Raw genomic sequence first — 288,358 nt, 5'->3', positions numbered from 1 at the left:
AAAGAAAAAAAATAAATAAAATAACATACCTGAGAGTTTAACCCCTGGGTCAGATTATGGAAAAGGAGAAAAAAATCTACTTCAACAGGTTTAAACAGTACAATAAATCTGTTCTGACAGGTATTTGACAGCCATGTTTTTACTGGCCTCTTTCTGTTTGAGGAGATCGGAAGGAAAGCTGTGTTTATTAAAGGGCATTTTGGAACAAATGAGCAATAAAAACAATCAGAAAATTGATATGATTTTGTTGCAGCAGCTAAGGGCTTCTCTTTGTGAGTTTAATAGGATATGAATTTAACCCACTGTATTTACCTTTCAAGTCTGGCAGACTACTAGACTGCATTTACTCCAAATCAAGACAGTTTAAAATATATATTATACTCTAAAGAAAGTCTGTCTTTACTAATGAATGTGAATATTAAAATACTCCTGGAAATAAAGTGCCTAGAAGCAATTCTATGTCCCCTTTTCTATGGCCAGATAATCACTAAGAGTACACTTTAAGCAATTCTAATTGGGTATCATTCGTGTACATTTCAACAACACAGTAACAAACATGGTATTTGAAGAAGAGACTCTCCTCCTGTGAAGGTGTACATCTCATCAAGCAAACATAAACAGAATCTCCCTGTCAGGACTGTTGGTGCATGTCAGCTGAAGGCTACGGAGCTGTAACAATTTCCATGAGCCAATGTAAATCCAGATCCTGACCCAGATCCTTAACAGTTTACTGTTAGTTTTTACGTTTTGCCAGCTGCATAATTTTTTGGTGAAAACCAACACTGCTACTGAAAGAAAAATTAAATCCTGACAGGAGACAGAAAATTTCAAAGTCATGGCGAATTTCTTTTTTTAGTACTTTGGAAACACTGTAGTTGTACAGTGCTATAAGGCAGTTATAAGGATGGTGGATTAAACAGTCAGGAAGAAATGTTCTTTTACAAATTATTTGTGTTTGTAGATGCAAGGGGAACATAAGGAAGGAAAACAAGAATAATCCTGCTGGACCAAAACAAATATCCAATTAACATCAAACACTAAATTCTTACAGCTACAAGAAAAAATATACAGAAGATAAAAGAATGGGAGAAGTATATTTGATATATAAGTACTCCCCAAACTCCAACAGTTTTCATCTCAAGGATTTCCTGATTTGACTATTGTAAAAGATCTGGGCTGCCCAGCTGTTCTACAAATATTATCAGTTTCCCAGTGTATCTGTAGAAAGAAGGAAATATGGTAAATGTTTTAGGAATCTATAGATATCCTGCCTTACAGAACAATACAGACTGAAAAATAGGGGAATTCTAACAGTGCTGGAACAATGATTTTATCTCTGTAACAGCAGGAAATAAGATAAACTTATTCAAGATACTGTATGTGAAGTAACACTGAAGTTTTACAAGACTCGAAGAAAATCAGGTGCCCAGATTCTGGAGAAATTTAGGACACTTACCTCCTTTGAGTATTTTTAAATGGTGTTTCAGACACTTCTGATATTTCTTCAGCACAGGAACATATGCATCAGACTCTTCTGCTGATTTCTGACCTATTCTGAAGACGTAATAGAAATTTCTGTAGACATGTCAAAAGCTTAAAAGACATGGACAGGTGGACGACCTGTTTTTCTTAGTAGTGACCTTTCCTACTTCTGTTTGAAGCTCATTAGTGGGACAGTATAAGAAAGTTTCCACTATAGTGACCATTCTAGAATTTTTAAGCAAAAATTCAGTTTCTGATGTTATCGAGCCATCACTTGTCACACATAGAAACCTCTTTTGATTTCCTTTAGAAATAAATTTTAGGTTCAGGAGACCACAGAATCTACAAAACAGAACCCAGAGCAATACAGCAGCAAATATTTTCACAAGGTAAGGTTCTTTTGCAAGTATTGTTCTTCAAATTTGTGATGTAAACAAAGGCTATTTTTAGCTTAATATCTGTAGATATAAAGTCTCACTAAAGTCTAAGTAGACTTTTCCTGGACCACAGCCTTATTTCACAAGGAATATTGTAATAGTCACTGTTCAAACGAAGCATATATATATATATATATATATATATATATATATGCATTAATAAGAGCTAGTTTTGTCTCCTAATTAAATATGTATTGATAAATAATATTATTTAATATTAATATGAACAATATTTAATATTAATGTTTAATTAATATTAATAAATAATATTCCTTTTCATCTGAACACTGCTTTTCGAATATTTATATATGAAATTCTTTTACAGATCATAGAATCAAAGAATCATAGAATAGTTAGGATTGGAAAGGACCTCAGGATCATCTAGTTCCAACCCCCTGCCATGGGCAGGGACACCTCACACTAAACCATATCACCCAAGGCTTCATCCAACCTGGTCTTGAACACCGCCAGGGATGGAGCATTCACTACCTCCTGGGCAACCCATTCCAGTACCTCACCACCCTCACAGTAAAGAATTTCTTCCTTAGATCCAGTCTAAACCCCTGCTGTTTAAGTTTCAACCCGTTACCCCTTGTATTATCACTACAGTCCCTAATGAATAGTCCCTCCCCAGCATCCCTGTAGGCCCCCTTCAGATACTGGAAGGCTGCTATGAGGTCTCCATGCAGCCTTCTCTTCTCCAGGCTGAACAGCCTCAACTTTCTCAGCCTGTTTTCATATGGGAGGTGCTCCAGTCCCCTGATCATCGTCGTGGCCCTCCTCTGGACTTGTTCTAACAGTACCATGTCCTTTTTATGTTGAGGACACCAGAACTGCACACAGTACTCCAAGTGAGGTCTCATGAGAGCAGAGTAGAGGGGCAGGATCACCGCCTTCAACCTGCTGGTCACGCTCCTCTTGATGCAGCCCAGGATACGGTTGGCTTTCTGGGCTGTAAGCACACACTGCTGGCTCATGTTCATTTTCTCATTGACTAACACCCCCAAGTCCTTCTCCGCAGGACTACCATGAATTTCCTTTTTGCCCAACCTGTAGCTGTGCCTAGGATTGCTCCCACACAGGTGTAGGACCTTGCACTTGGCATAGTTAAACGTCATGAGGTTGGCATCAGCCCACCTCACAAGGGTATCAAGGTCCCTCTGAATGGCATTCCTTCCCTCTAGCGTATCAACAGAACCACACAGCTCGGTGTCATCGGCAAACTTGCTGAGGGCACACTCAATTCCATTGTCCATGTCAGCGACAAAAATATTAAACAAGACCGGTCCCAACACCAATCCCTGAGGGACACCACTCGTTACTGGTCTCCAGCCGGACATTGAACTGTTGACCACAACTCGTTACATGCACCCATCCAGCCAGTTCTTTATCCACCGAGTAGTCCACCTATCAAATTGATGACACTCCATTTTAGAGACAAGGATGTCATGTGGGACAGTGTCGAACGCTTTGCACAAGTCCAGATAGATGACGTCAACTGCTCCACCCCTGTCCATCACTTTTGTAGCCCTGTCATAGAAGGCCAGCAAATTGGTCAGGCAGGATTTTCCCCTAGTAAAGCCATGCTGGATGTCACCAAGCACCTCGCTCTTTTTCATGTGCCCTAGCATGCCCTCCAAGAGAATCTGCTCCCAGATTTTGCCAGGCACAGAGGTGAGACTGACTGGTCTGTAATTCACTGGGTCATCCATTTCCCCCTTCTTGAAAATGGGGGTTATATTTCCCTTTTTCCAGTCGTCAGGAACTTCACCTGTCTGCCATGATTTTTCAAATATGATGGCCAGTGGCTTTGCAACTTCATTCGCCAGCTCCTTCAGGACCCGCGGATGGATTTCATCAGGTCCCATGGACTTGTGTACATTCAGGTTCTTAAGATGGTCTCGAACCAGATCGTCTCGTACAGTGGGCCCAAGGTCTAAGTTTTCACTGTCCCTGCATCCACTTTCCAAGACTCAGGTGCTGCAGTCAGAGCCTTTGCCAGTGAAGACCGGGGCAAAGAAGCCATTCAGAACCTCGGCCTTCTCCAAGTAGCCAGTTCTCCCGAAAGCTTCCGGAGGGGGCCTACATTGTCCTTAGTCTGTTTTTTAGCCGCTACATACCTATAAAATCCCTTCCTGTTATCTTAACATCCCTTGCCAAGTTTAGTTCCAATTGGGCCTTCTCCAAATCCTGTGTAGCCAGTTCTCCCGAAAGCTTTCGGAGGGGCCCTACATTGTCCTTAGTCTGTTTTTTTGGGTTTTTTTTTTTTGGTGTAGGTGAAACAAAAATTTAAGAATATAAAATCATACTGTATTTTGTATTGCTTGTTTGGAGGAGCAAAAAGAATTAGGTTATACAGAGTTAGAAAAGTGTTACTTAAAACTTATTTTTCAACTATGGATAAAGAAGAAATTAACCCATGTTTGAAAAATACTGTATTTTGAATTGTTCTATCAGTATCACAACGAGATGAAGAACATCAATCAGCCATCTAACAACAGAAGTAATTCTTTTTTCCCCAAAATAATGTTTTCAACCTTACCATATACATTTCTTCAAAGATTCATTATGGGACTTGTGATGAATACAATTGCATTTTGCTATACTCCAAAGGCTGAAAATTTGACACAAGTGCACCTTATGCCATGTTTCAAAGAAAGATGGAAAACCTCAAGGGGCTATTCTGTATTAGACTACAGTTTATTGTCTAATTGCAGCCTGTCAACTTTTTGTCATCATTTACAGTACTTAATTTTAAGGTTGCACATTTCATTATAAATAGCTTACTGTAACCTTGATAACCCTATTCACTTTCTGTTGATGGCTCTTGAGCAGCTTATAGCATAACTAAACCTAGAATGCATGATAAATGTTCTATAAAGGTATCTACCATCACCTATTTATCATTCATAATATACTGTGAATGCACCATGTGTATTGATATTTTACAGATGTTGTGGTACTACTAACATATATTTATGTACATTTTTAATCTTTTTAAATTATACAGCATTGTACCAATATAAAAAAATATTCAGAAAATTGGTGCATTTTCAAATGTTTGCATCACAAAACCATTAGTCATTTGAAACTCCCACACATACCACACTTTTGTTGATAACTAAGTCACAGCACAAGGGAATGGTAAATTTATACAATGAGGCTTACTGGAAAGAGTAACTGTATTGTATATATACTCTGTATATATACACTAATATATCCTGTGGGCTTCCACAGAGTATATTAGTATATACTCTGTGAAACTACAGTAAGCCTATGAGAAAGAACACCTGAATCACGTGATCAGGTGTGTACAATTTTCCTCCTCTCCTGTTAAAGAAACTTTTTGTAAGGCTTGATTCAGTTCAGATTCAAAGCTCTGTTTTAAATCAGCCATACAACCACATTTGAAATGTTTGTAACTGTGAAAAAAAGCAATTACTTAATGATCTACAGAAATTTGGGAAACATGAGTTGACAGTACAGAAAGATTCAACATTATTAAAAGATAGTAAATGTACATATATAGAAAGAGTGGATAAAGTTACAAAGCCAAAGTATATTTTTACCACATAATTTTGCCTTTTTTTTTTACACAAAGAGATAATTTTCACATATAATATATGCAATGAGAACAAAGATATGAAAAGGATTCCTGAGAAGACTTTTTTCAAGAACTTTTGACTACTATTCACCTCTCCACTCGAAGTCATGGGATCTAAAGTTGTATGAATAATTGATGGTTAAGTTCAGAGTTCTTACTTTCTCTGTTTTTCTTGCCCAATGAATAATTCATTGGTTTTGCAAAGTGGAATACTTAAAATAGGTAAGATTAAGAGAAAGTTATCTTCAAATAGTCCGTATCGCTTGTCTTGGAAAAGCAATACACCTAAGTTCCTGTTCCTCTTCTGAATTTGGCAGACAGAGGAGCTGAATCTGTATTTCTCAGAGGCTGGGAAAGTATGTGAGTACAAGTAACACCAGTATCTCTGCTGTAGTTCCCGGAATTGTACCTAAGCCTCTTGGACAACAAGCTCTCAAAAAAATCAAAATGTTTCATTTTGAGTAATGCTGTTTCAATGTTTTCTAGGTGTATTACTTTCCATGACCTAAATTTGTTCTATGAAGGTGGGTTAAGATGGCAGTTTGTACTGCACTTAAATTCAATTTATGAATAAATGATTCCCTGAAAGAATTTTCCCAGCTCTGATGTGATCACACAGTCATTACAAACTGGCCTGTAGGTGCTGTAATCTTTAACAGTACTTCATCTAGTAGAGATTTTACATATGTGTTAGTATAACACCTGTCTGCTTTCTAATATTTCTTTTGCAACATTATTATATTTTTGTCAGGATGACTAAATGTTGCAGTTCTTAGGCTTCTAGTATTCATTATTATTTGAAATCTTAACAAATCCATAAAATAAATTAATTTCTAGGGTATTCAGAGAGATGAGACAGAAGATATTGCTTCTTAGAGCAGACTCTACATTGCCTGAATCCTCCTCAAGCCCTTGAAAAGTATTTTGTGTTTTCATTACAAGGTTTAATTTATATTTTATTTTAAAAACACTTATTTGAATCATCCATGACTTAAACTTGCATCAACTTTATATGTCTTCCTTTTGCTAGTAAAGCTCACATTTCCAGATAACTGAAAATGGAGCCTCTTAGCGTAAGTTGTAATTTTGTGCTCTATTTATACACAGTGAAACATTTTGAACAGGAAGAATCAGAAAGATCCATTCCAGAATTCTTAGAGACCGCAGTCTGTACATTATTTTTAATGAGCAAGTAAGAAAGGCTTCAAATTGCTACGGTATATTAATTTAATGGTGGTTTAAAATACCCATTGCATTCATTAGCTGATAGGTAGCCAATTTAATTCTATGAAATTGTCAGCACATTCTTGCTTTATGGTGATAGATAGCACCGTTTTTATCTTCAGATTTTCACTGCAGTCATACTGAAGTTTAACTGACAGTGTTGTCAGCATACAACAGCTGATACTGTTTTTATTACTACTTTAAACCTTCCTCTATCTTATCTAAATGGGTGGCAAGGGAATTTTTTGTCTTCTTTCTTTTTTTCCCTTCTTTATTTCTTATCAACTATATGGCAAAGATTTGTGACTCTTCAAACTTCTAGTAAATGCATAACTAAAATGTTGTGTCTACTCAAGCAAAATTTTAAATTAGCCCAAAGTTTCATAGTCCACAATAATCAGTTGAACACTGATGACTGAACACATGACAGGCTGCATGCTGTACCCAGAAGAAAACCAGGAACAGAAGTTGAGAAAGGAAGGCCAATGGGCCCTGTAACACCGTATTTCACAGCTAGGATGTCCAACATAATGTGCATTACAGTTTAATGAGCTTTTCCATTTAAGGTCTGCCTTCAATCACATATGGCAAGTCATCACAATAGCTCAGCTCATGTCTCTCTCTTAGACATATCACTGCAATCCTGCTGTTGTTTTTAAGCTTATAATTAATATTCATCTCCTGGCTGGCCCTTTATGAACATTCACAGCAGACAATCTAAACATGGGGCTCCCCCTCCACTTTCAAAGATTATTTTATTGCAAAAAAAGTTACACACTTCACTCGTACTGTGAAACTCTGATAGAAGAAGAAATGAGCAGAAAAAGTTTTAACTTTATGAAATGCTAATTCAAATGTTAATTGGGTAAAACTAAATAAAGCTCCAAACAATGAAACCCTTCTATTAAGTTCAAAAGATTGACTATGAAATAAATAATGTCCTTTAAATCTACACTTTCATGCTTTTCCTGATGTGAACCTCTTTCATCCTCCTTTACAGCAGATTCCTGTTAAACCAAAACCTCAATAACTTCAAAAGAATGGAGAGCAGATGAAGAAAACAAAAAGTATGGTTTCTTTCCTCTTTCTTCTTTCTTCCTACCTTGGCAGATCACTGAACAGGAAAGAAAATCTAGTTTTCTTTCCCTTCTTCCATAACTTTACACAGTGTTGTATCATTGAGGGGAGTAGCTTGAGAAAGGACGCCTGTAACACCAGAGCGGAGCCAGGGGAGATCAGGGTCCAGAAGCCTCACCACAGAGCGACAAGAGCCACTGAGGGGGGAGTCTCAAGTCCTTGACAGGACTTGCCCAAAAGCCCAGCTACCGCGAGGAGGTGACTCACTGGGGGCGGAGACAGGAGGCTCGGTGGAAGATTAAAACCAGCCATCAGTGGCCATTGTTAGTCACTTACTGAGGGGAGTAGATTGAGAAAGGACGTATGTAACACCGGAGTGGAGCCGGAGGAGATCAGCGTCCAGAAGCCTCACCACAGAGCGACAAGAGCCACTGAGGAGGGAGCCTCAAGTCCTCGACAGGACTTGCAAAGAGCTCAGCTAAGGTGAGGAGGTAACTCACTGAAGGCAGAGACAGGAGGAGTGGCACCAACTGTGAGTGGTTAAAAATCTACCCAGGGAGCGCGGCGACCAGGAGCGCAGTGAACAGAGCAGGTCGAGGCAGTTTGCGCGGCACTTCGCATGGGCAGGCGAGCGGGATGGTGAGCACTCGCCGTACAACCAGGGTCCGGTCTGGGAGCTCTGCCCCAGCTGCCCCGGTGGTGGCCAGTGTAGGCACACAGACAGAGCCGGTAAGTGGGGAGGTTGCGGTGCAGAGCTTGGAGTGTAGAGAGTGCCTACACTGGTCTTGTGAGGGAAAGGTGCAGAATGGGCAGGGATGAGCTTGCTGCTCCCTGATAGAGGCCCTCCTCCAGCAGGTGGCTGAGCTACGGGATGTTGTCAGTAAGCTGCAAGATCTCAGGAAAGCTGAGAGGAAGCAGGACTGCTTGCTCCAGGACCAAACAGCACAGGGGCCTCAACCTTCCCCTCTAACTCATGGAGGAAAGAAGGAAGCTGTTGATCAGGGAAGCTGGGAATTAGTAACAAAAAAAAACAACCAAAGGAGGAAGAGAGCAATTAAAAGCAAGGGGCTTCCTCCTAAATCTGCTGTACCCACCCAGAACCGCTTTGCTGTCCTGCAGGGGGCTGATGAGGAAATGCACTTGCATCAGAAACAGTCGGCTGGTGCACTGGTACAGAAGATCTCTACTGGTGCCGCCAGGAAAAAGCGGCGGGTTGTAGTAGTAGGGGACTCTGACTTGAAAGGGACAGAAGCGCTCATCTGTTGGCCTGACCCGGTCGCAAGGGAGGTGTGTTGCCTACCTGAGACACGGATCAGGGATGTTGCAGAGAGGCTGCCTGTTCTAGTAAGTCCAACGGACTATTACCCGCTTCTAGCGATACATGTGGGTGCTAAGGATATAGATAGTAGTACCCTGAGGAGTATAAAGAAAGACTACAGAGCTCTGGGAGAGGTGGTCAGGGGTTCGGGAGCTCAGATAGTCTTTTTGACAATTCTCCAAGACACAGGGGAGGACCTTCCAAAGGCAAGGAGGATTGGACAGGTTAATAAATGGTTAAAAGGGTGGTGTCATAGTCAAGGGTTTGGGTGTCTTGAACATGGGGCCCACATTTGTAGGCCAGGCCTACTGGCAGCTGGTGGAACTGCTCTGATAAAGAAAGGGAAGAGTGGCTTTGCTGGGAGGCTTGCCAGACTTGTCAAGGATGCTTTAAACTAGTAGCATTGGGGGAGGGGAGCATCATTCCATCCCAACACACCCAGTCAGTTGCCAGCACCTATAATAAATGCTAGGAGCAATGTAGTGATATTCTAGCTGCTCCAGCCACTGAGCCGGCTTCATCTGGAGCTCGGATCAGATGCCTCTATATAAATGCCCATAGCATGGGGAATAAACAAGAGAAATTAGAGATGTGGGCACATCTATGGGGCTATGATATAATAGGCATCACAGAAACATGGTGGGATGGCTCTTTTGACTGGAGTGTTGGAATGGAGGGTTATAGGCATTTTAGAAAAGACAGGCCTGGTAGGAGGGGAGGGGGAGTTACCCTTTATGTTAGGGATAGGCTAGAGAGTATGGAACCCTGTCTGGGGACAGGTGATCAGTTAACAGAAAGTTTGTGGGTCTGGGTTAAGGGGAAATTGGTGATGGGACACATTACTGTGGGGATATGTTACAGACTGCCTGATCAAGAGGAACCTGTGGATGAAGAACTCTACAGACAAATAGGAAAAGCCTCACACTCACAGGCCCTTGTTCTCATGGGGGACCTCAACCACCCTGACATCTGTTGGGGCGATGGTACGGCCCGGCATAAGCAATCCAGGAGGTTTCTCGACTGTGTGGAAGACAACTTCCTTCTGCAAGCAATAAAGGAGCCAACGAGGAGAGGTGCCCTGCTTGACCTCGTGCTCACCAACAGGGAAGGGCTCGTTGGAAATCTGACTCTCCAGGGAAGTCTTGCATGCAGTGATCACAAGATGGTTGAATTTGAGGTCCTGAGGACAGTGAGAAGAGCGTGCAGTAAGCTCACTGCCCTGGACTCCAAGAGAGCAGACATTGGCCTCTTCAGAAACCTGCTTAGCAAGGTTCCATGGGATATAGCCCTAGAGGGTAAGGGGGTCCAAGACTCTTGGTTAATATTCAAGGATCACCTGCTGCAAGTTCAGGAGTGTTGCATCCTGACTAGAAGGAAGTGCAGCAGGAGGGGCACAAGACCTCCTTGGATGGATAAGGAGATGCTGAGAAAAATTCACAAGAAAAAAGAGGCTTATAAAAGGTGGAAGGAAGGACAGGTGGCCTGGGATGAATACAGGGATGTTGTCCTGGTAGTTAGGGACCAAGTTCGGAAAGCTAAGGCCCGATTGGAACTAAACTTGGCAAGGGATGTTAAGATAACAGGAAGGGATTTTATAGGTATGTAGCAGCTAAAAAACAGACTAAGGACAATGTAGGCCCCCTCCGGAAGCTTTCGGGAGAACTGGCTACTTGGAGAAGGCCGAGGTTCTGAATGGCTTCTTTGCCCCGGTCTTCACTGGCAAAGGCTCTGACTGCAGCACCTGAGTCTTGGAAGGCGGACGCAGGGACAGTGAAAACTTAGACCTTGGGCCCACTGTACGAGACGATCTGGTTCGAGACCATCTTAAGAACCTGAATGTACACAAGTCCATGGGACCTGATGAAATCCATCCGCGGGTCCTGAAGGAGCTGGCGAATGAAGTTGCAAAGCCACTGGCCATCATATTTGAAAAATCATGGCAGACAGGTGAAGTTCCTGACGACTGGAAAAAGGGAAATATAACCCCCATTTTCAAGAAGGGGGAAATGGATGACCCAGTGAATTACAGACCAGTCAGTCTCACCTCTGTGCCTGGCAAAATCTGGGAGCAGATTCTCTTGGAGGGCATGCTAGGGCACATGAAAAAGAGCGAGGTGCTTGGTGACATCCAGCATGGCTTTACTAGGGGAAAATCCTGCCTGACCAATTTGCTGGCCTTCTATGACAGGGCTACAAAAGTGATGGACAGGGGTGGAGCAGTTGACGTCATCTATCTGGACTTGTGCAAAGCGTTCGACACTGTCCCACATGACATCCTTGTCTCTAAAATGGAGTGTCATCAATTTGATAGGTGGACTACTCGGTGGATAAAGAACTGGCTGGATGGGTGCATGTAACGAGTTGTGGTCAACAGTTCAATGTCCGGCTGGAGATCAGTAACGAGTGGTGTCCCTCAGGTATCGGTGTTGGGACCGGTCTTGTTTAATATTTTTGTCGCTGACATGGACAATGGGATTGAGTGTGCCCTCAGCAAGTTTGCCGATGACACCGAGCTGTGTGGTTCTGTTGATACGCTAGAGGGAAGGAATGCCATTCAGAGGGACCTTGACACACTTGTGAGGTGGGCTGATGCCAACCTCATGAAGTTTAACTATGCTAAGTGCAAGGTCCTACACCTGTGTGGGAGCAATCCTAGGCACAGCTACAGGTTGGGCAAAAAGGAAATTCATGGTAGTCCTGCGGAGAAGGACTTGGGGGTGTTAGTCAATGAGAAAATGAACATGAGCCAGCAGTGTGTGCTTACAGCCCAGAAAGCCAACCGTATCCTGGGCTGCATCAAAAGAAGCGTGACCAGCAGGTCGAAGGAGGTGATCCTGCCCCTCTACTCTGCTCTCGTGAGACCTCACTTGGAGTACTGTGTGCAGTTCTGGTGTCCTCAACATAAAAAGGACATGGTACTGTTAGAACAAGTCCAGAGGAGGGCCACGAGGATGATCAGGGGACTGGAGCACCTCCCATATGAAGACAGGCTGAGAAAGTTGGGGCTGTTCAGCCTGGAGAAGAGAAGGCTGCATGGAGACCTCATAGCAGCCTTCCAGTATCTGAAGGGGGCCTACAGGGATGCTGGGGAGGGACTATTCATTAGGGACTGTAGTGATAATACAAGGGGTAACGGGTTGAAACTTAAACAGCAGGGGTTTAGACTGGATCTAAGGAAGAAATTCTTTACTGTGAGGGTGGTGAGGTACTGGAATGGGTTGCCCAGGAGGTAGTGAATGCTCCATCCCTGGCGGTGTTCAAGACCAGGTTGGATGAAGCCTTGGGTGATATGGTTTAGTGTGAGGTGTCCCTGCCCATGGCAGGGGGGTTGGAACTAGATGATCTTGAGGTCCTTTCCAATCCTAACTATTCTATGATTCTATGATTATTATGGTATGTAGAGCTATGTTTCCATTAACAGCAAACTTTTCCACGGCATCACAATCTTGAACTGCATTCATTTTAAGGTATCCCTAAGCTCATCTATACAACTGTAATCATGTTCTGCAAACATGTTATTGAAGTGTTTCTGAATCATTTTCTTTTTCTTTCTTCCCTGTGTTTCAGGGTTACTATTTTCTCCCTTTTACACAGAAGTGTTGTAAATTCAAGTTCATGCAGCATAAGGAAATCTGGGTCAGAACATATTTCTGTTCCCAAACCTGCCTTAGAACTTTATAGCAGACTTAGCAACTAACAACCGTTTATCATAGATTTTATTATAAAATCCTGGCTTCATTCTCATAACTTCATTATGTAGTTTACATATTACTGACTGTTATTATCTAACACTTATTAAACACATCTTCTAAACAGAAAAGCTGACAACCCATAGAAATCCCACCAATTTTATTCTCCTTATGCTTATATAAGTAATATAAAAATGTTATTCTTCCAAAAAGCCCAAACCAAAACAAACTCCTTTTTTTTGGAGGACACATCCTTTGTTTTAAAATTAACCTTGTGGTGACAAATTTGGATCCAAAATAGATCTAAGTGCAAACTTCAGAATATGAATGTTTTCCAAGTCTCTCTAACCTTTTTTCTAGGTACTACTTGAATTTGTGAGTCCTGTTTTTTGTCTACAGGATCTCCAAAGAAACCTGTATATGCATCTTTTGATTCCATCAATTAATGCTGAAGTCTTGTTTCAGGAAATCACACCAAGATGTTGACCATTTGTTATCCGCTCCCTAAAACAATGTCCATCTTCTCATACTGATGCATAATCCCTAATATAATCCTTTTTAGCCCCTCTACTTGCTCTTCTGAAGTTGGGGCTTTTTTCATTCTACTATAACACAAATTTATGGTAAGAGTAATGAATGTGACAAGTTTCACAGTGCTGCTATGTCAGATTGTACATCCCCAAATTCTCCACATTCATTTATAAAGGACTAAGATCCTGTTACTATAGTAACTGCAGTTTTACATGCCCTGACTGTTCTGTCTTTAAAAGCTTTGCCACAATGCTGCTGCAAGGTTGGTTTTGGTTTTTTTTTTCTCTAATGGTATAAATCATGAGTTCCTCACCAAACAGTCACATAGAAACATTTTCAAACATTTTTCTCATAAAAAGCCCTACTCTCTAATCCTGTCTTCTCCTGAAAGAGCCAAAACAGCAGACAAGTGATTTGGATCAGTGATTTTGAATTGCTTGATTTAAAATTATGCTAGGTCTGAACTAATTTCTATGCACCATATTATAATTTTTAACACAGAGCAACAGATATTTAAATCATAAAACTGCTATCAGCAGGACCCATTTTATTAAAAAATGAGATCCAAACCCTTCACAACTTTAAAGTAGAATACAAGTATGCACATGTATGAAGATAAGACTCTCCATAAAGAGAGTCCCTTTCAGAGCCTAGGAGAAAACCTCTTTCTATTAGGAGCTTTCTGAAGTCTAAAAAGGGTGTCAAACAAATTTCTTTAGTGTTAACATTTTAAATTCTTAACTTTGTTACATTTAAATGTATATGTTATACTATAGGTAAGTAGCAGGACAACTAGGTGGCAGAAGCTCACTAGTCAACAACAGACTTGCAAGGTAAGAGTACAAATTACATTAGCCTGAGAATTCTCCAGGAATGTATTGTTTTCCTGACTCTGCTATGTACTATTGACAAATGCTGCGCCATGGTCCTACCTTTGTCTCTGATGGTGCTGCTCAGACATTACTTTGATAACATAAAGAGCGCCTGTCTTGCAGCTGTGACGTTTATTTTAACAAGAACAAAGAGTCAGCACTTCATACATAGAAAGAGGTAAAATGACTAAAACTGAAAGAACCACCTAAGAAAAGAACACCAGGTTCTCAGTCATCATCTGATTTTCACATCCTGGCTCTTCCTCAACATTTTCTTTCCCCACTAATCTGACATTTGGTTTACTGAATAGTCAATCTGTGTATCTGACAGTGGATAAGTGTTTCAAGCTCTGGATACCTTCCCAGATTTTTGCCTTTTCCAACAGTTGCTGGATTCCCTATGCTGATATGACCACCTTCCCTTTTACTTTGTCAACATTAACAGAAAAACCATGCAGAAGCTAAGTGTTTCTCATTGTTTGAACAGGGAAACTCAGGATCAGGGTCACTTAAAAGGAGAAATGCATCCCCCATATCCATATCACACTTCTGGTTTGTGAGAAACAACTTAGCATGACTTAAAACTTCCTGACATTAAGGGGAGAACTGTGGAGGAGTTTTTTCCCATTATCAACCACTGCACACAAACTCCTCTGATTAATGCCTCTTCTCAGGTACTTGCATCTGACTGGCAACTACAGTTCTGGTTTTATTCCAGGATTCTCTGCTCCCAGCTGTGGACCATACATCAAGTTACTGCTTGGCCTGCTTTAAAGAAATCTTCATTTCTCACTAATCTCAGATTGTGCTACTTGTTGAAGTATGAATTTAGTGCCCACCTCAGCACATGCTGTAAGCAGGCACTTTGTCTGTTTGCCAGTGTCCTGGTTTCAGCAGTAGCAGTCATTTTTTCTCCTTCTTGTAGCTGGTGCAGTGCTGTGTTTTGACTTTTGGGCTGAGAACAGCTTCTGGTAGCGAGCACGTTTCGAGTTACTGCTCTGGTGTTTGGTTTTGTTCAAGGCCTTTTTCTGAGCTCATGCTCTGCCAGGGAGGAGGGGAGGCCGGGAGGAAGGAGGGACAGGACACCTGACCCAGGCTAGCCAAAGAGGTATTCCATACCATAGCACATCATACCCAGGAGGTAACCGGGAGAGACCTGGAAGGGCTGGAGCTCTGGGGGGATGGAGGAGGTATCGGTCGGTGCTCAGTCAGGCAGGGTGGGGTGAGTTATGGGTCAGTGGCTGGTGAGGTGTTCTATTCTCTCACTTGTTATTGGCTTTATCATTATTATTTGTAGTAGTAATGGCAGTTAGTGATTTGTGTTGTGCCTTAGCTATTAAACTGTGCTTGTCTCAACCCGTGGGGGCTACATTGTTTGGATTCTCCTTCCTAACTCTCCGGGAGTTGGGGGAGCAAAGGGGGGGAGTTAGTGAATGAGGTGTGCGGACTTGGTTTTAAACCACGACAGCCAGGAACACAGAATTGCCTGGAATGGCTACTCAAGATATCCAGAAGTGACTAGTTGGTAGATTCTGCTTTCTCTCTTGAAGGTGCAAGGAGAACATGTCTTCCATTACCTTGTGATTTTCTTCTCATCACAATGCAAAGGCCCCAAAAAACCACAGTGTAGTGAGTCAGATTTACTCAGCAGAGGCTTCTTCAAGATCAGTGCATACAGTTAACTTTGGATGAACCTGCAGAGCAACCATGCTCTCAAAACAGTTCAACTTGTTACATTCCAAGGAGCATGGCCAGGCACATCTCTTTTAAGTATAGGTGCATTTGCTGTCTCTCAGGGCTTCACTTGGAAAATTCCAACTTTGTATCAGTGCTGTTTCAAGGCTGCTTTTTAACACATTGCTCCACGATCAGTTAAAGACTATGTACGTCTGAAATATGTAGTGACTGATAACTCATGTATTACTTCCTCACTCCTTTAATGTTAGTGCTTGGGTCTGTGCCTTTGAATACTATTTCCAGGGTTTCTCACTTGTGCATAGAATCATAGAATCATAGAATAGTTAGGGTTGGAAAGGACCTGAAGATCATCTAGTTCCAACCCCCCTGCCATGGGCAGGGACACCTCACACTAAACTATATCACCCAAGGTTCTGTCCAAACTGACCCTGAACACCACCAGGGATGGAGCATTCACAACCTCCCTGGGCAACCCATTCCAGTGCCTCAACACCCTTACAGTAAAGAATTTCTTCCTTATATCCGATCTAAACCTCTGCTGTTTAAGTTTTAACCCATTATTCCTTGTCCTATCACTACAGTCCCTAATGAATAGTCCCTCCCCAGCATCCCTATAGGCCCCCTTCAGATACTGGAAGGCTGCTATAAGGTCTCCACGCAGCCTTCTCTTCTCCAGGCTAAACAGCCTCAACTTTCTCAGCCTGTCTTCATATGGGAGGTGCTCCAGTCCCCTGATCATTCTTGTGGCCCTCCTCTGGACTTGTTCCAACAGTTCCATGTCCTTTTTATGTTGAGGACATCAGAACTGCACACAGTACTCCAAGTGAGGTCTCACAGTTTCTTCAACCTGCTGGTCACGCTTCTTTTGATGCAACCCAGGATACGGTTGGCTTTCTGGGCTGTAAGCGCACACTAAGCCTGGTTCATGTTAATTTTCTCATCGACCAACACCTCCAAGTCCTTCTCCACAGGGCTGCTCTGAATCTCTTCTCTGCCCAACCTGTAGCTGTGCCTGGGATTGCTCTGACACTGGTGTAGGACCTTGCCCTGGTCATGGTTAAACTCCATGAGGTTGGCATCAGCCCACCTCACAAGCGTGTCAAGGTCCCTCGGGATGGCATTCCTTCCCTCCAGTGTATCAACAGAACCACACAGCTTGGTGTCATCGGCAAACTTGCTGAGGGCACACTCAATTCCATTGTCCATGTCAGCGACAAAGATATTAAACAAGACCGGTCCCAACACTGATCCCTGAGGGACACCACTTGTAACTGGTGCATGCAGAATCTAGAAAAATAGTTGATCAGCAGTTTAAATTTTGGACCTTCTTTCGTATCTACTATTCAGAATAATTATTTTTCAAGCTTTCAGCATATATCTGAAGTACCTCAAAAAGTGTCAAATGCAGGTTACCTGTTCAATATTCCAAAAGCTGTTTCTATCACCATGAACTAATCACTGACCAATTGTGACATCTTTTTGCTACTGCTAGGTGCTTTTGGATTAGAGGTTACTTTTTGTGCTGCCTGAAAATTCTTTTCCCACTAGAACTGATCCAGCTTGCAGGAATTACAGAAGGTAAAATGAGGTCATCTATTTCCAGAAATATTCTGTCTCTATTTTCTCTGGTACATAGTTTAATCGTGTGTTTTTAGGATACTTTAGTGCCCCTGCTCATTTTATTAAGCCTTAGAGAAATCCATTTCCTTTTCAAACATACTTATACCTTGTTAAAACTTTAGAAAAGCCCCATAGGGATTCCTCTTCTTCCTTCCTGCTGAGGTTATCCTGGAGTCATAGTGTGATCAAGTTTTTGAGTATCCTTTTGCACAGAAATGGTTGACTCTTGTGCTTGTCAACTACTGTAAATTCTCAGCTCAAATGCCTTGTGTTTTTTTTGGTTCTGTCTCTTCGCAGTTTCACAAAATAAACTGATTTACTCTGAACAGATCTAGGCCAGATGGCACTTTTTGCATGGCACTGGATTTGCAAACACAGGGTCTAATTTTGAAGTTACGCTTTAAAACTTAAATGCTATGGCTGATGGGAGTTCTGCTAACTTGCTTGCACTGCTTAGCAATGACAGCGGATAAATACACAATAACCCATAAATTCTATTCATGGCATCATCATTGCTGTGGCAACTTCTCTTGGCTGGAAGGCTATAACATTTTGTTTCTGATCCAGCTATCGTTGTCTCCCAGGCAGGCAGCAAACCCACTCCAAATATGCCCTCAGGATATCTGTGGAAGAGCACACTCTTTTGTGTTTCTGGTTTGTCTAAGTACTCAAGGGGATGAAATCTGAGTAGATGAAAGCCCTGGTACTATCCCAACTTTTTTGCCTCAAATTTAAAAAGAATTAAATATGTGGGAAAAAAAAGATGCAAGCACTCCTGAAGGCTAAAATTCTCAGTTACTAATGCAGATTAGTTGTTTAGAGGTTATGAGGAATACTTCGGTATTATGTTATCTGATGGTTTTAATTTCAAACAGAAAAGAGGCCTTTAGTTAAAAACCAAACCAAAACAAACAACCAACAAAAAAAACCCCACCAAAAATACCAAACCAAACCAAAAACAAAGAAACAAAACAAACAAACAAAAAAAAAACAACAAACCAAAAACCCCCAAAAACAAACATACACCCCCCCCCCAAATTGCAGATGGTGGCATAGACAGATGTTAACAGCAGCACAAGTAGCCTAACAGTCTGCAGGTACTGTTTCTCTGTGCACAAACCAGTAGTACATGGAGTACATAACTTCTGCATATCACAAACCTCGTCTAAAGCTCATATACCAGTGTTTACTGCAAATAAAACATTCACAAAGTTGCAAGTGAAGAAAGAGTTTTCTTTCACCATATTTAGAAATATTATCATGAAACTAGTGTAAAGGAAGGACAACATGAATGAGTCATAAATACCTCCCTTCCTTTCTCCCGTTCCCCTAGAAAAATCTTTGGTGTTGGAGCTCATTTTAGTAATAAAATTCTTATTTTTCTATTCATAATCCTTCCCACATGTCAGTTAAGAGCAGCTGAGTGCACACAGCACTACCAGCTCAGTAACCTTTTATTTTAACACAGGACAAAACTAACCAAAAAAACCCTCTAAACCAGTTTTTTTTTTAATTGTTATTTCTAAAATCCTTTTCATCCAAATTTCCACTCAGAGTGTCCAATTAACTAGGGATGAAAAAAAATCACATAAGATAAAAGCAGAAGCTGCAGCAGTCTTCACTAACTCTTCAGAATGAATCCAGACCAAGCCTATTAAGTAAGTCAAAAACCTAGTTCCTTTTTTTAAATACCCATGGTGTACTTCTACTGTTTGTTTCCAGACATCATAATTTGCAAAGCTAATTTTTCTAGCAGTAATCAGAGAAAACAAGTATGAATAACAGTGTATGTACATGTTGTCCAGATAGGGCATTAGAATGACCTAACTGTAATGTGTTCAAAAACATGAATGCCAAATTTCTACATCTAAATTTTTTACTATTTTATATGTAAATGAATAATTAAATACAAACAAACTATGATTTGGTTTATGACTGATGGCAGAAGACAAATAAAATCCTGGAATTGAGGGCAAAGCAGGCAGGTTTGACTTGACAAGAGAAAAGTTTGATGGTGATAAAGAAATGTTTATGAGTTTTTTTAATGATAATTGTTTTGCAATTAGCACATGCAAAATAAACGTGTATGAAAATTTACTTGACACACACATACTTCCAAAAACGTGATACTAGTCATTCACAAGATTTTGGTTGTTAGAAGCTTGAAAGTTTTGATGATTTACCTAATCAGTGCATAACTCTGTCTGTCTAGAAAATTAAACTAGTGATTCCACAACACTAGCTTTTCCTATAGTAGTTTAGGACCTTCAGTACATGTATTCTAGGACTCACAATATTATTTTCATATCAGTTCACCCACTTTGTAGACTATTCTTCCAATACTTCATAAAAGGGCAGAAAGATCACTCCCCAGTACACAGGCATTTTGCACCCACTTTAATAATTCTTTGAAAGCTCACAAGACTTGCTCCTGAATCCAGCTAAATAGAAAACCTCCACTTTTAACAGCTGTCGTGGTTTAAAACCAAATCCACACAGTTCGCTCACTCACTCCCCCCCCTTGCTCCCCCAACTCCCGGAGAGTTAGGAAGGAGAACCCAAAGAATGTAGCCCCTACAGGTTGAGATAAGCACAGTTTAATAGCTAAGGTATAACATAAATCACTACTGCTATTACTACTACAAATAATGATGATAAAGCAAACAACAAGTGAAGAGAATACAACACCTCACCAGCCACTGACCCATAACTCACCCCACCCTGCCTGACTGAGCACCGACCGATACCTCCTCCATCCCCCCAGAGCTCCAGCCCTTCCAGGTCTCTCCCGGTTACCTCCTGGGTATGATGTGCTATGGTATGGAATACCTCTTTGGCTAGCCTGGGTCAGGTGTCCTGTCCCTCCTTCCTCCCGGCCTCCCCTCCTCCCTGGCAGAGCATGAGCTCAGAAAAAGGCCTTGAACAAAACCAAACACCAGAGCAGTAACTCGAAACGTGCTCGCTACCAGAAGCTGTTCTCAGCCCAAAAGTCAAAACACAGCACTGCACCAGCTACAAGAAGGAGAAAAAATGACTGCTACAGCTCAAACCAGGACAACAGCTCATTCAGAGAGATGAAATTCAGCCTACTACATGATTGAATACACTCCCGATCAAGAAGTAGCAATCACTGAATACATCAATGAGCAATGACATTGGGGAGAGCACTGTTCTTCATTCTGTCAAATAGACCATGGCGAAATTCCCCTTTCATATCAGGGATTGCCACTGAATGAGTCAGCGTTAGAAAAGCAGCTGGTCCTTTTTCCCCTACTTTTAAAAAATGATTAAAAAAAATAAACTTTGCAAGGTTCTGCCTCATACGTAGCAGATTAACTTAAAATCCCATTTCAGTTTACATGGTATTTATGTTCTTTAAATGTTGGGATTGATCATTCTGTGGCCATTCCATTACGACTCTCTTCAGATGTGTCTACAATGGGAATATTGTATTTCAGGATCCAGCAAAATTGTAACAGTTGATAATTGCAGATGAAGTATTAGACACAAGCAACATCCTTAGTGATTCTTACTTTGAAATGGTCCTAGCTTTGAGATACGGCAAATGTCAAAATAATCAGAAGCTGAAATACGGGACATATGATGAAAGGCTGTGTCGTGGTTTAAACTAAATCTGCACAGTTCCCTCACTCACTCCCAGATTCCCACACACACTCCTTTGCTTCCCCTCCCTCACCCCCCCCCACCTTCCCACTCCCAGAGGGATGGGAAGGAGAGTCGGAGGAATACAACTCCCACGGATTGAGGTAAAATCAGTCCAGCAATTAAGGTATAACACAAATCACTACTGCTACCACTAACAAATCAATGTTAGAGGAAATAAACAGGGAGAGAGAATACGATACCACCTGCCAACACGAGCCCAGCCTGGAAGAGAGAGCTAACCCCTCCCCCCCGGCCAGCTTCCAGTTCCCTCTCCGAGCCCAGCCCGGAGGAGATTCAACCCATTCCCTTCCGACCTGTTTCCAGTCCCCTCCCTGAGCAGGATGTGCTGTGGTAAGGAATACCTCCCTGACTAGCCCAGACCAGGCGCCCTATCTCTCCCTCCTCCCTGGCAGAGCATGAGCTACTGCTGAACCCATGACAGGCTGAGAACTGGCTTTTTTCGGTCTTAAACAGAAGATTCCAAGGGAACTTTATTGCTTTCTACAACTACCTAATGGTAGTGGGCACAATTAAGATAGAGCCAGACTTTTCTCAGATGTGGGTGGAAATGCTTCTCAAGAGCTGACAGAAAAAAATAAAATGAGCACAATTTCAGTTCCCATGTGCACCATGAAGTTGGTGCACATGAGAAATTCTAACTCAATAAAAGAACTTCTTTATATGGTATTCAAAACTGGAACAGGTCTCCCAGAGAGACTAGTGAATCTCTACCCTTGGACATACTCAAAATTTGACTAGACAAGGCACTGAACAACTCTCCTCTAATTAGTCCTGCTTTCCATGGGAGCTTAGATGAGGTGACCTCTGGAGGTCTCTTCCTAGCAGATAATTCTGTGTCTGTCTTTCACATTTACTAAATTTCACTCAAATCTGTTGTCCCCTCAATTTCACCACTGAGCACTGTTCATGCCAAAAATAAAGACTGGTGGCATTAAGGTGTCATGGTTTAAACCAAATCCGCACAGTTCGCTCACTCACTCCTCCCCTTTTTGCTCTCCCAAGTCCCAGAGAGTTAGGAAGGAGAATACAAAGAATATATCCCCCATGGATTGAGATAAGAATGGTTTAATTGCTAAGGTATAACATAAATCACTACTGCCACTACTACTACAGGTAATAATGATACAGCAAACAACAAGTGAAGAGAATACAACACCTCACCAGCCACCGACCCATAACTCACTCCACCCTGCCCGGCCGAGCACCGCGTGCTACCTCCTCCATTTCCCCCCAGCGCTCCACCCCTTCCAGCTCTCTCCCAGTTGCATCCTGGGCATGACGTGCTATGGTATGGAATACCTCATTGGCTAGCCTGGGTCAGGTGTCCTGTCTCTCCTTCCTCCTGGCCTCCCCTCCTCCCCGGCAGAGCACGTGCTCAGAAAAGGCCCTGAACAAAACACCCGAGCAGTACCTCAAAACATGCTCGTTATCAAGCAACTGTTCCCAGCCCAGAAGTCAAAACACAGCACTGCACCAGCTACAAAAAGGAGAAAAATGACTGCTACGGCTGAACCCATGACATAAGGTTACAGACAGAGAATATGCAGCCCTCATTGGCATATACAAGAAGGCAATAGCTACCAAAGGATTTAATATTTCAGGTGCTATGGGTAAAGTACAATTTTATGGGGTTTTCCTCTTTCTTAGAGTGGGAGAGGAAGAAAAGGTAAGAAAAAAACCCACCCACCATCTCAGTTTAAAGCATAATCATTTAATTTTCTTACATATGGCTTAAAAAAAAAAAAAGAAACTAAACAAAAAAAAAAAGCAACAAAACAAACAACCAAACACCCAGAAAAATATCTCTTTCCTCCAAGCAGCAGAGGGGAAGTGAAAACAATCATCATGAAAGCATGAGAGGAAAAAAAATGCAGGAGAGAAATAAAAATTGCATGAAAACAAAAATGCTTTGCAGAGGATTCCAGACCACATCTTCACCTGTACAAATTATTGCCACTGCAGAGAAGTCAATGAAACTCCAGCTGACTTTACCAAAGGATCCATCTCTCTCTTTTCACTAGATTCTCTCCCTTCAGCATCACCTTAGGTCAAAGAATTGACAAGTGACATGGTCTAGAGAAACCTCAGCTATATCAAAAAGTCAGGGTCTAACCTACCAGTGAATTAGCTGGTGTTTATTGCTTTGCCTGACATAACATTTTACAGAATAATTTTGAGTTACCTGTTAATGAAAATGTTGACTGACTTATTAATATACACACCACTGATGTATATTTATAAGGTTGTATATGACATCTATTAAATATATATGTGTAGATATTACCTCTATGTTTTCTTATGAGATTATGTAATTTATCAAGTGGGAATATACTTAGTCATTTTCATGGCTTTTCTGGATACCTTAATCCTCACAGGTATAAATTAGAGTGACAGATATACTGGAGGTTTTCTATGTTTATCTTCTAAATTATGAACTGCTCTGCAAAAGCTATGCTGCTGACTGCTTCCTCATAGAATATATGGTGGGAGGAAAGACTCCAAAAGAACAGAAGCCTGAAACTAAGCATACGTGAATCCACCTTCCCTGCTAGTGTCCTCTCTCACATACACACTAACACTCATTGCAGTCTAAGTTCTAGTGTCTTTTATTTTATTTTACTTTCCACAAAACAATCCTCCAAAATTGATCTTAACTGTACTGTGAAAATAAGTTGGCATACCATCCTTCCTCTGCTGCTTTCCTCATTCCTTCTTTTCCCTTTTCTCACCTTCACATCTCCTTGTTAAGTCTCCCTTTTTCTCATGAGCAAAGTTATATATGTTATACATATGGATGCCATATGGAAAGTAAGCATACAACAGTGAGTATTTTTAAAGAAGGCTGTCAGAGTGAATCTTTATGTTCCTGTGTTCAGGCTGCAATTCTCAATGTGGAATTAAAATAAGAAACATAAAAATATTAGCATTTTTATATATAGTTTTAAAGTTTCCCACCTAGTGCCCAATATTAAACTACTGCAGTAGCATTGCATTACAGCTGTGAGGATTTACTGCATATCTTTTACTGAGATGCCTGAACAGTTGTTTTCACTCCAGGTGCCCTACTAACTGCTCACTAGTACGAACAAAGGATTCACAACCAAGTGAACAGTTTGGGCAGCCCAAGCAGCTTCTCCTAAGCAATAGCATATGCAGAGTGGCTTGCTATGCTAGCAATAGAGTAATTTCCTTTACATCATGGACAAAGATCTCACTGGCATTTAAATGAAACTTTTCTTTTATGCTAGTTAATTTTCTTTCCCTCCCCACCAGTATTACTGCTGTGACAATTACAGTGATTTACAGTGTTTAAGGGATGTAAATAATCACTAATCTTTATTTGAACCTTTGGCATGAAGAATGGAGAGAAAAATTAAAAAAGACAGTACAAGCCAGCACAAGTAAAACCTGTGAGGTTAAGATGAAATGAAGCAAAAGGGAAACCGCAGTAATTATAAAATGGACTCAGGAAAACCCAAGAATTCATTTGTTATTCTATCTTGCTGCAGAAGAATAAATAAAAAACTCCTTTGAATATTAAAAAATAATTAAAAAAGAAAAGACAAGAGGATTTGATTAATACAAAGTCTACTGTAAGTGAAGGCCCTATTTCCACTGAGCTTTCAAAATTCATGTGAAATCCCTAAGTGCAACTTTAGACTTAAAGGGAGAAAAGAGGCCTACAGAAAAAAAACGAGCAAATAAATTAGATAATGTCTCCAGCACTATCTCATAGTTCCCCTGTGAAAATAGAAAACCTCAGCTGCAGTAATGAAAGCCCATCACTTTTTAAAGATCTGAGCTGATGGGTTAAGCTATGCCCTGACTCACACACCTACTTATATGCTATTTAAATATGTGCCCAGTACTTTTGCCTGGTGCAGTATTCCTGTCCCTTGCTTTCGAGGTAATCAATCAAAAATACAATAAAATGTTTGATGAAAGGGCAAGAAATGGCCTTTCATGACAACATCTTGGTCATATATGATTTGTTTCCTGAAACTGAGGTTCTAAGTGGCAATTTTGTTCTTGACCTTGTATTCATTCCAGGTTATATATCTGTTGTAATGAGCTGCTTTGCTCTTTCTTACATTCTTTAGCATGTCATTATCTTTTTCTGGATTTTTTCTGTCTTGACTTCATCATGTAGTAGAAGTCATACCCTTAAATCAGACTGCAGTTGTCTGGTGCCAGTGAATTTGTAACTTTTGAAAATGCATTCAAAATCCACTACTTCCTGCCAATAAACATGAATAGGAATTGAGGGATTTTGAGGAGTAAGAGTGGGATTTCTTTTGGAAACATACAGAATAGACAGGTCACCTGAAAACACAGAAATGCAAGACACAAAAGCATGTCACGTATTTTGTACCTTCAAAGTGCTCTCATGAAAATATTCAAGAAAAATAAGAACATCTCAAGCTACTGATATGGTATGGAATCTTACATGGCTCGCATCTTCAATTTCATTCAGACACAACTACGTTATGTACATCCAGCTTTTGCACAGGGCACTAGAAAGCAGACAAGTAGTACTCAGAAATTATAAGGCAACCAATTTACAATTCTGCACTCAGGTACAGAAAATCTAGATTTTTAATATTAGTCACTTACATATGTTTGTGTTGAAAGTTTAATTCCCAAAGAGTTTATAAAACTTATACAAAAGCATAGGATACAAACCAACAATTTTTTAAAGGACATCAAATAGAAATACCATTACTCAGAGATACAATTACAAAATACGCCCCTGCAGTGAACAAAATGTTTTGATATAGGATATTTTACTGGGAAACAGGATATTTATGTTGTTACATACCAACATTATGACAAAAATTAAAGAACAAACTACACAGCCATGCAAAGAAGTAAATTGGCATTAAATAATCATACACTCCCATTCTCTCATTCACTCTGTTTGAGCTTTAGGTTCAACTGCAGTACAAGGTCTGAACGGTTACTATTTCTGAAAACTTGCTAATATTTAAACATGAAAAAGATAAAGAGAGGACAGGGTGTGAGAAAATACTTGTCTCTGCCTTCCAATGGTAATGAGCAAACGTAAGAGATTATTTACATTTCTGGAAAGCAACACAATGACCTCTCCTTAGGAGCTCAAGTGGAATTCAATTGTCAGTCCTGGACTGTCTGTTTAGATGCACATGATTCAGGCAAGAACATACTCAGCTTAGAAGTATTTGGACACCTCAGAAACAGAAGGATGTAATAAAAAATGCCAGCGTATCTTTCCAGTCTCATGGATGGGAAATTGCTGATGAAACAATTTGCAAAATGTCCTTATGGTTGCAACTGGCTTTAACTGTCAGACTGTAAAACTGATACTTAGGGAAGATCTGCTGGGCAAAGCTGAACCATCAAATGCAGTAGAAACCACAAAGCCAAAGAGAAGCCCAGTTAGTTAGTATTCATGTATGCAAATAAATTTCAACTTCTCAGGTTCAGGAAGAACTGGGAGACAGATTGAAGGAATCTTGGCATTTGCAATGTTTAAAATATGTTTATTTTCCTTCATGCCCACTCTTCAAATTGTGGAAAAAAACTCTTCCAATGTACACAATCCACGCTCCATACATCCATCACATACTCACAAGGCAGTCTGTACACTACTGGTACTCAGTCTGGTTTAAGTTCCAAGAATTACACATACTTAACAGAAAGCTATAATAACATGGTAATGTAGCACAGCTGACATGTTTGTGTATATAAATCTCAATCTACTGTTAGATCCACACTCTTTCATAGAGGAATGGAGTACAGGCAAAGTGCAGAATAAAGTCATTTTGCATAGGTTCTTCCAAAAGGCCTGTGCACTACATATAAGCAATTTTGAACACACCAATAAATCTTCATATTTGGAGGCTAAATGAAAGTTTGAATTAATAAAAGTCAGTGAATCAAGTAACCAGAATCAAGACTGAAGTCAGGCTACTTTGCTTTTCAAAAAGATGTGATTTCTCACAGTGTTTCAGTAAATATCACAGATGTAATACATGTGCTTTGTTGGTTAGATTTGATTACTCGAGACACTTGCATAAGTGAGCAAAAAGATTCTTCAGAATAAAAACTTGAGTTTGGGTGCTGAGTATGTAACCATGCCTTCACTGGGCCATACTCCATACCAAATAAAGCACATGTAACTGCTCTGGGAGCCAAAACCTGCTGATGTAACAGCTACCCATGTTGCTGGCATAACTGGACTTGATCCTTAGGAGGGATCAGATCTAAAATTTACTGCCTGTGGTTGATGAACACTGCATTGGTTACTCAGTATTTGTTTAGGTCTAATTGCTGTACCTAAATTTCTTAATTATTTTGGTGTTAGAGAAACATGGGACATTTATTTGGAAAAGAAAATGCTGCAATGGCCTCAAAAGTAACAGTATGAAGATCTGAACTTTAATCGTATGAACTAGATTTTTGTTCTGCTGAAAACTAGCATAAGTTTAATTAATTTATATCATCAGGAGATGTGGAGCACAGCTGCTGATTTTGCAGCTCCTGCATGCAACCCAATTTTGAATAAATATACAAAGCAGGGATTTCACCTGAATTAATGAGAGCAATTTGGCTTAGTTGTTGCTAAAATGTTACTATCACCGCCAGACCAGATTGCTGGGTTTCCTTTTTTCCTTAAACAGAGATTATAATGTCTCCAACTGTGTTAATTTAATGGTAAATTTAATCCTAAATATGCAGAGCAATGCAGTTCTACAGAGAAAAAAAAATCCCTGGAGATTTACCTCAGGTGTCTCTTTTAAAATATTATTATTTCTCATATTAAAATTGCTAGAAAGTTCATCTAAATGGACATACAGATAAACAAATAAAGGCAGAAATGCATGTCTATATCAATACCCCAATACCAAAACCATACATATATTATGTATTTTGCTGAATAGATTCATGTATTGAACAGGGTCAGTTTTTATTGTATTACATATTTCAGAAACTGACTTTTTAGCATACTGTTCTTTTATATTCTGTACCTATTGTCGTAAGAAAAACATTCTGAATACAAATAAAGATAAAACCATGCAAACTCATTAGCCATCTGACCCATGACACTGTAATGATCATTAGTCTTGTAAAGCTAAGTGAATAGAATTTTTATTATTTTTGCATCCAGTTTTGTGAACTGAGGTACTGGTATCTTATTAAACAATGTAAAGTACAAAATCTCTTTCTTCTTCATCACATACTCCTAGGAGCCCATCATTGGCCACTATTCTACAGTAAACAGCCTTCCATTATTGGAATTAGCTTATAGCTCATATACTTTAGAGAACATTTATGTGCTGTTTATGTTTCTGGTAGTAAAGTATCATATTTTAATGACTTACTAAAGCAGTAAAGTATGCTAAAAGAAAATTAAACATCATCGAAGCAATATATTGGCAAGCTGGAACTTTCCTCTAACAGAATCTACTTTCCTCTGAGAAAATAGTAATCTCTTTACATCCCAAAAGACCATGTTTTATTCTGAAACGGCTTTACTGGCTAAGTGAGCTGTAGTATTTATTTATATGAAAACAAATAAATCCTGTTGTATGTGCTGTCTAGACAGAATGACAGAATTTTACAACACCAAGAAAGAATCATGAAAAGGAAAAAGAAGGAAGAGAAAGGAAGGAAATAACGAAGGAATAACAAAGGAAGAGAAATAACAGATAACTATTTCAGGAAGAAGTGCAAAACATAATAATGGCTACAACTATTTTAAAATAAAGCCACATTGGCCTGTACTAGGGAGTCAGTAGACCATCCCGGGGTTACATGACAAATACAGCCCTCCAGACAAATTAACCAGATGCTGGTCCATTCTTTCTCTAATGGATCTCCCCCAAAGGAACCTGGAAAATAACATTTCCTATAAAATCTAAAAGTATTAATTGCAATCCTGGAGGCAATGCATATGCTCACTCAGCAGAAAGAAACACACTGAATTAAGAGCCGTTGATCTCCTTACCAAGATTATGTGAAGAAAAAGGCTCTAGATGAAGTGAAGACCTGTGACAAGGACAACAGGATATCAACAGCTGAGTGAGCGGGAGTTTCATTTGAGAGCAGTGTCTCCAGTGTAAATGGTAAGAGAATCATAAGCACAAGTCTGCATTCGAGATAGAAAGGCTGGAATGCAAGTTGGAACAGAAGAGATGAGGCTAAAATGGAATCTGAGGAATAGCGGGAGCTGAGTCCAGGAAAATTTTCTGGGATCAAAAGAAATCTGAAAGCATTGTGGTAGTAATGGAAGAGTTCCCCACACATGTATTTAGTACTGCTAACTTTCAGAACATAAAAATCCTAAAACTGTACAGACCATAAAGTATGTAGATATATGTTGGGTTCTTTTTATTTGCCTTTCTTACCAGGGAGTTACTTCAGGTAACACAAGCTCTGGGGTTCTCCACTTCAATGTAGGTTGAGCTGTACATAAGGCAGCTGTATAGTTTTTTTTTGAACGTGTTCTGTTCAAATCCCACAGCAATAAAAGCTTCCCCAGAATGGAAAAATTTTCACTTGAAAATTCTGGACTTAGTATTTATTCCTCAAGGAAAATGCTAAATAATAATAATTTTTATTAATAATAATAAAAAATCATTTGTTAATAAGAAAAATATTTTAGATGTTTAAAACAAACTACAAAATTCAAAATCACAGAATTTCATAGCCCTAGAGGTTCCTTCCAAGTTGAATACTAGGCTTAAAGACAACCAATCCCAAAGCTACATATGCACTACTTGTACTAGAGATAATATATAACACAGATTTCCAAAAAAGCAAACGTTGCCATGAAACTACATAACACATTCACAAACTAATTCTATGAGTTAGTGGATGAAAGGTATAGAGTAATTCAGAATGACAGTACAGCACACTTTAGTAAACCAAAGTATATGTCAAATAATCTCTCTTAAAAAAAAATCATTCAGATTGATTTGTTTATAAGCAGACTATAAGGGACTATAAACAAAGAGAGAACAATAAATGTCAGAGCACCAGTACTTCAGTAGCCAGACATTGCTGGAGTGATTTTATTGATGGACTTATTTTACCTCCTTTAGCCAAGATAGGAAAGTGGATGAAAAATATTACTAAAACCAGAGGTGTTACTTTTTGTATTCTGCTTACCTGGAGAGACCTGTAACACAAAATGTAACAAACAGCACTTTTGCAGAACATACAAAGAAATTAAAAAGTATTTGTGAACAGAGAGTTAAAAAATAAAAGGTACTGTATCTATAATGGCATAATCTTTGGAGACCTGAAGATGTAAACAGAACTCATTCTGATTTTACTACAGTTTTTCCACAGTAGATCAGTAGAGTAGAACAGTGGCAAATGAGAATATGTAAGCTATTGTTGATTCACAGGAACAAATTGAGCACACACAACTTTGGAGATGACAAAAGCTGTTTCATAGGGTACTAGAAAGTAATTCTGTTATTTAGCCTGTCTTGAACCTGCTGTGTGTCTTTGGGCATTTATTTTCACAATGGCATCACTTCACTATGGGAAAATGAACAGAAATATAGTATTTTTAAATTAATCCAGGACTTTCATGTCTGTCACTAGCTGTAAATAATATGAATAAGCGACCCCTTCAGCAGTGTATTCTAATTAGGGGTGCTCGGCTATGCATAATTCAGGGAAAATGAAACACAGTTATGGCCACTAAAATGAAACTTGAAAAGTACTGTTCATGTTCAATTGTTGGCATGCTAGGAGAGAAGCATTAATCATACATAAAGTGCCTTGCTTAGCTACAAGCTACACAAACAGAAATACATGGACCTATGGAATGTGTGATGCACTTTGATCTTGACACAAACTCCACTACATACGAATGAGATGGTGTCACCATTGTGACAAAAGCTCAAGGCTATCATGGAAAGACATCTAATCTAGAGTGAGACAACTTACTCTGCCTTCATGCTGGTTATTCTCTACAGGATAGTCTGTCAAGAGCCCCCAGATTGATCAGTAGGGGCTAAAGGCTGAGCTAAATCTGCCAAATAGGTGTGGCTAAAGTGTGAGCTAAATCTGTCAAAAGCTAATATATATATATATGTCAAATAAATATATGTCAAAATATAAAACATACAAAATAAATGTAAAATATACATCAAAATACCTAAAGTATTATGGTGGCTTGAACTTCAAAGTAAAAAGTAAATGTGAACTACCAAGTCACCTAGTGCTACAACATATGTCTCATTTGTAAGATGCATATTAATACCTGCAGTAATATTGTCCAGAACTTTATTTTTAGTGAATAGCCCTGTTGTATGTATTCTGAGAGCTAACTGGAAATCCAGAACTTGGAAGTTGGAAACTTGGAAGTTTTCCATCATCATCTTGAAAATGTCAATAAAGTCTTCACAATTTTACCAGTATGTGTATGTCCTGTATTTCAGTAGGCATCTGTGCTTGCAATGTGGAAACACTTAATTTTTAGGATCTTGGTGATAGTAAGGTATTGGGATCCTCACCAGTAATACTAACTTCAGTGAAATTATATCACTTTACACCAACTCAACATATGATTCTGCATGTTACCATGTTGTGTAATAACAGAACTTTCTAGAAATAGTCCATCAGGGTTTTTTTTTAATGAGCTATGGTTAATTTTAATTTGTTTCCTTCTATCTGTAATTTTCAAATATTAATGTATTCAGTAATAGAACACTGCATTTTAAGTGTGAAATCAAACACCACATACTCTCTTTGTTGTAGTTTAGATAAATCTTTTCATTCCAATTTGAAATTAACAGTGATCAGCAGTTTAAAAATATAAAATAAAATCCATAGAATACAAAGAGAATTTATTATATTTCCAGTTGAAATGAATGAAGCACTGTTAAACTGTTTTGGGTTTGTTGTTGTTTTTTTTTTTTTTAATTTTAGGTTTTAAAATGCATTAGAAAGATTAACTTTTTTTCTCCAGTTCTTGCAGTGTTGCATTAAACATCTTGAAACGCAAAAAGCAACTTTTTAAAAGCCACGATTTTGCCTCAGCTAAGCATAATCAGTGAAATGCAAATTGATGTGTAAAAATTGCCTACAGTGCTTGATGTAAATTAAAATTACACCTATAAATTCAATGTTCAAATTACCTGACAACTGCTGTTGTATTAATTTTGCTGCTGAATTCATTAAACAACTGCAAATTCATTTTCTCACTCACATCACAATTACTTTAAATGCCGGTCAGAAAGAGCTACTAAATATACCAATAATCATTTAATATTTAAAGACTGTTTAAAAGTAGGAGGTTTATCTAAAGTGAATGACCTTTCTGCTGCTGGTATTTCTCTGGCAAATTTAAAAACCTTTGTGACAAACTTTCTAACTTTCTGTAAAAGGAACAAGTTGTATTCCTTTCATCACCCAAAAGAAGGAGCCACGATGTTTCCAAATTTCATGTTAGAGTAGCCTTAAAAAGACATACATATATGCTCACATATATTAAAACATGTGCATGGTCAAGGAGTGATGAGGACTAGATAGATAAAATGAACTGCAGATCACTGAGAGCCAGAAGCAGAATTAAAATGCAAGTCTCTGAACTCCTATACTAGCGGCTTCTAGACAATAATCATTTTTTCAAGATAGGTGCAAGGACTCTTGTAAGTGAAATTAAAATCACTCTTTTTCTCCCCTTTTACTATGAAACATTGAAGAGATACCACAAATGCATAGATTGTCTCACACTGTTGAATGTTTAACTCTGATTTAGCACAAGTTGCTAAATGCTGCTCAAAATAGACATCAAGACAGTACTAGAAGGATGAATATTTTTTTTAAATGCAGCTAAAAGCGCTAGCTATATTCCCAAGGGAATTTTTTCTCTAGCAGCACTAATTCCACAGATTCCTCTTAACAGGCTCTGTGTTCCAGACACAGTGCAGACAGATGCTGCCATGCGGAGGAAAGAGAAACAGGAGTTAAGGGCAACAGCAAGGCAGGGCTGTGTCCCACCAAAAGGGACACTGGGACACAGTTCCACAGCTCTGGAGCAGGGTAAGCAGAGCAAGCCCATGACCAGAACATGTTCAACCATGCTCCAGCGACAGCCAGGTAAGTCCATAGCAATGAGGCACAGAGCTGGAGAAGTGCTAAGTGAAGGAAAAGGCACTCCGACCAAGCAAGGGGACCCATCTTACTGCTAAATAGCATTGTTATCCCACCTTTTGTCCTGGCTATTAAATCAGGCTTAATGTTAGGTTTCTAGCAAATACATCATGTTCCCAGACACCCAGATAAAAGCTAGAGGCAAGATACATTCTCTTTCATTTTCCTTTAGCCTCAGGGCATTTAAGAAAGAACTGTCAGCAGAAATATGTTAAACTTTACACCAAATCTGTGTAAATAAAACATTTCAGTCAATTATAAAAATATATTTTATGTATTTTTATATGTAAATTTAATTTTCCTAGTTTTTCTTTAATTTTTTGCTAATTTTCTTGGGAATATGAGGAAAAAGTATTTTCAGATGATTTTTCACAAGCCCTAACAGTTTTTACATGTATACAAATAAGTATCACGCAAATTGCCATTACTTTGCAATTTTCAACCTTTAGACAGGATTAGGTTTTATTGAAGCCAGCTCCAAACTGCTATTTCTCTATGTATCATACCCTAATTTTCTCTCATGCATATAGGGTCAGAGACAGAGAAAGACTTTAGGTGCAGAAACACATATGCAACTCAGATGACATATAATGTCAAATCATTTCACAGAAGAGTTCAGTTTGCCAATTCCAGTTATTATGTTCAATAAGTACTAAATTGCAAATTTTTTTTTGTTTAATATGTCAGTGTAACTTTAGGGTATAGTTCATATGCTGTTCACTGGAGTGTTTTCTCCAAACGTTAACACCTTCTCTCATGTGTCTATTTCCAGCTAATTAAGAGAGAGAACAGTTGCTGGAGGTATTTCACATGCAGTCTTGACTGATCTCCTTCACAGCCTGGCTGAGAAAGTCATGCCTTTAATTAAATAATTCTTCCAGTTTACTGAAGATTTAAACACAAATTCTTCAGTCTTAACCTGTTTCCAGAAGTTTCACTGAAGCTACAGAAAATTACAAAGTCAAGTCACAAACTTAATTCACGACATTTTCCACCTTATTTCATTTTCATGCCACAACTTGTTTACAACAAGACAACCCTGTTTAAAGTGGAAAAAATATTTCTATATTCACTGTAGGAAGTCAGTGATAAGCAGGGAAACAGGTATTAAATTCTCTTTTTCCAGGTTATATCTCTGAATATTACCAAAGTACTTACCTTTCCAAACCCCAAGTCCTTCCCTTTGGACTTGTTTAAATGTTTATAAGGGGATTTGATTACATTTGCCTCTACTCTTTTACCAATCTCTTCTGCCATATGAGTTCTTAAATGCTAGGCAAAACTAAAACTCTACCTCTATCCCTCCACCAGAAAATCAGTTTGCTTGTTATCTCCAAGTAACCAACTTCAAGACATATTGTAATTTCCAGTATTGACTTTATTCTTCTTCCTTTGTCCTGTTAAAACACAACAGTCCACCACCCCACCTGCAAATATTTTGAGAGGCTATAAATACCCAGGGCAATCTGTTTCCTAATTGTTGGGAGGGGAAAGCTACCTTGTTATTCAAGCTTGTTCCCACAAACCTTGGCAGATTGGTTCTTTGTCTTTTAACTACTGCTAAGATTATTAAGACCTCTGTATCTTGTGGCTGCAACCTTCCGAATTTCCACAGGCCTAGCATTCCGTTGATTTCTTTGGATCTAGCTTAGAAAATTTGCCCTGTCTATGTCTTTGCACATTACTGAACTATTTTTAAAAGATAGAGCATACGGATAAGCCTGCCAGGATTTCATAACTGGACATAATCTGGAGAGATGTGACATCTGAAACAGCAGAATCAATGCTGGCCTGGTGAAAGTTGGTAGTGTCAAGTATTCAGATTTTAATGGTTAAGTATTGTTTCCTTACTTAGTATGATGGAAATGACAAAGTTAAAGTTTGAAGAATATTTAGTTGTTTTCTATTTCCCACAAAGAAGCATTTACATTCCTATCACATTTAAACTTAAGTATGAATGTCCCTAATCTCAGTTGTATGCTTGAAGTTTCTTTAAAAACAGTGAGCTCCTCTTCAAAAAGTTTTCCAGCCTAATTTAAAGATGCAAGTGAAACAGAACAAGCAATCAGCTAGTCATTAGTTACTGTAAATGAATAGGGACCTTCTGAATTCGGTGAAGTGATATCATTTAGTTAACAGTGCTCACTTCTGATTTTTTTAATTGAGATTTTTAGGAAATTCTATCATGATGTTGTAAAACAAATTTATGTATATTTAATTTTCCTTTTTCTGACAACAGCCTTCTGTTCCAACAGTGAATCCTGGAAAAAGATATTAAACCTTGGTGTATTATTTGTTGGATCCTCATAGGAGAAGGAAAACTTCAACCCCAGGCAGATGGAGCTCATCTAGCCTTGTATGGTCTTTCATCTAAGAGAAGGACACTTATAAAACCTACGACCTGAGGACTTTGCTGTCACCATCCAAACTTGCTAGGCCTTGGAAGATAAACCTCAGGTGTAAAGGATGGGGCTAGTTCTGCGCATGCTGTGCCTCACTAAAAAATCCAGTGAGCAGGCCTGAAGGGCTTGCTCTCACTTGTCTGTAGCGACAGCCGAGGGTCGAATCAGTAGGTGACAAGGTGCATGGGAAGCTACAGATCCAACCTTGCATGCAGGTGGATCAGGACTTTGGTCGCTTGAGATTGCCTCAGGAGATAACAATCCTGGTCAGAAACTTCCTGATTGCCTAAGCAGTCTTTTTCCAAACAGACTTGCTTATCCCACGGGCCCTTGGTCACCGTGCTTATAGTAAGCATGGGTAAAGCCCTTCCCAAATCTTTGCTCACGAAGCCAAGCCATCAATCAATCAATCAATCAATCAGTCAATTATTTGTTGGGTAATTTTTGCCAATGGCACAGGAGCCACATTTATCTTCTAAAAGTCAAGGTACATTTTAAATGCATTGCAATATCTCCTTAACTTTTTAGGGAGGAAGGAATCAGTAATTATCTTTCCTAATGAAATGTGCTGTAATTTCAGTTGGATTTTAAATGGGGCATGACTCATATTTAAAAGGACCATTGCATAAATGCCTATTAGTTGCAGTTTAATGAGTTAATTTCCAAATCATATTTTTTCCTCTTTCTACATGATTCTTAAAAACTTATTCAGTACAAGGGAGCAACTCTCTTTCTTCAGTTAAGGACGAACCAGTGTTACTGAGCACTGTAAAAACAGTGCATTCCTTTCTAGTCCCTGCCTGCAACTGAACAGTAAAGAGAATTAGAACATGAAAATGGCAGAATGGCATAGAACTTACCAGTTGCTATCCAAAAATAATTGCATTGTTATAATGGTAGTGGTGAAGTACTAGTCATCATTGTTAATAATTCTCATAGGGCTCATATCTTTACAGGGATCATTGCCTTTAACTCATTAATGTATAACAGATTTTCAATGGTGAGTAAACAGGATGGATCCCATTCTGCCTCTTATCTTAGAGGCAGATCGTTTGCCTTATTGTAGAGGCAAATCAGCCTGTGTTCAATGGCTTTCATCTTCTAGTGGCAGAAAAGAACTTTGCATCTCAGGTAATTACCTTGTGCCTTGGTTTACTTGATTTGCAAAGCAAGAGGTCTCAATAACAAAAATGAGAAGTTGAATACATGTCCAAAATACTTTGCTAAACCTCGGGAACACTTGGGAGAACTGGAGTTAAGCATCTGTGTGTTTACTTGCATTATATCTATAGCACTGCCTCTCTATGTCATTCACTCCATAATACAAATTCAAAGTCCAATTTTCAGCCTTATGAATCATAAACATGACTTATCTCACACAGATTGCACAAGAGGGATGTCACCCTTGTTCGTAAACACAGATATGGGCAGTGACTTATCATTGAACTTGGACTTGTTTCCAATAGAAAAATTACTTGCTAGCTAAGAGAGTTGGTAAGAAAGTGGGAAATAAAAAGGATCCCTAGTATGGATAAAGTGTTTCCATTATAGCAATGTTTCTGAGACATGATGCACATTCTTTCTAAGCTTCTAGTTTATCGTTATTATTACTTCTTATTCTTCACTGAATTTTTTAAAACTGTAACAAAAGGAAATTGAGAAGTTCATGACAGCAAAATCAAGCCGTAAGCGTATTCGTCACACAAATAACTTTATCTCTTGGTATTTTATGCTCAAATTCAAACAACACATCTGTTCATAATTGCATGCATGACTCAATAAGATTACTACAGGCTATAAATTTATGTCTATGAGTACTGGAAATATTGTAGGAAGACAAAGATAAAGCATTTGAAATGGAAAGACCTTTCAAATAGTATATATAAAATATTACATCAGGTTTTAAAATATATCTTAATTTTTTTTTCTTAAATGAAGCCAATGTATTTCTGTACCTACATCTGGTTGTACTGATGTTCTATCACACAGTTACTCTAGAGAAAATAATTAAAAAAAAAAAACAACAACAAAACTTGGAATTTCGATCTCCAAATAATCATTACTTCGATAATCACTATAAATTCCAGCTTCTAGAAGAATATGTGTCCAACGTCTTCTGCAATAATTCTGGTCCTAAATTGTTCCCTACAAAAAAAACCCTCTCTAATATACACATCTCTGCTCTAGCATTTCAAAGTTATCTCACCTTAAAGCTGAGAAATATGTTTTGTATTCCATAATACTGAAATACCAATGAATTTATAGCTCTTCCATCAGTGCTCTAATAAAATCCTCTTTCTTCATAAAACTACATACTCTCTCCAACATCCAGTGGTATTAATATGTAAATGACAGCCATCCCACATTGTACACTTCCAGAAAAGATTGAGTAGATAGAATAAAACCAGTACAAAGCAGCTTGTACCCTGAGCAGCATGAATATCCTAAAGAGTGAAATGGGAACTCTCTCCAGGTAATTGAGCTTGCAGATTGTGACTATCACTAGAAGGAAAAATACCAATGACTTTCAGCAAGGACTCTGTCTTGACCCAAGATCACAACATTGTGAAGCTTCATTGCATTTATCATTCTCTTTACTGCAAATCTACTACATTTCTATTAATGCACAAGGGGGAATTTAAAGAGTTCATACACTCCTAAAAATTCTGTCTATAAATGGAACATAACTATGTGATATTGGGGCCATGCTATTATTTCATATAGCCTTGAGTACATATAAGGGTGTATCACTGAAGAAAAATAAAAAAAGGCCATACTGTAAAAACATGGTATGAAGTTTTCTTCACTTTTATAAACCCCTTGAAGTGTACATTCTTCCACATTATACCTCTCATACTTCTTCCACTGTAAAGTGCTTTATGGATGAACTTGCTACCCATAAAGCTGCATGATATAAAGTTATTTGAGCAAAATGAAGAACGAGACCTTCTGCCCTTTGTTCTGTATCTGTCTGTTGCCTTCCAGCCATTTACGGGAGTGTTTAGATAGAGTGAGATCCCTTTCTTCTTATAAAATCCTCATACTTACAGCTTCACTTACTGCAACGATATTCTTGTGTGTAATAGACTGTTAACATGTATCCATTACCATTTTTTGATGATGCTTCCAGATCTAATCAATCTTAACTTGACATTGCAATGAACCTAGGGGTATCCAAACCCCTTTTTTCCAGTTTTACAGGATCAATTGAATTTGCTGAACTGGATACCTACCATCATATAGCATTAAACTGACTTACATTCCACATCCACATGAAGTAGTAAATATGAGGTCCCAGCACTCCTCGGGGCAGGACAATTTTTTGCTGTTTACTTATGTCAGTAGGAGGATAGGAAGTCAAGCCAATTGGAAATGGTCCTGACAAATGTAAACTAAAAAGGAAAAAATATCTTGGGAAAAATAGTGGGAAATGTTTTAGAAAAAAAAAAAAAAGAAAGCTCTTATAATTAAATTTCCAGAGCATGTGTTAATGAATAAGAATAAAGATATTTGTAAATTGATTTTTCTTCAGGCAAAACACTGCTTTCTGAAGAATTCTGTCAATCCCTGTAGGGCAGCTCAAGGTATAAGGCTGACTCTCTCAAAAAGGAATCAGAACTTCATTACTTTTACTCTGTCTATACCTTAATGTTTAATACAATAAAATTAAAAATAAGTTTAAGAATCCTACAGAGATGACAGATTTGTGTATGCATGTGTGTGTGTTTGGGTTTGTTTGATTTGGTTTTTTTTAAAGGAAACTAAATCTAAGACTGAAAAATCTGCAGAAAACATAAGTTTAGCAGCCTAATAAAACACTTCCATTCAGGATTGGAGTTTTTATGTCCTTGAAAATGCTTTTATAATGAGATAGTTTTTCCATTTGAGCAGAGTATCTGCCCTTTCACTTAGCTTTGTCAGGATTTTTTTATTCCCAAACATTGTATCAATCAATAGTTGTTCAATAATATACTTGATTACTGCAGTATGTACAACAGTGTTTTCTGCCTTCTAAGGTAGACAGCAAATATAAGGAGAGATTTGTTATTTCCTTTTGGACGCTATTCCAAGAAATATTTTGTTAACCCTTTTGAGCTATTTCATATGGTTTAATTTATAAAGCTCAAATATCTCAACATCCAAATTTGCTAATTTCTTAGAATATCAACAGAGGTACTGAGTTGCTGAACATATCAAGCATCATTGAAAAATTACAAAAAAGAATTACCTCTGTGCAACTTATTTATCATAAGAAATCATTGCTTTCAGATCAATAAGCATTTTAAATAGATAGGCATTTCAGAATGAGAGGATAATTTTCACAGCTAGCAACAATGCTTCTCAGGAGTTAAACTGCATGATTCTAGAACCTGAATATTCCAGAACTCTTCGTAAAAACATGCCTTAGCTTTATAACTCTCCAGTATCAGTTGTTATACTTTTATAACAAAATGCTTAAATATCTGCATTCACAGGCTTAAAATCAGCTATTTGCTTGACTTGATTTGGATCCATTATTATTTCACCAACTGCAAGCAGAAACATGGTAAAACTAAACAATAGTTATGCAGCCAAACTGTGTCACAGAGAAAGAAAATGAATTCAAGATGCCTAATTCCAGGACTGCTCCTGGAAGTCCTTCACTTCTAGTTATTAAAATTAAATAAAAATATTTAAGTTTTTTTCCTACTTTAGACAACTAATGCATTGCTTTCCCTGGGTGAAGAGCCCGTAAAAGAAAAAAAAATACTGCCAATGGTTTATCTAAAATGAGTGCTAAATCAATGCTAAAGTTGTCAGATAATCATGTACACCTTCAGTGTAAAAGTTTAGGATGCAATATTGTCTCCAAGATGCCTGGAAATACAAATGGATACACTCTAGAAGTCAATGAAGCTGCTAAACTGAAAGAGCAACCTTCAAAACCGGATCAATGTATCATGTGGTGTTATAAACACATTTGTTGTTCCTTTTCTGGGATAGGCCCCTCTTAATCAGAAACAGGAAAATAAACAAGCAAGTATCTAGTAACACAGGACCTTTTTTGAGAAAATAAAAATCCACTTTTGTTTAAGTGCCTTTTTTATGCAGCAGCAATAGAAGTGGAGACCAGGCTTACAAGACACGACTGATTCTCTACATACTCCCACAAATGTTTCAAAGTGCTTAACTGTCTTTTAAGAAATTATAGAAAATCCAACGAGGGAGAGGCTGAGTTATGAAAATAAAGCAATGTCTTGTGAATACATTCTGTTCTTAATGTGAACATTTTATATCTCTAGGGTGTTGTGCACCCTAGTCCCTGTACCATGAAACTATATTAATGCCTGCCAGAGTCAATGAGACCATTTCTTCCAACACTGATGAACTCTGATTTAGACTGTATTTTCAGTGCAAATGTGACAATAGGTAAAATACAACAGTGACTATTCAGACATCTAGTGTCTGTTCCCACTTTTATCAGCAACTGTGTTGTGTGCCCTTAAGCAAATCTTACCCTTATTATGCTTCATTCTGTCCAACATGTAAACATTTCTTCAGCTGGGGAATGAAAGGCATAATAAAACCACAAATAAGTGAAGAGGCTCGTGTGATAAGTTCCCTTTGAAGTCGATTATTTGCAGATAAGACTACCATATATAGAGATCAAAGGATGAGCATCTCCAATTTTCAGTGCTGAATAAGACCCACCTTGCAAATAAAATCCTTCTTATCCATTAAGCATCTATTACAGACACGGCCAAGTTATGAGGTTGCTGAATCCAATTTCCACTGCAATATCTCCCTCTCAGATTCTCAAAATATGTTTGACTCCAGCAATGCCATAAGTAATCCACAAAACCACCTACATAATGCTGGTAAATCAGAATTAGAACACAACCCATACGGAAGGTGCAGCTAATGAAGCAGGACTCTTCATGACAGTATTAAACTGCTGTCCTTGAAGTCATACACATATATAAAATTTTCATTTTCTTACCCAACATGTGAGCAAACAAGAAAGCAAAATTCACACGTTCACATTTTGGTGGTGTTTTCAGTAAAACTTAAAAAAACCTCAACAAAAAAAAACCCGTTTTTCAGGATTATATATGCTGTGAAAAATACCAAACTTTTGCTAATGGACATAGCCAAATTAATCCTGCGCAAGGAAGCTGTAATGGAAGATGAAAAAAACCATTGCGCAAATATTTCTGTCAGAAGATAGGTAGACATTTGTGCAAACACATAATATATGTTCTAGTTAGGCAAAAATGGTCCTCAAATATTTGGAGATTACAAAATTTAAATGTAAACACCCAACAAATATACGCATCAGAGTTTACTGTCTGAACAAGCAACATAGTTTCTTGACCTTCTGCTTCTTAAGGTCTTGACCATTTGAGGAAAGGAGATGTCTTTGTCAAAATGACTGCTGCTTTCCCAGCGTCTTGATATTTGGATCATTTTCAGTAGGCGTATTGCAGAGAAGCTGAGGCCTGATAATTCCTAGTTTGTGGTCGAATTGCCTAATACAAGATACAAAATTTGAATGCAGCCTTTTAATTTAAAAATATTTCCAAAGAAAGCACAGAAAAGGGGGGAGCTGAAAAAGGATACGTGTGTGTACTATTGGTTTTAAACAAATATCAATTTCAGAAACTAAACCCAGTAGACCTTTTTCCTTCAGAGAATTATGTTTTATATTTGGAAGCCACAAGCTGAATACCAGTCTTTGTTTTTAAGACTAGAGAAAAGGAAAATTTGATGCCCACTGTAACTGTGACCCAAAGTAACACCTGCCATTTTCTATCTACAAGAAAGATAGTGCTAAATATTTGTGAAAATAGCCACATTCTGCTTCCCATAACATCTTCCATGATTTAATCTAAACCTGTTAAGCATAAAGGAGAGCAGAATTTTAACCCCTAGTTTCAAGTTAGATTTACCAGAGGTGAAGAACTCTCTCCCCATTTATTGCCAGACCCAGACACCAAGTAAGACTGTATACTCTAGAGACTGAAAACTAATCCCATGGAGATGTAGCTAATCTTACTCTTGGTGACTGCCAATTCCCCTTGTACATGCTTATATCTATTTTTAAGAACCTTTCAATGTATCACTGAAGCACATGAAATATTTTACTCCTTTTCTCCAGTGACAAGTAATTGTTCATAATCCATGGACAAAGCCCATTCTGTTGTCTTTTGTTCTTTGTAAAAATCTGATAACGACTGATAACTGCATGTATGAATTTCTGTATGAGCCCTCCAGCATCCCTTTTCCCTCCTGTTTATTTGGGGAGTTTTAATTATTTTCTGCAATCCAAATGTGTTAAAGACACACCAGTGCATGGGCAGCCTCAGTGAGGCACACACTTTGATTCAGGTAAGCAATATGAGAAGAAAGAACTCCTCAGATGCCTTCAGGGAGGATTAAAGACCCAATATTCAAAAATGCTGGGCACTGGCTATTCCAGCTAGAGGCAGCTGAAGTATGTATATGCTAGAGAACCATGCAAACACCTCCTGCTTCCTGCTGGTGCTACCTCCTCATAATCTTTGAAAAAGGCTCAAATAATGGAATAAATAAATAAATTAGTCAATTACCAGAGTGGAAGTTTAAACAGATGCATCAATATGTCCAAATGGACAACTCTTAAAACTGTGACTGATCTCTATTATGTGTCTGTGTGCCCCCACAGGACCAGGACTAATGCACTGTTAACAAATGGTTCCTCATCTGATTTAAAGGTCACTGATAAACTGGATTAAAGACTCATACATGAGTCCTGACTCTTTATGTTCTATGTAAATGTAACAAAATTGTTCAGGATTCGATCATTACATGTGGCTAATTTCACAGAATTATAGAATAGTTTGGGTTGAAAGGGACTTTCAAGATCATCCAGTTCCAGCCCCCCTGCAATGAGCAAGGGCATCTTTCACTAGATCACTCACAGCCCAATCCAGCCTGATCTCAAATATTCCTAGGGATGGGGCACCTACAGCCTCTCTGGGAAACCTGTTCCAAGATATACGCATTTCTGTCTAATTTCCTTAAAGGATTTGTTTCATTATAAGCTTACAAGTTTTTACTGTTGTTCCAAGCTGATTTTCTAACACCTCTTCATCTACTAGTCTTTAAAGATAGAAAGAACTCTCTATTTTAGGAATTGGTCTGCTTGCAATACAAAATTAGCCAACAAGAAAGAATCAATAAGAACTTTTGTATAATTATTATTCTACTATTAAGAACAACTAAAACTTTGTGAATCACAATAGCTGAAAATAGCAGTAAAGTTTGAAACTAAGTAGCAGGTGCTCTATAAGAGCTCTGTTCTATTCAGCTGTTTTTCACATGTATACATTGGCAGCACCAGTTAATGACCAAAACCAGCTTTGTCACTTCAAGTGTCAATAAAATCAAAAATATTTGTTAGCACTGAAAAAGCTCTTCTGCCACAGAAATACACTTAACATGATCAGAGTTGGCTGTGGAGATAGGCAGATACACAACACAGGCTCAGAACCTTGGGGTTATATTTTGAGAGAAAGCTGAATAATTCCAAGAGCTTTAGCTTTGCAGGCACTAAAAGGAATTGACCTCAGACCGTTTCTGGGGGTTAGAACACACACTCCTGAATAAGAAGCTTTTGGCGGATTTGGTTTGGAAGAACACCTCTTCTGGGTTTTTTTGATCTCTCCCTGGACACATAAGCCCAATTATACATAGACCTTTGTGAGTAAGCCTCTTTCACTGCAAGAAAAGCTCCACTGTGGCTGCCAATCTTGCCTTACCTACCCATTCAGCAGAGCACGAGATGGCAGCTTCAAGCAGCCAGATCTGTCTCTTTTTCTGTCACCAAGGGAAAGCAGAACCTCTCTTGCAGAAATGTACTCGCCTTCAACAATGCTCTGAGACATCTACGCAAATCATTTCAGCCACAGAAACAAAGCTCTTAAACACAGCAACAAACGACATTTCACAGAGAGGAAACTGGCTGAGAACAATGTGAGCTTTGAGGTAGTGCCAGCTTATGCAGCAGAGAAAAAAAGACAAAAATCCATTCAACTAGCCTAGGAAAAGATGTGAGAATAAAGACACCCTAAATAGCATGACACCAAGACTCATAACTTGAATTTGAGAAATCAGCATGGTATAGTGTTTGGTTATTTGTGGTAATGTAAAGAGCACAGGAAACACAAAGCAAACTGAGGCAAATGAGTTTTCCTCAAAATACTACATACTGTACTAGTGTTACTTAGAAACTCACAGCTAGACTTGTATTAATGTTTCATTATGAGTAAAGCAATTGTTATCCTAAATAAAAAATACTGGCCTCTATAAGGCTCTGCTCATAGATACTATTTATATTCAAATTTTTTTTGATGTGTATCTGGTAAGCAATTCAATCTACATGCAAGATCCTGAATTTCTGTATTGTTCTAGCATCAGAAATACTATTTCAAAATGAATCCTTATAAGGTCATAGTAGAAATAAAACACACATCTGCTAAATTATTTGCAGCTAATACACAGGAAAAAAAATCTACTCAGACAGCAGATTAAAGCACCTACTCTGTTTTCACTGTCTCATAATATATTCCTTCTATGCAGAAAGGAGCTCAGAATTTCTTGATTCTGATCTGACATTTGATTCATATGTTTTTGCACTAATTAAATCTGCCTACATATCAATGACTTCATCACACAGCCACACTGCCCTGTGTGCTGATGACGCATTACTTATTCATGCATATTTTTTTCATCTCAATCTGTTTTAATCACAGCATCTGAAGATATATTTAATAGACATATTGTAGTGTTGATGTTGCTTCCAAGAAGATTTGAACTGGCCAAGGTAACATAATTTTGGTTCTTGGTTACTCATTACACTTACTTCTCCACAGCTACTGTCATGGTTTAGCCCCAGCCTGCACCTAAAGTAGCACACAGCCACTAACCTATATACACATACCCCCAGAGTGATGAGGAGAATCAGGCAAAAAAATGCAAAATCTACATGTTAAGATAAAAAATATAATAATTAAATATTTAAATTGTAATGAAAAAGGAGACAACAAAAAAGAGAGAGAGAAATAAAATGCAAGAAACACAAGTTATGCATAATACATTTGCTCTGCACTTGATGCCTGATGCCCAGCCTATTGGCTGTGGTCAGCTGCCCCCATTTTATAAACTGAGTTCTAGGGTATGGAATACCCTTTTGGCTAGTTTGGATCAGGTGTCATGTCTCTGCTCTCTCCTAGCTTCTTGTGCCACTCCTCAGTGGCAGAGCACAAGAGACTGAGAAGTCCTTGATCAGGGTAAGCGCTACTTAGCAACAACTGAAACATTGGTCTGCTATTAGCATAGTTCTCAGACTAAAGCCAAACCACAGCACTGCACCAGCTACTAGGAAGAAAATCAGCTTTACCCCAGCCAAAATCAGGACAGCTACTTTCATTTACTTAATTTTTCCCTTTAATAAAGTTTGTACTAGAGACCTATTCTAGCCAGGCAACATTTGCAAACTACAGTGTACAAGATTAGTTTAGCTGATGTTACTCTTTAGAATTCTGTAGACAAGTTGCTTAATTTCAACATATGTAGATTTCACGGATATCTAAAAAAGTCATAATGGGTGGAGGTTTTGGAGACAGAATCATCTCACTGAAAGACTCGTTATATGTTGTTCCTGCAGCCTTTAAATAAAAACCTCAAAAGAATATTAAAACCTTCCATCAAAATTGGATGGCTTTATGCATACCTTAAAAATCTAAACTGACAGTGTTTGACAATGAATAACTTAGATTTCACACACACCCACTCAATAGACAAAACAGAGAATCATTATTCTAATCTCATTTATATACAAAAGAGCCTTATACATTCAAGAAAGGCTTTTGGTAACATGAATCTGAACTACTGGATAGTTCCAAAGTATGATGGTTTAGTTTATTGCCACCTATTCTGAATGTTCTATGCAACCTGTATAACTAATGTGTATTTGTGTGTCAGTATAAATATGTGCACATCAATGCAAAATAACGGAGTGCCAACATTTCAGTGACATTCTCTTGCTTTTCCTTCATTATATGTTTCATATACATACACATATAAAAGTAAATTCACACCAAAAGAAAAAAATACAAGACAATTTCTTAAAGCATAATTTTACATCTGTTCTATGCTTACATTTATCCCCCATTAGCAACATTTTGTGTAACATTACTTTTGCACTGATACCATATGTCAGATCTTGCCATGATCATATGGATAGACAGTTGTCTCCTTCCTCCATGTAGATCATAGATTTATTTGTTCCAGGCAGTGGTGGCCAGGTAGTTATGTTTGAGAAATTCTATTTCAAGATATTTTCTGTTTAGGAAAAGACATATTTTCCTTCCAATAGTGCAAAAATCACTCCAACATCAGAGTCATTCATCTCTATCTCCCTAACACTCCTAATAAACATTTCTGCAATGTTTCTGAACCACATAAATGTAAGTTGTACTCAATGTTTCTAGTAACCATAAGCTGGTCTCTAAACAATCTTTCTTCCTTGCATGAATAAATGTCTCAGCCTTTCATCCTGAAGCAAGAATAACTTAACAAAAATATGTACAACAATATCTTTATATCATTACTAGAAAATGAGAAGACCAGAAAATATTTATTTAGCTTTGCATCATTTCCCTTTTCTTCAGGCTTTTCTTCTCCCTGGGTCCAACATAGGGCAGTGAGCTTGCTGACAAACTCTGAACATATACCAGCATAACACAATTACACACCTCTTTGTAATTTCCTGAGACAGAAAGTTCAAGGACTTTTTTATACCTCCCCAGACCTCCATTTAACCATACAGAGAGAAGAAATATGTAAAAGTATTGCTTAAAAGCTAGTACGAAGGATGCATTTAAAACAAATGAGAGTCTCTCAGGCATCATCATGCATCAGCATAGGAAACTTGATGAGCTGAAGTTCTAACACTGCCAAGGATATCCACACTTGCTGCTTTTAGACACAAATAAACATGGACACTGAAATCAAAACTAAATGGATAAAAGAAAAAAATGCCAACTTTGCACAGCCAATGTTAAAGCAAAAGGTTAGAGAAAAACTTGACTGCAACCTCAGTCTGTGCCAAGAAAAATCCTTATTAATTATAAACCAGGTCTTGTGATAGTTTTAACCAAAATAGCCTTGTTCCAACAAGTCTGTATAGTAGATGAATTGCTAAGGTGAACAGAAACACTTGGGGCTGTATGTATCTTCACCTCCTTTAACAAGATACCCCAACTCACACTAGGTAATATCTTATTCAGCACATAAAATTACCACCTCCAATGGGTCTGCTTCACACTAGGTGAGGTATACTAACAAGGCAAGAAAATTCACACAGCCCATAAAAGTTACAGGAGAGATTTCCAACTGATGTGAAATGTCACAGCTCCATTGACTTCAAATAGAGTTATGCCACTGTATCCTAGCTGAGCATGTGGTCTGCAAGCCTTTAGCTATCCAGTAGGCTAACTTATCATTCAGACAAAGCATTAATGTCATCCGTTACGTTATCTCTGAAGAGCATATGGAAATTTCAGCCTGTGAGCCAGCAGGAAATGCATGTTTTTACAAGCATGAATTCATAGCAGAACTGCTGAAATGAAGTGCTGAGTTCAGAACAGATCCCTCCATCAGAAATTATACCACCTGGAACATGATGCAAAAACAGCTTCTCTGGTGCTCCTCTCCGAAGCAGGACAGACTGAAGAGGTATGAGGCACTGTGAGAAATACAAGGCAAAAAAAGTGAGCCTTTTCAGAGACACCTTTCTTCGTATCAGACATAAAAAGGAAAATGGATTAACTGTCAAAACAGCTCTGTAAACATTAAAAGTGGAAGAGATACAGCCCTATAGAAAAGTAAGATATTAGGAAAGTATGTACTGGGGTTATTTAAGCACTCTTACTATACAGTTGTCAATCAAAAGAAAGAAATTCACATTCACAGATAAAATGTTTCTACATAACATTGTTCTTAATAATGCCTGAAATTATCTAAGAGTAATTTCAGGTGAAGATTCATGCAAGAAAAAAAATAATTTTTCAGTAAATTTTATGCACATTGTGCTACAACTTGCTTAGCTGTTCTCTATGTATAGTCAAGTTTGGCACAAATCCCAAGAAATTTAGGTTATTTAATTAAAAAGAGGCTAAGACGCTATGAAATCTACAATGTATGAAGGTGTAGGTACTTTTAGAGAGACTATACGATAACTAAGAGGCAATGCTGGACCATTTAAAAAATGACTGTACATCGGTCATTACATTTAGGGCTGGAATTATTGGCAGAGCTTTAACCATGAGAGAAGAAACATCCTTGCCTGGCAAATGCAATTCAGTCAGGCCTATAGAAAACAGGGAAAAGGATCTTATTTCTGCTATTCAGCTTTTCTTGAAGAAACACTGCACATTCTTGAATTCTTTACTATCTGTAGCTTATTTAAGCTGAATAGTCAATTCCTCTAAAATATTTTGATATTCCAGGGTAAGTACAAATAAATATTAAGCACAGAAAGGCAACTAGATTATACACAGGCACCTGCAATACAGACTAATACATGTTGCCGCATCCCTCAACACCACTGAGGCCACACTGAATCCACACCATCTACAATCATAGAATCCCTAATTAGACATTTGTTTGCCTTGTAACTTTTTCACAGACTTGCTTAGCACTGTGGACTCTTCAGTAAAACTGTTACTAATTAAGATAACTGAGTGATCTGAATTGAATCTGGAATTTTGTACTTCTGTGTAAGTATACTTGGCTTTGGCAATAAATTTGTAAAATATTTAGTTAATAAATTCAGAATAATGTACATAGCTCCAATTTCAAATAAATTGCTTAAAAGTGCAAACATTGCTTCAATTAAAATACAGGAATTGAGTCTAATAAAAGATTGATGAATGCTGATCTTTAACCTGTCCTCATCCTTTTGTCCAAATCTATCATAATTTGCTTTTATCTTCAACCATAGGCTCATTTGTTTTTTATCAATTACCAATATAAGATGCCTCTAATGTAATATCGCAAAATTAAAAACTTCTGTGAAATAGGATGCAGAACTTCAAACATCTCCGGGATCTTTCTACAGCTTAAGGCCCAAATTCTGACAGAATGCATAAAGGGAATTCTCCAGGTGATTTGATACCCTTAACATCACTTCGGGGATTAAATCTTACAGCAGACATGGATGTCCACACAGAGACATTTCCTTGCATCTGTCTGGTATATTGTCTATTCAAGACCAAACAGTTTTTTCTAAAAGTACCAGCTTTTGCCTTCCAGTCATGTCAGATTTTTAACTGATGTTGCTGAAATTCATATAGATGCTTATTTTCAGAAAGATATTACCAAATCATTTTTCTCAATCTTGTGTGTAATAAAATACTTGATAGCATATTAATATATGTAATTCTATGCTAAAATTAATTATTTACACAATTAGTTACTCAGATAACAGTTTGTTAACTCATATTATTAATTACTTTATTTAAAGGAAAAATTAGACATAAATAAAGCATATTTGATTTATACTTTTCATAACAGCTGTCTTCATTTCTATTTTTAAAAATGCCAGAGAAGACTAACTGAATCAAGTTAGGCACATCTCTGTATGATTTTTCTAAGGCTCAAAGTACTGAGTAAATTAGCTACCTGTCTGAAACCTCAAGAGAGAATGACAACAAGATATGGGTCACAGATGAAAGTGCATGAAGTCATGAAGAAAACACTGAGACACAGTACAAAATGGAGATGCTGGTGAAGCTTACTGCCTGCTGCTCAGGACTCTGCTGGAGAAGTGACTAGCAACAAGTGTGTACTGGAATGCATTAAAGGAAAAAGCAACACACTAGCTGCTCCTGGGCTGGTGGAGGCATCTGTCCAAGCATTCACACTCATAAGCTTGAGCCTCACTCCAGATTCATACCAAAGTTCGCCTCCAGACAACCACAGGAGCAGAACATTAAACAGTGAAAATGCATACAGGCAGAAAGTCTCAACCAATACCGAAATGAAAATGCCAGAAACAGACAAGAATTCCAGGCAAAACATTCACCAAAAGTCAGTGGATATAGTACAGAGAAAATGAGCAGTCTTGGTTGTTGGAGTCCTCCATAGATTAATCTGTCCCAGTCTTCATATTTCTTCCTACCAGATAGTTGCATTCAATTAATTAAAAGGTAAAATTTACCCTAAAGAAAATTCAATGTTCAGCTTTTACAGTAGAGGCCTTTCTACAATCACACTTCTGAGGTATTTTAATTGGAGAGGAGCCAGATCAGTAACATCAACCTCAACATTTTTATTCACTACAAAGCAACAAAATAAGGCCAAGGGGAAGAGGTAGTATTTATGCTACAAAACAAGCTAAGCACAGAAGTTTTCTGTAAACAATTAACCTAAGCAAGAGTGAAAAAAATAATCTGGGGGTTTCTTTATTTTTCTCCCACATGAAAACAGTAGAATGATCCTTTGTGTCTGAAAAGTATTACCAATATTTCTCAATAGCAATTCTGAAGCTTGTATGTCTGCAAAGCTCTTTAATAACCCATAGTTTCCTAATATTTTTAACACCTAGATCAGTACTGATTAATTTAAATTCTAGTCAGAGGCAGGCCGGCCTACAAGCTGATTCTGAGTGGGAAATGGCCTCATTCACTAAGCTCTATGAAAAGTTACCAATTAGGCAAAAAACTACCACCTTAGCCACAATTTTTAAAGGAGGTTAGGATGTCCGAACAAATGTGATGGCCAAAATGAGAGCCAAAATGTTGAATCTACTGATTCCTTTCAGCCAAAAGGATTAATGTCCCCTGTTTATTCTCATAGAAATGATTAACTGTCTTTTTCAACGGTTATCTCTCATCACTCAGGAAAACAGAAGATCTTTTGACATTCTGTACTGTAATTATTCTAAATACCTTTGAAATAACAAGTTCAATATTTTCATTAATAGTAATTCAAAATTATACAAGAAATGCCTAAAAAAGTAATTCCTTGTGCTTACATCTCAAACGATAAAGGTACCTGAAAGCTGAAATTCATCCTCGTCTTAAGAGGTTTTTATTGAAGTGCTATAGTGTAGACTCATCATTACAATGTAAGAGACCATTTGCAAGTAAGCTTCAGGTCCAGAAATTGGCTTGGATTTTAAATGGTAGCATATTTGTGGTGTTTTCTTCACAGAACATCTGAAGCTCTATATAAAAACTTAAAACATATGCCAAAAAGAACATATCATAAATATTTCACTATTTTCCTACAGTATTTTAGTTTTGAAAATTTGTCAAATATTAATCACACTTTTTTTTTCTCTTGTTCTTTAGTTAAAGCAAGAGAACAATCAAATGACATATGAATATGAAGCCTTGGGTGATATGGTTTAGTGTGAGGTGCCCCTGCCCATGGCAGGGCAGTTGGAACTAGATGATCTTGAGGTCCTTTCCAATCCTAACTATTCTATGATTCTATGAATACAAATGTATAGATTCAATTCTAGTCAATCCAAAGCGAGACTGGGAGACTGAATGGGTCATAAATAATTTTACCTGTTCCATATTTCAGGAAGTTAAATTTGAGTATCTCAGAATGAGCTGACTGCAGCTGCCTCTTAGGAAACTGTAATATATTTCATAATTTGGTTCAAAATATCTTCAGGCACAGATTAAATCCAAACACAGGGACATATATTATTTAAATTTGTCTTTGGTCTTCCATATTGCTTCCATGTTTCCATATTATTGCAGTGAAAATATCTGGAGCCTATCTGTATAATACCTGTGAAAGACCTTGAGTAAGCCACAATAATAGGAAATTTTATGCCTCAGTATTAACTATAAATCAATGCACAGAAAAGAGAGACATTTCTAGTATTAAGAAGTGGGCACAAAATCATGACTTAAGCAGGAACTAAATGAAGAGGATGAAAGTTATAACGATGCTCAATAATCAACACAGCTGTGCAATAATTTGATTTTCATTATAATGATTCTATTTAGACATGCCCCGCACACTGAAGATTGAGTACAGTACATAATTATTGATTAGTTATAACTCATTTGTGGTTTACGTTTATTTCATCTGATAATAATTATCATACATTTGCACTAATTAATTCATCATCTCTTATTACTGGTGCTGAAAGGTAACTAGAATGAAATAGCAGAAAGGGCATTAAGAAGCATAATGCCCTGTAAAGCAACAGCATTATTGACAATGTAATACTGCAATGATGCTCTTGGATATTTTTATTTTTATAACATAAATAGGGGCAAAAGATTTCCTAGCTAAAATTTACTTGAACTTACTAGTAAATTGTTCTCTAAAGCATGCTGAAGTAAAATCCAGCAAATCTGCTGATGAGATGGATACTGACCTAAAAGTCAGTGTTAACATTTCTTTTTCATAAAGGCCTGAAAATTATTGGTCATTTTGGAATACATTTTACAAATTGGGAAGAAGGTCTGGATTTGGGAGCAAAAGTTCTTAGACTATACATCTCATGTAACAGTGTGTATTGAAAACTTTATAAAATGAAGCCGTATAACATTTTGTGAACTGGTTTGTTCCCTAAACAGAAACAAGAAAGCTTGCATTTTTACTGATGGATTGCTTCATCAGCTTGTAATACAATTACTGTGCAGTACTGATATAAAAACACTATGCAACACTGTGTGGTGCAGACAGCCCTAAGCCAGAGCCAAATGAGACAGATCTAGAGAAGCAGACACACATCAGCACAGGATTGTTACTAACCCTTATCAAGAAACACAGTACACTGAACAGCAGTACTAATGTAATTTTATTTGCAAAATATGAGCTTGTAACTAAGTGGCACTGCTCTATTATGTAGAAATACAAACTGGCCTATAGCTATGCTGAAGATAGATGCTCTGTAATGCACAATGCTCTGTTGCACCTTGTGAATACACTTAAAAAGGACCAAATAAGCAGCGATGAAAAAATTAGAAGGTACCTAGAAGACATGTATTTTAACTTTTCTTCTTTTAATACATATATAAGATGATGAAAAGGCATATGCAAAGAACTGCCTGCTCTCCCAGAGGCCCAGCTGCCCATTGCTTAGGAGACATCCACAGATGATAGTGGAATTAAAAACTGCACTCTCTGTTGAGCTCTGCCTGGTGTAGACAAGCCAAGGGCAGGCAACAACCTGAAAGTTTATGAGCTGTGTCATGCTGGAGGTATCACAAATGTGATTAACAACATGCAGGGTGCAACCCAAAGATCCTGCATAGGATACCAATAGAGACTTGGCCAGCAGAGCCTCACACTTGCTGCTACTAATTATGTTCATGCTGCTTATTTAGTCTCTATCTTGCTTCTCTGGTAGGGTTCAGATTATTTACAGAATGTGAAATGTGCATATATACAAGTGCACAGTGCAGTTCTCGTGCACTGTGTTCATGTTACTGGCTGATGACTGATATAAACTCCAAAATTATGTTTATTCTGCTTAATATATCTTTTGTATGTTTGACTAATGAATTCATTGCTTTTTGAGAGACTAAAGAAAATTGTAATTATGTTGTTAAGTGAGAGAGATGCATACTGAACTGGAAGACCGTGCTTAACTGAAGTGAGGGAAAGGCAATTTCAGATCATTGAGCCTAGTTGGTGGCTTATGAATGATCAGCAAGAACATCTGGTGATGTCAGAAAGTTGACAAATAAGTTTCACTTCACCAAACTCATACGGTCCTAGCAAATATAGTCCTACTTTTATAACAGCTTTATTCTCAGCACATCTGCCAGGCAGATTCTGAGGTTCTTAAGCACAAGAAAGCAAACAAATTACAAGAATTCTGTATAAAATCTTAACACTTCAGAAACAGCAAGCAATTCTTTTCATGCTAAATTTGATCTTTAGGGAGCAATAGGATAAACTCTCACAGAACAGCCTGATAACAACAAAATATAACCCTTGAATAAATGGAATTTTGAAGATAAATCTCACTGGAAAAAAAAAAGGCTGGAAATCATACAGCAAAATGCTACTCAATAAATATCAAAACACTTGATATACCCTCAGAGCAATACAGGTCACAAAAATTCACACTTTTATTTTTTGTTTGGGTGGGGTTTTTTTGGCAGCTTCACCTGATTTAAATATGTTCCAAAGATAAAGTCCCAGACATTGGTTCAATAATTTTCTATTTAGGATACTCACAAGTATACTTATGGTGCCTCATTTATTGTGCCCAGTGATACACTAGTATTTTCTTAAGCACAAACAAACAAGGCAGTGATGAATAGATTGCTTAGGTAAAACAGAAATGTGACTTAATCATTTATTTCTGCCCTCAAGTTGTGAATGATGCTGCATATGTTTTATATATATTCACCTCCTTTTCTGTCATTTTTCTCCCTATCAAATTATCCCTGACAAAAAGCTCCATCTAATACCTGACAACCATTCATGTTCCACTGATTTCTCATTCTCCTCCCTGGGCAGCTCCCCCTTATCTTTCTTATGTTCAGCTCCTCCTCTAATGATTCCTCCTGCAAATCTGCTCATATTCCAGGTTTCTATCTAGGCACCAGGACACCAATCACCTCGAGAAACAGACAAAGCAGCTGTCCGATACTAATTTCCTACATAATCAGGATACTAAGCCCAGGAACCATTACATACCTTTTTTATTGGGTGATTTGGGAGTTCACTGATATCAAAGACAGCAGCTGGCTTATCACCTGGACCTCATTTTGTAGTGTCTTTATCTTCATGTGAAGTATGAGGTCTAGATAATATATTAACAGCTCCTTAACTGAGAAAAAGTCCCAAACTGGAAGGCAGTGTAACTGTGTTATCATCATAGTATTTCCTATATTTTCTGCCTATCTTTTCACCATGCTAGAAAGAGCCAGTGCACACATTCACTGCTATGCAAATACAATCACCCTGCTATAGAAGATTAATGACAAAGCACATGACTGATGAATGTATTCATCTTTCATGTGATTATAATCAGGAAGTTGTTTATCAGTAGCAGAAAGACCACTGGAGAATACCTACCTGATATTAGCTGGGCAAAGTGAAAATATAGACAGCTATTATTGACTATTTTTCATCTGACACCCTGACAATAACTAAAAGATAATTAGATTTAAGGATAGGTGTTTGCTTCAGAACAATGACCACATGGAATAGAACCATGTTGTGCTAAATGCACACATGAACATGCACTAGAAAAAAACTAGAGGTGCACAACATGACAAAGCAGCACAGTTACAGGAAATGCATAGTGTTATTGCCTTCATTTTTTTATCTGAACATAGAATCAGAAAATAAATTAACTGATACATGCATAATCAAACAAGAAGTTTATGGCAGTTTTTTGCTAAAAGGGAATCTGATGGAGCTGTTATTAGGGTCGTGGTTTAAACCAAGTCCCCCAACTCCCGGAGAGTTAGGAAGGAGAATCCAAAGAATGTAGCCCCCACAGATTGAGATAAGAACGGTTTAATTGCTAAGGCATAACACAAAACCCCTACTGCCATTCACTACTACAAATAATAATGATACAGCAAACAGCAAGTGAAAAGAATACAACACCCCACCAGCCACCGACCCATAACTCACTCCACCCTGCCTGGCCGAGCACCATGTGCTCCCTCCTCCATTTTCCTCCACAGCTCTACCCCTCCAGCCTTCTCTTTCCCAGTATGCATCCTGGGCATCACGTGCTATGGTATGGAATACCTCATTGGCTAGCCTGGGTCAGGTGTCCTGTCTCTCCTTCCTCCCAGACTCCCCCTGGCTGGAAAAAACCTTGAACAAAAACACCCTCAAAACATGCTCAAACCATGACACAAACCATTTCAGACAAACTGGAAGTTAACACGCATCATCCTCTAAATTATCTCTTGTATCACTGTCCTGCTTTGTAAAAAGCCAAACTAGACTTGGCTGTCTGGAGTCGCTGAATTACACCTTCTTGTTGACCCACCCACAACCTCGATTTCTCTCTCTGCATCTCCTGAGACAACAGTTTCTGTGAAAGTGCCACACATACAAGTTTAATAAGTAAAATGTTGAAAACTGATTTGTTTGCTTTATAATTTACTTAAGGAAAATCAAATGGAAAGCTGTTGAAACATCGTAAATCAGGTCACAATTTCTAAGCTACTACTAAATAATCAATAATACTTAATGACTTCTTTGATGGTTAAATGTTAAGAGGAAAAGGCCAAAGAGTTTTTTGCTGTAACAGATTGATATTAACTACATTAGCAAATACTTTTGCTGTTAAAAACTATGATTACAAACTAAAGTAAACAATAATCTGTTTTTGAACGAAAAAATACCACAGCTGACCTATTTGATGCAGGAAGAGAGCCAGGGAATGTATCCAGTCTTACAAATTAAATAAAAATAATATACACATAATTTTGCTGCTCTAGAGTAGAGAATGGAAACCAGATAGAATCATAGGATCGCAATATAGTTAGGGTTAGAAAGGACCTTAAGATCATCTAGTTCCAACACCCCTGCCATGGGCAGGGATGCCTCACACTATGTCACCCAAGGCTCTGCGCAACCTGGCCTGGAACACTGCCATGGGTGGAGCATTTATTTTGGGCAACCTGTGCCAGTGTCTCACCACCCTTCCAGTAAAGAGCTTCTTCCCTGTATCTAACCTGAGCTTCCCCTGTTTAAGTTTGAACCCATTACCCCCTGTCTTATCACTACAATCCCTGATGAAAAGTCCTTCTCTGGCATCCTTGTAAGCCCTCTTAAGACACTGGAAGGCTGTCCTAACTTAAAAAAAATCCAACAAACAAACCAAACAAAAAAAAAACAAACAACACACAACTTTGAATTGTATTTTATATATAATATATATATATACAACTTCCATTGTTTGATAATATACACTGTATCATTGTTTTTAAATAGTACAACTCACCTGGTACAAACTAACCTCTTCAGTAGAAAATCCTCTGGTACAGGATCAAATCACAAGAAATCTGCATTAAAAGTTTTTATGGAGTACATTTTCTACCAGTATAACTTGGGTCAGTATTTAAATACACCAGAACTCTACAAACCCTGGGCTTTGCCACCATCTTCTGTGTGTCTCCACACCAAACAAAATATGTGCACATTAATGTGCACTGCAAAGGTATCTAAGGCACTCCAAGCGTAATACTGTTTCTTCTACTGTGTGCAAAGAAGGGCAAAATCAGTACTAAAAAATGCATAAAGTTGCTCAGAACACTTGTATAACATAAGCCAGCATTGTTCAATTTACAGAAAGAAAGTATTGACAAGAATTTATCAAACGTTACTAGATTTCTGATTCCATTTCCAGCCTCTCTTCACATATGCTGTTGATGGGAAACACGATAATGCAGCACACATGGCATAAGGATGAGGCTGTCTCTATCACAGCCTTTCAACTGCTTTCCTCACAACAGTCAACTAGTTTTGTTTCCCTTTTCCCCAGGTAACTACATGTAGGAACCTATATTTGCATATCCTTAGAACTTGCCTGTAAATTGAAGCAATTCAGTACAGTATTGGGGAAAATAATGTCTTCATTGCCTCCTCACCTAGGGTCATCCAGTAACTGCTTTCTCTGGGGATTCAACATAGAAGTGCTTCAGAGCAAACTAGTCACACCTTTGTTCTGAGACACAGGGAAGTGCTGTCCAGCAAGAACCAAGTCTGCCCTTTTGCCTCCAATAAGGTGTGTATGGATTTATTTTAATGTAACTGCAACCAGTCAGGCCCTCAGGTCCATCAGTGATTAAGAAACAATCATGCAGTGTGCACCCAGCATAAAATTCTTTAAAAAGAAGGAATGAGAATGTTGGTATTTTACTAGAGCAGCAAAGTCAAGCCTGCTATAAATACCTCTGTAAAATAAATTGTTATTGGAAAATTTCCTATTCAAAGAGGAATTGAATACCAGTTATCCTGTTTGTAAGCCTGAATTTTTTTAATGTAATTTCATCAAACCTCAAAACATTTTACAAAGTTAGACTTTACGGAATTCAGTTTGACTTGTACCTGACTCTGATCAGTCATCACACTTATGGCAATCACCTCCATTGTCATGCTGCCTTCCCATCTGACACTGTTCTGGACTAAATGGAGTCTAAACCATCCAATCTTCAAAGTTAGCTTGCTGTGACAGAAACAAATAGAACATTCATGCTTAATTGCACATAAATTTGATCTTTCTACACTCCATGAGGGATTATGAAATAATCACTTCTCTTTTCCTTGGACTTGCAGGGAGCGAGAAAACCCACAAAGTTGGCAAATTCCATTTGCCACATGCAAAGAATATTCTGAGATGTGAAGCACTCTCAGTTCTGCAGTTAACTGCGTGATGTAGACAGTGGGTTACACTATCTGGCTTCATAGACAAGAGTACCAACAGCAGCTTTGCAACTGTCCTTTCTGTTATGGCTTTGTGGTGAAAGATCCACAGATATGGGTACTGTAGGGGAAATTACAGGTATGCACTAATGTGTGTATGTACTGCACATAATGAATAATGAGGACTAGAACCTGGGTTAACTTGGTTAAAATTACAAAATTCAGTTTTCTAACTATAGGACAATGATCTCTGGAAACTATTAAAGAAATGTCCAATATAGCATACACTGGGAATTAGACGCAAAAGGCTTCAGCTATCCTTAACATATCTGGTATTAGTCATTTTAAATATAGAATTCCAAAAAAGATGGAAGTTTTTTTAGTCTCGTAAAATAGTTCTTTTGTTCTTTGACAATGTTTTTATGAACACAAATGGTATTGTAATATCATCAGATCACATATTTTGACTTAAGAGTTCAGAGAATTCACCTGTTCCAGGTATAAATAGTAGGTCTTAAATATTTTCATTGTAGCAGGATTAAAGGAGCTTGCTATGCTTTTAGAAAAGTATTATTCCAGGAACCATTAGGTATTCCTTTAAGGAAAGACTTCACCAAATTGAAGTGAAAAACGTCCCTTTTATTTAATACTTTTGTAGCATCTAGTAGGTTTTACTCTGAGTTTTAGCTAGTCATTCAAGATTAAGGGATAAAAGCATACTTTACGCAACTTCAATTAACAAAAAAACATTCTTAATTCACATAACGTGTTACACACTATGTGAAAGTACAGTTATTGACTGTGCTAGTTCAAGTTTATTATCCTGTTAAAAGTTAATGTTGTAATTCCTCCTGGGCCATTGCTTTCTAAAAACTAATATAGGCCAATGGTATAATTAACTGTGTGCAATTCAAAGAAGCCCAAGAGAACTTAGAGCTCTGGGATTATCGACATATGTTTGTCAACAGACTGGACTTGGAAGTATATAATTATAGAATCAGCTAGGTTGGAAAAGACCTTTTAAGATTATCAAATCCAACCAGCCAGAGAAGGCTGTGTGGAGATCTCACAGCAGCCTTCCAGTATCTGAAGGTGGCCTACGAGGATGCTGGAGAGGGACTCTTCATTAGGGATGTAGTGATAGGACAGGGGGAATGGGTTAAAACTTAAACAGGGAAAGTTTAGGTTGGATATAAGGAAGAAGTTCTGTGCTGTGAGGGTGGTGAGGCACTGGGATGCCCAAGCATGTTGCGAATGCTCTACCCCTGGCAGTGTTTAAGGCCAGGATGGACAGAGCCTTGGATGGCATGGTTTAGTGTGAGGTGTCCCTGCCCATGGCAGGGGGGTTGGAACTAGATAATCTTAAGGTCCTTTCCAATCCTGAATATTCTATGAATACTCCAGGACTGCCAAGACCACCACTACGCCATGTCACTAAGGGCCTCATCTACACGGTTTGTGAACACTTACAGGGATGGTGATTCCCCCACTTCCCTGGGCAACCTGTTCCAATACCCGATTACCCTCTCTGTGAAGAAATTTTTCTTTATATCCAATCTATATCTCTCTTCGCACAGCTTGAGGCCGTTACCTCTTGTCCTATCACTTGTTACCTGGGAGAAGACACCAACCCCCACCTCAATACAACCTTCTTTCAGAAGTAATCTGATATACCTGGGAGCAAAAATATTCATATACAAGAAGACTGTAAAGAAATAGGATGGATTTTTCTCATATGTAGCTTATAAGTAAGGTAAAATCAAGAGTATATAGAGTACATCTTCAGGGCAAGATTATTTTGAAGATGCTACCACAGAAAAAAAGAAAACATTAAAAGTTAATAAAACTTCATTTTGCCATCAGTCTCCATCTGCCTTTGCCACAGCCTCATTCGGACCCAATTCTCTCAGAGGTAACACTGGAGGCGGAAATGTTCCCTTTCTGTCTGGCAGTAGCAAAAATTCCCACAGCTTGTCAGAATAGAAAAAAAGGCAGCATTATTCCCAAGAATGCTTGAGAAAGGAGAGTGTTTTTCTGCGTGTCTTCAAACATAGATTTCACTCAGTAGTCTCAGTTGCAAGACTACTCAAAATGGTGAAAAATTTCCATTAAAAATGTATATAGTCAGATATAACACGAAAATACCTCATAAAAAGAAAAAATCAGCGAGGATTTTGTCTCCCTTAGTAATCTCCCAGTTACTCAAGCAATTATGTGACATATTCAGCCTAACTTCTGGACACATAAGGAGATTATAATACTAAAACAAGGAAAATTGTCAAGTTTGTCTGGCAGTAGTAAAACATAGATGCAGGCAGACAAATGTTTTCTCCAGCAAAAATTCATCTGCAGTTAAATGTCCTTTACAGCTCAGATGGCTAACATATGTGAAAAGTACAAACCACCAGGATTTCACATTACTTCAAATAATTTAGGTTACCCTATTTTCCCTGCGACAGCTCAGACCCAGCAGAATATTTTATTCCACAGACAAGCCGTGCAGACTTCCTTCACTCTGCCCCTAGTAACTCAAGTGACCTGACTTTCAAGCATCTTGAAAGTTAATACTTTATATCTTCTACAATTTAGATAACTTCCACAATCCCACTTTATGATGGAGAACACATTTAAGACAACAGGATTACTGAAATTAATAAATACTCAACAATCTGAATAAGGTATCCAGAATCTGGACTAAATTTTATAACTTAAAAAAAAGGTTACACATCTTTAATTATGGGCTTCTGTGAGTGTTTTTACAACAATGAAAAAATTTAGCATCTTCCCTTACCTCTCTAGGGCCAGGCATGAATTTGCCAGGGGTATAGAACAGCTAAGTGAGAATGCATTAAACTCATGAAAGATTCTAAAACAGTAGCACAGCTCCCTTTTGCACAACCCTGGCACCAAGAATTACATTATTTTTAACATTACTGACAGTGGTTAAATCTCTGTTGCAGGAAGAACTATGTAAATAACACTGCACAAGTGAGACTTTTATTCGGAATCACTGAACTATTCCACTTACATAGCGAGGTGTTGGCACCAATGAATTAAATGTGTACATACAGAGTTGTAATAAGAGCAAGTATAGCATAGCGGCATACTGCAGGACATCCTTATGACTTTGTCCTTGCATTGTCCTGAGTGGATTGCTTCCCAGAGACTCTAACAAGGAGGTCAACCAAGCCCTCTTACTATTCAAAAACATGTCCTTACAAATATATTTACACTGGCAGGTTCAGCCTCACTGAATCTCCTGCTTGAATCAAATTAAATCATTTCAAACATAAGAAGCCATCAGGAGTATGTCTGCTTTGTGCTCAGTCTAGCCCCACATTACAACAGACAGGCATTCAGTAAGTGTTTAATCAATGAATGCTTATTAAACTGCAGGTTTGTGCTGTTTCCAGGGAAAATATAAAAATGGTAATATACTCTTGCTGTCAGTCAAGACAAGCATTTTAATACTGCCACTCTTAGTTTAAGAAAGTTAGGAGCAGTTGAGAATAAATACATACATTCTGTGCAAATTCTCACAATACTTCTGTACCTTATTAACTTTCTGCATTATACCAAGTTCAGTCTAAAACTTCTATACTCTGCTATTAAGCTGTATTTTTCATTGCCATACACCTGTCATTACTAATCTTGTCTGTATATTACTTCACCCTACTGATTGTTCTTGTTAACAGAGAAAGCTTGGGTAGTTTGTTTGTTTTTTATTTTTTCCTAAGCATTTCTTAACAGTAAGTGAACTCAAGAGTTGGAATGTCATAGGTCTTATGAACATCCCTGTAATTCACAGGGAATAGCCATTTGTTTTTCCACTTCAGAGGGAGGAGAGAGAATACTCATTAATAGAGTTAATGAGCATGAGGTAAAAGGTTGGACTGAGGGAAACAAGAGGAGAAGCTCTGGCATGGACAGCAAGGACATGAAAGGAGACAAGCCAATTGATGTGAATTAGCTTGCCCTTTTTTGTGTGCCCTTTTGCTTGTGCCATAAAAAAAGAGCAAGGAAATAGTCATGACTGAGCCATAGCTTCTTCTGTGGTTTGCACCTGAGTAACTTTAATTATCTGTTGTCACACCTCTCCACCAGGCAGATTGCGAGGCTGCAGATTAAGCCTCAGGGTGAGATGATCTGCACTTCAGTGGATACAGACTCACAGTACCTAACTATTCCATATAGCCAGTGGTGTGGAAGAACAACCACCAAATCACAAAAGTCTGAAAAGCAAAAAAACAAAACAAAATCAAACTAAAAGGCAGTTTTGGAAATAATTAGGCAGGGGAAGTTTGCACTATATGCTTAACACTGTCATTTAACATTACCATTTACACTGCCAAAATTAATCTGCAGACGACAGTGATGGTCAGCTATTCTCCAATAAAATAATTTTTAACAGAAGAATTCACTTAATAGAAAATGTTTTGATAACATTCTGAGTGAAAATAGTTCCTTAGATCCAGAATGAAATGTCTGGTCAAACAAGGAGAAATACTAAATGCAAACCAGGAAGGAAATAATTTTTAAAGGGAATCTGAATGGATGGAGAACGCCATATTCAGCCTTGTTTAACCTTAGGACTTGAACTCCAGTTTCTTATAGCAGATGAGTGGAACCAACTAGAGAAAGAACTCCTTTGTGGCATATGTTTAGTCAGGTATGAAATGGCCCTGGCAGGATCAATGCTACCTTCCACATAGAATGAGTAACCTCCTGTTCCCAAGCATTCCCATCTCAGGGGATTTTTATGGAAAATTTGGAACAGAGTCAGATTCATATCCATACAGGAATTTTTTAAATCTCAGAAATGCTCACAGAACAGGAAAATCATTCAGCTCAATCCCTAGTAAGAAACACTTGCATATATATACACAGGCATACAAAAGCCCTTCATGTATTCAAGAAAGATACTGATGACAGAAACAGATCATCCAGTGAGATATCTGCAGTTAGTACACAACTTTCATGTGAACATGGGAGTCATATACTTTCCCTGGACCTTTCACTGCAGGGAATTTCCCAGTCACAGAGAGTATCTCCATCCAGAGCACAACCATTTTAGTTCATCATACTGTAATTCCTCCTTTTGAGGAAAAGTGCCACAACCATGACTACAGGGATACAGTTCGAAATGAGCAAAGCATGTATGAGGAGGTATTAAGGAGCCAAGGAGGGAATAGAAATAAATTTAAAAGGAAAAAAAAACCAAAACCCAACCATCAATGCCAATGGATCTGAACCAGAATAGTTCCAAATTATACAAAGCGATGAAAAAATCTGCCTTCTCCTTTACGAAGGACTTCTCTCCCACGTTCCTTTTTCTAAATCACAGTAATTCCAGGTCTATATTTAAAGCCAGCTGCTACATAGACGATAGATCGCCCCCCTTCCGCTTAGAGTCATAAACTGGTGTTTAATTGGACACCCAAAAAGTTCTTTTTTTTTGTTTTCCTTTTCATTATAAAGCAGTTGTGTTCACCAGAAAATGAAAACAAAGGATGACTAGCAAAGTACTAGGATCAATGTATTTCTTAAACATTGTTTTCTCATAAAAGCATTTTCATTTGCTGCTCTTTCTTTCCAGTACAGATAAGCTGCTTCTAAACCATAGCAACTGAATTGGGATTTACACATTTCACTCTGTAACTTTAACTATCCAGGCTTGACTACTCGCTGCTCAGAGTCAACATACAGTAAATAGGATTATTTAAAAAAAAATAAAATATGCAGGATAATTGCTAGAGTTTACACAAGGCATTTTTTCTTTATTGAAACTGTAAGCAGGGTAAATAGCGCTGTTCTTTCCGAGGCTAGGATTTCAATACATTTATAGTTAACCACTACAAGAAGAAAATACTCTAAAGACTTTTGACTAGCCTAGAAATTTATCACTGTTATATTAAATCCATCGGTGTGTCCTTCACAGTAGTTCAATAACTAAGCCGCTAGTGTGGAATCTGATTCTTGGCCAAACCAGCTTTTACCTAAAAGTACTGCAAAGTTTCTTACTGCTATGGCTGTGGGAGGAAAACCTGTGTCTGTTGCTCAGATGACAACCCAATATAAGAACAGATTAAAGGATAATAGTTTAGGTTCCTTTTATTGCATGACACTTGAGCGCTTGGATTGTCCATGATGAGCCCTTTAAGTTAAACCCTTGGGTTTAAGGTTCAAGAATGATGAAAGATCAGTGCTGAAATAATAGAAGTTAAATTCAAAATATGTGTGAATCAACAAGATGAGATTCATTGGTAAAAAAAAAAATGTGCAAAATAGAAGAAATGAAGATCCAAAAACATCAGAGGCAATTTTAGATTAAAACGGTGGAACACAGTATAAAAACCCCCAAAGTACTGGTTTTCTCTATATTTTCCAGTGAACTTAATTATATTCTGTGTATTGCATTAGTGCAAAGCAATTGGTAAATCAGAGAAGCCAGAGAAGAGCAGTAAAATTTATAGTTATGCAACTTAGAGTTAACAGATAATTGAAAGAAGCAATATACACACACATCTAGCGTGGAAATATGCATATAAGAAGAATGGGGAAGTTGGAGAGGAAGAAGATTGTTTACAAATATTTCAATGCGCCAGAAAAATCCAAGGAATTAGGAGTTATAAGGAGTAATGAAAAAGACAGCTGTGATGGATTATCGTGAAACACATTTGAGCACGAATTCTCTTAGGCATTTGGAAAGTTCCCCAATACAATTAATTGATCCCTTTTAATCAAAAATACCCTGGATAAATAGTATGAAAATGTATATTGGTAAATAACCTGCACAGCACTGCTTCACCTCTAATTCCTGTAAGGACTGGAGCTCCTATTGGGTGGAAGTCAGCTGAAAAGCAAAGTAATGAATAAACCTATGAGTATGATTAGGCCAGTAGCAAAAGAACCTTGTACACACTGGGGAAGGTGGGCGGTAAAAAGGGAGGAAAAGCAATCAAAATTCATATGACAAGAATACATATTATGGGAAACAGAATCCAAACAAATTCCACTAAATGAAAAATGGTCCTAAAGAAGCAAAATACAGTATCCCAAACTTTGTGTTAACCTATACTAAAGGGGACTTTCTGTCTTAATTGAGTCAGAACCCAGGTTGGTTTGGGTTGTTTTGTTTTGGTGGCTTTTGGGTTTTGTTGTGGTTTTTTTGTTGTTGGGGTATTTTTGTTGGTAGGTTTGGTTTTTGGTTGTGGGGTTTTGTTGTTTTGTTTTCTTTTATTGTTACTGTGAGGTGAATTTTAGTATAATTTCTAGGGAAGAAGGAAAAATTACAGATTCTGGAAAGGGAACAAAAAGAAAAGAGCACCTTAGCTAACACTGCAAGTGAGCTAATTAGTGAGTGTACTTCATTTCAGAATAAATCTGCCAACAATATTAACTTATAACCCAAACATACTTCAAGCAGACTTAAGAGCTAAAAGTAAGCAGCTAGGAAAATATTGAGGACGGCTACCTCTCTCATCTCTGAAGAATCACTCAAGTTCAAAAGATGCCAACATTTTTACTTTTAATTAGTTTCCATTTTGATGTCAGCCTGTAGATAGCATGAAAGAGAACAGAGCATTGATAGGTGGATATGACAAAATCCAAGACATCACCTTTCCTTACAGACTTCTTAATCATCTTTGTTATTTCCAGAACTGTGGGCAAGATTCTAGAAAGTAAAAAGCTCAAAAAATCCTCAGCCTCCCTCAGTACACAACTTTTTTCCTCTTTACTGCTGCAGTGAGGTTGTTCACTAAATAGCAATTCAGGCTCTAGGGAATAAGCACCACACTAAGCCTTGCTTGGAAGGGAACACAAACTCCCTAAGGCATGCCCTGTAGGCTCAGAGAAGAAACAAGACTGCAAGCTGCCAGTGTTAATATTTGAGATTTTGTTGGGTTTTTTCCCAGGAAATGAGGCAAGTCAAGTAGAAATAACATCTGTCTGAGGCAAGAACACACACACACACTTTAGTGCTTTTCAAGGGTAGAGAATAAAAGAAAGAGGTTATTTCCTTTTGACTTATTTAAGCTCTCCATGGGTTTGTATACTGTTCAAGCTTTTAAAAGAGAGACTGATGAGAAAAGTAGTAATCAATAGTGTCAGCTAAAGGTGATAGAGCACAAGGTGGCACCTGGAGGGACACACTGTGAAGGCAGTGGCTGGGCAGTGATCAATTGCATTAGGAGATCAAGAAAGGCAGAGGGAGCAAAAAGAGGAATTGATCCAGTCTACAACATCTGCAGATATAGGTACCTGGTGCAGGTAGTATGTGACAGACAAGGGTTTAGTCTGTCAATAATTCATAGTGCTTCACTGCATAACTTTTAGCAAGACTCTGTCTTGAAAGCAACAGTATTGACATATGTTGCATGATAGAGTTTCACTAAGACCTGGCATCTCCAGTCAAGACCAATTCAAAGCACACTACTCAGGATCCAGTCACCTTAGCCCTTTCTGCCAAATGAGTTTTCAGCCAAACTAAAAAGCCATTTAAAATACTGTTTTTGACAGAAAAAAATAATAGAAATGCACTTCTAAAACTAGACAAAAAGGGAAAATCAAAAACAATCCTCTTTCAAATGGATCACTCAGTCCAGCTCTACACTGTTGAAAATGCTGTATTATATTTGGCCAGCATGCCTGATGTGACATACTAATGAATTGAGCTGATTTATAAAGGCATGGAATCTGAGTGGGAAGAATGATCTAAGACATTGCAGAGGCTGCAATTGTGAGATGCTTCCTGGGCCAAGGGAGAAAAAGGATGTTATTCACAGCCTGGATTATATGCAGCAGCTAAGAGAAACATCTTGTATTACTGAAATGGCACTAGTGGGCTGGTATTTAAAATTGAATAAGGCTCAGCCTAATCCATTTTTTTCCAAACCCTAGATATTCAACTGTACCAAGTGTAAAAGTAAATACGAAAGAAACAATATTAATACTTACCCACAGAAGAACACAGGAATAAGTCACCCATCCAAAAGTATCCCATAGGTGAGTAATGAACATCACAAGAAAAAGTCGATTTTATTTGTAAAGAGCCAATTCAGCTAATTCTTTTAATAAGTACTTTACTGTATTTACTCCAGTTCCTGGATTTATTTACTAACTTCAGTATAGCCATCCTCAGAAAGAGATTGGTCCCTCAAGCAAAATGATGACAAAATTGTCCATTAATATTCCATTAATTTATTTCAGATATTCTAAGTAGCATTTAATTTAATTGTCACTTTATTTATTGTAATAGTTAACGTTATGCAAGGTCTGGTTTTTATTAATTGCATCTTTACTGCTGAAGATGGAGATAGAAACTGGTGGTAGCTATAATAACAAAATCTATACAAGTTACTCCACTGTCTTCAATGAATTATAGAAAAAGTAAAAGTACCATTTACCAAAACTCAGGCACTTACCAAATCACTCACAAAGGTTCCAAATTTTCCTTACAGACACACATTCATACACTTACAAGTAACAGGTTGGTTCAAGGAGGCACACACATTTTAGCCCTGCTGACATGCATTTCTGACTGTATTTTAAATAATATCAGTTGTCTCTGCAAGAAGCTGTCATTGCAGCATGATTTGTCTTTCAAACACATGACTGTTTTCTTCCTGGCTGCTGAGAAAGGCTCTGGTAAATTTTGTGACCCTCAACTGAGAACACTACATGGAGTGCGTCTAAATTTGGCTTCTCAAAATGATTTCAAACTTTTGCATGGAAGAGCTCCTAAATCATCCATCCACTGCTTTTTCTCCTCCCTGTCTTCTTCTAAATCTGAAACTGATGCATGGCTATTAATTAGAATATGGTTACTGATTTAAAACATGTTTTGGTCCCTTGCATTTGCTTAGTCCATATTATACGGCTTTCCCGTATGAGCATGCTGTACAGAAGTCATTAATTTGGCACAGAAAAGTTAACACTATGCTGAGCCACAGGTCCCTCCTATTATAAAACAGGCCACCACTTGGATGCTCTAGTGAGGTCTCTTGCAATCATTCACCAAGAAAGTAGAAGTGATTCAGCATTCAGCAGAGCCCTACATGTTTCAGAAATCTGTTTTCCACAGCAATTGCTGGTACCCTGACAGCTATACTTAGGCTTTATACAATGACTACAGATAAATACATTTCCAACCTCATTACAGTGCTATCAATGGAAGCCAAGCATTTAAAATGTTTTATGCATTGGTTGAACCGTATTTTAGTTTAGAAAGAGCAGGTAAGATGTGTTTCATCACAAACAGGCTAGACATTAAATTAAACAAATCAACATTACTCTGCTCTGTAAGATCAAAGCAAATATCGATTGCAACATTCCACTGTTGCCTACCAGTACTTAGTGAAATTAATTTAAACAGATTCATTTTCTTGCTTTCATTTTCAGTGATTATTCACCATTTCATTAGTTCCAAACATAAAAACTTGTTTAAGCCATGATGCCTGTCAAAACAAGAGATGGTTCCTTGCCCTTAGATGAGCACAGCAGGTTTTCAGCTCCTCAAAAATAAAGGCAGCTGCAATAAAGACTACTTGTCTTTCATGCAGTATAGTACATAAATCTTAAAATGTTCTACATCACAGCAAATTCATTATGAATTATACTTGCTTCATTAAGTTTCAGATGCGCAGTTACTCTGACCACTTTTAGGTGTTCATCTATAGTTTTCTTAAGGCTAACATAATTTACTAATTATCTCCTTTCTCCAAATTAGAGCCATTGAAATCACCATCTTCTTACCATTCGAAAATCCTGATCCTTCTCCAGAATCACTAGTCATTTCAAAAAGGGGAAGGAGAAACACTGAGTCATTTTGCAGGACCAAAATGAGTGGGAAATCCATGATTTAAACAAAGTCTATATGAGAACTAAACTGTATAAATTTCTAATGTGCTTATAAATGATGAATAGTTAAATATTAAATTATCAGCTGTAGTACTGTCTCTACTAATATGTTTCTGCACATTTTTCCAAAGAACATAATTTGTGTCTAGGATTAAAACAAAACAAAATCTGCCAAACCCAAAAAACTGTTACAAAGAATCTCTGAACAGAATAAGGTCATTCCTAATGTAATTTAGTGTCTTTGTGCGCAAGGAAGAAAAAAATGGACAGGAATCTTATTAGTTTAAAAAAATTACTCCTGAACATAAAAATGAGGCTGTCATGTACAGAACAAAATTGTTTAAAAAGCATTTTTGCAAGTTTCACTCTGATAAGGGAGACAGGCTTTTAAAGGATAGAATTTGTTCAAATGATCCACCTGAAAAGTATTTTTTAATTCAAAATTAGAACTGTTATAGAGAAGTAATGGAGTATTTCTTTTTGATAAGGCACTTCACAGAACAAGGATCAGAATGCAAATTACAGTTATTTGCTCTAAGTGGTTTTCCAATAGAATGGCATTAATATGAAACATTTTCTTTTTCCATTTCATCAAGACATTTCACAGTATTTCTGCTACCTTTAAGACATGGTGTATTAATTTAACAAAATTATATATAATCTTGGGTGTATTATGTATGCTTCATTTACTTTTTCCAGCGTTCATTATCTTATTTTTCATGTTTGAACCTGTCAATTGATAACACTGCTATGTCTCCTTTCAGAAGATCAGGTTTCAGATCAGAGAAGCGAAGTCTAATTACAGTAGTCATTTGTGAAAAATTGAGGGTTTTATTAAATAAAAGGATGACACAAACCCTAGTGTTTAATAGTCAAGAATCTTGTAGGTAAAAGCTTTCTCTCCATCCTTTCCTTTTTTGTAGTTTGACTAGTAACACAAGTGACTGATAAATTACAAATAGTGTAAACAAAGAGTGTTTATCATTCTAGTGTAAATAAAGAGTGCTGGCACAAAGGCCCTGTGGTATGAATGATCTGTAACACCAAGAACACAGGCAGATATTACTGAATATGTCAAAATAAGAAATAACAAATTTTTATCTGCAGCTTTTCACAATGACTATTCAAAGCTCTTCACACATCCTGGTTATGGACAGTGGGACATTACTCCACCAAAGAGCATATACAATCATTATCACAAACATACTGCTCCACCCTCACCTAATGCCTGAAAATTGCAGCTTCAACCCCCATCTCACAAAGTATATTCTTTCTTATTTCTTACAACAATTTCTGCAGTTGTGCAAGGAAAATAGATATGCAATAGATCCAGGATAACCTTTTTCTCTGGCCTGTTTTCTATTAATCCCAGTTTTTCCTGTATCTGCTTTCAAACACAGCTGCACAAACAACTGTACCAGCACAACTTAGAAGGTCGCAACATGCATGCAGATATAAATTCTGTTTAAACTGACACTCCTACAGAAAGATATGCTCACATTAAATGACACAGCCATGAGAAATGGTTCACATTAAGGACCCCTTTTTAGTCTTGATATTCAAGGCCACTGGAAAGGTCATAGCGTAACCTGTGTCAGAGAAGCTTTGGGCCTCTTAACTTTCTGCACACCAGGGTATCAAGAAAGCATAAGCATTTTCCTTATCCTCCTTTCCTGCTACAATAGTTTCCAAGCATATGAACCATCAACAACCTGTAACAAAGAAAAGTTCAAGAAACAAGCCAAAACAAACAGAACATTCTCTAAGATCCACTTAATAGCACCACAAAGTTATACCAGCTTTATCAGCATACACATGGCTTACTACACTTAAAAAGCTAGGGGAAAGTCAGAAACAGGAAAAAAGAGAATTAAGTATCTGTTTTGCTATTGATGAAAATATAAAAAGGGGGAAGTGTTTTGTCTTCCCCCACCCTGTCAAGTGCAGTCACTTCCATGGTAATGTGCAGGGATCTGAAATTTGTAAACACAGCATTTAACAATTCTGAATTAAGTTAGTAGAAAGAACCTTTTAATTTTATTATGTTACAATTTTTACTCCTTTGTCTCAACCATCTGGCTCTGGAGGACCCAGTGAAATCTACAAAAAAAGATTTCATACTGCAGAATTCTTTAAAAAACTTAACACTTGAAAAGGAGAAGAGCTATCCAGTGACATATCTGTGGTAATTACATGCCAGAAAAAGTTGTGACAACTATCACTGAACACAAAGAAAAGGCAGCAATAGCAACTGTTCCACTGGAAGAGGTGGGCAAGCAGTAGCACTATCATACGGAGATAGTACCAAATGAAGAAAACAGTAAAAACTTGAGCTCTCTTTCAAAAAAACAGAAAAATTAAGGCAGCAAGTGAGACGAAGGAAAAGCAGAGAGAAAAATATATTCAGGCTGATGAGCAAAGAGCCTATTATTAATTATTAAAATGAAGATCTTTGCATTAGTAGTCACCAAGGACAATTAACTACTGGTTTATTATTTATTTTAATTACCTGACCAGAAGGCAGTTGACATTAAAAAAAAATTATATGTAGTAACATTAAGTTTCAAGGGGATTAGCTCTTTTATAACCTCTGTTAACTAGTTTACAACAGCCATTATGAGCTTTTAAGTAAGTTGGTTGTGTGGCTGCTGAGAAATTGGTCTCTCTTCACCAGCTGACTATTGATTTTCTATCAATCCAAACACTGCAGTGTTTCACCATTTCTCCTACATGTCTTCCACTCTGTTTTAACCTACAATATGCATAAAAGTCTTCCACCCCACTCCACTCCCAAATATAGTGATTACTATGTTGAGGGAAGTAGTCCAAATAATTCAGTCCTTGTTCCAACAAGTCTCACAGAGTCAAATCCTTCAAATACCATATGTTTCTGAGGTCACTTATACCACTGCGACCTGCACATAAAAACACCCCCAAATCAGGAAATGAAACAGTGTGAAGTAAAAGAACCCCTTCTGTTTCAGCTGAAAACTTACAATCTCACTTTACACACTCTTGTCCATAAACATTCTCTATATATTTGTTTCAGCGAAAGAAGGGGTCATGCATATCAGAGCAGAATGTGGCACATAAATACTAAAACAAAACCAAAATAGTAGAATACAATCTTTGCAGTGCCTAATTCACCTCAGACAGTTGAGCTGGGATCAGTACAAACCATTTTAGGGTACAACAAGTGAAAAAAAACCATCCCTCCACAATGAAGAGTTAGACTTGATCTCACTCAGCATTCACTGCTCTTAGCTGGCCTCAGCACCTCATCTAGGCTTCAATGTATTGATAGATCATCTACTGGGCCAAGAGTATGACTCATCCCCACTATCACTATCTAAATATGTAGACTAAGAGGTCTCCAACAGATGCATTTAGACTCAGGAGAGTCGTTTTATTTTAGGAGCTTATTCCTCCTCAAATAACTTAAAGCCCTTTGTTGTTCTAGTTCTTCAGTGGTGTGGTTCTGTTTGGCGGGCAACCCCATCAAAATTCCCCTGTGACAGCATTGAAAAGGAAATAAATGAAAGGAATTATCCCAATTTTTATGCTATGCTTAAGAAGAATCAAAAAGAGCAATCCCAGTCATCAATCCTGTGTAAACAAGTCCTATTCCAGATGATATCAGAAAAGAATCTCAAATTATTTTGGAACAAACAAACTAAAAGTATGGATAAAAAAATGTATCCAGGAAGAATATACCAAGGAGCAGAAAGATGACAGAAATAAACCCCAAAAAACTTAATACTGCATTAAGACAGAAAAAAACTTCAGACAGGTGCAGAGTTCTGAATTTTGACAGAAGGAAGGAGTGAAATTGATGCCAATTCATGTACCAGTCTGTCATGGGTTCAGCAGTAGCTCATGCTCTGCCAGGGAGGAGGGAGAGATAGGGCGCCTGGTCTGGGCTAGTCGGGGAGGTATTCCATGCCACAGCACGTCCCGCTCGGGGAGGGGACTGGAAGCTGGCCGGGAGGGAAGGGGTTAACACGCCGGGCTGGGCTCGGGGAGGCAACTGGAAGCTGGCTAGGAGGGGAGGGGGGAAGCTCTCTCTCTTCCGGGCTGGGCTCGTTTTGGCGGGTGGTATCGTATTCTCTCCCCCTGTTTGTCTCCTCTAACATTGGTTTGTTATTGGTACCGGTAGTTATTTCTGTTATACCTTGATTGCTGGACTGATTTTACCTCGATCCGTGGGAGTTGTATTCCTCTGGCTCTCCTTCCCATCCCTCCGGGAGTGGGAAGGTGGGGGGGGGGGGGGGGGGGGGAGGGGAAACAAAGGGGGAACTGTGCAGATTTAGTTTAAACCACGACACAGTCTTATGATATTTCACGGAGATTCAGAACCTATTTATAAGCCAAAATCATTCAACTAGCTCAGAAAACCAGCTTCATCACTAGGACGAATAAGGAAGAATACATCTGAAACACACACAAGGGCTCCTTTTATTGAAACACAACCAAGATCATTTAAAAACATCATAAAAACAAAATCTATCAATCAAATTCTTTTGCATGTCTGGTTAATGTCATAACCAAACCTTTTTTAGAGTTTGACAAGGTGATAATGTATGAAAGAGCAGACCACCAAATTTTCTTATGTTTCACTTTAAGTCCAATGATTTGTTGCTGCCAAAGGAGAATTCTACCTTCCCAATCCTCCCAGGCCTCATTTTCCTTTACAACATCTCTGGTACTTGTCTGGCTTCTCAGTGAGCCCATTCAGCTAATTTTTTTTTTTTTTCTAAATGTCTTTTTATTTTAGTTTAGGAAGACTAGCAGGCTCTCCAAAGAGCAAGACATAACATCTCTCCAAAGCTCACATAACAGATTAGGTTCACAGAAGTAAGAAAGAAAAGAATTCCAGCCCTATCCTCAGTCATGGACTATCAGCCTCTCTTGAAACTTCACTTTACTGCCCTGACGAAAATGCAGTGAACACACATACAGGCTGAAGTCTCTATTCTAAATTATACAGAATCAGGCTCTACATCCCAGGAATGTGTTCTTCCTGCTACAGATCCCACAGTGAATCAGTCTGCCTTTGCATTATTATTCCTCCCTTCCTGAACTTCAGAAATGTCCCCAGTAGAATCTTTTTACCAAAAAGCTGCACTTCTACAAAAAGATTTGATCTTACCATATCAACAAGGTTAACTTCTCAAACAATACATATTAAAAAAGTCATGGCCAGTTAACTATGAGAATTCTGTTTCACACTGTGGAGAAATTTATAGGGAACATGACAGCAATTAGGAGAATTTGCCATGCTGTAAAACTGATACAGTATTTCGATAGAAAGATAGTGAATTTGACATTACTGTTAAATTCTGAAGTGCTACTAGTACCTGGCAATTGCTCTTTACAGGGAGGGTGAGTGGCTGATTACACAGGGTGAAATTTCACTGTCTAGTTCTAGACATAAATATTCCATCATCATTACACCCCTCTGCTCACTTGGAAAATAATTATGACACCTAAGAATGTTGGTTTAGTACATAATTTTTTTCCTGTTTGTCACTGCTTAAGTCTCTAGTACCAATAACTGTACCATACACTCCCCTAATTCTGCGCTCCTCCATGCAAACTCTCTCTTGTAATGATAGATAAGCAAAGAGGCTCTAATTATCACTATTCTAACAAACATGGGCAGATCCCCTTATAAGCTGACAGGCAGATTAGATTTAGAACTGTGTAACTGTCTGAACAGATCTGCTTGCAAAAGAGGAAAATGTGGATTTTAATGAAGCCAGAAAACCAGCCAGCATCTTGTTGAATGCTCCTAGACAGTGACTGACCATCTCATGCAGGCATTAAAAATAAATTTCCTCCTAAGTCTTGTGACAATGTTCAACATGTTAAAAAGCGAACTAGGGTTTAAGCAGGCTGAGTCAAATTTTCTTTCTGGGTTTAAAAATTAAAAATGGAACATTTCTTTCCTACTGTTTAAAATTATTTTCTTTATAAGCTTTCTCTTAAGATTTCCACAAGAAAAAACCCCATTCCAGCCCTGAGATGATAATCAACACTAACATATAGTGTATGCTTTGCCTCATAAATATAAGTGTTATGTACCCAGTAATGTGCTCAAAATACTGCTGGTAGAATCAGACTATTACTTGTCTTGAACTGCTGGATGCAGACCTTAAATGTAACAAATGGGAAATTAGGCATTTAGATTCACTATTTTGTGTGGGTGACCCAAGTATCCATCCATCCGGAAGGAATGACACGCCACAGGGAAAAAAAAAAAAGTCTCTCCCAGATAATTCTACCTACCTCAAAATCAGACCTTTAAGGTAAGCATGAATACAATTCAAGTTAGAATACAAAAACTATAAGAAAAATCAGGAACATTAAAAAGAAAAAAGTGTTCAAAGCAGTGGAAAATAATCCTTCGGGAAATTTTGTACTCCATTATCAAATACATGAAAAATTACTATTGAAACCCCAAGTGATTGGCTCTGCCTAGTCATAGAATCATAGAATAGTTAGGGTTGGAAAGGACCTGAAGATCATCTAGTTCCAACACCCCTGCCACGGGCAGGGACACCTCACACTAAACCATATCACCCAAGGCTTCGTCCAACCTGGCCCTGAACACTGCCAGGGATGGAACATTCACTACCTCCCTGGGCAACCCATTCCAGTACCTCATCACCCTAACAGTAAAGAATTCCTTCCTTATACCCAATCTAAGTCTTTGCTGTTTAAGTTTCAACCCGTTTCCCCTTGTCCTGTCACTACAGTCCCTAATGAATAGTCCCTCCCCAGCATCCCTATAGGCCCTCTTCAGATACTGGAAGGTTGCTATGAGGTCTCCACGCAGCCTTCTCTTCTCCAGGCTGAACAGCCCCAACTTTCTCAGCCTGTCTTCATATGGGAGGTGCTCCAGACCCCTGATCATCCTCATGGCCTCCTCTGGACTTGTTCCAACAGTACCATGTCCTTTTTATGTTGAGAACACCAGACTGTACACAATACTCCAAGTGGGGTCTCACGAGAGTAGAGGGGCAGGATCACTTCCTTTAACCTGCTGGTCAAGCTCCTTTTGATGCAGCCCAGAATACAGTTGGCTTTCTGGGCTGTAAGCACACGCTGAAGCTGGCTCATGTTCATTTTCTCATCGACCAACACCCCCAAGTCCTTCTCCACAGGGCTGCTCTGAATTTCCTTTTTGCCCAACCTGTAGCTGTGCCTGGGATTGCTCCGACCCAAGTGTAGGACCTTGCACTTGTCATGGTTAAACTTCATGAGGTTGGCATCAGCCCACCTCACAAGTGTGTCAAGGTCCCTCTGGATGGCATTCCTTCTCTCCAGCATATCAACGGAACCACACAGCTTGGTGTCATCAGCAAACTTGCTGAGGGCGCCCTCAATCCCACTGTCCATGTCACCGATAAAGATGTTGAACAAGACCGATCCCAACACCGATCCCTGAGTGACACCACTCGTTACTGGTCTCCAGCCAGACATTGAGCCATTGACCACAACTCTTCGAGTGCGGCCATCCAGCCAGTTCTTTATCCACTGAGTGGTCCACTTATCAAATTGATTTCTCTCCATATATTCTGTGTGACAGAATTATGTAATACAGTGATCACCTAAAAAAATCATCTACTGATTATTTTTTCCCAACTGATTTGATGGATCATGTGACTCTTCTTAAGAGAAAAATATCTACAGCTGTATTATATATGTTTTTTTTTTCTGGAGGCTGAAAAAGTAAGGTGGAAACAAATCATGAGTTTGCATATCACTCCATGCAATTTTATCCTTTTTATAATGTCGTATATTTTGTTATTATTGTCATGACACACCATTGTGCATTAAGTTTGATCCCTAAGATCAAGAGTTCAATCCGTAATATATGGTGTCATTAGCATCTATCCACTACATTTCTTTACATACATATTTTACAACTTTTTACAGCTCTACAGATCACCTTTTTGAGAGATTTTGCATCCATTCACAGCACTTTCAGTAACAACATAGGCTGCTTCCACGGTTGTTTCTCTGCTTTCTCTGCATCAAGAAATATCAATTGTACCTGTGATATCCTCAGCAGACATGTGCCTACTCTGTTCGTAAAAACCTTAAATTACAGAACAATCTCTCCCTTAAAAATCCTAAAAGTTTCCCCTTTATGCAATTTGAGTCTATCTGTTCTTGTCACAGACCCAGACATGAGTATTCTACTTCAAATTACCTTAAATTTATTCAGTAAAATTTTTTCTTTTTAAACACCCCTAGATTTTCCTCCCAGATTTACTGGCAAAGTTCTCATTTTCTCCAAATATATGGATCCCCAACAATAAAAAAGCACATTTTATTCCAATATTCATTGCCTTCTGTATCAAGCTTCCTGACAGAAAACAGGTTTACTAAGCTGTCTGAACCATATGATACTTATTCAAGACATGTAGAGGAACTCAAAGATAAAATGTTTGAACAATTGACAATAACCTTTTTATTAAAACTGCCTTTGAGTCACGGTAAACGTAATACCAAATTTTGAGAAGGGTCTCAGATGGTTACACAGAATGGATCAGCCAAAAAGACTGTCAGCCTTACTGGGAAAAGGAGTAGGAAACAAAATATGTAATATTTCACCCATGGATATATGTACAAATGTGATACCCTGAAAAGAATAAAAGCAACCTGTGAGTCAAAATCTTGCTTCACAAATACAGTGGAGCTGTTTGAGTGAGTCTGTAAGCATAAAGGGCAGATCAAGAGTATAGAATGAGCCTGGATTTCTGAAAGTTACATGAATTATGAAAAGTTGATCTTTCCAGGTAAATAGCTTGTTCACCATGAGAGTATACTGTGGAAAAGTTACTGTATTTGCTCTGTTCTGACAAGAAGCCCTATGCCTGAATTTTTAAAGGCTTCCTTCGAGATCCATTCAGTCTCCTGAAGCATTAAGTTCATATCTCTTCTTCATTTCAGAAATCAATGGATTTTCATTTTTTAAAGGAACTTAGTTCTACCAAATCTCTTTGGAAAACTGATTTTTATTGAGACAAGGCAGCAGCCCTTTTTCCTTAAGAATGCTCGTTATTTAGAACTCACACCACAAGAGAGGGGACTTAGGATCTCTTGGGACTTCATGATATCTTACCGGAAGTGCTAACAAACTTTGTAGTGATCAGGATCAGTGTTAACTCTCAGAAAAAGACATGTTTGCATGTACAAGCAGACAGGTAACCTGCAGTACGTTTATAAAGTGCAAATTAGCATTGTAAAGCAGGATAGATTTTAACATCATTACAATTTTTGTTTTTCATCTTATTTTATTCTATATTTCTTTCAGCTGAAAACCCTGTAATAGAAATTCACCTAGTATTATGCATGTATATTAATAAAATTCTGTATAACATGTAATGGCACATTATAAATACATATTGGAATACACAAACCTTACAAAAAATGTTTGGTTTTGTGGGAGATTTTTAATTTGACGTTAGGCAAATATACTTAACTTTGTAAATAATGTGTGGTGCATGGTCTTTCTAAAAAAGAAGGTTATTTCTAAACAGTAATTAACTTTAGCAAGAATTTTTCTCCCTAAATTCAGCTCAATTTGATCCTTTTCCAAGTGATCAGCAAACTTGAGCAGTAAGAGATCCAGATACACAGGGAAGAATGTCAGCTCTGCTTCTCCCTAATATTCTGAGGAAATGAAAAACCTTACAAAAAAAGTTCATTTCCAAGCTTGGTTGTTTTTTTTTTTGGTTTGTTTTTTTTTTTTCCTTTCAGTTGTCACAGAAAAAGATTTTATATAAATTATTAACATAACAGTACTGGTAATATTGAAAAGGTTATATGGAAATTGTACTAACATCAAAAGTCACATTTGGCGAACTTTATGACAGCTTTTGATATGTTGTTGGCTGATTCAAATTTCCTTGCTGAATACCAATCATTCCTACATTTGTAGGATAAAACATGAATAAAATATTAAAGTTTGACATTAATAAATATTAATTTACACATCTTTCTTGAGTTCTATTCCATCTCTGTCAAGTTCTAAGTAAAATGTTAGTATAGTCACCTCACAAAGATCCACTGACCTCTAATGATCATGATGAAATTTGCTTTTCATAATGTTCTGTGCCCATAACAGTTTTATGTTGAATAAGGCTATATTTAGCATGTGAGCCAACTTTATGAGAGCTATATGTAATTTTATATATTTTTAAGAAATAATTTTGTATATTTTTTAATTATCTTAGTCCAAAAAAACCCCATAAAATATTCACATAGGGCCTAGTAATAAGGTTTTAAAATGACAGCTGTAAATTCAGCTGTTGATAATGAAATTATCTCAATGCAACTTCAGTATATTTTGTTATTAACACTAAGTGTAAGTATAAAAAAAGTTCCTATTTTATATAGGATTATACTATGAAAACTATTGGGCTGAAAATTATTCTTCACATAGTGGAAGTGCAGGCACTACATGAAAGTAAAAATGAAACAGTATGGAAAAAAGCTGTGTATGAAAATTGAGTATTTATAGACAGGGTGCAAAAAATACAAAGAAAATATTAGGAAAACAGAGTAATGACTTTGCTGAATCTAGTGATTCCTGGAATAAATCAATTAATCTATACACACTCCTTTCTACATTATTGTTCCTATGCAATAATCAAATGGGATGCTGAAAAGGAATATCTCAGATTATAAAAATGCAACCTTATTGAAATACTTAGAATCTGCTAACATTTGTTAAATGTGACCATGTTAAAGGAAACCATTTTATTTTTTAATATTTTTTCTCCCATAAAAGTCATTACCTCTGACAAAGCAATAATAAAAATCTTTATTCAGAGCTAGCTTTTATCATACTATTTAATGCTATCAAAAATGCAAAATTTTTACATCTTTAATTTCTTCCTTTTGATATTTGTGTTCCCAAATAAATTACAGAATTTTTAGGATTTGTTTTGATTAGAAAAATAATTCTTTCTAGAATGTTGCAATGCCACATTGAATGTTTTTTTTTCTTTCTGTAATTATTCCTAGAAACAGATAAAATCTTGAACTATACTGAATTTTGTCAGTTAGCTCCATAACCCAATATCTCAGCTCAGTGCTATGAATCTCAAGGGAACTGTAATCCACAGAGCACTTCTGCAACAGAAACATTGAGCAACCTGTTTCAGAATGACATAAGGTAGCACATCTACACTTCTGTTTTCTACTGAAAATAATAAAGTTTAATAAAATAAATGGAGGAAGATGAATTGGAAGAATCTACTGGCTGTGTAATGAAGACTGGATAAATAATTACTAAATTACATGGAAAATTCCTGTGCTGCTACATGCATTGTAAAGGAACAGGCAGATTCACGGTTTACCTAGAAGTGGTTCAAGATCACAAATATCTGAACTGGGGGACTGCCAATATAAGTAAGTGTGGCAAGTCATCTCCTTGCTACAGTTTCTGCTAAGCAATGACTAAATGATAGCCAATAATGTCAGCCTTCTCGTCCTTTTTGGTTGCCAACATATATTCCACGTGTTTTTTGACTTCTGATGAATTATGGATAAGTTCAAATATCACAGAAAAAAAAGATTGGTGACAAGATGTAAACCTCATTTTTTCTAGTTCAAAATAGAAATGAAGATGTAAGTGAAAGAAGATACATATTTTTTTAAATGCAAAACTGAAGTGAAGCACTAAATCAACATGACCAATACAGAAATCAGTTCCAAATGGAATCTTTTGTAGGAACAAAGGCAGCTCTAGAAAAAGACTGACCTTAAATATTAATATTATTAAAATAAGCTACCATTGGCTAGAAGCTAATTTTTTTCTCAGCTTTGCATGAAGGTCAATCTCAGACTGATGAAAGTAAACCCCAGGTAGCACAGTAAATTTTCAAGGCACCTACTGGTTTTAAGAGGTCAGTTTGGGATAACATTAATACGCTAACAAAATACATTTTACAATAAGAAGGGAGCAAAGATACCAAGGTGTCAGAAAAGAATATTCAAGACTGATAACACTTCCTGGTTTTGATGAGAAACAGAAATTTCTATTGGAAAGTAAATAAATATTCATGAAAGGGTTTGAGCCATGAGATTAGTTTCTCTAATTATGACAAATTTCCCATCCACATTATGATGAGGCTGTCATCTTGAATATGAGAATGGAGGGGAAGAAATATGGATAGAGGTTTAGTATCTCTCCAAGACAAGGAAATATTCATAAGAGTCTTTTGTACAACTTGGTGCTTCTAAAGCAGCAGTAACTCACTTTATGCTTGCCTGCCAATAATGAAGATAAGCCTCTTCCTTTCCATCTCTATCAAAAAACGTTTTTAACAAAGATCAAGGGATATTTTTATTCATATTATATGTCATCAGAAGGAATAAAATAAAGGTGTAGAATTACATAGATTCAGGAGAGTATTATAAACTCAATACAATTTTTGGATTATCCTGTACTTGGATATTTTCAGTTTAAATACATCCAGTTTCTGAAAGAAAATCCAATATGGGCATCAAATCTAAGTTTCTTTCAAAGGTCTTATTCCTTACAGGAGATAGTCTGAAATTTCCTAGCAGAAAAGGACATTTGAGAATATTCTTTCTGTGTAGCGAAATCTGCAAAGAGCAATAGCCAGTGGTGTGGTCAGAGAGGGTTGTGCTGTGTTGACATCATTATTAGTGAGACAGATTTTTCTGCATTCACTTTAGGGTAAAGAATAGCCTACCTCCAAGAAACAAAGTAAAAAATTATTAACATTTAGCAGCAGAATTAACACCTCACAGAAAGACAAAACTAATAACTGTAGTCACTGTATAGGACTTCTTTCATGCTCCTTTCCCCTTCACGGATACAAAACGTTCCCAAATGCAAAAGTCCACTGCAATTGTAAATCAAGCTAAATTCACAATTGTTGCCTTACAAAGCAAGCACTGACATGCAATTTGCTAGCAAAGAGCAAAAAATAGCAGGAAGGAAAGCTGTAAGTGAAAATAATGCTCCATTTCGCCTCTTCTTCTAACATTTCTACATAGAACTTACTATACCTCTCCCTACATCCCAATACATCTTTGTCTCATTTATATTTAGACATGCTGTCAAAGAGGAATACATATAATTACAAAAACTGATATTAAGTCTAGGTTTGTTCCTACACTTTAGACGTACTTGAACAATAGAGTGATGTCCAAATTTACCTTTCAGGCAGAGAAAGCTCAGAAGTTCCTGGTGGAAAAAGAAAACCTTTTTTCTTCTAAATCGCTAGGCTTATATAGAAAATGGTTTTATCCTAAAATTTCCAGCTTCTCTTACAACAGGTATATGTCAGTTCATATCTCGTTGAATGAGGTAACACAGTAAAAAACCCTGTTGTAACCCAGTATGAGTCATCACAAAACACACCAGTTAGAAAGCCATGCAAGAAACAGTTACTGCCATGGATAATAAACATATATTATAGTACTTCCAATGATGCAGCTAGCATCAAGATCATAGAACCACAGAACAGCAGCTTGGAATGAACCTCAAGAATCATGTTTGGTTCAACTTTTCTCGGCAAAAACATGGTCCAGACAAGATGGCCCAGCAACCTGTCCAGCTGAATCTTAGAAGTATCCAACAGTGGGGAATCCTGGGGAGGTAATTCCAATGGCTGACTGTTCTCATTGTGAACAATTTTCTTCTTATGCACAGCCCAAATCTCACCAGGAATCTTCTGCCCAATACTCCCTGTCTTTTCCATGTGACTCCTTGTAAAAAGAGAACCTGTATCTTCTTTGTTGCCACCCTTTAAATACTGGAATATGGTGATGAGATCACCTCTGAGCCTTCATTTCTCTAGGCTGAACAAACCTAGTTCTCTTAGCCTTTCCTCATACAGATTCCCCTTTGGTCATTTTATGGCCTTCTCTGTACCCTCTTCACATCTGTTTTGTGGAGCAGGGACCAAAATTCAACACAGTGTTCTAGCTGTGGCCTGACAAGCGCCAAGTGGGATGATGACTTATCTCTGCTAGTGATGCCCTTGTTGATGTAATCCAGCATCCTGTTGCCTTTCTTTGCCACAGCTACACACTGTTCACTCATACCTAGTTGTTTGTCCACCAGGACCCCCATATTTCTTTCCACAGAGCTGCCACCAGCAGATGAACTAATATAGTGTAAAATGGAATTCCCCCTTGTCTCCCTCCTGAGAAAAATGGCACAGTATGGAGTACAGACTAACTAAAATGCATCTACCAGACAAGTACTGACCATGAGCCAGGTTTATATGCTCCTTTTTTCCTTTAGTTTTTTACTCATGCAGGAAAGTCTCAGTCATCCAGTGCTTGGACCAACCAAAAAAAGTCCCAAGCAACCCACACAAAACCAGAAGTTTTGTGTAGGGCATTCCTGAAATTTGAAATATCACTGTGTAGCTCTGTAAAGACTGAAACCATCAGGTAATCAATTATAAAGATAACACTAGTATAAATTAGTCACCTCCACATCTCTCAAAAATCTTAGCCTGGATTAATAGATGTAACAGGACAGTGTCACAAAATACAGCATCTACAAACAAGGTACAGCTCAGCCAAGTAAACAAAGACTGCAACAGCAGTCTTCAGTAGAAGTAGCAATCTGTTTTAACAGACCATAAAGCAATCTTAAAAGAAAGAAAATGAAAGAGCAGTTTAACTTTTTGTTGCAAAGCCTTATGACAACAGCAATGCTTACAGCCCACACACAGAAACACAGATGGGCAAAAATTAATCTGCCAAGACAAACTCCCCCAAATTTGTGGTAGTCTTGCTTGAAAGAAGGTTTTATTATGCTATGATTAATAATGCTATTCAGAAGTACAGGGTCAAACATCAGCGTGGCGGTAAAGACGTGGGTAAAATTACCTATTCCGTGTAAAGGAGTGGAACACTAATTTTTTACACAAATATGAAAACTATACAATGCTGCGTGTTGTTTTTCAGCATCTACCTACTGTTTTCACTGAAGCGATGGACATATAAACTACATAAAAAATTGTTTTGAGTAAAACAGTCTATATGCTACAAATACCACCAAGTTTACCAATACTGTGATGGATTCTGTGTTAATTTCCAGAAGAGGATGAAGGGAAATAGGTGTATCTTTATGCTGTTTTTAATAAACATAGCTTTATGCTTAAAAGATCAGTTAATGCCAGCAACCGGAAATTAATTCGGAAATGCAGCAATATTCCCTCCTCATCAACATTTACTTTTGTTGTTCTGTATCAAATTTTCAGAAGAAAGCACAAATTACTTCCGCCATTTGTTCTAGTTGAGTGACTGAGACTCAATCTTACATCCATGTGCAATTACGTTTGTAAAAAGGTTATCCTAGCAAATTCCACTTGAAATTTAAGATTACAAAAGCTTGATGAAAGCCATTTATCTGGCTGTATAAGAACAATTTCCTCTTTTCGAACATTATATTGCCCTTTCTTTACCTTCCTCTATAACTGTCTGGCAGTCTGTTTTGTAAATCCACAGATGAGGCTACACTTCTACACTTGTTAAAAAACAAGGCAAAGTCCATACCACAAGGGCTTCAGGCTGTTCTATTGAGCCAGAAATATCTGTGATTAACAGACAACCTTTTCAGCTTTATGGTGTTCAAGGTCTGAATTCCTTGGTGGGAGGTGGGGAATGAAATGTAGCAACACGTTCATTGCCTGTCTCAAAGGTTGCAGTAATTAATTTTTTCTCAGTAACGTTCTTCATGGATATTGTTATTGTTATGGTGACTGTTATAGGACTGCTTTAATATGAAAATGAAGGCAGCATGACTAGAAACTTCAGAGGAAGATTTCTCTGCAAGGGTCAGAGATAGCAAGTGAAATACAGCATTTAGGTAAATAATGTTGTTATAGCCCAGAGATTTTTTTTCTTTCCCTTTCCCTCCTTTTTTTTTTTTTTTTTGTCTTTCTTCTCATAATAATCATCTCTTGGTTGAAGAGATGATTATTTGAACTGCCATGGTTGTTCAAATGAAATTCTACTGCAAATTTCAACATAGCAAGAACCTTGGAAGATTTTACAATGTCAAAGTAACCTGAGATACTTGACACTACCTTGTTTCCACTTTTAGAAAAACTAGGAAAGGGGAGGGAGGAAGATTTAACAGCAGATTTTGATAGAAAATCTCTCTGCACAGTGTGAATGAAGCAACAACACAAGTATAAGAAACAGAGCAAGGAATAAAATCACTGCAATAACTCTAAATAATATGTCTAATGTCTTAGCTAAATTTACATTTCAGGATGAAAATATTCACATTCCTAAAGTGTATACTTCAGCCCTTTGCTGGGTCAGGGAACTTATTTGTAAATTAGACCTTATATGTCTAATATATCTACTACAATGGTTTCTAAAATTTCTTGGTCTACAGACTGAGAATGTTTGAAAAGCAACATCATACTTAGATCTTTTTGGACAAGCAATAGTATACTCGAGTTTTCATCGTGGTTTGTGAGAATGCAAATAATGTCATATGGTCTTATAAGCAATACGTTGCTCATAGGTTGGGAATCAAAATCAATAGCATATGACATTCAGATCTACTTCAAATCATATCCTCTCCCTCTATTTTTAAAAATTGCATATTTTACATATATTTTCTTGTTTAACAGAATTAAACTTCTTAGGCCAAACAGCAAAAGCTGTACTTTCTGGTAACTCAAGTCTTTCCTGCCAATGATCCAGTTAGGCCAAAAGTTTAAATGCATTTAACTACTACTTTGATAATGAGTATCAGTGCATATCAATAATTATCAGTACCTACATCTGTCAGTCAATTATCAGTATTATCCATACAGAATGTTACCATAAATGTGTATTATTCTCTCTTTTCCATACTTTTCCTGCTATATTCATGCAGTAACAGCTCAATTTCCTAATTCAGATTTTTGATTTATACTTAGCAACAAATGTTTACATTAAGATGAGGATTGGTTTCTTCTTATACATCAAGAGATTACTGTCCTCCTCCACATTCCTACTTGAAAAAAGAAAAAAAAAAGGAAAGAAAAAGCTTGGAAAAAAGATCTTTGAGGCTTTCTGCATGTTGTTGGTATCATTGTATAATCATTGTTGTTCATATTTTTGTACAAAGTGAGATCTCTATAGACAATCAAACTGTAATGTGTTATGTTGATCATGCTTAAAATGTTACTTGCCTTAAGCTCTGTCAGGAAAATTAGCCTCTCTTGATGATTTCCTGAGTTTTGAAGATATAAGGGTTTGCATACATTTTCACTATGGGAAGTCAGACACTTCTTTACCCTTAGAGGTTTTTATTCTAGAATGCCTGGACAGAGATTCTGCACAACCACGAAGGTTCCCCACAGGACAGAAATGGGACATGCAAATAGAAGTTTCAACACATTCCTTGGCTTAAATAGCTAGAAAAAAACCCACAATTTTAATCTATTCTAAAATTTCACTGATCTATCTTTCCCCTCCATTTTTAGAGCTCTAGCCTAATTTCAGGCATTTGGTCGCGTGTGTCATGATATCACCTGGAACATGAAGTACTACAGATTCCAGCAGTAGATTCTGTACCATTCATATACTTCTGTAATTAAAGGCAGCTAATTATTAAGCCCACAGTTTTCATACTACTCAGACAGTAAGAGCCAGAGCAGAGCAACAAGCTAGACAAATAAGTTGCTAGCAGAGATGACACCAGAGCAATACAAGAAGCACATTCACAGATGGTTGTGCAGAGCCATGAGCAATATGAACAGGAGTTAGTTTCTGCCTCCTGCAAAAAAGCACAGGTGAACACCCCTGAACTGATAACTTAAAACCACAACCACATGGTTGAAAGGCTGAGCAATATGGTCAGAGCCACACAATTTTTTTTTTCCAATTAAGACTGTTTTTTTTTTCAAAGAAAGAACTGGGGGAGCTGGGGGACGTTCATTTCTTCAAAACAGAAAGAAAACATTAGTACAACTAAGGCTACAGAAAGACCTAGATTAAAAGAACTGCACTGTCTCAACCTCCCATCATGATCTTGGGCATGCAGTTCCCAAGGGCTTGTATAAACTGAGTACTATATCACTTCTCTGCCTCACAGTGAGAGCATAATATTAAACAGCCATACCATAGCAAAAGCAGATGTTTAAGGAACATGTTTCACCACTGTACTTTGCCAGTTTTCATCAGTCTGCTCTATCAATTTATTTAATCTTTCTTGGATCTCGTATGGTGAGAAATAGAAGAATGGCTCTCTATTAACTCCCTACAAGTAACTCATAACATTGCATTATTTCCCTCCTGGTAATCTTTCTCCCCATGCCCCCTAAGGTGGAAATTCTGCAAATGTTTCATCTCTTCTAAGAGAGAAGCTGTTCCACACATTCTACTGCTTGACTGTCCTTCTCTCTACACTTTAAAGTTCTCAATTGTATACTGTCTATATTTTCAACTTTTTTATCTGGTGGATTAAGCAGACATTCATAGATTTATATAATAACGTGACAAGTTTCCTCTTTTCTGCTCCATTACTTTCAAATAATTTCTAACATTCTTTTGGCCTTGTGGACTGTATTAGCAAAATACTCATCAAAAAAAATGACTTTTATTAAATACATCCTTCAATTTTCTATCAAATGCCACAGCTGGCAGAATGTATTACTACCCTTGTGCTTAATCCTGAAGACCCCAATATGCTGAAAGACCTGAATGATTTCATTTAAAGAAGAAATCTATTTGTCTCTGCAAATTAGACACTCAGATATCCTCAGGATAATTATGGTATTAAAAGTCAGAAATTAAATTAGAAAAGTGAAGGACTGGTTTGAAATTTAGCAGCATGCAGTAATGCCAAGTGCCAGTTCATGTCAGGAAATTAAAAACACTGTGGTCAGCTGAAACAGACAAAGTGGCATGGATAAAGTGGGCTCATAACTGACTCCTCTAGGTGCAATCAGATATTGACTGATTTCATCTAGTAAAGCCTCAGGATTTGAAAAGATTACACTGAAATGGTGTCTTTAGGAGCACAGGCACTTCTGACATCAGAGAGCTGTTATGATTCCTGTTCTGTTTTACTGACCTCAAAAAGAAAAACACTGTCTGATACCATTTTATCACACCCTGGACTTTCCTGTTTATATCCTTGCAATGCTTGATACACTTGCCATATCTGAGATCTGAAGATGTCACAACGTGAGGTAAGAAGGCAACAGGTAACTTTGCCCTTACCATCAAAGATTTGCATAGTTCTAGTTCATAGATGTTCATAGTTATTCCACATGTGCTGGTGAATACATTAATATTGCAGAAAGTATTAATAAATACAGTCTAGAACAACTACTTAACAATATTTACTCTTTGCTGTATCCCAAATTTGAAACAGAAAAACACAAAATCATATGCTTTATTAATAAAACATGATAAAATCAAAATGCTTTATTCATAAAGCATTGCCCAGAAGACAGAAATAGTGGGCTGTGCAGACAGCATTTTCCAGAGTAATGAACCACACTCTGACCCTCTCTTTCTTCAAGCACCACATGCTCACAACCGTCATGAGGAATGAGAACCAGCTAACATCACGAACTTCACTTACAAATCACAAAGAAACTGGCATGATTCTTAGAAATGCAGGCTTAAGTGGTATTTTCTGGAGAACACACTAAGCAGAGAGCTACTTCAATCTCCAGCCACTGCAATTTCTAAATGGCTATCTGGTATAGCCTACTGACAGGATAAGCAGTAATCCAGTCTGGAGGAGACAAAGGGAAAAATCTAAGTCTCCTGCTAGACACACTAGTTTGTAGCGCCTTATGGAACCTGTCACGGAGCAAATGAAAAACTCACATTTCTATTTTTACTTAGAAGTGTTTCCCTGGGGACTACCTAAAAATAAAAATTAATGGTCAATACATGTATCTACATAAAGCATTCCTTTTCAGCTTAGGGGGAAAACAAAAATCTAATGCTTAAGACTTCACTTCTGTATACAGATATAAGATTATTATTCTCCTAAAAGTCTAGAGGAAGATGCTAAATGAATTTTCTCACTCAGAAACAGGTAATTTTCCTGTAAGAAAACAATAACCAGGTTATTTTCTAAGTCAGAAAACTACTGATCATTACAATGAAAATGTAAGAGATAAGAAGTCCTTAGATGAAAAGTCAAATGGCAGCTGTTAAGCAAAGACAGCATAAATAATGCAAGAAAACATACAGGAAAAAATGTAGATGTTTCTTAGTTTGTGCATAGCTCATTGCTTGGGCCTCATCTGTGGGATTATTTTTCCTACAATCATAGAATAGTTAGGATTGGAAAGGACCTCAAGATCATCTAGTTCCAACCCCCCTGCCATGGGCAGGGACACCTCATACTAAACCATATCACCCAAGTCTTCATCCAACCTGGTCTTGAACACTGCCAGGGATGGAGCATTCACTACCTCCCTGGGCAACCCATTCCAGTACCTCACCACCCTCACAGTAAAGAATTTCTTCCTTAGATCCAGTCTAAACCCCTGCTGTTTAAGTTTCAACCCGTTTCCCCTTGTCCTGTCACTACAGTCCCTAATGAATAGTCCCTCCCCAGCATCCCTATAGGCACCCTTCAGATGCTGGAAGGCATGAGGTCTCCACGCAGCCTTCTCTTCTCCAGGCTGAACAGCTCCAACTTTCTCAGCCTGTCTTCATACGGGAGGTGCTCCAGTCCCCTGATCGTCCTCGTGGCCCTCCTCTGGACTTGTTCCAACAGTTCCATGTCCTTTTTATGTTGAGGACACCAGAACTGAACAAAATACTCCAAGTGAGGTCTCACAAGAGCAGAGTAGAGGGGCAGGATCACCTCCTTCGACCTGCTGGTCACGCTCCTCTTGATGTAGCCCAGGATACGGTTGGCTTTCTGGGCTGTGAGTGCACACTGCAGCTGGCTCATGTTCATTTTCTCATTGACTAACATCCCCAAGTCCTTCTCCGCAGAACTACCATTAATTTCCTTTTTGCCCAACCTGTAGCTGTGCCTGGGATTGCTCTGACACTGGTGTAGGACCTTGCACTTGGCATGGTTAAACAATATTCTTCTTTCCAATGACTCCACTTGAAAAACTGCAGCAATGAGATCTATGACAAGATATCAGCTAGTATTCAGGATCAGATATCCTACCAGGACCAGTAAGCAACAGTTACCAGTTTCTCTGTAAGTGCTAGTAACTTGCAGTTATGGCCACAAAGCACTTCTGGAAACAGACTGAAGTCAAAAGTAATTAGTCTTAAAGTCTGCATGGCAACATGCTGTGAATAATGTTACAAACTGATGTCAAGCTCAAGTTCTAGAAACTGTTTAGCAGTATCAGCCCAATGCACTATCTAAACTGAAGAAACATGGCTCCCAACAGAGATCAAAAAGCTCCTGGTTTCATCAAAATGGTTCAAAACTTCCATTTAACTTTTGAGAAATCATACTTAATTCACATAATTGACAAAGAGAGTCTGTTAGGTGATCTTTCCTTGAAAACAGAAATGTTTTATTTACCAGAAGCACCCCAGAATGACCATACCTCTTCATTTCTGTATTATTCTTTTTTTTTTTTTTGTGAAAAAAAAAAAAATGAAGGAGGGAAAGTGGCAGAAGTTGCAAATGACCACATGCACAGAGCAAATGTTTACTGTGGAGTTATGATGCTCTATCATATAAGCTTGAGAGGAAAAAAAAAAAGTCAAATAGCTGAAAACCATTTTTGTAGAAGCCTAAAGAATGAAAAAAGTCCACAGTTTTCTTTAAGAATTCCTTTATTTATCTTTGTATTAGCTGTTCAAAAAGGAGCTTGAAAAATGCAACAGTAGTCTTCAAATAGGAATGCCAGCTGAACTAAAACAAAAGCTCGCACATTTTAATAAATATATTCAAGATACTTGGTTATCTTGAATATATTAAGATCATATTGACAACCACCAGTTGGAAACTCAGTCAAAACTACCCACTAAAGAACTCCTTTTATTGCAAGAAAAGATAACATCAGTGCAAGCATACAATTCAGCAGCCCAAATTTTACCGCTAGGGACACGATTAGTGGAAAAAACCTCTGTGAAACTGACAAACATGGATGGTGATTAGCATTTGACGGAAACTTCTGCAGTACTTTAAATGTCTATATGTAACTATACATGCAACACATACCAGTTCTTTTCTGTTACATTTTAGTTCTCCAGTTTAGCCAAAGAGATAAACTGAACAATTTTTAGAAGAAAAACAGAAAGAAAAATTCAATTTATATGGATATATAAAAAGTATCTTTTTATTATCAAAAAAAAAGTATCTATTACAAGTATCAGTTGCTCAGAATGATCTACTGCTACCTGCCATTCATCTCATTCAGACCTTTTTCACTGAGATGACAGAAGAAACCATACACTTGAATTGTAAAAGTTATGAAATTGAAATAATTAAACAAGCTATACAGACAATCTTGGAATATTACTGTCATCTTGCATTAATACAGAAACATAATGCCCAGATGAATGATAAAACAACTTGTGCACTTGGTGTTACACTTTCCTCTTAACACCAGCATTAACCTTCTGCTAAGTGACAGCAGCTCTCTAACCCATATAGGGTAGAAATGCTGAGAACAAGAGAGTATATTCACACAGTTTCATTCCCATGCTTAAATGAATTCTGAAAACAAGATTATTATGGTAGCCCTTGAAGCAGTTCTCCTTTTTCAAGAACGTAGTAAATACAGTGTATGACATTGTGCCACACACGAATCAATCCTACACAAACAAGAAAAGATAACTAATATAAAATGAATATATTTAACCCTAAATTAAATCTGAAATATTAGAGTGTTTGAACATAGCACCGTCACAGAATATTCTTGAATAAGAAAAGCAGCTTATGTTCACCATGCTACAGTTTTAGAATGTGATTTCCAATATCAAGTACATTGTCAGTTTTAAAGCTCAATTTGACATATGCAAGATCTTACTTATAAATCACAAGAGCACAGATTTAAAAGCTACAATCAGCTGTGTAATTTGGGGTTTTTTAAAGGTATTTCACTGGAAATATTATTCACATTGCAATGATTTTCTTCTTAGCTGAAGGATCCTTCTCAGTTGCCTGGTGCTGCTCTACCACAATTTCAAGACCTGATCATCAGTTTCTTTTAATCAAATTGAGACAGAATAATCTGGAAGATCAGTTTCCTTTGCAAGATACTATTGTTGTATTACTTACTTCTCTACAACTACACTATTTTTGAAATAAAAACATATAGCAATAAATGTTAGTGTATATGCCCATGTATAAGAGAAGCAAATCCCCAAGGGGACTGAGGGCAAGCTTTCAGATGGGATTTTGGAATAAAAGTGTTAGAGGCCTGTTCAAAATCATGTCTAAATAAATAAAAATATGATTGATACATTCTTTGAATAGTTCTTAACATTCAGGATTGAAAGCAAGACTTTCTAAATACTACTAATCATATTCTATATTAGAGCACACAGTTACCAGTTTCTCCCTTAAGTCACTGGATAATCTACCATCATACATCATAGATCATTTTTGTCATTATGAACACTTCACTTATGTCAAAGCTAATTTTAGCTTTCTAACTTTCCATTTCAGTATTACAATTACAGTAAACCTTAGTAAGCTGTCTTCAGATGTTAGAATGCTTATTCAAAAGAAAAAAAAGAGCTATACAAAAGTCAGATTTATAAAAATCTCACTGACTAAAAATAAATAGTACTCATTACCAAGGAGATTCTAACCCTTCATCTGACTAAGAGTCTCCTAATACTTTTTCTATGTTTATTTATTAATCTGAAGAACTTTTGATAAACAATGACCAATTAGTCTATTCACTGACACCCTAATAAATCAAAAGTTGATCTAATTAACCATTTACCAAAATAGCTAGTGGTTGCACAGTACTAAGCAGCTGGCTGGACTTAAAAGGTAAATGTTTAAAGTAAGTTATCGTGGAGATGAGCATCATCTGCTAAGCTTTTCAGGTGGATAAGCAGAACTGGAACATCATCAGTCAATACAGAAAGTACTAAAGCCCATTCAATTAAGATGCATATGTTCAAATGTCTAATTTCCCATTTTCCTTTTTGGAAGAGCAGTTGTCATCTGGAGGTTTCTAAGTGTGACTGAGTTGAGTTTTGCACTAAGGACAATGCTTCAGTCTTCTTTTTGTAGCATAAAAAAATAGTAATCAGTCTCCCATAAAAATAATGTGTAAAATAATTAATGCATTTACTTTTAAAATATAGAAGTAGGCTACTCACACTCACCACCTTTCTCAAATCTTAATATTAGAATAATGCATTTTTCATGAAAGCCTGTATATAATTAGAACTCACTAACTCTCTTACATATGGTATGTTTGGAGCATTTGATATTTTCTCATGACCACTTGCTATAGTGGATTTATCAGCAACAGCATAATTGAAGCAAACTTGTTTAGAAATGGCTATCAGCCCACCAGCTTCTACTGTTTTCTTCTAAAAGGAACCTGAAAACTTACTGCCTTAATCCCTTTTTCTCTGTTTTTCTGTCCTTCCTCTTTGTAACCCAACCTTTGTCTTCGCCAAAGACTGCTTAAATACACTCCTAGAAGTGGCAGGGAAGAGAAACCCAGTATTTAATTATAGTTAGTGCCATACAAGACAGCTTAGAAACATTAAGAAAATGAACCCTCTGGTTATTAAATGATAGAGACGGGAAAAATAATTTGGTGGCATAGTAATGCCTGCTTTAGTAAATTAATGTTTAATTTAAAGTTTTTAAAGTTCTACTTATCTTTAGATTTTCTGAACTTTTTGCTTTGTGTGACCAGTTGCAAAAGACTTGTGGTGCATGTTATTCTGAACTTTACTTTTATGAAACAAATTGTAGTAAAATGTAAAAGTACCCTTAAATAGAAAGGAGACTGTTATAGACATTTTTTAAAATCTGTTTCCCCTTTATATTTTTCCTCAAAATGTCATTTTGCAGCAAGGAAAAAAAAAAGAAAAATAAGCACAGTTCCTTTACAGACCAGTATAAAGACCTTCTTTACTCTGAGCAAAAGTATCTGACAATCTAAAGACAGCTTTTAGATGGTTTTTCAAAGCCAAATGAAAACACTTATTTAACTGAAATATACCAAATTTACTCTAATTTCTTAACTTCAAGAACTAAATAAAAAAGAATAGAAAAGCTTTGCAAAAACAGGCAAAGCTTCTCAAGACTTAAAGAATCAAAACACTGAGTTTTTTTTCTAACAAAAAGGCTTATTTAATATGGTAAACAATATTCAGCATCATTGCAACAATCAGCATGTTCACATACCACAATATCTAGCATCAGCAAAATTAATGACAAGAAGGTCATGCTTTCATTACCCCAGAGAATAGAACAGCTGCTGAAACATCTTACCAAGGCATGCAGTGGCATCTCCATTATTAGGACTAAATCATGTCTGGGTCTTTTTTCTGAAAAATAGGTTCCAGTTTATCCCCCAGATAAACCAGTTGAAAGGTCTTACATTGCCTCATGAATTAGCTTAGACAACAATGACAGTCTTAATATGCCTTAAACACCATAAAAAAATCCCACATCGTTACTAATGGTAACAATGGGGTCAAAATTCAAGGACACTGAGGGAAATGTCCTACTTCTCAACCATGCTGCAGCTACACTAATATTTATCAAGTTATTACAGTGTGGGTGGGAATGCTCTGCTGATGGGTTTTAAAACAGATTTAGATCAACACTGTATGTACAAATCAATGAGAAAAAATACAGGTCTATGGCTAGTCAGGAGCTTTTTCTGCTCAACTGATATTTAAGGTAAAAGATGCAGTAAGGATGAAGTGCAGATCTCCATTAGATTTTGTTAGATTTTAAATCATACTTTTAAAATTATTCCAAGCATGTTGTGATCCAGACATGTTTGAGAATATTTAGAAACATGGATGAGAATTGGAACTGACAAACCATGCAAAGAATCTAAGTGGGCTGTCACTTTTATTTATACTGTCAAAAAGGACCTCCTCTTATGTTCCTGACATCATTATTAGGAAGCCTGCATATCACCACATCTTTAACAAGTTGCACTGTATTACAGAAAGAGCTAAAATTATTGTTCCATATACTTTAGGATGGATGGAATAATCTAACAGTGGTAACATGATGCTCCTCCAAGAGAGGTACTAGTAAAAGAAATTAACATAAAGGGATTATAACACCATCAACTATTGCTGCTAAAGACTAACAGAAATATGTTACTTTAGTAGTGAAATACTATTCCTACAAAAGAAAACATACATCTCATTAAAGTAATAATGCCTTTACAGTTCCTACTCATCCAATACCCCAAACAAAATTAGCAAGCATTAATCTTCTTTCCCATCATCATCTAGTTCACAGGGAAAAGGCTTTAGCCAGTATCCAAATGTTTTAAGTCTCAAAGTAAGTCTTTGACAAAGTAAATAGAGCTTACAACCGTTGAATCCTTTCACTGCACAAGAAGCCTAACTTACTTCATTCCTCCCATTAGGATACTGGGGCACTTTTAATATGTCCCAAGTTCTTCATGATATGAGTAACACATTATGTAACATCTTCAGATTAATTAAACAAAGGAAATAAGGATGGGAAATGCAATTAATGCAGTAGGATTTGATCTGAGGCTTAGTGTGTTTTATGGGTACCTTTGGAACAAACTTCAGGCCTTTATAAAGAAAAAAAAATGGAAGCAGGCCCTAGCCATGCAGAAGATGAATGAAGATTTTGACATTTAGGACACACAGAATTACGAGATAACATAGTTGGCATTGCCATGCTGTCACTGCTCTAAATCATCTGCCTGACAAATCACCATATCCTGCTTCTTCTGTTCTTGCATGATGTCCTCTCCCAAACTCCTAATTTTTTCCAACCTCGGTTCCTGTGTCCTCTTGAGGAGACCTCTCTCTGCCCACTCTTGCTATCACATGCCTACCTGTTTCTCCAGCTCACTTCTGGCAACTACTAATGCTTTCATATGCTCCTATCACCTCCAGCACACCAAGATGTTTTTGTCAGAGCGTATCTAGAGATAGCACAGATTCATGCCTGTGCCACACTGTCAAAAGAAGAGGTCCTGAGGCAATCTGCCTCTAACAGGAGCTCCTTGAAGCCACTTCTGACTAGTGGTATGGACAACAGCAGTAGTGAGAAATGAGTCTGTTTCTGGCTGTCTGCCCTGAGGAGCTGAGCTGAGGATAGTTTGTCACACCTGTGCACCCAGCTGCAAGACCTGAAGTTCCCAGAGGGGAGGGAGGGGAGCTATTTCTGTAACATGTCATGGCAATCACTACTGATGCATGCAGCACTGTCCAAGGAAAGAGGAAATTTACTATGGTATGGTTATTGCTACCCTCTCTACACAGGGTTACATTTCTCATGCTGTGAAGTGAAGATGAACACAGACAGCTTGGGGATGCGGAGGAGTTTTCCTCCTTGGCTTGGTGGGCTCTGACCCAGGACTTCTCCCTTCCCAGTCAGACATAGGTGGCTGATGCAGTTCCTACTTATGTATGCAGTCAGTGGAAGGGCTGAGCCTGGACATGCACAAATACACACCCCCAAGTTCAGTAGTGTGACTGTAGCATGCCTACATAGACACAGACAAGAACACTCATACAGAAAACAGTCAGGAATAGGGCTCACTAAGAAGGTAAGCCATGGTGAAAATACGCAGTGCTCAGCCAGGCAAGAGTACTGACCAGCATCCTGCTGGCACTTAATCAGCCCTTTTTATCCCCCCTCCTCTCTATCTTAATATGTTCATTCTTTCCCCATTCATCTTGATCTGCCCTTATCTCCCCACAGATGAACATCCTACTCCTACGTATTTTTTCCCATTGGTCCCAGTTTTGCTACACACATGCCAACATTTAGTGTTTCTGATCCCATTATCTGGGTCATCTAAGCTTTCTACTGACAGGGTTACCTAAGTTCTGTTAGTATTGCAAGATTTCAGTCCCCCACAGGTTTCCAGTACTGCCCTCCAATTATCTGTGAAGTTCACTGTCTCTCACCTAGCATCCCATTAATCCCCTGTGAAACCCAAGTAAGCTCACAACATTGTCTGTACCCAAGTTGGTATTTCTGACCCCACTACCAAGGTCATCTTAATCTTATATGGGATTATTGATATGGCTACCTAGGTAGTGTTGGCTTTGCAAGATTCCCTTTGCTAAAAGGTCCCCCTTGCAATTATCTATTAAGTTTGAATATTTGTCCTGCGATTCCCCCTTAGTCATCTGTGACTTCTGACCATTCCCTACTCTAGTACACACCTTCCCTCCACTCATTTCTGCTGTCACCTTTTCTCCATGAGTTTAGTTTTCCCCTCCTCTATGCCTGCCTATCCTACCAATTGCTTATCACAATTATCATCATTCTGATCTCCCATCAACCTTGAAGATAATACTCAGAGGAAAAAAAAGATGATTCATGCATCTAAGCAGACCTGACTTTCCCTTGGATAGGGATGGAGCTATCAGAATTTTTACATGTATTTATCCTCCAAAGGATAAAGAAGTCCTTTCATTTGTATTGTTGCTTTTTCCCCCTTCAAGTCCAAGAAAAACAGCATCTTAATACAGCTTCCTTCCCTTTTCCTCCATCAGGTTTTTGCCTCTGTTAACAGGAAAACAGTCATCCATAAGAACTCTCTCCGGCAGATGTCAGCTCCTACTTCTTGTAATGAGAATTTTGCAACAAAAACAAGCAGAGAAAAGGGGATGATGAAGCAGGGCTCTTCAGTATCAGGAAGATGAAAAGTTTCCCTTCCCATTTACTAGTGGTAAAACAGCTGAGCTCCCACTAGTTTAACTCATGCATTTGGGATTCATTTCTTTCCTACCATTAATCACTTCATCTCTCACGAAAAAGCTGAAAGGCACACAGGATTCTGCTTTTTGGGATCATGACAACATTCCCCTAGTGGAATAAATGACACAGAAATGAGTGAATAAAGCATAATTTTTTATCAAAATCATCAAAGATTCCATAATATTGATATAAATAACTGTGCTTTGATGTTTTGTGATATTTGCATGTGGCAGTCCTACAGGGCTGAGCCAATTCCAGAAGGAATTGTCAAATTAAACCCCTGTTGCCTATATCACCTGCTGCTGTAATCTCCTCAGATAACACACCAGTTCAGTCAGTCCAGTTTCTCAGCTTTCCAGTTTCCCAAAGCACCAAAACACAACTGTGATCCATTCACACTGCAGAAACACCTGCCGGTGGAAAGGTTCCACAGCAATTACTCTTACAGTAAGTAGAGACATACAACAGAGCTCTAGCAGGCACATCGGAGTTCTGCCATAAAATGAGCATTTTTGTAAGAGCCCTTCAGCACTGTGCTGCTGTACTTGACCCTTGTTCTGAGCAGGAAGCATCTCTGTTTCCTCTCTTTGAAATGGTATATTGTGGTCCAGTGCTGCCTAGTATCAAGAAAGGACTATCCTTGTCACCAATAATTCCTGACATCCATGCAGTTAAGTATCTAAATAAGCAAGGCCCACACAGCAACTTCAACTTTTTAGCAACAGATACAGTTCTGTAACTAGAGAAATGATAACCAACAGAAAAAGTAGAGAGTAAATCAGTGGAGCAAGGACTCAACTTTTAATTCTTATTTTCCTGGGGAAAATAGGCAAATAAATCACAACCTGCTGCCATTGTTGTATTTAGGCTAAGAGGAGTTGAAGGGAATTCAATTTTGTTGGTCAATACTTTGCAGAGGAAAGTAATTTTGATAGCATTTGATTTTGAACACATTAAGACCCCTAAAAAGCTGCTTTCTAGAGGATATGGAACATCTGACTTCTTAAAATCAAGGCTTCTACTTTTAATTTAAGCACCAAAAATAATATTTTCAAAATCACAGCATTCATTCTTAATGACACAGAATATTAGTGATCAAATTACTATGTCAATTCAAATTCTAAAGAACACTGATTTATTCAAATAATTTATTCAAATAATTTATAAGTCAAAACTGACACTTCAACACTTAGCATTTACATATACCCCTAAGAAATTGTGCTCTAGTTATTCCAAATGTAAATACAAAATTAATATTTAAGAGAGTGAGGACTTGCTATTGTAAACACTGAAAAAGATTAGTACATTACAGCAGCCTGAGCAGAAAACAAACCCAGATAAAATGCAGAGAAAAGAATACTAACACAAAGCAGAGTGAGCAAGGATTTATCCTTATTTCTTTGGAAGAAAGAATAAATTAAAAAGCCAGGAAAAAGCTAAACAAAGAGAAATTAAGAAAAAGAGAACATTGAGACTAAAAGCAATGCAAGAGAAAGTAAGGACAAACATGGAATATAACTGATACAAAAAGTAAACTGGGAGAGTATGAGAGAAAGAAAGGATTCAATAACATGACTGAATAACATGGAAGGACTGAGGACATCTTGACAGAGGCCAGCAGTGACACTGGAAGTCCAAAGGCTTCTGCTTTCCTGCTTTGCCTGCTTTCACATAATCCAATCCACTCACTTGATGCAGGAATATAGATAAGTAAGCAATTATCTAACCTCACAGACACACCTTTACCTGAATTCATAGGTCTCTGATTTTTCTAGTCAGTACTTAACACTGTATACTCCAAAACTAAATCTATCTCAATCCAGCTCCTCCATAGTACTCAGTTCAGATTTATAGGGGTGTCCAACTTTAATATTATTTCATTACCTTAAAGGCTGGCAGGTTTTTGTAATTATTAACTTAGTAATAAAGTATTTGAAAAAGAAAAACAAATACATAAGTAAACAATGGCATTTAAGTTTATGTAAAACACATCTAGGTCACTAATTACTTTTAGTGTAAGTCATCTCAAGATTGTCTTTTCTGTTCCTTCTCAAATTTCCCTACTGATTCATACCAAGCAAGTTTTTGGATGTTGGCTAACATGCTCTACCTTTTATTTTCCTTGGTCTGCACATTTGCATTACAACTGAATTTACTACATGTGTTGTGTTTTACACTTGATTAATTACTTCTGCTCTCGTTGTGACCTCTAAAACTAGTTTAGCACAGTTCCAAGGCTGCATTCCTTTAATGGCCAGTATCTGACCATGGGCTTGCTGATTTTTAGCTGTGGGCCATCTGGTATCATAGAATCATAGAATAGTTAGGGTTGGAAAGGAGCAGGGGGGTTGGAACTAGGTGATCTCAAGGTCCTTCCCAACCCTAACTATTCTATGATTCAATAAGCAGGGGGTGGGGAATAAATCTCCAAGCTGGCCAAGACAAGCCCAGACAGAGCGTGACAGATGTTGAAGTCTGCACTGTTAAACACAACACAGTGACCAGTTACAAGCAACAGCAGCTCCACATTCTTTCTTCTTGAAGACTACACCATAGAACATAAAAACGCATCCATCATAGTAAAAAGACTTACACAGCTCTATTTTCCTCGGTAGCTGTGCAGATCTATAACAAGATATTGTTACCTGCTATCTTCAATATCCTGTCTCTTTACAGTTTAATATTAAGAGTTTAGCTAAGATTTCAGTTGTTGTTTCTGCTCATGTACAAGGCTTACTCTAAAAAGCATCTGTATATGTTTGGTTGCAATATTTTTCCACTAATATTCACCTTTCCTTTCTTCTTATAAATCTATTTGGATACAAATTACATTTCCAGAAACCTAGTCAAATAATACCAGAAACAGCCTCTTATCATTCAAGGGCAAAAATGTTTTATACTTTCACAAACAGAAGATTAAACACCAAATCTGTATTTGATACATAAATCCTGAGTAAACATGTAAGCATTCAAGCAAGTGCTCTTTAACTTTAGGCAAACAAAGTGTTTGTCACCTTCGTGTATTTCAAATAGGAGACTAACAGGGAATAAAATAATCTGAAAACTGGAACTGAATAAGACTGTTTTGATTTTTCTGCCTGGCTAAATTATGCTTGGGCTTTATCTGCAAGACTATACTTGTAGTTATAATGGTTAAAAATACTCATGAATGTGCTCTGGGAATTTAAGAGTTATTGAAACACAAAGAGGAACACTTTCTAGGAACTGTAAGTCTGTTGCAGGATCAACAGGCATGGGAAAAAATGTAGGCAAGGATCCCACAAATTTGTTTTTCTCTAGGACTTGGATTGTAACCTTGACCACTGAGTAGCATATGTCATACCACTGCATTTCCTGCTGAAATTCTTGAAGTTTCTCATGATCTCTCCAGTGCCCTGAAAGCTGTTTTGTCATTTCCATGTTTAATGTTTTCACTCAGAGTTTTCTCTGCAATTTTTTAATAACACAGTAAAATCATTGCAGGTTTGGGTTGAGTTTTTTAAAAAGTCTTACATGGAATATCTGATAGTGTTTTTCATTTCAAAAATGCTTACAGGAAAGCTTCTGTAGTGACCTTCTAGATCCTGGAGTGAAGAGTCTGTATAGCAAGTAAGAGAACCTTGGAAGAAGTATCATGTAACTGGTTTTGTTAACATAACTAGGAAAGGTGAGCTGAAGTCTATACACTTTTGCACTTCGTGAATTGATGAAAAGCAATTTCATTCTGAGAGATGAAGGTGCTCCCGATTTGGGCTTTCTAAACAAAAGACTTAGAGTCTAGTTTAGAAAGGAAACTATTCATTCTGCATAGGATGCTCAGTGGATGTCCCCACAAATCAAGCACATCAGCTTTTGTAACTTTAAGCTATTTTTACAATTTGACAAAGAAATCAGTCTCTATTGGTTGACAGTTATACAATTAGTTCATTAGTTAGTATTCCACCCCTTTTTGGTTGAAGGTCCCTCTCACTTCTCATACTGATCAGGCTTTCTCTTCTCTTGAGTCGATGGTAGTGCTGCCCCTGTCCCTTTACATAATTACTGCCCGTTTTCTTCCAGGTAGCCTTCCAAGGGTTGGCATGTGCGCCTGATGTTCCTGGTTATTAGTCCTGACTCATCACCCAGAGAAGCAGGATGTGTGTTCTTAGTTTAGAAAAGTCTTTGTACGTTAGCGCAGTTATCTAACACAGCTACTAACTGGATTAACATTGTTTCATGAGATACTGAAGCATCAAAGGTAGAGACAGAAATTGTAAGCCATCATAAGAATTTCCTGGTTTTGTTGGAATGGGTGAAGGAAGACCAGTCTTAAACAATATGTCAAAGCTGAGCATGGGAAGAAAGGATGATAATAACTCACAACCTCCCCCCGCCCCCCCAACTTCATTTTTCTTTCCCCAACACCACATTTCTTTCAAATCAAAGGCCTTCTATCTAAGCCTACAAAAAGCTGATTTCTCAAAGTTAGCTAAATTCCCTAGCTGATTTCTGTTGGAAGCTTAGACAAAGCCAAAGCACTCTCAAAGAACTGCAAGGATGAAGTGTTTTCCAGCAGAAAGGCATTCTTTCAAAAAATTGTGAACACTTTAAATATCAATATCAGTGTCAGCACAACCATTTTAGATTAACATTTCAGACAACACTTCTGAATTTTGCTCTATTAATTCATTCTTCTTCTATTCCCATTGCTTCAAGGATTTGAACTTAAAAATTAATTTCTGCTTGTATTGAAAAGTGTTTCAGAATTCCATTTAAAAACCTGAAGGAGAAGGCAGAGAAACTTCCCTGCTAAACTTATAGCATATTTAAAATCTTGTGGGTTGTTGTTCTTTTATTCCTTATTGCTGGAAAATAGAAATTGTGACTCCTTATAAGGTCCAGCAGAGAAGCACCTGACATACACACTGAAATAGTAAAGGTTTTGTACACAACCTCTACAAATAAATAAAAGAATCTTTCCAACTCCAGTAAGCTTAATGCCTATGCCTGCTTTCATTAAAATGACAGTTTTGCCTTTTTTCCTCTCAGTATTTTTATGTACTGCTTCTTTCTTTAGGTTTCCTTAGGTTTTAGAAAACATTGTCTATTCACTCTTGTCTGAATAGTGAGTTTTATTATGCCTTAAAGGACTATAAAGCTATTTAAAACCCATACATTTCTCTCTTCCTAATCTCAAGGTGAAATTTATTTTCAAATGAGGTATGTCCTTCATTTCTCCTTGTTTGCATATGCTAATTTCTATGCAGATCAAAAGTTTGACACATTTTAGTGCTTCAAGTTCATAATCACAAGACAAAACATACAAATATGTGACTAAAAAGTGGTGTGCTCAGTTTTCATTCCATATGAAAAGGGTACATAAAAACCCACATCTCCAAGATATTTGAGAAGATGCAAGTGCAGGGAAGGCAAAATTTGTTTCACGGCTGCTGAGTAGAAACTGTATAAAAAAAAACCAAACAACACTTTTTCTCTCTGGAGACTACCTGAGGACTTCAGCTTAACAAAATAAACCGTTCAAATAAATTATTTTCCACTATTCTCAGTCAGTCATGCTGTTTTGATAAGCAAGAAAATATTGCCTAACTTCTATAGAACTTAATGGCATTTAAATACAACTGCATGCAATAAAGGTGTCATGAAGAACACCATTTTATGCTGAATATAAAGTGACCTCAGTTTACAAAGATGAAGGAACAAACACCATCTTTTCCTGACAGAGCTGTTCTTAACCCTGCAGCCTTTAGTGGCGCTACCTGACCTTGTCTGATTCCACTGCAGAATCTACTAAGCAAGGCTGAAGAGAGAGATAAATTTAGACAGTGCTGGACCTTACATTCTCTTTCCTGACTTTTACCAGTTGTCATTGTGAAGACCTTAAAAACATATTCTCTAAACATAAGATGGATTTTTTAGATATTTCAGCTTAGATATGAATCAATAGAGCATGTAGAGCTGGCTCCATCCCATCACTGCATTGCATCACACCATCCCATTTGGGCAGGCAGTATGCAACTGTATCTTGTTACTTGGTTATGACAATCGTTATGAGACTGGCAACCTAATCTGCAAATCTGTATTGCTTTTCCAGGCTCCTGATGCTATTTCCAGAAGCCTTTCATCTGCAAACCAATGTACATATCCAATAAAACATATAACGGTTGTGATATATTTAGAGCTAATCAATACATTATGTGAAGTTAATCAGTTTATTACAGAACTTGATATCTTAAGAATTAGCTCCTACTAGATTGGTCACAAATATGAAACGTAGCATTGCTTATACTAAATTACTGATGACCAAGCTCCAAACCCCTTGTGAAATTATTTCTGTATGTTGTGCTGCTTCTTCCTTTTTTACTCCCTAGATTTCCTTAATTCCTGATGTTTTATTTGTGCTTTATAATTTTACACCAAAAATGAATGCCCAAGTCACCTGTCAGGAATACTACATATTTTTTTAGGCAATGAAAAAGAGAGACAGAACTCCTCTTCAAAGAGTGATTTTTATTTGCCATCCTACCAAAGTGAAGGAGAAACTAATGAGTTTCAGAATCATTTGTTGTAACTGTTTTGGGGGTGCAGGGACAAGTAAACCAAATTAAAAATGTTCTATAGAACCGTTAATTCTTTTCTTCTCAACAGAATTGTTCTGTGATGCTGCCTGTGAGCTGAATCTTTCAGAAACCAACCAGCACCTCAACATGAATTCTTTTATGTAAAAGAATATGTATTGGTGCTGATTCGGAGAAAACTCCATGAACAAACTCGCCAACAGAGTTTCAAGTTGACAAGCAGGTATTCTTTATTACGGCGCCGGGAGACACGGGGGATAGCTCCTCCTAACGTGTGTCCCCGTATTGCTCTACAGGTCATCCTTATATGGTCACTGAGAACATTACATCATTTCCAGAAAGTTTCCCGCATTCATACAAAATATGATGGTGGTTCCCAGCTTAATTAACATTACAGATATAGCAATCATCCTGTTCTTTTACTTATCAATAGGTTTTAACTACTGCCATCCTGGCCATCAGCTAGTCCCAGGTGCTACCCACCCCTTGGTCGTTTTCCATTCTGTTCTTGTCACACCTTTTGTATTGAGGTTCTGAGGACCTGAAACTGCCTTCAGGCAAAACGGTTACTTTTCATTACAAAGCCAAACTTATCATTACTTTAGAACTGATTACATTTTGTGCCTCTTTGTTTCAGTGCAAAGCACACAATGTCTACAATAAGGAAAGACAGTGGTCAGATCATAGAATCACAGAATGGGTTGGGTTGGAAGGGACCTTAAAGCTCATCTAGTTCCAATCCCCCTGACATAGGCAGTGACACATTCCACTAGACCAGGTTGCTCAAAGCCCAATGAAGGTAACAACTCAGTATTTAAAAGGCTACTGAAGCTAGTAATGCGGAAAATTATCCTTACAGTATAGAAATAGCTCACAAGACAGAACTTCTCGTTATGTGCAAGTTCTGCAAAGGCTTCTGAAGCTGAGGTGTAACTGGGACACTCGAAGTTGTGGGTATGGGGGGGGTTGTATTTTGATTAGGAGTTGGTTTTTCAAATGTAATCAGACTGCAAGGCAAGCAGTGCTTTGTCAGATGCCTTTAACTCCACAGAGGAATGCACATGAGAAAAACAGCTGTCAATTTAGGTCTTTTCTCCTGCCTGTACGCCCCTTTCCTTAGCCATCCCCTGGGAACACAGTGCCAGAAGAAAAGCACTGTGGCCCTGGACTGACAGCCCTAGGGATCAGGAGATGGAAGTTACTCCAGACAGATATAGCAAGGCACAGCCTCCTCTCCACTCCCCTTACTCAATCTTGAGGCCAGCCTGAGATTTCAGTTGAGCCATTTCCAGTCATCAGGGTAGCAAAATATTTATAAAGTTGATTTTGGGCACTCATGTTAGGATACCATACAGAGTCTGACACTTCTTGAGAAAACTGAGTCACATCAAATCACTAGTCTCTGGCAGAAATTGTATTTAAAACTTATGCTGCTACCATAAAGTGCTGGGTTTATTTTAATAAGAGATGAATCTGAAGCAGTCCACACTGCACAAAGAACTACCAATATTGCCAAATACATCTGTTGAAGATTTGGTTCTGAAACCTGCCTGCCTTTTACTTCTGAAGGAAAAACTGCTTTCGATCTCCTAAATTAAGTACTATAGCACCAACTGCTGCTATCTCAACCAATGACTGCTAGATCCTGTTTAAAAGCATGAGCTACTTCCCAGCACAAAAGCACATTCACCTCATGAATCAGCTGCAACCCATCTTCGGCCTTAGCTGCCAATGACACTCTTTCATCTCTATTCAAATGCAAACCTCCCCTGATCTGAGTAATAAGATAGGAATCACCCTGGGGAGGGGTGACCAGGCTAGAAAACATCCTCTCGTTTACAAAACAACAACAAAAACATCTCCCCCAGAAAAATCAGCAGATAAGTATTTATTTTTTGCTATTAGCTATTATTAAAGAACTCCCGTGTAATTCTTTGAAATAGCCTTTCCACATGTTACAGATCTCCATCATATATTTCTATGTCTGTCTTGCCTCCTCTGACTTGTTCAGTGATTGTGTGCAGCAGAGAGATGCATTGAATAACCAGAAGCAAGGCTTCAGGGTCTCACAGAAGAACTGTTGGAGCTATGAGCTTTAGCAGCTGCATTTATCAGATATTTCTGAAGAATTCCGACTTGTACTCTTTTTCTATAGTCTCCAGACTAACTGAATATTTGGGAAAGGAGGAAATTTTTACAGAGAAAAAAAACAACATTGCACTCTTCTATTCTTACTCATATAAATCTTTCACACATGATGCTACTGCATTAATAAAATTCAGTAGATTGTGTGGGCATATCTTTTACTTATTTGGAGATAAAAATAATGGAGCAATTACAAGGTAACAGATACACCTGGAAAGAGCCCTGATACTCAAAATCAATGGCTAATAATATTCAACCTGAGTAAGAGGTTAGATATTATTCATAATTTCTGGTTGCCTCTGAAGTATAGCACACATCAGGACATTTCACTTTAAGAAGTCTTTGCTTTGGACAGAGGTAATTAGTAGAGTTTCGAGTATTATTTGTCCTCTAATCTGATACAATTTGATTATTACAGCTTGGATGTTTATCTGCATCATGGCAACTACAGAATTCCAGAGCACCAAAACACTGACAGCTCCTCTTGAACAATTAGAAATACATAACAAAATACTTTTGTAAAGCTCAGGGGACAAATTTTTAAATATTACATACAAAAACATTAGCCTGTTAATGCAAATATATTAGTGACATCTGTAAACGCAGTTTGGAAAAACAGCACACAGGCTTTTCAATTCTAACACTTCTAAAAAGTGTTAATTGAAGGAGGGTAGATTTAGATTAGATATTAGGAAGAAATTCTTTATTGGGAGTGTGGTGAGGCACTTGGAACAGCCTGCCCCAAGAAGCTGCTGATGCTCAGTACCTGGAAGTGTTCAAGGCCATGCTGGACAGTGGTTTTGATACACGGGTAACCAATGTATAGGGGGGTAATACAGAGAAATTGTACAAGGGAGTTAAAGGAATTCCTTTGCTTAAACAAAAGTATTGTCTGTCCTAAGTATCTGCCATTGCCACCTTGCCAAGGCATTGATTACTGCTGGAGGGGAAGAAGCAGATGCTAGTTCTGCTGACAAAAGCAGATGAAATGTCCTGCTGATAAGCCAGGGAGAAGCAGACTGGGCGATCAAGCCTTAAGACCATGACAAAAACACAGATGTTTGTTCCTACTGATAAGTGGCAGGAGAAGCAGACTGGGCGCCAACTAACCCTAAGTCCATGTCTGAAGATTAAAAGGTGAAAAGGTTAAGAAGAGGAAGACTCATTTACTTCATCTTGAAGACCCCTGCCCACAGGAGGAAGACTCATTTACTTCATCCTGAGACCCCTGCCCATGATCAGAAGGGGCACTGCGCAAGTGCAAAGGACCTTCCGGCTCATTATAATACGAAGCGGGGATAGATAATAAATATGTATAGGCGGATTGAGCAACCTCATGTCTATGTATACCTTAAGAGAATAAGTGTAAAGGGACAACAACCCTGAGGTGTGCATGCTTTGCAGGAGCTATCCCCATGCACCTCAGCGCTGAATAAAAGCATACCTACTTTACAACTTTAACTAGTTGTGGAGTCTATCCGCATATCAGTTTGAGTAACCTGATTTAGTGTGAGGTGTTCCTGCCCACAGTAGTGGGGTTGGACCTAGATGATCTTTAAGGTCCTGTCCAACCCAAACCATTCTATGGTTCTACTTTAAGAATTAAGCAAATCATATTAAGGTACCTGCTCTAACCCAAATGCTAATGCCCAGAATCAAAACCAGTGTCCCAAGGTAAACTACTCTTTAGCTGATAATGTGCCCAGAAAGCCAGATAATGCCCCCTTCTTTTGCAGTGGCTATGTACCTTATGCCACCTGCCCACACAAGAATTCATTTCTTCATTTTGATACACTGCACTTCCCTATGAAGAGAACAGAACAGATTGTCTTAATCAAATGAGAAAACTCTGGAACCCATTCAACAGCTTTCAGGGGCAAGACATTTTCAAGCAATTGTTATTTTTAATATATAAGAATCCGCTCTACTAGATTTCCTTTCAGCATTGTCCAAATAAACCTGATTATGCAAATGTTTCGTATGTTCTGCTTTTTCCTTTTTTCAAGCTACTCTGATAGCAAATGATGTTCTTGTGACAGTTACAGCAGATTGTATTTTCTGCTACAGTAAAGCAAATCTCTTCAAATTTTCTCTGTAAAACTAGCTACTCTAAAAATCATTCTTTAAGACTAGAAGAGACTATGATGATCATGCAGCTTCCCACAGAACAAATCAGACAATTTAATTCTGGAATTCCTAAATCTAACTCATCTCTAAAATTCATTATTCCATTCCAATATTCCATCTTGAAAAATCTCAATCACTAATCATCAACCACCTAGTGTTTTGACTTTGAGTAACAGTTTACATATCTATTCTACCGATCACTGAAAGCAAGAAACACACGTATCTTTATCAAACAGGGCATCTTGGTGTACCCTACCAAGCACCAAATAACTCCTTTGTGCCTCAGAAAGACCCATGAAAACCTCGAGTTTATCCTTAATTGTTCCTTTTGTGTTAGAAATAGGGATGCTTCTCAGGAGGTTCACGACCTTTTTGCCAAATTTCAGATGGAAGGTGCCACAAAGACAGGTGGAGATTCCATTTGGTGGCTTTGTTGCAGGCCAGCAAAATCTGTTGTGCATTTGAAAAAGGCCTGTGACATGGCCACTGTTCTAAATTTGCCAGCTAGCAATGCAGACATATGTCTGAAAGACCTGTTTCTGTAAAAGAAATGCTTCCTGTCCTCCCCTATATTAAAAAGAGTACTCAAGATGTATTCTATGGAAGGCGAATTAATTTCTTGAGTTATCAGGACAAGCGGAGGGATACCAAAGCACAAAAACACACCCCTGTTTTATATAAAGATATTTCATCAGAAGGGATTAAATTGCCTCCAATACCTTGTTATAGGTGAAAGCTATAGGGAAAGATACCATTATAGAAAAGAGTAACTGTAAGGTAAGCAAGTTGACAGTGGTTGAAATGAAGGCCCAACAAGTACAAACATGCTGTGTTCCCTCACAAGGCAGCCTTGCTAGAGGTATTTTTACTGTTAACCTTTTCAAGAACTGTAAAAGGATAGGGTGAATAAACAGATGCATCCTGAAACTGACAGGCTGATACAGGTAAAGGAGCTCTATTAAATTTCACTTGGCATTTCACAAGGGAGAAATTTGAGATCTCTAAACTTAATTAATTTAAAACATTCAGTAGCCAGTTTCAGTAAAGAGAAATGCTGAAAACCTGGTTCATTTCAGGTAGATCACAATTTCAATGAATATCAAAATTGTACACCAACATGTCAAGGCTTACAACTGTTTGGGAGGATGCTGCAAACAGAGAGAGCAGCGTGACAAAAAAAAGAATGCTGGGACTGAACAGACAAGAAAAGGTACCGGGGAGTATCTGACCCTAAGGATTTCAAAAGGTCTGCTTCTTCTTTGCTACCCTTTTTCAGCCAAACTGGCCAGAAACAGGGCTACACTGTCCCCACTACATGAGCCACTGGAACAGCCTGGGCTTGGTCAAGAGCTGTAGACTATGGCAAAGCAGCGTTCTGGCTGTTTCAGCAGCACGTTCAATGCTCCACTGGGCACACAAGTCCACAACACATCTAGACATACAAAGGCTTTCACAGATCTCTACAGTTTGTAGGCCTATTTTTATGCAAAAAAAAGTTATTTTATATTGAGTTCATGGATTAGGGAGAGGGACTGGAAACCAAATCTTTTACCTCTGTTTCATTTAACTATTCAATATTCAGTCTTTCACCTCAGTTCTCTAGATTCAGGCTGATTCACCACTACCTTCATTCCCCCACCATATGTCATTTTTGACCCCGAGTATGTTATTAATTAAAAAGCATTCAGCATTAACTTGGACTTCAAGTTAAAAAGTTGAATTTACTTCACTTCTGTGCCCAATCTATTAGTCATGTGGAAAAAGTTATTTTTCCTGTGAGTATAAATACAGGAAGGTTTGTGAAGTACGCTTACATCTCTCACAAGTACTGCCAGCAGCAAATCAACTGACAGTAATACCTGGCTCAGTTCCACCATTCTGTGAGAAATGATCATTTTTTAGTCTATTAGCAAGTTGCTTATGAAAACTGCTAGGGTTATGAAAATAAATGAGGGCTAATTATACTGTGTTTCTAAATCATGTTGGCTTCTCTACAGATACATGAAATTTACATGGAACAGGTACATTTTTCATGTATCTCTAAAGATACATAGAATATTTGTTAAAAAAATGGGGTTTCATAGTATGGTTTGGATTTCCACATATAAAAGGGCACCACAGTAATCAGAGAGAAGGTTTATAGAAGCCTTAACTTAGACAAGACTAGAAACACTGTGAGCATTCTTAAAATGTTTGGGTATCAATTAAAATCCCCTGGGGTTGTCTCAATAATGGAGGGGAAAAGCCACAGCTAATATATGAAGAAAGGTAGTAATAAGTTTTCCCACATACACAAAAAAATAATAATATGGGTACAGGATTGTATATAAAGTACAAGAATGTAACTTTCTCAATCTGGATGTGAAAAAAAATCAAAGCAAGTCTTGTGTTTGCTGCTTGAGATAGGTGTGAATTAAGCAGTGCTACTAATTAGCAAGGGAAACAATCAGTGAATAAACTTGATTGTTAATATTTACATAGGAAAATCATCCTGGCCATTAGACTATTCAGAACAACATTTAAATACCACCATCTTCTGCTAATTATAAACTGACTCAACTGAGGTGACAACTAGAACACGGTAACAGGTGTGAAGGCCCAAACTCACGCCTCCCCCCCCTCTGCACCTCATAACCTCAGGCTCCCCAGCCAGGCCCCTTTCCAACATGGCGGCAGGGCAGAGAGGAAAGTAACCTGGTATGTGCAGAGGGAGGAGCCGCAGCGCTCTGTGAGGGGGACAAGCCGACAGGGCCCAGGCGGGAGCTCCTGAGGCACCGCCCTGCAGACCCAGCCCGCGCAGTGGGACCCTGAGAGGAGGCGATCAATCGGCGACAGAGGGTGGCAGTTTTGCGTTGGAGCTGTTGTTTGTGTTTCCCGGAAAGCACCAGTAAGTGTATTGTCATAGAAGCCCTCGCCTCAGTGAGGAACATTAGCATGTGACCCATTTTAGGCTCTTCTATTTAAACAGAGATTTACGATTGACTGGGTCCTAATGACATATTGTATGTCTCTATCAGATACAAGGATGATCCTTTGAAAAACCTTTGAAAAGGTTTGAAAAGGATGAACCTTTGAAAACCATAAGATCATAAAGAGGCAGCTCAGGGAGTTGTGGGCTCATGGAAAAAAACAGATCTTTGGACAGCCCCAGGTCCAACCTCCTCTTATAAGCAGGGCCATAAACTACGTTCTCCATAACCCAATTAAGCCAAGTCTTGAGTACTTTCAGTGAGAAATTAAGTTCCACCATTTTGTGGGCAACCGATTCCTGTGCTGAATTGCTCTAATGAAGATAACTTTCTTTTGTCCAGTTTCCCCTGAAGCAACTTCTCCCTGTTGCCTCCTGTGTTATTGCGCATCTGTGTGAAGAACCGCCATCTCCTCTACAGTTGTGTTTTAGGTACAGGAAAACACAGTACATCTTACCCAAGCATCCAAAATGACCATGTTAATTTCCAGTGATGAAATAACACTGAAGTCAGATGGGGAACCCAGTAAACATGGGAGCAGCATACTACAGGAAAAATAAGAAAACAAACAAACAACACCCCCCCCACCCCCCAAAAAAAACCAACTACCAAACTAAACCCAAAACCACCAAAAATTGCATCTTCTTAGGGGAAAAGTAACACTGACAAATTGTATCTGTACCTCTGAAAAGTGAAATCCGAGTAGCCTCTTTACATTGGTTACATTTACACACAACCTCCACTTTAAAAATGTTTTGTGTAACACGAGTTCCCAAAAGGACTAGTTGGAGGGTCTGCATAAGCCACAAAGTGACCTCCACCTCTGGAGCATCAAACTCAAGATGAAGGCTACACAAGTTTTAGATTACACAAGTCTTTCACTTACCCTGAAGGCTTAGAAGATCCTTCCACATCAACCGTATTCACAGTAACAGAAACCTAAGTTACACAGGATTCTCTTTTATATGAAATATAGTTTGGTCATTCTTGACCTTTTTTCAACAGGTGCACCTGCACTGGTGCTGCAGTTTGAACAAGGAACTTGTTCCCACAGAAAAGCTAAACATTCCCCCATTAATTTGCCTGTACTCTGTTGTTGCACGCTATGTAGAATTTCCACATCAAATTTAGATAAATACTGGAAATACTTGATCTAGAATCATTAATTTTCTTTCTTTCTGCTCTTTTGCAATCGTAATAGTTAAGGACACCTTTGGGAAATGACAGAAAAATTGTAGTACCTCTGCATGACACAATATTAGGGTTTGCACTTTGGTAAATCAGGTTTACCAGTCTGATGAAGGACGCAGGTATTATTTCAAATAACTGGAGTTACAAGGGATGTAACAGAAGGGTAGATGTTAATAGCTCAGCATTTCTTTGTAAAGTGCACAAGGCATGCCACTTAGAAGCGTAAGCCAACAGCAAACAGATTTTTTGCATTCCAAGCATGTATGTTGTGAATGCTCCATCCCTGGCAGTGTTCAAGGCCAGGCTGGATGAAACCTTGGGTGATACGGTTTAGTGTGAGGTGTCCCTGCCCATGGCAGGGGGGTTGGAACTAGATTATCTTGAGGTCCTTTCCAACCCTAACTATTCTATGATTCTATGTTACGTGTTTGGACTTGCTACGTTCACAGGAAGGCAAAGATGTTACCAAACCCTGGTGTCTTTGGGTAAAAGCAATTAATTTCTAGAAAATTTAAAGATTAAAAGCAATCCATCTCAAAATCAATACTATGTAAAATAATTTTTATTGTGTTATGGCATTGATGATGCAAAATGAAACTGGCCCCATGTAAGCAGCTGTTTTCTCAAACACAGGTGTGGACTTTTTAAGCTTTTTCCTTACTTTAAAATACTTGATAAATTTTTAAAATTTGTGATCAATTTCCATTAGCAGAAAACCTGCTGTCTTTAGCAGTTATCACCCACATACTAAGCTAATGTAAAGGCCATCTCAGTTTACCTCATGACTTAATTTAGGGATTTGCAGGGTCAGCTAGCTTACCCAGGAAGGGTGCAGTAGTTCTCAGAGTCAGACAACCACTTCATTAAGATTGTTTCAGCTGCACATTCTAATAAAGCAATTGTCATGAGGAAAAAGTAGTATCATTTTTATCACGTAAAACTTATCCCAAACATTCCTATATAGACTTTTCCCTGAAGTTTCAGATAATAAAGTACATATCATTTCCTTTAACCTCCAGAGCCTAACCCCACAGCAAAATAAAGTTGACCCCAAATAAATGGTTGCCTGTAGGTTCTCTAGAAATACAACTCCTTTGATGGTTCTGAACCTCATCACCTTATCATCATTGAATGACATAGCAGAACCCCCATTTCTCTGGCTTGTTGCTAAAAGCTTCAAGGTTATTGCTGGTTTTTAAGGAGTCTTTTAGTCTGCAGACAATGCCATACGCTGCATTGCTAAGTGTGGTAGGGAACATAAAGAGGTGCATTAAAGAAACCCAGACATTTATCTCTGTATTTCAGATACAAACATCTCATGTTTTACTACTATAAATTGAATTGCTTTTACAGAAATAAAAAGTATGCAGGTACTGCGATACAGCAGAAAGATGGGAGACTGAGAAAACAACTGAAAGTAAACGCTGTGAAAGAATCAATGGACAGAAGAAAATGGCTACAGGCTGAGATCTGTGGGAATGAGGACTTACGTACTTGTGGTGTTGTGCTCCCTAAATCCCAATACTAAGCAATGACCAAAATCCACTTATTTTTCCAGTTTTCTACTATGTGTCCCTTCCCAGATACACTACCACCTGCAATGGACATAATTTCCTTTTGCAAGAAACACTGTATACTTGAGGAGCTAAAAATTAAGAAAATATTTACACCCACCCCCTCCCTTGATGTGACTGGTAACACATGTGACGCATTAATCCCAGAAATAACAGTATAAATCACGATTCCAGAATGTAAGAAGAGAAGCACATTAAAAAATATGTTGCACAAAGCATCGCTGGGCTGGCGATGGCAAGTTTATTACCTTTTGGACTTTCAAACCAAGTGAATGATAAGAATGTTTTGAAGATACCTGCATGACATTTCAGGACTATCTCCTATTAAACAGATAAATCCTTGACATATTCAATGCATTTAGCAGATTTTTGGAAGATGCTGTTCTGCTCAAGTTCTCAAAAGACTATTTCTTGCTTTTCAGAACAGCTAGAGAACACAGACTTCTTCAGTCTGTATCAGTGTAAAAATAAGCCTCCCAAGAGGCAATTATTAAATGCAGAGGCCTCTTTACCCATAATTTCTTATGTAGCTTAGTTACTATATTGATTATTTTATGGCCAAATGTCAAATTTGTGCTGAAAAAAAATTTCCACATATGGAGAGCACTGCAGTTTAATTTCGAGACATTACAAAAGTAATGATGTAAAAAATTACAACGTGCACCATGAGGGATACACACTTTTCTCAGTGGAAAAACGTGAATGTATATGCATATAAACACAAAATTAACTATAATTTTGTACTTAATTTTGTACTTACAAGATCAACCAGCTGCCTTGATATTTAGGGAAAAGGCTAGATGAACAGACAAACAGGTATTGAATAAAGCCAGAAAAATCAATAATATTAAATGCAAAAACTAATCAAATTCAAAAGGGATTTTATATCACTAAGTTTGTGGATCGTTCAATTTGGTAAAGCTAAACCAAGACTAAAGGGAAAGTAATTTAGGGCATTAATCCACAGAAACAAATTTGTTCTACACAAATTTATGAATTGTTGTAAACATATTTCAGTTTAGTAATCTCACTTTAGGAAGCTTTTCTGTGTTTGGATTTATTTATTTTTAAATCTTTAATCCTATTGTTCTCTTTTTAGCAACTTTTAAGCAACCAGACTAATTGCTTCCATCATGCATAAAACAGAGGCTCTTTCATACAAGTTTTATTACAGAAGATATCTCTCTCCAGTGAAACTTGACATCCTAAGTTTCACACAAGATGCAACAACTGAATTTAAACAAAGATAGGTCAATGAATGCCTGAAAATATTCTTACCCATATGATGCAGCTATACATAACATTCTGAAGTAATTAATCTTCTACTCTAACACCTGTTATTCACAGGATCTTCAGCAGTGACATCTGTATAAGTAAAAGCAGAGTACTGCTAAATAATTTTACTCATTTAAGCTACATCTTTCTAAAACCCACAGACATACTTCCAATAGCATGTCATTAGCATCAAGAAAATCAGGACAGCCATTCTCAGGAATACCAGAATGAACACCTGGTAGAAACCAAAAAAAAAACCAGGGGATTTGAATATACAAAAGATCATCTCCTTCCTCACTGAAGTGATGATGAGTCAGAACACCAGAACTGAAGAAGGGGCAGAGGCAGCTGATGAGGCACCAGTCAGTTACACTATTGTCTGTGAAGGTATGAACTTTTTAAGGGCATGCTGTGAAATTTATCAGTAACTCATAGCCCTAGAAAATAATCAAATCTTGGGATTTCAACTTCTAGATTTAGTCACTGTAGTCGCCACACAGTTCTTACTAAACTGAAAATAGCTCTATTACAAGTGTTGAATAGCACCTGAAAAACAAGTATCAATTTTTTGTTTTCTTCTCATAATTTTATTAGACTTGTCTCTCTTCAATAACAAAACTAGGGTGCTCCTCAAATAACTTGCCAGCTGCTGAACATGCACTGTCAGGTGATTGCTTACATTTCATTCAGTTTCAGGTTAAGACTGACTCAACTCAGTGGAGCTCAGGATAACTACTCATCATTCTGCTCCTAATACTTACAGTAAGTAATAGGGAGTAACAGTGAGAAATCTACAATTAAAGATCATTGGAAAATAAGTAGAGATATTATAACAATTAGTATGCCTTTGGTAGTTTTATGTTCAAAACCTCAAAGCTCCTGATATTACAGGTCAGAATTAATCTAGAACGAAGCATGATGAAGTATTCAGTAGCTCACACCTGCACTTTTTATTTATTTTTTAATGTTTGTAAGCAACTCTTTGATACATAGCACAAGGGCTTGTGCTTCTGCCCTGTTTGTGCACTGATGAAGACAGGGCAGAGGAGTAATTCATGGATGTGCACTGAGCTGAGGTACTCAGAAACCCTGCACCTTTGGGAGCAGTCCCAATCTGGGAGAAACAAACAGAAATAAGTCAAGGAAGAACTGAGGGACTGCTTGGGTCTCCTGGACAGGGTTTCAAGAGGGCAGGAACAACTGAAAAATTAGAAGCACTCTCTCCAAGACATTTTTTTACATCCTACTTCACCAATAAAAATCCATTCAGAATTATGGAACTACAGGGTTGGCCCTGACTGACAGGAACAAAATAAACATTTATTCTTTCACAGCTGACTACTGCATTCAAAAAAGACACTTCACCTTTGGAAGTCCACAAGACATTTTTGTCAAGAATTCTCAGACTTAAGCTGATACTGAACCATTAACTCCGTAAAATCATCATTGTCTAGTCTTAAATATTATGTCAAGTAGCAAAACATAAAAAAGATTAAAATTTAGGTATACAGTCATTAAGCACAAGTTTGACAGTTACTTGTAAAGGTTTAACCTCATGAGAAGTTTGTGTTCTTTCACTCAAGAGTGGCTGTCCCCATCAGATTCTTGTGAGATTTCATTTTAACTTGAATCTTCAAAACCCCTGCTAAAATTTGGGCCCAGTGACAGAGGCCAGAATTTATAATCTACCAACTCATTTAACCAGACTTTCAGTAATTGCAGCTAAAGATTTACCTCTGACAGTTTTCAGTGATGCAGACACCTTGCGTAAAGCAACTAACAAGCTCTTCTGAATTTGAAATAAAGGAAACCACAGCAAAAGAATTTAAAGATGCAAATAAAAAACATAAACCAAGATATTTTTCTTACAGATTTTATGTACCACCTCGTATCTTTCAATTTTACATGTGAACTAGTGCCTGCAATAAAGTTCCAAGCATTCGAGATTGTTCTTTGCATTTGCATTCTAAATAAAAAAAATTAAAAATTTGTTAAAATCAACAGTAAGTCAGTCTAGATGCACGGCCTGTCGCTGTGTACTACCTACAAATGAATCTTGCTTGATTAAATCTCATTATTTGCAAACTTGCCCTCTGTGATAGCATCACCAATGAGAAGAATGACCTACAGACATGCCAATGACAGCTGAACAATGGGCTCCACGTTACCCACTGAATCATAGTTCCATTAAGAAACCATCTTTATCTGTCAAGTTCTGAACTACGCTTAAACAACTTTAAGTATGAAGTGATTTGTTTTCAATCACAGAAGTGCTGTATTGTCTTAGGGCAAAACCAAATCAAAGAAAGTAAACTAACACAACTGCTACTGAAGTACACAGTTGTTCAGCAACTCTTAAGCACAACTTAAGCCATCTCTTAAGAAACAAAAAATCAGTCAAGTAACAAATGAGAAACTTGGAATATGACATTTGGAGAATCCAGTTTGTGGTACATTTTTCCACAGATTAGCTGAACTACTTGGCCAACAGTTTCTTCAGGCAGGGATTTTAACTTTCATGAGCACATTGCTCTAATAAAGTACTTGGCATTAGTTATGGCTTTTGCATTAAAATGCATTCATGACATTAAATTTTAAAATCACTAAGCCATTACTTTTGATCAGGGGTTTGTTTTTTTTTTCTGTATAGTGTTTGCAAGAATTAGCAACCAAGTGCATATTTCACCAGCAAAAGAATGAAAGCTGTACTAATAAAACTTACTTTTGCAGGTCCCTGCAGAGAACGGTAATATTTTATACCCTGACTGCATACCAAATGAATGCCAAAACCAAATTTGTTGTTCTGATAAAGGCTTATCTGTCACATAATAACGTACCTATTCGATTTATGATCAAGGGCAAATTAACACACGATGTCATATCTACATTTTCTTCTGTATTCAGAAATAAAAAGACAGCATTGCAGAACAGTTCTATAAATTGCCTAGCTCAAGCACTGACTTTAGTACCTATTTGTGAAAGCATTTTCCTACAAAAATTTCCAGGTAATAACTAAACAGCTGAGCCTACTCAGTTGAGGCTGCTTATCTGCAGTTTATTCAGGTATGCAAGTCCTTTGGCTGCCCTATTCTACCTTAAAAAAAAAATCCCCCTTTGCCTTTGTTCAGGGCAGCATTCAGAAAGCTCAAATGGTATAAATCATGGGCATTTTAGTTTTTAGTATAAAATCGCTACTTCAGACATACCTACTGGCCCCTATAACCTTGCTACTAAAAGAAATAATCACCTGCTGACAGTAAGGGAGCCCAGTAACAGACTTCAAAACAGCTTTCATCTTGTTATATCTTGTTTCATCTCATTCACCTTGTACTTATGGAACAGTTTAGAGTTATGACAGTTAAGATGTTTAATAGAAACAACCAATTTGATATCCAATTCCAATGCTAGTAACATTCTACTGTTAATAAACTACAGTCAGTGAAATAGCTCAGTTTTAGTTATGTGTTTTAATTGAGTACAATTTACATGCTCTATACACCTCTAAGTAGTGCATCCAATTCACTCAACGAGGAGAATGCAGCTCACTAAAACAGATGTCTGATCCTCCAGCTTCCCCAGTTCTTAGTTCCTTTATTACTCTACATTAACTTGCAGATAAATAAAGCTTAAGTATCTAAAATTCCAGCTGTGCTGGAAAATGCTGTTGTAAGGCTAAGTTTTTAAGTCCAAATAGTTTCATAACCTATGTGCAGTTACTTATGAAGGCAGCAGGAATGCTATTCTGACAACCTAATTAAACTTCCAATAATGTCAGCAGGAATCTGATTGCAAAATGGCTCATTTTATAAACATCACTGCTTTTATGACTGACAAAAATATGCACTATCAGGTGCCAACTCCTTCACAAATACATATTTTACAACTTGTAAACTGCTTGCAAATACAAAATTCTATGATTTTAAAGGTCTACGCTCAATCCATAAAAAATAGCACAGTTCATACAAAGATGTCACTGATTTTGTTCTGCCAGTTTCACGTCCACGTAACTTCATTAGTTTCAGAGAAGTTACTCCCAGTATATACATAAATTTATATCTAAATCAAGCCATCATCTGTATACAGTAACTGAGATTACACGTGTTTAAAACAAGTGAAATACAGGACAGAAAAAACATAACTGGACCTTGCCTATTTGAAGACCACTATACAGTCTGTATGCCACAGTGCACATAAAGCACACATTTCTTCAGAATTTGCTTTAAAAGTTTGCTGCCCACTGCAGAAGTCTCCTGAAAACTGCATGGGCCCTGAAGTGCTGAATAAATCTGGGTAAACAAACAACACCCAAACACAGTTCTAATAGGAAATGCTTGAGAGTTAAAACCCCATACATGATATCCCATTTTTTAAAGCAGTAATGAACCCTAAACTGAACCACTTCCTCATAGTTGTGATTGCTTGGCTGAAAGCCGTTACAGCTTTTCTAATTATAGCACAGGTTAAAACAAGGTATTGAATGATTTAGTTCACTCATGTATGACATGGATACATTTATAATGCGTTTAAGGACTGGAGAAAAACAGTCATTTGGTACTGACCAACTGCCCACACAAATAGGAGTTCTTCTAGCACTTCTGTACTACCTGCTCTTCCCAATCACTTCACAGAATCCATTTAAAAAGCCAGTGCCAACTTCTTCTAATATTGGAGTAACTGGAGTTTTTTGTTTGGAGATTTGGGTTTTTTTACATTTCTATTAAGACCACCTAAAAACAGCAGTCTTGATACAGCAGGGATGGAAATACATAATTAAAAGTCAGACCTCACAGTCCTCAGATTTCAGAAACAGTTCTAAAAATCTCTTAGGGAGATGTGCCTTCTGATTTTATTAAAAATGAAGGTAACATCAAAAAGCAAAACTAAAGAAGAATAGGACAGAACATTTTACTTTTGTCAAATCTTAAAGTATATTAAGAAAAAATGGTTTGGAACTTCAAGAACAGGAATATAAACATGTATTTTGTGTTGCAGAAAAATTCATGCGGGTGTTACAGTAATTGATCTTTCTCTACATCCACTGGTATGCCACATCGACTTAACATTATTAAATAGATACAGAGATACCATAACTTCATACGAATACCAGGGTCTTCTGGCCTCATACTGCAGCTCAAACAAATTGTTCTTTGGTAACTGGAGTAGGTTCATTTTCTGTTCCAATGAAGGACTGTTAGAAGGCCATATTAGCCACTCATGTCAGAAAATTACAACTCCTGTAAACATAGGCTGGGCTACTTTTGTCACAAGAAAATAGTAGTAGAGGTGGTATTAGAGTTATAAATGCAGAGAAGTTAAAATTATTCATTCCTTGTGGTGGCTGTTTCAGGAGGAAAAAAAAAATCCAAACTCTCTCCTCTATTCACTGTTTAATCTAGGTAACATTCAGACTCATATGTAAAGGCATTTTGATAGATGGGAATCTACACATGCACACTTCCAGTTTAAAGAGACCTGTGTGGAGAATGGCAATTTAAAATTAGCATGACTTGAAGGTATTCCTATAATGAAGTTTAAAGATTTAGTAAACTGGGACATTACAAACCCAAAAAAGTCTTTCTAGATTTTTCATCTTCCCTTTTTCAACAAAGACTGACAGAATATACATATACAGGTTGACATGTTGATTTATCCAAAACAATTTTCACTTTGCTCAATTTCTAAGTCCTATTGACTAAAATGTAATAGAATCCACAACAAAATTTTTTCAGTAAGTAAAACAATATGTAAAGAAAACCAAAACTAAGCTCAGAAGCTAAGTGGTTTAGAAAGCCTGGTAACATCTATGTGTGCATAAGTGTGTCTGATTTGTTTTATACATTATATATATAGACACACACACACATATATATACACACACGTGTGCACATGCGCACACACACACATTTTTAACCTGCAGTGAAGATCAATCTATTTTCTAATACGGAACAAAACACATCATTTAAAAATGTGGCTAATTTTAACAAAACTGAGAAGAAACTCCTGCTATCAAAATATACAATTTGGATTGCAGACTAGAGGCTAACAACATTAAAAAAATAGTTTTAAGCAAAACCCCTTTGCTTCTGAAGAACAACAGGTGTCAACCTGCCATAGCATGAAGCCTCCAAACAAGATTTTATAAAAAGTTTAAACTGTGACCCTTCCTTGTTTGTAAAGTTCTTGACATATCATATAGTGCGAGCTCTGGTCTCCAAACTGGATCCCCTTTCATTTTTCTCAATCCATACTTCAGGAAATAAATGGCAGTTGAAGGATTCAGAATCTCAAGTGAGATTTGTGCTTTACCATATACCTGAAAAAAATCAACAGAAGACAACATTACTATTCTTTCAGTATCTATAGAAATTTTACTCCAAGGAACAATATGCCCAGACTTTGTTAAAACAAAACTCTTAAGAGAACTGGCAAGTGGCCAAAGAGATACAATGTGTAATTTATATGCCATATAGGTCTGCATTATACACAGTATTTGGTCCACTGAAAGACAATCAGCTGTTTGTTTCGAAGAAAATGCATGTTTACCAAGGCATTACATGACTTCTTGTATTGGAAGACTGTTGTTAAAGGTAACTGTAGTTCATTCTGGGCATTCAGAAATATCGTTTAGATGAGACTTAAATAAGAAGCCATAGAAAGTTTGATGGTTTGAATTATTTTGACAATTCCTATAGGATTTGCCTTTTTGAAGTTCACTCAATCATTCAAGCAGTTTGCTGTGCAATCAGCATGAAAAGATTAAACATTCATGAAATGCAGTGACTTCTGCTTTCCCTCAGTATTTCTTCAACTGCTTCACGATAAGAAAGTTTTCTTCTCTATAACATGAAAAGGTATCACAAGGAACTTCCTATTCTGAGATGGTTCTGAACAACAAAGACATAGAGTCAGAAACAATGCTGCTTTTCACAGACCTCTGGTGCCACTCCATCCCTTGCTTCTCACAAAAGGCAGGGGTAAGTACTTGGAAGACTGTCATCTAGTAAGATGTAAAGAGGACAGAGGAGAGCTTTTAAGCTCAGGACTGCAGTTCAAGGGGAGGGCTGGGGGAGCTCTACATCAACTAGCTTGTTCTCGAGTCCTTTCCTTCTGTTTAAAGGGATGTGGGGAATCACAGTACTAATCACTGATTAAAAGTAACTACCCTTCCTTAAAATCCATGCATATTACACTTTGGAGATTTTTATTTACTGTTCATAATAAAGTACAGTGGTGTATATTTAACTGTATCATCAAAGAAAATTTGAATAAGCAGTATTTTCAAGCTAAAACACTGTTCAATCTTCAAGTTGTACACAATTCCCTTGATGCCATAACTTTTCATTCTCAACAAACATGAGCATACAGGATTTTGAACAGGAAATATACCTGTCCAAAGTTTCCCAGAAGCGTAGAAATACTGGCCTGTCCAAGTGTCTTTTGTGGTAGCTTAGTTCTAACACTGTTACATCCCATTTCTGTACATTTGGATCCAGACGTACTTCATCATATTTGAGATGAAAAGCTTTAACTATAGGAAACAGGAAAACATTCAGTAAACAAACATGATGACTCTGCAGTATTTCATTATTAATCAAAAAGGATTCCAACCACATTGCTCTTTTTTCAAAATAAAGCCTGAGAAGAAACTTAATGAGCCCACTATCTCCCAAGAAAGTTGACTAGTTAATAAACGGAACTGTGCTAAATATACTGGTTAGTGGCCAATATCAGGCTCTCCTGATATTATTACAGGTTTAAGTTAAAGGGCAGCCCCTAATTTTAGATGCATAGATTCCAGGAGAACATCAAAAACTCATTGCCAATTCAAGCACATCTGCCTTGGGAAACAAAGATGATCCTTCTGAAAATCTTTGACGTGTCCAAGAATCAAGAAAAAAGAAAAAACAAAAGGCATTTCTGCAACCAGGGAGAAGGAAGCATGGCTATTTCACAAAAGCCTATACAGAAGACTGTTAGCTGAATGCCAGTGTAATCCCCAAATGCTACATGAAACATTGTGAGAAATTTTATAGCTGCCACTTTCCCCTGATATATTGATTACTCAGGGTAAAAATGGTAAAATATTAACAGTTATTTTGCTCTTGGGAAGTACTGTCACATGTGAATTACGTAAAGGCCAAGCGTTAACACAGTAAGTATTAAAATCTTGAAATTCTTCATCATTTCCTTAGCCAAATAATAGTTTTGACATAATCCAGTGCGAAGTATTTGAGTCTTGTACAGCTCCTATCTGGTAACACATTAGATACATTTTTCTATTTTGGTTATTACTGGAGAAGTAAAGCAGAAGCATATAACCAAGCTAGTGAAAATTAGTTATTCTTAGTGCCACGGTCAGACATTTTTCTGGTACTACACTCTGTTTTTAGTTTCTCAAAATTCACCTTAAATTTTAGCCAAATAGCTGAAATGAAGAATAATTAAGCAAACAAATAAAATCCCCAAACCCCACAAAAACCTTAGTTCCTTTTTCCAGATACAGGTGGATATGCAATGATATACCCACAAGCTTTCTAGAACTGTATCTGAAATCAGCTTGCTGGTTTTTTCCTACTAACTCAAGAAGTGATCATCTGTCTTGTGTCACTGCCACATAAATTTCCAAGTTTTGTGAACAAAACCCATGCATACATATAATTTACCTTTGCTAAATGATGTTGCATGTTTTAAAATAACTCTGGAGAAAGGAAGATATACTGGGGCTATGCATTTACGGAAAACTTAATCGACACCTGACAGAGTCTCTGCATTAATGTTAAATGATACAGAGCAGAAGACAATCCAATTCTGCATCTGAAATGAATCAGTATTAAAGTGCATTAACTTTATTATTATTACTATATATATTTATTATTAGTAGTAGTACACTACGTTCTCCAGGACCAAGACCTTTAAAATGGTATCCAAAATTAAATATATATTCTTGCTGTAAAGCTTTAATCAATTTAATTTGTGATTCAAGTGACATCACTTAAAATTTTATCTCAAACACTGACTTGTAAATGCAGAAATAACCTTGCTTGCAATATGAACATTAAACACTTAGACCACGTGTAAAGAAAACTGCTGAGGGCACATCTGCCACTGGTGCAGAGATCTAAGGCCCATCTTCTCAACCAGCAGCACTTTGATAAGATGTTGCCATAAGCATAAACACCCCAAAACACTTAAAACCAAAACAAAATTCCCCCTTACTTTTTGCAAAGATATCAACAGGGGATCCATCAGGCAAGAGCCAAGGCCAGCCTTTGAACTGCCAAGCAGGACCCTGTACAAACACTGCCACCACACGATCCCTATGAACACACAAAGAAATGGATGTGTTGATGGCCTTCAACATTTAAATTACACTCTCTTAAACAAATAATATACTATAGCATAATTTCTTATTTTAGTAACAGCAGTATAGCACATTTAACCACCATACCTCCAGCACAGCTGTTAAGAAAAGAAAGATTAATGTGACTTTTCTAGACTTACAGCTCCATCCCTCTGCAGAATGCAGCTCAGTTTCTCATGTGGCATTTATAAGAGGTCAAATCACATTTATTTCTGGTCATTACTACTTGGGTCTTAAAAAGTGGTCCAACAATGTTGAGGTAATCTTCTATGAACAAGAGTGCAAACTGAGATATATCAATTTAAAAGCCTTTATTCTGAATACTGTGAACTACTTCTCTAAAAATTTATTAGAAGAGACAACTGCTAAATTTCTGCAAAGGCCATCATTTATTGTAAGAGTACGAAACTGTTACCTGCTGTCCAACAAAATAAATCTGATGAAGATGAAGCTTTTATATTAAAAAAATTCAAAAACCCCCACCACCTTTAAGAAAAAATGACCTCCCATATAGGATCTATTTTTTTTCTTGAACATTTACATCATCCAACCATGGTCCCTAGCTACTACAATAAATAGTTACCTCCCTAATCCCCAAATTTAATTCATCATAAAATCTACTAAATCTCAAAGGGAAAAGAATGAGGAAGGTGGAGTTCAGGGATTTTTTGTTTGGTTGGGGATTATTTTTTTTTAAACAGATTAAAGTTTTGCCATTTAAAATGATGCTGCAGGCTTCGTAATGGCTAATAGAAAAAAAAACTATCCCAAAAAAACTCCAAACAAAAGCAGTGACATGTTAATTTCTAGATATTTATATCTAATTCTCCCTTGGATAAAATCAAGCTGAAAACCCACACCACTTCATCTCCTTGTTCAGAAGCACCTTAGGAACCATTATAGACAGCTCTTAAACTGTTTAATGATCAAACCTTTAAGTGCTGTCTGCCCTTTAGAGTTTCAAAACCATGGATTTCTGGTAAGTTCAAGTTCTCAAAACAGAAAACGATTAATTCAGGAACAGGACCTTTTCAAAGTATTCCTTGCTATTAAAATCTAATTTGGAAGTTACAAATCCACCAAAAATGTCACAAAGAGCATGCCCAAAATCTTCACACTTGGCAGGAAGAAATAAAAATGTTAGCTAATTCATTACATTAAATAATAAAAGATTTTTCTCCAGAATTTTCCCATTCAACAGGAAAAACATTTTTATAGCATTGAAGAATTGGCTACAGACAAAATAATCTGTTTCCAGCTATTTCTTAAAAAAGCTACCAATGATTCCCTTTCCTCAACTGGGGCTCTCTCTTCAGAAGGAGATTCCACCACTGAATCCAATTCAATGAATCTGATTCAGTACTGAAATCAAAGTTCAGCCTTTACTGCCTGATGCATTTTCTTTCTTGAACTATTAAAGAAGTTAAAATGTTAGATGCTTAAGGCCTGCAAACATATCTTTTCAATGTACTCTTATCCAGAAAGCAGACAAGAAAAGGAGGATTTTTCCTCTCAGTTCACATTTCAGCAACTTGCATACTACAGTATCACAAACTAGAAGTTAACATAAATATTTTGGGTGACATGGTTTAGTATGAGGTGTCCCTGCTCATGGCAGAGGGGGTGGAACTAAAATGATCTTGCAGTCCTTTCCAACCCTAACCATTTTATGATTCTACTCCTGTTTGAATTTCTGGCACATTTCCAGCAAACCCACTAAAACTAGTTGTGCTAGTCATACTGTTAAAATATGAAGTGTTGCAATTTCTTAAGATGTTTTAAGTCTGGTTTCATATTATTTTAACCTGAAGAAAAGACTCATATATGGTTAAGAGACAAATGCATTGTTATACCCATATATTCACTTTTCAGTAAACTTAGTAGCATTTTATTGGTCCCCCTGGATTCTCTTGGTTAAGAAACTTTGTAAAAGGGAAATATGTTTTACCAGTCTTGTGGCATAAGTTTCAGAGGTTGGTCTACTACTCGATAAGGTACAGTAACGCTGACTGTAGTTCCCCCAGGCTGTATCTGGTCCTTCCTTCTCTGTATTAGAGTTTCATTCTCTCGCTGACAGCCTTGTTTTTTCTTTTCATCTGATGGTACAAACCTTGGGGAATAAAGAAACAGTCAGTAGACAAAAGCAATTTATTTGATATAATCAGCAGGAAAAGCAACACATTTATCAGAACTTTGCATTATTGGAAAAGATCACTGAAGCAATCTCATTTTCACTATGCCAAGCCTCCATCACTGCACATTCAGAACAACAAACAACAATATTTTATATGCCAAAATTATAAAAATCAGTCATACTAAAAGGTCTTCTGCTCCTCAAAACTATGGCTGACCTGTTCTTACACATTTGGGGCACTCTCTGCAATAAACACCAAGATCACAACCTGCTAAATGGCCATAACTCATTCTTTTTAGTGATCAAGGGTAACATGGGAAAGCTTTGGCACTAAGAAACAATTGATTCTAGAAGTAAATTTTGGAGTTCTTGCTCTTGGAACCACCAGAATTATGTTCTCTCAAGAAAGACAGGGGTTTTGGACAGAATGGTTTTTCAGCGAGGTTTTATTTTTTTTGGATGATGGTGATTTGACATTATCAATCACTCATTTGTCTACCAAGATGTATATTACAATGCTGAATTTATGAGTTTTTCTAAATAGCTTTTCTGATAGTTAAGTGCTCAGAAAATAAGGATAACATGATCCTCATGTCTTACGTAATCTCTGTATGATAAAAAAAAATGCTTAAAATGTAAACCCCCCAAAATGAATTATGGATCTTTCATCTTTCAGCACCCAACTTAAAAATCCAAATGCAATTCCATTTCAAGAGTCACTTTTTTATTGCAATAGTAAAATAAAATACACAGAACAGTTCTCAAAACTGGCGTCATAAATGTCAGAGTAGCGTAAAACTTTTTATTGATGAATCTCTGTGGATTTTATTAAAAGGAAAGATAACAAAATCACGCATTTTATACAACTAAAACCATGTCAACAGACAGATAAAAAGATAAAGTGATGTGACCACTATCACGTACTAGACCAGCAGAAGAGCAGGATTCATACCCATGTTCTCCTAATACTCTATTCAGAACCACCCAGCTGCACTACTAACACTGTTTGCCACTGACATTTAATTTCCAAAACAGCTGATACAAAGAAATACTGTTTCACTTAACTGCAAGTAACCAGTATTGCTGCTACATTTTAAAAGCACAATACTCCACATAATTGGTAAGATTTCTCTTCATTATAGTACAGATGGTGCTTCTTAAAAGTTTACTACATTTTTTCAGTTAAGTTGCTTGCATCATTTCTATTTGTTCTCTTCAACCTCTTTCTATAACCTATTTGAATACTAAAAACCAATTTGAATGTGCTTGGACAGGCAAGACCACACTTCCTATCACTGGAAAAAGAGATGAAAAGAATGAAAAAATAAGTTAAAAAAAAAAAAAGTGCATTATTCAGAGAACTTGAAAATAGTTGTTTTTGCCAGCATTTCTTCAGAAAAACCCCAAGCAAACATGTTTTAAGACAGCACTTGGAAACTGTTGATAAATTTTCAAGCAATACTATTTTCCTTTCCTAATGAAAATAAACAAATTAAACCCCCTTATAATCTTCATGATTTAAGAGTCGTTCAAAAACAGAAAGTTACAACCAATTTGAGGCACTAGTCCAAATGCCTACAGCTGCACTGGAAAATTTAAACAAAACAAAACCAACAAACAACCTGCAAATTACTATAAATTGCACATTAAAGTTGGCTAGCACTGTAAATACAGAAAAAGCACTACAAATGCTAGAGGATAAGCTATCACTTAAATTATGCTTATCTGTGTAGTCCATGTATAGCACCACCATTCTACAGAAAATACAGACAAAAAGGCTTGTACAGGATACACTGGGGGAAGTACACTTCGGCCACCTAGAACATTATTTAAGAAAATGTCAAAAAACACTTTTAAAAGCCAAGTCACTTCACCAGTACTTAAAGTAATCAGAAAACAGCTCTACTTTGGTGGAAGCTACCAAACATGGCATCAGAATTAAGTATTTCTAGTCAAGTTGCTAATTTAAAAACTCAGAAGTGAGGTGCAACCTTAATCATAAACATGCATAATGGCCTGCCCTGCCAACACGCTTCAGGCTTTGCTTTGCCAGTAACTGATATGAATCTGTATTTTGTAACTTGAAGATTTGCTTGGTGGTCTTGAGCTTTTAAGAAAACCATTTATAAGTCTCTCCTCAGCAATCACAGCTAGGAAATTGGGGCTGGAAAATGGATTTTTTTTTCCTGTAAGTTTAAAAGTTACAAACACACTACCTTTCTCCTAACCATCTTCTACCCAAGTGGCAAGATCTATATGAAAAGCCAAGATCACCTAAAATGCAGAGAGCTAAAGAAGAATCATGTTCTTTATTACCTGTCCCATGCACTAAACGAGAACAAACTCTTACAGAATATGTAAATAAAACCCAAAGAGCCATACATACATTACCATCATAACTGAATATTCATCTGAATGAACAACAGCCTAAAAGGTCACATTTTAAATTTAATTTGTAAATGTGAAGAAGCAAACACATTTTAAATTGAAACAGGAAACCTAGCCATGTCTGCCATGTTAGACAAGAAACAATGCTGCTATTCTACAGAGCCTAACAATTTCATCACTCTATGTGACACCCCTCAAATTTGGCTGAAGTAGGCATCCTCAATTCTACTTCTACCTTTAAATACTTCCGTGTTTACAAAATCATTTTAACAGTAGTTGATTCAGAGTTTCACTCCATTTCAGCTAGAAAGTAAGTGTGTTACAGCCATTAAAGCACCATTCAGTTGTGCCTCAGCTATGTACCTTCTAGGCAACAGTTTCAGTTTTACTTACTGTAAAAATCTAAATGGTTCTGAACACATTTCTTAAGGACAGAACATGAAATATCTGAATTTTCTGAAGAAAAAAATCAATAAGCAGATTCACATGGAACAGTAGAGAAGATGACTGTCATTAACAAAGGCATTGAAAGAAATGCTTACATATAGGCACACACACACACAGAGTACACAAATAAATGACAGTTAAAGAAAGTTCATGAACTATATGCTAGCATTTCTGTGAACCATCTATTCAGTAAGCATAATAAAAGCCATGTGCTCAGAAATTGAGAATCAATAAAATTACTGTATGATTAGAAATATAATCATGGCTTGCTCCATCACTACCTAAACATAGAAGTCAAGCTTAAAAAAATCTGAGTATTAAAGAAAACACCAAAAATTCTCATCTTCTCTTGGGAATTATCTGCCACAATCCTATACTGGATGGTGTTAAGTACACAACTGTACTTGACACCCTTTTAATCACCCAAATCACTAGAACTGTGTTCTGAAACCCAGCTGTGTGAGAGCTTACTTTTTAATGACTTCTCATATTACTATTTCCTACTAAGAAAATATTAATTCCATAACTACTTAGAATCCATTTTTATACCCCAACTAGGAAACTAATAGCACTCAATTCCCTTGCTGTTAATTGACAAAATCATTATCCACATAAAACCTGGTGCACTCTCTCACTTTATAAAGACAGCAGGTTCCTTTCCTAAGGTAATAGGCAAGCAACTGACTAAAATCAAATTACAGGAGATAACTAGTAAGATACTAAGTGCTGAACTGTCCAAGTTACTCATGCCTAGGCTCTAAATGCACACCAATTGCTAGCAATAACTTTGAAACACTTACTGAAGACAAGTCAGCACTTTCTAGCCCCTAACTCAGGCATAGTGAAAAAAGCAGGAAAAGAGAGTAACATAACTCCAATGCTGGAAAGTAACAGAGATCACTGTAATACCCATAGGATTGTGTTTAGAACTATGACTTATTTTTACAACCCTCTAAATATTTTTGTTACATTACAGTATGAAAAGCTTCATGCACCTGTTTTTTTTCAAGAGAAGAAAGCTTTCTGTAATACAGCATCCGTGAATCTATCAGATAGTTTGCTCAGTATCAAAGCCACGTAAATCTCAGTGAGTTGCCTGGCCACATATGGTGAAGCCCATCATGACCGAAAACATCATCATAATAAAAATACATAATCATCATCTAATCATTTACATCTGCCTGATATAATTCCTGCCTCACTTTTGTTCCATGGAAAGGGAAAGTCTTACTTGATAAGCCTAACTTACATGCTCAAATACTTCATCTGGAAAGCCAAATTTTACACAGTAATTATCTAGTGTTGCATTCAGATAGCGATAAAAGAATAAAGTGTATTCTATAAAATATTTTTAAGAGGATTCACAATACACAAGATATTGCAGTTCTGATTTTAAAAGAAATTATAACTTATTAATATTTTATAAAAATCTCAATTTTTGTCTTGTACTTTGCTCCCTACAAAATCAGCCTTTAAAAAAATGGCTATCAAGAACATTAAGAATATTTGCATATTATATAGTACGTTAGGTGTACATGTTACAACTATATATATATACACAAATGTCTTACAAAATCTAAGTTGCAACAAATATACCCAACAGATAATCGGGTACCTAAAAGAAAACAATCTTAAACCAGCAACATGTGTCCTCTTTATCATTATATGTATATATTTCATTCTATTCATTATAGCTTTTATGTGTTCCGTTATTTTCTACTTTAAAAGAAAGCATAACGTTAGTGATGAATTAAAGATGCCAAGCATCACGCATATGACAGCTAAACTTCACAAGCAAAACAACTGCAACATACTACAAAGCTAGGAAAAAGGTTACTAAAATCATTGGTATAATTACTAGGCTTCTTTTAGTCCTTGCCAATTGAATTTAATGCCATAATACTAGATGAAGACCATCCTGTTTATTTTACAACAAACATCCTAAAATTTCAGCCACTGATACCCAAAGTGACAATGTGTTGCAGTGCAGTTACTTATGAAAAAAAGAAAATTCAGCATCCTAGACAAAAAAAAACCCTATACTGACAGACAGGAATTCCCAGCTATTACTCTCAGCTTTGATTTTAAACAATTTGATCTCTCATTATAATTCCAGCTAACTTGGTTCCTTATTTAGTTTAAAAAAAAACAGTCAACCAATGAAAATACATTTAAATTGAGGGAATACAAAAGTTGGTTTTATTTATGAAACCCAAATGTTCTTTATTATCACACACTTCAAAGAAATGTGCTGCCCTGGGTATCAGGCATGGGAGAAACAGGCTGGCCTGTAAACAGCCCATGTCACATGTATCAAGGCTTCCATGCAATCCTGGGGCCTTCATTCTCCCAGGGTTCTCCTGCATTTCTTTGCAGTCTCCACTGCAATGGCTCTTACTCTGCCATCTCCAAAAATCCCTTCTTGTGCTGTATCACTGATCCTCTCTGATGGTTAATAAAAGCAATCTGATTACCTCTAGAAATACAAAAATTCAAATCTATGTGCATCTTCCTCAGCCCGGGTAAGGCAGGGAATATTAATTTGGGTGTCTCTTTTCTAAGTGGACAATATTTCCTTATGCCAAAACTGTGTCTTCCAAATATCTACTCTTCCATCAAATTTACCTGAGAGTGGGGAATGGATTAAAGGCAGCAGTGAATTAGAGGCAGAAATTAGGTAAGTTTTCTTTCCCTGGAAAACCCTCACATATCTATCAATCACACTTGACATCAAGACTAGTTCTAAACTCTGCATATCTGAACAGTAAAAACAAACCCTGTAGCCATTCCTACAAAGTACTTCAATAAATTTGCATGAAAACACACACAACCAACCATACCAAAACCTACAGGCCAGGAGCATATTTTTTAGAACAATGCTAGAACTGCTATGGCTGAATTAACATCTTGCTCTTCTGCTATTGCACTTCTCATTCATTAACACACCTTTTTTCACTGTGCCTTTTGTACCTAACTACACCAGTGTCCTCCTTTGAACCCTTAAACTTAATTTTTTTCTGGATCATTTTTTTCTTTGCACTCTATCAGACTCCTCTTGGGGCAGGTCTTGAGAAGTGTAACTCTGCCCCAGTGAAGCTGAAAACACTGCAGGCCTCTTAGCACAGAGATACTTTGACATGAGATATAGGTGCTTTATTCCATTATAACTATTCCTACATCAAAAAGTCACAAATTACATAGATGCAAAATCCAGGGCTTGTAATTGTGAAGGTTTTGTACTTAAGCATAAAATCCCATGTAATAAAGCAACATCCTCCATAGAATCATAGAACAGTTAGGGTTGGAAAGGACCTTAAGATTACCTAGTTCCAACCACCCTGCCATGGACAGGGACACCTCACACTAAACCATGTCACCCAAGGCTCAGTCCAACCTGGCCTTGAACAACGCCAGGGATGGAGCATTCACAACTTCCTTAGGAAACACATTCCAGTGCCTCAACACCCTAACAGCAAACAGCTTCATCCTTATATCTGATCTAAACTTCCCCTGTTCAAGTTTTAACCAATTACCCCATGTCCTATCACTACAGTTCCTAACAGAGAGTTACTCCCCAGCATCCCTGTAGGCCCCCTTCAGATACTGGAAGGCTGCTATGAGGTCTCCACGCAGCATTCTCTTCTCCAGGCTGAACAGCTCCAACTTTCTCAGCCTGTCTTCATATGGGAGGTGCTCCAGTCCCCTGATCATCCTCGTGGCCCTCCTCTGGACTTGTTCCAACAGTTCCATGTCCTTTTTATGTTGAGGACACCAGAACTGCACACAGTACTCCAAGTGAGGTCTCATGAGAGCAGAAGGGCAGGATCACCTCCTTCGACCTGCTGGTCAAGCTCCTTTTGATGCAGCTCAGAATACGGTTGGCTTTCTGGGCTGTAAGTGCACACTGAAGCCGGCTCATGTTCATTTTCTCATTGATCAACACCCCCAAGTCCTTCTCTGCAGGGCTGCACTGAATTTCCTTATTGCCCAACCTGTAGCTGTGCCTGGGATTGCTCCGACCCAGGTGTAGGACCTTTTACTTGGCATGGTTAAACTTCATGAGGTTGGCATCAGCCCACCTCACAAGTGTGTCAAGGTCCCTCTGAATGGCATTCCTTCCCTCTAGCGTATCAACAGAACCACACAGCTTGGTGTCATCGGCAAACTTGCTGAGGGTGCACTCAATCCATGACGATCACAGTGACAAAGATATTGAACAAGACCAGTCCCAATACCTATGCCTGAGGGACACCATTCGTTACTGGTCTCCAGCTGGACAATAACCACAACTGTAGTTGTGGGAGTGTGGGATCCAGCCAGTTCTTTATCAGCAGAATGGTCCACCTAACAAATTGATGCCTCTCCAGTTTAGAGACAAGGATGTCATGAAGGATAGTGTTGAACACTTCACACAAGTCCAGGTAGATGACATCAACTGCTCTATCCACGTCCATCAGTTCCGTAGCCCCATCATAAAAGGCCACCAAATTGGTCAGGCAGGATTTCCCATTAGGGAAGCCATGCTGGCTGTCACCAAGCACCTTGTTGTTTTTCATGTGCCTTAGCATGCCTTCCAGGAGAATCTGCTCAAAGGTTTTGCCAGGCACAGAGGTGAGACTGACTGGGCTGTAGTTCCCTGGGTCATCCATTTTTCCCTTCTTGAAAATAATGGGGGCTATATTTCCCTTTTTCCAGTTCTTGGGAACTTCACCTGACTGCCATGATTTTTCAAATATGATGGCCAGTGGCTTTGCAACTTCATTTGCCAGCTCCTTCAAGACTCATGGATCGATTTCATTACATCCCATGGGCTCGTGCATGTTCAGGTTCTTAAGATGGTAGTGAACCAGATCCTCTCCTACAATGGACCTAAGGTCTTCATTCTCCAGTCCCTGCATCTGCCTTCCATCAATAGAATTACGTCAGTCCAGTAACTGCTTGCACATTGAACTATAATGTTAAGAGCCAGCCTTCCATTAAATCTTTCAGAAGAGGCACTAAAAGTCCAGTATGCTTACTGAATTCCTTGATGATACAGCAGCAATCTAGGAATTACAAATAGCTGGAGCTCAGAAGACAGTGGTATCTTGCAGCATAGTTTTAAAGAATTCTAGGGCAACTCAGTGAAAGCTGTAGCACCACTTTTTAAGGACAGCCTCTTTTTTGGGGGAAAAAAAACCCAAATGTGTATGGCCTCATAAAGGAAAAGCAAAATGCTGAAGGTGAAATAAGGAGCTTCCCTTTTTCTTAACATACCATTGCAGACAGTTTGTAAAGTGCATCTCTGTGAAAATGAGTCCTGTTTCAGGAAAATTAACTGGTAATAAATGACAGGCAACTCTAAAAACCATCATCTGCTGGACAAACAGAAATATTTTTTGGGCAGTGTGGTGGGTGTTGTTTGTTTTTACCATAATAGTGAATTCTGTCTTACCATGAAGTAATTTGCAATGTTGATGGCATTCAGCCATAATGAAGTAAATCTTACAAACATGTATGTGATGCAACAAGCAAATTTTAGCAACTTGTTAATATTTCCCTGAATGAATTTACATGAATACTTGATGGCAATGCTTTATTCTTATTTTTGTTGCATACAAGCTAAAAAAAAATCCTTTATTTACACAACCAGCTGACCTACACAGCTGATACTGACATTTATCTAAAACAGAGGCCAGCCTCTGGTTGTCTTTATATAAACTGTGGTCATTTCCCAAAATCTTTTCTGAGCTCCACAGGAGACTGTCCTTGCTCATCTTCTCTGAAGTCTTCTTCCATTGTAAGGGTTTGACGACTGGTGTGTGCATAAATATTACATAAAAGCAAAGCACTATGGACATTATAAATGGTACTGTAAGACTTTCTTCTCAATCTGCCCACTTGGCTCATAAGTCACAACTGTGCAAAACCTCTGAAAATAATTTTTTGTTTTTTTTTTTTTTTTCCTACTATTTAAGAGGCTTTAATTAGTTCTATCCTTTACTAGGTTGTCAGGAGACAACAGATACAGATACTCCCTCCTGCTTAATTACTAATTTGGTACTAGTATAACTTTATATCTGCAAACAGCTTTTATAAAGTATATTCTTATCAGCTACTTACTTCAGATCTTGCAGAAGGTCCTTGGCATTAAGCATCGTTATTAAAGAGGTCGTGGCTGCTGGAATAATGATTATAGGAGTTCGCGATCCTGCAGACATAACAGAGTTACATTTGGCTTGTTTTTGTGTAGGGTTTTTTTATTGTTTTGTGTGTGTGTTTTGGGGTTTTGACCATTTTTTTGTGGTTTTGCTCACTGGTATCTCATCCTGCGCCCCTCTCTCTTGTTTTTGGTGTTTTTTTTTTCATTAAAGGAACTTTACATAAAAAATAACTCACCTGTTTAACAGATCAAAATAATGGAAAAATAATAATGAAAAATTGTACTATATATTTTCAAACCATAAGGTTTTCATCAACCAAAAAAATTGCTGACCTCTATCAGGAGTCTATAAATGTGGGTAGGACCCATATTTAGCGAAACAGAAGACTGTCTGCATCCTACAGCTTGTTTATATTGCGGCTTGTGGTTCCAAGCAAGAAATAGAAGGGGTACAATTCACATGAAAATGAAAAGGATCATTTAATTAAAATCGACGTACCTTTTTTCTGGTTTGGAGGTGGTCTTGCTTGAGAAACTGAGAGAAAAACAGAAAAGACAGCAGAATGATTAATACGAATGGCATTGTAAGGTAAAACTCAAATGTTTTTAGTTGCAGGAGTGAAGAAAGTCACACTACTGTCATTAGATCATTTTCACAGAGAACAGCTTTTGACCATCTGAAACCTGTTATGACAATTGACTCAATCTATCCTAATTTTACTCTGAAACTAGTCATCCCTCTCCAACTTCCTCAAAAAGTCAGGGCACTACAACACTGACAAAAATTGCAGCAATATTAAAAAAAAAACCCTGCTTGTAGATCTTAAGCTCAGTAGTGCTGAACCAACAGGAAGACTGTTTCACAACAAACTAATCTTTACAGACTTTCAGGTTTTCATTAGTAGTTATTATTGCACATGACATCTGCAGGATTCAGTGATCCATAACACATACAGAATTTGCAACGATCAAAAGCTGATTGTTGAACTCCCCAGGAAAACCTCAAACCACCAAGCAAAATCACACAAACAATACAGGCCAGATAAAACCCACTGAATTCTCCCGTCACCCTGCCAATAAAACGTTCCCACTTCAGTCTTCCAAGTTGTGACCTCCTCAATACAAGAGATAATTCAGTCCCAAGCTGAAACAGCCATCTATTTTTCTTCACTTCAGCACTATTACCGAATATCCTGGCTTCCTCCAAAGAAGCATTTTACAGTTAAGTTTTCAGGAGTCCTAACTTGAGAATTTTCGTGCTGGATAATTATTATCATACCTGTTTACCCTAATTCACACACAAAAAAAAAATCACAAAATGGTGAGTAGTAGGATGATTGGTGCAGACTAACTCCAGTCTCAACTGCTACTATGCATGACAAATTTAATTAATTGACTTCCAATTTCGTAGCACCAACTTGCTCATGTTTATTTATGACCAACTGTTTCTGAAACTTCCTAGAACACTATAAATATTCAAAACACATAGTTGCCATTGTTGAAATATTGAGACCATATCCTTAATTATCTTTTCCTGACACTGTCAAATGCACAGATAGAATTGGCAACCCTATATTGAACTACACAAACTTATCTACTCAATGACATTTCTATTTTTTTTTAATCTAGGTACCTCCTTGATCAAAAGAAGTTTCTGAAATACATGGACAGCATTAGCTGCCCTAAGGAGGAATAGAGGGAGGAGGGGAAAAGCATCTGGAGGAAATCTGACTGCTTTGTACTTGGACAATGCAGAAAGGTGCAGAAAAAATAATCTTAAAATGAAATCACGTCTTGGATATTTTTTCACATCAGTATCTACAACTGTTCTGTCCAATTCAAGTCATGCTTCTGATGTGCAAAGCAGCCTTTCTTAAACTGTAGTTTTAGAAGTTTCAAACCCAATTTTTCTCTGAGTGAATGAAACAGTATATACTTTTTGCAGACTATACTTCATTATTCTCTCTTCAACTTACAATATAGAGGCAAGATAATGGATTAGACTGGCCTTACTGAAGGACAGTATCAGCATAACCTATATAGTTTACGTATTTCTGTCAGTTAATGCCCATGAAGTCACAGCTAGCAGTAGGAACCTGTGATAAGTCAGTCAGATTTCTATCTTTGCCACTTCTACCCTTTTCATACTGCTGTCTGTCAACTTCCATTTGCATGATTATGCTTAATGGGGCTAGTAAGATAAGTATGACAGGCAGTGTGACCTTTCTAGTACCAAAATAACCAAACAGAAGAATCTGTGCACAATAATATTTAGGTATGCTGAAAGTATGCAATATTAGCATAGATTTTTTGGGAAGAATAATTTTTGCAACACTAAGTCTTAAATTAAGTCCTACTAATAAATCTCAGGCAACACCCTGAAAGCATTTAGTAGTCCTAACAAGAATATGGAGTACTCCAGCAGTATTTTTATGAAAAGTATATCCACTTTAAAAGGCAGCTTTGTTCCCAAAAAACCCAAAATGTCCCCTTTCCAATACCTTCATAACATCATCTTGTTCTTAAATAACACCCTTCATTTGAGACTTTCTTCCACCCAACCAGAAACTCTCATAGTATGTTAACTAAGTGCAGATATGCACACAGCTGTTTTGAAACATGAATCCTCTCATATACTGTCTGTACTCTTACAGCCTTCAAAAAACTCTAAGGCTTTCTCATCATACTATCTTTGAATCTCAATTTGAGATTCCATCTGACATATAAAACCGACTCGGTAGCTAAAGTTTTCCAACTGGGAATTAAAAAGCCAGCTGAGGATTCTGGCCACATAATGAATACCTTATGTGCCAAGAAGTGTGAAGAAGTAATGATAATGCATATGGAGAAAGAGTTATTTCTGATACATTAATAATAGAATAACTTACTTCTTTTTGAGATCAGGTTTTCTATTTAGGCTGTTTCTCATTGGAGTATTAGAACCAGCTCTTATTATATATTTAAGCTGGCATTTGTGAACTACCAAGCTGATAATCAAGTCCCTCACTTTTTAATTTCACTAGCACATCCTTTCAATGTGCTAATCAGGCAACACATTGAAAAGAATGAACCCAAGCACCACAGTATAACATGAACCAAACAATTATGTGTTATTTCCAATACATATGCACTTAAAGACCACAAATAGACTATTCTCACTTCAGTCTTCAGCTAACTCAAGTTTTAAACAGCACTTCTTTGAAACTCACATTTACTTGGAATAGAAGCACAAATGACAGTAGAACTCCTTACCTGGTCGTGGTACAGGCTGTGCTGCTGGCGTTTGTGTTTTGCGAGCAGAAGCACCTTCCTTTGAAAAGACAGAAGAGGTAACATTAACAGCTGACTTTCTTGACAGGTACATGGATTTTTTCAATGAACAAATTGCTACAGAGGGCATCATGAAAGTGAGGGCAATAGGTTTCCATTAAATACAAAAAAAAAAAAACCAGCCCAGTAAAAATATACACAACTGTACAGTTCCAACTTCAGACTTGGGGATAACAGACAATCTTATAAGGGTTTATATGTTTATATTTCAACCATCAAATGCCATTCAGAAACTTCTTCTACATTCAAATAAACCCTTCCTATTTACAGTATTGTTTCATTTTACCTATGATAACTTTCACCAAGGGTTAGTAATGTCAATATAGGCAACGGGCTAAAGTAATTTCAAAACAAGATCTGTTTATACTCTGGATGGAAAACTAGGACTAAGAAATTGCAATGCACTCCTCTCAGAGTTTTGATAAACAGAAATAGCCCACTTGTGATAATTAGTTCTACTCATGCCTTATCCAATTATCTTAATGTAACAAACAAAAGACCTGCACAACTATTTATTCTGGTTAACTCTGCAGAGTCAACACACCAAGTAAGAGAACAGTGAAGTCACATGTATGGTTCCAGAGCAACAGTGAATTCCTGCAAGAACAAATTCTGTTCTCAGCTACTGCTGTGAAACCTCACTGAACAAAACACATATTACTAACACTGTATGAAAGCTTGCTATATATTCCAGCCATTTCAATTTGCAAGGCTGACAGAAAACCTTTGAAACCATGAATTTTAGCTGAAAATTACTTAAATGCTATGGGAGGCATATACTACAACTGTGAGAAAACTGGAAAAGCCAGAGATCCCACTCTGGGAAAAACCTGTTGGAAAGTACTCCAATATAGCATTACCACATTTGTGTGTCCATTCAAAAACAACAGTACGTTTTGTAATTCAAATAAAAAAGCTAATCAGCAGGGCACTACATCCAAGTAGCATCGAGTTCCATGATTTAAATAACACTGAACAAACTGCTTCTAACTTTCCACCATGAAAGTTAGACTTGTTTTTATCTCAAGAACTGTGAAGTACAATTAGAAGATCACTTGACAAATGCTTAGAAAACACAAACTTACCCAGAACCTTTATTCCCTGAGCTTTAGTCAAATCCACCCGTGATTAGTTACTACAGACCAGAGCTGACATTTGGTAAAGCACGCAGCTGTTCCAGTCAGCAACCTCCAACTGACAGTATAAGGATTTAACCCTGCATTGCAAGAAATGCATTAATTCCAAAGTCTGCTGTACTCTTTTCTCATTATTAAAATGCTAACAACTATGTAGGGCACTTGAGTCGGTAACTAATTTTAAGACTTACTTTTTCAGGCATCTGAGAAAAGGCATTTTTGCCAATGTCCTTTGACAATAATTATTCAGAAAATGATAAAAATCAAATGCCACACTAAAAGAAAAGCAGGAAAGGCTGACTACTTCTGAGAGAAACCTTGCAGCTCAGAAACAGCAGTTTTTTTTAAACACTGCCTTTTTACCAAGAAAATTGAAACAAAACATTTTGCACCTGTTTCTATAGAAAAATGTAATTTTCTGTGTGAAAAGACTGTTCCTATGGTGCACTAATTACACTTTTGTAAGAAATATCAAGAATTCCCACGATATTTCCCTAAGTTCACAGCACCTCATGAAATGGAAAGAAGAACATCAAGCTAAAGAAATGTCAATTTCTGAGATGCTGTTTCAATTTTCTAAATACAATCCAATTTACTTTGATACTTAACTATGAATGTCTGCAGTCCCACATGTCACACGTTTCCTTCCCTACAGAATCAGTAATGCAAGTTTTCTGCTTCCCTTTCCACTTATTCTGTGCCTCCAGTGTCTTGAATAGACCCTGCAGGTGCTACAGCAGATGCAATGAAGGGCGGGAGTCAGGAACTGCTTCAGACATTCTAGAGTTTTTGGAAATTGTTGGAAATAATTGTAACCAAATTATAACCTAATCCTTGCTCTGGTTTCCACTTGTGCTTAGGACTTCCCTCTTCACCAAAATGTCCATAAAACACCATAATATACATACAATGTAGCCTAACAACATAACTCAAATTATCTATCTGGGACTTGTTCATCCTTTCCTCTGAAATGTCTTCTCTACAATGATTAATGAGAAACTTAGTGCAGAAGTCTCAAACAAAATGGCTTTGAGAACACTGCAACTGAAACAAACAAACAAACCCAAAATAACAACAGCACATTAAAAGAAAGAAAATAAAAAAAACACATGTCAATATCTGATTAATGGTAGGAAATAAAATCATTAAAATGAGTAGATACAAAACATAGCCACCACTTCCATGTTTATGACCTTTTGATTTGTACTAACAATTACTGCAAATCAATAAATGGAGGTCACAGCTTTAAATGTTGTAAATCACTGCTTTAGATGGTAATAATTTCAAGATCAACCTCTGCTCAGAGCTCCTGATATCCTGGCATCTTAGCACAGAAGTTCAATTGTCACCTAACTGAAGGCGTAACATCAATACTTTGTAACTGATCCACAACTTTTCTCCCTTTATGGCTACCAGAAATCTAATCACCACCTCCTATTACATAAAAGCTGCAGATAATGTAGCAAAAGAAACTGATCTATATTTTGACCCCACATTTTTTTAATTATTTGTAAGGAGAAAAGTATACCATCAAGATAAGGAAAAAACAGGAGTGCAGAGCAGTGATGGTTGACAAGATACACAAAGTGGAGAAGAAAACCTGCTTTCAGTAGCAGTCATTAGCAGGATACTTTTCCTAACATTTCACATTGTCTTGAAAATAAAAGATGCTACCTTAAGACAAGCATTAACACTTTTCAAAATCATTTGGTAGACTTACAAGTTTTACCTATGACAATGCACAGATTTATGACACAGCTCTGTTTGCAAAGCAGGTATAACCACAGACAACTGTTACGATTTCTCACAGGGAAAGAAAATTGAAAGAGTAAACTTCATGATCAGTTCATTCAGCTACACAAGGTGCTGCTGGTGTGCTCTCAATTAGAGCACAGTAAGACACTTCAAACCTTCCGATGAGAAGTTTTTAGTGGAAGAATTACTCTTAAATAACTAACACACTGCAAATTCAAACTCCAGTTATAGGAGTTTTTGTTTGTGCAGCTGTACCCTAAGCATCAGAAGCAGCAGAAATCATTTTTTAGCTATTTAAAGAACATTCATTTCCTCAAAGTTTCTGAACACTTAACAGTTTCACTCGATGACACACCTAATTCTTATGCATAAGCTGTCTGAGACTGTTAAGGAGCATATGATGAATATTCATAAGCTGAAACTAATTTAGTAACAAACCCATGCAATTTGAAAAATACAAATTTTTAAGACAACCACTTAACATCGTATTTTAATGAAAAACATACTACTTGGGTTGGTTGTACTAATTTACCATAGGAAGTTATAGTTTACTTATGATTTACATTAAATACATGAGTATTTAACCATTCAGAAGCAATAATCTGACATAGAATGAAATCAGAAAAAGATACCTAAAGCTTCACACTTTCCTGAATTTAATTGCATCATTCACAGATACACCACTGTATATTCTTTTCAGTTGAATACATTCAATGTCAGTACTAATGTTTCCTTTCATATTAGATACTTGGAAAATAAATGGTTTTTATTTTAGTGTATGCTTTCTGCTATTCAGCACTGTCCTACCTAAACTCCTACAACCACTGGGTTTGTAAGCCAATGCATAAATAGAAAATAGGTTAGTACATGTGAAAAAAGTCCAGATTCCCTCTTACAGTCAAATAAGTAAAAGAGCCTCACACACCGAAGGACAACTGACTTAAGACTATTATTGTACACTCTGGTAATTAAGCTTCTGGCACCTTCTTTTCTTCCTTACACCTTCATACAATTTGTATGTTTGTCTTAAAAATTCAGACACTACTATGCGCTCTGATAAGTGTTGTGAATATAAACTATGTTTACAATAATAAGAAGCTTTAGGTCTTAAAGTCTCTTAAATTTGTACATATTGTATACACCTTATTTGACACCTTCTCTTTCACATGTGCATTCCTTTTCCCTTCTCTGCTTCTACATTATACAGGCACCTAAGAGAAACTAAACTATGGTCAATCTATACTTCTATACTTATATTTAGTTACTCAAGAGTGGGTAGGGGGTTTGTTTTTCTTTTTAACAGCTTCTAAAACCTTCTGCAGTGTTTGTTGACATTTTTAATCAAGAAATAAATAACTCCTTGTGTTAATTTGAAAAAAAAATCATAAATTACCAATATTCATCTCGTACCAGGACCCTATTAGTCTGTATTTTTGACACCTAGTACTTAAGTCTAAATGAACATTAACATCCACAATTAAGTTACTTACACTCATTTTTCAAACAGAGTAAGAAATTCCCTGAACAAAACTCAGGTACTTTTTTTGGAAATGAGCCCTCCTGTCTTAAGGAATGAAAAGTGTTATACTGTAGAATATTCACTTGGAGGCACATTACACATATCCCCAAGTTAATTTACTCTCTTGAAGAGCAAAAAACCCAAAACCAAAACAACCCACAATTCAAAGTTTCTTATTGTGGCTTTGCAAAGTACAAATAACTTAAGGAAAAAAACTATTTCACTGCACACACACAATCCTGAACAGTTTCTATGAAGATATCCATAGCAGTCTAATATTTTGACCTTTAAAAAAATGTTAGTAGCAATGGGCAGAATTGACAAGTGGATGCCATCTCATGGCTTTAACTTGTGGCAAATTCATTTTTACCTTGTTCCTTTGTAACAATTTAAATTACTACAGGATGTTTATATAAAAATCTAAAAAATATCAGGTAACTTGCATGGTCCTGCACAGAAGCAGCGTGAGTAAAAAATAACATTTGATTCTGCAAGAAGTGTTAGCCACTGCTTGTGTTTACAACATAAAGCAACTTTCAGCTTCACCATCCATGGTGGAAGATAGTTCAGCCAAGACTGTTCTGCTCATAAGCACAAATGTAGTGAAACTGCAACACAGTGATCGCACATGAACCTCTGAGAATTCTGAAGTCAGCATAAAGAACTATAGCAAAATCTAAACTAGAGAACAGTATATTTCTAGAAATTAAATCTTGTATACATAAATTTATGACAAACAGCCAAAACAATGGGATGACTTCAAAAGCAGGTATCTAACAACTGGTTCAGGTGGCCTACTTTAAGCCCAATAGAAACATGTATCTATTTCATATAAATTGATTAAATTCTGAAAACATAAGGCTTTGTTCTAAACAATTTAAAGCCATTAAAAGTCAGGGGGGCAGGGGCAAAATCTTCCACAGGACCATGCTAAAAAAAAATAAAATTAAAAAAAAAATCAACAGAATTGCTGCTCCTTTGCAGTCTTCCTAATAATTCTCTTTTTTTCATATCAAGAAGATTTAGTAAAATTTTCAGTTTAACGTGTATTTCACATCATTGTATTTACACATGAAGCTGGTATAGCTTATTTGCATACTTATATGCACAGAAATCTGCTTATGCAGTCCCCAAGACAGATATTTAAATAATAAATTGCAAGATTTTGACTGCTTTTTAATTTTAAACTATATTGTAAAAATTAGGGTTTGATAACAATATATTAACTATTGTGCAAATACAGCCAATATCAGTCACTTTAACTTCCATTGCTTGTAATATTAACAAAAAGATCATTTGACGTGTTTACACTGTTTCAGCTTCTCTGTAGTCTAGAAAAAAAAAAGTGGGACTTAAAGCTGAATAAAAGATACTTTTATAGAATTAATTTTAAAAGCGGAAAAGTTTACCATTATTTATCAAAGGCTTCTGATACCAACTGCTTAAGGATAAAAACACCACAGCTTTGCTACTTTGACAACTAAAAAAATTGATGTGACAAGACAAAAGGGGTTAGTAAAAATTACATCAATCATATTTATTTCAAAATACAAACCTGCTTATACTGAAGATTGTGTCTTATGAAACCTAGTTTGAAGAAAAATACCAATAGAAGACTGCCAATCCTCAAATTCAGTTGCAAGAAAGAAAACTTGACGCCCATATTATATAGATAAGGCAAATTTCATCATAGTTTTCAAAATACTCATACATGTAGTACATCTAACAAATTTTGCAAGTGTAAGGAAATCAGATGCAGACAGTCTCTTCTGAATGGATACAACATTACAATGATAGAGAAGAGAGAGAAAGGAGAAGTAATGGAAAATGGCAGAAATATACTGATGTCATCCAGGGACTAAATGAAACTTAGAAGAACTAATACTTGTTATTCTGCAGTTTTCAAACTAAACTTTTGTTTACAAATCTCACCCTTAATTAAACCACCATAGAATCAAAACTGTCAAGAATACTCAAATTCTGGAACACTTACATTGTAAAGCATAACAAAGAACAGGATTGATGTTTTTTTTTCAGTAGCAGGTTAGGGCTGTTGATCAGTGTCATTGAAAGATGTGAAAAATACTCACTGTAATTTCCTCTACAAACCTCATATTCTGTGGGGGTTTTTTTTCTGGTGAAAAACCATTTCATATGAGTGATTACTACTTGCAATTACACTTAATATTGGACTAGAGATGCGTGAACACATGTAGTAGAAAGCTGGAGGCTAAAACATTAGCAAACTACTGAGTTCATGGTGATGCAAATTCCAGTTCTACCGAACTGATATGGCAAAAGACGAATTGATATGGCAAAATCCTTTTAGCCTCAAGCTGTGTGTCGGAAGTCTTACTGATTGCCAAATAATATGAGTGAGGCTGTCTCAGATAATTAACCCAAAGGGAAAGAACTTGAAGCAAAAATAATGTTTTAGTGATACCTGCTTTTGTCTTTTCACTCAGTTCAAGGGCATGAGTAATCTGAATAACTATAGGTAGGTATATTATATGCAGGGCTTTATTTTTAGAACAAACAAAATATCTGGAGTTCTGTCAGGACTGAGAGGTGGGTTTTGATGAAAGCAGCTTATCATCAGGAAGATGGAAGTGTGTGCATGTTTAATCTGGCGTTCTCACCAACATTCCTTTTCAGCTCAAAATTGCTATTTCTATAGAAATGGTTTCAAACTACATGGGTGATGTAAACTCAAGATGAAGATCTTAATTTTACTGTTATTCTGTGCAAGGATAAAGATGGGAGGAGCTCTAGCTCCTCCCTGAAGACTGCTCAGGAATGTTTCGAAATCTTAGCTTTGGAGGTAATATTCAGTTTTAAAGCATATCAGTAATTGTTACTCACTTGCAGGAAAACACTACTGACATGCAAACTCTACACATACTTAGAAAAGCACTGAGTTTTCTACAGATCCTGCTTTGGAAACCATATTCATGGCAGAAATCACATGTACATTAACAAACATGTCACTCAACATAGAGCAATTGGAAGATCCCACTTAGACCAGCATTCAGTGAGCAATTTGGACTCAGAGAAAAAGGCTTAAAAGATCTCGGAAAGGTTCCTTTGCAGCTTCTGGAAAGACATGTAAAATGCTTTGTGTGACAAGAATATTTTTAAAGGCTCTGCAAGTGCCTACATGAATACAGATGGATCCTTAAACTCAGCACAACAATTTTTCCAAAAAAAATCAAACCACGACCCAGCAATTGATTAACTTTATGTGATGCTGCTCAACATCTCAATGCAACAGAAACTGATGAGGCTCTTTCCAGACTCCCCTTGGTTATACTGAATCCTGTTACTAGAACACGAGGTACTGTAATATTAGAATTCTAACACATAGGATGTTATTCAAGACCTTATGGGTTTTTTGTGATTGCTTGTTTAACAAATTATCCAGCACCGCATTTTCCCAGTTGTACTTCACCCTGATGTGATCTTCTCCTTTCTGTTCACTGAAAAGAAGTTTAACATTATTCTTCCATACCTTCCATCCCAGCACTATGGTTATATATTACACTATGTTACAAGAAAACGTCATTATCATGGGTGGTCATGGCCAGAGAGATGAAAGCAATTTTCCAGGTACTCACCGTGAAAGACTTAAAATATCACAAGAAAATCCTGAAACTATATTCCTCGGGAAGGCAATGCACAAAGCTGAACAATGGAGTGATGATCACTAAAGTTGTTTGTGTTGCCTAGAAAAGTAACTGCTCAGTTCAAAAACAGCATCAGCTTTTTCAGTATCAAAAGCTTTAGCTGCAGCCATAATAAACTGTAATACACAAGCCACGAGATAAGAGGACTTGAGCGATGACAGTGATGATTGCAAACCCACAACAGACTATAACCACTTCAACATGGAAAGAGCTACTTTGAACTCTCACAGGACAGAGAAAAGTCTAGAAAAACTATTATAATTGCAGACTGTCTTACACTTCAGGCTTCCTCCTCTAAGAATAACAACTCATCTACTATGCAAGTTCAGCTGCAAAAGAGTAGGTGTTTTTTTTTTAAACCACATAAAGTGATAGCTTGGGGCCTGAGTAACTGGAAGAGGCTGCTAGTAATACTAACATACAGATCTGTGCAGTCAGTCAAATAACATTGGTAATGAAGTTCATGATATCTCAATTTTTCTTTTTAACTGGTTTTGCCTTTCTTTGTGAGTTTCTACTAAGACACCCCAAAAGTAGCACACCCACTTGCTTCACTGGCTACAGCAAAGTTGTGATAGCAACTGTATGTACAGTAATAAAAATGTAGTATAAAAGGGGAGTAGGGGAGAGGAGAAAATATTTATGTAATTTATCTGTGCCATTTGCAAACAGAGTAGTAAACCTCCACCATTACATCTGCTAAAGCCCTCATATCAACAAACTGTCCATTCAGACAGAGCAAATTTGCTGTCCTGGGTGCTGGTGATGAAAATATTGATCAAATATTGAGGCACAAGAGATCTATACAATGTCAGACAAGCAAGTCCGAAACAGAAGAGTAATTTACAGCAAAATATTTCTGATTTTAATCCCGCATGAAAGTTATGATTTCATGACTTGCGTATCCTGCAGTTACCCACACACTGCAAATCCCCCAAACTGGGAAGACTAGACATTTTAATCTGCTTATAAGATAACTAGAATACTGTCTCTAAACATCTGTCCTCCATCTGCTTAAGTTCACAGGTTTTCAACTGTCATATTAAAAAAATAACAAAAAAAAAAGAAAATCAACCAAGCAAACAAACAAACAAAAAAAAGCCCCAGAAAACCCCAAATCCACAACAAAACAAACCCACAACAAAAATCCCACACATTTTTGTCCTGCTGTTACTCTAGTGATCTTACTGCTTTAACTCAAAAAAAAAAAACCAAACCAAAAACTAGATTGGAAGGCAGAAAATATGTTGTCTACCATGAAGATGGCAAAGGAATCAAATAGGAATGCAAGCAGTTTTTTGGAGGATGGTGGTGGGAGGATGATGGGTTAACAGACTTCTATATTTGCATTTTAACACTGTGGCTAAGCACCCTTGATCATATGGCAGCAAAAGGCATTACTTCATGGCAAGAAAACAAACTCAATCACTTCCCCCTTTCTCAACTGCCTAATTTAAGCTTCACATTTACAGTTTGTATGATCAGAAAAGCCCCTGTGAAATATTCACCAAGACTATATACAAACACAGCATTATTCAAGGCTAAAACACATGGGAACAGCACCTAAAACTTCATATGAAGCTTTCTGCAATACAAGCACCTCTAGCTTACATTGCAAGGGGATGGGACATACTCAAATTACTGCTAGCCCAGATTCTGTTGCCCATCTCCTTTCCTTACACGCAGCATCATTTCTTTGTCCAAAGGCTGATAATGCGTTCAGATGAACTGACCTACACTCAGCTTTCCTCAGAAGAACCTGGGACATCTGACATATAATAATCTTCCTACAAACACAAAGTTATTGGTCATCTTGGGAACAAGCTTTTCTTTCACTAAAAATCCCAGAGAAATCAACTGTTTTGAACAGACACAGAATACCTCACATTTTCAGTGTACAGGCTTGCTATACCACAGTGCCATATGAAAAAGCACTGTTTTGAGAACTATTATGACTGAAGGTGACATTTGATTGCAATGTTTCTTTCTCTCTGGTGATTTCATACACTTGTATCAAGTAAAAAAAAATATTTCAGTAGGTTTAATGTCAAGGAAAACACATCTACTACTGGAGCAAAATGCTTACATTCAGACTTCAACAAAATAAGCAGATCCTTGGAAAAATTTTCCCACATTTTAAGTCAGGGGATAGAGGCAATTTGGGACTGAAAAGGATATACACACAAACTTCAAGAATGAAACCTTGTAAAGCTCATGAACAGCGTATGAATAGTATCGCAATCTTAGTATTAAACTTAGGAGTTACACACCCTCTAGTTTCCCATGTTTTATATACTTAACACAGTAAAACGTTACAGAAAAAACTTCAATAAAAAAGGACAAAACAAAAAACCCACAAGAAAGCACCAAATCCAAACAAACAAACAAGAAACCCACAAAAAACCCAGCAAAACCCCCAACTTCAGCTCCTCAGTATCCTCAAATGACTGCTCTTAACACTGGTAAAAATCATTAACATACTTTTCTCTGTGTGACATTCTGAAGTCTGAGCATTTCCAAAACTTACAATAATAGCATCCCACTTATTGCAGTCACAGCAGATCTGGCCAACTGTGTTCTAGACTACCCACATCTTTTCCCTGGACTGCATCATGTCAATGTTTCATACCATCTAAACACCTAAAATTAAAATGCAGTGGTTTTGGTAGTGTTTTATGCCATTTATGGTCCTGTTCTCCAGTTCTTTGTCCCTCCAGCTTTCTCTGTGAGACACATTGCACTACATGCTTTTCACTGTATAATCTCTCATTCCAGAATTCTGTTCTAATTAAAATATGATTTTACAAATAGGAAGGAGCACTCATATTAGACCAAAACAGTTGTCACTTTTCCTCCTCCCCCACTTTCTCCAAACAATTCCCACTCAGTGCAACCAGGTAACTCCAAAAGGCCCAAAGTTTCCCTCCCTAGCTAGAGCTGTAAACAGATTATAAAACTAAAATATTTTGCAGGGATCACTACTACACAGTAACAAATCACAGTACTGTACATGTCAGCAGAAACAGACAGGAAGCTGCATGAACCCTAAATTCAGTTTCCTAGATTAAGCCTTTATACTTAGCCAACAGATTCCAAGATAAGAAAACCTAATAATCCCCAAACAGTACAACAAATTAAAACCTTCAGGTTTGTACCCAAAGAGCAAACAGACAATGTAATGTTAAATTTCCAGTTGTTCATCTAAGTGTGTTTCAAAGCCTGGCTTTTTGTCAAAAGCTATTCAGCCTTTTGATGGGGGTGTTTTATTACCAAAAAAATAAAATAAAATCATAGGTGAATCAAGTAACAGAGCCACAATATTAATCATCATATAACAATGTCACCAAGGACACAAGTAGTTTGGTCACTTGTAACAGTCTTATACTGAAGATAACAGAGGAACGTATACCATACTTTTATCATAGCATCAATGCCTTTTACTCATGTGCTTCTTGAAAAATATTCAGGTTGAAAGATTTGCTTTCAAAACCTTTTGCACTAGCATGCATGTAACAGGATTTTTGTATTAGTGCTACAAACAGATTGTGTACACTGCTACTGCTACTTGTATTCTGAATAAACATACCATTCATACCACCCTGCTACAGAATATAAAACCCGATGGTGTTACATACCTATATCAAAAAATGTAGTGGCAATAAATCATGCATTAAGTTAAAATACAGGAAGGATTCTGGCTCTATTGAGCAGGAGGAATTTTCCCATTTGGCCTCTGCTTTCAGCTTCCTTTGGCATGATATCTAAATTCCCTATTATTCTCCTCTTTTTAGCAGAGAAGATTAAATTAAGCCCTTTTCAAGGCACTAAGACGACAGCATTCAACTTTCATTTTTTCATTTTATACACAATCCATACACTAGATGCTCAATCTGCAAGCTTCTATCTCTGCATTATGAGATTTGGTTTTATAATATGACTGTTCTTTGAAATGGCTAGAGCACAGCTGTGTTTTTGGTAGTGCAGAAATGCAGTCCTCTTAAATTAAGGTCAACTGACAAGGTCTCATTCACAGAGTCTGGGGCCATTCTATTCAAAGATGAAGATAGGATAAGGGACATACAGAAACCTCTACAAATTTTAGGGACTGTGACTTTTCTACAGTGTTCATCCACCACTGCAGAAAAAAATATCCCCAACTAAATGAGCAGATTCAAAAGTATATTTTTAGACAGGTTTTAAAAACTTTCAAATGGATGCCCCTTCCTCTCTTCACTCACTCTTATGTCTATGTATACACAGAGACACACAAATTCATCTTTAAGAACTTCACACTGTGCATATACATCTAAGATGACAGACTATGCCAGTCAGCATGGGCCCAGGTGAGGTTCACTGCAACTATCACTTCTGATACTCACACGTTAGCAACTGTGAGTCATCCATAAAAGTCTTCCAGATTTCACAGTTTATCCGAAGGAAATCCGCCTTAAGCAGCAAGACCTCTTCAGCTCTTCTTCAGCCCTCACATCTGTCCTGCTACTTCAAATAGCTGTTTCAACCTTTGAAAACTCTACTGTCACTGTTACAATACAAACAAGGTGTTTTGTTTTCTACAGCAATCTGTTGCAGAGTAAGAACCCCATACTGGAAAACTGAGCACTTAGATGGCAGGAAATGAAAATGAATAAGCCACTAAAAGCAGACAATATTTTGGAATAGAATTAGGCTTTCAATGCCAAGATCTCAACGAGAAGGAAAAAAAAAACAAAAACCCAACCAAACCTCAAAGTGTAATAAGATTGCTTTGTTATGATACCCTGGAACTTTCTGTATGTGCTTAGGAGGGCTTCACCAGTCACCAAAAGATTCAGTCTCATAGATACTCACCCAATAACCTCCTTGTCTTAATCAGGTAGTGCTCTACTTTTATGAGAAAAACAGTAAAACAAATCAGCAGCATCACCTTTTGAGAAAGGGCAGCAGCATAGTAATTTCACATGTAGCTCAACAGGCTGGTAATGAGTACAGAAACCTCACATTTATTCATGTTTTTCTAAAAAGACATTTTGAAAATGTAAGAAAAAGCAACTACTCAAGAGCTAATGCCAGAGTACATGTTTATTCCCTATTTTGCAACTTCTATATTGTCATATCCTTGGGTAAATGAGTACATGTCTATTTTTTTGAAGGAAGAGCAAAAAACCCTTTATCTTCTCAAACAGACATTTTTGTCACTGACTAATGCCTAGTTTGACGAAAAACATCTGAAGGCACTACCAGTATGAAAAATGGTCAAAATAAAATAAAATAAAATAAAATAAAGAACTTATTATTGACATCAGATCTCCATCAATGGGATCAGATATTCTAGCAAGCACATCTTCCATTCCAGATGACAGAAGAGCCTTCCATTTAGTGATTTCATTAGCTCAAGGGAGCTTTGTAGAAACACGGTTAGTTTGCTTCCCAGGCCAATGGGGCTTCAGAAAAAGCACTGCCACACAGCATGGAGCTGCTATTTATAAATCTTGAAAGCATCTCATGTATGCCACAGTAATGTTTCAAGAACAAGCAAACAATTCTGCAGAGAGTCATCAGAGTTCATTAGCTCCAGCCACACCGGACTTGAACCGATTCCACCAGACCATTCAGAGAAGGCTGATGCATCTATTCCCTAATGGTCGACATTCCAAAAGGCTTATTAGATTGTGTGCATTATCATGTGAATACACAGATCCAATTTTCATCTGGCATGGGTCCCAACCAACCTGCTGGTGACAGAAGCAGAGAGATTCAAGAGACCTGCTCTAACTTTCCCCGCCACATCCAGCATTTCCCACATTACTGACACATCTCCTTGCCCATTCCCTTCCCCCAGTGCACCTCAGATATGTGAGGTTTAATTACACACAACAAAAAGCCCTCTTTCAGTCATCAGAAAAACCCAGCATAAAAGCATAGATACTGTTGCATAGCTCCAGACAGTGTAGTAGTATAGGGTCATGCGTAACACCAACAACAGGAAAAAAAAAAAATCACAGGAAAGAGATCTTCTCCATATTAGGCGGCCCAGATTCTCAAAGAAGACTCCCCGTTTTGTATTGTATCCAGGCCTCCTTAAATTAAGAAAGAATTTTTACTGTATTTTGTTGCTTTGCTTGTTTACCCAGAAATGCAACGGAGGCAGGAAACTACACTTGTCTTTTTTACACTATTATGCTTCTTATTGATATTAATAGAATTTCAGGGCTCTATTTGGGAAAGTAACTCCAATGAAAACAATAAGGCAGAGAACCAGAGGTGCAGGGATTATTTTTTTAATTCTGCAATGTAAACCACCACACATACACAAACGTGTATTAATTGAAAAATACAAAAAAAGCATTTGCATAAGTCTGAATGCTTAGCTATGTAATTCCTTGAGAGAAGACCTGAAAGAACCTGCCATGAGCACCTTATCATCCAAGATGAGTGGGGTTTTTAAGAAGATGACATTTTTTTGTGTGTTTCTAAGAGGTGGACAACTTTTTTAGGCAACAGATGTATTCTATAGATTTAATTTAGTACAACAGATCAGTGACAGAAACCTTTGCAGATGCTGATTAAGAATTACAAAAATATATATCAAAATATTCCAGAAAAATGTAATCTTTAAATTTAGGCCAAAATTTATGAACTCATCATTATTACATTAAATCTACCCGGGTGTTTTATTTTTCTGTTAAACACACACTCCCTCCAACATGCATTTGTGTTTTGCAATAATATGTCTTGAGATGATTAAGATGCAGGAGAGCAGTCTCTCATTTCTTCTTCTGTTAGAAGTCACCAAATTACAGAAAATAAAAAAACCTGGAACTTAAGTTTGAAATATAGCAGAAAAGAATAAAAAAGATCTCTAGTTCTGAAGCAATATTCTCTTGACAATGAACATAATACAAATCAAGCTCTGCGTACTTCCTCTAAATCATGTATTTGAAGACTACTCTGACTCCATATTTGTAATTTATGTGGGGGAAAAAAAATCCTCAGGCTCATGAAATTACTCTAGACTCTTACACAGATTACAGAAAGAATGATGAATACAGTTATTCAGACAAAAAGCATAATTTCCACAGCACAGTTTCATTTTCCTTGCAAGTTACTAAAGGGATGTTATTTAAGTTTAATGTGAATTTCAAAAGTGGAAAGAGAAAATCTGCAGGACAGACTGGCAACTAGAGATACACAAAGTCATTTTGTATGGTAACTTGATTTCTTTTTCATCAGAAGCATATACAAATGAATATGTACTTCTGACAGATTTTTTTCCCAGAAAACTGAATTAACTTTGAAATACCCAGAAATCAGTCAATACAACTAAGCACACTACATGATAATCTCAGCACACATCAAGATCAGCTTTTCATTAGTATACACTGCCTAGAAGCCTGTGAGAGTCTGGAAACTGAGCTTGTCTCAGATACCATTTTCATATGACCATGGGAGGCCTTGCAAGAATTATGGCAAATGAAGCAAACAAGGATGTTAGCTTTCAATACTGCACATGCTGGATCATTCTGACCCCCTTGCTCAAAGCTTATAAACCTTCACAGGACTGTGAAAAACATTGATTCAAAGGATAGGGCTTAGTATGAGGGACAATGACCATCAACACAGGCCCTCACAGAACTCCAGTTTTGGAACTGCACATGCTCACTACAACACATCCAGCATTCCAGTAACGCCTTTCTACACTTCACATGCAAATTATGGTTAATACCCCAAAGAACACTAAAGGGCAGGTCTCAGGTCAGAGGCTGAGCTCTCACCACCAGCAATACCCTCGGTGAAGAGGACCAACAACACTTCAATAGATCCCCAGGTGGTGACTATCTGCTTGCACCTCCTCTTATCTCTCTCTCTCTCTCTCTCTCTCCCTGCATTGATCTCTCCAGGAACAGACAACCTGTTTTTGTTGAAGAGCTTCAGCATCTGGCCTTGTTTGTGCCTTAATTCCAACCAGGCAACAAATATATTGAGTCTGACCAGTTTTGAGTCACAAATGCCTTTCGACCAGGTTGAGACAAAGCCACTTCAAGCTGAGGGAATCATTAATAGGGAACAAAATTAGGAAAAAAAAAAAAAAAGAAAAAGGATACATGAAACTGGCTGGCCAACCTCAATTAGTTCTATCAAATGAGATGGTGTTCAGGGTCTTTGGAGCAGTTTTAATTCCCCCAACATGGCAAATAAAGGACAGCAAGGAACTGCTCTTTAAAGGATACTTATTTTCCATGTTATAATCCAGGTTTTCTGTGTGATATGAAGAAATATTGCATAAATTTATTACAGGGATAGAACCTCTTGGATAACAGGAGAAAGAACTTTATCCACAGATAGTTTTTCCTAGTTTTAGTATCTGTGCTTAAAAAAAACCCTGTATGTCCCACATAATTAGCTGTAAATGAGGATACCTATAGAATGGAGCTGTAGGAGTTAATGGGCTAAAGCTACTGAGGAAATGTGACAGATGGAAAGAGTCAACACAGGTCTCAATCCCAAATCACATGAAATTCTGACAGCTCTGGAAGTCCAGCTCTTCAATTTCACATTATTTAACATTCACTGAACATCTGCGTCACAAGCTTCAGTTTCAAAACCAGGAATTTTTGAGGCTGACAAAGTGCCTCCATATTCACATACAAACAACACACATAGGGAAAAGAATTTAGCAAGCAGATGAACAGTTGGAGCTGCTAATCTCTTAATCAGTCTCACAAAAAAATAGATAATCTACATAGCTCATCCAGCAGGTGCTAGGCAGGAGGTCTGCATCCTGGCAATGAAACTGATGGGCCAAGACTCTTCAAATCATTGGAAGAGGAGTGCTGGATGCCTCAAGAGCCTAAAGACAGCCTAAGGGAAAAGGGTCTTCCTGTGCCTGGACAGGTGCTAACAGCTGGAACAAAACATTTTTCTCCCTAGGCAAAAGAGCTGGTGGACTATTAACTCCCGCAGGATGAGATCTTCCTGCTTTATGAGATTTGATATGTAGTACAAATTCTTCCCTAAAGTCTCACTTTCTGTAAGAAATTAAGTTTTCATATAAATTTTCTTGCTGGGGGTATAAGTATGGCTGTTAGGGGTAACTTGACCATATAGTGCAGGCAGGTAGAACAAAACAAGTCATAAGGTAAGGGGAAAAAACCCAGAAGTTATTTTCCACAGTTATTCCTTAAACTACCTGTGAACATTTGGTACTTCTACTTTGGTACTCTCCCCTGCTGTGCTGAATCAAAGCTTCATAAAGTCCCTGTACTTCTCAGAATGTAAAAGGAAAACTTGTGACAGGCAAAAAATATACTGCTGGCACTGTATTGTCAATTCATCAGGGGAGAACCGCACAACCAAAAATACTGCACAGTACAAATTATGTTGTCCATCCCATGGAAAAAAAAAATAAACTCTGCATTTAGCAGTTGAGACCAGCAATAATTGGATGCAAAGCCTGTGGGAAGACATGAAAAAACAGAATACAGAAAAGAAGATACAATAAAGCAAACACCACAATACTGAGGAAAGAAAAATGCATCTGGACTATAGCCCAATATGCAAAATTTGCCTAACACAAAACCAGAATGGAAATAAGAGTGGACTGAAGCCATTTTGTATTTTGACTTTTCAAGTAAATTTTGAAGCACTCCAAACCTGTGTTTCTCAAAGGAAGCTGTGATAGCAGAATGGACTGAATTCCACTTGGATACCATCAGTTTATTTAATAAAAAACCCCACAAGTTTTAGAATTATGATGCATCCCCTCAAAATGTTTCCTCAGACAGACGGAATAAGAAGCACCCTCATTTGAAAACATCACTTGGGTCTTTTTTCTCTCTCACAACTTTTTGTAGTCAGGGGATGGGCTTATATACATTACTGAATGATATAACAATTATCCATTAGCAAACAAAAATATGCATGTTTCAGAATAACTGAAACCTTTTTTTACTTCAATCACCATTTCATATTGTTCTAGATTAACGTATTAAAGCATTCAAAGATTAACTAGATCACTAAGTTTATGGCTTGGATGCAATTAGAACAGAGTTCAAAATCCTGACCATTTATAAAGAATGCAATAAGCGTAAGCTGGATTTCAGAAACTACCTAAACAATGGTGAAAAATCTACTACGGAAAATAAGGCAGGCAATACTGACACTTGTGGTCATTTCTAGATTGCTATTTTTTCATTCAGTTATAGTTAAGAAATACACTGGCATCACAAAATAGCCAAGCAAGTTACAAATACTTCATAATCCTGTTCTCTCCACTCTGAATGACTTATTGGAGAAGGGTTCCTTCTGAAGCAAAGAGGATGACTACTGGCTATATGCATAGTAAATCCTAACACAAACAACGAAAGCTAAGTTTTTATGACATTCTGTATTAGCACATTTCCACAAGGAAAAAAAAATTTTAAAAGCAAACAGATTCAATCCTGAAAATGTTGCCATTAATCACTTTGAACTTTTACTTGAATGGTTTTCAGCATATTGGAGGTGAAATAATGATACATGTTATGACAATAAAATGGAATAAACTTTGCAAAGTATTCATGGAGTACCCAAGAAAGCATAGTCCATATGGGAGCATTCAGTTGACAGGTCAGCTATGCTGTACATATTCCATTTAACTTTCCTAGGACTTGTGGCCACCAGGCAGAAAATTACCAAGTGGTATACACCTGACCATTGTAACAACTGAGAAACTTCTGTCAATGTTGTGAAGATTTATTTTAAAACCAGTTAGACAAGATTCTGCTGACACTCTAAAAATGAGTGACATGTAGGAAGGGTTGTCCGGTTTTTTGTTTTGTTGGGGTTTGGGTTGGGTTTTTTTTCCTTATTCTTTTGCATATTCCAAACTTACACACCTTTGTTTTACATAAGTATATTTGCTTTGTTCACAATAGTTATGTGTACAGGTTATTCTACACAGCCATCTTTTGCTGCTCCTTGCATCTGCTTTTAGCTTTGCCTAACTTGCTAAACAGTCAAGCCTTCACTGGCCATAGAACTCTGTAGTGTTCCTTACACAAAGGCTGCACATCTTCACATCAGAGTAACTCCTTCTTAGTCTTAGTAGATGGCAGCATTTCAAACACTAACATTGTAGCTTCTAATTTAAGATGTAACCATAGTAACATTACAGCACATAATACTCCCTGGATCAAGAACAAGCAGTCCACTGACCCTTCACAGTGAGAGTTAGCTGAACTAAAGCTCATTCCAACCTCCAGCCCAGCAAGTTTACTAAAACATTTCCAGTACAAAGCAAGCTCTGCCCTCCTGAAATACCTAGGAACATACAGTATCATATAAAAGTAGTAAAAAAAAGCACTTTAAAATTAATTTCTTCCTGAAACTTAGACTCTTAAGATACACCAGGCACACCCAGATAAAAAGTAGTAGAAAAATCAAAGCTTTTCCTTACTTTTCCGTAAGACCTGCTCATCCTTTAAATGAATGAACAAACAATGGAAACTGTTCATTAAGGTTTAAGAATTCAATATTCAATTTGTTCACACGGCAAGATGACAAATTTTACAGGTATCACCAGGCAACAGCTCTGCCTGAACTTCACAAGCTAAGCACATAACTAAAAGCCAAAAGCTGATGCCTGTTGCCTTCCAACAATAAATAGTCTATTTAGAAAAAAAAAAATCTTTGTATTTTTGTACCTGTAATATTTATTACTGAGCAATTACAGAACAATAAAAACAGCTCTGTCCAACCCATTATGCAAACATACTACATGTAACTCAAACCTTCGGTGATACTTTAGGATAAGCGAAAAAAGTGGTAAAGAAATTAGAGTTGAAACACTAAAGATTTTAGCAACCATTCTGCTGAGATTTAAACTCACTTCCCAAATACAATGTTATGTGTCTTATCTGAAAATTCTAAAATGAGTATTTGAAAAACCACAATTTGCTTCTTTGTAAATCAGTACTGATAAATGAACTATCTCGCTAAACTCCTCACCTGTGTACTCCAGACTGCAGTAATACTCCTAGCCAAACTCTGCCACATGTTTTTATACATACAGAAAAGATTATATAAAGTTCTGTATATTATATGGGGCAAGGATAAGAAAACTCTGTGTGTTTAAGTGGAAAATTCAGTAGACTGAGCACACATGCAACCTTTCAGAACACCAATTCTCAATTATTCATCAGCATCCCAGAACAGTAAGTGGTCTGGACCCAGGTCTGTTGCCTCTTGCTGACGCACCCTCCCCCTCCTTTTTGAAATACCAATATTTTTACAGTGGAGGAGATACAAGTCTTTGCTGATATGCATGTTATATTTATAACTAATATCTAGAGAATATGCTCATGCTCCTCCAATGTCCTCAAACAGGATCACAGTATTTGTGGAAACTGCCATTAGGATAAGAAACGCATAAATTAAAAACAAGAGTAAATTCACAGAGAAGTTTAGTGTACATTGATGAATTTGTTAGAAGGACAGAAATCTGATTATGTTTCTAGTAATTTATCAAATATACATCTAGAATAATAAAACACATTGACTGCCTGGAGAAGCCTTATTTGCCAGTAAAGGACGTACTTACCCTGAGCCTACTCATCAGAGATACCATGTGATAGACGAATTACATTTTCTTTATCCTTTGGCATAAAAAAAACAACAAAAAAACCCACCCCCCAACAACCAACAAAAACAAAAGAAAAACCAACCAAACAAAAAAAGGCCTAAAGAGAAACCAACCCCCCCCAATAAACCCCAATAAACCAAAACCAAAACAAACAAGGCAAAAAACCCCAAAAGAACAAACCCCACACCCCAGAAAAAACAAGCCCACCACAATAAAACCCATTCAAACCAAAACACAAGAAAACCCCAAATCACACCCCTCCACCCCCCACCCAAAAAAACCCCAAAACAACCCAAAAAGCATTCTAAAGAGTTAGTTGTTAACTTTTCAAAATAGAGTGGATAAACACAATGACTAATAAATACCTGGGTAAGCACGCTACTAGCTGTCTATTTTCTGAACTATTTAATTTATATTTCATTTATAACATAAGATGCTTCAGCATAGAAGGTTCAGTCATTGAAAGGACAGAAATTGAAGGACATAAGCTTCATTAGGACCAGAAAGGCAAGTTCCATAATATCAGTATGTCTATAACAGACAAAAGATATTTAGATCCATCAATAATCAAAATCAAGTGCCCCCAGTTCTGCTTCGACCTTTACCAGGAAGAAAGCCATTAACAACAGAAAGGCAATTTATCATCATGTGCTTATGAATCACCATCGTCCACCTTAATTGACTAACCTAAGATTAAACAGCAGCTTTTATAGAGTAAGCATATCTAAAGGAAGTAAGAGTAAAACCATACATTTTTATTTTTTCTTTGGCATGAAAGCACAGAAGATTTATACTTGAATATAGAGCCAAATGGGTTAAACCAAGCTTCAGTATTTAAACACTTATAATTCCTTTGCATTGCAGAACAGCTTTTAGAATAGAGGAACAGAACAGCACGTCTAGCATTAAAAATCCTCTAGAGAATCGTAAGTTAGTGTCAAGGAAAAGTGAAAACAATTTGAAAAAACCCTCAATCGTTCATTTAATAATCATACAATTTTAATACTATTCACCTATCACTGTGCTTGAACTGAGTCTGTATAATTTATCAAATAGCAGCAAGAGCCTGTAAAGCTTTCTAGCTGCCTTTGGATTTAGTCAAAATGAATGCAAACAATCACGTGGGATTCAGCCAAGCAATGACGTTAAATTCTGCTCTGTCAGAAGACAGCATCTGTCAAAGTCCACATTTAAACTGCTGCCTGCCTGTGCAGCAGCTGAAGAACTATGGAACGGATTTTATAGACCAGAATCCTCAGTTAAAACAGCTCAAAATCGTTTCTATTACTGCCTAGCAACAATGAAGGAAGGAATAGAGGAAAATCCTATTACTGAAGGCGATTGAAGCACTACGCACTAGCACTCCCTGCTAATATTGCGATTAGAAATATGGATACTGAGGAGAAGAGAACACAGCACTGCATTGTCCGACAAGGGAAACACCAGATGTAAAATCTCCAGCACACTGGCCATGAATGCCGGAGAGCCCCGATAGGAACAAAAACGAGAACTACTGTCCTTTTGTTTGAAGGATGAACAAAAAGCCCCGAGACAAGGACAACACTTATGAACAAGGAAGGTAACACAGCAACGGGCAGACAGATGGACAGACTGGATACTGTGAAAAGCAATCGCAGGAAGCAGACTGTTGGGGGATGTGCGCATGTTCGATAACATCTTTTTTGCTGAAGTGATGGCGTGCCAAAACTATTTTCTGTGGGTATAATCCTCGCACCATAAATGGCCTGACCAAGGAAGGTATGTCAAATCCTTGTATGTGATATTCGTTTGACTGTCTGTTACCTTTTCAGCCATTGCAGATAACAATCACTCCTAATTTGCAGAGCCCTGAGATAACATGTCTCTGAACAGGGAGAAAGAATGCTAGCAGGTTTTCCTCTCTCACAGCACAATGTCACTACCCTACACTTACTAAATGCATAGCTTACGGTCTGCACAAGGCTGGTATGGCTAGAGAAGAGGGATTAGAGGGATAATGTAGCTACTGTAATGATTGCTTTCAACTGAGAAATTAAAAACTCAAACCCCTCCAATACAGAAAAAAACAGTTAGAAATCCCTTCAAACTAGGTCAGAATTAATCCTTATCTGAAGTAATCTTAAAGCACTTGTAAAATGGCCATGATGAGACATAGAGAGAGCACTGAACCATCAAAACAAACAATGCAGTCAAATTTCATTATCTTAATAGTACCTTCGGATCTTTTTACACTTGATTCCCCCCTCTCCCCCCCCCCCCCCAAACATAAGTAAAATGTAATCACGCTAATACTGGCCAAGCAGAAACTGGGAGTATGGAAAAGACTGGAAATGATTTAAACCATCAGCAGTGCAATCAGGCACCACATTTTACAAATAACATCAGGCTCCCCTGACATCCCAAAAGGAAACCTTCAAACACTATACTCTCAAAATGGTAAGCACGTAACTTGTCTCTTGCCATCATTACAGTTTCTGTTTAACATGAAAACACCGACTGTTTGACTTGGATTATAAAATTACATTCCATCTAATTGCTGTTATTTTCTATTTATTGTTGATATTTAAATACTTTTTCACTGCTGGCAAACAAACAAGATTAATATTTGCAATACAAATTCAAGACCTAAATCTATAGGAATTTAATACACCACAGAAAGTGCTTATCTGCAGAATCTACCAATAAGCTATAATAAATCATTAGATATCAATATAAATGTGCTTTCTTTGCCCAAGGCAATGCTAACATGCAATAGAACAACTGCAACTGGAAACAGTTCACATACCTAAGGATGCAGCAAACAACAGTCACTCATTTCAGATCACTTTTAAGACATTTAGAGAATGAAGTCACTTTCCTGAACTCGTAAACCAAACAAAAAAAAAATCTCACCATAGGCAATACTGCTGGAGAAGCATGCTTAGCCAGTGGTGCAACTTTCTTATCTGACGTTTAAAAACCTGCACATCAAACCTTACCCCGACCACTGTTTTGTGCAAAAGATTAATGCAGTCTGTAAGTAAACTCAGGCACATTATGTGAGGCTTAATATACAACTGCTGCTGTTTATCAAAATACTGACTCCGGATGCCTTCTGAACTTTTCTCTCTAATTAAAGAGTTTGCCCACACAGCTAATCAAAATATGAAAATCCAGGACGTGTGAATAGGAAGTCAAATGCTTCAATCTGCAAAGCTATAATTATAGAGCAGAATTCAAAGTACCAGGAACCAAAACACCAGCAGAGCACAGACCGCAAATAAAAATTCAAGAGGCATTCAGAGTTCATATATTTGGCATTTGATAATGCATCACTGACTGCACAGTCAAGTGCCAAAAATGAAGTATAACTACTATAAATCATATCTTCAAACTGCAGAGTTGCATGCAACAACACACTTTCAAAGGATAAGGTAATTGTGTAGAGACCTTTTGCTATACTTAGGTTTTCTTATCTACTGCCAAGGGTTGGTGCCTGTTCATAAGCTTGCTATGAAATTAAACTTTAAAGATTTGGGCAATAGCAATAATGCTCTAACCCTAAGTAGTGCAAGAGAGTAATACTTTTATGGCATTATTTGATGGTGCTTTTTATATTGACAATTATTTACGTTATTTTAAAACAATGCATCCTAGCACGTACAATGTTTTCAAATAGCTGTTGCTGCGTTTCAAACACCTCACACCCGCTATGTATTTTGAAATGTTTTACACCTTAATTATTAAAAAGAAAACAAAGTTATTTGGTTTTTTTCCAGTCAATATTTTTTATGAAAGTGAGAAATAGATGAAGGTCCTTCCCCTACCCATACAATGCCTTTTTTAAGGGCAAACAGATACTGAAGATTTTCCATGAAGCTCCCACCTGGAAAAATCAAGGAAATACATGAGACCTGACTCTCTCTAAATTCCTTATGATTCCAGCTTTGTTTCTCACTGTTAAACTTATTTTAATGTGCACACCATGAGCATGCTTCCTTAAAAAAAAAAAAAAAAAAGTATTTCAGCAATTACAACTGCCTAACTGCCTTTTCTGAAACACATCTTCAGTGCATCATGGAAAGACACCACCTGAAATGAGTTTTCAGTTTACATAAATATTTACATAACTGTATGAAAGCAGGTGCACACCAAAACAGTGCCTCAATTAAAAATTAAACACAGATCAGTAGCGTAGTGCAGATTGAGAAGTGGAACAATTCCAGTGTGACAAAAGCAATCTAAATTCCAGCTGCTATTCCACATTTGTGAAATTCTGGATTTTATTTTCTTCCTAAACTGCACATGCATGTAATGAAATGATAATTAATCAAATATTCCTACTGTTGCCTTCCAAACTGGTATACCAACAATTAATTTCCTTGAGATCTAGGGTACCCTTTGAAGTGGCTTTTGTATTTGCTTATGCAGAAATATTCTTCCCAAATAGCTGAGTGTTCATTTAAAACTCACTGCACACTATGGAGAAACTCAAAATTATTAAGTTTTGGCAGCAAGCTTTAATTTTCTGAACATGCAAATGCAGGTTCAAGTGGTCAAATAAACATAAATCTTTCACATTTGGAACTTAATTTCTTTTACATAAGGATAATGTCCAAGTCAAAGCAGCTTAAAAAAAGAGTCGTGTGGAATGTTAGGTTAATGCTGAAGCTACACATGCTTAACAACTGTACACTGCAAAGTAGTTTTTAGAAAGGCAGCTCAGTCTCTAGTAAGTGGCATCTGTCCCAAGAAGTTTAAAAAAGAAACCATAATAAAATAAAATACAAAAAAATTAAAAAAAAAACCCAACCAGAAATATTTTCAGTGAGCTTAAAACCAAAATTCAGGTCTGCAGTGTAACAGAACAAGAGCTTAATAGGCAAATATTTGCTGTTTCAGAAGAATTAAGGAGCAGTGTCGCCTTTTTAAATACGTATACATTGTCATAAACTACCGTTAAAATCCGCACTTACTTGCTCCTCCTAGTGGAAGCTTGTGTGAAAGAAGTCTGATTCAGTGCAATACTACTTTTCCCTTGCTTCCAAATCCTGTCAATGAGGCACCTTCTGCGAACACGTTATTTTGTTTATATATAAACTAACATACAGTAATTAAAATAAACCCTAGTTATACATGTTCCACTACCTTTTTCAAATACAAATTTTCCCCTACGTGATTCGGGCAGATTGAATGTTACATCACATGCAATTTTGTACTATATTATTCAACTGCCATCTCATCTTAAATTACTTCTTTACAGCATAAAATCCTGTAATTTCCCACATAACATGTCACTTATTTTTTTAAATGCAGAAATTAATCCTAATATTGGCTTTAGAATATAGTAAAGCAATTAATAAATTACACATTTTTCATGAGAAATAGTATTTTCTGTGGACTCCTGTTCAACTGTCATCCTTTCTCCTATACAAAACCCTAGGGCCCAGAAATAAATTAAAGCAAATTGAATATCACAAACGAATTGCTACCGTGCAGTGAAAGGTTCATTTATGAGATGATGTGATCAGCTTTTAATATGCAGCATCATGAAGCTGCCATATCGACTCTGCTCTTGAATATGAAAAGAAAAAAAAAAACTAAAAGAAAATGAAGCATATGCTACTTTGGCACTTTCTCCTACAGTTCAAGCTGCTGGTAACAATACTTGAAATATCCGTAAGATCCCAGAAGCATGGCAGTTACATACACATTTATAGATGGACAAAATAAAACCCTAAAACCAGATCCAGACTAAAAATCATGTTCATCAGATAGTCTGCCAGAAACTTAGTGCTGTGCAATTTCATTTTCAGTTAATATGAACATTTACCAAAGATCACTGCCTACAGTTTCATTTTAATTCAGCTGCATCTGAGCCTGGCACAACAGCCAAGTGTTTCATTCAATATTTTCTTTCAACGTACAGCAGAAGGTTAAAGGTGCCTGAAAGGTGACAGAAATGTTATCCTGCATTACCATCTGAGGGCTGTGCAGTGAGGTTGCTGGACCCTGAAAATTAATTTTGACAGGTGCATCTTCTCATTGACTTTCTGAACACAGTCGGAGCCAGTGGAAACACACCAAGTGGTGTACTGTGACTAACACAACTCTACCATAATCAACCTTGCGCCGTCTGTCCCAAAACCAATACATGACCATTTTACGAAAAGGGTTTTTAAACTGTGAGCTGTACCAGCCTCTGCGTGGTAAATCAATTTTAATTAATGCCAATAAACCTTCCATCTGCTATCAAGGCCTTTTCATTCAGTCCTTCTCAAACACTGTACAAGGATTTCATAGCCAGTACACATGAAGCTATTTATATGTACTTCAAACTTTTTCAGCTATCTTATTTTTTCCCCCCTTTTTATCTTTGGTACCCAGGACATTTGTAAAAATTTTTACCATGAAAAAATATCAAAAGCTAGTAAATCTACTTAAATCATAACCAAGGTTTACTTTCAGCCTAAATCAAACCTTTGTTTTATTTACATGGTTTGTTTTTTCACAAGAGTTGAACTCAATTTTCTAGCTAGGTTCTCACTGTAATCTTTTATGAGTGTATAAAATTAAAGATCTCTGATATTTTATTTTTTAATCTTTGCAGTGTGAGCCATTTGCAGACAATTACTCACCAGGAACAAAAGAAAATGAATACCAAAGAATAGCAGTGGATTCAAACAGGATCAGAAAAGCATTTTGCTTGGCCATTGTCTCATATCCCATCACTGGATTTTTACAACATGCTTCAGTGGAGAAGACGACACTGCTGCTTTGCAAAGATGACCTGGAATACCAAAAGGTCTCTATTTCGCACCCATCTCATTGGCCTGATCTCTCTCGTATTTCTTTTTGCTATGTTTCTGTTCTTTAATCATCACGACTGGCTGCCAGGCAAGGCTGGATTAAAAGAAAACCCCATGGCTTACACTATACGAGGATTTAGATCTACAAAAATCGAGACAAACCACAGCTCTCTAAGGAATGTATGGAAAGATGCCATACCTCAGACACTCAGGCCTCAAACCGTCACCAACTCCAACAACACCGATCTGTCGCTGCAAGGAGTAACTGGTTTGGAAAATACCCTCAGTGCCAATGGAAGTATATACAACAAGAAAGGTACTGGGCATCCAACTTCCTACCATTTCAAATACATCATAAATGAGTCTGAGAAGTGCCAGGAGAAGACCCCTTTTCTAATATTGCTCATTGCTGCAGAGCCAGGCCAGGTGGAAGCTAGACAAGCTATTCGACAAACCTGGGGTAACGAAAGCCTCACCCCTGGCATCCAAATTGTTCGTATTTTTTTGCTGGGCTTAAGCATCAAGGCAAATGGATACCTCCAGCGTACCATACTAGATGAAAGCAGACAGTACCATGATATCATTCAACAAGAATACTTAGACACCTACTATAATTTAACCATTAAAACTCTGATGGGAATGAATTGGGTTGCATCTTACTGTCCACATGTTCCATATGTTATGAAAACTGACAGTGATATGTTTGTCAATACTGAGTATTTAATACATAAGCTTCTGAAACCAGAACTTCCTCCAAGGCACAAGTATTTCACAGGTTATTTAATGAGAGGTTATGCACCTAATAGGAACAAGGATAGTAAGTGGTATATGCCACCTGATTTGTATCCAAGTGAACGTTATCCTGTATTCTGCTCTGGAACTGGTTATGTTTTCTCCGGAGATTTAGCAGAAAAAATCTTTAAAGTCTCCTTAAGCATCAGACGGTTACATTTAGAGGATGTGTATGTGGGGATCTGTCTTGCCAAGCTGCGAATTGACCCAATGCCTCCACCCAACGAGTTTGTCTTCAATCACTGGCGAGTTTCTTACTCCAGCTGTAAATATAGCCACCTAATTACCTCCCATCAGTTCCAACCTAGTGAACTGATCAAATACTGGAACCACTTACAACAAAATAAGCACAATGCCTGCGCCAATGCAGCGAAAGAAAAAGCGGGCAGGTATCGCCATCGTAAACTGCACTAGAAGGACAACACTCCCTCTGTCAGATGTACTCCATGTGCAGTTTGTAAATACTGCTGAAAGCATGTACAGTGAAAATGGATGAGCTTAATGGGACAGCCTTTAGTTGATCCCCATCACATAGTGGAGTCTGAAAATTATTTTTTTAAGTTAAAAAAGTATAGCTCTTGATAACCTAATATTATGAAATCATAACCAAAAGGTTTTCCCAGCAAAATTGAGGAAAAATGAAGATGGTATATAAGGACCTTTATGTTAATGTGCAATAATAAGCATGCACACTTTGGTGGTACAATTGCTGATTTATGTGCCAATAAAATATGTTAGAGCATATTTTACACACTAAATTTTATTTAAAAAAATGCATTCGCAGCTCTCGTTCTCTTTAATGGAATGATTTCTTGTTATCTAGAATGGCTATAAAATGAAAAACTTTAAACTAAGAAAATGTACAAAGGGCAGATCAGTTTTACCTTCAAATACCACATTAAAATTATTACACACTTCTTAAATGTACAATTTATTTCGCAATGTCACATTTACAATTTTGTAAGACACTACCAATGAACTCTAAAGCACTAAGAAAGTACCCCTTAAAGTCAGTTCAGTTTTGGGAAGACTGCTTGTTTTGGTCAGGAAGGAGGAATAAATAAAATCAAGTGTTTAGAAAACTGCCACCTTTGTATCTCACCTTCAGAAATGTGGTGTTTAGATTCAACTCTAGATTCAACCAAATTCTCCTGGAAGAGCTGATTAAAGTTACTTAATTTAAAACTCACAGGGTGAGCTCCTAAAACCTGGTGCCAAGTAAAATTCATTGAATCTGCTGTTCACTTCTTTGCACAACTTCAAGGTAACTCAAAAGCTGATAAATGCAAAACGGAACTTCAGGTCTTTCACTGTAGTCTCAAAAATTTTCCATTTTGTGCAAAGAGGTAGAAAACCAACCAAATGTTTGTTGATTTTGATTAACCAAGATCAATCAAGTGAAAATACATCTGACAGAGAAAACCAAGGCACATGCTTTACTTCACAGATAGGGAAGACTATGGCATAGTAAGATGGAGAGTTCCAGATAGCAATACGAGCAAAACAAAAACCTAGGCGATTTAAAAAACTAAAGCAACAACATGTACCACTGAAAATAAACTGTGAGAAGGAGGTTAAATCTATTTACAGGTTTCCAGTTTTCTAACAAACAGAACTTTTAAAGGTTATTTTCCAACTGAGTTACAACAGAGTTATATCAGATTCAGGTTATTACTGTTTGTCACAGTGCCAGGGTAAGCAATACCCATCTCTGATTTAGCAACAGATAATGGAACTGTGATTAGTTTTCTGTTTGACTGGGACTTTTTAATTGGATAAAAAAATATTTGATGTACTTTTATTATTTAATAAAATTGATTATATTTACGGTCTTCAGACTTCACTTTTTATGGGAAAGTTGCTCAGGAAGAAAACAATTCCTAACTTTATAATTACTTGACTTTTCTAGTGTTCCCTAGTTCTTAAAGCTTAGTTTTCATAACATGAGATCAGAGCAGTTGTTTTGTTGAAGGTTTTTTTGTAATGAAAAGACAAACCATATTACTGAGTATTCTCAGCAGCCTCAAAGCTGTCTGTATGCAGAAACATATACATATGAAGAGGCTGCACTGCACTGGACTAGCTCTCTGAAGAAATTCCAGGAGCTCCTATTGAAGATGCATATGGAAATTTGCTCATCAGCATTTTTGTTGGTCATCATTCACCAAATTTTGTCATCCATTATATTTTAGGTATGATAATTATACATTTATGTATTTCCAAGATATCACAAATTGCAGGTATGTCTATTTCCGGGGAAAGTATGTGTGTGTCAAAACAGTAGCACTCTGCATAAGAGATTACTCCAACTAAACTGAAAGCACCTCCACTTAGTTTATGTGATGGCTGGTGGTGTTACTGTGAGACAGAGCATTAGAAAAAGGCTTTGGGAGTGCTCTTTCAACACATATTTATTGTTTTCTTCACCCTCAGTCTGCCTGCTTCCTTCCAGCAAACACAGGCCACAGTTAATATCCCAGCTGAAAGCCACCTGGCTGAAGTTAACGATATGCAATTGTGTAAAACAATAATGCTACTTTTAGACAACTAGAGTGAGTCCTGAGAGCCAGCTACTACTTAACAGCATTCAGTCCTGGAAGATGTACAATCCCGTAAGTGGCTTCTCCCCAAGTACTGCTGGCCAAAAACACAGCTCAGCCTCTTGGAGAAGGCTTCAACGCTGTTCCCTGCCTTCAGCACTTCCAAGCTAGACTATAATGCATTCTATTTGGATTTTACCAACTCTGGATAGTTCAAAATGCTGTATACTGGGTATAGTCCAAGATGTTAATAACTAAACCTTAAACAGTTTGGCACTTGAATTATAAAGTTTGGCAGCCAAACAACCTCTCAAGTACTCCACTTCGGAGCTCATGCATGATGCCCATCTGCCCAAGCTTGGCAGAATTATGACAGCAGTTCAGTTTATCAAACCTCTTAATAGTAAAAATACTAGTGAAGAGTATAAGACATTAAAAAAAAACAACAAAAAAATGCCATTTTAAGGGTCCAATATTTTTTTTTAACATTTGTATTTATGTTTGGCCATATGCTGGAGTTACTCTATATACAAATCATTATCTAGGCTACTTAAATCATTCATAGCCAAGTACTGCTTTCCTGCAGTTTGTTACAAAGCTTTCAGAAGTAAGAGGGACAGCTGTATGATGAAATATGCAATTATGGAATGAAAGATCCACATTACATTCTCTGAATGTTTTTACTGTTTTCTATCTTGTGTTTAAGCTATTTGCTCATTCTAGAATATAAAAACTTCAACTTAAAAATAGTGCAATCATTATTTATCATATTCATTTTTGTTAGAAATAAGATACAAGCTTGTATCTAAAAATCTAACATACCTGCAAAGCATTTAAAAAAAAAGGTATAGTTATATTTGCTTTAAATGTTTTTACTTCTGTGCATCTTCTTCAGACTCAAAACAAATTTAAAAAGCCATACTGACTCACAACTTTTACAGAAAAAAATGCAGTGCCATTGGGACCATTATTATGGCAAAGAAAAAAAAATCTTAGAGAAGTCAAGCACAGTAAGAAAAATAAGAAACAGGAATTCCATAATGTTACCCTATTTATTTCACTTTCAACTAAGAAAAGACTTACACATTGATGCTAGATGACCAAAATGAAGTCCCACAAAAAAAAATTGTTCACCAACAGAAGAACTGTTCCTTTCACATCTCCAGTTACATCAGTGATTTGGGTTATTTCCAGATTGTATCAGTGGACTTGAGCATGGAAAATGCACAGCTAAAGGTTTTGGAGTAATAGAACTGATCTTATTTCCAGCCACAGATTTTTTCATGGGTAAAGTTCACTATCTGTTCTAGTCTGAAAAAAATAACAGGTAAAGCTATTTCTAAGCCTCAGTAGTTGGTCTGAGGGAAAATTCAATGTCCATTAAGTTCTTTACTTAAATGTTACAAATTATTTTTATGTCCCATAAATTTAAAACTGTATGATGGCAGTGATCTAGACGAGACGAGACAGACTGGGTTTCAGGTTAACCTTACTAGAACAGTACTTTAAAATTTGCTTTTCTTTGCAATACAGTAATATAAAATGTGTCAGTCCATATTTACAAAATACTTTCAGACTACATTAACTTGTTAAGCATGCATTAACTGTCTCGAATTCCATGGTAAATCAGGCACTGGAGGGAAGGGAAGCACCTAGACACCATCATTTCATACTGCCCCCCCCCATCCCTACTAACTTTACTGAGACACATTAATACTTCAATCTAAGATACCCACATAATCCCACAGTGCAAAAAAATCTTCTCTCTTGAATGAATACTCATTGCAATGCGTGAAAATTTCTTAGAAGGAGATGAAAGAGAGAGGGAAGATGCTAACATAGAAGGTACTGCTTCTTTCATTTGTGCTATTAGCAAGAATAGGCTTGTAACTAATTAGCAAAGCCATCAGCAGTTGTTCATATATTTTGCCAATTTCAAACCCCATTTTTCAATCCCTATTTCATGCTGTCAAATAACACAAATAAATAAAAATTGGACAATTACTTAATTACACTATGATAACTGCACTTAGCAAATTTTAAGAGCATTACTGTCATTGTAATTTCAGCTTGTTCTTCCAAAACAGCATGCAATTTGAGAGGCAGTCACCCCCTTTCTGACCACAACAACTTCAGATTGGAGATCATACATAATAACACAGCACTTGCTGTATGACTACAAATTGTGTCTCTAGCACATCCAGTCCTGCCTCCCTTCTCCAGTTCTGCTTTTCAACACTTAGCCACTCTGCAAGGGGAGCACGAGGGAAAGGGAGAGGCAGGAGAGCTGCACCACCAACTATGCAGTGCTGCACTGTGAAAATGTAGGTCAGAGGAGAGAACATTGTTTTTGCTTTGTACCCAAGGCTTTCTGGGGTGGGAGGCTGAGGAAGGGCTCTGGAGAACAACTTCTTACAGCAGGTCAGTTAACAAAGCTCTGCCATTTCAGAAAACAGAAGAGTGGAACTGAAAACACAGCAGCTGATCAACACCACACAGGTTAAAAGAGTAAAATAACATAGGGCAGGCTCAGTGACAAGGGAAAGCATTCAAAGTGAGACCAAATTAGAAAGCAGGATCTCAATTTCTAGTGGTGTTTGCGCTTTTCCCCTTCTGGAGAAAATAAATTCTGCGAACAAAAGTTTCAGTTTGTGATTGCAGGGCATTGCTTTTCATTATGGCCTGAACCAAAGCAATTATAAGACATAATGACATGAGCAGCAGGTCGGTAACTCCAGAGTATTTTATGTATAGGACTACCAGCACACCGTCAAACCAAAAGCAAACTAGATCGCTTGTATCTAGGAATAAAATCACTTCATTTTTGAATAAGGAGTTAATTCCAGTCTTGATTTTTCCCTGGTTAACTCAAAAAAAAGCTAGTCTGGTGCAAGATGGTACCTTACTTTTACAGTTAAACGGCTGCTAAAGAATGTAGCTGAACATGGGATATGGATGAAAACTAGCACTTTGCTATTCTGATATTACCATGGCAACAATTACGAGAGCTCTCTTAAGCATTTAAATCTGACAGTTTTCATGATAACACTAACTGCATGATAGTAATGATGCATTTTCGTTCATGAGCTAACTGCTGTGTAACTCAAACCACAGGGTACAAAACATTCCCTTCACTTTTCTCAAGACTGTGTTCAAAATGTTCTGACCAAGACAGTAACCTTGAATTACTCCTCTGAAAGTAAAACAAAGTCCCTCTGGCATAGGGAGCATTCATGGCTTACAGCTTTATATACTCTCAGAGGTCTCCATTTGAATGCTTAAGTTGTTCACAGTTGGTATGCAGGGTGGAGAAGTCAAGATTGCTAAAATCTTCGATGGCATCTTTCTCAAAGGGCTTTCTTTTGCCTGGGAAGACCTGAGAGTAGAATATGCTTTCTAAAGAGTGAACTGAATTGCTATCTTCCAGGTATCATTTGTCCAAGAGAGGTAGAGGAGGTGGAAACCAGTGTTTTTCCACCATCTTTATCAGTATGTAACCAATACACACTTTTTAAAATAAGAAAACACTGAAAGCTGCTTCACCTCACTGAAGGCCAAAGTGTACTGAAGAATATACAAGTATGCCTCTGAGGACAAGTGTATCAGAACAAGTGCATTCATTTCCTTTTAACCCATTTAGCTTTATATAATATTAATTTACATTTCAACTGCTTAACATGAATATTTGGTGAACCACTCACTCTGATCTCCCAGATGCTCAGTATGGGCATAATGGAGAAATCTTTTTCTTTACCTCATTAGAAAGCAAAGCGTGTGTAGCATATTTCTCATCCTAACATTTTAAGGATACCAGCTTTGATAATGTCTTGCAATTAAATCAACCGAAAAAAGATGAATAAACTGAGAACAGTGTGAAACCCTTAACGGTTTAAAATTCATGAAGATGACAAAACTCGGACTAGAAGAAATGGCTATGCTTGTAAGGATCTACGAGATTAATCTTTCCAACATGAAAAAGTCCTTAAAAAGGTAAATATCCCAAGTTCTTTCCCTGTTAACACTTTTTGAAGCTGTGGATTAAAAAAACCTCATCCATGACACCAGAAAAAGAGCACATGGCTCCACTCCTGAAAACCACAACTCCACCACGTCTTTTTGTGTAGAAAGGCCAAGTGTTCTCACATCTCAGTAAGCTCAAAGTTTAAAACAAGAAAAAATAACTGCCACAAGAAAGCTTTTGTTAATAGACTACCAAACAAGTCACCACAAAAAAAGAAAACTCGTGTTCACTGCCTTTACTGAAAATTTAACATATCCTGCATTTCAGCAAGGTGAGGTCTAAGGACTGTTTTGAAACTAGCAGACAGATCCTAAGCTTTATTCAGGATTCCTATGTCATAATATGCAAAGTATTATAGTATGCCATAATTTAAACCTATTGTGCCATGACATATAGGCCAATGCAAGATGATAAAACAAAAATCCAATACTGGAAAACACTATCTCTGGATTACTCAAAAATTTATGACTACCACTTAATGCAAATACCAGCCTTTTTACAGGTGTTCCTCTGAAGTTCACTTAGGCATTGATTTCTGTAGACATAAAAATTCAATGCAATTAACTTCTGAATCAAGAGAACAACCCATTTCCCATATTATCATGTCTGAATATTTTAAAGTATTACTATATCATTGATTTCTTTTTTAATATAGAAACAGGTAACATTTTTATGTCCCCATAGTTTAAAGAAACGATTACAATTCAGAGGTACTCATAAATGTTACTCAAAACTCAAAAATAAAAGTATCATACACACTTAAGGAGACAACAAACATCTATTCTTTAAAAAGCTACTCACAAAGCTTATGCTGTAAGCATACTGAGGAATACCAGATGGAAAAAAAAAGGGGGGGAAGACAAAACCCAAAATCACACACATAAACCAAATAAAAAAAATAAGAAACGCCCCCCAAAAAACCCAACACAAAACCTCAACCCCCCCAAAAAAACCAAAACAAAATCCCCACAAAATCAAACAACAAAATAATAATCCCAAACAAGAAAAAACCCAATAAACCCACAGAAATCACAGTGTTCCTATATAAACGTATCTTCCACAGAAGAAGTGTTTTCAATAATACTGCCATCAATGTAATGAGAAAATTCAGTCTTTCAAATCTGAAACAATTTTTAAAAGTTGATGCTGCCAATTACTTCTATCATTTCACCAGATCTGAGATGGGTTATCTATTTTGGGAATTATAAAGAAGAACGATAGTCACTTTTTTTTCCTTTACAGAAAAATGCACAATTCATTCATATTTAAAAGTCAGTTACTACTTCATACCATCAGCTGTGAATTTTCCCCTTCTTACAAGTAGGCAAGTTTGATTGCTGCATCCAACAAAAGTATGATTTTCTTTCTGATCTAAATTCTGTTGAGAAATGGATGCTGCAAACAAGATATCCAACTTACATCAGTTAATAAAGGAGCGACAGCCTTTTGCCAATAATCTAGGGACTTCACACCTGAGTAAAAATATAATCTACCATCTTCATTTACGAAATGCACCGTCTGGGTCCCTCAACAATTTTGGAACTTCTTCCCTTCCACAGTTTCCTTATTTTCTACTAGTAGAAGTTAAACCATTTGAATGAGTTATTGTCCAAATTTCATGCCAGCAAAGGAGAATAAAAAGCCAGAATAAAGTACACAACTAAATTTCTTACCTACCCATCCTCTCAGTAATCAAAAAAAAACTTTACACTCAAGAACACCCACTTTTTCTAACATCTTCTGCACATGTTCCATAAATTGAGCCTTTTTGAGGCGTAAGACTCCTTATGACCACTCAAGTATTAATATTTTAGCTCTTCGAGTTCCACAAGAAAAAAATATCTATGCACATTGCACTGAAAAAAAATGTACGTGGAATAAAGGGCATTTTCCCTCCCATTTCTCATCACAATATTTTCTCGGACTTCTGAGTATTAGCACTTTAAATACTAATACTTGGATTCATAACACCTGATTTACAATGAATCCTAGAATATGCATGACAAAATTGATCACTATAAGCATTAACTGCCTGCCTATTTTTTTCTCACCACCTATGTAGAACTGAATAGTAGGAAGCATTACATGCTATCATATTCTAGCTCGGATACAGCAAAGCAGTTTTGCGTCTGTTTAAAGTGCTGAAAAGAAATATTCAGTGTATACAGTCATTTCAGCAGATACAGCTATGATCCAGTTTACTGTTAAGATAAATTGCAGACTTGTACGGTGCTTGTGCTCTGAAAGGATGAACTGATTCAACCATGCCAGAAGGTTGACTAGCTGCCCTTTGCATTGTTTATCATATCCAGATATATTATGCAAGGTGCTGGATAATATCCATTTTTATCTGTGACACTTCTAGATTCTTGGGCAAAACCAGCTTTACAGATTCGCTGAACATACTCTACACTGGCTTTGTCAGTTACTCAAAGTGGAAAATGATCACAAAGAGAAGCATTACCATATGGAGAAGAAAAAAAGAAAAAAAAGGAGGACTGCCTCCTACTTCAGCCAACTAAAAAATTTGGCATTCCATTGATTTCAGTGGCCAATACAGACAGAAGAATCTGTGTTTATAGGTTGTCCCTGACCTTTGGGAAGTCAACAAAATGGAATCCATTTTATACAAGCCAATAAATCTTTCTTTTCTTGCCGTCCTACTTCCCTTCGACAACTGCCTCTTCATAGCTAAACTGTTCTCAAGTTATGAAAAAGATACGTGGTAACCCACTAGAAGCAAATCTCTCCAAGATGTAATATGAAGCACTAAGCATTTTTCTAGGCAAACCCCATCATCTCCCTCCCCATCCAAACACTTCAAGAACAAGCTAATGAAGAAACGTTCTCTCTCAGAAGAATTTCTAACTGGTCTTGTTTTAAACAAGTGAACATTAACTCCTTAAAAACTCCTCTTTTAAGACTTTATTCAGAAGAGATGATACAAACCTGTTAGGTTCAGCGAAGTCCCAAACTACCGTTTCTCTATTTCCCATACATTTTCAAAGTTTACTAGTAAGCTTGAGTCCTTTAGATGTCAGCAGAGAACTGGTCATATACTGCAGACCAAGTCTTTGTTTAGGTGGTATCTGATGATACTACGAATCAAACTGACTTTTTTCCATGTACCAATATAGATTATAACACAATAAAACCCCACAACAGTAAGGATAATTGTTAGTATAACAGTAAGGATAATTAGAATGCCTGTGAAAATTACTAGAAAGGTCTCTACCAGGAGCCCCTCCTACAGCTGCTTGGTAATAAGGAGTAAGCATGACTTCAGACAGAGCTTTATCAATGGCAAGTATTAAAATATTAATCAAAAGAACTGAAAACTAAGTGAACAAGATTTAGACAAGCGTATAGCTTTCCACGTAGAAAAGTTCTATTTAACTAGTTTACAGTGAAAAACAAAGAATTAAAAAGTGAAATACAACTTACAGAAATATCTAAATTTACACTTAAGTATAACAAATACATTACATATTACTGTTAAAGTGAACAAACTATTAATAGATAAAACCAGAGTACATCTTTTTGCTCCACCAAGATGTCACAAGGCACAATGACTGAGAGCCCTCCCATTCCCATAAAAAAAAAAACAAAACAACACACCCCGAAATGTATTTAGGAAAGGCACAAATGCCTTCACTGCAATTTAACTAGAAGCAAAACATTTCCTCCTGCCATCATCTTCAGACTTGCCAGAGAACCTTATTCTACTTTCTTCACCCCTGAGAACAGAAAACATCTGACCAGCCCATCAGGTTTTAACCATCTTATGGACAGAATTCAGTTTTCTTCTGGGGAATCTGGTAACAAAAAGAAACTGGCCAAGCCTACTAAGCCAAAGCAAGTCTTTTATTTAAAAAACAAGGGAAAAGGGGGTAAAAAATAAATCAGATTTCTTAAAGCTGTGAATTTTCTTCAGTTATGCCACATTTATGAAGTATCAATGTATCTCTATGCGTTTTAACATAAATATGGCTTCACTAAAGAAACATCCCTTTACTGAACATAAGACAGATCCCCCTAGAGTTTTGCCAAATATTAAATGACAGGATTATCAATTATCTTCATTCCACTTACAGTAAACATCAGAAAAGTTACATTATTTTCTTAAAGGTATGATTCTTATTCATAACACAGAATTTTCATAAATACTAGTATACTAGCAAGTAGTGGTTAAATGTTATCCTCTGATTGGAAGATGCTGAATATTTACTTCCTTTTATGCTCTTTTCCTCTCAGCTCTATATAAAGGCATGATAAAATATTTGAAAATACTTCCTGCTTATTGTAAATTTTCATCTGTAAAATATTCCCTGTGTATGGATTACTGGTACAGTATTCATTGGTTAAATATTTAATACCTGCATTCATGTTTGGAAGAATTACAGTTCACACTGCTAATAAACAATCCAAGTACAGGCAGTTTTTCAGAAAGGAAAATAAAAGGACATTAGGAGTCTTGCTGGAACTGCCAGGGGAAGGAATATAAGAAATACACTGAATATGCAGTTTTGTTGTACTGTACAATAACATGCATATGAAAGTGACCCTTATGAAATATTTAGCTTGCCAAATACAGGTTAGCTAACTGCCTGATTAGGCTATTCTTACATTAGTGGCACCTCTAAGAAGCAACTAAATACAATTTTCCAAATATTTCAGGTATGAACAAGGAAGTTGATTTAGATGTTCAAAATTCACATAAGAAATTTAAGCCTACTATAAAACTACCTTAAAAATCAGATGTAGCATTACACAAGGCATTCCCTGAGTCTCTTTAGATTTTCATTTCAAAGACTGCACTATGAACCATTTAGTATTCTAATAAGTATTTTACTACTTTAATCTGCATTTCACCTGCTGTTCATGTCCAGATATTTTTGGAAGCTTTTTCATTACACTGTTTTCCAGACCTAATTATACATGTGAAACCTACTATAAAATCAGTGGTTTGTTTCAGCACAATATGTCACCCTAAAACAGAATAGATTTTATAGACCTATGAGCTAGCTGTATACATTGTGTTATATTTTATATATTTTTAGTTACAAAATATTTGACTTAAGGCTTTATAAAGTCCTCTCCATCCAGAAGTCTTCTGTTTTACTTAGTAACCACAATAAAACACAATCAGGCAGTTATCATTTTTAATGACAACCAGATTCCATTTTAATTTCAGTAACACTGCAATGTGTTTGCCTGATTTACATCAGCTGCTCCAAAGAGAACTAGCACGTAGGACTGATGAATACCACTGCATGACACACATTGGAAGTCTTCTTCCAAAGTAAAAGGTGTGTGTGTGTGCCCCTGCCCAGGAAATGGATCTGTTAACAGCCTACTTTTGTAAGATTCACTCCTTTCTTCCACCATATGTTTTGAACTGCCTTTCCAAATTCAATTAAACCATAGAAAAGTTATTGCCTTTGTCAATTTTTATGAAAACTGCTGTCCAGGGAAATTAAACTTTCAAATTACTGCTCCCAAGGAAGGAAAGGCAGGCAGTATTTCTTCTCTATCTCTTCAAAATGGCAGCACCAAGCATCCCAAAAGGTAACACCTCCAACTCATCACCTGCACTTTCTTCTGGGTCAAGGGAGGGCATGAGGAGATACCCACTTTACTTAGGTGATTATAGAGAGAAAAATACAGCACTTTTATTCCCTATGAAGAGCCTTGGAGTTTCTATTTCACATATATATTCAAAATTGAAAGTACTATGAATTTACAGCAACTAGACTGACAGTTAACTACAAGCCATCTTATCACATTACCACATCACTTTGCTTAGTCACACAAAATTTTGCTTCACACTTTAACTGAATCTTAAAACTTATCTGTTGCTTATGCACAAAACCCACTCATACACTTTTATGGAGGGTGTTGCCTGCTTTTAACCTGAAAGAGCCAAAAAAGAAAGTTATTTTAATTCCAATATTATATCCTAAGTCTCCTAAAGCAGCATACAAACTGAATAGTTCAACTTTCTAAAACTTGGTCTGCCAAATGCAATGGTAATCTAAGGTGAAATCAAAACACACTTCGTTAATATTCATGTTGTATAAAGTTCTATACCCTAGCAAATCTAAGTATGTATTTGTAAAAAAAAGCAGTTGTTCTCAAAGTTATTTCTTTCAATTTAGCAACTGCTTTAGGTAAATTTGATATTTTTAAATACACTGGACAAACCTTCGTTATTTGAAATACTAAGTACTGAAGATTAATACATTCATACAGTGGCAAATAAAAATTTGAGGATTTTTTTGTGCTTTAAAACAGAACGTTTTATCACTAAGAAATTCCCATTCACATGTGCATTTACTGACTAATAAGAATAAAAAAAACCACATGGCTTTTTTTTTTTACCCACTCAGTATGTTTGCTGTGAAATCTCAAGTCCTATATACATGAGGTTCCTGTGACTTAAAAGCCTCCTAAAACAACAAACTCCAGAAAATCCCACAATCCTTTTGGGAATAAAGAGGGGCAAATGAAATCAGTGCATCATAATGAAAGCAGAAAATACATCTTTCAACTCTTAGCTACATGCACTTTCATGCATAAGCAGCTCTCCCCTTAACTCAGCTGAGAAGTATCTTGTTTAGAGTTTCAGATGAATCAAGACCCAAAAACCACCCTTCCAGCAGCAGTGATCCAAGTAATTTCCGCAATAGCATATTGCTCAGTGAAAACATGAATACAGCTCCAGATGGCAGCTTAGCAGACTGCAATCACAGGTATATTCTGGAAGGTATGATCAGTACTGCCTAAATGCTAAGTGACTGAGCCATAACTAATGCAGAGTTCATTATACAGTCTTTACAGTCATTTACCTAATTGCAAAGCCTACACTCAGACTGTAACCACGACCACCAGGAGCAAACCTGAGTAAGCCAGGACTTTGCCCAAAGATTGCCCTAGCAAAGATAAACCTAATACATTTAAACATCCTGAAAGTGAGGGTGCATATTCAGCAGCATGTGGCTGCATAAAAGACACAGGCAAATTAACACCTGTATTTAGATGGAATGATAAAAACCACAAAGTTAAAGATCAAAAGACAGTCAGATTTAATCAACTACCTTCTTAAATGGTGCTAGAAGAAACTGCCTTAAAGGCTTAAAAATACCACCTTTTTTGCTATTCTGAGTGGACATACTCATTAGTGATGTTGCATTACATTGAAATAGTGCAATCTGTCCCCTGAAAGAGAGAGTACCAGGGTTCTTGACATTTCATTAACATTTGCCTCCAAAGATCCTCTCAATCTTGAACTCTGCAGGTTTGATGTGCTTAGAAAAAAACCCATCTATGCCTTACGTATTCTGATTCAAGAACTAATGAACACCTGCATATAATACACTCTTGTAATAATTATACATTTGTGAAGAAAACTTGCCACACGGAGAGACCCTCTAGCTGGATTCAAACACAGCCACATAATGAAAAAGAGTTCAATGTAAGGAGGAGGAGAAGTAAAATCAATCAACAAAAACCACAATCAACAAAAACCACAACCACTAAATCCAGAACCACAAGGAAGAAAGGACGTGAGCCTTTAAAACAGTAACTCCAGAAAACAGTCTGCAAACTGAAGCAAAGGTTCTTAAGAATGTTCAAAGCAGGCCTTGACAACTAAGACAAAGTACAAAACTTATCAAAATAAAAACAATCATATAGGAGAATTTGCCCTGGCTTAACTAAGTAGCAGTAAGTGATATAAGTAAGATGTACATGAGAATGGGCTTTGAAGCATGTTCCTATGGATGTTGCTAGGGTAACAACCAGGATAACCCGTTTTCCAAGCTCAGAAAAAGGTATGATTATGATGCTAAGTTACATATAAGCAAGTATTCCAAGCAGAAAATGTGTTTCCACAAATAATAAATTATATCTTACTTCATTATGAGCAAATAACCAAGCAGAAAAGTGCCACATGGCCTAAGGACAATGGTATAAACTCAACAACTGAACAGAGAAGGAAATCTTGATTTAGTCATCTCAGATTATTTACCTAAATTAATCATCTGATCATTACTTCCTTGAATTGTAATTTAGGTTTAGTTACTGTATCATTAATTGCCAAGTGTGATAGAAACTTTGTTAAGACTCTTAAGTCAAAGACAATGGGATGGCTACTCATGACTGTTTTGGCAAATGTGGATAAACATGTAGGGAGAAGAAAGGGTGTTAAGTTAAATATCTTCTGGTCCTGCAATTATCACATGCTGATTTCTACTGGATCCCTAAACCTTTATCCCGCCTTCAATACCTGTGTGTGAATTACAACAGTATTTGATAGCTAGGCCGGTCTTTCCTCATTCGAAGAAATTTGACAACAAACTGTCAGCTGAAGATATAGCTGCTGCATATTCAGTAAGTGTTTGGAGAAAATGTATAGATGGAATTATGTTGACAAGATTGTTTAATGTAAGAACTGTATGAAGCACATGGTATTTGATTGTTCAGAACAATTTGGGCAAAGGATAGAAATCTGCAGCTCAAGTTCAGCTGGTCTCATTGAGCAATGCCCTATAAAACTTTCATTAGCAGATATTATTACATAAATCCTAAGACCTGAGAAACACAAATGAATTTAAGAATGCATGGAGGATTCAAACGGAAAGTGGACATCCAGTTAAAAGCATGCAAATTAAGTGTCCTAGACATTTTTATTTGTGGTCATGTTTCCAAAAGAGTGAACTCTTGAACCATTCATAAAGGATCTGAGCCCTTGTGCACTGTATATATATCAGATGAGTTTCTCAAGGGACACTCACAGGGCTACCAAATAAAATCCTACCATTCAGCTTTAAGTAAAGACAGGTCTAGCAGGTCATCTTTAAATTTATACCAAAAATATTCAGAGTTAAGATTTGTTACGCAAAGCTCCGTAAGTGTCTGAAGCGCCACTTCAATGCATACTCAGTAATAACTTTGGATTCTCATACTTGGCACTCCTCCATTAAAACTACTCAAGGACCTGACGGACAAGCCACAAGCACACTTATCATCCCAAAACAAGAGTTTTATGGAAAACAGTGACTTCAGACACATTCTTTCAGTAACAAAGCGAAATGGCTCTAGGTCTTGTTCCCCCTTTTGTTCAATAGCATTCTTGGCAACATAGCAATGCCTAACTTCCAGATGCATGACTGGTTATACAACATCCACTTTTCTTGAATTTGCAGCTCTTAGTCTCAAAATAAAATAAAAGCTATTACAAGGAACAAAACATGATGCCGTACAACAATAAGATATCTTGGCACAGATGTACATGATTTACAATCATTGAGAAAACCAGCGCAGCATTGTTCAACCTAACACATTTTCTTGAAAGCGGTATTTGTATGTGATTTTCCTTGGCCTCTATCAGTCCGCCTATTTACACTAAACAATTGTGGCAATGAAATACCAACCACTGAAATTGTTGCGTGGACCCTAATACAAAATACAGTAAAAAGTTCTTAGGAAACTTGCTTGCATTTCACCCACTCTCATTACAGTAATACAGACACACTTCTAGGCTTCCTGTCTGTTACTCTGAAGCAGTGTAAAGTTGCTGGCAGACTATTCTGGGAAAACATCCATTTTTCCCACTCCAGGGTTTTTGAGTTGGTAGTCATGTCCTAGCCCTTAACCCTCACTGACTGAGAACCTTGAAGTTATGTCTGAACTAAAGTTACGGAGAAATGTACCTCAGATGAAAAGGTTTACAAATCCAGTGACAACAAAAGTCTGCCTCCAGCATCATGTATGCAACACTCTTCTAATAGACAATTTTTACAGTTTTCCTCACCTCCTCTTGATGGTTAAAAACTGAACAGTAAGCACACAGAGTTCACAGAATGCTGCTCAGCTGCAGGGGGGAGTGGGGGCAGGCTTGTGTGCCACTTGTGTTAAGAATAATAACCAGCTTATGCACAGACTGTGAAAAATATATTCTGTTTCAGAGCCTGTTACAAACACTTTCAAAGAGCCTGTTGTTTTGTTGACTCCTCCCTCAATACCACTGCTCTCTAAAATATTTTAATGAGATTAGGACATGACACTAAACTGGTGATGTGTGGATAGGTAGTCATATCTGTTAAGATGTATTAAATTTTTATTTTTTAGAGGTAAGTGCTGTTTATCTGTGTACTGAGAGACAACAGCCAATTCCACCATATGCTTCTGAAAAGTCATTTCAAGTTTTGGCACTGAATCACAATCTTAATTTGTCACAATAAACTAAAAAGAGATCTCAGATTTAGCTACTTCAATGAAGCATACTGATTATCTGAAGTCTTTTATATAAAATATGTGCATATACTACATAGACTGCTTCTGCCTCAACATGCTTTCTCTCCAGTGCCAGAAAGTTAGCATTTTCCTTCATTCTACTACACACTAAAACTTGGAAAATACATCAGAGGTTAAGCAAAACTCTTAGGTAATAGAGCCACTGAGACTACACCATACTCAAAAGATTTTGAGGACAGTAACATCCTTTGATCAGTTAATGCTCAAAATCTGACACTGACCACAAGCTGATGAAAAATGCTGCTGAGCTCAGAGGTGCTGAACCAGTCTTCCAATTCCGAAATTAAGCTTGTACTTACATGCTTAATTGTGGCTTACATAGAGGTCCCCCTCCCCCCCACCTTCTTTTTTTCTCCAATTTTTTTCTGTTAGGATTACAGAATGTATTTAAGGTATTTGTTTGAACTGAAGGGTAGTTTGTTTTCTTTAATTACTGATACTTTCATATGTTTACTCAGGGTAATTTTACAACTGAGAGACTGTTGCAAAGCCTGGCAGTTTACACTGGAAAGATGTATGTTACTTTTGTTAATTTGTAGACAAAACATTATCACTGAACTCAGAGCCACTGAAAACTCAAAAAGAATTTCTTACCAGAAGTAAAACTTACCTGTCTGAATACATGCAAGAAACTGAGTTTGCTACAAGCGAAGTGCCTCAACTGAACTATACTGGTTCTTCAGGCATAGCCCCAAACCCAAACTACCAGGTAAGGGTATCGACTCACTACATAAAAGAGCTGTTGCATCCACCTATTTACTGAACAATAACAGAAAGAAATGCCAACAGTAGTTCTGGCTGCTAATGAGTGCAGATGATCAATGACAGATACCATTACTAGCAGCAAAATTAAAAAGACAAAGGAAACTTTTGAGCTTCCACATCTGTGACTACTAAAAGGAGCCAGCAGTTAGAAACAGGATAGCTTTCTAGCAATTAGCAAAGGCAATAATTTCTGTAACAGCCTACTGCAGTACTATGCAGATCTTACTTGCTTGCAACCAACCTTATAACCATGCTGAATCACAACTCGCGACTAGTCAGGACTCTCAAAACTAGGAGGATATAATTCCACAGAACCCCACAGGCTATCATTCTACTTTTCTTTCATATCAACATCATGAAAACTCAAAAAAACCCCAGTAAGATAAATATAATCAGCATCAATATGGCTATTATTGTCACAAAGAAACAAGCACTGCTTGCAAGTGCAGACAGTTGATACAAAGCATGCCCTCAGCTCCTGTACCGAAGTGTATCCTCTTCCAAGTTATAAAAGCCAGCTTTATCAGACATACATGGAACAAGAAAATTCTCCCATATACTGATACAGTTGCAGACTGCTAACTTGTTCTGAGCTTGACATCTAAAGCTATAACAGCTAAATACGTCACATATTCTACTTACGGAAACCAGCAGTCCAAAATTCAATTTCATAACATACACAAGGTCAGACTCACTTCCTAGGCTTCCAGCAGATAACAGTGGCTTAGACTCCAAGTTAACATCTCTTTATAAAAGCAGAAAGCTAATGCCCTGAACACATCAAATTTATACAAGTAAAAAGAACATGTTGAGAATATCAGCTTAAGATTCTCTCTCAGCATTCTTTCACACCCTGAGTGGTAGGAAAATACTAACATGCCTATCTTCCATAGCTCTTATATGATCCATCTCAAACTTTCCTACTTAAAAGACAGAAGTTGCCCTGCTATACTGGGAATTATACTTTGAAGTAAAGCCTGCAGGTAAACCTGTAGTCAGTCAATACGGGCAAATAGAAGGTGCCACAGGTATTAAAAACAGCTTTCTGAGAAAGATTACCTGAGAGAAACAATTCCAGGTCCAGAATAATTAAATCATTCCTTCACAATAAAAATTAATTAAATAAGTCTGTTATTCCTAAGAGAAAGTAAGTGTGCCAATTAAGCAAAAACCCTGTTACAGGGAAGAACTGCCAGCAGCACAAGCTATTTCAGCTGACATTACTTCAGAAAAAGCCCACCATTCACCATCTGTTCTTGCACAAATTCTGAATGCTAAGAAAGTTTCCAACATCACTGATTAAAAGAAAGCAGTCAAGATGCAGAAGTTTTTGTTTCGCTGTTATAAAGAACAAGCATCTAGGATAACTCACATTTCAGCAATAATAAAACCCGTAAGTTTTGCACATTTCATAAAATTCATTTCAGAGAATTGCAATAGGGTTGAATGAAAGTGGAAGACATGTAGAGAATATAACATGAAACAAGTAAAAGCTTTGTACAAATTTGACATGAGAAGCAGGAGGGCAACTCCAGACAGTAGGTCACATACGCAAAGCTTTTTCCTGTGGCTAATGAGATCAAAATCTTTGGAAACTAATGGCTCCATCAATCTTCTAAAGGGAAGACCAATTATCAAAACAACCTGTTTCGTTCAGCCAAACAAAATAAAGGTCAGTGTGTGACAAGGAAGCTAAAGGATTCAGGGTAACACAAAGAAAACAAAAGTCTAGGTAGATGGTATTGCCAGTAAACATTAACCATCAAGTGAACTACCACACCAGGATAAACAATCTCTTCCAACATGCAACTCTCAATCAAAGTAAAACCTAGAGTCACAAGACTCCATGAAATTTTACTTCACCATACTCAAAAAGATGAATTGTAACTGAATAGCTAAAGAAAGAAAACCTGCATGAGGACTGAAAGCTTATTTCGTAATAAAACTTGCTTAGCTAAGCAAACAAGTTTTAAGAGAATATGACTGTTCTCTGTAAATACATCCATGGAAACAAGCGCCCCAGATGAAAGAGAGGAGCTACCTAAGTCAAGGAGAACAATAGCATAAAAATGAACCTTTCAGATTTTGCCATTCATCTGGAAATCAGAACTCCTAAGTTTGAAGACAGCCTCTATCAAAAAGCTACCTAACACTTCAATTCCTTTGAAGTGTTCAGTGGGTTCACAAAAGGGATTATACCAGTAGATATATACCAACATACTACGAGGATAGCAGATAACATCATGCAGACAGAATGCAATTCCAATGCTATCTTGCATATTCCTATGATTTAGCTCACGAGTATAATACACTTTTTGAGTAAACCTCTAGGGAAGTAAATTGCTTTGCTATTTCCTTCCTAGTTTTGTCTAGCATAAAAATTAAAAACAAACCATAAATACTACTAGGTAAAATAACATGAAATTGCTAGCTGGTAGGAGATTGCATTCCACACGAAACAACAACCTGAAGATTATGGATTATTACCATGTGATCCATCACTGTGGCAAAGTTGAGGAAAAACCAGATGAACATTTCTGTGCCATTTAATTAATAAATTTATTTCTCCCCAGTCTGAAACACAAAATCAGTCACTGCAATTTATGAATGAGCTAAACATTTTGGGCATTTTTAAATACTCTGGAAAATAAGGTTCCAAAAATCCCTTACAAGTTCTTCCTTAGAAAAATGCTAAATGACAGATGGAGTTTCAGCATTTCTCATGACACCAGATGATGCTTTATCTGCAGTCATGCAATACACCTCTTAAACAGTTATTTCACACAATTCTAGCTTATGCTGAAGATGTACTAGTAATTTAGTATCACTTGTATTTTTCCTCTTAATGGAAGATACAAGCAATGACAGTTTAATAACTCCACCTCAAAACTGCAGGTACTGTGCTGAATAAACAACCTAGGATTCCTAGAATTAAAACTACTTTATTCTTTTAATGAACTAACAAAAAAAAATTTGTAGAGTTACTGTGTATCCCTTTCACAGTTTTTATGCCAACAAGCTTAACACATTTCAACATTTCTACTTTACTATAATATTGCCCCCTCTATTTTTTTCTTCTTTCTCTTTTCTCTCTGTGCAATTTAAACAAAATCTATTTACTAAGTCATTTCAAGTCACTACCACTTGAAACAAATACATTATACCACAGACACCTGGGTTTGGTATAACACCACTGCGTGATCCCTCATAAAGCAGCCTTAAATTCATGCAAGGTTCAAGAACAAACCTGGGCCACAATTGGTTATTTTCTTCCTTCACCCAATTAATTTCTGAATTAATCCAGAAACAACACCGGTTTGAACTGAGTAGATTCCTTCCTTTTTTAAGTATTTTGAGTACAGAGGAGGTTGGGAACAAAAGACTTGGGCCAGAACCTTCATCTAAATGTTTTTAACAATATCTTACTTTCAAGGTACTATTCTGTATTCAAATTAGGAGTGCAAACTAGAAGTAGTACACTGATTTAGGAGAGTGTTTAGTGCTGTCTTTTCATCAGATTTATATAGGTATGCAGATGGCAAAAACCTTAACGAGGTTTTTACGTTAGTTTTGTAGCATCTGCCCTACTTACCAGCAGATCAAAACAGCATTTGTTTGAGAGCATTCAACCCACTTCCACAAGAGCAGACAAACATTGGCCAAGAAAAAAGGAAAACTCTTTAAGGGTCCCTCTTATCTGTGTATGCAGCAGTTCCCACTGACAGCATTGTAAAGTCATACAAAAGAAATTCATCTTGCTAGACTAGAAAGCTTCAACAGTAACATAGAGGTCAAATTCTTTCACCACTAAACTAATTTATCACTTCTAAATTCAGAGTAGGAAACAGTGATAATCCCAAACCTAGTTTTATTACTTCCACTTTGCAAGTATAGTGTTACTGCTTATAATTATGAAAGATGTCCTTCATAAACATACACAAGCCCAGCAAAACTCTGCCAGCAAAGCCTTCCCAGCACACCTTTTTACAGCAGACAGGTCCCTTGAGCTAACATCTCTAAAACATGCAGACCAAACAAAACATTTTATCTCTTCTCAGAAAACTTCCATCAATGTTAGTCAACCAAAGTGACGTTTCAGAGTTTAGCCCAAGCTGAAAAGATTTATATAAAGGTACACTATCACTCCTATAAAACATATTTAAGACAACACTTTCAGCTTACCGTTACAGACTTGAGAGTCATTCCGTGATAGGTGCCCATGGTATCAATTTTAAAGCCTTCCGTTTCTACAAGGAAAAAAAGTCACTTGTAAATCATTACAAACACAGGGGTGTCATGTCTAAATGGAAAACACTAGAAATACACTGAACATTATTTTTGCAAGTAACGCATCGTGCTATTGGTAGTGCTTTAGGTTCTGTTCACAATATGAAACCCAGTCAGTAACTGGGAAATCTGTGTTTTCTTTAGACAGATGTCCATTTGTTATTTCTGCTTCCTGAGTAAGCATTTCCTGCTACATTTAAACCACTCCAAAGAATATATATTTAAATTTTCGTGAGAATATGTTACAACATGCATGTGGTCTCAGAACTGCTCTACACTACAAAATGGAGAAGTACCTCATATTCCCAGAATGCATTACAAAATGCAAAACATTCAATTTGTAGTTCTATTAATGGAAAAAAAGAAAAAACAACTTAATAATAAAGCAGTTTACATGCTGACTATAAAACTGGCTACTTAATATGATAAATTCTGTACTGGAATTCAGAAAAAACAACAATGTAATTGTCATATGATCTAGAAGATAGAATTTTAATGAATTCAAGCTTCCAGACTAAAGGTGATAAAAAGGGTTGGTTTGAGCTGGGTTGGGGTTTTTTTATATTATTTTTAGCATTTTCAGTCAGACTGAATTTATGCTAAGTGCTAGAAGCCTGCAAGTGCTCTGTGACCAAACCTACTGCCACTAGCCTGTTTGCGTTTGAATCCTTCTTCTCTGTCCCTTTCTCAGCACTCTAAGATCAAAGCCAGCTCCTGAGTATTATAAGGAGAATTTGGAAGAAATTATTTTCCTTTTGTAAATTCCCTAGCCTCACACATCTCCTGTCAGCTGACCCCATCAACCAAGCACCCAATAAAAGCATACTTAAAATGGCATGATAATCACCAAACCATAAGTAAGCATTTGTCTATACCTAGGAAACTTTAGGAGTATTTCAACTAGATTTGGATAAAGGTTACTAACACAGTGCAGAAACAGCTGTTTGGCATTGAAAGTTTTTTTTTGTCATTTATTACACCACCCTCATACAATGCATCAGCAAAAAAACCTCCATAACACGAGAAATAATGCTCATACCTGAACCTAAAAATATTCCAAGTTAAAAACCAGATTTTCAAGACTGGTAGAGCTTCTTGCTCCTTAAGATAAATAAATTAACTTAAATTGAAAGCCAGACAACCCTAAAAACAATGCAGATGCTCTAGGAAGCATCTGTGGTTGCTCATCCTTTCTTCCTTAGATGACAAAGATTTTCAGGCACTCATAGGAAATGAAGCACAAAAGTTTGCCAGATTTAATAACCCCACAGTGTTTAGAAAAATATACCTGAAGGGGGCTGAAAATTGATCATACTCATCTTACCCCAGAGACAGGTATCTACTTCCTAAACACTGGGTTTTTTTTGTTTTACCTGTCTCCCCCCCAATCCCCACTCCGTCAATTAGGCTATCAGACCTACCACCAACTACTAAGTGGAAAGGCCTACTGTTACTTCTCGTGTTTTGTTTTAAACAAAGTCACCATCTCCAGGCCTCCTTCATCTTTGCTTCTCGAAGCTACCTCTCCCCTTCTGTCTGATTTCACATTTCTGAACCACACAGAACTGATTCTGACAGAGCAAAATGCAGGTATACACAGACATGAATCCAGTCTTCTTTACTAGGGAAAGAAAAAGAAGCCTAGTTTCTGTTTACTGCCTTGCTCCCCAACCCCAAGATGTAATTATGCATTGCACCTCAGCTCAGGACTGGTAGAGCTGAATTTGAACTAAAGATAATTAAGTTGCATCTGACCAACACTTCTATGCATAACAGCTTCCTCTGTGACTATATAGGTCACTGTTTCTGGGCAAGCAGCACATTAATATCACACGTGGTACCTGTAGCCCTGCAGAATGCTTGGTAGAGACTCCCTAAACAGAAGAGAGGCTTTTGCTGACCTGGAGTGACATAAATCTGGAGGTGTATAATCTAGGCTGACAGCTGTTTGTGAATTTCAGAAGAACAACAACAGCAGAACCTCTCCCCTTTTCAGATGGGCCTATTATGGTTTCCTCTTGCTTGTGACATTGAGAATTTCCAGCTACTTTAACCAGATGTTCTTCTAAAACTCCAAAGATGACACCTCTTAAAAAGGCCAGCAAAGCAGTGTCCCCCATTGTGCCCAGTCTACCACGGTTTCTTTCAGCTAGGCACAAATCCTGGTCCTATAATTAGCTGTACATGTTAGATCCCCATTTCAAGTTACTTCTTTCCACTGGACTCTATTTCTACTTTCTCCTCTAATAAAACTTCACATTCTTTCTTAATTATTAGGAAACCCTAACCAAAGTCTCCATGGGCTTTGCAAAGGGAATAAAGGCCCACAGAACCAGCACCACAGTTAGAAAGCAAATCAAAGGGGAGAGGAACCAGGTAGGCAACAAGCTTCTGTTTGACTGCCAGTGGGTTCATCTTCTGCAAAAATCTCAAGTCTCTCAAAATCTGGCCTGGTTCATTTAATGAGCCACAAAAGCCACTAACCAGAGCTCTAGCTCTCAGGAGCTTCTCACTCTCAGCCTTGTGCTGATCCTAGCAGAAGTAAACAGCTAGGATCCTCAAGAACTTTTACCTCAAGCATCAGATGGGACATTCTTGCCTGCTTAATGTTTCAAGCAGCTATACATGCCTTCTAATGCTATGTAATAGTTATTCGGGTAGTAAATAAAGCATTTCTGATAATCTGTAAATAATGGCACAGTACTTTTCCTCATTAATTTATATTTAAGGGACACTCCATGGTCAAAGTAGGACGCAGGTATCCACTTAACATTCCTGCAAACAGCTACTGCAGCTACCTCAAGGTATACTGTAAACCTCGGGACCTGTAGGTAGGGGGGATGAATAGAAGAAACCATCTTCCTAACTGCCCATCAACTCTCAAATTTCCTGCCTCAAACTTAGGTTTCAGCATCTGGAAAATGCATTGAAGATTGTCAGCTTCCAGATAACCACAGCAACCCTCCTTTAACTGGTAACAGCACATTCTTTCCTCAGGGTGCAGCTTTTTTGACCTGGTCCTCACATTCATCATGTGATATTCTGCCAGCCAGCCACTCACTTTCTTTACTGAAATAAACACTGCTGCAAGCAACAGTCCTGCCACTTGCACTTTTATGCCTTTTTTTAAGGTTTCAACAGTATGTACACTTGGCCACATACAGTGGTACCCTCAGCTCTACTCAATGTATACAGACTGTGCAAAGAGAAAAAAAACACTTCCAAGCCAGGGACTCTACAGTTACAGCTGCATTCCCACTTCAAAACAGCTGAGTGTTAGCCTGGTTAATGTAGCTGGTTGTAAAAGACATTGAAGGACCAGGCTAGAAAGTGGAGAGGCACTTCTTCCAGAGCATTCTCTGAGAGCAGTGGCTGACCATGATACAGCTGCTCAAAAGCGAACCTCAAATACAAGAGGAACCACAGGCCACATTAAAGGAGTAAAACAGAGAGCAACCAGGGGATGTGTCCTCAGCATACATCAGCCTAAATGCTGTACCATACCCTCTGTCTGAGAATACAAAAAGCAGTATTTCTCCCCTCCCACACCAGCTCAAATCTGTGCTGCTGAGTCATGCACTAGCACAGAGATGAAATATTAATGCCTGGTCGAGAATTCATTTGTAACTCTAGTTTCAAAATCATGGCTTCACTAACAGTAATGGAGGTAGCAGTTAAATTTATAAGCAATCTATTACGCAAAAGGTATTTAAGCAGAAAAGAGCCCTTAAAGTAAACATATATGATGGCAAGATTTTGGACCCTTATTTTTAAGCCTGGAATTAGATGCACAGCAGCTGTTAAAAATCGAGAGTCTTCAATACATTGTGATTTTTCAATAAAATTACAAAGTTTATGTATGTTTTAAACACATGTTTATATAATTTTAGCATCTTTCATTAGGCAAAAAGCAGTCCACATTAAATACTTCAAAAGCAGGTCAAACACTAGGGAGTAAAGTATGCAAGCAAAGCCCAACGTTAATGTATTGTGACAAATTGTATCTCAACTTTATCTGCTTGCCAACTGGAATCAGTTTTATAAAAGTAAACACTGTTAGAAACACCAATATCAACAAATGCCTTTCCACTGGACTCTTGCTATACAAATGCCTATATCTTGAGAGACTAAACACAATACCGAGGAATTAATCATGTATTCTAATGCTTCCAAATCAGTTAATATTAAGACTAACTTTACTTCTCCAGTCACTGCATGTATTATGATCACAATTTCACAGTTCAATGACACAAAGAGCATCAAAAGAATAACACACTTTTCCGGTATGGTTCATCTCTAGTTACCTTTCTAGCATCATCATACATCAATCTGAGTGTCTTCTTATTTAAAAAAATTAAACCTGGAAATAAAAATATGCACCCTAATGCATGAACTTTTTGACTGGTTATATTCTCCATCAACAATTGGGCATATGTTCCATTTCCCTGCGTAAGATTATTAATGTTCAAAGTGCCATTCATGTGGTTAAAGCCCTCTGCTCTATGTCCATCTAGGTCACTTTGCATATTGATTCTACACCTGCTGCAGTTCTAGCCATCCAATGCAGGTGCAAACTTGAGCACTGACACATTACTAAAAGAATAACAGCTTTAAAAAGACTCAAATTAACCTGAATTTCTGGAATAAAGTCTAGGCAAATAGAGACACACCAAAGCAGTGTGTCTCTGAAATACTGAAGAGTTCAAGTTAAAACCTTGAGTTTAATCTGTGGATGAGTAAGATTGAATAACCACTTTTTTCTTTTTTTCAGCTGTATACTCTTTAAAGCCCAGATAGCAACAGCTCTGCAGAATGCCTGGAAATGATTCACTACCCCACTTCACACCCATGGTAATTAAGTCACTGACACCAAATTTCATTCTGCATAAGTTTACTGACTAGTCCTTTTCTGTACTACACCCTGACAAGTAGGTTAGTTTCATGTCTAAATTTCCAAGCTCTCCACATTTTCACCACAAATTCCAATTCTCTCTACACAGTTCACATATAGTAGTTCAGCAATATTATTACAAGTAATGAACACCAGGTTCTTAAAAGTTTCTTAGAGTGCTAAAAGAAAAAAATTACAGCATGAAACTGAGTATTCCAGCACTGAAGTGAATTTACAGCACTGAAAGTTATCAAACTACTTGGTCACACCAGAAAGTAGAGATAGACTGTAAGTTTTTTTTCCAAATGTGAATCTCTTGCACATATTTCCTTCTAGTTCCAAGCCCCCTGCCATGGGCAGGAATGCTTCAGCCTAGACCATGTCACTCAAGGCTTTGCCTAACCTGGCCTTGAACACTGTCAGGGATTAAGCATTTACCACTTGCTTGGGCAACCTGTTCCAGTTCCTCACCACCCTCACAGCAAGGAACTTGTTCATTACAGCTAACCTGAGCTTCCCCTGTTTAGGTTTAAACCCATTACTCCTTGTCCTGTCAAATCAGCCCCTAATGAGGAGTATGAAGGAAATAAATAAAAGTACAAAAGGAAAAGTAGACAAAGTTTATGGAGCTCTACACTGTTGAAGAGAGGATACCATCACTGACTGCTAATGTGAAACAAAACCAACAGGAAGGAAACAACAGTTAAGGAAAGTAATTACAGGGAGTTTGCCTCCTCACCTCAAAATCATTTGAACAGTGTAGCATGGTGGGTGCACTGCTGAGTGACATGTTTCACTGCAACACAGAGTCCTACTGCAAGAGACAGTCTAACACATTTCATATGGCATACATCACAGAACTTAAGAATGTCAAAGGAAAGATTTCCTCTCCTGCCTAACCAAAGCTGCAGGAACAAGACACCTATCTGAAATAACCTAGCAACTACTGACTCAGAGTTGCATAAGCAGTTCCACTTACTTCAGATATAACTGATTACTTGCTCCTCAAGAGCAGTACTTCACAATTACCACACCCCTCAAATTTACTATTAAAGCAGTCTAAACCATTCCAGGAGCAATGCCTGTCCCATCTGGCATGAAAGTTTTATTTAAGCCAACCAGAGAGGTAACCTGGTATACGTCATCAGAAATAATGATCCATCGTAAGAAGCAAAGAAATCTGACTGCAACTCAGCAGTTTACTTAACGCACCTTATGTTAAAATTCCTAAATTTATTGTCTTAGTTGTATAAGCTTGTCCTGGGTTCAGCTGTAACAGTTATTTTTCTCCTTCTTAGTAGCTAGTGCAGTGCTGTGTTTTTGGCTTTAGTCTTAGAACAATGCTGATAGCACACCGATGTTTTTAGTTGTTGCTAACAAATGCTTATCCCGATCAAGGACTTTTCAGTCTCTCATGCTCTGCCAGTGAGGACGAGCACAAGAAGCTGGGAGGAAGCAGAGACAGGATGCCTGACCCAAACTAGCCAAAGGGGTATTCCATACCACAGCACATCATGGCTAGTATATAAACTTGGGGGAGTTACCCGGAAGGCCCAGATTGCTGCTCAGGTTGGGCTGGGTATCAGTCACCTTGTGGTGAGCAATTGTATTGTGCATCACTTGCACTTATTGTCTTGGTTGGGTTTTTTTTTTTCCCTTTCCCCTTTTAGTTCTTTCCCCTTGCTATTTCCCATATCATTATTATTATTGGCAGTAATAGCGAGTTTGTGTTATACCTTAGTTACTGGACTGTTCTTATCTCAACTCATGGGTTTACATTCTTTTGATTCTCCCCAAAGAACAAAGAGGGGAGTGAGCGAGAAGCTGCATGGTTCTGAGGCTGGCCTTAACCTCAACAAAGCTTTGAACTCTTTATGCTAGGAGCAATACTTTTAACAGAAGAATTCTGTATTAAACCATACAAATATTCAAAGAAACAACATATCACATCTTTGCTACCTAAACTTTAAATTTTCATGAACACTGTAGTATTACATGAAACTGCACATAGACAATAAGAAGCAATTAGGATGCATCTAGGAGAGGGTTACTGTGAATTCTGCCTGTTGTTTTAATACCTCTGAGAAAAGAGCAAACAGGTGAAACACAAAGACAAAAGCTTGGAGAAACTGCTCCTCTTGGCTTTGTTTAAATCTTTCACCAAAATCACTACTACACACATTACATGCATCATAAAATCCTCCCTTCCACAATTTCTAGTCAACCACATGCACAGCCATACAGAGTAAGATGCGGAAACTCTTCAAAGTGACACAAATCTATAGGGTTTAACTTTATCTCACATGTTACCCATCATTACTAACTACTTCAGACTTCCTTCCCAAAACCCCTAACACTGCAAGCTTCCCATAAACATGCTGTAATTCTGAGTTCTTACTACGTTAGCTGTAAAAACACAAGAAATGTCTTTCAGGAATAAAAAAAATGTTTTCTTTTACTTTTATTGATGATTATTTCTGCTTCCAATCTCATTTTTGCACTGAATATTTGGGGGTTGTGAGTTAATTCTGAGGGCAAAATAAAAATCCTTCAAGGAATGAGTTCACTTGTGATATGGTTGCAAGTGACATGTATAGTTCACTTTTAAGCAAATCACATTGGAAACCAGTAATGCCCAATTATATCTTCTGAAAACCACCTGCACTGCTGAGTTTCAGTCAGACTAAAATGTTAAAAATTTACAGTTTTATAACAGAATGCATCAGAAGTAAATAAGATTTACTGTTTTCTAAAATAAATTTACAATTGAGGTATCTCAAGTATCTCTAGGCCCCCTCTAAGAAATCTAGATATTAATTAGTAATTCTAACTTCCGTAAATGCTTCAATACCTTTCATAAGTCAACCTGTGTTTGAAATACGTTTTTTGAACACCGAATTTCTATTTCCAGTGTTAACGTATGCTTACCTAAATTGGTATTACACCAGTACTACTCCTGAACAGTGTATTACTTTTCATGCACCCAGAAAACTAGAATACAAAATTAACTCCATATGTGACTAAGCCAAATATAAGAAACCAGAAAATGAAGGCATGTAAACATGTCTTAGGAAGAAGTGCCAATGATAACTACCCAAGTAGAATATGACCATTTGAGGCATTTCAGAACCACATCACAAAAGAACCTTTCAAGTGCAACAAGAGCTGCAGTCCAGTTCACTTCAGCACTGAAGGAAACCCCAAGACCACATTCTTAGAATCACATTAACATACGAATGGAATATTTGTATCATTAGTTATTATTAATTACAGGCAGAAACATTTGTTTCTCCCTTGCAATCATTTGATCTCTTTTTTGATTTCTGCTTAGAAACCTCTACATTAATCGTGCACTGGTGAGCTGCTTGACAAACACTTCTGGGTTCTTTTTCCTGCCATGCAAATCCTGTTATTTTCTGTTCCCTCTCAAGCCACACACATGGGGTATAAGCATAAAATACATTCACCTGTTCAGTACAGATGTTGTCTACCGAGGTTGCTTACTCTAACTATGTCATCTAGGGGCATGCAGACTATTCTTTTACCTAAGGTTTTTGTTGAAAAAGAGTCTACAATGAATTACAGGCAATTTTACATTTGAACTGTTAACACCTGTCCATTAATTTCTTTCTCCACCTTTTATTTCATACTGTAGAGTACAGTTATCTACTATTTTTAACTCTTAATAAGAAATGATAGTAAAAGAAAAACAACTTGGCAAATATGACACTGCTGCAGATTTAAAATATTATCAGAAATAAACTGAATAAATTCTAATTGGGTGACATGGCTTAGTGTGAGGTATCCCTGCCCATGGCAGGGGGGCTGGAATTAGATGATCTTAAGGTTCTTTCCAAACCCAACTATTCTATGACTCTAATTAAAACATTCCATGGAAAAGAGTGATTTGGATTTTGGGGTTTGTTGATGTCCCGTTCCTCCGTGTCTCCCCCTTTCTTTTCCTGACCCTTATAACACTTAATTCTTCATGAATGCTATTGCAGATTATTTTTCAATGCTGAAAAAGCCACCCGATATTCTGCTTAGCCTTCTCCTTCTACTCCCAAATACAATTGTCAATAAGTAGCAGTAAATAAAAACTGCTGCACTGAAATCAACACATATTAAGGCCAACTTAGAATAGACTTCAAGAGGATGTAATAGAATATATGACCAATTTTGCTATAGTAAGTTTCACACACACAAAATCATAAACTTAAAGGATGTACTCAGGTTTGAGTGCATATTTACTAAACTTGGGTTGTTTGGGTTTTTTTTAAGTAACTGCAGAAATAGCTACAGTCAGATTTTCAAATTGTTGTATATTATCCAGTATGAGGTGCATGGAAAACACAACCTTCACAAATTTCTTACAGCATGAAATTCTCCACTGGTGTTATATTTTACGCTTTTCTTTCTCCCATTACAATCAAAACTGAATATCCAAGCAGTAATGTGATATACTCTTGCTTTTTATTTATATAATAAAAACAATAACACAATTTCAATATAAAATAGAACAATCACCTACAGTACAGCTCTTCCAAAATCTGAGAATTCACATACACAGCATATGAATGTTCTGAATAAAAAATGGTATGGACTTGAACAAAAGATGCAAGCTGAATCTCTCATCTACAATTTAAAATGCAATTTAGTAGCATGTAAGTTCTAGCAACCAAAAATGAAAGCCCTAAGAACAATGCATAAATAGAATCATAGAATAGTTAGGATTAGAAAAGACCTCAAGATCATCTAGTTCCAATCCCCCTGCCATAGGCAGGGACACCTCACACTAAACCATATCACCCAAGGCTTCATCCAACCTGGTCTTGAACACTGCCAGGGATGGAGCATTCACTACCTCCCTGGGCAACCCATTCCAGCACCTCACCACCCTAACAGTAAAGAATTTCTTCCTTAGATCCAGTCTAAACCTCTGCTGTTTAAGTTTCAACCCATTACCCCTTGTCCTATCACTACAGTCCCTGATAAATAGTCCCTCCCCAGCATACCTGTAGGCCCCCTTCAGATACTGGAAGGCTGCTATGAGGTCTCCACGCAGCCTTCTCTTCTCCAGGCTGAATAGCCCCAACTTTCTCAGCCTGTCTTCATATGGGAGGTGCTCCAGTCCCCTGATCATCCTTGTGGCCCTCCTCTGGTCTTGTTCTAACAGTACCATCTCCATTAAATAGTTCTGGTTTTTGTTTGCTTCCTAACAAGTAATTTCTAATAAATAACATTTTTAGAATATTACTTGGAAAAGCTATCTTTAGTCATAGTTACTGCTTTGGGGTTTTTTTGTCTTGTTTTAGGTTTGAAAAACAATGATACAGAAAAACTCATAACCCTAACTTTACAGGTCATTGATTTCATTTCCCAATTTGTTTACTTTTTGATTTAAAAGAAATATTACAATCAACTTACCCTCTTTGCCTTTGAATCTTTCCTGATCGTATCTGTTGTAGGCAGCTGGAATCGGTTGCTTATTTCGTAAAGTGGGATCCTAAAACAGGTTAAACAAAAACTGTAAAACATATTAAAAGGTATCTCAAGGTTTTTGAACTTTGTAAGGCATTACAGGTAATTGCTCAAGAGTATAAAATTAGTTCACTTCTTTAGGAGTTGCAATGAATTTGAAAAATTCTCATATTTCCCTTCAACATCCACTAACAATCTAACAGAAACAGAGTTTAGAAGTACATACTGAAAGCTATGACAACTCCCAGAGGCAAAACTAAAGTAGCAGTAACAAACTGCATTAGCTAAAAATTTAATGTTTTATGAAACCACTAAGTTTTTGTAATATCTCAAGAATTAGCAGGGGAAAAAATCCTGTCAACTGACAATTCATGATTAAGCCTTCAACCACACACACAACCACAACGAACAGATAATGTTCCTTGCCAGCCCAATTAAGCTAAAATCCTGCTAAATCTACAGCATAAAAACAAAGTTGGAGTTAAAAAAAAGGCACTTTGGAGAAAAAAGTTTTAAAATAGAGGCTCACTAAATACCAATCCAATCTCTTTTGTGGATGTCTTCGTAATATATTCACAACTACTCTGAATGGGACGTCTGAATAGTGCTGTGCACAATTTAGAAAATGCAACACTAAGTAAATATTTAAATGTTGGAATTCATCTTGATATTTAAATGTAGTTCTTAGTTAAATGCAGTAGCAGCAAAAACAAATCCAAGTATGATTAAACAGCTTTTATAGCAGACTGCCACTTAGTTCAAAAATATATTAGGTTTAATAGAACTCAACAGTAAACATCATAAGACAAAACAAATCCTATCTAATACCTAGAAAGACTTAACCAATAAAGCTCCAAGTCTGTCCTCCTGATTTTACAGACCAAAGAAAGCTGGTTCAAGCTGTTCCTACTCATGAGTCACGCTCCAGATTCTGAAAACATTTGCTATCCTATCTGTCAGAAAAATAGTAAAACATTTTGTTTGAAATGGCAGTAGCCTCATCTATTACATTTTTTACAAATAGATGCAGGATGTCACTAATATTTGATAGATGCAGAAGCTGCTACTAGCAATTTCAATCTCTAAGTAAGAATAACATATTGAACAAATTAAACTAATATATTCAACTCCTTACATACCAATACACAATCTAAGTCAAAGAGTATCTATGAACTTGTGCTTGAAGTTAAACTTCATATTTAATTATGACATGACACTCTCACTTTTGGGGTCACAGCCTTCATAATCAAAGTGCTGCTCTTACCGTTGGTGCTGTATTTGGTGCAGGTCTTTGCTCAGGTGCTCGGCCTTCTTCTCTGGCTTTTACTGACTGAAGAATTGCAAAAATATTCTTGGCAAAGTTCTGAAAAACATATGAGATACCCATGAACCCTGCGGAATACAGAGGTTTCATGTAACACCACAGGTAAAAGACACCGTTTAGTCAACTTGTGCTACACAGAAAAAACAGAATTAGTACATCATTTTTCTAAATAGATGCTTCTTGATTACTTTTTGGTGATGGAATCCGAAGTTTTAAGGCACCTATTCTTTAAGTCCTCTATATGCTACCCCCTATTCTTTAAGGCCCAAACTTCCTAAACCTAACTGGCATCATTAAGCCACAAGGTAAACCAAACTCTTCATAAAGCTCTTGCAATCTGCTTCTCCCCTCATGTCTACCATGCCCTTACAGTCTCTTCAGAACTCTTTGTCATGTACTAAGAAGAAAAAGGTTTTGCTCAAGATTTCCAGAACAAGTCTCATCTCTGAGACCCAAGTACACATCTGCTAATGAGAGCCTGCCTGCTCATTTCTGGCCTCCAGACAGGATGTCTCAAGCACAGCTCCTTTGTTTGCCTAACCCTGCTAACAGCTTTCCTCTATCAAGAGACAATGCTCAGCAACTTTTAGGGAAGAGTCCTCATGAACCCTGATCCAGCTGAGCCAATGCAGGCAATCACTCCCTGCACTTTAAAGCAAGACTCTTGAGCAGGGCAGAATATGCTTCAGCTGGTTGTTAATAGTTCACAGGCTCAACCCCATCTCAGCGTGGTGCAGTTATTTTAATATTTATCTTGAGTTACAATTTCACTCCATTTGGCATTAAGTAATTTTAGTAGTAGAGCCTTTCATTTTAACCTGGAGGAAGCAAGTACAGCAATCACATTCACAAGTTTGTCAGATAACCACGTCACTGAGACACAGCTGAACAAATACCAATCAAGGTTTTTAAAAAAACATTCCTCCTGGTGGTAATAGTAGGACTGCTTTATTCTAAACAAATGTAAACACTAATTACATTTTTGAAAGGCATATGCTTTTTATGTTACCACTTAATAGGCATTTTAAGCTGTAGATGTATGTGTACACAATATCTGTCATTACTGTCAATTTTCGGTAACAGTTCATCAGTAAAAGAAACCTTTTATCAGTTATGGAAAACAGGTTTTTTCATGGTTCAGAACAGTATAAAGTATTCACAAAATGCTTAGATTCTTCCAGAGTATTGTGTACTAACACTGAAGCAGTGTTATTTAACACCACTGGTGTTAGAAAATAAATGCATGAAATACAAAACAAAGACTTCTGTGGTGAATTGTGTAGAAATGATTTAGAGTGCTGTAATGCAAAAGGTCTCTAAGCTTGTTCACTTGACCTCAGCCACCATGCTGTCAATCTTCTCCAGACTGGAGGGGCAGGAACTGGAATACCACCAGAAACCACTTACAAAGGCAAAGCCATTCCTTGAGCAAAACCAGTTCTTTTCAGAAATACTGAAAGAACTCACACAAAACTGCATTTGAACTTCTTTTCAGTCAGAAAAGTCCTGGGGGAGGAAGTATGGGAGGTGGTGTGGAAAAACTTTAAAGAGCTGTGAGCCATGAATATATCAACTACATGACCAGTTCTGTTCTTCAGAACATAAGTCTAAACTACACACTTTTACTGGGAATTCGCAGGTTTCTCCCAGACTGTGGACTGGGCAGCCTATCAATCACACTTCTTGTCATAGCTTTGCTTTATCACATTCTGTCTATTCGAAATGACAAGCTACTCAGTCTTCTGAAGTTCAGGCAGAGGAACTAATTAAATAACAAGAGGAGGATTTTATATGAGTGATTCTCTATGCAGCAGCCAAGTCTTCTTTCAGTCACATGGCAGCTAAGACCAGCTTTCACAATCGTATTTCATTCACAAAACCTATAGTTAGCATACTCTTAAAGTGAGCTTAAATTTCAAATGATGATTTTTTTTTCCCAAGGCATTTTAGCATTTCAGGTTTCACTAGCTTGAAATAACCTGGACAAAACTTAAAATTCTTCCAGGTAAAAAAAAAAATCAAAACCAAAAAAAACAGATAAACAAAAACCAACCAAACAAAACACCCACACTCAGAGGATTTTCTCCTATCTGAAAATAAGTTGCTAATAAGCATGGATTTACAGAGTGTTCACATCTTTTCCCATAGCATGAAAATGAAGGTTTCCCAAGGCCACAACTAATACATGTTTCTAAGGGGAAAACAGCAGTGTTTTAACAAGCACTCAAACCAATGTCATTATCTTGCTATTCATGGGCTTGGTTGGGGATGTAGAATTACATTACTATGACAGCAAAATGATGGAGCAGGAAGTCCTCTGCAGGCACCAACTGCTTTGCAAAGCCCTGCAGAGTTGCAAGACCTCTAGTTTCCATTGTTCATCCCTTCAGAGATCAGAATATGAATATCTCCTGGCTTCTGCCCTACATTTAGTTAAACTTAATGTTAAGTGCAACATTTTATTACCAAAACATTCTGATCTGGGGCAAGCACAGAAAAAGAGAGGAAAAGAAAGAAAAAAAATGAAGAAAATAAAATATGTTTCTCTGCATTAAGTCTTTAAAAAACCTGAACATGCTTAAAAACATGTTTAAGAAAATCCTTATTATGTAAAAGACCAATTGCACCAATTACTGTTGTTACCTGCCTTGAGCACTGCTACTCCCATTAAAAGCTCTTTGTTGATTCCAACTGTGTCTACACCTCATAATTCATCATCTCTTAGGAAGCAAATGCTTCAGGACTGACTAAATCAGGGTTTTGATATTGTCTTAAATAAAGCCTTACTGTAATACATTATTCTGCCCATCCTCACTCATGCTTCCAAAATGAAGACTCACACACTAGATATAAATTGGAAGGGAGAACAATGGTAGTCAAAAGACAGTAAGAGCAGCTATAGTCAGATATAGTCAATCATATTACAGAAAGAGAATCACATAGTCGTTCTGCAACTGTATGTAAATTTTCAAAAATTACTGGCACAAATGTTCTATCCCTTTTCACAGCAACTAGCTAACATCAAGTTACTATCACTGGTGTTAATTTAACACCAGGCTGTTTAAGGAGAAATAATATGTAAGATCAGCCTGCTCTGCTGGGGAAGACTCAATCAAGTTACATGATTACCAAGCCTCCTTTTGTAATAAAAATACTTCTTTTTTATGACAGTAATCATCAAAGAGAAGTATCAATTTCAAGTTCATAGAAAACAACTCCTGACGGGGAAAAAAAAAGCACATACTTTATCTCAATCATCTGAACAAAAATAAAATTCTAAATCTAACATACTGAAGTAGAAGCATATTCACTGCTACACAGAAAGGCTTACAGGGCTTCAAAACTTCCTCACAGCTAAGTTGTAAGCAATTTTCAATTGAATTTTACATTCTGGTATTTCACTACAGAGAGAAAAGCCTAGGAACAACCATATAACGCAAACTCCTATTTGAGCTGTCAAACAAGAAATCAACTTACTGACATGCATCTCAGAATGTTCAAGATCTGCGAAATCTGATAAACACTGTCCAAACTTCTAGTAGGGCTGGAGAAGAATCCAGTCCCTACTGCACTTCTTTACATGTGCTTGATACGCTCAGGCGTACTCCAAAGTCCTTTGCAGTGACTGACAAGACCGAAAGGCATGATGCAGTATCAGAAATGCAATATTTGTGTCACACCTTTTCAGCAATACTTATGTACTGCATGACATGAAAAATGTAAACAGTATTCAGGTGATCTAAAAGTTCAGCAGAAATTAAGAAATTGTTAATATGGAACACAAACTGATGAACTGCTTATCTAAAAATATTTTGCACATTTAAATTTAAAGTACACATTTATATCTGGAATCCTTATTTAAGGCATCACTTTCCTATGCCCCAGAATTGCATCTTCAACTTGTGAACTCTTCATGAACATTGAAGATGATTTTCACTCCTCTCCTCCTTGCTCTTCTAATTTAATAAAGCACTGTATTTTTATATTGTGTGCTAGGCTGTCCTCAGAATCAAAGTTTTAACATATGAAAGATCGATATTCTGTGACTGTCACGAGCAACTGCAAACATGGAAATACATTAGTAGAACAGCTATGCAACCTATTACTACTCTCTGCACTGTGCTTATTAAAACCATAAAAATTTCCATAATTTCTGACCCAGCATCTTTCCTCTCCTTATACAAGAACCCTTCAAATAAAGGCCACAGCTAAAAACATGATCTTCAGTTATATAGTTGTGATGAACTCAATCCTCCTTTTTGCATTGTATACACATGCACCTCTCCCATTTTCCTTACTTGCTTTCATTTGAATAACACCTAAAATGCACAAGATGCCCAACGGCACTGACAGGCATGTTTGCAAAGAGCTCACAGTACCTCAAACTATTCTCCATGCGATTTTGACCTGTACATATCTTATTAAAGTAAGTCATAAAACAAGCACACTACCAACAGACAACTTTAAAAAGAATCTCCTAAATAAATAGGTCATCATAGCTGGTTTCCCGGAACAACAGTAGTCTTAGAGACTCGTAACAAGTACTATAATTTATATAGCTAACCAACAGAAACAGAGTTGTCGTGGTTTAAAACCAAGCCGCACAGAGCTCATTCACTCACTCCCCCCACCCTTGCTCCCCCAGCTCATGGAGAGTTAGGAAGGAGAATCCAAAGAATGTAGCTTCCACGGGTTGAGATAAGAACAGTTTAATAACTAAGGTATAACATAAATCACAACTGCTACTACTACTAATAGTAATAATGATAAAGCAAATAACAAGTGAAGAGAATACAACACCTCACCAGCTGCCGACCCGTAACTCACCCCACCCTGCCCAACCAAGCACCGACCAATACTTCTTCCAAACCCCCGAGCACTCTAGCCCTTCTGGGTAACTCCCAGTTACATCCTGGGCATGACATGCTATGGTATGGAATACCTCTTTGGCTAGCCTGGGTCAGGTGTCCTGTCTCTGCTTCTTCCCGGCCTCCCCTCCTCCCAGGCAGAGCATGAGGCTCGGAAAGTCCTTGGACAAACCAAACATTCGAGCAATAACTCAAAATACAGGTGCTATCAGCACCACTCCCAGCCTAAAAGTCAGAACACAGTGCTGCACCAGCTACCAAGAAGGAGAAAAAATGACTGCTACTGCTGAACCCAGGACAAGAGTACATGACTTAATTTCTTTTAAAGACCAGAAAATCTATAAAAAAATATTCATAAAATTGAATTTGTTATTAACTGTTAGGGGGAAGAAGTGGGGAATCAGACCCTAACCCTTTCACAGTTACTCTGGGAATCAAATAACATTTTTTTTATATTCCAGTCAAAAAGTTCGTTTAAGTATTACGATAGTAGTACTTCTACTGCACTGAATTGGAAGCATAGTTATTAATCCAGTGTATTTGTGGACTGTGTTGCCAATAAGAAGTTCCACTCCTCACTCATTCTATACTATCTTCCCTATATTTTTATAGCAGGAGTATTTTATGAAAGACAAGTAAATCCTTTAGGTTGAAATAGCACAGAGGCTAATTCAAAAGTATGAGAGAGCAGTAACACTGTAATATTTTGAGATATAGCACAGCTTAAAATCTGCTAAAAAATCCCCCATGTACATAATCCAAGTTTATTTCTCCTATGAAGGCAGCATATGGATTTTTTTTCTTTTCTAATAGTTATTGAAGTAGTGCTTAAGAATGGTGAAATTGCTTTATAGTCAATCTAAATTTGCTTTCAGGAAGCATGTTTTATTCTACAGATTCTTCTGACAAATTCAAGGTACCTGTTTACAAAACAAAATTAATTATTGCTCAACAGAAATACAATTTTTATTATCTGGCTAATCTTTCCTTTGAATGCTGTAGGCAAAACACTTTCACTATTGCCCAGCAGCAATAGAACAGTCTTCCCAGTTTTACTACGTAAGCTAATGTAAGATAAACCGGAGCCGAGAACTTAAGCTATACCACGCCATTACACTTGTGCATTGCCATGCTAAAACCACATGCTTGTTCTGTTTGAAAACACTAATAAGGATACTAGATGCTATAAACCTGGCACACCACCTTTTCAGTTTCCCTATTAAATTCACCACCACTATGAATTTCAGGATCATAGACTAATTCTGCCACCTAGAGCCCATACATAAAGTTGCTTCTATAACAAAATTTCTTCTAGAATATCCAAAATTCTACTCCTGGATATTCTAGCTATCAGAAGTGATCAAAATACTATATTAGTCTTTCTAGAAAGTTTTTTTAGTTACAAAATCATAGAAAATAAATGATCTTTATAATTATTATCATTGTAGTATCAATCCCCTCATAGGTGACTTCACTAGTAAGAATGCTCAGAAGAAATTAGAACAAAAATATGAGAACTCAAAATAACTGAAAAAAATTATTTCTCACAGCATTTACTTCAAATACATTAGTTACTATTAAGAGGATCAAGTCTACAAATAAAATACATTTAATTAAATGTAAAATAAAGTGTGCAAATACTAACTGCAGTGGTAATATTTTCCTGGTGATAAAAAACTAAAAAATATTGACCACCATAAAGATAAGATTCATCTACAGAAAATGGTAAGTCCTGCTATTTAATACCTATGCATAGGAATAAAGAAAATCACAAAGAAATAGCGTTCCGAAATAGTTCAGGGCAAGATACTTAGATAAATCTGTGGTTTGTGGGGTAGATCCAAGGTAAACACCTTACACAAGGAAAGCACTAATTCCTCTAGCTAGGTCAGCTACAAACTTCAATCATCTTAGTTCTGGACTTCTCACTACCATGCCCACAAAAATACCCAGAAGCTGGGTGTGAGGCAGTTGAGGCAATACATTTAAGATTACACAATTTAATATGTACAACTCAGTCATGAGCTACGAAATTAAGTCTGAGCTGAGTCCATTCCTTTCTGCATTAATGTCCTTTTTTTATATAACACATGGAGGATCATTGACTTTTTTATGCAAAGGAAAGTATAGATAATCAGAACATTAGAACAGGACTGCAACAACTAAAGGCAGCAAATCTAAAAATTTACGAACTTGAAAAAAAGTCCAAAAACCAACAAAACAACAACAACAAAAAACACATTTAAATAAATCACCTGCTATACAAAAAAAATATTTCTGTGCTTTCAAAACAAAGCTTAAGAAAAATACATGTTTTACTATGTTTGATAGCATGGATTGTACTTTCTCTCCTGTACATAAACTTAGAGATAATTCTAATATACTCACAACTGGGAGAAAATACAAAACAAGAGCACTACCGAAATTTCAAAGTTTCGGCAATAATTTATAACATATCACTGCGTATCAGGTCTGGCTGAGATGGAGTTCATTTTGCCCACAGAAGCCCACCTACTGCCATGCTTTGTATTGGTAGCTGGCAAGTCACTGATAACAAACCAGTGCTTTGGCCACTACTGCGCAGTGCCCATGCAGCATCAAGGCTGTCTTTCCAACATTCCCCCCCACCAGCAGGCTGGGGCTGGGCAAGATCATGAGAGGGGTCATAGCCAGGACAACTGACCAAAAGCATACTACATACCATACGATGTCTGCTCAGCAATAAAAGCTAGAAGAGAGGAGGTGAAAGGAGGGGGTAATCTGTTTATGATGTTTGTCCTCTAAAGCAACTGCTACATGTACTGAAGACCTGCTTCTGGGGAAGTACTTGGACATTCCCTGATGATGAGAAGTAGAGAATAAATAGTTCATTTTCCTTTGCTTCTGTGTGTGTCCTTTGCTTGTCCCTTTATTAAATTGCCTTTGTCTTGACCCACACATTTTTTTCCATCTTATTTTCTCCCCATCCTGTCCTGCTGATGAGGGGAGTGGTGGAACAGCTCATTGGGCCCCTGGCATCCTGACAAGGTCAACACATCACACTTTACAAAGAAAAGGATGGAAGGCTTAAAAACAAAACAAAATAAAAAACAAACAGTAAGAACGCCCAGAGCTCACTATTCTTATATGAACACTGGCTCATTCCAAAAGGCTATGCATTCAGAAGACCACTATTAGTGTATTTCCAAGATTTCCAGTTTTAAGATTTCTTCATGCCTGAGCAGAGCATGTTTAACCCAGCCCACTCAGTTACCATGCTGCTTAGCTAAGAAATATTTCTAAGCAATCTGGGAGATTAACAAAAAATTGTAAAAAATTAAGTACATTGCAAGTCACCAACAAAAATAAGCCCCCAAATACACCTGTGAATGCTAAAACTCCTGCTTAATTTGTTCCTGTGGGAAGCATTCAAGTGTCACAAACACATTTACAGTTGAGATGGAATGACGATGGTTTTGCCTTCCAAAAGGATGGCCGAAGCCCGCTAGAGGTGCTTATAAAGATCAAAGGACTATTCAGGAAGGACATAAAAGTAATCAATTTCAGTTTAAATTCTTTTTCCTAGTTGCTAAATGGTATAAAAAAACCAGACATTTATTTACAAACATGTAAGCAACAGAACTGAAAGCTCTCCAAAGCAGTAATTCAGAACTTAACACTTGAAACACTTCTGATGGTAAATATTCTCTACACCTGCAATGCCTTTTCCCCCCCCAGTACATCCATCTGTATTGGATCTTAACCCAGCAATTCCTTTACCCTGATTTTTATGTCTGTTTGCAAAGATAAAGAGTGAAAACTGAACTGCATGAACAATGAAGACAAAAAGAGGAAACTAACCTTTGATAGCTCAAAGCAATTGTGGCTGTTAAAAGAATGATCAAAGTATTCAGAGGCAGATCTAGCATCAAGTATTTATTATTGCTTTTAAAAATCTAACTTTTCAGTTGGTTAGACTGTCAGTTGACTCAAAGTGACTGCAGTGTTGTTCTGTACATCTTCAGCCAAACCTTAAATTAAATTGCTTTAAACAATATATCCCCTCAAATAGTTCCAAGATTAAGCTACTATGGGGGGGGGGGGGGAAACAACCCACCTTAAGACTCAATACATCCAATTTGTCACTGAGAAGTGTCACATTATTCATAAAATCTTGAAGACCGCACTACAGACTTGAAGGTCAACAGATATTTAAAACAGACAGTGGAGGATGACTCATCCACTAGCAATTAAACTAAACAGTATTTCCAATAGTAGGTAGAACTGCATAATAGGCAGAAAACCATGGAAAAATACCTCAAAAAGGTCTAAACAAAACTCAAATATAAGCAAGCAGACAAATTCAAGTTCTAAAAAATCTTAAAACCAAAAGTAGACAGGTGAGCTGAAATGTCTGATTTTACAAATAGGAACCTCACAAAAATCAGTAAAAAGACAGCAAGGGATCAATGCAGCATCTGATCAAAACAGGGTAAGAGGGAATTGTACAGGTGTATTATAGAAAGCTTTGAGTCAAACCACCTACGAATGACAATCACTGAATAACAGTAACCTGTCCCAAGTCAGAGCATTAGGGTTATATTGCCAATACGAAGACGACATTACAGAGACTTCCGAAGAAGAAAACAGTAGTTATGAGAGATTCAGTAACTTTGCAGGTTGGATTAAGTGTCAACAAGGGAAGTGATTCAGTGGTTAATTCTTTAGCTACAGTAAGTGCTTCTGGGAACAACTGGCCACAGCAGTCACAAAAGGAAAAGCATCTCTCAATTTAGTCCACTGTACCTATTCTAGAGAGGCAGCTGCTGGAGAACATTCTACAACAGGAGTATCAATGCACTTGAATTTAACATTCTTGTAAATGGAAAAAAAAAAAAAAAACAAAACAAGGATAAAAAACCCCAAAAACACAAACAAACAAAACCCAGCCCTACAGCCAGGAAAAAAAATTCACACTAATTTCAGGAAGGGGAGATATTAAACAATGAAGATGCTATCAAAAGAAAATTAAAAGCAGCATCTAAAGGGCAGACTGCCACCATCATGAAAACCTTTAAAGATACTAAGAAAGAACACTACATCACTGGAAACCTAAAAAAAAAAGAAAAAAAGAAAATAATAATAAATAAAAATAATAAAAAATACCACCCCCCCCAAAAAAAAAACAACAACAAAAAAAAAACTGGAGCAGTTCTATAATGCAAAAAAAGGCTTTTTGAACTAAAAATCAACCTTTGGAATCAGAAAACGGGTCCAAAAGGAAAAACAGAAAATACTCCATAAAAATAGTTATTATTATTGCTACCTACATAGAATCTTGAGGAGTATCTTGCTCAAAGACAGAGGAAACCTGCCAGGAAGTTGATAAGAACAATAGATTTTCTTTTTGCTGTGGCCCCATCTTCCTACTGTTTTACTTTTGCACCTTAAGGTAACTTGTTTACTACAGAGAACACTGGGAAAGCTCATACACATAGATTTTTCCTCTGTGGAAGAGAGATCTTGAGGAGCTGTTTCAGACTGAAGCAACTCCTGGAAAGAAACAATAAAACTGATACTTTGTGATGCTCACTCTTTGCTACCATGCACCCAGGAATCCTAAAGGAATTCAGAGATTAAAAAAAAAGACACTACATGGTATGTAACTACAGTTGAAGTCAATTTTGTTTTTAAATATTCTACAAGGATTCAAGAGACTGCAAACAAATCTGCACCAACCAGAGAGTGAAAATGCAAAAAGAATTATCAGGCACCTTAGCAATTCCAGTATCATACCAAAAACTGAAATCAGCATTTCTTGAGGGGTATCATGCTTTCCTGAACAGAATTCTCCAAATGAACATAAGGAATGATCTGCCTGAGAAAGCATATCCCAGCTTCATCACTTTTGATAAGTATGTCACAAAGTCCAAAAAAATAACAATAAAAACAAACTAACAAAAAACCAGAAGCAAACAGAACACAAAAAAAAAACAAGGCCACACTATCACATACCCACTTGACAAAAAAACCCTCAAAGCCAACCTACAAACAAACAAAAAACCCTGAGCTGTTCTCGGATAAATCACACCCTGAGTAACAAGGGATGTTTCCCCATCTACTTACTCTCACTGTTAATTGTACAAAAACATAAACATTAACATTGGATGATTTCTGTCCATGCTATCAAGATTGCCCCTGCAATGCTGCACAAACAGAAATAAAGACTTGCTATTCTGCCTATCACATTCATCAGGCTGTCAAGGTAAATGCATACTGCAGTCCAAGGCCAAAATTGCTCTAATTTCTTGTCTTCCTTCCCATGTTAAGTTTTACTTAAAATTACTAACTCATCTTACCATTCCTACAAGGATACTACAATAAAACATTCAACTCCTCCCCTAGTATCTTTGCAAGTTCCCCTTTGAAGACATGTAAAATTATGAATGCCATGAATGAACTGCTGGAGGAAAAGCTACCCAGATTCCTCAGTACAAACATTTCCAGTGATTAAAACATTGAAGGCTTTTATGAACAGTTCAGCACTCAGTTTGCTATATATCTCAGACTCAAAGAAGCAACACCCACTCTGCATGCAGCAGAGTGTATGCACCACATACCTAGTAATTACCCCATAAATCATAAATGAAATTATTCTACCACTAATGCTGTGAGACCAGGTTGCAAAAATTAGTACTGTTAAAAGTAAGACAAATGAGAGCTGGGACCTCATTTACTTCTAGACATTTTCCTGTGACAGTACTTAAGTGAATGCAAAAGGATACAATTTGACAACTTCAGGAAATCAGACGTCTGCAATCTTTTAGACGTTGACATGAGAAATCTAGTGCTAAGTATCACTGCAATAAAACAATCCTAACTGTCCAAAGAAAACAAGCTGTCAGGTGCATTTGCAACCATGTTCTGGATGGCACATAACCAAGTGTGGCTAAAGACATGGATTAATGGAGCATGAAGGGGCACAAATATACCTAAAAGCCTCCTCATGGTAACACTCCCTCGTTTTGTTCATGTTAAGTTTTTTCTCTCCATACTTCTCTAGTGTTTTCCATGGATTAAAAAGGTAAATATGTTGCTACTTCGGTCAGTAACTCCCCACTTGAGTTTCAAACCCTCAGACACATTCACATAGCCTTTCCAACTGTACAGCTGGTGCCAGCTTTGTTCAAAAAGTAAGCAACTACTTAGTATCTTTTAAATGGCTAAAGCAAGTTTTTTGAGATACATTTTAGGCTTACTGTAATGAGGTAAGAACAAACTCTTCTGTCCACAGCCCACCTTTACAAAAGCCTACCTTTACATAGAACACTGTCATGCTTTAAGCCCAGCGAGTAACTCAGAACCGTGCAGCTGCTCCCTCACTCCCCCCTCTTTTTCCTCCCCAGGCTACCAATGGGATGGAGAGGAGAATTGAAACAATGTATCTCCCACAGGTTGAGATAAGAACAGCCTTGTAACTAAGGTATAACACAAACCCAGTATTGCTACCACCAATAATAATAATGATAAGGGAAATAGCAAGGGGAGAAAACTAAAAAAGGAAAAAAAAAACCCCAACCAAAACCCAACAGTAAACACAAGTGATGCAAAATGCAACTGCTCATCACCTGCCAACCATACCCAGCCCAATTCAAGCAGGGATCTGGGCCTTCCAGGTGACTCTCCCCAGTTTATACCCTGGACACGATGTGCTCTAGTATGTGATACCCCTTTGGCTAGTTCGGGTCAGGAGTCCTGTCTCTGCTTCCTTCCAGCATCTTGTGCTGCTCCTCACTGGCAGAGCATGAGAAATTGAAAGTCCTTGATTGGGATAAGCATTTGTTAGCAATTAAAAACATCAGTGTCAACTAAAAAGAACAGTGCTATCAGCACTGTTCTAAGACTAAAGCCAAAACCACAGCACTGCACCAGCTACTAAGGAGAAAAATAACTGTTACAGCTGAACCCAGGACAAACACTAAGCATAATCTCCCCAGTTACCTACAGTTACCAAGCTAGAGATACAGGAAAGAGAAAATGTGATTTGTCACTTGGATCATAAAACCAGCTTGGTATCCAGAGCATTACCTTGCCTGTGCTTTGCAAGATTGTAGTTCTTGTCCTCCATACTCTCTCCCTGCTGACAATATCTCGGGTTACATCCACTTCAGCATCAACAAAACTTCTCTGTTTAAGAGCAGTTATGTCATCATCCAGATCAGTTTTGATAGTGGATCTTTTCTTTGCCATGATTTTTGCTTTGATAGCAGCAATTTTTTCCACTGACATGGCTTCAGACAAGGACCTAAATGAGTAAAAATTAAAGGAGAGACTGAATAACTGCACAAAAAATTCTTCTGAAAGTATTGTGAATGAGTAACTTCATCCTGCATGAAGTTTGCAGCTATGCTATAAATTACAAAACAGTCACCTTACATAAATTTGAAGATTACATAAGCTTGGAATTGCTGGTTTGGGCATCAGAATAAAACTTCAGACAAAAGACGCCATCCCAGTTTTAGTGTTAAAACCAACCAAAACCTCAAACTACTAACAAGCAGAAGACTGCAAATGTCAAACATCAGGTCTAGCACTACTATTTACATCATCTGAATTTCAGCTCCCCCTTATTTTTAGTGGATTACAATTTTGTGTCCAGTCAATAAATCCCTGGCTGCACCAAGGCTTTCAAAACATTAACCTAAATTTCAGCTGAGGTGCTGTTACATGGACTTCATCACTTGGGAGTCATGGTACCTTTTCAGAGCATGTAGGCCAAACAAACAACAGATGGCATTAACTTTGCCAACACTAATCTGTGTTTGAGGTAGCTCAATTCAGTCCAAGAGTGCAACATTTTTACCTATTTGCTTTAAACTGTGAACAGAGAATCTGCTTGCCAAACAGTGAGCTGAATGAAAAAAAATAAAAAATGACTGAACTGCACAATCTGGACTGCACAGAACCAGTTCACTTCTATGTGATTTTTTTTCTGAGATTACACTGAAAAATTAATACAATCCTGGTTATGAAGTCTTCCCCTTTTACAACTAAGCTATTGGAAAGGGAACTTTTTTGTGTTGCTGTTAAAGTAGCAACAGTGTGACAAGCACAGATTTCAAGTTCCACTGCCTGTAAAGGTACTTAACCTTTTTTTCTCATTTTTTTTCTTTTTGTTTTAAGGGCAGTCTTTTACATTCAGTGTTTTAAAAAAAAAACAACCCATAAATTTCTCAATTAAACAGTTGATCCACCAAGTCAAACTACTTACCTGCAAAATCCAATACAGACAAAATAGTATATTAATTCACACTCACACATAATTTCCATTTTACATTATGTGAGCTGACACAATAAATTAAGCAGCTACCTTTACCTTAAGACTCCTGAACTCAAGTATTTGAAAACAAACTACTAAGAGTCTGGTATCCTATCAAGCCAAGATCCTTAGCATCAACAAGTTAATACAAGAATTTCCTCCCTGCTTGGCTTTGGGAAGATATGGTTTAAGACTCAAAGCTAGCTGTCATTCTTCGCAAAATTCTGGATGGCTACACGGAAGTGGAAAGGGGACAGGCAAGTTTTCAAGCACTTGAATACTTATTACAACTCAGGGCAATGACAGTACACTACCCTCTGCTAGCCTACTAGAGGCATGAAGCTCCCCTCTGTAGGGAGTCAAACAGAGGCTTGTGTTACCCTTACAATGTTTTCCATCTTTTGCTTACAAGACATTCCTCAATACAAGATATTTTTCTTTAAAAGAGATAATCAGCTTCCACTTGCAGCTCTGCATGCTGTATTTGACTGCTTCGATAAACACTGTGGCAGAAGAAAGCAGAAATGACAGGGACAACTGTCCACTCTCTTCTGAAGACAAACCAAATTTCACGACATAACATCTGAACTTTCACTAAAGAAGAGTCTGAATAGGCAAGAAGTTTTGCCTCCTCAGACATTACTAATGATAGCACCTAAGGGAGGAAAACCCACTGAGAACTGTTGGACAGGAGTAAAATTGTTGCCTTGCACAGCACAAGAAGTGTTATCAGTCCTTTAATTAAGCATTACCCATAAGAAAAATTATTCCTACCTGATCTGCTCTGTTTGCACAATACCTTCTTTATGTCCTTCCAAGCGAGCTGCCAATCGCTCCTTGTCAAGGCGCACACACTCTTCATCCTAGCAGTAACAGTAATGTTTAATTTTTTGTGCATTCTCTTCAGAAAAAAATAAGCTCTCTGAATAGATATAGCCAGATTTATAGTAGCTCAGAGGAGACACCTGGATGAGCATAGTTTAAAAAAAATTACTCAGAAAACAGCAAGCCATACTTTAAAATCAGAGCTAAGAAATACATTCAGTCTAATGACTGAAATATTACTTATATTCAAGAGACACTTGTGAAAACACAGTGTTAAATTATTTATCTAAGACACAGCTTCACAAAAGAGTAATTACAGGGTCAGTTTTATATACTGCTCCCATATGAAAGAACTCAGCAGGTAAAACAAGTAAGAATCCATCAATAGATATAAGACTGGCATTAGTTAAAATGCCAACTCATGGCTGGCAAATAACTGTAATAAGTCATTAAACAGCACTTTTATTCCCATCCCATAACTCTCAGGTTACAACAACAGGTACTTACACATACGTGGTCAAACTTTTCCCTTTCATACTACAACATACATCTAGCAACTAAAATTCCAAGTTTCAATCAGAGGCTTAAGTTCAATCTCTTTCCAGTTCATGTTCACACTAACAGAAGTACTGTGCAGGGATACAGAGGACAGGTAGCCCAACTGAACTGCTACAAAAAACAGATACTGTTACTTATCACCACCCACAATATGCAGCAATGATAGTTACTTTCATTACCTCTATTCTTGGTTTTTTTGCTTCTGCTAGTATTTCATCTGCTGCTCTTTTAACTAAAAGAAAAAGAGGACATTAAGAATGCAAGACTGTAGTAGACTCACAAAATAACCATCAAAGTTATTTTTTAGTTAACCTGTACCTTGAGTGGACCGTTGTAGACCAATTTCAAGCGGAGCACTTCTGTCTATGCTTGATGAGGTTGCTGTAACCAAACAGAACATTTCATTTAAATACAAGACTTGCAAAAGTATTTCAGTATAAAAGGAAGAAAATAAATTGCAACAAGGGAATTCTAACTACATATTAGGTAGCAAAGGTGGTCAAACACTGGCACTGGAGATATTCAGAACCTGGATGAATATGAAGTCAGAAAGTTGGCCTTTCTTTGAAAAGGAGGTTGAACCAGATGATCTATTGTGGTCCCTTTCAACATAAATTAGTCAGTGATTCTATGAACTGTATATACCACATAAAAGAGAACAAAGTTAAAAAGATAATTATTTTATAACCTGGAATCAAGATCTACTAGTTTGTCCAGTTTTGGGAATAAAGACAACAGCCTAGTCTCTTTAAAATACATTTATATTAAAAAATGGTTCGCTGTTCATGTTACAGAAATAATCTCATATTCCACTATACTTGAAATGGTAAGACCACCTGCAAAACAGAGCAACTTAAAGCCACATTTATCTTTCTCTCATCACAGAAACCTCTCTTCTGACTACTGTTACAAAAAAATAAGATGATACAATAGTAGACAAATATGCCAGACTGACAAAGCAGTGACTTGATGTATTTCACTATACTGAACATCTTACCCCATACCCTTACTGCATCATGATCAATGCACTACCAAACTATTCCCAGTTCAGAGACAGAAAAAATACAAACACTAAGCATTCTAACACACAGCTATCTACCAAAGGATGTAGTAATGTGGCTCCTTTCTAAGTGACATAAAAATAGTTATTTTTTAATACAGATCTGAACATAAGAGAAATCCTAATTTTATTTGACAAACTTGAACATATTCAGCTAACCTGCTAACTGAACATCATTAACCATCCTTCCCCTCCTATGCTTCACTTGCGCCATAAATCAGGAGCAGTAGCACACACCATGTGTGTAAGTTACAAGAAAGCATCACTCACATGTTTCACCATTTAGGTATGCAAGCAGGTCTTTCCTATCAGGTCTTCTTACCACAGGAATGTTTTCAGTCTGAAAAGACAGCAGACTTGACATTAAACTGTTACTCCCTCAGAAAGCCTCTTGATGATATTTTTTCACTTTTAGTGAAAATTACTAATTCTCACAGAGACAGGAACACCTGTCCTGCCTCCCAAAAAGAACTATCAAGCTTAAAAATACAATTACTTCCTCGAGGACGTTCCACTACAAAATATGAAAGATGTTGTCTCCTATAAAACCAAAAGGATAGCCTTTTTCCTCCTGCATTTCAAATCTGCAAGTAAGATTAAGAATTAGCTTTTCACACACACATACTTCTTTGCCAGGAGTCAATACCAGTACACATAAATCGTGTATTTCAATTTTGTCTTTCTGAGTATGCACAACACGCAGCACTGCTGTATCAGGTAACCATGTGATACAGGGGAAGATGAAACATGGGCTCATAGAAATCAACTGGAAAAAATCAAAAGGACTTTCTCAGTTCCCCTATCATTACTTGTAGAGCTTATTCAATAATTTCTTGAATTAGATTGCATACTTCTGAGTGCACTCCAATGCTATTCTGGTGAACTTTTCTGTTCTGTAGGTCCTTACAATCTTGGGCACTAAATGATCATCTAAATTGGGATTGCACAACAGAGTGCAGACTGACAAAAGTACTTTATAAATAATTAGTGCTAGAGACAGCTGTGACCACAGAACATGAAGAGAAATGCTCCCATTACTGTTAATACTTGTGTGATGGACTCTTGTTTTAAATTCAACCTGATGCATTGAAAGGACAATATGTTAGGGAATGTATTATCAAGAAAAATATTCTGCCTCGACAAGTACTGTGATTTGATCACTTCGTTGCATATCTTTTTTCCTTTCCCTAGCCAAATTCATACACTTAAATGCTACTCTGATTTACTTACCGCAGCACGACGGACATAAACAGGATGCGAAAGGTGCACATTATTAAGCAGGAACAAGATAGAATCCAAAGTGTAGTATTCCCTGGGTTGTCCCTCTTTCCCTGTCCTGTAAAATCATGAAACAAAGATTTTAACACTTAACCTCTCCATCTTTCTCTCTCACACACAATTTTTTAGCAAAGTTGTCTTTTCTTTCCAGATGAAAGCTCAAAAAACAAGCACTAAGATTATTACCAGGCTATTGCCAAACTAGTGAACCATCAACTATGTTAATTAAGAGCAAAGGATATATGTTCTTGCAGCCTTGCTACTGAATGAATTATAAAAACTGTCCAAAATAATCCAAAGTAAGAGCTGGATGGGTTATAGAATATACATGAAACAAGACTTCAGAAAGTGTAAGAACACATGCTCCCACATCTCACAACATACTTATTCTGATTATCAAAGGATCTGTCTACCTTATTTGGGACAGCTAGAAGAACATAACTGAACTGCAAATGGAAAAAGATAAATAAAAAAAAACATATTACATGCTTTTCAGGTGTAACAGGACAGAATTTTCACCACCAGAGAAAACACAATGAAGAACTCCGAACACAATGAAGCTCCATGAAGTGTAGAGAACAAGCTTCAAAATGGTGCCAGAAGGTCAAAACAAGGAGGAGACAAACTAACTGCACACAAGACCAGCAAAAGTGAAAAAGACTACAAAATCACAATGAACTCCCATAATGAAGTCAGATAACTTCAGAGCAACATAACATCAAGGTCAATCTCAGCTTCAAAACAGCTTGTTTGAAAGATGCCTTTTAAATCTAAGAAGGAATCTGTTCTGTGCAGCAATTTGAAAAGCAGAACAAAACCAACCACAACAAAAACCATCCCACAAAACAAAGCTAAACAAAAACTGTAGTTTCAGCTTGGCTGCATGCGTGTCAAATGCAAGTCCCTCCTCACATACACATTCACCACTTTATGCTATTACTACAAGATGTTGTAGAAGCAATGCTTGTCCCCATTCCAGAACAAAGCCTGCTCCCTAAATATTTTAACTCTCTGATCAGTTAAAATATTCCATCATACTCACAGCCCCCAGTGGGACCAGCAATTCCACTGCCCAGATTGGAGATCTGTCAGATCCCAGCTCCAAGCAGGACAGGACTTCCACTGTGCAGCCCAGCATCCACCACCAACTAGCCAGTGCAGACAGCTCACCCCAAAGCCTGAGGAAGTCAACCCACCAGAAAAACAGGACACAACTGTAGAATTTAAGACTGGCACTGAAATTCTACCAAACCAGAGATTTCAGGAATACTTTCATTAAAACTGTAAGAAAGAGTGTTTCCATCCAAGTACAGTAGCTCTACTCATAGGTCACCATCAGCATCAAAACATGCCACACAGAAGTGCCAACCTCACAAGTGAAAGGAAGAGGAAATTAGAAAAACTCAGACATAACTTCCTTGCATCTGAAAGAGTTACACAAACATATACCAAATGCAACAGAAGTGCAAATCTGTCATCTCCATATGTGGATATAATGCCACCACTGCTTCCAATTACTTTTCTGAAATTATCTAGAATGGAAGTATCCAATAACCTGTTCAGAATTTATTACCAGCAGTAAGATTGAAAACACTACTTTCATAATGATGCCTGAGAAAAGTAAAACATGAATAACATGCAGTAACAAGTGATTCCAAATATAAGGAGAATGCTAGAGTAAGGTATCTCTCCATCACTGTTCCTTCCTTCCAAGAACTTCCAAAACTTGCTGCAAGGGGTAGGGTGTGCATGTATGGCTTTTTGCTGAAGAGCAAAGGGAAGAGACATAGTATCTTTCAACCGCTAAGAAGCCATAAGTTGTCGTCACAGCCAACAGAACTGGATTCCTCAGCAAGGAACTGGTTTAGCATCTTAATGTTTCACTACTATCTTTGATGAGGTGATATCTGAACATATTCTGAGCATTGGTACAACCATAAGTTTAGTCCACATATGCTTGGCTCTGAAGTGAACCCTATGTCACATGATACAGCTGTCACTTCATTTTAAACCCAACATTTTAGATTATCTCACTTCAGAATAACTCATAATTTCTTTGAAGCATGCCATATCCATTGCACGTAATATAAAAAGTCCAGCTAGTCATCTATTCAAGCTTTAGCAACATTTAGCAACAAATGGCATAAGTTAGAAAACAAGTACTGAACAGTTATCTATTAATTTGAAGATACAGTATTACAAAGCTACAGGCATTGCCAAAGCTCAGCAGGGCACATCTTATACTTCATCACTAAAGACACACACACAAGAAATCCCCGTGCTCATTACAGTTCTAAGAGGATGCTTTATTAGGAGGACAAGATATTGCACATTAAAGGGAGAGCTTTAGATGGACAAGCAGTTGCATGCAAGGAGAAAATCTAAGCCTAAGCTGACATTTAGGCATAACTTTTAGCCCCCTTCAGATTTTCCAGATATAAAGAACCCACTCAACAAAAAAGAATTAAAAGCAAGCTGACCCAGAGGTCCAATTGCTTTGTTCAATTCACAAACATCTCAAGTAGCCAAATAAATTAATTATCTTATTTTCTATATTCAGTAACAGCATTATTAAGACAAAAAAAAAAAAACAACAAAAATCTTGAGATTTGAACCCTAAGAAGTTCATTAGTTACATTTTTGCTTTAACAGTTATTAAGAATTGCATTTCTTAAACAAACAAAACTCCAGCTTAAACTCCAGGAGTTTCACGTGCTTGTTTTTAACACTGGAAATTTATTTCCTGCTCATCCATTTCCCCTCAACTTGTGGGTACCAGGAGTCCATTTCTAAATGCTTTATTTCCTCTTTCATGTTTCAAAGCATGACTTTTTATAGAGGTACTAGAGACCTACTTTCTTTCATGGATGAGACAGTAAACTTTAAAAATACAAGACTAGGCATGCAGAGTATCACACAAATTATTATACCCATGACCAGCTGCTCACTGGTTTAAAACTCAGCTGTACAAGCCTCTCTAATGGGTAAACAAAGCAAAGTTTCTCTGTTAGACTGACTGCTTCCTTAGAAGGGCTATTAGATCAAAACACACAAAATGCCTAATCATAGACCATCTAGCCTTCATGTGTCAGCAAGAGCACTCACACAATTATTATCTGGAGACTAACCTGGATTAAATTTAATTTCTGCCCCCTTTTTTTTTTCCTTCCCCTCTGGGTTACTTTGAACTTGGCTCTATTTCTCAGACCAATTCACTGCTTGGTTGACACTTGTGCTACCACAGAGAGAAGGCAGTGCAAGGCAGTGCTGCTGACTTCTGCCAGCTTAGCTGCTTAAGGAGCCACAGTCTTAAATGTCTAGTGGGACCACTACTTCTAATTCTAGCAGGGACAGAATGCCACCATGGCAGTTGGACTTGCATTAATCTCTCCAGTCTGGCAGCTGAGATGCAATTACAGCAACCACACTGTTGACACCTAGAAGAGAAATCAGAATTTGCTTCATGAAAGACTAAGCCACTAAGAACTGCTCAGTGTAACTGTAGTTTGGATCCCATCAAGTGACCTGAATACAAAAGTTTTTGGAAGTGTTTCTCATAAATCCCTGCATAAGTCTGGAAATTACATAAATTAACAGCCTATAAACTGTGGTGTCAAAGCTACTGAGTATGGCTTGCATAACTGGTCTCATTTTTACAGTGTCTTCAATGTAATTAGACACAAATAATTCCATGGTGGTTCACAAGAAACACTGTGAATTGATAGTGGTCTGATCCTACCAAAAGTTCAGACACCAGTGGTCTAAACCAAGTAGCTAGTTAACTTACTTCACACAAGCCAAACAACAAAAAATCTCCAAATCCTACAACACATCTGCCGGAAAGGCTGAGAACACAGATATTATGAGGTTACAGCTGTTGCTCTGCAGCAGTAGAGTTAGGCTAGTATATCTGTTTCTCTGTTCCCTACAGAAGAGCAATGCAACTTGTGTCTCTGGCTAACTATTACTTACAACTGCTTGGGAAAAATCAACTTGCAGCAAGGAAACCATCACAATTGTCTAATTGTTCTCAGCAGAGAAGACTTTTCAAGAATTTGAAAACTTAACTTCTTATCCAAATATTTTTCTTCTTCAGTCTAGCTATCAGTATTCACCCCTCACCCAGAAAAAGCAAATAAATCTAAAATGAGCTTCTGAAAGCTTGAGCCAAGTAGTAAAATAGCACATTTCTAGTTTTAAACAGAACACAATGTAGAATCAGTCTTACAATAAATCTGTCCATAAGTTTACTTCAACAAAAAGGGTTTTTTTTTTCTCAAACTAAAAATCAGGATATTGGTTCAATACTTAAATTCTTATCATAGCTATGAAAGCTAAACAAAATAATCCCTGATTATAGACTAAAGTAGAAGGGTGGGGTTTTGTTTGAGAAATCTGCAGATTCTTCTGATTGTCCATCGGGCTTGATTTTGATCAGTACCTCAAACATTCACTACCTGTTACTTAACAATAAGTTGTTGTTTTTTTTTTTTTCTCTTGGGCTTAAAAGAGATTCATTGAATCCTTCTGTTAGGACACTAAAAGCAAACGGCTGCTTGTTTTTAATTCAGAAGAATTCAGAAGAAATTCAGAAGAAAGGAGAATGAAAAGCTGTCTTGCACTGCAAGCAATACATACCATACCAGAAAATTCAACAGGTACAAAGCCTCCTTTTCTAGAAGTTTTCTAAAAATAAGCATTTAACCTTATACAAGGATTTAGCCAACAGAAATGCTGTCTCTGATTGTTTATTATGAGAAGACCAGTTTGCATTAGGTCCAGTGCAGGAAGAAGCCTCAGCTCGAAGCAGCTGAGGAGCAATGAACCACCATAGTTCAACAAGGCTGGCAGGGAACACAGAGGGAGCCTAGATTTGGACCTCACTGATTTTCCTGTAGCAGAGCAAAGATCCAGGAAATTAAAAGTAGCCCGGATAAACTAAACCAGTAAGCACATAACCTCTATTTTACATACAGATTAAAAAAACTTGGAGAAGCTACCTCTTTCTATCTCATCGCATGAGCCCGCAAGACCCAGCCACGCTGCGACCCCCCAGTCTCCCCAGGTGGCACACACAGGCCAAGAGCCAATACAAGGCCGCACCGCGGACCCGCTGCTCTTCCGACGCGGGGCAGGGGCACCGGGCGGGGTTCTGGGAACCTTCCCGAAGGGACCAGCGATACCTCCCTGACCTACCGCGCTGCCAACAGCACAGTGGAAGGGTATCGCCCTCCCCGACGTGCAGGGCACCAGTGGAGCGGCCACTGGACACCCCACCGGGACACAGCACCCAGGCGGAGAAGGAGCGCACAGCCCCGGTGAGCTCCCGAGGGGCCCTACCGGGAGGTGGCAGCCAGACCACCCGCCCACCCAGCTCCCTACAAGGCAACAGGAGACAACAGGAGTCACGACCCCCCTCCCCGCTTCCCAGGCGGTCCCCCACAACTTCAGGGCAACTTCTTCCTCCACCCCGCGCCCGTTTCTTCCCCGGGCGAACGGCCGCCCGCCTCCCGCCATGGCCCCGCCGCTCACCCCCAGATGACATAGTTGGTCTTGACATTCTTGGGCCAGGAAAACTCGCCGAAAATCACCTCATCCCCCTTCACCACAATCTCCTTCTTCTGCGTGTTGTACTGCCGCAGCACGCTCAGCACGTCCGCCATTTTCGCACCGCAGCCACCGGCCGCTGCCGCTCCGGCTCCTCCACTTAGCTGCGCGAGGACCCCTCCGACAGGACCCGGGCTGCCCACCGCGAACGCCTGAGTAACACTACTACCTCCGCCGCCTCCAGGGGGCGACGCAGAACCGGGTGCCGTGGAGCGACGCGACCCCGCCCTCAGGGTGGCACCCAGCTGATTTGGTTAAGGCTTTAGCCGCACCGTTTCTGAGGCTGCTGTCTGAGCCCGGCTTAGAGTGGTGGGGTTCTCCACGAGCGCAAAGAGAGTCAAAGACATCGATGGCACAGGCTCTCCCAAAGCCATTGCCAACCGGACACTCTGCACGCCGGGCCTACACCGGCCCTCCGATGGGCAGCGGGAGCGTAACGGCCGCTGGGCGACGTCGCCCCTCACTATCATGGTGCCCCTGCGCGGCAGCATCGTCACGGCCTTAGCGCCTGTGGGTGCACCCGTATCCTCGTGAGGGGGATTGCGAGGGGCGCAGGGGGTCACAACCGGTTCGTGGCCGGTGGTGTCGTGCTGGCCCGGTATGGGCAGAATCCACACCGCACCGCGGTGTCGGGCAGGCGCAGAAAGCAGCACTCCTGTTCGGCGTCACGTTAGCAGTTGCAGCCCAGGTGCCCGCCTGTGCCACCCGCACCCCGGCTAGGCAGCTCTTGGCCGGTAACACCGGGCCAGCAGCGCCTCGAAACAATCGGGCAGGAGCTTCTGCAAGAAGGCAGTGTACGCACTTCAGACTGCAGGTCAGAAAAAAAAACACCTCAAACGTGTGTACAAAGGGGAGGATATAAAAGAGGAAAATAGCTGCTTTATCAAACACAAAGGCACAGTTTAATTCTGACAAGAGTAAGCCGTTAAAACACCACACAACAAACTGATTAAGAAAATATATCGGCTCTGCACCCTCACTGGAAGGACCCGTCGGCCTCTGGGCGTGCCCCTGCCAGAGGCACCTCAGGACGCCGGCAGCCTGCCGGGCAGCCCTACGCTCCCTAAGAGGCGGTGCGGGGACCTCCGAGCGGCGTCGGATCGCCGTGAGGACTAAGGAAAAGGCCCGCCCCTTCCTCTTGGCGGCCATGGCCCTCCAGGGGGCGTTGCGACGGATGGTGCCGGGGCTTGGTTGTGGCCAGGTCGCTCAGTCCGTCAGTCGGTAGGTGCGATCGGGAGCCGCGGGGCCGGAACTGTCTGCCGCAACATTGGGCCTGGTACTGATCCTGTTTTAAGTCTTTTTGGCGTTTGAACGCTTGCTCTCGGTGGAGCAGCCTTTCTGCATCGGAACGGCAGGCACCAGGGCCGCCTGGGCTTTGTCGGGCCGGGGAGGCGGCCGGTATCGGGGCGCGCAGGCCTCTGAGGAGCACGTCTGTTGAACTCACTCCACTCATGAAAACGAGAGTGCCTTTCCCGTAGAGTTGGGTGGTGAGGCTGAGCACAGCCCGGTGCCGGATTTGGCACTTGTGTCTGTATTATGGGGGGTGGGGGGAAGTTTTTGTCTTACTGAAACAGCAGTTTTGGTTATTTTTATAGTTTGCACCATCCATCTCTCCATTTTTCTCTTCCTGCAGGCATGTGAGAACTAGCATGACTGTGGGTACTGCAGCTGCAGAAAAATGACACATAATGCAGAAATTACATTGCTTGTTAAAACAGTACAAAGTCAACCTTTAATTCGTGAAATATAAAATATGTCATTTGTTTGAAAGCTCAAGTATCTGACTTTATCTCTTTAGTTTTAGAATGGGGAATGATCAGACTACTGTGGGATTGTCTAATGATGCCACTGTGAATCAAATACAGGTAACATCATTAATGCAATTATTTTTTTTCAACATTTCTGAAAGCCATAGTTACTTAAAAGCTCTTCTGATTTACACAAAGAAATTCTGTAAACAGTTTTACATGTTCAACCTAATTCTTATGTTTAGTAATACTGCCAGCATTACTTATTTATCCACAGCCCTGGAACTTGATCTTCCTAGGCTGCCTCCATTTTACATCTTTTGCAGACCTGTATTTAAATTCAGTACTGCTATCAATACTGGGGACCAAGTCTCAGAAAATGACTGTCATTAAGTAAAGTTTAAACATCTAAAGAGTAAGTTGTTTTTTAGAGTAAACTTCCTGATAATAAACCATGGCCTGAAATGGCTGAATTTACAGTAAAGAAAGAAAGTGTGGTTGGTCCCAAGTTCAATCCTTGGACTTCAGCTTAGTGGCCTCCTCAGCGTAAACCACTGCTCTTCATAGCCAGTTTATAAGAAAATTGCAAGATCATTAATTTAAGAGAAAGAACACTCTGTAGAGCATTAAGTACAATTTCCACAGAGGTGGAAAAAAGAAATAAACCTTTTGTCATTCTCGTTGCCACCAGCACATCCTGCTTACTTGATGGACAGGGAAAGTTGTACTAAATAGTTCAAGGAGATACAGCTTGTTTGGCAAATTGTAGGAGGTCTGTGACTGCAGAGCTAAAGTGGGCTCAGGATTGGCACCATTGCATGAAAGTAATAACACATGCCTCACAATCATTCTCCCTTTTGGAGTCAAGTCCAGGTCAGACACAGCTTCACAAGTGCCAGCAGTGCTGCTCATAGCAATTGTTAATGTCAACTCTTGCCGCAGCCAGGTGGAGGGGAGAAAACACCGATACGATGTAGGTTCACAAAATGCTCCGTTTATTGATTACAAGGCTGCTCTTAATATACTGTCTTACACGCGATCACGCATTACTTGATTGGCTGCTTTGCTTTGCCCACGAGGGATACATGCTCCCCTTTACCTCTCCTGATTGGTTTCACACCTTCGCTTCAGCTTAGCGTTACATCATGCTTCTGCAATTACTGACATCTTGTTATTGCATTCCTGTTTTGCTGATCTTGACACTTCTTCTTCTTTTAACCTGGGGTCATAAGTTCACTTTCTCACAGCTTGCTGTAGGCCTGTTCAAGCGCCCATGCTCGACCCCCAGCAAACTCTCCTCTGTTTCTCTGCTCCCACAAGATCATTGCATTCCTGAAAATGAGGTACTGCTCAGTTTTAACTGATTCCTGGTACTCTACTCAAAGAAAAGAGCATGCCTTTAACTGAAAAGCTCACGCGGAGCAAGAGAAGTCACTTTTATGTTCCTTGTAGCTCTGCAAACTGCTAAAGTTGCATCTCACTGCTTATTGCACTTGTGCAGACACTCTTTGGGATCTGGCCAAGTGCTTTTGAACTTTTTGAGGTGAAAAGCCTGACTTTCTTAGTAGTCAGGTAGGAAGCAACTTTTCTTCTGAAGTATGAGATACATCCCTAAAAGAGGTGTTAGACCACCACAGAGGCTTCAAAACAGATGTAGGGTGGATATGTTTTACACTCACCATACAGAAGATGCCATCTTAACAGATGCCTTAATAGAGGAAATTGTTGTTCCGCTCCTTGTTTTTAAAGAGTAATAGTTCATTCCTCACCTTAAGATTCTTGTGGCTCTAGATTAGAATTAAGGGAAATTTAGAAGCTTAACTAGCTTTTCACTTTACCTTAAAAAGTGAGAAAAAAGTACAATGTTTTGGAAAACAATTCAAAATAGCCAGCCATTCTGTAGCATGGCTGAGAACTCCTCAGTTGTTCCTGTTTAAAAATACTCCAGAAAGCCTGTTACAGAATAATTTTCCATTATTTGTTACTGTAATAGCAGACTTATAACTTCTGCATTTGTTTTCATGACTGCTTGATACTGTTGAAATACACTGACTTAAAAACAAAACACGCTGACTTCAACACTCTTTTGAGCATACAGGAGATTATTTCAGACAACTGTGTGGTGATTTTCTCCAAAACAACATGCTCCTACTGCAGAATGGCAAAAAAGCTTTTTGAGAGTATAAATGTGAATTATACAGCTGTGGAACTGGACATGAATACAAATGGAAGTCAAATCCAAGACATTCTTGAGCAGATGACCGGTGGCAGAACCGTAAGTATATATTCTTGCATGTAACAAGTAAGAACTTACACTACACTTGTTTCTCATGAGTTATGACCATATCAAGTTCTTTGCTTTTTCAAGACACGTAAACTTGGGATACAAGAGCATAAATTAAATACAGGGTACTGCAGAAAGGTTCTGTACTGTCTCTGCCTATTGAGACCCTCCTCTGAGGGTGCCACTTTGAGATACCAAAGTCAGTTTTCATTTGTATAGGTGCATATAAACCTTGTAATTTCTTAATTTTATATAGTTTCACTTGACTCAGTTATTTTAATACAATCTCCCATATACTGACTTTATGCCCCTTTTGAGGGGTATGTGAACAGTTTCCTATCTCTGTAAATATTACAGAAATGTATGAATTGTACAGTAGTATTAAATATGCATATGTAAAAACTCAACTGTTGTGTGTATACTACAGTCCATGTGGGGTCGCTTAGGTTTTTATCTTTTATCCAAGTAACTTAACACAATTTTCATTTTCTTTATAGGTCCCAAGAGTGTTTGTCAATGGGTCTTTCGTTGGAGGTGCTACAGATACTCAAAGGCTTCATGAGGAAGGCAAACTGCTGCCTTTAATTCATCAATGTCAGGTGAAAAGTGAAACCCGCTCAGCCACTTAGCTTAGTCTTCCTTTGTATAAATAGAATTTTAAGCAACTTAAAAGATCACAGATACATGCTACATCAGCTGGAATCAACAACTTCAAGCCATGGATTTCCGAATCATAGACCATTTTCTGACACAGATGCTTTATTGACTTGACAGATTACATGCCTCAGCTTTCCTGCAGCCAAAATGGTGATCAAAACCACTGCGTAACTCTTGGGGCTCTAAGTGTAACAAAGTGATGTCATTTTATTGCTGTAGAATGCTGATGCTATGTTTCAGAGAAGCGTTAATTGTACAAGAGGAATCCTGTATTTTTTCTGCTGCAAATTAGTTTGCATTTTAGCCTTGTTCCAATGATCAGCTTAAGGGTTCTTTTAAAGTAAATTATTCTCTGAATGTTAAATTGTAGTAATGATGAAAGTATGAAGCAAAATAAGTTTGCAGTGATACTGTGTATGCATGTCTGCCTCTTCCATATCAACATCTGATCATCTAGCTATGAAATTTTATGTCCAGTTGCGAGAAAAGGGAATAAAGATTCTCGCAGTGTTTGAGGAGTAGGTAATGTCTTTCATCTTTTTTCTGCGCTATGAAGTATCAGTCTATACAGTCATTCAGAAATATGACAAAATACAGCTTCTAGGGGAGCCAGACAGCTCACTGTCACTAAACTCTGCAACCATAACTTGCGTTATGATCAATCCAACGCTATTATGAAACTTAAGACCAAGTAAAATAAGTCTAATATGCATAGAGTTTATTTAGTTCTTGAATTCTACAGTCAGAATGCCATCTACTAGTGATTTGCACTTGCAGTTAAAATGCCTAAAATATATTAAATTCAACAGTTTTAGTACAATGTAAATCCAATACCAAGACTCTTGGTTATTTCAAGTTCATATACAAGTAGAAAATTATATCCAATTCTTCAGTAAAGGGGACCATCACATTACTGCAGGTGGACAGTTTAGAATAAAAACATTAGTCAGTGAATTTTTACTCACTTCCTGTAAGACTCCTGGTTTTACTATTGCTTTCAGCACTGTATGCACCTAAGCTTTTCTCCCCATAGGGAGAAAAAAGGTCACATTTATCTTCAATTCCAGATAACTATGACTGTAAAAGTATCATTTGAATTTGACAGCTTCATTTTTGTGATGGGGTTTGAAAGAAGTTTAAACCACATAATTTGTAGTCTTTAGTATACAGTTGGCTGTACTGTGTGTCTTAACATGTTAATCAGCCAATTAAACATGTAAATGTTGGTTTTATCACTGTGGTTTACTGTATTTTCTTAGTTTCATCATTGCCTTATTAAAATTTTGTTTACAAGGATACACTCCGTATGGTGAACACATACAAATGTGCCTCTCTCCCTAAATATATACTTAATAAAGCAATTTATTTTGCACCTATGGCAGTAACTAAGTATTCTTTTTCTCTGTGTAGAATTCTTCGGCCAGTTAATGTTTTCTCAGATTAACAGTAATTTTCCACCTGAAACCTGGTAAGTCCATCATGTAAAAATAATTGTATACAAAGGTTTTTTTCAAAGACCTTTTCATTCTGCTCCCTGTTAAAGGAAACAAAACAAACAATACACAGAATCCCACAAACCAGAAAGTCCCAAAATAGTAGTCTAAAATAACCCTTTGAGTTCTAAGTTTCAGAAGTCCCAGGGCATTGTCACTTAAGCCAACACTCTATTCCAGCTGATGAGAAAGGATGCTGTATGCCTGCAAATCCAAGTGAGTGCCCACTTGTTAAAGAAGGTATGTCCTAAGGCACTCAAAGGATTAATTATGTTTCTTTTTAGGCATATTAAGGCTCCACATCCAAGTAGTTTCATTTCTCATTAATTTTGTAACAATTCATAGAAAGCTGAAGACAGTGGCTTCATTATTGGTTGGCATAATATGGCAGTTACAGTGTGGTCCTACTCCAGAAAAAGCTAAAAAAAAAGGGGGAGACAATAAAAAATAGTAATCTAAAATTCCTGTGGATTTTGTTGAGCATTATCTCCAGGACAAAGCTGTTCATCTTAAAATAATGTTTGTCTGGGATCTGAATGTTAAAACTTACTTACTAAAAGAATCTGTACTTAAGACAAAGCTGCTCATCCACTTTACATGCCATGCTCCTAAAGAAGCCTGAAAAGGTGGAAACATCAAATCATTGAACAAAGCAAGCACAGCTGTGAATGTACCCATCTGTTGCCTCTTCAGAGAATTATTTTTAAAGAGTAGAACTGCACTTTTATAGGAGAACGTAAGAGGAAAAACGTTTTATTTGTAACTAGTTGTGCTTAGGAAGCTTGTAACATTAGGAAAACAGGTATTTATATTCATTATTTGTTAATGAAACATTCGCAAAATTCTCAATATACCACGTATAAATGCAAATATATGTATTTAAACTCAGAATGAATACCTAAAGAAACCACACCTTACAGTATCAAAATTATAAATCCCAATGTAAGCACGTATTTAAAGACACCAAACTGTCTGCTGAAATTAGCTGATCTTACATCTTAGCTCAGAGCACCACTGTCCTTGTGTTTTACTTTTCCCCTTGTAACTCTGACTCAGCAAATCTGTACACTGTACTGGACCATAACATAAATCCCAGCAATAAAGTTATTAAACCATCTTACTTCCAGTGTGTTTGTCTACTGTGAGCTATAGCAAGTAGCAAAACAACCCCATAAACTAAGTAAATGCTTAAAAAAAAAAAAAGATGAAAAGCAAAAGCAAGACAAGTGATTCTTTCCCTTGGTTTACTTCTACAGCCCACTGTTGAAGATTTTCTCTTTTACTGCAAAGAAGCTGCCTATTTATCTGCAATATTAATTGCAATGTTTCCCTAATTCTGCATATAACAGAATGGAACTAACTCTAGAAAAAAGCTTTAAATTTGAAAAGCCGATTGTAAGTGGTTACTTCATAAAAATAAAGCCATTCACAGGCAGATGTTGGATTCCCGCAAATAACCAAAGTATACTTTTGTTACTGATCTTTACACGTTTTACCAAAAATCTAAAGATACAGCAAATTAAATGTTTTATTAGACATTAATAGATTTATCTAATTTTTTTTTAAGTAAGATAAATACTATGACATAGGTTCTGGTGTAACTTACTTAGCTCAGCATGGTCAATGACAGCAAGGCTGTGGAAGAAGAAAGGCAAAAGAAAATGTACAACATCTTGTATGTGAAGAGAGATTCATGTGTAGGCCTGGGGCAACAAGGAGATGGGAAAGGAGGAAAAAAGCCAACCTTAGCAGACAAAATGAAGGGCGAAGCAAAAAAATAACACAAGAAACACACTAAATGGAACTGATGCAAATGCTTCTGGTATGGTGGCTGAGCCAGGTACATGATTAAGCAGCACAGCATTTTGCAACAGAGAAAAATATTCTCCTAGTGTTTTTACAGATAGAGACTTTATTAAAATACATTTCCAAAAATGCTGGTGTATTTTATAAGCCAAGAGCATATATTTCGTTGAATAGCCTTTTAAAGGCATAGTCATTTATGGTCCACAAACAACAACAATGAAAAACATAACCCCCCTAATGATTCACATTTAACCAACAGATTTGACAGTGGTTTTAAGCAGCAAGGTGTGTTAGGGACAGTTATTAGTGGCCCTCACATACTGGGCACTTAGACTGGTCCTGCTGACTTCAAGTCTACACCTACTTTTAGATAACCCTGTTTGTAAACACAGGATTGTAGGTAAGGACCCCATACTGTGCATGCGCTAGTTCCACAAGTATCCCAAACACTCCTTGCTGTAGGTCAAAAATTCCTGACATGAAATTTTATTTCTTTGAAAAATTATTCCCATCTTTATTCAATTTATTATACAATGCTGATGTATGCATTGCATGGTTTTTTTAAGAAATCTTGAGTGCTTCTTCTGCCCTCTCCACATTCTTGACTGTATCCCTTCCATGAAGAAACCTATCTTTTATGTTCATTCGTTACAGCCCTTCTTAAGATAAGAACCTTTTACCTCTGCTGTGCTTCAAACCAGGCACTGGTCTTCTTTCTTAAAGCTAAAGTGCTAGAACATTACAGTCTTAGACATAACAGTCTAATACTTAAGAATTGTTAAGGGTGTCACAGTGAAACGGCAGTCAAACTGCAAGCCTATTAGATCTGCCAGGTATCAGGAAACCTGCATTCACCCATTCTACTGTTACACTCTGTATTTAGACCTTTTTTTTAATTAAGGTTTGCAGTAAAATGAACAATTTTTAAACTTGTTCCTGTTCAGTTTTTACTGGCAAACTGCAGTGCACAATTATAGCCTCAATTTTGCTTTGTTAGTCAAGGTGTTCCTCGAATGCAAACAACACTATTAACCTGAAAGAGTCCGTGTCTCCTCTGGTGAAAGGGTAGGTTAGTTATTATACACTGAACTAATGCTTGAGCTCAGCAACTTTGTTTTACTGCTCTCTCTCTCTCTTTTTAAAAGCATTACAATAATTACTGCCTTTTTATATGGCCAGATATCATTTTAGAAATTATCAATTACCAGTCCAATAACTGAAGACTAAAATCATGACTAATTTGTGTTATGGCAAATGCGTCATGGAATTCCCTAAAATTCAGTATATAGGCAGATAAAAAAGAACCAGTCTACGGAAAAAGGAATACACATCATCTTTCTTCTATAATCCTTATTGCAAGATAACAATGAAACCAAACCAAAACCAGTAGAAACAAATGTCAGCACACTATAAAGTTTCAGCTGTCAGCATTTACTTCAGTTTTCTCTCTCTGAAAATCTTAAAGGAGAAGTAGATGACAACAAGATCTCACTGGTGCTAGTTCTACATGAGATAACCAAGCCACTCAGAATATTCTACGATTTTTTAATACAAAGATACAGTAAATATTTAGGAGCATATTATGTACTCCAGCACAGATGACCGTCTTTAACAGGGTGCATAGCTATTCAGTTTCAACAAATACAGGGAACTACATTTTCTATCAGTTCTACTGCAAAGTTCATCTCAACTTACGCTCTAGTTCAAGGAATTGTATTTTCAACTGGACTGCTTTCAAAAATACAACACTACTGTAACTGTTCATTCAATCTGTTAGTAACTAAGCTTTTGCTTCCAGTAAATTTATGCAATTAAGTGCACAAAGTTACTTGAAATACCTGTTTTAAGTTTTATTTTTATATTTAATCCAAAATATTTCCTATGACTTCACAAATACTACTCAAAACAACAAAAAAGTACTTGCAAAAGATACTTATCTATGCTATTTTCAACATTTCTAGCTTGGAAGGGAACACCTTATCAGATGTTTGACTATTGTGTAATTTCAAACACACTCCTACCAAATCCAACCCCAAAACATCAGCACATTTACTTAGAATAATTATTGACATGTATTGACCAAACAAGTTTACTTCCCGTATTCAGGGTGTTTATTTAGAAAGGATACTAAAAGTGGTTACGAATTTTTTCATAAGAAATGGCTAATCTTCAGACTCATAGTGTTATGTCTCAGCTTTTTTCAGGAACACTCGTTTTTCTTGATGTCACCTGACAAGGTGGTGGCAGTCCTGTATTTGTCAAGCTGTGTCATAAGAGCAGTGATAATTCTTAAGTCCACTGAAAGGTAACGTTCCTACCATCAGTTCTTTAAACCATGGTTTTAATGTTAGAAAAGACTTCCCTCAATGATTTATTTATTAAGGTAGCGTGTATTTAGCAGAATACCTTCAGTAACATGTAAGCCCACATTTGAGCACCAAAAAGGATATCCATCCTACAGAATGCGAGCTTTGAATTTATAATCAGTATGTGTGAGGCATAATTAAAAGTGTTACAAGTATCAAAAGTATAATATGAACTTGAATTTTACATTTAAAAGCTTGGGTTTTAGGCAGAAAAATATGGTCTTACATGTCATTTACCACAATTGGGTTATTTTCATAAATCATAATTATTCGCAAATTAACATCAAATTCACTGTTTAAAACAGCCAGAATTAGCATAAGAGGTTGACATCCGTATGTCTTAGGGAAAGTTGTAAAAGCATCACTAAAAACCTTTCCCATCTTCTAAGATTGTGACATACTAAAGAGATCTTTCATCTTCCCCCCTATACACACACATATAAAACCACAGAGAATTATATACATATACAAACACAATGCTATTAATTCCTGTTCCAAAGTGGTAAGTTTTTCACTAGCTTTATCCTTACTTACTCACATTGTATTAAACTAAAAAAAAAGAAATAAAATAAAAAAAAATCCAGTTTCAATCACTTCCCAAACAAGACTCTAAGAATATGAAAGAAGCAGCTGTACATTTCATAAAAGTTTTTAAGAATTGGTCACTATAAACTGGAGGTAGTTTTGAAAAATGTTAGCTTGAATTAGTTTAAAAAAACCAGAAGTGATAGTAATCTACAAAAAGGTTTCAAAAAATGAAATACTCTCCTGTTTGGAAGATTTTTTCTGTATCATTGAATACATTGTCTTGGAAAAAATGTAGCTTTTTGTTTCTGGTTGTTACCATTCAGCTTTCAAGAGCAGTCCAAGACACATGCAGTTGTTGATCTTTCTCACTGAAAGTGTACTGTTACTTCCTGAAGTTGTAACATGGACTGAATGTAGCTTCTAAGCCATTTCCAGGGTCTTTTTCTAGTAAGTTTTTAGAACTTCCTGTAAATCATATTAATTTAAAAATAGTGCTTCTGAAACCACACCTCAATTTACCTAAAGAGAATTACACTTTACTCCTGAAAACTAGGATGATAATCTAGATAGAAAAAGATTAGCATAAACTCTTCCACTTTCAGTTTCATCAGTATAAAATTTCACTGGACAACTTTTATACTGCGTCACAGTCACATGGTCTCATATGTGCCAGAAAATACTTTTGTAGATCTGAAGTGTAACAATGGAAACTGTCAAAACTTGGTAATTCGTTTAAAACACAAAGACAGACAAAACAGACCAAAGAAAAATCCCTGTCAGTGAAGTTGCTGTTAAACTGACATTACTAAAAGCACTAACCCCACTTTTTGTTTTTCTGCCCCATCCTAACAGTAATTCAGTATCTTCTTGCAAACAAGCCATTCCACAGCAAGGGGCAAAGGGAGGGGTGAGGCTGGAAGCGGGTAGGGGGGAATAAAAAAATCTCTCAGTACTTATAATCTATCATAAATGAAATTAATTTATATATTGTGTAACCCTGTAGCTACTTTTAGCAAACTTCCCACTGTTACTTTAAATTCTGTGCAACAGAGAAAAACAACAAAAAAAAGAGATTTCTCATCTGCTTTTCTTGTTTTCCCTTCACAAAAAGGTAACATTCTCATATGTATATAATGTGCCATATTCTAAAGAAGTATATTTGGCTGAGAGTTCCCAGGGAGCAGTCTGTTGCCAGCAATGAACCCACAGGGAAGAGCAGATGCCTAAAAAATTAGATCAAATCCAAAGCGAAGTTACGAATAACATCAAGAGCTCCTGTATCAAAGCCACATATATCCAACATGCCTCTGTCATCTGGATCAGCAATCGTAAAGCCATTTGAGGTCATTCCACAAATAATCAGCTTAGCAGGAATACCCATTTTCTAGAGGAAGGAAAAAAAAAGTGAAAAAATAATATGAGAACACACATATATAGTAACTTAAACAAGCCAGAGGACCAAATCCCGCTATCTTGCCTCCTAAACCACTGTTTGATAGAAATTAGATGTGCCATAACCAGAATTGCAGACTGTTGGCATCATACTTAACCTGCAGTATGTATATATAAATTAATGGAAATAATTGCAGTGAAGTGTACACAGCTTTTGTGCAATACTAAGATTCACAGATTATTCATAGATAGATATCAAACATGGCATTTACTATTCTGGATTTCATTCTGAGAGAGAACTTTCAATAATAATCATTGAATCCTCTCATAGGAGTCAAAGAGTATGTTTTTTTTTGGCTGAACAAATACAAGAACCGTGGCCTGAACAATTCTGCTAAATTCGAAGGTTAATCACCTGTAAGGTAAAGCAAAGCAAGTGGCATTAAGAGTACAGAACTCTGTTTTAAAGAACAAATTTAGGAATGTGAGCTAGTCTTAATTAAGAAAACAGAAACACAGTGGGCAAGTTAAAGATTTTTGGTATTCATTTCAACTGGGTGGTCATGATAAAAAGATCCATGTGTACATGCTTGCCAAAAAATATTTCTTGTGGTTTAAAAATTTTCTTAAAATCATAAAAGATGGTTTGCTGATTAAACCAGAGTTTCTAATTGCAATGTGCTTGAAGAAGGTATTTTTCTTAGTCCTATTTTAAAATTATGAAGATACAGAGCTTAAGAGTAGCCCATTTAGATCATAATGAGCTGCCTTCACAAGATGCTATCACCTCATCTTATTGAGGCCTTCCCTACAGGCTTATCTTCATTAATTCATTTAAACTTTGTGGTATGTACTGCAGACATCAAAGTTCAATTTAATTCTGTGAGTCAAATTATCTTCTGTAAGGACTATTCAATCTATTACAGAAGGCAGAAACTCATATATTCTCTGAAAACCAAACAGATTTTCATTGATATAGCAGTACACTGAGCAGGGTGGAGTAATTATTAATCCTTTTAGCATTTCAGAAGTTTTAAATAAATGCAATTAGTACAAAATGCACACCTAATTCCGCCTAACTGCAGGATATTTCAGTTTTAAGCAACATATAATTATTTACTGAAAAAAGCCACAATTAGTTCAGTTTTTAAGACATTTTTAGAACTGGTATTTATTTTGTACCGTGTTCATCAATTATAAACAGTCAGAAGCATATTTACCTCTCTGTACTCTTTAAGAGCTGTTGCAGGATGCATATTTCCAGCAAAAGTCTCGTTATCGGTAAATACAATGAAGACATCAGCAGCTGTCTGTGTTTTTTGAGCCCATATCATTGGAAGGGAACAATCAGTGGTACCCACTGGAATCTTAAAATAACAGTAAAAAAAAACCAAACAAACAACCAAACATAGAACACAGAATAACATAATAAGTAGTAAACTATGGAAAAATTATTTTTATGGAAGCTCCATGTTTTATCACATACAGAGGCTTCTTTGTTAAACAACAGTTCCCTTACTAGTTTTGCCTAGGGTTTTTTGGTTTTGCTTGTTTGCTTGTCTTTTTACATATGCCTTTCAACCTAATTCCTTGTGACTTAACACTGCCATTCTAGATTACAATATGTAATATCCAGCAGTTGAAATAATAACATTTGCTGGACTGTCTCCAAATAAAAGAGAAAAAAAAATCCCATGTTTTACTATACAAATATGGACTAAACACAGTATACAACTGAATATAAAGAAAATACACTGTAACTGCTGAGGCATCTAAACTGTGATGCTAGCAACAGCTATTTCCTAATGTTTTTTGTTTGATTTGGTTTGTTTTACATACTTCATACATTTTCACTAATACTTGAGGCAACGTCATATCAGTCGTCACTGGACAGGGCACCATTTCATGCGAAAAGGCGACTATATGGGAATCCTTCTCAGTACGTGCCACAACCTGAGAAAGGGGAAGACAAAAATTAGTTACATTATTCAGAATTTTTACTGTCTGAATCAAGCATTCCTACAACATGACACATCCTTTTGCATTCAAGTCACCATGGCTTCTCAGACGCATTAATGCTTCACTAGTCACTGTAAATGTAATACTGCAAATAAACACTGTAAAAATCAAAGGTGAAGAACTCCTCTAATTACTATAAATATACTTCCATATTCCTTCTCTCCCCTGACATAAAACAGTAAACACTTTTAAACAGCAAAAAAATTCAAATCCTTTATAATATAAATACACAAGAAGCTTTAGAATATCAAATTGATGGGAAAGTGATTGTGAGACAAAGGATATATTGATAACTCAAATGCACACAAGAATTATCCCAAAATTTCTTAATCCACTCTGTGTTATTCTATGAGTGCTTTTGAAACAATAAATAAATAGAATGTATTTTCAGCTAAGATACGCGAAAAAGCAGCCTTGACCAATTTCATTTAGACTAGAAATCAACTTCATTTTGATCTTCCTGAATTTGGTTGCCACTGGCTTTAAGCATCTGGTCTATCAGTGAGACAAAAGGTCACATTTTTTGTACTCAAATATATTATAGGTAAGTTTCCTTCTGAAATCTAAGCAGCTTTAGATCACCTTTGTATCAAAAGAGCAGCTCAAGCTGCAAATAATTATAAATAAAAGAAGTTTAATGCCTTACCATACACATTGCTGCTGCAACTGTGCTAGCATTGAGTACACTGCCCAAAACTTTTTGTGTCATTGATGCACTGACATCAATTGCAAGTAAGAAGCGTTTTCCTGTTGGTTCAACCGTCTAGAAGAAAAAATAAAAAGAGAATATAGGTACACATAGTCAGTATATTCATTTCTTCTTTCTTCTGCTTTCAACCTGGAAATGGGTCTTTTCTTAATTTTTCCGGGGTAACATTAGCAAAACAATGTGGCAAAAGCTGAATGTATCATAAAATTTTTGATTCTTTTTTCAGTAAAATTCCAAGTCCTAAGATTTTTGTTATAAAGTTTCAAAATTGTTTCCACCCAAGAAACTTTTCTTGATCCTTTCTGAGGCTTTCAGAACACAGTGATTTCTTAAAAGCGTTAACAAATTGAATAATCGTATTACCTGGAATGTTTTGTAAAACGAGGCATCTAAGGCTTCTAAAATGTCTTCATCAGGACGCCACCAAAGCTTTCCTCTGCTTCCATGCCCAGTTTTATAGCTTTCTAATGCAACCAAGACATGGAATGGATGTATTCTACCCTACAGGTAAAAGAAATCCACTGGCAGTTTTTGAAAATCTGAACTCCATGAAAAAAAAGTAACAAACTAAAAATAAGATACTACTACAAATATCTGGTTTATTATATTGTTCCTTTAGATTTGTTAAGTTTGAAGAGTTCTGGCAGTATTTACACAGCTGTTTCATGAACTGATACTTGTCAGTTACTGGTAATGGATATTATGCACTTTCCAGAATCCAGTATCCTCCAATGAATTCCAAGTGTTATCTTACGCCATAACCAGAAGCTTGCTACAGTGCCAATTTAAGAAAAGATCCTAGTTGTCAATATACTTAATTTGTAGAATAGTTTCAGAAACAGAGAGGGGAGGGGAATCAAATCAGAAATTATAAATACAAGTTTTAAAATTCAGCTGCAAGTATTCTGCTGCAGGTTTTCTTAAAGAATAAACTGCACATTTACTCAAAGGAACATCCCTTTTGTTTTGTGAAGAGGTTGCCTGAAGAACTACAGTTTAGGCTGGCACTGATTACAGAAACATTCTTACCTTTTTTAGCAGCTTCTCATTTCTCAGTCTTTCACATACTATTGCCACTTCTGAACCTCGTGGTTCAAGCACTGAATTTGCTGTCAACTTTCCTAAATTTCTCAGCAATACAGAAATGGACATTTCCTTCAGCAATGCCTTCCAAACCTATGAACAAACAAAGAGAATGAAAAAAAAAAAAGAGGTAAGATTCCAAAACTACAAGAACTTACATCTGTACATTAAATAAGTGTATTTTTAAATAATAAGCATACAATTTAAATGAAGATATTTATTACTTTAAATTAAGTACTTGGGTAAATAACTTGAAAAACAATGTAAGGACTATTTTTTATGGAAATGTAGACTTAAGACTCTGAAAAGTGTTATTCTGAAGAGATTACAAAGCCAATGAAATTTACCTACCTCTTTAGATTTCAGGTGGTTTGTCAGGAGATGTTCTCTGACTAGACCATATTCCTCTATTAAATGAGTAACTTCCAATTCATCTTTTGTGCGTTTTACTTTCTCCACAGCTTCCAGATACTTTAAGAGTTTTTCAGTCTCAGCAGAAACTGCTTTGTCTTTATAAGCTTCTTGGACATCTTTCCACCCTTTGGTAATATATTTAGTGACTATACCAATTCCTATTGAAAATAAAAATATTTTCCAAGCAGGATTACCATCTTTATACTGGCATTTAGCAATTCTAGCAAGCTAATGAGTTAGCAGGTTCCATTCTCAGACCTGCCAACCAGCTATAAAAAAAGTCAGTCACAGAGAACTTAGAGCAGTAGTTTTAGTGACTGTTTTAGTATTATTCTCCTTAAATGGAGCCTAATGTATTTGAAATCAACAGATCTTCCCAAAAGTATTATTTGATAATTTGTAAGCAAATCAGAACGAACTGAGAGAACTGTCTTATTTTCTCTTCTCTCCACATACAGAAGAAAAACAAGAAATAAACTCAGTTTAACTTGAAGATAATCAAGTCAATTTCTGATATGACCACTCATGGTTTTTAAAGTTAAATTTACAGGATATCATCACTAAGAAATCATCACTACTTGGGTTTCCTAAACTAAATACTTTTACAGTAAATATATAAGGTTTAAAACACAGTATTTTCAGATAAATAAAAATGTATTACCTTCACTGGCAGGTTTTAGGTGGGACAACCTCAGAAGATCTTTATGAGACCAACCACTTCTTTGCTTATATTTTGTAACTGCTAAAGCAACAGCCATGCCATTTTTTCCATTGTACCAATCTGCAACAGCTTTCCTCAGTCCACGGCCCCAAATACCACATTTCATGCCCTTCTTCAGATCTTTTTTAAATTGGATGAAAGTAAAGAGATGGGTTGGTATGCAACACACCTCAGGAACAGCTTTAAATGCTGCTTGTTTTGTTTTTGCATCAGAACACTGTGAGCAAATTGCAAGAGCAAAAAGTAGGGGCTCCTGTTTTGCTGCTCTGCCTTCTTGACTGAAGGTCTTTATTTCTTGAACAACTTCACAACCTCTACCCTCTTCAATCAGTCTTACTAAAGCTTCTGCATCTCCATAGCCCAGCTTCTGCTCCTTGATGTAATAAGTACCACCTTCTGAACCAAAACATAAGAAACGCTGGAGTCGATTCATATCGGTGACATGCCACACATAATCACTCTCAGAGTTTGGCACCTGCTTTTCATTCAGGAGTTGTTTTTCCTCGTCCTCCATTGTCTACACTTCCAAGAAGTCTGTTGGAAGAATCATAAAACCCATTAAGAACACTGTGAAAATCTGATGACTCTTCTCCTGTGAGTTCTTAGCAAAGTAAATATATCTTATCTATACACTTGCAATTTTTCCTTCATAAATTTAATAAAAGTATACTCTTAAGTGTGCAATAACACATATTAGGGGAAAACAAAAAACAAAAAAAAATCTCGAGTTACAATGGTGACAAATATATTTCCTTAAAAATAACTTGGAAACTACTTAACCGCAATAAGTGGCACACAGAAAAAACATGGTTGCTGTTATGCCCCGTTGCCACTAATAAGTGTTGCCACCACTTTCTTTGGTAGATTTTTGGATTGTATACTAAATTGCTCAAAAATCAGATCTTGCCCTACTCTGTTTTGGTGGAACTGGTAATACCAACCAACTGAAGAAACACAATGCTAAAACAAAGAACTAAAATACTGAAAAACTGTTTAGTCAGAAAGCTTTGTACAGCTTAAATATGGTGGGTTTCAGTGAGGCTTAAACAGCTTTTTAACAACTGACAGCAGCTCAAGAAAAAAATATTACAGGCTCAAATAGCTGCTGTTAAATGACAACCAAGAAAACAACACAGACAAACACAAAAATTCACAGTCTTTCAGGTCTTTATATTTATACACTTTTGAGTTCCAAGAGAGTTCAGCTGTAATATTTGTAGGCAACAACACTGCTCTTCCTTGGAGACGATATACCATGGTAAAATTCAAGCTGTAACATTTAAACTGAAATAAAGGGAGGTGAAATGAAATCAGCATGGTAAGGGGAAGAAAATTCATCATCACTATCTCCAAAACATTAATATGACAAGAATAAATTCAGTGTTTTCAGTTCTCAAACAGTAAAAAACAAGCCCTGACAAAATAGCACCAAGGGGTCCTATTTAAACATAAAAAGCACCAATAATCCACTCCATCAAACCACATACAGACCTTAAAATAGGGATACACTAAAGTCTGAGCACACAGAAATGTCAATCCAAAAAAATCTACCTAACAATTTTTAAGCATTGAAGCTATCTACTTCTGAGATGCTTGTTTGGAAACTGAATACAAAAGCCATTTTGCTTCATAAGCTATCACAAATAGATGTCAGTAATGTAGACAGAATCTCCTCCCAGTTTAAGTAACATGCTGATTTGGAAACTTCCCTACTTTCCCTGTGATACAGAATTTCCCTTTCATTGCGAAATGTACCCTTCCTCTGTTCTTGCCTATCTGCAGTGATCCAGAATTATATAATAAATGATAATCAGTGTTCCCACTATATTCTATATGCTGCTAGAATCATAAAAATAGAAGCCATATATTGATGGCTTTAAATGCAGATTTTAGTTAAAAATTAGCTACAAAATATCTTTCATTGCATTATTCTGAGCACCAGTGTTCAGCTCTTCTTCTTAGTGCTTAAATATTCTAATCATGTTTCCCTGCAAACCTATTTAAATACACACCATGGTTGAGCCGACTTTTTCACTGACATCTGACACATGCAAATAAACTGAAAATAACGAAGGTGGTCTTTGCTGTGCATGAATACCATATCAGTACATTTTAATGTTTAAATACATTTTATTTCAATACATTTCAATTTGCTGGTTTCATTAAACTGTAGGTAATGTTTCATACTACATATACAAAACCCAGACAAAAAATCCTGACATCACAGTCTGCATCCATTAGTTTATCAGACAAAAAAAAAGGTACATGCAAGATACTGGAAAACACCACTATCTTGAAGCAAACATAAGAATTGGGGAGCATAAAAGATCTTACAAAGCTATGGTTACAACAAAATACACCTACAGTACAGAAGAGCTCCGACAATGCAAGTCCTCATATTCCACAACTTAAGTATCACTATATAAACAGGAATGTTTGGAGAACATTTTGCAAATTCCAAACGGTATGCTCACTGGTATGATGACAGTACAGGAGGTACCAGACTACCTGAACCAGGCACTTGATCAAAAATAAATCTACTATACACTTGCTTAAGAAATCATTGACTGGAGGGAAAACGCAACTTTGCAGACATAGAACAAAACTATGAGGAAAAAGCATCTAAAGTTCATACCCGAAGACCTTTGAATTAGCTATTAGTTTCTATACGAAAACAAGTAACCATGAAGCCGGCGAATGAGCCCAAGTGATGCGCCCTTAAATCCCCTCAAGGGGCTTACACCGCCCAGGTGCCAAGCAGGAAGTGGCTATCTAGGGTGCTTCTTCGCATTCCTTAAACAGCCGCGTCAAATCCGCAATCCCGCTGAGGCTCGCCCGCTCCCTCCACCCTCAGAGCTAGCCGGGCGGCGCGACTTGCCTGAGAGGACGCGGCCTCGCAGGGGCCGCGGGGCAGGACTCGCGCAAGCCAGCGCAGCTTCCTCCGCCGAGCAGTAGCGCAGCCCCAGGGAGCTGCGGCGGGGGCCGGGCGAGGAGAAGGGCGCCGGGGACGGAGAGCGGCGGCAAAAACCTTTTCCGGGCGCTGGGCACAGACAGGGCGAGTCGCTCCGGCCACCGACAGCTCCGCGTTACCCACAGCCCGATCCCTCCCCACCGGCGCCCTGACAGCATCCCCGGGACCCGGATGGGGCCGCGCCCACCGCCCCCGACGGCCGCACCCCAGTGCCCGGATGGAGCCGCGACGCCGACCCGGAACCGTCTCCTTCCGCGGCGTAGGGGATTCCTTCTACCCGCCGCCCATCCGCCGCCACAGGAGCAGAGCCACAGGGTGAAGGCGCGGCACGAGGTGATGTGGCTCCTCCAGGGGCCCTACCACTGCCGGCAACGAGCGGCTGACCCGGATCCAATTCCAACCTCCACTTCCTCCTCCCGCCCCACCTCACCATAGCGATGACAGGCGCGGCGTGGGCCGCGGGGCCTGCCGGGAAGGGAGCGGCGTGTTTCGGCCTCGCAGTTTAACCGGCCGGCGGTGGTGCCGGGCCTAAGGGAGTGTGTTGGTTATTGCCATGTCGGGAGGGAGTAGCGCCGGCGAGTGGTGCCTCATGGAGAGCGATCCGGGCGTGTTTACGGAGCTTATCAAAGGCTTTGGTGAGGGAAAAGCAGGACCGGGGTCGGGCACTGGGGTCGCGTTGGTGGGCAGGCGGTGGTGCTCTGTTCCCGCGGCCCCGTTGGTGGCTGCGGATGTTCCCGCGCGGGTACAGGACCAGCCCGCCCGCTCGCCCGGTTCAGCGGAGTGCTCCTTCTTTCCCTGACTAGGGGTACGGGGAGCCGGTAGGCTGAACCCAGCCGCTGCGTGGCTGCGGTCCGGCCGGGGACGGCAGGGGGACACAAGGAACGGTGGAGGTTGGCTGGGGCCGAGGCCGTGCTCTGATAGCCTGGCGGTGCGTGGATGCGAACGAGAGTGAACGCGACTCTTGTGATCTCTGTGCGCTTTCCCCGGCTGCGACAGTACTCGCAGCGCCTGGCACTTCCCGCCTCGCAGCGCCGTCCTCCGGCGTTACTACCGTCAGCGGCCGCCCTTTTGGCTGAGGAGGCTGTCAGCGTCGCCTGTGGTCCCGGTTTCCGGGCAGTTGGTGGCCAGTGGCGGGACGCGCTGTGCAGTGAAGACCCTCCTGTCGCGTAGGGCACGTGAACGCTTCTGCTGGGCAGCTTGATATAAGTAAATGCCTCGTAGGAGGAAATAACCAGCGTTTGGAAAGGGTCTGTGTTGGGGTTGTGTAACAGGCGACTCGGTTGCAGAGACTACAGGACGGAGCACGTTATGGGGAAGGGTTGTGTGTGATCAAGCTGAGCTGTGGTGCTTGGCAGTAGGCTGGGTAACCTGCAGTGGGGCTTCTTTGGCCTTTAGAATACTAAATATTATATTGAATCATATTTAATATCTTTGGAAATACCGTGGTTATATGGTTATAACAGCAAATAAGTCTATACAGGATTCTGGCGGAAGAAGTAAAATGATTTTATGTTAGGTTACATTGATTTGTAATTTCTGTCACATCTGCATCTCACAAGTGTAGCCTAAGGCATGCTTCTCCTTTTGCATTTCCATTTAACTCATAGATTAATCTTCAACATGCTAAGTATTTGAACTTTTCGGGCTCTCATGTAAACGCCTCTTTTGAGTGTATTGCTTACAGTGTTTTCGGTCTACTACTATGGGTCTTTTTCTGGAGATAGATTTTTTTTTTTTTTTAAGCTCTGCTTTGGACTGGCTGTGTCTTTTAAAACAGTATTATTTACGGTTGAGCAGAAAGGGCATGAGCTGACCAAAGATATTTTCATCTCTTCTGCTTCCTTTTTTTAAAAGCAGCTGTGTTTATAAAGAAATAAAGATCACCATACGCAGGAGAAATTCCTGAAATAATTTCTCTTGGCCTGTCTTGTTTGGTTTTTTAATGAGGATGTGTTAAGGCTCAGAAATAGACTTTTATGTAACCTGCACAAACAAGTTGTAAATATTGCTATATTTCATCTGTGTGTCTGTGTTTACTGGCTGTGTCCCATTTAAATGAGGTTGTTGAAGAAACCTGTATCATTCCTTCTTCCAGGTTGTAGAGGAGCACAAGTTGAAGAAATATGGAGTTTGGAACCAGAAAACTTTGAAAAATTGAAGTAAGGCACTTTTCTAATCTGCATAGATTTTATTTATGTTTGAAGTCACTGAAAGAATGTATATTAAACTTGGGTGGCTTTTTTGGTGGTGCAGCAGTTCACTAGGATTTTGTTTTAATTGAATACTTGTCAATTACATTATTTTTTATTAATGTCTTGGTTCTTTGTCTAGCTTTTGTGGTTTTTGGAAAGAGATGCTAATAGCAGTTAGAATGTGAAAATAGATGTCTAATGATTTCGACATTGCTTGTCAAGTTCTTTGACCAACTCTTTGCTTTATCTCTCTCTTCCTCACGTAACATATTGCATCTATTGCCTTAAATAAATTAATTAATTCACTGTACTCATGTACTTTTGTAACTTGTTTTTCCTGCAGAACTACTTCTATATGTTTATGAAGGCAAATAGTCTTGTAACTGACAATTAGTAATATCATATGGAACAGTTAGGGCCTCATCAGGCAAGATTCTTTTACCATTTTGTCTGGGATGCATTAAGTAGAATACATTTTCATGTACAAGATTTGAAGAGGAAAATGTCATCTAACCCAAACCATACTTTCTTGCTGTGTGAATATCATACATTTTTATAATTAATGTTTTAGAAGATGTAGCAGTTAGTACAGAAAATGCAGCTTTAGATTTTTTGTCTGACTGAAGGTATTTGGCAAATGACACCTTAATGGCAGAAATGTTCTCTGAGAAGTGGTTTATTTACTGCCTGCACCATATACTTCCTATAATACTTCATCAGAATGTTACCTAATCTGTTCATAAAGTAACAGCTTTGCTTGCTTGTACAGCAAATATATATATATTCCTAGTCTTGAGTGGTGACCAGCTTCTTTCCCATACACATGTATATTGCACAATATTTAAACACTAAGAGTTAAAGAATATAACAACATGTAGAATATTTCAAATTCCCTCAGTGGTCCCACTGTTTAAAAAGACTTTTCAGTCTGCTGGTCAGAGCTTAGGAAAAGCTTCTTCTGCGGTGCAGTAGTATGTTTACCTTTTGTAGATTAACCTTTTGTAGATTAACCTTTTGTGGCATCATTGTGGTGATGGCCTTAAATGCAGGTTGATATGATGAATAAGTTTTTGCTTTAATATAGCTGTAGATTTTGTAAGAACTCTGTCTTTTACTAATACATTTTTGTTTTATGGAAATAACTAAATACAGTTCAAGGTGTAAAAGCTGTTTATTATGCAAGACCTGCAGTCTGAAAAGATAATTTTAGTAAAAGATAAAACTGGAGTTCTTGTCTCAGAGAGACCTCAAAGCATGCAGTTTCATAAGATCTTCTCTTTACTGGTTTCATTTATGCCTGAAAGGACTACCAAAACTTTAGTTCTAGCTCTTGTATGTGATTGACAAATGTTTTGATAGCTATTTGTCATTAACAAATTCAAATGAGTGTTGTGAAACTGTAAAAATTACAGTAACCAGGAAAACTGGTCCTGACTTAAATTACTGATGAAATGCTAATTGACATTGAGATTGTTTAGCATATATAGGCAGAAGCTTGAAGAATGTTCTGCCTAATTGAAAGACCACATCTGAAAATTTCAGTGCAATTTCCCTATGTTTAGCAGGAAGTAACTAACAGAATGAGTATACCAGCATTCATTTAAATTATAGTAGAGATTTCTGTCTTTGTTTTTTCATCAGTACCTGTGGGTTTGGTTTCTTTTTCCCTTATCATTTTTGTTTTTTTAGGCCAGTACATGGGCTGATTTTCCTCTTTAAGTGGCAGCCTGGAGAGGAACCAGCAGGTTCTGTTGTTCAGGATTCCAGACTGGATACTATATTTTTTGCTAAACAGGTAAGCAGGTTCAGTATTTTTCTCTGATATGTAATGAAATACATCTCTTAATAGCAAAAAATAATGTTTTGGTTAATATGTACATAAAAATCAATTTTCAAGGTGAAATAACTTTAATAAATTCTGTGGGAGTAGGGACTGTGTATTAAAATATTATTATCAAAGCAAATCAGATTAATTTTGTCAAGTCAGACAAAAAGTATCAGCAGCTAGGGAAGAGGAAAGCTCTTGTTTGTCAACTGGCTGTGATAAAAGTAAATAACTTCAGTGCAGTAAAAAGTACTTAGTAAATATTCTCAGCAGAATGAGCAAATTTTTCTTTTTGGAACCACTTTCAACAGATTCTAGAAGGAAATATTTATTTTGGTCCAGTTCTCATTTGTTGTATTTCTCAAATGTTCTGCAGCCAGGGCAACATAAGTGTAGGACAGCACTTTCCTTTAAGAATTTGCAGGCCATTTTGGCATAGAAGTTTTCAGTATGTAAGTCATAAAGGTGAGCCTAAATTAGAAACTACAGGAAAAATTGGGCTTGATAATCTGTGTTGGTTTTATTAAATACTGAGTGGTGTGAAATTTTGTGTTGGCTGAGACTGTGATGTGCATATTAATTTGCAAGCAAGAAAAACATGAGAAAGTAACCAGAATGAAAGCAGGAGTATTTCATAAATTTTTTTAGATTTTTTTTTTTCAAAACATGTTTCTCAGATAGTTGTACATGGAACAGTCCAAACAATAAGCTGTAGAGTTACTACACGTGTTAATTACAAAGCATTCTTATCAAAGGGCAAATGATTAGGTGTTCTATCAAGAATGACAGACAGGTTGTTGGTTTGGTTTTTTGAGGTATTTGGGGAGTGAGTGGAGTGGTGATTTTGGATGGGTTGTTTGGTTGTTTGTTTTTTTTTTTGGGGGGGGTGTGGTTTTTTTTGTTGTTTGGGTTTTTTGGGAGGGGAAGGTTGTGTGTCTGTGTATGTTTTGTTGTGGTTGGTTTTTGTTTTGGTTGGGCTTTTTTTTATTTTCCACAAATGCAGAAGTATTTATGTGTAAATTTTGGGATATAAAGAGCTCTCTCAATAACTCCAGCTAAAAGTATAGAAATATGAAAAACAATTGAAACATTAGGTGTATCTATAGGTCTCCTGGCTGCCCTATGCTTCTGTTGTGCAGTTAATAATCTTTAATTTGCTTCTTTTATAATCACCTAATTGTTTCATGGTATTGTGGGTATCTTTTTTAATACAGTTTTTTTTTGTCCTGCTACATCTTTTGTGTCCTGCCAAGCAGTGTCCACCATTCTTAGAATACAGTGATCAGCAGTAGTTTGACAAGTGTCTTTATAGGTAATAGGTCTGATAGACACTGGTTTAGGTTGTGATTTCTATCTAGTCAAACATACTGCTAGTGATTAGTGGTTTGTGGATGAAGAATAAGCTTGATGCAATGAACCTCAGGGAGAATCCATGATATTACACTCAAAGACTAGTTACATAATAGAAGGAAATTATTCTGATGTGCAGTTAGGGAGGTTTTTTTGAAGGTGAAGGCAGATTTACCCTCATTCAACAGTTTTCATCTTTCATGTGTCCTGTGAATAGATGAGGTTTTCACAGAGCTGCTGTTCTTGTGGGTGCTGAAAAGATGTAAACGATTGTCTGTTTGCCCTACTACTTCAGTTTTGGTTTTCCTCTCTCTTCTTCCACTTCATGTTTTAAAGTATGACATCATGTTAAAAAGCAAGTAGCAAAGAGGACCTTTGTGAAGCTTTCAGTTGGGATCACAGAATGTACATCAGAAATTTTGGATAATGTTAGATTTACTAACAAAACTAGAGTATTAAAGGTTGATGAAATAATAAAAAGTCTGCTTTGTTGTAGCTTTCTTTGAAACATGCATATTTTACCGGTTTCTTAAACCTGAAACCTCTTTACAGAGATGTAGGAACATTCTAATCTTTGCCCTCCTTCACCTGCTGCTTTAAAGGAGGGTGTACTCGGGTGACTAAGAAGTCATTAATTTCTACATGGAAAGCAATTTCTAGAAATGTTTGCTATTTTAAAATTGTAGTGCCTAGTTATGCCACTTGATGGCATGGAATATATATTTCAAAAGTAATTTGGCAGAGTATAATATTAGAACATCTTTCTCATGTTTTAGTATTGTCTGTTACTCAAGTGCAGTGGCTCAACAAAGTCAAAACATTTCTTGTAAACATATATATGCTTGTGTTTCATATCACTTCAGTTTTGCCTGGTGTCGTGGTTTAAAACCAAGTCCGCACAGCTCATTCACTCACTCCCCCCCCTTGCTCCCCTAACTCTTGGAGTGTTAGGAAGCAGAATCCAAAGAACGTAGCCCCCACGGGTTGAGATAAGCACAGTTTAATAGCTAAGGCATAACACAAATCATTACTGCTACTACTACTACAAATAATGATAAAGCCAATAACAAGTGAAGAGAATACAACATCTCACCAGCCACCGACCCATAACTCACCCCACCCTGCCCAACCGAGCACTGACTGATACCTCCTCCATCCCCCCAGAGCTCCAGCCCTTCCGGGTTTCTCTCCCGGTTACATCCTGGGCATGATGTGCTATGGTATGGAATACCTCTGTGACTAGCCTGGGTCAGGTGTCCTGTCTCTCCTTCCTCCTGGCTTCCCCTCCTCCCTGGCAGAGCATGAGCTCAGAAAAGGCCTTAGACAAAACCAAACATTTGAGCAGTAACTCAAAACGTGCTCGCTATCAGAAGCCGTTCTCAGCCCGAAAGTCAAAACACAGCACTGCACCAGCTACCAAGAAGGAGAAAAATGACTGCTACTGCTCAAACCAGGAAACCTGGATTGAGGTACTGCGACTAAACAACTAGTGAAGTTGTCAGAGAAATTAAAACCTAATGTCAGAAGATAAAGGAAAGCAACTGGTTTTGATATTTTGAGTGGATTTGTAATACCAGTTTAGCTTCCGTGAGTTTCATTTTGGAGGTAGTTAGCTTTAATTAGAGATCCATCTTGATGAGCTAGATTTTGAGGACTAATAGTATTTTCTCAAGTGAATGGTGAATATGACAGTAAAAGCAGTATATTTGGGTCATCCCAACCTGTCTCCTTTTGACTTCATGTTTTTGTTCCTCTCTTGCAATGGCTCAACTATTGAACTTATATAAGGCAACGCAGTTCATCAGTGAGCAGTTTTCTATAGATCCTTTGTGCATATTTTCTGGGCAGGTCTCCTGTCACATTGAGATCTGTTTGTTCAGTGAGTCTGTACAGGCAAAAGCTGGTAAAAGGTAAGTGAGAGAGAATAGAAGTTTCTTTAGAGTAGTAGTGAGTTTATTACAATTCTTGAAACCATGGTCTGTGAATCCTTATAAGTAACCCAGCTGAATGAAGGAAGACAAGGTTAAGTAAATTTTTATGATACTTAAAATTATTGGTTTGTTTATCTGTATTTTCAAAACTGATGTAACACTGGAGGCCAAAGAATCTCAGGTATTTGGCTTTCCCAAACATCTTTTAAATTTCCCATACTTCTTTTAAATTTACCACTAAGAGATTTGGTACAGCCCAGTTTATTGCATAGAAGTTCTAAAGTGTCATTTACAATTGTGTATGAGCAAAACTAAGTAACTGTTAATATGTAACAACAATTTAATACGGCAAATAAATGATGTTATTGCAGCATAGCTGTGTTTCTGTTCAATTTTACTTAAACGCTCCATCTTAAAAATTGTTTAATTTTGGGGGAACTTCAGTTGTATGTAAAAGGCTATAACTCTTAAATTGTGTCTAGCAGAAACCTTTAAAACTGCATTAGAAAACACAATTTTGATGAGAACTTAGTGCATGCTCACACTTTGTTCATACCAACTTTCATTAGGATGTTGTAGTTGAATTCAAAAAGACAGATAGATCTTGTTCAAAGTTAGATCATGAGTATATTGGGGGGTTGAATTTTGAAGTCTAATTTGCATGCATATTAAAGGATTATTACTTTTTTATGTGCACTCATGTTAAATTTGGCCTCCCTGTTATGCCTAGGTATGATTTGGTCCTCTCTTTGAGGCCACAGAACTCTGGATGATCTTACATACCCTTTGAGCTAGGATACCTAGGCACAATGAGGTGAGTTAAGGATACAATTTCAGCCTTAACTCTGAATTTCCTGATTTCTGTGTTGCTTAAGTTGGCCTTGCTGTTGTTTTTACACACAGCGGCTACAGAATTGTACCACTGAATGTATTTAGCTATCTTCAGCACTGTTCTGAATAGCTGTATTCTGTGCTCATCACTGCAGAAGCAGAAGTGTCTCTGGACACAAAAAATGCCATTGTTGCATACTTATGTACTAACTTTTTTTAGCTTAATAACCTCCTCAGGTTCTATTACTGAAGTATTGGTATCATGCCTTTGGTTTGTGCCATGTATTTCTTTCATACTGCATTGTGATGATAGATCATTACAATTGTGATAATAAAGCATTAATTTCCTTGTTGGGAATACAGTCTATATACCTCCAAAAGGAGGATTTTCTCAATGAGGAAAAAGTAACAGAATCTCTTTTAATGTCTTTTAATTACATTTGTGCCACTTATGAAAGTGTATTTTATATATATATTTTTTAAACATTTCCAATACTTCATTTGATTTCAAACTCAGAATTTTTTGACATTTTCAGGTTTGGTAACATTAAGATAGACCAGGTATCTGTGTTAAAGCCAAAACCTGAGATAACAGGTAACTTGAAAGAAGTAAAATTAACTTTCAACTCATCTAATCAAAGTCAGAAAGAGGTTGTCAGGAATTGAAGTTAACTATGCAAAAACTATGTATTTATTCCAAAGGAGTAAAAATAAATAAATTTAGATGGGTGTTTTAAACAAGAATGTTTTATAACCTTGTCCTATGCTAAATTTTTCACGTTAAGCTTTGTAAAGCCAACTGTTTTGTAACATTGGCATGCTTAGTAAGTGAATCCCAGAGATTTGCTGGTTACACTACCAAATGCAATACAGGGTTGTCCACAGCTGTTTGAAAAACAGAATGTGTAATCCATCAATCAGATAGAGTGCTTCAGACTTAAGCTGATCCAGAAACTCAGATTGGATCCTTAGGAAAAGCTGCATGCTTATGAAGTTAAGCATCTTATTCAGAGAGTCTTCTAGAGTAGCCTATTCATGTGGTTCCTTTGTTTTAAGCTAAGCTTTGCTTGGTGATATGGTAGCTTTCTCATATATATATATATATACATATATATGTGTGTATATATATTACTTTCAAATATTACAAAACACACCTTGTAGTTTTACTAGCAAAATCTTTCAAATATGGGTATCTGCTTTAAGTTGGGTTCTTGAGTATTGATTGATCAAATATCTCAGCAGGACTTCCTGGACAGAAATAAACAGGCAAATACTGGAATTTCTGGATAAATACACAATCCCTCTTATGCTTCCTCAAGTCAAAATACAAAATTATTGAGACTACCTTCATATATATTGCCATGGTATATAAATGCAGGACATGTTTTTTTGCCAACACTGAGACACCATCAGTAAGAGATACATTGGAAATTAGGGTAGATAGGTATCCTGACCAATTTCTCTCTTGAAGGACTTATTAGCTAATGTGTATAGCAGTGCTGGACTGTCTGTGTGCATTGATAGGATGCAGTGCCCATAAAGCAAATAAACCTTGAACTCATCTGTGTTTTGTACTGCAGTCACCTCCTTCTCTGTGCTCTTCACCCTGCCCATGAAGTACCACTAGCTAGATACCTCCTTCTTCAGTCTTAGTTTTCTCCTGTTATTTAGATCCAGGAACACAGTCTTTTTTTGCATATCATCAGCACTTGCTTCTTTTCTGCTACAGGACTATTCTTGCTGCCTTTTCCTTACCTCCCACCTCTCACTTTCTAAAGAGTGTTTGTAGTTCCAGAATATATTTCCATTTCAACAGCTGGGGGCTGCTGATCTAAAATCTGAATCTGTTGCCTGTTGTTTTCTAGCAGTGAGACAAGATTTAGTTTGATCCTTATATACTTAAACATATTCCTCTTACTGTCACATGAATACAGAAATATATTTATGCTGAAAGGCAAATATTTGATGAAGCCACAAATTGCCTTCCAAAGTTTAATTTGTCTTCTGGTTTTTACTGCTCTTTAAAGCTCCTGTATCCAGCTAGTCCAACACACTTTGTGTTGATCTTGCCTGTAAGCACAAAATCTCTTCATTTCCTTGCACTTTTTTTGATCACATTATTGGGTTAATGATCTGCCAGAGCAGCTGAAGTGTGCTTCTTGATTTTTCAGTAAAGACAGCTACTGCTTAGGGGTGTTGTCCTGTATTAGCTATATTTTATCAGTGCTTAAACCAAAACACATTTAACAAGTGCAGTTTGCTGTTGTGCCCCTCTCTTTATTATAATAACACTGTTCTGATAACTTTTCACCACTTTCTGCCTCCTTTTTCAGTCAGTTTAATTGCAACGTTTGTAACCACTGCTTCAGGTTAGGCTGTTCTAATCCACTCAGGATCTTCCTGCTTGCATCCTAGTACTATTACAACTGTTTCTGGTACCGTTATCTAGTCATATCTTAGAAAATCTTCAGTTCTTTGTTCATTTTTCATTCCATATTTGGCAGTCTTGGGTGACACAATTTAGTGTATGGTGTCCCTGGCCATGGCAGGGTGGTTGGAACTAGGTGATCTTAAGGTCCTTTCCAACTGTAACTATTTTGTGATTCATTTTTCTGTGTTACAGTATTAATTCTCTCTAATTACATCATTATAGTAGTCAGGGGAGGGGATGGGGTAATTTTCTTCTGCTGTTCATTATTCCAGTACACTTGATGGATTTTCCTTCTCTGTCCTTTATTTTGTAATTGTGTGAACTCCAGCCATTAGCTTGTGTGTGTGCAGTCTGTTTTGAGTTTCAGTTGCTGTAATCTGTTCTCTATGTGTAGTTGGTTCCCTTGATTTAAGTCAATTAGATTGTATTTTTCTTAACGTGAGAAGTGCTTTATTATTTCTTTATCACCTGCACTATCTGTATAGTGCCTGTGCACAAAACCTGACCTGAGAACATCTCGAACTATAGCAAATCAATAAATGATGTGGCTTATAGTATTAACAGTAGGTTTTCCTATTAGGGAGCAGGTTTGATTTTATAAAACACACTGGTTGGCTTTTCTCTCTTTCTGCCTTTTTTGGTTTTGTTTTTTTTTCTTTTACTTTCTTTCTCATTTCATGTTGTAAGTAGTTTCACATTCATGGCCGTAAACTAATTTTCTTTTTGTAATACAAAAGCAACATATTCTCTCCCAGTCCTAATGATTAAGTAGCATTTGCAATTGCAAAATAGTCTCATAGTCTGAGAGTACATTATTTTTTCCTAGACTAGAGCTCACTGAGAAAAAACTGCTAAGAAGTTATTACTATATTATGGCCTTATACCACTTCACTACTGTGCTTTTAATTAAGTCTTGGATTATATTAAATAGTCCTTGTAGTTTCTCTCTTTCTTTAAATACAGTATTCTAGTTTTAGTATTACTAAGCAACATTAAAACCATGGCTGTAATACGAAAGAGTTTGTTTATGTTGTCTAAGGATAGTGTCATAAACTAGTAACTTAAACGTGAGGTTGAAAAGGATTGGCATGTTATAAATTAAGAAACACATGAAAAACTTAAAATCTCATGTGGCTTATTTTTCAGCAAAACTTCTTGTAAAAAAATCTTTGCATCTTAAAATACCTAAATTTTATTAGTTTATCTGTAGGGTATTTGACATTTTTTGTCCAACAAAAGTTTTTTTGGGGTTTTTTTTGTTTTGTTTTTGTTTTAATTCTAGCTTCTGCATTTAGTGCCCCCAGTTTTTTTGGTTTTGTGCTCCTACTTATGGTAGGAATTCTGATTATTTGAAGGACATTCTTTTGGGGAGAGTTGACTTGTTTTTTCAAGACCATAGATAAAGCTATGTTATTTGGGCAACTTGCTTTCAATAGTACTTTATTTGTTTTTCCACTGGGATCAGAAGGTTCCTTTATTTCATCTAAGTCTTTTATTAATTGCTTTAGGGAGGTGGTGAGACAGTAGGATGACAGAATTTCTAAGTGGAGGTTTGAAATACCGGTTTTATCTATGAATTTAAATGACAGCCATTCAGCATTGGTTGTATTAGTCTCCGGCAGCAAAGGCTGTTCTGTGGCTACTCAAACTAGATTTGCTGCCTGTGTTGGAGTGAAACTGTAATGTGAATCAGCATAGAAATAATGTGTTTGTAATGAAAAATGTTCTCCAGCTTAAAATAGATTTTTATCACCACTACTGTACAAATTCTCCACGCTTTTTTTCACAGGTAATTAATAATGCTTGTGCTACTCAAGCCATAGTAAGTGTGCTCTTGAATTGTGCTCATCAAGATATCCATCTAGGAGAGACTTTGTCAGAATTCAAAGAATTTTCACAAAGTTTTGATGCAGCGGTAAGTGCTTACTATTTTCTGTATTTAAAGTATTACAATGTTGTAATATGTTGGCTTAAAATTTAATTTTGTTACTTATTTTCAGATGAAAGGTTTGGCACTAAGCAACTCAGAAGTGATTCGGCAAGTTCACAACAGTTTTGCCAGGTAACATATGTTTTAAATCTAGGCAAAATTTGAGCATATTCTTTCTCATCTCAGATATTTTCAATTTGTCTTCACAGACAGCAGATGTTTGAATTTGATGCAAAGTCTTCAGCAAAAGAAGAAGATGCATTTCACTTTGTAAGCTATGTTCCTGTTAACGGAAGGCTGTATGAACTAGACGGCTTAAGGGAAGGGCCAATAGATCTAGGTAACATTTAATATTTTTTCTGAACATTCCCTCATTTTCACAGTAGCTTATTGCAACAAATTGATGGTATGTTACAGGAGCAAACCAAGTTATGTATTAAAATAAAGTATGTGCTTAAAGTTTTCTTAATGTGCTACTCAGGCTTGTAATGCTTTGCAGTCATTTATATTGTTTTATTTTTGTTGGTATGAAAATACAATTTTCATGTTGCCTCCTCCATGTTTCTGATTATCTCTCCATTTGTTCAATAATCAACTGAGTAGGCTGTGCATTCCAGCAAGCTTCTAATATCTTAATAGTTTTGTTGCAAGAGAGAGGTTTACGTAACCCACCTATCATGGATGTTCTCCTTAAGTTACGAAATACGTTGTTGTTCTGAGCTGTCTCTAGCAAAACCTGGTAAAACTATGTAATCTTTTTGGCTTTCCTTACCCAGAGTGTGCAACTCCTTTTGATAATATTTTTCCTCATATCTTCCTTTTTTGTGCTGTTGTCACCCAAGACAATTCCCATGTCATGTTTTCAAAGCTGCTTTTTTTTTTTTTTCCAGGGTGACTATAAACTATCCATTTGTTTTACTGTTAATTTCTTCTGTGGGAGCATGTATAGAGCTGGCTCCATACGCTTTTTTCTGTGTCTGACATTTTACCATTGCATGGCATCTATATAGTATTAACTCTTAATTTTGTTTAAATGGAACAGCTGTAACTATCCATACTTTTTTGTTTTGCTATCTACTTGTATGTTGTCATACCAACTAATTTGTGTCATACAAATCTTATGTAATATAATTACCCCCTCCTGTTTTTTCTTATTATCAATAAAATAAAAGTTAGATGCTTATGCCCTTAAAATTTAGTTTTGCTTCCTTTCTTTGGCCAGTATATCATCTAAATATTGCTACTAAAAAATGTCTTCCACCTCCTAAAAAAATCACCCGAGTAATTTGAGACTGCTGTTGCCAAGGAAAAACTTGTTGTATACTCTCAAGTTGCTGGATAAACCTGAATTATACAAGCCCTGAATTTACATTTTGTTTTGCAAAGAGGATTAATTTTTTCTTTGTATTTTTTTTTTCTAGGTGCATGCAATCAAGATGACTGGATAAGTGCTGTACGGCCTGTCATAGAGAAACGTATACAAAAGTAAATGACTATGATGCTTTTAGGAATATAATACCTTACATATTTTTAATAATTCTTTATTCTTAATTTCGTTCAATTAAAGGCTTTCAACTGAATTTATGAGGAATGATGAATATGCGTAATTTTTTATCTGCACATCACTGTGTGACTTGACCCTATTGACCAACATAAGCTAAATGTGATGATAGTTAAGTCTCAAATATGGTGTATTTCTATATGATTAATCAAAGTAACTATCTTTGTAATTAAGAGAGTTCTTACTAGTACTCTGAAAAAAAAGAAGAGCAAGATGATTCAATCTGTTAGACAGCTATGGGTCTTTGCAAGTAAAAGCCAAGAGTGCCATTAACGAAGATAAAGTTTGGGGTGTGCTTTCAATTAAAAATACCAGATAATAACTGTATTGCTACAGCTGGTATTTCCTTAGTTATGTGGTTTGTTTTAGAAATTAAAGCTAGGCAAAAAATACTGTAGACGTTTTCCTGCTTCTCAGCTCTGACCCCAGATGTGTTGGAAATAATGTTGATTTTACACCATTTTGAGAAGATAATTTTCAAAGTCTTTTTCATAAGCAAAATGTTACTACCAAATCACATTTGGAGAATTTAAACTCTGAAAGGACTGCTAATCTAATTGTTGAATTTACTGTTCACATTGTATGAAGAAGTCTCTTAACACTTGCTAACAAGTAGCAGTAATGAGAAAGTAAAAACTACTGTGTGCAGCAGGCTTGTGCAAGTTTTGTTGTCAACTGTATCCAGTTTTCCAGGCCTACAATTTTATGAGTCTATGTTTTGTTTTCTGTTTTGGACAGTCTCAATATTTACTTTCTATGACTGCAGACAGGAATTTGTAGTATCTTGAAAGAGGAGGTTATTATGAGTTACAGGGTAGCGTTCATCTGAGGCTTAATTTTATTTCATGTCAAGATTAAATCTGTAGTACAGCTTAGTAGATCCATACACTTTTTTTTTCCCTACGAAATGCATTCCCTTATAATAAAATCGTGGAGGAGGTTTTTGAGTGATCATATTAATAACTGATTTTGCAAGTTTTTTTTTTTTTTCTTTTTTGTTCCTCATTTAGATACAGTGAAGGTGAGATAAGGTTTAACTTGATGGCTATTGTGTCTGACAGAAAGATGATATATGAGCAGAGGATTGCAGAATTGCAGCAGCAACTTGCAGAGGTAGGCTATGGTATTTAAGTTATTGGAGTAGTTCTCTCGTAATAGTTCTATGTCCTTCCTTTATTATTCACCTTCTTCTTTCCTTGCTCCAAATACAGTATCACTAATAAAAAGCACAGCATTAGAAAAAAACCACAGAGCAGTGCTTTGTGAGTGCACTAGTGCAGCTCTGGTTAGTTCAGTGTGAGCTAATTTGAGCTCTTGGTGTAGTATGACTATGTCATTGTGGCTCTCTGTCTTGACTAATTTGCCACGGTAATGGAATTATTCTTTTCCTAGTTCCTGATGTAATCTGCTTATAGCTAACTGCGGAAATTCATTGAATGTTTCTAATCTTTCTGTGATTACAAATACTCTTAAGACTTAATTTAATTAAATAAAAAAAAATTAAAAATTGCAGAAATGTCATCCATTTAACATTTTTCTGTTTTGTGGAAGGAGGAGCCTATGGATACAGATCAAAGTAGTAATGTGTTAAGTTCTATACAATCAGAAGTAGCAAAATACCAGATGTTAATTGAAGAAGAGAATCAAAAATTAAAAAGATATAAGGTATGTATTCTTTGCTTTTCTGATGAGATTACTGGAAAATTTGTAAGACAAAGATCACTTTTATATCTGTGGGAGGATGTTGTAATTAATCTGAAGGAATTGAATAAGTACTAGAAAGATAATGTACAGACCAAGACGTCAATAGTTGTAATCATAATGTAAAATGTATTTCTCTAGTACATATGTTAAGTTATAAAGTGTGTTGTTTCTTGTCTCTAAAGCAGTGTTCCTAATAGTATGTGGAAGTATTGTGGAAACTGATTAAAAGTCTACTTTTTATGTTAGGGTATCTACTTTGAGTCTATGGAGGTCTTTCAGTTGAAAAAGTAAATAATATCCTATCTTGCTGAATGATTTAATCACTGTAAAAGCTGATAAGTGTTTAGTATAACAAAATTTTGCATTACAGAAATATTAAAGCCTTCTGCCTAGGCAAAGCTATGCAGGGTACTGTAAAAATACCTGGATCGAGCTGCATAAGTTGAGGAAAAAAGTTTAGGTAACAGTACTTGTCAGTATTACAGCAATGACTAAACCATGTAACCTATTTAATCATTGTTTCAGCTAGTATGATAAAAGACTGTAAGGAGAATTTGTGCCCAAAGACTGTAAGGAGAATTTGTGCCCAAAGCAGTACTTTATCACTGTGTGCTCAGAATTTCATTGCTTTAATTTTATTTTTAGCTGGTTGAAATTTAGGAAAGAATTACAGGTTCAGGGTTGGGAGTGGGGGAATGGTGCAGTAACAGGAAAGGGAAAAGTCCCCATTTAGCCATAAAATAATCCTGTTAATACTTTTAATCTATTTTTAGATTGAAAATATTAGAAGAAAACATAACTACCTGCCTTTCATCATGGAATTACTAAAAACATTAGCAGAGCACCAACAGTTAATACCGTTAGTAGAAAAAGTGAGTATTTCCTAGCTGTCAAGAAACAGTATATTAGTATAATTCTTCATACCTTCTACTTAAGATTATAAATGCAGCCAAATATCTTTGAAGTGTAAATGGCATGGGTTGGTTTATTTAATCTGCTACGTTCAGATTCATTGCTAGTTTACCTGATACTCTTGCAGTTCTTAAGAGGCACAATTCTAACAGAGACTGGAGACTTGCAGGGTTAACCAAATTTCACTGTTACACAAAGGCAGATGTTTCTCCCCTTTGATAACCGAAACCAACTTTTTCTGATGGTGATACAGGAAGAAGCAATTCAGTATCAGATAAAAGATCACGTACAAGAGATGCATGATTTTGAAACTTAAACAGCAGAGGTTTAGACTGGATATAAGGAAGAAATTCTTTACTGTTATGGTGGTGAGGCACTGGAATGGCTTGCCCAGGAAGGTGGTGAATGCTCCATCCCTGGCAGTGTTCAAGGCCGGGCTGGATGAAGCCTTGGGTGATATGGTTTAGTGTGAGGTGTCCCTGCCCATGGCAGGGGGGTTGGGACTAGATCATCTTAAGGTCCTTTCCAGCCCTAACTATTCTATGATTCTGTGATTTGGGCTTTTCTACAAAGGCAGTTAAAAGTCCCATTAAAATTCTGATGTGTATCTCCAGCTAGTATGTGGTAGAGTTCCCCATACTATCCTGATATCCCTTTTTGATCTGAAGATTATTTGAATGTATACATACACAGACTTGTATGTAAAGATTGATCCCTCTTCCATACTTGGACTGTTAATACTCAGTTTTGTTGATTTATCTAATTGTCAGCACTAGATGGCAACCTTTGCACAGAGGTTCTGGTAGTTTAGGTAGCCTGGAATTTGTACTTTGTTCTTAATGCTGATTATCTGGCTCGTTGTTTTCCCCGTTGTAAGGTGTCTAGCTACTAACATTGGTTTACTATTAAAGTTTGTATTAGGTTTGTTAATTAAATTACTTTGGCAAGGTTATTTAACTGTATGGCTAGTCAAGTACTTGAAATGGAGCGTTTGTTTGCATATCCACTCTTGTGCCATAGAGAGTATCTCTAAATTTGAACTCAGATTGAAAAAGGACTTCTATTACTATAATGAAAGAACTAAATATTACTTAATGAGTACGTTCTTTAGCTGAATTTCCTTAGGAAAGTATGTGTAGGCCATACTTAGTAGTTTATAAGGCAGTAACTTTTGGATTATTTTTTTAATCTTTTGCTTCACTGGGTTGTTTGTAAAGTTTTAATCTGGTTTCATGTTAATAGGAGTTACGTATAACACCAGCAAGCTTCTTTTACAAGTAAATTTCCGGTGCACCTAAGCAGCTGGTGATAACAGATCTTGATTCTAAATCACTGACTTAGATCCAGTTAAATTCTGTTTTAAAAATAGAGCTTTTCTTAATCTCTGCTTTCCCTTATTATTATTATATTTAAAGCCATATGTATTTTGAAAAGCTTTATATATGAACCTAATAGAAGGATATTTCTGAAGTATATAAATTTAGATTTATATACTTTAAATTTAGCATATTTTGTTGAATGTTCAAAAGTGTAATGAGTAGTCATTCAAAGCTCCAAAAAGAAAGTCTTTGTCTTGTCAGAGTTTAATATAATCTCCCTTTGTTTTCTAGGCAAAAGAAAAACAGAATGCCAAGAAAGTTCAGGAGGCCAAGTGAAGATGACTTTGCAATATACATACAATTATGTGCTTCCGAAACTATTTTCATGACAAGAAATAAAACTTTTCATAAACTTTGAATTTTGTCCAGCGCACGTTTGACAATTGTAACAATTTGTCTTGTACTGTATGCACGGGTCTAATTTTCTCCCTTCCCTTGCATTTTGTGCATGTAGTACTGCTAAATAATGTCTAGGTTCTCTTGGTCAAATTCAATATTTAACAGTCTGTCTGATTTCTGAAAGCTTGGGAAGTGGACCTGAAAATATGCAATGAAAATGTACCATTTTGTCCCACTTGAGTATATGAGAATGATGCAAATGCCAGAGTTGTGTAAGCATGAGCTTTTTTTGCTCATCCCTACTAACAATTATAATACTATCCAACTATTCAGTGACATACCGTGTCGTTTGTTTTTGTGGAGTATGTGTCTAATTTTTTTACAGAATTGAACAGTATGAATTTAGCTCTAGAAACATAAGGAGAAGACCAGTGTATAATCTCAGAAGTTCTGCATTGCTTTAGTAGAAAAGATAATAAATATTCCCATTTTTATTTTGGCAAACTTTCTTCTGTGGTATTTTATTATTAGAGAAGATGATTAGAAGATCATCAGCCTTGTGAGTGAGTATAGCTGTTTTCTAAAGTTGGGTTAGAAAGAATGTATGCTATTGTTTTGGGAAATTAAAGTTCTTGGATACAAGGTAGTACTTTTCTAGAGTCCATTAAATTTAAGTCTGTAAATCAATGCTTTTTAGCTGCCCATAGCAGGTAATTTAATATTAGGAAAACACATATATTGAAGATTCTTGTGGATAAGAGTGTTGTAATGAAAAATGCATGAACTTTCTTCTATAGACCAAAGGGAATGTCTGGAGAATGGAGCTCGCATAGTGTTCTGCCTCTTACTGCTGCTTGTATGTGAATTATGAATAGGCAAGTAATTCTGTTGAGGATGGTAATAGGCCATTTGAATTACTGAAACACTGTTAAGTGTGTAGTGTATAAAAATTCATTTAGGAAACTTCTCCTCACTTCCTAAAAGACCAGGAGAAGAAATGGAAAAACAAGGAAAAGAACTTCGATTATTTTGAACATGTTTACAACCAGTAAAAGATATGTTTTGCTTACTTTTGCATATAGGCATACTTCATTGAACTGTGAGTTCCTTTAGTCTTGTAGGCTTATGTGATGAAAACTTACTATATTTAGAGAATTTTTTGAAATGGCAGTGTAAAACAACTTCTCTTACCTGTTGGTGTTTCATATATATTGACAGGATAAAATTTTATCACAAGAAGTAAAACCTATACTGTGCTGTGCTCTTCTGCTGAAAGGATGCACTTGAGTCTTTGCTGTGGCTGGAAAGGGAAGGTCTGTTTCAGAAAAGAACATGTGATCCATGTCTAAGCTTTATAAAAAATTGATCAGGTTGATGAGAACATAAGCTGTATGTGGGGATTCCCTACTTCAGCAATTCATTGCAGCAGTTTAGGTTTAGGGGAAGAGAAAACTTCCTCTATAAGAGGCCTTTCTGATTGTATCCATGCTTTTATGAACTATACTTTCATTTATATATGAGAATAAGTTCTACTGCAAGCAAGCTGTCTGGATTTCTGGAATGAAAAAAGAGGGTGGATATAAAGATGGAATTTTAACAGTTTGTTAGCTAAATGTGTGAGTGAAAAATGCTTGGTATTTTTTTAAATAGGTTATTTAATGTAGAACAACTCAAAACTAGTGTGCTTTGTTATATTTAGAATCTTTGTTTTTTCTCTTGATCAAAACCCATATGCTCATTTTTTATTGTTTTCACCAAGTTTGTAAAACCATTTTTCAGAACGTCTATCTTGGTTTTAGAGGCAGTTATTTTTATGTTGCCTACTTTTAAGTAGTCAGTCACATAAATTTAAAACTGTATATAAAGTCAATGACTCCTGGTTTTAGCTGGGATACGGTTAATTTTCATCCTAGTAGCTGGTACAGTGCTGTTTTGCATTTATATGAGAGTAGTGTTGATAACACTGATGTTTTCAGTTGTTGCTAAGTAGTGTTAGTATAATAAGTCAAAGACTTCTCAGCTTATGCACTGCCAGTGAGAAGGCTGGAAGAGCCCAAAAAAGCCAGGAGGGACATGGCCAGGACAGCTGACCCAAACTGGCCAAAGGGGCATCCCATACCATGTGGCATCATGCTCAGCATATGAACTTTGGGGGAAGGGACTCTCTGAGCCCTGGGGTTGCAGGCTGTGGTTAAACCACAAAAGTGATTACCAAAATAAAGGTGCTAAAAAAAAATCAAAATAGAGATTTGAGCTTTAATACATCATATAGTTTTTAGAAACCATATTTTCCTGTATATAGAATGACAAAAGGTTTGTGTTTTGATTTATTTCAAGGGCTACTGCTTTCTGCTGGTATAAACTTATGGTGGAGCATAGGTGTCAGAACTGAAATTTGGGTATAATGTGTATAAACCAAAAGTTCAGTTTCTGTGAAGAATTTTACCATACAACTGCTATTTCCTGTTGTTGGAAAGAGGTCAGTGTGTCTTATTGCTAAAAGTTTAACATTAAATCCCAACATAAAACTTCAGTGTTATCTCATACCGTTCTTTGGCTTGCCAGTCTTAATGTAGTATATTAAAATTTAAGAGCCCTTCTGTAGCCCAATGTCTTGCTTCAAAGGGTAACATTTTATGAATTACTTTAAAAAACAAATTTGGTATACAGATACAAATTTAAAATACAAGTTTTCATGTTCATCAATGTTTTGATTTATGAGTGAACAGCTGCCCAAAGATGTGGAAATGCAGTAGTCTGTTTTTTGGCTAAGAGGGTGAGAAGAAAGCAGTGAAACATACCACAGGACTCATTGTTTGCTTCAGAGAAAAGATTTATTTTTTTTTCCCCCAGTTACTCAAAATTTGGTTTTGTCACACAAAAGTCAGATAGAAAGAACTTGTAGCAGAAGAGTTTGTTACCCCTGAGCAGAGCAAAGTCTCAGAGGGAAGACTGGATCCAGATGGTTGTGGTGCTGATGACACAGTATTTTTGCTCTGTAAAAGGGAACAAGTTGATTCTTGAACAATAAAAATTGTCAAGCATATACAATGCCTATGGTTTTGTATCTTTAGAATAGGTATTTATACTTGTTTACATCTGTTCATGAAACTGACCTATTCCTCCATTTGAATTGCAACATCTAAACTTCTACAGAAAGACTCCACTGCTGACTGATTTAGCAGTGCAAATCTGTGTTTTCTTTAAGTTCATGACATTGTTTTTAGTGAGTATTTGTCGTGGTTTAAACCAAGTCCCCCAACTCCCGGAGAGTTAGGAAGGAAAATCCAAAGAATGTAGCCCCCACGGATTGAGATAAGAACGGTTTAATAGATAAGGCACAACACAAAATCACTACTGCCATTTACTACTACAAATAATAATGATAAAGCCAATAACAAGCGAAAAGAATACAACACCCCACCAGCCACCGACCCATAACTCACTCCACCCTGCCCAGCTGAGCACCGCGTGCTCCCTCCTCCATTTTCCTCTAGAGCTCCACCCTCCAGCTCTCTCTCTCCCAGTTGCATCCTGGGCATCACGTGCTATGGTATGGAATACCTCATTGACTAGCCTGGGTCAAGTGTCCTGTCTCTCCTTCCTCCCGGCCTCTCCTCCTCCACCTGGCTGGAGCACGTGCTCAGAAAAGGCCCTGAACAAAAACACCCTCAAAACATGCTTGCTATCAAGCAACTGTTCCCAGCCCAGAAGTCAAAACACAGCACTGCACCAGCTACAAGAAGGAGAAAAATGACTGCTACGGCTGAACCCATGACAGTATTGCAGGGATGATGGTAATGAAATCTGTACATATGCATGTCAACTTCTTACCTGTCAGATCAAGTAGTAGATTTATTTACTTTTATGGTACTATAGAGGTTGAAAATGGAGGATATGAAGTCTACGGGTACTTCTGTACAATTTATCTGAATGTAATCAATAAAACTAGAATCACTCCAGGAAATTCCTCTCTTAGACATTAAATTGAAAAATTACTAAAGTCACCTGCTACGACAGAGAAATTATTTACCCATGAAAGGATAGAGGAAAATTATTTATTCCCTTCAACACAAAAATATGAGGGAATGGTAAAAAAAAAATCCCTTGGAGATGGAAAATTTATTGTATTGAGTTATTTGTATAAATTCCTCCTTTTGAATGTCTTTCCTACTATGTGTTTTAAAATTTACTTGAACTTGGCAATCCACTGACATTCAATTCTTTTTCTTTTATTAAGCTATATTTTAAGATAAATGTTCATTAATCCTCTCAATGCTTCCGTAGAACTGCAGAAATTGATACTTTTTCCCTCCCAGAACTTAATGCTGGATGTGTGTTACCTTACTGCCTTGCAGGGTGATGGTGAATGTTATTGATAAGTTAACAGTGGATTTATCCTTGAGTTTCCAAGTGCTAGAAGTCCTTATCTTTGCAAGATATTTGGTCCTAGTGACTTAGTTAAATCTGTGGTGTTGGTATACTCTTAAGAGTGAATAAGAAAGAGATAAGTCTTTATTTCAGTTGCAATAGTGGAGTATATTCTAAGAGCTGACCTCTGGGCAGTGAGGTTATGACAGCTACATGAATGGAGACTAAAGCATGAAAATACTAAGGAAAGGTGACTAGATAGTGTGTGGTGTGTGTATTTCAACTGTATGGGAGTAAGCGTGGTTTTTTTTTTAATGCATCAGATCTGTAAAAGTATTTTTCTCTTAATATCTTCTGTTGGATTTGGCAGTTGTGTCATAGCACTGCATAAAATAGGTGATTATCAGCTAATGGAGGTGAAGCATAGTTGCATTTGTCATTGTTAATGAAAGTTGTAAAAGTATGTTACCCTGCATTAGTTACCAAGGATAGGGAAAATACACATGAAAAATTGTTAGTTGTTACTATTCATCATAGTTAGACTATGAACTTGAGCTTTAAGAGCATTTACAATGGTTTGTGTAGTGCATCCAGCAAAACTTGCAGGCCTGTATTTCTAGATTCTGGTTGTGAACTCAAGATACTCACTCTTGTTCCCTAACAAAGTAATAGAGTTGGCACAAAAACTCAAAAATGCCAAATTACCTGTTGTTTCAGGTTATACTTACTTGCCAGAAAACAAAAATCCTGGTTTTTTTTTAGATAGTGACATAGGACTTATCAGTGTGATGAGTAAGAATATTTACCTGTTCAATATGGGACATGTTAGTGTGCATGTCATGTCTGTGGGACTTCAAGTGTGATCTTACCGCCTGGGCAAAGTATTGTCCCTTATCCTAACATCATATGAGTAAATCTAAGTTTCATGTTAACTCCTGTGTGGTTTCTGTGATTAGATATGATGAATATCAAATGAAAAAATTCTTACACATCTCTGAAACTGCTCTTTTTATGGCTGAAATCTTTTTGGTTGATTATCTTGCAGCTTCCTTAAATTACCACTGGGTTTGAAGGGAAACGGTTCTACATTCTGTGTGTTTCCAAAGTCTTGTGTGGTTCTAAACTTTTTATATTTCATGTTAAACTTAGTCATGTTGTATATGTTTCTGTTGGTAAGTGATCAATCTCTTTTTAAGTTAAAGCGGGTTTTAGTATGGCAATAGTAGCATCCAACCTTATCGGATTTGTAAGGCAGCTATAGGGAACATTCTGGCTTCTGATGAACTTAAAATACAATGCTTTAGATGTCTTCGGAGTTTGAAGTACTTCTTCAGTCCTGTCTTGAGAAAGCTGCAACTCCTTGTTCGATTACTCAATGAAAAGTGCTTGATTAATCAGCTTGAATAGCTTGAAGGCAAAGAGATTTCTGGAAGAATTAGTTGTTGCTGTTTTTTGAATCTTGTATAAGTCCCTTCAAAATTATTAGGTGTCAGTAGGACAGCTAAGTTGCATCAAACTGACAACGTGGTTACTCCTAGAGAAAAATAATCATGCACAACAAAGGATACTTTGAACTTTGATCTTTATTTGTTTTCAACCTCAGAAGCATAATAGGAAAGTTTGATGAAGAAGTATCAGCTTTATAGCCTGTGTTCACTAAATACCTTTCTGAAAAAAATTCTCACAAAAGCATTTTAATACAACTTGTTACTCGAAGAGGCTATATCCACTATAAATCCTTACAGAGTGGTCAATAATGTTGAAATAAGGATAGCCACAAAAGTTTTATTAATAGTGGAATATGTTACAGATACGAGGTTTTGTAGAGGAGGAACAAACTTTGTTAGAAAAAAAGGTCAGTCAAAATTAGATTAAGGATGTGTGGGTTTGACCACATTGTGCCTTGTTAGTGAAACTTCTTTCTGTAAAAGTTTATGCATTTCTGAGATGGGAACTATATAGGATTATAAAATATAGATTTTCTCTGAGGTCCCTGAGCATTCCCATGAAATCAAGTGTAAATAGAAATGCATCCTTAGGGAAACAGCTATGGAGGAAATAATCATGTTTCTATGTTTTTTTTTGTTGTTTTGTTTTTTTTTAATATCCTGATAGGGATATTTAAAGCAATCATCTGTATACAATGGTGGGTTGTTTTTTGGTTTGATTTGAGTTTTGTTGGTTTGGTTTTGGTTAGTTGGTTGTTGGGGTTTTTTTTTTTGTTTGGTTTTTGGGTTGGGTTGTTTTTGTTGGGTTTTTTGGTTTTGGGTTTTTTTTTTCTGTGTAATATATTTTAATCCCTTAAGATTGAAAGTAGCAACAATGCTCGCAGTAAGTTCTGCTAGCATTCTCAATCTTTTGTGTTCAAGAAATCTCTTATTTAGTGGAAGTGGTGGTGGCGCAGAGTTGTTCCCACAGAGTTACAGTTACAAGGTTAAGTGAAATTGTAGGTTTCACTGTTAGGTGTAATAGCCACAAATGTTGCAAAAAAAAAAAAAACAATTTAGCCAGGGAGCCTTTTAGTCTGATCTGTGTAACCTCACTTCACTCTGTTAATAAGATCTAATAAAGTTTGTTGTATTGAAGGCACTTTGCAGATCTCATTAAATGTTTTGCTGTGATAAGCAAGTAGTTTCCATATTTTGTACAGTTTGTTTATGTTTTAGTTACATCATCTGGAGATTATATTAATATTTGTCTTTTTTACTATACCCGTTGCTAATTGCTAGGATTGCGTCGCTAACAACAACTAAGCAATCATCTATAACTTTATTGGTACCTGATATTTACAGTTCAGTGAATGAAAACTAAAGAGTGCTTTATGAAAATATTTTTATTAACTTCTGCAAATGTTATTGATGGCAGTCTGGCACCAAGATAGCTGCTGTATCCCAATTAAAAAAAAAAAAAAAAGAAAATGTGAAACAACTGAAAGATATTTCTCATAAAAATAATTTCCAACTTGAATATCCAGTAGCACCTTTTACTTGAAACACTTTCTGCAATTGTGCTCAAAAATGGGTATGTGAATTACCATTTCTTCACAGCAAATGCTGAAAAATGGGTTTTATAGTAACCAGTCAGATTTCCTTGTTAGTATGGATAGTATTGTACTCTACAAGATCTAACAGTTCGTGTTTCATTGTTCCTTGTTAAGTCTATTAATAGGCAATTGTGCTTTTACAGTTGATGGAAAAGCAAAGAGTAAGTCTTGAGGAAGTAAGACACATGCATAATTCTGCTGATAGTGTTTAAAGTAACCTTTTGAACAGTCCAGATGCATTTGACTTGGCTCATCATGGTTAATTACTGTGTAGTGTGCTTCAAAGAATTACGAATTTTGGCTTAGGAATTTTGTTTCTTAATCGAAAAATTGTTTTCCAAGAGTGGAAGAGAGTAATCTGGGCTTCCTTGTACCACATCTTTCTCATTCCTTTTTTTATTTTTCCAGTAATGTTTTGGTCATTTCTCAATCACTTAGAAAAATCTACAAAGCATTTCAGGAAGTTTTTTTGCTCAGTGTTTACTCTGAAGTCTTAGTGTGGTAGCAGTGAGAGGTGATCTAAACATGACTACAGATTTGTAGATCACTGTTGAAAATGCAGTTTGGTCTTAAGGGGAAAAAGAAGAAATTTAAAAGTGAGGCTTCTTCAGCCTCTTGCATTTAATTTTTTTTTCCTCAGTTCCATATTTTTAAATGTCACTCTGACCTCCAGTTCTGTATCCTCACTCACATAAGGAAAGCAGGGATTAGCTCTGTAAAGAGATGAAACAGCAATGTATATGTTTTCTGGTACTGATATATGTCTTTAAGTGATAATTATTTTATCAGAAAGCATAACTAGCTAAACAGAGTGTGGCTTTAATCCTGGAAGCACTCTAGTGGTGGAGGAAGAGAGAAATGTAGATTGTTACAATAGCCTTGGGGATGACAAAAGCACTTATGTTCATGTATCTCATCTTTTAACTTCAAGCTGTTGTGTGGGAAGAAGTGCTACCTTTACAGTGACTCCTGTCTTCCTCCAAACCTTTGTTTTCTCAGTTCAGAGAATATTTACTAGTGTAAGGCGATTTATCAGTTTTCCCTTTTGACTTCCCTCCCCCCCACCTATGTCAACTCATGTCCAGTTTTTTGGTAAAAAGTAAAAGGGCAGTGAGGGATGTATGAGTTTTCTGTATCTGTCTCACTGCCTTACCTGCTTGGAAAAAAACATTAGAATTAAATATTGATGCATGGAAGTGAGCCAGACATAACTGCCCCACTCAACAGGAACTGGAAGAACTCTTACTTAACAGTGTCTACATAATAGTGAGAAAACTTCTTGCCAGCCTGGCAGATGATAAAGAACAAGCTTGTCTAAGGGGAGTTTCCACACTGTGCTGAGAAATGGAGATACAAGGACAGTAAGATTATGCTGTCCCAGGTAACTGACTCATTATCTAGAACTTGTTTGTATGTCTCTGTACAGTATGACATGTGCCATGGGGAAAACACTGGGGAAAATGAGGTCTGGGCAGCTGCTTCTCTCATGTTGCTCAGTTTACTAATCCTTTGAAAGCAGACCTCACAACTGGATGCACTGACTTAATTTCTCTAGGTTCTTTTCTGTGCATTCATAAGTCAGAAGACAGACAGGTTTTACCAATGGGGCCTAACTGGCCAGGGGTTCGTCTTCTGTAATGCAGTTCTTCAGGTGACAGGTAGTGGTTACCAAAGGATGTTGTGAGATGCTTTAAAATTTTCACTTTACTTTAAAAAAAAAAATCTCTCTCACTACCTGCACACCTTGAAGGATCAAGTATTTACTGTTTAGATTTTGAAACTGTGCTTTTATAACCCATACTTTGTAAGAACTACAAAGTAGCTACAGGACTGACTTTGGTCCTCTTTGAGGTAACTTGTATTCTGTTCAGTGATAAAGGCTTTTTAAAGTTCAACAGTCATATCTTGAAGCATGAAGTTGCTTGTTAGTTCTAAGAGAAAATAAATGAGCATATGTATGCATGCAGTAATGAGTATGGGAACTTAGATGCCCCCATATGAAAACAGAGAAATTCCTGTTTCTGGAAAGTCAGATTCTTCTTACTGAAACTATCCCCCTTTTGTAGAAACAGCTGGTAAACCAGATGCTGATACGGCAGACTTCCAGCATGTACTTAGGCTGTGGAGTGGTCTTGCTGGATCTCATAATCTCCAGCTTCAAGACTTGGTATCTTGGCCAAAGAATCTTGAGAAATGTCTCTCACTCTCTCTGCCTCAAAGTTTATCTTGAAAAACAGAAAGGAACATTAAAAGGTTGCAGTGTTTATTGGTCCTGGTAAAGGAGAGCAAGGGAAATTTGGAATAAGGTGGTAAAACCCAAGTGGAAGTAATAATGGAAAAGCCTAAGAAATAATAGATATAGAAATAATTAGTTGTTTCTTTTTGTTCTGGTTTGGGTTTTTTCCTTTCCCCAGAAGAAGGGGGGAAAGTTGGATTAAAGGTACTTCTTTTGATGATCAGGAGATGATCAGTAATTACATGACAATCTAACTGTGAAGTCTTTGGATGTTGAGTATTTTGGGGCTCTTTAGAGCTGCTAGGGTGACCCTTCAGTTCAATACATGGCATGTTGAAATAACTGTGTGGGCTTTTCACATGTGTATGTATGTTTATATGAAATCTTGAGTCTGAATTTTCTGAAATATTTTGGAGCCAGGTGTTTTGCTCAAGACAAGTTTTTTTTTTTTTTGTTCATAGTAAACAGAAGATCTATTTCTTCAAAATAAATGTGAATGATTTGTAATAATATTTACAAATGCTAATCCCTGTGATAGCTATTTTTCTTACAGAGTACAGCAATCCCTTTCAGATGTAATTAGACCTATTCATGTTCCACTGTGCTGTTTCTTTAAGAAGCTTTTCAATTTATACAGCCTCTTCTTAGTACATTATTTTGCATTTTTCTGCCATGTTGAGCATCATATAACCTAAGTTTGAATCTAGGGAACTTTGAATCTGGCCTTTAGCTTTGACACTTCAAAATACGTTCTTCAGTTTTACGTCAGACAGTTCCTTATCTGAAGTATGCTGTTATGTGAATGACTTCATTTGTTTAAGGAAGTTAATTCTGTTGGCATTTGCTGCTACTGTTTTTGTGAAATTCATAATATTAGGTAATGAAGAATCTAAACCTCTGTGTGTTTGAAACATGTAAGTTTCAGACACTACAATAAAAACATCAGTGAATTCCGTGAGCAACAAGAAATTTAACCTAAGTAGCAATAGATAATGTGGTATGTGAATCATGTTCCACTAAATGTGATTCATTTCTTTGACTCAGAATAAATCATTGATTTATAAAATGATCTTCCTGACATTGTAAAATGCATGGAGATGTCCAGTAAAAATAGTCAAGAGATTTGGTTCTGCCTAGGGAGTCTGTTTGATAGTTGCTTAACTGAAGGTATTCCAGTTGTTCATGAAATTTCCCATCAGAATTTAATTATAAATTCTTGGTCATAAGGAATGCTTAATAGTTTAGATACCAGAAAATCTTGATCAGTTAAAGCAAGACAAAGTACTGAAGCAAGTAATTGAGAGCAGTTTAAAAGAAACATTTCGGAATTTCAAATTTCCTGTAGTGTGACGAATTCTTTTACCCTCAAATTTTTTCATTATAGGAAGCATTCTGGATCAGAAATGTGTTATGCAAACTCTGTAACCAAAGTTATTTGAAAATTGAATCTTACAACTGAAGAGAAAAAAAAATAAAGGAACAAAGTTTGAGTATAGAGTTTTAGTCACTGCTTTGTGTTTTAAGAAGGATATATTTTCACTTTGAGATCATTTCACTATATACATTTAAATTAAATCATTTGACTTGCTGTTGCACAACAATCATGGAAAATAACGTGACACGTGAAGAGGGGAAAATGCTGTATCTATGTTCAATGCCTAAAGGAAACATTCATTCTTCATCCCACTTTTCCCCCAAACTCCTGTTTTAATGACAGGCTTAAAGTTGTGAAGATTCCTGAATCTCTTTCAGTTTACCCAGGATATAAAATAAAGCCTCTGGCAGTTTGGACTCAAAAAGCCCCACCTTGTGAGATCTCTTTTCTTTCTTCCTCCCCCTTCCTGTTGCTACAGTTTTGCAGCATGCCCATGTATTGCAGCCATGCCCATGTCTGGCTGTGTACCCCATTAATACAGACCCTAGCTCTGACCTACAGACTTTACTTTCTGGATTGACTTCAGACCTGTTTCAATGCTGCAGGATTCCTTGGTGATCACTGCTTGTGCCTGACCCTGGATCCTGACCCTTAACCTGCTGGTGCAAGTTCTTGGCTTAACCTTGGAACTTCATCATATCCTGCAGTCTGAGCCTGGCCTCCATCACTGGATCTGCTCTGTTCACCTTTGCCTGGTACAGTGGGTCTGTATTGCTGTTTGTGAGGGCCCTGCCCTGTGTGCCTCCCTGTTAGCCTAGCTTATCCTCTCATGTAAGAACAGTCTGCCTTCCCTGCTTCCTGCCTGTGTACTGCTTTGTACCAAGCATTGATCAGGCTACAAGGCTACAGCAGCCTACTGCCTTGACCTAGGTCAAACTAAAACATACTGAATACAATCAAAATCACAGCTGTGTCCAGGACTTGGTGTTTCTTTTTAATCAAATTTAAATAAATAAATAGTTGTGTGATCATCAAATAAGTTCTCAAAGAATCCTCAGCTATGTATGGGGTTTATATGCATAATTGCACTGCTTTCTGAGAGCACTGCACTTAGATTCTTCACTTAATATTTTATCTGTTAGCTGTTTTTCATATCAGTCATTCCGGCTCTCTGCAGCTTAATGTGCTTCTAGGTTTTGATTTTTCTCTACTCCCTTCACTTTGTGCTGTACTTCTCATACTCCAGCTCAATCAGATTCAGTGATGCTGAAGAGACTGTTCAGTGCTCACACTCTACTGCAGATGTTGCTTTTTCTAGCTTCTGCCTTTCTCCTACCTGGCAATCCTAAGGTGTAGTTAACGTATAGTTACTGTGAAAGCAATCCTCAGTAACTTTTATAACAGAACTCTCCCAGTGACAAAATATTTGATTTGAACTTTTAATAATGTCTTGGTAGTGGTCCCTTCTTTGTGTATTGCCTTTACATGCATAAACCCTTTCCTTATGTAGGAAAGTCTAATTCCATGTGTTAATCTCTTATTTTGTCAGGTACCAAATCAGATATAAAATACCAATGATATTTTGTATTTTGTTTAAAAAATATTTTATAAATATGAATTTTTACAGTAAAAGTCAAAGCCGGAAGAGAAAGCTTGGCTGTTTCAGAAATACTATTTCGTTCGTTCAGTATAGGATGCTATAATCTATGGTTAGCTTTGGAGGCCTGGCCCCAAACAGGGTTTGTGTGAGGGAGAGGGAGAAAAAGAATAAATGTTTTCCCTGGAAATGATGCAGTAGTATCCAAATTCTGTGCAGCTGGAAATTTGGTTCAGTGCTTTGAAGTGGGATGAGACACTTCCAGTAGATTGTTATCCTTTCTGTATTTCATGAATCACTCAAAGCTGCCTGCTGTGCCATCTGCTAATAGTTTGAAGCCTCCAAAACCACATCAGTAGTATTGTTTGGGTTGCTTAACAGAAGTGTGACTAAGTGTGCCTGGAGCTCAACATAGACTCAGGATACCAAAACTGGTAAAAGCTGTGACCACCTGAGAGGAAGCCAGGTGTGGTTTAAAAGGCTCAGTCCATTGCAGAAGTTGAATGCTCTCCTGCTTTAAGGAAAAGTTAGCAATGCTGTGTACAAGGTAACTCTGGAATTGGAACTTGGAGAGTTTATGGAAAACTGGAAACAAAGGCCTGAGAAATGGAGTTCAATACTAACAAAGAGTACTCAGACTGAGAAAACCAAGAAAAATGGCTTTTTCTATCTCACAGACAATTTCCATATTCTGCAGAAATAGAAAAATATAACGAGAAAGGCAAGAATTTATATAATGCTACAGCTACTTGTTTTTATGTTAGATGGAACTGTATTGTAGCACTATGAGTGCAGTATTTGCATCAGGATAATTGCATCATATGTTCTGCTATTGTTCTTTCCAAAACAAACATGTACAATGAGATACAAAAGCAAGAAGCAAGTTAGATAGTACCATAAAAGAAAATATCCTGAGACTCCTGTTCTCATAAATCTGGGGCAGGAATTGGAATTATTGTGATGAAGGTGGAAGAAACGCTTGTAAATATGCTTTGGTTGGATGCGAGAGCAAGAGAAATGAAAAACCCTGTTTCTTTGTTGTAAGGAAATAGCAATTGCTCATTATTCTTAGCTCTCACCTCAATTTTTGTTAATACTAATGTCTTCAGAAATTATGATTTTTTTAATTTATTTTTTTTTACTGGCAGATCCAGATGGCTTCTTCTGTACAGAATTATCAAACTTCTTGTGTCTGTATTCGTACATTACTGTAGGTGCCAGTTGGAGATATACATGGCTATGCAAAGCCATTCAGGCATCCTCTTTGTTGATGATAGCTTCTCTTTCTCTGCAGAGCTAAATTCAGTGACTTCTATCTACCGCATGGTTTATTGCGTACAGAAGCACAATGTACAGGAGATAAAGTTTATAGTTCTCAAAAGCTGTAAAACCTTAATGACTGCATTCCCAGCAGACACAGTGGGTACATTGTATGCTTCAGGTTCTATTTTGGGTAACCTGAATTTACAGCGCTTGTATCTTGGTAAATATAATCCTTTGCTATATAGCAAAAGGCTAGCTCTGAAGATAGTAATCTTCACTGTGGTGAACCCAAACTCCAGATCTTTGTTCTGGTATAAAGGCTTGCTTTGTCCATATGAAATCATTATGTACTTCACCCTCCCAACTCCCATCCCCCCAAAAATTTAGAAATATAATTACTTTCTTAGATGTCATCACAACCTATTTGAAACTTTTTTCTTGGTGTAAGAAACATTATTTTTTCCCAGCATTTGATTTTTTCCCAGTTCTGCAAAAATTTGTGTATATGAAGAGATCTAACAAAGTCCGATTTCTTACATAAATAATTAATGTAGACATGAATTTATGTTTCCATATAATATTTATGTACTTGATTAGTTCACTGTCTTTTGAGTAACTACTTGCTGTATTTCTAAACACTTTTCAGATATGAGATCCTAGTGTCTGATTGAAGCAGATGAGAAATACCTCCAATATTTTCTTTCATGCTTTAAGTAAAACTAAATTCAGAACAGCTCTGAGGGTGATGAAATAAAAGTTAGATGTTTAATTTAGATTGGTCTTTAGTCCACATTGTTCTTAGTCCATTATTTATAAAAGGTTTTATGCTTTACTCTTCTTTTGTGTATTTACAAACTTGGTGAGCACTTACTGTTTGAGGTTGCCCTTATTTTTCTGCTAACACATGTATTGAACAGTTAAGTAAAAAATCTACAGTGTTCCTGTTTATTTTTACAGAAACCTCCCTTTATTTTTGTTAACTTATGTAATTGCTTTCCTGACCTTTTTTCTTTTGCAACACTTGAAAGTGATATATTTTTCTTGACCGAGTTTGTGACGTAAAGGCATTAAAGGAAAGCAGAAAGTTGATGGAAAAAAACCAGGAAATAGATGAAAAAGCTACTTTGAAATTACAAAATATTAAACTAGTCTAAACTAAACTAATCCAGGCCTAATGTATGCATTTGCATTTTTATTTCTGAGGAGAAAGCGTACAGTAATGTACTTTTAAACTTGAAACCCCTTTTTTTTTTTTTTACTACTATGTGGAAGTGGAACAAGGGTAATTTTTTCCAGTGATAGTTTTATCTCTTTATCCAGCTTCCTCAATTGACTTTGGAAATGTTGGAAGTATTCAGGCATATTTTTACTTCTAAGTGTGTGATGTACCACATACCTAGTTAGTACATATAGAATTAATAAAGCATAAACACCAGTCAGGCTGGTATTTGCTTTGTGGTTAATATTATTTCAGGATTTACGAATAGTCAAACTCTTTTTGTAGGTCAAGGATACAACATGTAAGACCAAGTCAAGGCTGGACATGCCTTTCTTTGGGAGCTAGTTAGTGCTGATAGGCATCAGCTAGTTTTACTGACTGATTCTTTTTATCTTTTAGACCACATCATAGTCTTAGTGATGTCTGACATATCCAGAAAAGCTCCTTACACTGATAAGAGAGGAATCTAGTCCGCTGAGATATTTTATTTTCCAAAGGTAATGCATATCAGGAACTTGGAGGATGAGCTTGCTGCAGAGGTGAGACTCCACTTTCTACCTAAGCTAGACAGGGGGAGCACCAAGGCTGCATATTGTCCTGCAGTGGAGCCACTTCTGTTTTACAAGTATGTTCAAAATACTCTGTCAATGAATATTTTGTCTTAAACTCTGAGAAAACAGATAGCATGGGATCCTCTCTAGCTGTTTGCTTTTCATGTTTTCAGGCTGTATCTATGTAACCTAAGTTGGCTGCAGTATAACTGTGATTTATTATGGTTAATTAGAGTAAAAATGCAGAAAATGCAGCCAGCAGAGGCTGATACAGAAAGGTCTTTGCTGCTTACAGGGTGGACAGTGTTTATGCAATCTTATTGTATTCTTACTGTCTGACTTTATCTAGATTAAGGTACATCTGGTTCTGCTGCTATGTTACACCCAGGAGCACTGCTGTGGGAAAAGGAGAGGTTTTCTGCTTTTTTCCATGTGGAATGCCTTAACCATGTAGATTATGGTAGCACTATTACTGCTCTTTTCCTCGCACTTCTTTAAAAGAAAAGTGTGAATCCTGTCCTTTCTTGAAAGGAAAGTTGTAGGAATGTGTAATGTGCTCATCAGGTGTGCCTGGACTCTCTACACACAATGTCACCCTCATATTCTCCTAAGTTTAGTGTCCTGGGTTGACAGAATAAAGAGCGTGAGGATTTACACTGAGTGCTATAGGCCAATTGTAGGAGTCTCTTTCTTCCTGGCTGCTTTGGATACTAAGTTCTCCCACAGTGTTGTAGTAAACAACACTTTACTGGAGTTCAGAGACCATCTGACTGAAAGATACATATTTAAATTCCCAGATTCTTTAATGGAGTTGGATGCCAAGTGCTTCTGTGAAAATCTTTGCCCTCAGCTACTTCTGATGCCTTCTACAGCAACATGTATTTTATATGAAACACTACTTTTGGAACTATATATTTGTACTAACAGCAGTGAGGAGAATCAATGTGCACAGCATGTCAACAAATGAATGGGTGTGCATAATGCAGGGACTACGCTCAATTACTTCTTTGTCTCAGCTGGCTTCTTGGCTTGATATTTTCATTTCCAGTTGCAGTAAAGCACTGCTGTAGCATGTTTGATTTGTTTATTCTGTGCTGTTTCCTTTATCAGAAGGTCTGAGTATGCTAGATGAGGCTGAACAGTGTTTATAACTGGATTATAATTTACAAAGTTTAACATGATTTAGCTTTCAGCATGCAACAAAAAAAATAGCTTTTTTATACAATTCAAGCAAATCATAATAACTGTGTCGCTAGGAATAGTTCTGGTGTAGAGAAGTCGAGTCTTGTCTTAACTGACTGAATGCGTACATTAGCTTAATCACAAGCTCATGGAAGTTAATATTAACTCAATAATATTATATTTTGGAAATTCATTAAGTAAGGAAGTCTGCATTTACATTTAGTTGTGTTAATTTTCTTATGATCCATTTAGCTTGTATCTTTAAGTCCTTGGCACTTATTAATTGTTAAAGAGAGCAGTTATGTCTATAGTTAAAACACTGTCTAAATTGTGAACAAGACTGAAAAAAATAATTGTACCAGCATCCCATTTGGCTCAAGACTTGCAGCTATTGACTTTCTGGCTTGCTTTGGGTTTTCAATGCCATTTTCTCTGTAATATTTATTATTATTACTACTATCATTATCATTATTGTCATTATTATTTAGAGGTTTATATATGACCTCCATGAGCAGGCACATTGTGTTTTATATTCCGAAGTAATCATTTTAGTGTTTTGACATATGTAAGAGAAAGTTGGCCTAAAATTATCAATACCAGTGTCTCAGCATTTTGAATTTTTTTCCTCCAGAAATTTTTATTTGATTTAAAATCCTATGTGAATAATGTTATGATTTTTATATGTTATCACTTATAAAAGATGTTTTTTCGCATCAGGCCACTACCCTCCCCTGCAAAAAAAAAGTATAGTATAGTCTCTTAGCAAGGTAATATATCCACTGTCACAGAAAAATGTCACTGACATAAGTTTCTCAATGTGCATTCTGGTTTTGTGCCTTTTTATGTACAAAAGACATGAAGAACTTTTACTGTTTCAGCTCCTTTGAACAGAATATGTCTTCTAGTAAAATTTTAAGTGCAATATCCTATTTGTATTGGTATACACAGTGCACAGGGTATTTTGGTACTTCCCTGTGCAAAATAACATTCCCTTTGTAAAGTTCGGCTATGGAGACAGAGAACTACAAAAGTTTCAGATGGTGTTCAGGGACTTCACACTAACATGTGCTCTGGAGCTCTTGACTAATAGGAAACAAAGTTTAGCCACAATAGCTTGAAGTATGGCTATTGTTGCTGAAATGGAGGACACTTAAACCTTAATGCATCAACCAGAAACCTGTTACAATAATCTCTGATTTCATTTCAGCAAAAGAATTTTATGAGTCCTGAATCTCCAAAACACTTTGATTTGATAGTAACAGCCTTTTTCTGAAGAGAGGATTCTGGAAGGAATATTTTCCTTTGAAAGCTTAGTTTGAATAGGTACATTCAAAAGGAATCCTTAGACTTTAGCTGATAGCACAGTGGAGCCTCTGAAAAGCTCCAGTTGTGGTGTAACAGATGCGATAGAAAAGATTATGGTATAAAGCACAAAACATTGATAACAGAGTGTAAGAATCTCTGATGGCACCAGGTAGCTTATGGCCTCTGCAATCCATGACACAAAATCAGCTTGCAGCAGCACTAGTTCCCATATATTGAAGTAACCATGGGAAAAAAAAATTAATGAAGTTCCTGAAAGCAAAATGTTTTAACATTTGTGGTTGGTTTTTGTTTCTTCCCCCACCATTTTGCATCAACAAGTTCAGACAGAGCAGAAGCAGTTCTGATATGAATGCATATTGCATATTCCTACATGTATCTGTGGGTGTGTTTGTGTTTTGTTTTTTAAAACCAGTTTTGACTGTTATGTGCTTGCATAGCAATGTTAGTTGGCATCAGTTAAACTTCAGGTGCATAAAGACAATGAAGGCCGCAGATACCCTCCCTTCTCTTTTTCTGCTCTTAGTTTTGATCTTAAAAAAAAAAAATCAAACTCAAAATTTTAAAACTTAAACCTTTTAATTTATGGTATAAAATGTCAGAACAAAGAAACAAGCAAAAGAACAAGGGGATCTGCTTGTGCTTCCTTCTTTCATTCCAAATATCGTTTAAAAACCTAAAATTGCTACTTGCAGTGTTGCCAAATTATCCCACTTCAAAGGGGTGCTCAGGATTTATAGTATTAGTTCCATAGAAACCTAGGCTGTGCCTGTTTCTTTTCGTGTTTGGTTTTTGTTTGTTTGTTGTGGTTTCATTTTTTTTCAATGTTGGCTTCCTTCAGTCACTGAGAACCTTTTCTAGGTATACAGTGCATTTAGATACAGAAACCATAGGCTTGTATTTGGTACACCTCCCATTCTGTTACAACTTTGACTTTTTTTGTTTGTTTTTAAGCAGCGCTGGAGAACATCAAAAGTAATGTGTGTCTGTGTTCTTCTAATGAGTTGTTACAAACTGCTTCTAACTCAGAAATACCCATCCTCAGCCTGCTCTTTCAGAGCTGTCCCTAATAGGCCATGGTTTTGCAGTTCTTCATTTTAAAAGGAAATGTCTTCTGTTAAATCTCTTTCATGAGACTCAGTACACCATGACCTGAAGCAAATGTGTTTGTTATTTCATGATATGGGCTGGCTGGAGGAAGAGTAAACCTGAGCAAAGGGAGGTGTGTGTCTTGCAAAAGTAACTGTAACCTATTTTTATTGAGTTCCAGTCTTTTTTTCTGCTGTCAGAAGGATGTAATAGAGCTTGCACAGATTCTGACATACTTTATTTACAACGTGGCTATCAGAACTGTTGTCCTTTACTCCAAAATTTGTTCTATTAAATTTCACAGAACTGAGTAGATTGGATGAATTAAACAACTCATGAAAAATTGGGTCAAGTATCATTTTATGCATGAGAATGGGAAACATTTTATGAATTGCTATCTTTGCCTTTCATGCAGCTGCAGTATTGCACCTAGGACATCTCTGGGAAACTTATGTATTACTGTTGGCAAAGGTGGTTTGTTGACTGCTCAGCAGCAAACCAAGTGAGAAGTCCTGGCATAAATAATAATGACAGATCTGGTTATACAGAGGGTGGAGTTACTGAGTGGTGTTCTGTCCTCAATACACGTTTTTAATTTTCCTTTGTCGCATCACAGCTGTACAGTCTTTCAGATACAGATCTCCAGGTTGGGTTTTGCAGCATGGGGCTTCTGTGACCCCTGATGGCAGTGGGGAAGTGAGCAGTTTCTCAGCCTTGGACAGTCTGATCAGCTTTTCAGTGTGCTTTCTGACACACCACAAATGTACTGTATTGTGGGGGTGTCTACTTCTATCCTGAGACTTCTCTCAGGAAATAGCTAAGCTAATTTTAGAAGCAAAAACAGTTGAAAGATGCTCATTGTAAATGCGGCCAGAGTATCTCCTTTCTAATCAGTTATAAAATCTGATTGATGCTAAAGCTTTTTCTGAGCAGAATGTTTATTAGTCTTGAAGGGGGTAGGGAGAAAAACAACAAGAAATGTTTTATAAGGCAGACATAAATGAGCAGAAGCTCTTTAAAAGTGAACTTGTGGGAACTATGAGATTGATGCAATATATCACAGGGACAGAAAGGCCAGACGACAGCTTTTTGAGTATATTTTGGCATGAAATCAGATGGAAAGAAATCATGCTACTTTTTGCCTGACATGACCTGAGGAAAAATACTGGCTGTTTTGCAGCTCTTGCATGCTTATCTTGGGCATATCGTGTGTTGTAGTGATTAAAATACAACTTCTGATGACAGCAGGAACCCAAATGCCCTTCTGCATTGTGTGCAAAATGCGACAGTTGTTCTTTCAGCCCAGGTCATGTTTCAGTGTATGTTTTACTGACAGCTTTTTATTGCATTTGATTCCTATATTGTTGCTCTGAATGGAAAAACAGAAAACAGAAAATCTTAAAGCAAAAATCTGCTTGTAAGGGGAAAGGTGACCTGTTGTCATGTTCTATGAACGTTGCACGGATTCACACTGTGCCAGGAAGGCAGGAAACATGAAACTGAAATTACTCATATTTTTAAATCTTTCATCTAAACTTTTTTACTGCTTTTTTTTTAAAGTTGTGTTGCAAATTAACAGCTGCAGAAGAATACGTTTTGCACCATGAATAGAACTAGTGCTGTTTCCATAGCAGGACTGTTGTTGAGAGCTTCTCTCTTTATATGCTGAGTAGAAGAGCCTGTAAGATCAAGACAATGCTAAAGGGGGTGTACAAGCTACTTCACGCACATTCTGTTGTGTGTCTCATCCATTTTCTGGTGTCTGCTCCTGAACAGATCTTTGCCATGTTCTAGTTCACATGGAGTGGGTTTTCTTGCATATACTGAGGGTTTTGTCTTATTTGAGTCTTGCATAAGTATTACTAGAGTTGGAATGTTTCCAGCCTGCAAACATGAGAAGCAGAATTTAGCGTGAATAGATTAGGCTTGAAATTAAAAGGCTTAAGCCTGGCTTTAAATGCTCACGCTCGCAGATTTGTGGTTGCATATAATAGCCCAAGTTACAAGGTGCAGCATTATTTGGAACTGTATGTATATTTTTTCTCTGACTACTACGAGTGAAACAATTCCTTCTCATTTTCAGGAAGATGATAGTTTGTGCCTCAAGTGTTGTCTTTGGGAAGATATTTTTCTTTATCTCTTTCATCTGGGCCAAAATGAACACTCCTGAGCTATTTCTTGTGTGGTTGAAGTTCTCAGAACACAACTGATAACAGCGGTAACAGTCCTGTAACATACAACTTGTTATAATACTGCTGCAGAGTTTTACCAGGCTCTTACCACAAACTTTGGTGGGAACAGATGAGTTTGTGCTGGAAGCTTTTGAGGAATCTTATTCAGGGTATTTTTTGACAACTGGAGGACCTTTTTGAGGATGTATGTAACAACCCAGCATGAAAAATGGGAGTGAGAGCCCCAAGGCAAAGAAACTGCTCCACTATTCATGTCATTAAAATTACTTTGCTGAAATCACTTCTGAGCCAGAAAACTCAGATGTTAGACCTCAGAAAACTTGTGAATGTCAAAAATATTTTGGGGAATTGGAATCTTTCATCATAACCACATAATTGCCAAGATATGAAGTGCGGCCCCAATTCAAAGAAAATGTAAATGCTATGAGTTACCCAGATTATTCCCTTGCTATGCCTAAACTTCAAATAAAAACAGTTTCTTAATCATTTGCATGATGCTATAAATATTTTTTTTTTATTGCATACTGAGAAAAGAATAGCATTTCATGAGTCATACTTATTGTGGGGTCTGCGGACAAAGATTTCAAGGCCTGATGTGTTCCCACAATGTGCAAAAGCCCTGAGGTTCAACAGTCTTGCTTCTTCCAACAATAAATTAAAGCTGGATTCTTAAAATGCTTTGACAGGAATAGCTGAACCTACTTAACAAAACACCTTGATAACTGTGTTGCTGTCAGATCTGAGCAGAGGGAAGGAACTATGTATAAAGCCTTATGAGGGGTCAGATAAAGAAAAATCTTTGTCCAGAATTTTCTCAGGTTTGCTTGGTGCCATCAGTGAGGGTGTTGGAGGTGATGTATTTAGTGAATGCTTTAATGTGTAACTGCCAGGTTTGGGTTTTGTTTCTTTGGGGTTCTGTTTGTTTGGTTGTTTTTTAATTATTTATTCAAGGCCTGTTTAAAAGAAGTGACACTTGGCCATAATTTATTGCAGGTGGCACGAATTCTGTTATGTTACCCCTCTCTAATCCTGTTGAAGTCTATGGCAACAAAGAAAAGTTTTGACCCTCATTATTATAATTTTAAACTTTGAGCCAAAGTGCAAAATAAACTGCCTCTGTACTGATTTGGTCAAAGCTTTTAATATTTCTTGTGTATGAGACAAATGTGCAAACTCCAGTTAGACTATAACTTTTGTAAAATGACAGAAAGAAAACCTGGAAAGACGGCACTTTTTTAGGTATGAAATTCCTTGCCTACAGAAATATCTTCTTCAAATAAATGCCTGAGTAACCTGATCCTTTCTGTGCTGCAGGTGTTTTACTATGTTGTGTAGGTATCAAAAGATGTGAAGTTCAGTGGATGCATGTAGATGTTTAACCAGGTCTTGCTTGGTGTGAAAGTTAGTTAATTTTGTCTGAACAGCAGCTGAAATAATAAGCCATACTATCTGATACAGGAGAGGAGTAATCAGATCAGAGCTGCAGTGAGGACAGGACAATCCTGGGCTGCTTGAAGTGATTGAGTAAGGTTCTTCGAAGAAATTCACTGTGTTTTCAGGTATTTCTTCCAGAAACTTCTATCCATCTTGCAATGCCTCTGAGCAAAGCATATGATATCACCGAACCACACTGAATAATCTTGTGACTGATGAAATCTATTCCATAACATTGTCAAAGAGCCCAGTAAATACATATGGAAATCATTTCCATTTGTAAGCAAAAGCAAATATAACTGACCTTGTAATACTTTTCTGCAGACAGTCACGTCTATGAACTTTGCATCCTCAGACATTGCATTCAGATTGCCTCAAATTCTTTGTCCAAATTCAGAAGTCTGAAATGAAACTTTAACTTTTTTTTCAACTGTTTGAAAATGAGGTTCTCTTGAAAAGCTTGGGTTTCCTGATTTGTCCCTACTTTGGGGCTGAATTCTCTTCTTCCCACTGTACTTCCATTTCTAATAATCTCTCATTCCTTTCAATATAGGTCTAGAGAAAATGATGCTATATAACTGCTGAGTATTTTTAAATTTGTTTTTAATCAGATTTTTAATGAATGAGGTGGAAGTGCTACAAAAATAGTAACTGATCCTATACAATATGTTCGATATGGAAAAGTAAGATTTAAGATTTCTAGATGAGAGCACTGAGATGAGGGATTGCTACCAATGTTCTTGTAACTATCAAAGTACATTAAGCACAATATGAAAATAGATTGCTGCAAATTATATTAACTGCAGGGTTTTATGTCTTTTTGTTCTCTCTGATTTTTGTCTGCATACTTGAGAAATGTCAGATGAACTACAGGGAAATACTTGACTGCATGGGCAGTTTG

At 37.2% G+C, this 288,358-nt stretch overlaps 5 protein-coding genes across 7 annotated transcripts; 3 read left to right on the top strand and 2 right to left on the bottom strand.

Annotated features, from left to right (window-relative positions):
• Window positions 1-115,242: 115,242 nt before the first annotated feature.
• CDC73 (cell division cycle 73) lies at window positions 115,243-226,136 on the bottom strand. Its single transcript, XM_005142888.3, has 17 exons — window positions 225,932-226,136; window positions 220,352-220,457; window positions 219,392-219,461; window positions 218,380-218,442; window positions 218,241-218,293; window positions 217,453-217,541; window positions 215,448-215,664; window positions 202,453-202,551; window positions 201,135-201,213; window positions 190,712-190,776; window positions 140,517-140,574; window positions 137,764-137,799; window positions 137,225-137,312; window positions 128,102-128,263; window positions 126,009-126,109; window positions 124,179-124,320; window positions 115,243-123,105 (listed from the first exon to the last, which is right to left on the bottom strand). Exons 1-17 carry the CDS (start codon window positions 226,060-226,062, stop codon window positions 123,069-123,071), a joined length of 1,596 nt encoding a protein of 531 aa, XP_005142945.1. The 5' UTR covers window positions 226,063-226,136; the 3' UTR covers window positions 115,243-123,068.
• Window positions 162,567-170,718, top strand: B3GALT2 (beta-1,3-galactosyltransferase 2). The gene is made up of 2 exons (XM_005142887.4): window positions 162,567-163,064; window positions 167,896-170,718. The coding sequence occupies exon 2, from the start codon at window positions 168,032-168,034 to the stop codon at window positions 169,298-169,300; it is 1,269 nt and encodes a 422-aa protein (XP_005142944.1). The 5' UTR covers window positions 162,567-163,064; window positions 167,896-168,031; the 3' UTR covers window positions 169,301-170,718.
• A 978-nt stretch (window positions 226,137-227,114) lies between the features above and the next one.
• GLRX2 (glutaredoxin 2) lies at window positions 227,115-232,077 on the top strand. 2 transcript variants are annotated; one of them, XM_031043522.2, is made up of 4 exons: window positions 227,115-227,227; window positions 227,805-227,871; window positions 229,853-230,029; window positions 230,536-232,077. In XM_031043522.2, exons 1-4 carry the CDS (start codon window positions 227,154-227,156, stop codon window positions 230,665-230,667), a joined length of 450 nt encoding a protein of 149 aa, XP_030899382.1. In that variant the 5' UTR covers window positions 227,115-227,153; the 3' UTR covers window positions 230,668-232,077. The 2 variants fall into 2 exon arrangements, with proteins under 2 accessions (XP_030899382.1, XP_005142946.1); XM_005142889.4 differs by having other exon boundaries at window positions 227,173-227,282.
• Window positions 232,078-232,924: 847 nt separating this feature from the next.
• Window positions 232,925-246,608, bottom strand: RO60 (Ro60, Y RNA binding protein). Its single transcript, XM_005142890.3, has 9 exons — window positions 246,105-246,608; window positions 243,167-243,760; window positions 242,443-242,663; window positions 242,038-242,184; window positions 241,372-241,509; window positions 240,946-241,062; window positions 240,120-240,233; window positions 239,501-239,647; window positions 232,925-238,272 (listed from the first exon to the last, which is right to left on the bottom strand). Exons 2-9 carry the CDS (start codon window positions 243,738-243,740, stop codon window positions 238,120-238,122), a joined length of 1,611 nt encoding a protein of 536 aa, XP_005142947.2. The 5' UTR covers window positions 243,741-243,760; window positions 246,105-246,608; the 3' UTR covers window positions 232,925-238,119.
• UCHL5 (ubiquitin C-terminal hydrolase L5) lies at window positions 246,106-265,086 on the top strand. Of its 2 annotated transcripts, XM_005142891.3 has the most exons (11): window positions 246,106-246,832; window positions 248,293-248,356; window positions 250,079-250,184; window positions 258,547-258,672; window positions 258,758-258,819; window positions 258,897-259,027; window positions 260,109-260,172; window positions 261,259-261,361; window positions 261,800-261,913; window positions 262,726-262,824; window positions 264,475-265,086. In XM_005142891.3, the coding sequence occupies exons 1-11, from the start codon at window positions 246,751-246,753 to the stop codon at window positions 264,517-264,519; spliced, it is 996 nt and encodes a 331-aa protein (XP_005142948.1). In that variant the 5' UTR covers window positions 246,106-246,750; the 3' UTR covers window positions 264,520-265,086. The 2 variants fall into 2 exon arrangements, with proteins under 2 accessions (XP_005142948.1, XP_030899381.1); XM_031043521.2 differs by lacking the exons at window positions 246,106-246,832; window positions 248,293-248,356 and adding an exon at window positions 254,226-254,309.
• Window positions 265,087-288,358: the final 23,272 nt, after the last annotated feature.

This window comes from Melopsittacus undulatus, chromosome 6 (genome assembly GCF_012275295.1).
Source record: "Melopsittacus undulatus isolate bMelUnd1 chromosome 6, bMelUnd1.mat.Z, whole genome shotgun sequence".
NCBI classification, from domain to species: Eukaryota; Metazoa; Chordata; class Aves; order Psittaciformes; family Psittaculidae; genus Melopsittacus; species Melopsittacus undulatus.
The sequence above is the reverse complement of the archived record's forward strand: the minus strand, read 5'-3'. Positions and strand labels throughout refer to the sequence as shown.

What these genes read in the sequence shown, in the direction of transcription:
- B3GALT2 (XM_005142887.4), top strand. Translation starts at nt 168,032, where the DNA reads ATGCTTCAGTGGAGAAGACGACACTGCTGCTTTGCAAAGATGACCTGG.
- CDC73 (XM_005142888.3), bottom strand. Translation starts at nt 226,062, where the DNA reads ATGGCGGACGTGCTGAGCGTGCTGCGGCAGTACAACACGCAGAAGAAG. An exon ending in TTTATGTCCGTCGTGCTGCG is followed by an intron (nt 219,462 to 220,351) that starts GTAAGTAAATCA and finishes CTGTCTTTTCAG; the next exon opens with ACTGAAAACATTCCTGTGGT. An exon ending in ACAGCCTGTACCACGACCAG is followed by an intron (nt 137,800 to 140,516) that starts GTAAGGAGTTCT and finishes TTTTTCTCTCAG; the next exon opens with TTTCTCAAGCAAGACCACCT.
- GLRX2 (XM_031043522.2), top strand. Translation starts at nt 227,154, where the DNA reads ATGGCCCTCCAGGGGGCGTTGCGACGGATGGTGCCGGGGCTTGGTTGT. An exon ending in GTCGCTCAGTCCGTCAGTCG is followed by an intron (nt 227,228 to 227,804) that starts GTAGGTGCGATC and finishes TTATCTCTTTAG; the next exon opens with TTTTAGAATGGGGAATGATC. An exon ending in CCACTGTGAATCAAATACAG is followed by an intron (nt 227,872 to 229,852) that starts GTAACATCATTA and finishes TTGAGCATACAG; the next exon opens with GAGATTATTTCAGACAACTG.
- RO60 (XM_005142890.3), bottom strand. Translation starts at nt 243,740, where the DNA reads ATGGAGGACGAGGAAAAACAACTCCTGAATGAAAAGCAGGTGCCAAAC. An exon ending in ATGAGAAGCTGCTAAAAAAG is followed by an intron (nt 241,510 to 242,037) that starts GTAAGAATGTTT and finishes TTTTACCTGTAG; the next exon opens with GGTAGAATACATCCATTCCA. An exon ending in CGTTTTACAAAACATTCCAG is followed by an intron (nt 241,063 to 241,371) that starts GTAATACGATTA and finishes TTTTTCTTCTAG; the next exon opens with ACGGTTGAACCAACAGGAAA.
- UCHL5 (XM_005142891.3), top strand. Translation starts at nt 246,751, where the DNA reads ATGTCGGGAGGGAGTAGCGCCGGCGAGTGGTGCCTCATGGAGAGCGAT. An exon ending in CACAAAGTTTTGATGCAGCG is followed by an intron (nt 258,673 to 258,757) that starts GTAAGTGCTTAC and finishes ACTTATTTTCAG; the next exon opens with ATGAAAGGTTTGGCACTAAG. An exon ending in GGAAGGGCCAATAGATCTAG is followed by an intron (nt 259,028 to 260,108) that starts GTAACATTTAAT and finishes TTTTTTTTCTAG; the next exon opens with GTGCATGCAATCAAGATGAC.